This window comes from Labrus mixtus, chromosome 12, assembly GCF_963584025.1.
Source record: "Labrus mixtus chromosome 12, fLabMix1.1, whole genome shotgun sequence".
Taxonomy (NCBI): Eukaryota; Metazoa; Chordata; class Actinopteri; order Labriformes; family Labridae; genus Labrus; species Labrus mixtus.
The window spans coordinates 16,247,937-16,503,655 of record NC_083623.1 but is presented as its reverse complement, the minus strand read 5'-3'; the positions used below and the strand labels follow the sequence as shown (position 1 = coordinate 16,503,655).

The following is a 255,719-nucleotide window of genomic DNA, read 5'->3' as shown; positions in this document are numbered from 1 at the left end:
AAGGAGCTGCCCAGAGCTGTTACAGTTCCATGCAGGGGGTGGGAAACGTTCTCCATCAGGGATGATAGCTTTGCCATCATCCTTCTGTCTCCCACCACCTCAACAGGGTCCAGGGGGCAGCCCAGGACAGAGCTGGCCTTCTTCACCAGTTTGTTAAGTCTGTTCCTGTCTGCAGCTGTAGTGCTGCTGCTCCAGCAGACCACTCCGTACAGGATGGCTGATGCCACCACAGAGTCATAAAAAGTCCTCAGGAGTGCTCCCTGCACACCAAAGGACCTGAGTCTCCTCAGCAGATGAAGTCTGCGCTGGTCTTTCTTGTAGAGAGCTTGTGTGTTATCAGTCCAGTCCAGCTTATTGTTCAGGTGAACACCCAGGTACTTATAAGATTCCACTCTCTCAATGTCTTTTCCCTGGATGTTCACTGGTGTGGGAGAAGTGCGTCTGCGCCTGCGGAAGTCCACCACCAGCTCTTTGGTTTTACCCGCGTTGATCTGGAGGCAGTTCCGTTGGCACCAGTCCACAAAGTCCAGGTTGAGTTCTCTGTACTCCCCCTCGTCCCCATCAGTGATGAGGCCGACAATGGCAGAGTCATCAGAGAACTTCTGCAGGTGACAGTTAGGTGTCTTATGGGAGAAGTCTGCAGTGTACAGGGTGAAAAGGAAGGGAGCCAAAACGGTCCCCTGTGCTGCAGATGACCCGGTCAGACACACAGTCCCGTGTCCTCACAAACTGTGGCCGGTTGGTCAGATAGTCCAGGAGCCAGGATGTGAGGTGCAGGTCGACTCCTGTGTGTTCCAGCTTGTCCCTCAGAAGCATAAATATGTCTGTAAATGTTTGTATTACTATATTTCTACTGCTATATTGTATATTTTGGAGAAACTGTAACGATCGAATTTCCCTCTGGGATTAATAAAGTATTGCTGATTCTGATTCTGAAATAGAGGACCTTAGTGGGAGTGGCCTGCGGTGCTGTGCATTTTGGGATTTGGTGTCTTTCATCCACATGAGCCAAAAAGGCCTTTTCTCAGCCAAGAAGGCACCAACTTCAAAATGTATTTCACATTTCTACTATATATATGAACCAATGTCAATACAGATTCATGTTTCGACGGGTGAAGTATCCCTTTAAGAGTGAAGCAGGAGATTAGAAGAGCTAAAAAGGTTGAGAATAATTGACTATTTCCTGTTTTTTAAGCCATAATCCTCTCATTATTGAGTATTACTTTCTCCGCTGCCTCTTCAGTAAAAAGTAATAACAAGAAATTGAGTGCACCAGCAACACCTCAATGATGGACAACTCTGACAAATCTTGAATACTACATAAAGTGCAGATGAGCAAAATGATAGTGAAGGCGCTTTGTACAAACATGATGAGGTTTGAGCAGGATGATGATCTTATGAACCGGTGTGATGAAAAGCAGGTCCAGGAGCAGGTTCAGGCAATAAAGACAGAAGGCAATAAAAAAGATGGTAATATTTCCCTCATGATGTGTGGTACTCATAAACAAATGAAGAGAATATCAGACAAATGATCTCCAAGTAATAATTCACTATCTGTATCAGTAAAATGTAATAGCTGTGCTGTGCCAGTCAGTTTCAGCAGCCCAGAAAAGGTTTTTATCTCCATTGTATGATCACAATTTGGTTAAAAGTATTCATGTGTCCCTTAAAGCCAATCATACATTAAAGGTATAATATGTAAAATGTGGTTGCTAATGTTTACATTAAAATATGTAGATTTCTGTTTCTATTTATTTTGTTTTTTTACTCTTAAGGTGACATATTCTAATAGCTTCTGCCAGCACTACAGCGGACCCCAAATCTTACAAATCAAGCATTTTAAACTTGATTTTGTTCATGCACCCTATGCTGTTCAAATGGATCAAAGTAATGTTTTAATTATTTTTATTGCCTGCATAAAAGACTAGGGGGGAAGGGGGGTCAAGAAAGTGGGGGATCAAGACAGAAAGTCAACATACAGTCTATGAAACTAGTAGATTTTGGGTAGAGTTGTTTTAGAAATAACTAAGAGGAAGACTTATGTTTACGAGTTTTCATTACATTCAAAACTTAAGTTGAATTAGATAGTCTTTTTTCACATTGACATTTTATACCTGGGCCACTGAAAAACCAGGCCCACAGAGTAATGGACTTGATAGCCAGTTGGGACAGAAAGAATCTACCCATAGTCAGTTCAGGGTTGATGGTTTTCAGCAAATAATATTTGCCTGATTGTATCTATGAAGTCTTAAGCTTGCATGGAGGAATACACTGTGTCACAGCAGGAAGCATGGGCTGTGGGAGCTGACACCACTGAGAGTTCGATTGAAAAGGAAGAGGAGGACGGAGCAGAGGCTGAGAAGGCGGGGGGGTGGGGGGGATATGAGAAACAGTGATCAGACAGCTACAACTTCCACTTCGGCTGTTACAGAGCAGAGGCAGTCAAGTGTAGAACAAAATCCATAAAGTGAATTAGTCAGTGGTTGGATGATGTAAGATGATTTGAAACTTTTTTCAGTACTAATGATGTGAAGGAAAGCAGATACTCAGATCAGAAGAAAAATGATAATCAACTTTTTTCTGACTGTGTTTTTCTGACTGTGTGTATTTGGAGCTTCCACAACTCCAAAACACAATGTGACTCCACAGACTGAGACACCGATATGACGCTATCTTACAATCAATATTAATGTATAACGACATGATGATGGTTAAGGCACTCTCCAGAGTATCGAGCGGTGATGCACTACATGCACTTTCCAGTTGAGTGACCATCTTGTTTCCTTAAATATTTGATCCTTTTAAGTGTTTAATAACTGAATTTGAGGATCAACAAAATAAATGCGTATATCTGTATTATCTATCTCTAGAACACAGATCTAAGACAGATATCAGCTGTTATATCGGAAACTGATTTTTTTCTCTCCCAAATATCAGTATTGGGCCAAAAATATTGGGCCACATCGGCTGGACCCTATAGTTTCAATATATTAAAAAGTGCGTAAAATGCTTTTTGCAAAAGTTTAGTCCAAAAAAAACTAAAAGTATTTCCAACAACTTTACATAAAGCAGCTTCTCCCTGCGAAATGTGCTTTCATTCATTTTATCACAGTTCTATCATAGTCTTCAACACTTTCCCTCATCATCTTTCCTTTGCTGTCCCCTCTATGTCAGTCTGACTATTTGATCTTGTTCTTGTCCTTTATCTGCACTTTTTCCAGAAAAAATTCCCTGTCAAAGATTTTTGTCTTCACGCCTCTCTTTTCACTTTATCTCCGTCCCACTGAATGTGCTCCTCTCCTCTCTCCTCTTTTCTGCCTGAATCCTCCATCACCGTGCATAATCTACAAAAATATGTAATAAACCATACCAAGGATAAAAGACACTCCTCTGATCCTCTGTTTAACCTGTAATTTATATTAAGGGATCACACATCGGGGTGATCTTTGGTTTCAAAGGGAAGGCAAATTCAAACAAGCCGTCTTCCAGGTCTTGAAGGACAAACTGTAAACATGTCAGTGTGTGTGTGTGTGTGTGAGAGAAACATGGCTTAGACTGTTTACCTTCATCACTGACTTAAGTACCGAGTTAAACTACGCAAAGCTACTTTTCACACTGCGTCCTCGCAGTAAAGATCTTGGGAAAGTGCCTGGTCTGTGTTGATTTAAAGACGGCAAAGAGCAAAGAGATGAGAGAGGCTGAAGATGTACAGTAACAGAGCAGAGGCCACATGACGCACACACTCAAAAAGGATGGATGTCCACTTTCCACACAGAAACTTTTATTTATTAGAGTAGAGTGTTATTAGAAAGTGTGGGTGGATTTGGCTGACATTTTATTTGGTGGCTCAATATTGTCAGCACAGGTCTCTGTATAAGGAAATGTTGTCTTCAACAGGTTTCAACAGTCATGATTAAAAACCATTAAGAGACTGCTTGAGTATATATATGACTTCAGCAGTATAAAACCCCACATAACACAACTGGTTTACATCCAAATAAGGTTAAATAACATGAAATACCATAGCAAATATTTATAGTGTGTGCATGAGAGCACTTTCAGGATCACTAATTTACAACATGATGACATTTATAACTCAAGCTTTGTAAAAACACAGGAATTACTGTTGACCAAATCAAATTTGAGGCATTCGTTCTCCTTTTTTTTTATTTCCAGGTGGAGCCTCTTGTGTGTTATGTTATTATTAAGCTATTGGCTGCATGTAAGGCAATGTGTGTGTATTGGTCAGCTCACCACTTTGGTCCACACTGAACTGAACACACACGTGACCTTTACAGCAGATGCCCTTTTCAGCACAGCTGTACACAGAAAGCCCTGTCAATCATCAACGACAAAACACATCCACACCGCCCTGTGATGGAGTGGCAGGGCACAGCTAAAGAACAGCCCGGCAAAGAAAGGATACACATGGGTCCATTCCCCCTTCCACACACACACACAATCACACAATGATGGCAGAATCTGATCTAATCCTTCACACACATTCACACCCTGTGGAACTATTTAAAGAATGTCCTGCTCACAACACTTCAGCGTGTACAGTAGACTACACCCTGGGGATCAAACAACACGCTCTTCCACTGAGTCCGCCCCAGGCGTCTTGACAAATGCTGGATTCATAGTAATGGCTTTTGGAAGAAACCTTTCTTTTCATTGAACTAATGTCATGGATGAATTTTCAGGAGTATCGTGACTCCTCAGCTTCAGGAAAAAAGTTACATTTGTGTCCATCATACAAATGAATGACCAATAACAACACTAATGAAAATGTATTCATAATTGGTTTCATTTATTTCTTGAATAAAATAAACAAGGGATACTATTTGCTGTGCTCTTACCAGTGCAGGTCTTTTTTAAAAGAAACATCTCATGGACAGAGTTAATTTTCCTCCCAGCATATGTGTGCATGTTAATATGCTATTGTTAGAATAAAGCTGAAATCTTCACTTTGAAGACATACTGGCTGAAAAACCTGAGCTGTGAAGATGAATGGACCAAGAAAGTGAAAGCGGGGGCACAGAGTGTAGATACGAAGAAAAAAGGGGGGAATACATGGAAAAGTGAAACTAAGACAGCAAGAACTAAACCCCCTTTTCCATCTTCCTCACTCTCTTTATCTCTTCACGCTGTCATTGTAACCTCGTCAGTGTTAGGCTACCCTTCCACCTCTTCCTGTTCCTCCCCCTCTCTCTCAACACCCTCGTCTTTTCTCTCTTTTGTCTGAGGTACAATGACCTTCGCTCAGTATAAGCGCATCATCCAGGGGAAAAAGATAACCTTTAAGGCCATCCTTTTAATCTTTCTTACACTCACGCACGCTCTGTTTGTCTATGTATTTCTGCCTCCCTCTATCTTCTCCATCCGTCTCCTCCGTCACTGCCTTTCCGCGCGTGTGATTGTGCAGAGGATTAAAATTTGAAAAGTGATTAATAAAAGAGTCCTCATTTACAGGCCACACTTTCACATCTCTGCCCCCTCGTCTTAATTAATGTCCCTGAATATTACATTGAACCTGGAAGTGAACGCGTCCTCCCTTCACCACCTCTTCCTAAGAGAGATGGTGGCTGCCGGTCACGCAGGTGCAAGGTGGCAAAGTGCTGGCGTGTTCTGGAAAGTATTTGAATGATGGCGACCGTCGTAGAAGCTCATCATCTGCTCGTCTCTGGGCAGCAGTCTACAGCAGGCTGTTTTTGTACTGACGGACTGTTGGATCAGCTCCCCGGTGTGAGTCACTGTGTACAGTTCATCGCCCCCTCTCCCTAACAGACACACACTAATGCACCGCTTTGATCTCCTGCTACTACTCCTCTCATTTTGACACCATATATAGAACACATCAAAATGTTTCTTTACAATAACTTATACACAGAAAACCCTGCTGCAACTTTGTACAATATATTGCAGTTCAAGCATGCAGAGAAAAGTGAATTGTGAATGGAGGAGTTATTTAGCCTCAGGGACCAACTGAAAGTTTTTTTTTAGACCATGACTTCTTTTGTGCGATGTTCATGTTTAGACTCTGCTGAGAACCAACAGATTTTGCGTTTAAATTCAGATTCCGTTGGAAGAGACAAAGAATGTATCTACAAAAACAAATATGCTCTTGATTTAGCATCTTAATTGGAGGAGTAACGGATAACTAGTACTGACATAGCATCAGTAACCGGGTGGTTAAAACAGCTCAGAAGATTGTGGGAGCTTGACTGCCAGCCTGGGACACTGTCTATGCTGACCGCCTGCAGTGGAGGGCAAGGTCCATACACTCTCTGTTTGTTCCCCTGCCATCAAGTTGAGACACTTTAAAAACCCTGACTACACGGCTGAAGAACAGCTTTTTCCCCAGGGCTGTACCCCTGTAGACTGAATTTCGTTGTAGACTACAATGACAATAAACTTCCGTATGCTTTACAAAGTCAGACAATCAGATTTAAATAAAATAATTCCAGGAAAGTAACAAGGCATAAATACCCTAAATCAATTGACATCTATACCATATCAGATCTGCATATTATCCTCTACAAAGGACACCAAATTAAGTCCAATAAGCCAACAATATAAAGACTCTTTAAGCATAGATAAATTACATTTTGGCCCCAACAGAGCCTGAGGATGCAACCGTGACCTTAAGAGGCTGAAAAAGATGTTTTACTATTAGAAATCTAAACTGATAGATGGACATGAGTGATGAAAAAACAACTTCACACTTCTTAAATTCTAACTCGCTAATGAGGCATATATGTCAAATGTGCCCTGAGGGTGGTGTGAGAAGACACTGAACAGCTGGCATCTAAGGACAGCTTGTTAATTTGCCAGAATCACTTTACTCATTCTGCATGATTCAAAACTAATCATATGAACCTCTGAGTTGTTTAGAGCGTTTTTTTAACAATCAAATGGAAGAAATACATTTTTTGGGGGAAATATCAGAGGTCATTTCTTTCAGTTAGACGGGCGTGTCAGTGTCTGTTTGATTGAAGACCGAGAGCAGGATGCCAGAACATCGGTGTTAGACACTACAAGAAGAAGAAACCAAGAAAGGAAACGTTCTTTGTAGCCTTCAAATGATGAAGCTGAGACCTCAGCCTCTGATCGATCCAAAATTACATTTTCATGTAAATATACAAGCTGATTACAACGCAGCTTTTTGATTTTTTTTTTTTGGGTGGGGGGGATCTTGAAATACTTTATAAATCCCTGAGGGAAATTCTGATCAACACTCTGTTAATGAGAGACATGCCCGAATGGTGGGGCTGCTACACATTGCTATGCTGGGAGCACACCAGAGGGGTTGGAGGTCCGGTGCCTTGCTCAATATCACCTTGGCAGTACTCGGGAAGTGCCCTGGCACCTCTCCAGTTACCAGAACACCGGTTCCAGTCTGCACCGGTTCCCAATCCAAGTCCCAACAGACTCAGCTACTGAGCTAAAAAGCCTTTAAACTGACTTTTGGCATGTTTCAAGTATTTTAACAGACTATTTACTCAAGTTTGGCCCAATCATGCAAGTATGGAAACAATGTAGCTGTTGATTTATCCGTACTGTTTATAGTGAGGCAGTATAATTTTTCTCTTTCATATCATGTTTCTCACAATATTTATTTACAGGATTGTTGCATCAATGTGATGAGGTCAGGTACTTAATCCAGTGGATCATCCACGAATAAACATCCCCTCTGGTAATTTCATCCATAAATGGCTCTCAGCTGAAATGTACTTTCTGAATATCATGATTATATAAACTGTTACAGGAAACCTTTTCTATGTCACGTGTTACTATTTAAAAGACAGATTTGTTCCCCTCTTCAGAGCGTTTATGTTCTACAAATAGGTATTTAAGTCCAAACAAAAGTACCACTGTCTACAAGAAGCAATTATTTTTCTCCTTTTTTTTTTTTTCTTAAGCACTTGTTCGATTATAATACATTGAAAATGATGGATTAACTCTGCCCTGCATCATGTCATCAACAGGTTTCAAGACAAACTTTTCTCTCTCGTAAAAGCTTATGTTTACTTATATTTAGTCACCAGCTCTTTCACATCTCTTCTGTCGGCAATATTGTGCTTTTCCAACATTTTAAATCTGAAGCCGGAATATTATTACTTAGTAATATACTTATCTCCAGCTCGGCTGTAATTAATCACAAGGATTACAGTCGCACATCTGTGTGTAGGAACTGGAGATTAAAGGATGAGACCAGAGTTATGATAATATTTTATGTTTATCAGAAATGTGAGGGAGCGTTTCTTTAAACCCCCCCCCCCCCCACACACACACACACACACACACATGCACACAGTGTTCACCGTGAGGACCATCGCTATGTGTGAACATAATGAAGGATGCTACTGGCCACTCTTATGTAAGAGCCCTGATGCTAAATGGTTGTCATGGTAACAGAATTAGCTGCTCTCTCTCTCTCTTTCTGCTTTATTATTCTCTGTCCTCATTTTTGTTCCTCACCTTGTCCTCCCCCTCTCTTAGTTTTGGTTCATTATAAACGAGCTCAGCTGAAAATGAAATATGCAAGCCCACTCTCTCTTCCTCTATTTTTTTTACTCCCCCCAGGTCTACTTGCCAACTGCATTCTCTCTCTCTATCTCTCTCTCCTCCCCCATGTCTCATTCCCCCTTTTCATCACATCACATCTCTCTCTCTCTCACTTTCGCCCACGTTTCCCTTTACCTGTCAATCCATCATCACTCATTAAACAACAGCTTAATTAACTGATTTATTATTTCTAACCGTTCTCTCTCTGTCAATCTCTCTCTCGACCTCCCTGACTGACAAAGTGATACATTAAATAAATGGGAGACTGAGGGCCCAATGGTTTTATTCTTCTTTCTTCTTCTTTTGTCTCACTGTAAGTCTCTAGTAACACTTTGTTTGCCATTAACAATACACCTACAATGGATGGACCTACATGTAAAGGATGATTTCCTTTTCCTTATTCTTTTCCTCATTCTCTGGTGCTCAGACCTGTCAGTCACTTAAAAAACAGCAGGCTAATTACCATTAAATGTAATTTGTCTAAGCTCTCAGTCTTTTGTCCCTCTCCTTCACGCCGGCTTTACCTTCAAGCATGAAGCTGTGGATGTCAGAGAAAGAGAAACAGAGCCGTAATGAACAGCATGTAGTGATTTTCTGCTTTCCGTCACTTTGCTCCTTCTACTTGTCTTTGACTAGCAGCTTACTCTACTCAGTGTTCAGAGCTCCCTCTTTTTAACCCTTTGATTTGCGCTTTCTGGCCTCTGCTCTAAGGTTGTACTCAGTATAATAAGAGAAGTTATACTCCAAAAAGGCAGCCACAACAAAAGGTGTCTATGACTGGAACGAAGAATAAAGCTTGTCTTTATTGACATTATATCTTAAGAATAAACATGAAACAAGAGAAAAGGTGCTAATAGGCCTGGACTTGTGTGATTGAATCCTTCTGTTCGAAGTTTAACAGGATGAGAAAGATTTGTTTGGAACAAGCTACAAAAGTCTAAACACAAGAGGACCAAGAGATGAAGACTGCCTCCAGATTAATTAATGATGTTTAAAACTAGGGCCCATTCAATATGGGATTTTTGGGAGCAAGATATAGAGATACATATTCATAGCGTTGATCCCTCAAATGCAGTTATCAAACACTTGTTGAATAGATATAAAATAAAGACAAGATGGTCTTTAAAGATAAACTTTATTGATCCCCCATGAAGGGAAAGTGGAAAGTAACTGTGCATGTACGTGAATCACCGCCTGGCTTTGGAGAGTGATAATGCTTGTTTTAATCCCCATACCACACTCTGCTGGGGAAACAGAAATGCTAGTGTACTTAAACTCAAATGAAACGCTATTTGACAGGTCAATAAATATTGTAATATCTCGCATATCTGTGATAAAATTAGCCGATGTCGGTAGTCACTTGATATTTTTAACTAGTGATAGAAGAAACGTTTACCGATTTCAGTAAAAGAGGTTTTCAGCAGCCTATAGTCTAGTAAAGTAAATCTCTAACTTTAAAGCCTCAGTGTTGGTTTATGTCGACATTGTAGACCAAGCTATGAATCTATCTTTTTTTTTTTTTAATTATTACAGCATTTCTTTGTTTGTTTTGTTTTTTTACATGTTCATAATGAAGAAATCAATCAATCAATTTATAAGACCCCTAAACTGTGACAGACGTTTCAGGCATTAAAAATAAGTCGGCTTCATAAGCGCTGATAGCCAAGCGGTTATGTTGGCCTATCGCCCCATATACAGAGGCCATAGTCCTCGTCACAGCGACTGTGGGTTCGAAGACGACCTCTGCCCTATACTGCATGTCATCCCCAGTCTCTCACCCCAACATGTCCTGTCTCTCTTTAGCTGTCCTATCTAATAAAGGCAAAAAGGCACCAAAAAAAACATTTTAAAAAAATGAAAGAAAACCAGAACTGTGATTGATTGGATAATGTAGATTACATGAAGCAATAGAAGTAGACAAATGGATGGCATAGAAGACCACTATCATGGTGTATGTTTTAGAATGTTATTAATGTACAGTATGGATGTAATGCAGAGGAATTCCAATAACTTATTAAACTATTAAACCCATGGACAGGAATCAATGACTTGAAAAGTAAAAGCATCTTAACTGCAAAAAATATCTCATTTTTTATTTAAAACAATATACAGCTTGATTAAACTATCTAACACGATTCAAGAATGCTGAATAATCACATGTATCTGCTATATTTCTCTTCATGAGATAAGAAAGTAAAAGCAATTAAATTGGAAAAAGATTACAAAGACTGATTTTGCAGTCACCAGGTTAGATCCCACACTGAGCCGCAAATCATTTTCATCGCCGGAGGCTCCAACAGAGACACCACCTCAACACCATCCACAGGAGCAGAAATCTACGAAAAGAAATCAGAACCCCTTGAGGCACTCACTGGCAGCATCTACTGTACGCTGTATGTATTTGAAATTGTTGTCGAGGTCGGTGCATTCCTTTCACCTCCGGCTCTCCTTTTTGCGCGCATCAATTCTCATCAATATCTCAGCGAGTGCACCCCGCGATTGTAGGCAAATGTCACACGTCTTACATAATTCTGGAAGCACCGAACCTCATTAACAAAGCACTAGTAACTATGGCGATGAGCATCTTCGCTGACCCCCAACTTAACTTGTGCTAAAAAGGCCAAGAGGTTGCTATGACAACTGGGGGGAAACAAGTGTGAGAGAGAGAGAGAGAGAGAGACAGAGTGACGGGGAGACAGTTGGAGCTGCATGCATTCACAAACACCTCCAGGCATACAACAAAAACAACACATCAATTTATGGTAAAAAAAATGACAATAAACATGCTCGTGTTCGAATCCCAGTCTCTTTCTATCATCATCATCATCATCATCGTCATCCTCCTCTGGTGCAAGTCCATCACCAAGTTAACACACGCACACACAAATGTGACACTGTAGTGTAGTGACAGCCTGACCGCAGCTTGTTAGAGCGAGTTCGCACAAATGTTGATCAGAAAAAGAAATCTGAACATTTTGTTCTGCTGCTCCATCCTGTCAGAGGAGTTTTAATTCCCTAGTAACCTTCCTTTTTTTATGTTCCATCTCTTCATATCACTCCACCATCTACAATGTCATCTTTACGATTGTGCTTTTCCACTGAGCATACACTGCAACATGTAATTTGTGTTCTCATAACGTAAGTGCTTCATCAATCTGTTATATGGATTGTAAGAGGATGTCTTTTCCCTGAGGCCTCTCTGAGCCCAAACATCTGACAGCCAACTGTGTGTGCTAATTAGAGGACAAAGTAGTTAAGATAAATGTCTTCTTTTATCCTATAATAATGGGCTGCAATACAGCGAGATATATCAAGTTACAACCGGACACATCATTGATTGTTACACGTCCTAAATAAACAAAACAACAGGGCGAGTTTTCAGTTAAAGAAGGATAAGCTGTATCAGACATAAACAAGGCACAGGCTGATGTCCAGGAGAGGCTCCGCTAATGAAAACAGATGATATTCACTTATGGGATGTAAAGGAATTAGGAATAATGAATACAGAAGATGGATGGTTGGATTGAATTAACTGGTTCAGTCTGAAATAATAGAAGCGACGCATGCATTAGAGAAGGGTCATTTGAGGTCAATTATAATTATTCATCCAAATTACAAGAGGGCACATTTCCACTTGTGTTAAGAAATATAATTTCAACAATAAAAGAAGAGGCCTGCAGCAGAACTTCAACAGGTCTGCCTTATTGTTTATATTCAAATGACTGACAAAATAAATCAATTATCAAAGTAGTTGCTTGCTTGTTACTTATTTTTGATAATAACTGACTATCCCAGGTATTAATAGAATTCTTGGTTAAACCTTTTTATTGTACAGATGTATCGTTATCGTTACAGGCGCGAGACGTGATCAGCGAAGCCAGAGAGGGACAACAGCACTGTGTGTGTGTGTGTATTCATATCTGAATGTGTGTGTGGAGCTCACGCTGTTTCCCTACATGTTGTGCTTCTGCAACGCCGTAATGCAGAGTGAATTCACAGACATGGGACACCAATATTTAAGCCGTTGCGTAATCAATATGAATATACAAAGACATAATGACTGCATAATGATGTCGCGAAATTGAAAAGGGCTTGAAAATGCCTCTGAGTAAGTTAAAGACAGTGCAGTTAATACATTATGAATAGGAGTTTCTCCGGCATGTTGAGAAGCAAGGTTTGGTTGGAAACTATTTTTTTTGCGAATGCTACAGAGGACTGTTATGGCCAGGCTCTTCAGAGGGAAAGGATGCAACATATAATCAGGCTGTTGGCAAAATAAAGTTATTTATTACAAAAAAAATGAAGACTGTGTTATAATAGCAAAAGGGTGACTTTGAAGGGAGGAGATAATAATGTTTTCCTGTTGGAGATAGAATTGTGAAACCTCTAACAAGATTAAAACATCATTGCATTTTTAATGCTATATTTCATTAATAGTCATTTTTCTTCAACACATAGGGGTTTTTAAATTACCCAATCGTATCACAAAAGTATTAGTAACAATTTTTATCCACAATAAAAACAAAGTGAATTTCTCTCTACTTGTTAAACAATGGTAGTTTTCAATTCTGTTTCCTACCAGCATCTTTTCATCTCACTGTACAATCGATGACACAGGATCCATTTCCCAAAGTACTGAAGACACACACAGAGAACCGACCACCCACACACCAGACACACACACACACACACACACACACACACACACACACACACACACACACACACACACACACACACACACACACACACACACACACACACACACACACACACACACACACACACACACACACACACACACACACACACACACACACGGTTATCAAGGTGGATGGTTCCTCTTGAACAGACCAGCAGACAGACAGAGAAATTAGGAGAATATTCTGTCTGAATCTGTAGAAAAACTCTTAGCCTGAATAAAAAAATACAGGAGGCTTACGGCAAAGTATTATGGGATAGAAATGGAAGAAAACATCCAAAGTGTTGATATTGTAACGAAAGACGAGCTCTGACTCAACCCAACAAAACTCTCCATCAGTATCTAAAAGAGCCCAGGTCTCTCTTTGACACAAACCTTAGAAAACCGCTTTCTGTTTCGGTTGTGCAAAAGTTCAATTCAAATAACTTTATTTATCCGTTGGGAACTTCATTTGTGTAAAAGAGCATCAGTACGCATACAGCTAGACACAAAAACAACAGCGGAAACACACACATACAAGTGGCTCTACTAAAAGCATGATAAATAGGTCATAAATAATTGTTATGAGTGGTCTTAAAAATAAATAAGAAATAGATAATTCGTTCATGAGCCTGATGGATGTGGGAGCAAAGCTTGACATGGCTCGATTAGTCCGGAAAGTGAGAGATCTGTATCTGTAACGTGAGGGGAGACGGTTGTAGAGATGGCAGAGTGAGTGTGTGCTGTCTGAGGCTATGTGTTGTCCTTCTAGTTTTGTTCTCCTGTTGTAGATGCTGATCAGTGGTTCCTGCTGCTGTCCGATTATTTTGCTGCTTATTGTTATGATCCTGTTTTAATGGGTTACGATGAATGTTTGGCAGAGACCCAAACCAGGCTGTGATGTTGAAGGTTAAAACTGATTCTATAAAACATTTGTAAAATGATGTTAGGACTGATTGGTGGACTTGAAATTTGCGGAGTTTTCTGAGGAAGAAGAGGCGCTGCTGGCACTTGGAGACGATGGATTTGCTGTTGGGTTGGTAAGGTGAGCCTGTGATCAATTATTGTCCCGAGGTATCTGTATGATTCAACCGTCTCTATGGGCTGGCTGTTGACTGACAGAGTGGGGATGCTGTTAGGTTCTTTCCGGAAGTCAACAACCAGTTCTTTGGTCTTTGAGGCGTTAAGGTCAAGACAGTTCAGCCTACACCATTCTGCGAAAGAGTCTCTCTCAGCCTGCAACTGTCCCTCTGAGTTGGTGGTATCCATAATAACGGTGTCATCAGAGTATTTAATGTATGTTATTCCTGCAGTCATTTGTGTAAAGTGTGTAGAGAATGGGTGCGATCACAGAGCCCTGGGGGGCTCCTGTTGAGACTGTTTTAGATGAGCTGAGGTGACCGTTAACTCGGACCCTCTGGTTTCTATTTGTCAGAAATGAGAGGACCCAGAGGATCAGGTGCGGGTTGGTATCCAGCTCGAGCAGTTTACGACCCAACAGGTGGGGTTGCACAGTATTGAATGCACTTGAGAAGTCCACAAAGACTAGTCTAATAAATGACTTGGACTTCTCAAGGTGTGCATAGGCTTCATGCAGCAGAGTTAGCACAGCGTCGTCCACACCCCTGTGCTGTTTGTATGCAAACTGGAGAGGGTCGGCATACATATTGACCTCCTCCTGGAGTTGAGAAAGAACAAGCCTCTCAAAGCCTTTCATAACCAATGATGTTAATGCAACGGGTCTATAGTCATTGTTACAGGTGGGATTGCTCTTTTTGGCTACAGGACAAACAATTGACTGATTTCCAGAGTGACGGGATTGAGTGTTCTTCAAGGGAGCGGTTGAAGAGATTGCAGAAAACAGCTGGCTGCAGCATGCCTTCAATAAACGGCCACAGATCTGACCAGGTCCTGGTGCTTTGTTTGTTTTTGTTCTCTTCAGCATTTTTTCTACTTCAACCTGCTTCAGTTCCAGGTTTGAATGGGAGAGGGTAATCGGGGTGAGTTCACCTATTAGCTCCTCTCGCTCCCGTGTGTAGTCAGTCTGGTCAAATCTGCAGTAGATTTGGTTCAAGTTCTCTGCCATAGTGACACAGACTTCTGCCCCCCCCCCCCCCCCATTAGTTATTGCTGGAGTGTTGGTAGGGAGGCCAGCCAGTGTTTTAACACCTTGCCAGGCATCCCTGGCTTTTCCTTCCTGGAAGAGCTTCTCAACTCTGTCCTTGTGAACTCTCTTGGCAGCTTTTGTTTGTTCAACTTATTTTGTATGATTTTGGATTCAGTCCTATTTCCTGATTTGAATGCTATTTTCTTTTCATTCAGAGTGTTTTTCAGGGCTTTTGTGATCCAGGGCTTGTTGTTAGAGAATACCTTTACAGTGCTAGTGGGGACAATCATGTCCTCACAAAAGGTGATGTAGTGAGACACCACATCAGTTGCTTCCTCAAGGCTGCTCCCATTGGTCAACACCTCCCAGTCTGTGCAAGTTAGGCAGTAAATAAGAGATTCAGACGTGGTCCAGTTTGGTGATGGTGTGCATTCTCTGTAATCATAACCAACAACTCTGAGGGGTTTGGCAGAAACAGATGATGCATATGAGAAAATGAGCGATAATGAGAGCGAAAGCAAACTGACTGAAGGGCTTGTTAACATCATAGAAAAATATCACTTTTTTTCTAATTTCGTTGTTCGAGGACAAGAGGAAGCTTGTAAAAAAAAAATACAAAATTCCTCCCAGGTATCGGGGGAGTAAGCTAATCAGATCTGGAGGAAACATTTAGCGTGAATTTTGGCTGCTCAGAGGAGGATTTTGTAGGAGATTTTAAGTTACTGTTTCACTTCCTCTTCCCACACGAGCCACTAAAATGTATAATAAATAATGAACACAGAGGCACTGTTTTACCCCTTTGTGTGTGTTTCTCCTTCTTTATTTTACTTCATGCACTATTGATAGATTTAAAATGCCATTTTGTAACAGAAAGTAAACCTATATATATATATATACATACACATACAGTATATATACAGCACATAACAGGATGGCAACATCAAAAACGCCTCCGATTTTCTCACAAGCCTCCACAAACTGATCAATAAGAAAGCAGACACAAACACACGTGCACACAAAAACAAGCAGTGATCCCCAGCTAATTCTTTCTTTGAACTCAAAGCATGAAAAAACGTCTCTATTTACAGAATAACGTGCAAGACCTCCAGAAATAGCTCCACAGTGACCAATTCAGTCAGAAAACAAGCAGTGGGCAAAAGAAACCCACACATTCACTTCTCCAAAAATAAGCCCATTATCTCCTGCTCAATCAGAGGAACAACAGAGCCAATCAACTGGATTGATGTTGTTGACAGCAGAGCTCTATTAGCCATCGCTTCTCACCAGAAGGAGCCAAATTACGCCTGTGTTTTTATCAAAGCCTGATTTCAAAACGCATAGGGGACGAGTACTGGGGTGTTTAAATGAGTCTGCACATGTCAGGAGTACTGATGCAGAGATCTGAGGGAGCAGGAGTCAAACTACAGCGAGGGCAGGGACACTGGGACGCGTTTCTGTAGCGTCTGTTACTGGTAAAGATTAAAAGACGTGCCTGCTGCAAGCATACAACAACATTCTTCTAAGGACTTCAGAGCAAACACAACCTGCTTTTGATTTGATATCAGCTTGTTAGCTTCTTAATATGTGGTTGAAAGAAACCGCAGGTGAAAACATCTGGTCCCGGAGTGTTGATCTTAACAGTAAGGAGATCAAAAGAAGAAGTTAATGTTTGTTAAAAAACACAACGCTAAATGTTTATCTTGCTCTGGGTTTGCCTTGTTTATTCAGACCAATTCAAATGCAAATGTGTCTTTTATCTTTCTAAGAAGAGTTATGAATAAGCAGACAACAAATCGGCATTACAGCACAAAAACCCATTGTAGGCTAGTTAGCTAGAACCAGCATCATGGGTGTTCAAAGTTTTGCACAACATGATTTATTTATCTAAACTAAGGTACAACTTTTTCAACACAAATATTTAAACGATCAGTGGAAGTCATCATGGTGATTCTAAATGTACCACAGTGGAGCTCCTCTGTCAGTCAACACATCAAACTGTCCTGTTTTAAATAAACAATTGTGAACCGTTCTGCTTCAGGCCAGATGGAAATCTGTGTAATTTGGAGGGACGACCAGAGTATCTGCCAGACTGACTAAAACATGAGCCCGACAAATCTGACTGCTTGCCAGGCATGCTCTGTAGAGATTAAGCAACTTTTAGCAAACACATTTGCCATTTCAACGTAAACGGCTCGATTGCACCCAAGTGTCTAAAAAAGGGAGGTTCTGCTTTAATATGGAGTGATGTGTAAAATTTAAAGCAGCCTCAAAACTGCATACATTAGCATTTATTTTTTACCTTACTTGGAAAAAAAAGATGTTATTAAAGAAAAAGAAGACCAGCTTCTTTTTCCAGCAGAGGGCTTTACACTTAGTGTGGATTTGACCTTTAATCCTGACTGTCAGCTTAATGAAGTTTGATGACGTCAGTTCTCTTTGTTTATTTTAGTAATCAATACATCCACTACTCAAAGTCTGTAGGTAAAGATAATCTAACAAAAAGAATGACAGAGAGACAGAGACTAGACAGAAGAGGGATGTAGAAAAGACCAAAGAGAAACCCTTTTTCCAATCCAATCAGTGAGGAGGCAGCTGAAAAAAGGTGTGTGAGTGTGTGTGTGTGATTTATGATCCAGTGAGCACAACGGTCTAAGGTTCAATGATCAAACCATAACTCAATGCTTAAATGCTCACATACGTACAGAGAGGTACACCGCGTCAGATTGTCCAAATGTTCATGTTTTGAGGAGTAACACAACTTCACTACACTGCATATTGTACTCACAGATACAGCTAAATACACACAGGCTGGGGCAGAATTTCTAATCTTCTTAGCAATCACAAGGTTCGACTGTTGGAACAGAACAAAGTTCACATCGTCAACGAAAACAGAGGCGGTTTCTACCAATGAGAGAGAGTGACAGGGAGGTAAAAGACAACAACAGATAAAAAAGAGACAGACAGAGAAGACAGGACAGTTAGGAGAAGTCACTACTGTTACCTGAGGTTTTACCCATGGACTGAATCCGTCATCTCTTTTTTTCTCCATGCGGAAATATTGTCTGGATTATCTCAACCGGTTCTGATGGGACACAACTTTCAAAATTCAAATCAAAAAAGTTACGTGGCAGCCATTGACCTCCACTCACGACGCTGTCAACTGAAGCAAACATCACATCAGTAAGGACTGAGTCTGGATGGATTAGGTGGCATATTTGGCAGCACTGTGTGAGTCATTTTCAGCTGCAAAGTGCAAACATTCAAACCCTCCCTTTTTTTTGGAAGAAGCCATATGTAAGTAGCTTTTGAAATACAGTCATATTTTATTTTGTATATAGCTTTAACTTGTGGTCGCTGGCTTTAAGAATATCAGCAGTTCAAGACATTGTACATGTGGACAAGGGCATGAACAACACAGCCTGCAGCCATTCAGACATTAAGGGCGTTAAGGAAAAATAGATGGATAACTTTCTATTTGCATAAAGTACAACGAGTACTACTTGAGTCAACAAAAACTGCTGTGCTGATTAAATCAGGGCTGTTTCACTCGTGAAAATAATAAAATGATAAAGATATTTACTTTAAATCAATGTCAATGCAAATTAGACTAAGGGTACCTAATGCAAACATATACTTTAATATAGGTTTCATTACCACTGAAACCAGCATTCTAGTGATTCTTTGCCAGTTCCAGGCTGGATTGATTGAACATTGGTTATCACTAAATTAATGCCAATTTAAAATTAAATATTTAAAAAAATTAAATCTCTGTTTGCTTCCTCCCATGCAGGAGCAGCATGGAGGTCCTGAGTGGACTCTGGGCCGATCTGGCTCTGCTCCTTCGACAGATCATCGCACAGACAGGCACAGAGGCAGACAGCGTTCTTCCTCTCTGGCTGATTGGCCTGCTGCTGTTTCTGTCTGTCTGTTTCCTGCTGCTGCAGCTGATTGTCTATCTCAGCTGGAAACTAAGACAGGGTAGGCACGTTATAAACTTTTCATGTGTAGTCCTCCCCAGACCTCTTCCTATGTTATATTTACTGAGCTGATGTGTAGCTAAAAGGATACTGTATGGAGATGCTATAAATACACACACTCACCACAGCATTGTAAAAGCGTACTGTAGAAGAGGGATTCCACTGCCTGTCACAATCAAAGCTGTCACTTCCCACTATATTTATGTTATATAGAGGGACTATTATTATTCACCTCCACAGCACTACTGTATCTGTACATAAACACATTCAACCAAACTTGCAGAAGTCTAATTTTCACTTTGTCTTTGAACAATACCCGACAGCTCAAGTGGCAACCAGGTAGAAAAAACATCCTCAGGGCCTGAAGCTTAACTGTACTCTGAATAATGGAAGACATCCAAAATAAGCTGCGAGAAAAAAACAACTGAAGAGTTGACAAAGTGACGTTTTCAGAATGAAACCAACCTGTGAAGATAACTATCACTCTATCACTATTATTACGCCTATTCTGGGTTGTGTTTAATGTTATTTTATGTTTGTGATGGAGAGGGTAACCGCAGACTTGAAAACATGGCTTTTCCGTCCTCTGTTGTTTGTGCTCGGATAACGAGTGTCGTTCTAGTAGGTTAGCCCGACCCCTTTGAGCCCCTTGGCTGTGACATAAACTACAGACACACAAACTCAGTCGCACACACATCCAGCACAGATCAAGGGTTCACCTTCAACATCTGCTCCCACTGGATATATTATAAAGCAAGATTGGTTTCACACAGACTCTCCTTAGATTGGCTTCAGATAATATAGTCTTACTATATAATGCTACTGTGAAGATATAGTACGAAAAGACAAAACAATAACAACAACAAAGTTATTGGCTGTCTTCAAACTATTTAAACCCATCATTGAACCGCACTATCATGTTTCTTAATTACTATGAAACTGGTTATCAAATAAATCACTGGAACGAAAAACGTAGAAGAATGAGTAGAAATGAACTGTATTTCAATGTTACTATTCTTTTGAATCTGTTTTAAATGTTACATCCTCTATAAATAATGAGTTCAAATCAGAGGACTTGATACTGCAGGAAATCAGGAAAGTGGCTGTGACTGTTTCTGTGTTTTTGTGGGTGAGCTGGAAGCATCATCTGATGTCTATTTTGAGGACTCTTGTAATCAATTAGGCTTTTTCTTACACCTGTAGTCTACAGTTTGTCACTGGCACTCAAATGGCTGGAAAGCACCCTCTACTTTAGAGTTGTGTGTTTTAGTACCTTGGTGAAAAGTACTTCTCTCCACATCTGTGATTTAGTCACTAAAAAACAAAAGCTAATGATGCATTTTAGCAGGGTAATTGAAGTGTTTGGGAGCACAAGGCAGCACTTTGAATGTACACTCACTCAGTCCTGTGGTGGTCCTCATTGCTGTCTTTCCTTGTGGATTTTGTGAAGAAACATCAAGCAGCACTAACTCCACAGCTAGTAAAAACATTACAGCTGTTATTTAACATTCATTTCAGTAACAGAAAGTGGGAAAACATCAAACTAGAGAACTAGTACATTACTAAACTGATTAACAAACACTGTCAGCTAAGTAAATGTCTCTTATAGCAATGCATATATATTTAAGTTGATATTTAGCTTGCTCCGGCCTCTGTATTAGCTGTCAACTGTGGACCATTCATATTTAGAAGCGTTACAACTACTGACATTATCTACCTGCTGTCAGCCCTGTAACCTGCTCGAGATACGGCTCTCACTGCGCATGCGTGGGTTCTGTTGTTGTTGTATTTGTTACCAGAATGTTAAGGCTAGGGCTTTTTCGCGGCTAATTGGTTGCAATAAAAAGTGTTTATTTCAATGTATCAAATTCACGGTAGCCGATGAGACCGAAAAAAACACTTTTGGGCATCTCTAGTATTGATTTTCTTTCTTCTACTTATTGTGTCTTTCATGCACAGTTACGGGGTTACCACAAGACAGAAGCGCCATCTACAGGCATCAGCAGAGAAGTGCACACCTGAGGAGGAGGAGGAGTGTTGGATAGCAGTGACACACCTGACAGAACTCACCGGCACAATGAATCGATCTCTACGGGTTTAAGGACCTTACAGGCACATCTCTCTGACACAATGAAAGTGCCTTAACAAGATGACTGTTAATACAGCCTGTAAATAACAACACTATAATAGGAGATGTGAACTTATTTGAATACTGGTAGTATTGAAGTTAAAGGCATCATGTATTTATGTTTAGCTTACTGTATAAATGTAAAACAAACTTATCAGACAATTGTATAGGCATGTTTTTTTAAGTCACTGTACCAACTTGTAACAATTATATGTATATACTGTTAAATTCCCCATCATAGTTAAATGTACTTCAGTATATCAATAAATAAACAAATAGATTTATGAAGACACAATAACAACAGATTTCAGAGTATAACAATCCTTTATTTAAACAGTGTTACACAGGGGAGGAGTGGCTGCGTGTGGGGGAGACACAAGACAAACAAGCTGCTAGATAGAAAAAACCTACAGTGATCATTGATTGGCTAAGAGTGAAACCGTGAGGCAGCTGTGGTGCGGTTTTCCAAAATGTCTTTCTTTACAAAGTTTTGCGTAGCTAAAATACAAAATTGTGCTGGTATTAACTGACCTTTCTCTTTTTTTCATGTGACCGAACTGTATAACAAAGCCTGAGATGTGTGAAGAGTGTAGTCCAATCAGTTTGCCTTTTAAAGCTTCATTAGCCTCAAATACAGAGAGAGGTTATTTTATCAATAATATCTACTACGATGGCAGTATAATGTTACTTTTTCTGTGTGATATTTCCCTCCATGATGTCTCTATGTTCAGAACCCAAACAGTTTGAAAATCAGCTTGCATTATATCATCATGGGCTGCTTTGTGTGGCATGGCGACCACAGAAAATGTTAAAACTGTGTCTGTGTTTTTTTTTGTATTTTCTTAAAAGTCATTGATTGTAAAACAATTTTTTCTGAGATTATTTTCAGTCAGCATTTTGGAAAACCTCAACCTCGCTGTCCCAAAGCTCCTGTGATGAGTGAAAACAGAGCCCAGACCCCTGAAAAGAGGCCAAACATGGGGCTAGAAGTTTAAAAAAAAAAAAAGAATCAGTTGTGGAAATGATTTGTAGTGGTGTTCCTGTCAAAACCACGGTGACAATATTAAAAAATATCCAAGAGAGTGCACAACAAATCCCATCTTTTGACAACTAGACCAGCTTCACAGAGAAAAGACAAAATTAGAACATCTACAAACATAGCTACAGATTTTAATCGTAGAGGAGCAAAAGCGTCCAAAGCTGCCTAAAGATTCTTAAATGTTTATTTCTGCTGCTTCATTTCTTTGCAAGAGGGTCAGAGATTAAAGCGTGCCATCAACTGGAATGTTATTTGACTGCATAGTAGCGGTCAGACCAGTGTTTCACAATAAAAGCCAAGACTGTCATTACCACTCCGTCGTTTCATTTTTTAAGACAAAAATGTAATTATTTGATTGACTCCAATTCAAAATTCCAACATGTTAGATTGGTGGATCAAACAAATCTAGGCAGGTACAGGTGGAATTTTTTTATACTAATCTGTGGAATTTCTTTACTTACAATCAGTTTAATTCCATTCATCCATTTTTGTTTTGAGTCGACTCAGTGCTTCAGACCAAGCACCTTCTTGTAACCTATTTAATGCCACCAATACTAACACAGCTGCATTTAGTGGAAATGTTCGGCTGCACATTTGAGTAAAAAGACAGAAAATGAATAAAACATGAAAAGAATCCATTCAGGGGTCTCAAGAGCACTTCAAACCCTCGGATACATTTCCCTTTGATGCTGCATTTTACAGTTCTGCTGTAACTGTTTCCATGTGTGTCTGTAGTGTACTGAACACCACAGATCTGTTTGTGTGTGGTTTAAAAGTGTGATATACAACTGACTGTCATTTTGAAATAATGGACATGATATCCCTTTCATGCTTGTGAATATTTGGTTGTGGTGAAACAGTTACAGCACAGCCAGTTACTACACACTCTACACACTCTCAAACCAATCATCACAGTAGCCTTCTATCTAGACTCACTCAAGATACTCTTGCAAGATAGAAATGTGAACACATGCTGAATTTAATCCCATGTTTTTTTTTCTAGCTTTATTGGTATATTCTAATCATGTATGAAAAGAAGCTGAGAGTGAAACTAAGTGCTGAACTAAGATGACAAACAGGCTCTAATGCAGAGTTATTCAAATCTGAACTGGGACAGAACTGGTTTCAAGTTGCCCTTGTTTTGGTACCTGTGCTTATTTCACACGCAAAACTCTTTCTGTATCGTTTGAAATGCAGATTGTGGATTAAGCACCAACCTTAATATATTATAAACTGCTTTATTTACTCACTGCAGGATGCAAAGTAACATGAGTGGAACATGCATCACCATACAAATGTCTTCTTTCACTCCCAGTTTGGAAGTTTCTTTTACTGCACAACGCCACCTCTATCTCCCAATTAAGCTTCAGTTTACTGGTCCTAATCCCCAAACTAAAGTCTGCTCCCTTGCTCCCCTGTGGCCCGATGGGAATGGCTAATGTGGTACAGTGGGCGGGCCCAGAGAGAGCGTTTCGCTAATGAAAAAAAGCTGCATAACTGCTCCCATCTAAAAACCTTCATTTGTACTTCACAGAAAGTAGTATACACCAGCTGTAAGTCAGTTCATCTTCAGTTCAGATTCATGCCTATTAAAATACAGTCAAACTTATCAAATAGAAAAAATCCCAGCTGCATGGTTTGGCTTCTCCAGCTTAATTTAAGTCACACCCACCAACCCAAATAAAGATCCTCTAATTCCCACCCATTGTAAAAACGCTGAAATGTTGTTTTCTTATAGTCGAGTAAAAGGTGTTTTGAACTGAACATGAACTCACCAAGTGGCTAGTTAACACACGAGGAATGTGGATGAATAAAAACTAGACATACAAAGAAAATAAAAGTAAAGAATTTTTAAAAAATCATTAACTTGGTTGGTTGCTTTATTTTTTTATACCTGTGATATTTTAAGTTACAGCTCCTGATTTTCTTCATTTTTAAACAATCAAATGTGAGGATTACAAATGGTTGACTGTGAATGTGTTTTAATGAGTAAGATATTTGAACTATACTTGTTACTGTAAATAATGAAATTACTCAGTTATTTTATAAAACTTTCCATTTGCACAATAATGTAATGAAGAGGGAGCTGTAATTTAATAAAACCTTTTTTTTTTCAGGAATGCACCAATATCCCCTTTCCACTGATTAAACAGACTCCAAGTATAAAACGTTTTGACACTTTTTAAAGCATTTTTCTGTTTGTTACTGAAAGTCACTGGTACTGGTGTGAAAACCTCCGTAATGATGACGAATGATAAACAATGAGCCGTGTATCACATCAGGATTGGTTACCAGTGCATCCCTACAGCTTATAATTCTTGCATTATATGACTGACACTATCATCGCTCTGTTTGTAAAACAAACCGTTAAAGAAAAAAAAAAAACACTATTAAAAAAAACAAAAACAATAAAAACACGCTGCAAATGTTAAACTAACAAAGTGGTTCTATCTTGTTTCCCCTCAGAAAGAGTGAGGGTATTCTTTTTCTTTTTTCTTGGTTTTTTGGAGTGAGAGGGGTTTTAGATGCACCAAAGACGTGTTAGAAAGAGCGACTGGGAGAATGGCAACTTCCCTCCGTTTGTTTACAACTCCCCGTGTTTGTCAGCTCTTTTTGTTTTTCTTCTTCTCTTCGGTCGGTCAACATTGGTTGTCATAGGGTGATGGAGGTTGTTTGACATCAACAGAGAAAACAGTCACGATGGGCCCTTCAGCTCTGGAAAAAAATACAGACGGGGGCAATCAGCCGGGGAGGTGCGATGATGGTGATTGGCACTCAACACTCCTTTTCTGCTACTCAGACAGACAGACAGACAGACAGACAGACACACAGACACACAGACACACACACACACACACACACACACACACACACACACACACACACACACACACACACACACACACACACACACACACACACACACACACACACACACACACACACACACACACACACACACACACTCCTAAATTTGATACTTTTTTTTCATTTTCTCATGTGTGATGTTTGATTAGCAGCAGCAGGAGTTTAATCTCATGATTTTTCTATCGGTAATTAAACCGCTTTATGCCCCCTCATAGTTATTAAATACCTGCAGCATTACTTTCCACATGAATAATAATAATAATAATGAGTTACTATTATTATTATTACCTGCGTTCTGTCAATCCTCTTCCTCAGCCAGTTCAGTTTCTTTATGAACCACCACTCTGGTGACAGACATGTCAGGATGTTGCTCTTTGGCCTCCTTAATGGCCTGGGCCAGTGCCTACAGTACCGAGGGGCGACCACACAATGGCAGCACCGAGCACGGCAGGCAGTGGGGAGGGGGAAATGGATGGAGGAGGAGGAGGAGGGGGGAGTTAAATGAAAAAATTAAATAAAGAAGCAAAAAGAAAAACAAGAATGCTGGATTTACAGTCAATGTGTTAACTGGATGTTGAACAGGGTTAACAAGATGAAGTAAAATCACTACAGACCAGCACATCAAGAGGAAAGAGATTTCATAAAAATAAATCTCTTTACCAACTTAATGTGGAGAAAAATGTAAATCCAGCAGATCAAACCAAACAAGCAACTTAAACAAACCAGTGGATGAGGCATCGTGCATAAAAGTTCAGATCTGAACCAAAATGTTTTTCTTTGTAACATATAAGAGATTTCCTAAAGGTGTCCCAAGTTTGAAAAGAAATCCTCTACTTTAACTTTTTGTTGAGTTGGTGGCATCAATTTAAGCCATCACAAAGTATGAGCAGAGAGAGTCCAAATCAGTATGAATCATCCATCACTTTGAAATAATGTAATGTCTTTAAATCGATTCCATCCGGTCCTTAAACAAACTTAAAAACTGCGGTCGGTTTGCAGAAGGACATGAGTGAGTGATGAACAGTAAAGGAATAGTATCCCATTTTATAGCTACTCTCAACTACAGGATAATGCAAAACTGAAAGGACCTTCTCATCAAGATGTAAAGATCCTTCAATTTAAAACTGAAAGTCTTAACTTTTTATCCAAAATGTTGGTAGCAACAAGACAAGGTCAAAGGAAAAACAAACTACAATAAAACGAGCAATAAAAATCAGACACAGCATGGCAAACACAAAAAGGCTTAGACATCATTTCCTGGATGCATGGATCGGATGGTGGGGGCAAATGACACGTGGGCATCTCTAGAAAGTGGTCAATAAATCATCAAGGTGTGCATTCAGACTGTGAGCAACATGGTAGACATGACACCAGACGTAACCAACTTTAAATTCCAGCCACAGTACGGTAAAATCTAATGATCTAGGAATTAATATGTAACTGTAAGCTTTATTGTTCCCCTTATTATTTCAGGTTTTTTTATGTAAAACTTTATGGAAATTTTGACTTTTAAGTTCCACACACAAAAAAAAAAAAAAATCCTTTTACAGATTGTTGAAACACCAGAGAAGACGCAGGTAAAAGCTGTGTGAGCGCAATTTGACTGACCTGGTCGTGGTCGATGTCACAGTCACCAGTAATGACGATGCGTTTCTCAATCCTCGTCTCTGATAGGCCACCCTTTAAGGTCTGCGACAAATTGAACCAAAAAAACCAAAAAAAACTTTGTTAATTTATAATGGGATAATTATGAACCAATAAAGACCCGACAGTCATGACAGTCCAAATGTCAAAGATGATTAGGCCATGGTGATAATTCAATGTTAGTTACGACAGAAAAACAAAGTAGTAGTTTCCATCGTAATGTACAAGAGGATCATTCCTGAGAGTGTGTGTGTGTGTGTGTGTGTGTGTGTGTGTGTGTGTGTGTGTGTGTGTGTGTGTCTGTTACCTTGGTAATGTGTGTGGTTGTAGTTGTGCACAGAGATTCAGAGGTGATTGTCTGAGCAGTCATCAACACTCCAGGCTCGCCATCACCGTTACCATCAAGCTGAACACAGAGAAGACAAAAGCAGATCATTAGCTGTGCGTTTAGGAGACAATATCCCTGTTGGATCTTTGATGTTTTTGAAAGACTAACAACATGAATTCCCTGGAGGGAGAATGGATGAACCATGGCAAGTTTAAATGTTTCACACTAATATGGAGAAGAGAGGTTCAAACATGGATGGAAGAAAAATAAAAACCCGGTGTTTCCCCAAGTGTGCACCTGTGCGGCCTCGTATGTGATGGTCTTGGTTTCCGTATGTACGATGGGCACTTCTTTTGTAGCTATCTCAGTTTTCTGGGCTGCAAACGTGTCTGATATAGTCACCATTTCTGTCTTTACCACGGGCGGCTAGAAGGGGGAGGAGAGAGAAGTGAGGGGGGAGGAGAAAGGGTTAATAAGTTAAAACTGGGAAAGTTAGTGAAACCATTTGTTTTTATCTGCACAACTAACTTTGGAGATTTGCTTCGAAGTCAATCAATTTGTAAAAAACGTGTTTTTGTTGTTTTCAGGATAAAATGTGAACGCATGCAGATTCAATCTATGTGTAGAATTAAAAGGGTTATGTTAATAATTTGTTCAAAACACAGTGGATGTATCAACACAACATATGTGCGAGTAAATGCAGCAGAATCCATGCAAAGAATGAAGAGCTTCCAAAAATCATGTGTGTCAAACGCAGAATGTGCCAACGTGCAACTCCAGCAATGTACAAGCAACAGCTACAACAGCAACACAACAACGACCTCTTTGGCGCCAACGTGCAACTCAAAGTACGACACCCACAAACATGCATAAAAAAAAGAGGCCCATAAAAAAAAAAACATGCAACACTCAAAATATTTGGCAAACAAAAACAGCACTGGATATGTAAACAGCATGCAAAGATGACATTCAGAGGAGCAGATGGCACTTCCAAAGTGATTGGCAATGATGATTTCCACAATGCAGTTTCTATGGTGACCGTGATGGGCCAATTCAACATTTAACAGAAAGAGAAGCATCAGTGCCAAACACGTGGAGGACACACAGACATGCAAACACAAACAACGTGGGTGGAATGCGGCATGCGGAAAAAATACACCTAAAAGCATTGTGTACTTCTCAATTAGGCCCCATCTACCTAACAACACTAAAACAATGAGAAGGTGTAGCATCACAAAACACTACGTGGGGCGGAATGATGGTATGAAGGGTATGAACGTGATGAAAATACGATGTAAAAATTGAATCACGTAGGGGAAGGATACTTGACACCAACACCAACCACTGGTGAGTTCAGAGATTTTTTTTTTAAATATACTTTTACTCTTTAACATTTCTTTAACTCGAGTGTGAGGATGTAAATGGGGCTTAAATATTCACACAAGCACAAAAGGAAGGAAACGGCCACTGTGGTAAGCAGGAAGGAAGAAAGATGTGGGTGTCTACAGTTGGTAGGAGGGAATCGAAGCCTGGGGGGAAACTCCTCTGTCGGCACCGGTGAAGACTTTACCTCAGAGCAACAAATAACCTGCGGCCGCACTTCTGCTTCAACCAGCGAGGCTTCTCCGTTCACTTTGGGCTGTTCTTCTTCTTCTGCTGCCACAGGAGCAACCATCTCGCTAACACTTTCCTCGTGCAAGTCGAGACCATTGGGAGCTTCTTTGGGTGTCATCATCGGGTCGTCAGTGCTCGTCTCAGTCTCCTTCTCGCTTTCCTTCCCCTCCTTTGCGCTCGTCTTTTCCTGCGCATCATCCCTCCTAGAATCCTCTACCTCTTGGCCGATCGCTTCTTCAGGTTTGATGACTTCAGCTGGCAGAGAAGGAGCGTCTGGAGCTGACGTGTCCTCCTCTTTCTCCTCCTGGTCTTCCTCCTCCTCCTCCTCCTTCTCCTCTGGTATTTGTGTATGAGAGATGGATACAGACACGTTGGGATGGTACTCTGCTTCTTCTTCACTCTCGCTGTCTGATGAAATGCTCTCCTGCTTCACCGCTTGCGCTCCCTCGGCTACCAGCGCCTCCTCTTCGGCTTTAGCTTCCTGCTCATTCATTTCAGGAGAGCTGATCGTAACCGTAACAAGTCCTGGTTTGGGAGCTTTGGAAACCTCTTGGACGACAACCGTTTCTTCGATTTCAACTTCAGTTGTCTATATGCACGCACAGACACACGCACGCATGTACACGGAGTGCACAGTCACACACAATGAGGTGCACACACATACACAACAAACGCATGGGGGACAAAAAAAAAAACATGATCATTGAACATAAAGCAAAATCAAAGCGTCTTGAATCAAAATAAAATGTCACAGGAGAAAGATCAGGACTGAAAAGAAGATGAAGATGTTCAACTGTGGACACAAAGATGTAAAAGTGAGCAGAACCACAACGGATATAGACAAAGGAAGAGTGTAAAAAATTGTGATTTGAGGAGGTTATATCAAGCTGGAGGAATGAAGGGAATGAAGGATGAAAAGCATCATGAATGTAAGTCTGGATTGTTTTAATAGAAGGGTGTTAGGACCACCTTTGCAGGTTCTTTGGTATCAGAGATCCTGTTATCAGCAGCGTCTGCCTCCGGTTGGGGCACACTCGCCTGTGTGACAGAGAGGTTACCGTGACAATCATCAATCACACTCCATTAGTGAAACGATCATTGTTAGCAATATTGTCATACTTTTCAAACACAACAGAAGGGATAATGGTTGGATTCGTCTCGTTCCTTTCTGTCTTCTGATTCTTCTCATGCACAATCACATTCCTTTTTTAACACAGTATCAAGGACAAGGGATGAAGGAGTTGATAGAAGAAGAGAAGACAAAGAAACATCCATAGAAGATGGATTACACAGAATATCGCCGTGGAAAGAGAAGCATGTCTTTGTTTGAAAAGGAGCAAAAAGAAACATGGTATTGAAAGAGCAGTTTATCTATATCGGTCTGTATATTTCTTAATCCAGTCACCTCCTCTTTAGTAGACTGATCAGATTTAACTTTTGAAATATATAGAAAGGACTGAAATCACCTGCTCACCCTTCTTTTGTTGAAATGTGTCAATCAAGTTACAATCAGGTCTTTTCTTAAGCAGGTCACAGACTCTACGACTGTGTGCTGTTTCAGACAAAAGATGTATATATATATATATATATGTGTGGTCATGACTACTTAACGACATCGCACTGTGGGAGAGGATCAACGATGACCCATCTTGCCTTGCCTCGCAGCCTATGAATCACAGGTAGCTCATCGCACAGCGTACATGCATGTCCTACCCAACATTATGAAATGTGTCGCGTGGTGTGGCCTGCAATAAACGTATCAGATTGCAAAAATGGCACGGTCTGTAGGATGCATTAGAAATGAAAAGACACACCGTGTTCTATATTTGTTTTTCTTTTTGTTTTTTTGTTTAATAGTTATACTGTAAAAAGAGGGATCGCTCTCAAAGTCATTTAACCAGTGATGACTGTTCATCACCTGTGATTCTACATTTGAAAAAAGAGGAAGAATTAAAAAGCTGTTTCTTTGAGATGATGATGACCACAGAAACCATGACAACCCAAAAGGCTACCAAATCTGGACTAAATGTTTTTTAAAGAATACTGCTCCAATACTTGCTGCTTTTTTCCAGTATTATTTTACCTTAAAAGAGCCTAAAGAGCAGTTTTTTTTTTTTTTTTTAATTTGCATTCAATTTACCCACAAAGTCAGCATATCAAACCAACAGATGACGGCATTCACAGTTGTTAGTTGTTTTCTTAGATTAGATTCACCATGCCCATCATTCAGGATGAATGGTCCCTGTGGCAACATAAGGATTACAACTATTCATCCAGCACCCACAGCAGGCATTATGGAGAGCTTGTATGTCTTTGGTGGAGGTTTTGAATAAGTTTGACAAGCATATATTTATTTGTCTAAGACATTAAAGGAAGTCAGTTTACTTTTTTACAGAAGCAAAACTTGCCCCAGTATTCTGTAAGCCCATTAATCACTGCAGGAATAGTGTATGGACTGACTTGAAAGTAAACAGACTCCTTAATGTCTGGCAGCAGCACCTCAGAGCCAAAGAGAGAGGCAGTTGTGGGAATAAGGAGCCCGCGCTCTGAAGCAGTTTTGCAGACGGCAGTGGAAGTAGTAGGAGTAGATGAGAATGTGGTAATAACAGCATCTAGTGTTGGTTCAGGAATGCTGCAGGCAGACAGAGCCTCTGAACAAAAGCCGGTGCCAGAGCGTCTACTGAAAAGTGCAGAAGCTATCTCTTCTTCGAGGCTCTGCAGCAACACACACACACCAACACACAATGCAGAGAAGTAGAGAAACAAATGGAAGCATTTAAGCACAGAAAAAGAGTGTAGAAATCCCCTTCTGCAAAAAAAACATGTAGCAAAACTAGCAAAATATTGTATTACAGTCACAAAATAACCCTTGATCTGCAAGAAATATGACATGAGTCCCAGCTGGAAATGGAAAAAGCAGAAATGAAAGACCCACTTTTGAGCTGTAAACAACAGGTCTTGGAATCCCAACCATCATAACCAGAAAGAAAAAAGGAAAGACCCTCTTTAAAGTAAGAGAGGAGAGGACTTTGACTTTTAAATAAGCTGCACACATGTACGTCCACATTGTTACATATTTGCATCAACAGTGTGAGAAAACAGTTCTGAAGTGTTGCTACAATCTGCAAACAGGTCATTGCACTCATACAATGTTTGGACCAGGAACGCTCTGAAATCAAAGCTTTCTCTCTCATGTTGCTGCTACAGAAATATCCATCAGACGTACCACTTGTTGCTGTTGAATACGTATCGTTGTAGCGGGGGAGGAGGTGAGACGTTTCTCCCACTGGTTGGGCTGAGGAGGAGAGGGAGGTGGCGCCTCCATAAAGGAGCGTTTGAGCTGGCTAATGCTAGCTTGGTGTTTCAGGACCTCGTCTTGGGTCTTATCATGGTCCTAAGGGGGGGGGGGAAGACAGGGTGGGTAAGGTAAAGGTGGAGAGTAAATGTGATAAGTATGGATAAAATGAGGGATCATGGGAGGCAGCAATAAAAAGAGGTCGGGTAGGATGTGGGGGAGTGGTCGGAAGGAGGGAAGGGGGGGGGATGAATGAGACGAAAGTCAAAGAAAATAAATAATTGAAATTTTTGGGTAAAATGAGAATGTAGAAGAAGGATGACAGGATGAAGGCAGAAAAAAGAATGTGGGAAGAAAAATGAGGAAGCAATGGAAGGCAGGAGAGGGAAAGAGAGGAGAGGAAAAGGGGAAGGGGAGAGGAGAGAGGAGAGAGGAGAGAGGAGAGAGGAGGTGGGAAAATATTTGGTTCAACAGGGCACAGGAACATTAGTCTGTCAATCAGAAGGAAGACAAGATGGATGCCATGTCTCACTCGAGCCTCACTTAAAGATCCTGAATCTTAAATGTATGATCTGGTGAAGTTGGTGGTATTTTTGTTTGTTTATAAGCCGGCTGCAGTGAAACAGGGCCTTTCCATCTTGTTGAGGAGTTTTCTCCATAAATCAGGCCAGGAACAGCAATGCAGACCACACAACATGGAGCTGATAGTGGTGATCTTTCTATTTCCCTTCCAATCCGTCTTCTTCCCTTACACTCAGAAATAGCAGTACATCACTATCAGTCCCACGCTGTATTAAAAGAAGTTGTTGTTGTTGTTGTTGTTGTTGTTTTAGTATGTTATCAAACCACGCATCACTCAAGGTCGTCAGCCAACCACAAGGAAACAGGAAGAGAGCTTCTCTTGTGGGTTAGGGGAGGCAGGGTTAGTGTGGTTAGAGGCAACCGCCCAACAATAATCAAACTTTTGGTTCAATCAAGGATTCGGAATACAACATGATAAACAAGTCAACAAAACGGCATTCAGCATGCACAGAACATGCATCAAACTCACATTCGCACACCCACCCGACTCACAAAGCAGCCAATGTGATCACTCAGCATGGGAGTTTACTAGAAGAGTCTCTTATTATCTGTCATGTAGCAAGATGCACTTCAAATACATGTGTTGCTAATCTTAGTTCACTGTGGAGCACTCGCTCAGAAAAAAAACTAATCAGAATTGTTCAGGGAGCACTGATTATATGCAAAACCTTCAGTTAATATCCCGGATCAATCAAACAGTTGCTTAAATTGTTGTTAATACAATCACTGTTGATAAAATCATTTCTTAGAATAGCAGACTAAAAAAGACTAAAAACAGATAAGGCCTGTTGTTTTTTTATCCGTCTGCATTTTTTTTTTTACTGGTGGGTTTGCGTTCAATTTGTTGTTAAATGTAAGAAATAAGGCTTGTAAGAAGAGCGAGACTCAATCAAAAGAGTGACCTTAAACATTTCAGCAGCTTCAGCTCGTTTTTGTTTAAGAGCGGATGGGTTTCTTCAGAAACTGCTTAAAATGATCTTAAGGTTTGTCACACAAGTTAAACTTCTTTTAATGCATGTAGCATCTTAATCCTTTACAAAAAGCTGAAGTCAGTTCTGTTTTCTGTCTCATTTATAGATCGGCTTCATTGTGTTTCCCAGCTCAAATGTTCAAAACGGCTGCCCTGAGAGTTCGGATAACCAGAAACTGAAAACTTTTGACATGAAATCTTTTTCAATCACACTGAGGATTCAAGCTGGAAACAACCGGCGACTTGCAATCCAAACATCCACAAACAGAGGCACACGCGGGCATGCGAACAGAGCCTGAGAGTGCGAGAGGGCAGCAGTCTTGTACAGTTCAGAGGAAGTTGTAGTTCTGATGGCGTCAGAGTACACAGAAACATGTAGTTCTTTTGTTTCAGCCATCAGGCGAACGCCAGTACCAACCTCCAACATTAAATTACTGTGCCTCACATAAATATTGTCCCCATGCACTCTCATTGGACTCTGTAAGGCAGACATGAAGGGCAAAAAAAAAATGAGAAGGAGAAAATTAATTCAAAACAAAAAAAAACAAATACATTTACTTGGTTTTAACTCTGAAAATAAATAAATGAACTAATTGAAATTTACAAAAAAAAAACACAAGTAAATGAAAACATGAATAAAAAAATATACAGAAGGAAAAAAGTCTTGTGGTGAAGCCAAAATATCCAAAATTGTGAAGAAGATAAGTGAGTAAGCACCTTTTTAAAACATTATAGTGTTTTCTGAATGTAATGATGCTAGCACTCGAACCCGTGCCAACACATGCAAAACTCAGATTATTTCAAATATCAAAACACCAGCACATGCATACACAAACCAAGAAACCCCAAAGTGCTTTCAGTGAATCCCAACAGTATTGAACCGCGGATATGAACCAGTAAAGAAACTGAAACTGTGAAACCACAAACCACAGCAGAGGAAACTGAAAGGGACGGTTTTAGGCAAAAGTGCCCAAATCAGGATCAGTTTTTGAATTCAGGCTCAATCTGAAAACAAAGGGTGTAAATAGTAATCATAACTACTAAATATGAATGTTTTCAATGAAAATGTTTCCGTTGGGACAAATTTGGTCTGTAGAAGCTGTCAAATTCAAACACTGACTCTGAACCATCATGCCAGGGCAACTTCACCATAAGAGAGAAACCAAAACAACAATCCAACCAAAGCAAATGATTGACAGACCAAACACCATCAAATAACCAATAACAGTTAGTGAACCTGAGAGGGGGCGAGCTCACTGGCTCCAGGTGACTGCTGAAGTGGTGAAGTCGGGGAGAAAGTAAGGACAGGTTAGGTTTACTGCATGTACCCTGTTGCTAAACCATTTAAACATCCCAAACATCCAGAATTTGCAAAGCATGCTGGGTAGATGCAGGCCCTACCGACCTTGGTGGGAGTTGCATCTGCATCACCAGGGCTTAAGTCGACCTCCTTGACCTTCAGTGTCGTAGTTGTGGCAACAGCAGTCATGATAAATGTGGAGGTTGGGGGGGGGGGGGGGGCACGAAGAAAGAAAAATGTGAAATGGATGATGGGAAAAGTTTGTTTCTTCCCCAGGTGTCAAGGAGACGTACTGCAGGTCATGTGACCTCTGCACTTAAACCCACAGGAGCAGTAACATGAAAGGAGTCTGACACGGTTGATAACAGGAGACAGCTGGTGCTACTGACCGCCCTCATCCTACGTTCAGGAAAGAATAAGTCTGTGTCAAAGTAAACGACTATCAGATGTGATGTGTTTCCTAAACAGTCTTTTGAGGTACAACGTTCACTTCTTCAAACACTGCTCTACTGCTGAGGAGGCTACATGAAGTGTCCCAAACCAGATTTACAAGGGGAATGCTACAACTACTATAGCTTTCTTAAAAAGGAGTAAAAAACACTCATGTAGCTTACACTTTTGTAGTTATTAACTCTGACAATCGTCAGGATATGTCAGTATTCTTTCTGACCTGTCTCTCGATAACTTATCTGTTATCATTCTGTAAATGCACAGCATTAAAGCAAGAAGCAACGCTAAATAGCCACTGCAACATATACTTCATAGTTTGAGGGAAAACACAGCATACAAAGGGCAGGTGTTATAGGGGAGATAGGGTCTCAGTGTATGTGTAACACTGTTTATGCTCAACATTCATTAGCAGTAACATACAAACCAAAGCGCTTTAAGTGCTGACAGGGCGGGCGGGGTCACTATCTATCTGTACAGTTTAAACATTCAAGCTAGAACTATTCTGTTAACTCCATCTTTTCACCACCCTAACAAGGCAAAATGCAGCAACTGAGTGCTGGTTTATTGCATTAAATGCAACAAGTGCTTCAGTACCTCGCAACTTACACATTCACAATCATAATGTCCTTTCTTTATGCATGTTTTACATGCAATGGAAAAACCTTTAAAGCAACATCTAGGCCTACTCATTTTAAAGACTTCAAATCCACAAAACTCGCAGGAGCTTTAGACGACCCCTGTGGATAAAGCGGAACAATTTATTTCTTGGCTGATCTTGCCCTTCACATGTGTGGAGGGGTTTTTTTCGACAAAAATCGCAATTTTAACGTAAATGTCTAAATTCAATCTTCAACATGCAATTTAGACATTTATGTTTCAGACGTCTCCGACGCCTACCGAACGTCAGGGGTGACAGTCCTAAGAATCACTGTAATCAATCTTTGCTCTGATGGTCTCTGTTTGCTCATCAGCATCAATTTCAATCGGTTTTATTGCCATCTAAAAAAAACTTCTCTCAGGAGCCTTCAAGTCAAAACGATGAGTGTGTGCTCTGAAAATCACTAGATTTGAGAGTTTTGCCACTCTTTCCTTCCCTTACATTCCATGTACAGTATTTAAATCTCTTAATATACCTACAGTATCTCTATATAAGCTATATTATGATTATGATATTTTCTCTTTTTATCATTATTCATCCTGTATAAACTCTCTGATATACATTTGCTAGATGTAACTCATTCTAATCTTTTTGTATTTGTCACAAACATTACAGTGGGGTTGGCAGGGTGCAGGGATGGTAGGAAACAAGGAAATACTAGGTAGTGAAGAGGGGTGGACTTTGGGTGTGGCCAGCTTGTACAATCAAACACAAAGGCGGACAGAAGGAGGGAGTTTCGGACTGTTGGGTTGTGTGGGTTGTGCATTTAGGCGGCAGGATCGCACATCTCTTGCGTCCAGGTGGCACTTGTGGGGTGCCTGCTGCGCGGAGGTGTGTGCGCCGGAGTGAGAGGAGAAGCTAGCTTGTTGAAACCAGAGCTGAACTGATCCTCACACTGATCGCTTGAAGTTTCAGACACAAACATCGGCAGAAATGCCTTCCGCTGACTGGACACCACATTCTCGAGGTAACACAGGGTCAGGCCGAGGGGCGTGGCTAGAATCAGTGCCAAGATTAATGACTGGCTTGCCGTTAGCATGACAACCAAGAGGAAGGTGACTAACAGGCAGGGTAGGAAGAGTGGGGAGGGGTTTAGGAGGTAGCGATGTATTGATGGGGTTAGGTTGGAGAAGGAGGAGAGAGTGGGGAGAGAGGAGGAAGATGGGAAAGAGAGGAAACAAGTGGACAGAGACGAAAAGGAAGAGACGATTGGAGGACAGGAAAGAGAAGAAATGGAGGGCAAATGTAGTCGTGCTGGGCGCCAACGAACAGCAGGAACAAAACTTTTGCATTTCGCCGGAAGATATTTGGTAATAAATCCCATAAAATGTGTCAGTTTTGATGCCAAACTGTTCAGAGTTTGACCCAACCTAGATGTCGTCATGTTGCAAATGATGAATTTTGGAGCACTGACGATCATCAGCTTTAATTTCCCTGCTGAATTTGAAATAAGCTTCGACACAGTTTGAGTAAAACAGTTCAGTTTCTTTGTTATTCCTGAAAAAACCTTGGTGGGCAGACACCTGTTTCCAGTCTTCCCAGAAAGGGAGAGAAAAATCAACACGAAGGACACATATTTCACCACACCCCTCAAAGAGAACCAGCTCCACCTGTCTGATAACCCAGCTGCGGCTCTGGCTTCAGCAAGGCAGCCCTCCTCTACAACTGTAACCTCTGAACTTGATGTTTGTAAGTTTGGGATTGGGGGGGTTTCGCGATCGGCCTGCAGCTGATCAGAGAGGGAAGAGGAGGTGTTTGAGGGGAGGTTCCAAGGAGTGTGTGAGGTGGTTGTGTCACTGCAGAGGTCATCATCTTCAGAGATGTCTGACAGGCCGTGGTCGAGCTCGGAGATTGAATCGAGGGAAGGAGGGATGGAGGAGAGTGAGGATGATGAGGAGAAGGAAAGAGGGAACATGAAGATTGACTGATGGGGGTCAGATAGCAGGGAGAAGGAATATCAGACATGGGGGGGGGAAGAAAGGAGAGAAAGACATGACGACACAGAAGAAAAAAAACAAAAAAGGACATCGAGAGTTTTGCGGGAAAAGTGAGGAAACCCGCACACACACATTCACAAAGTGTAAAAGCAAACAGTGACCCAAAAAAAAAAATCCACAAAAACAACGGCGCAATGTTCAGTAAAAAGTATCATTTCATTCGTCATGATGAAATGATGATCGTGGTGACAGCATGCAAGAGTGGAGTGATTAAAGCAATTAACAAAAAGGGAGCCAGTGAAGGAAAAGAGAGAGAGGGAAAGAGACACACCATTAGTCAGTGAACATCACAACAAAAACAGGTTAAAAGTGAACACGGCAGGGTTTGAGCTCAGTGCAGTGAACATCTGTGTGCAGAAAAAGTTTCAACATTGAACAAAGGCTTGAAGCAGAGGTCATTGTCACGGTGCTGGGAAGTGAGCAGGGGAGGGGAAAGTAAGCTGAGGCAGGAGGAGCAGGAGGCATGCGTAATAGACAGATATACACTAAATGCTGACTTATTGGAGGTTTGAAATTCAAATAATAAATCCACTCAAGACTCTCGACTCTACTGGTACGACAGCAGAGGAAATGTTTCTTCAGTAACCTACATGCTGCTCTTTTGAATAGCAGTGGCACTCATGTACATAAGTGTTAGATACACTAGAGATGTTCCTATATATTACTGATGTTAACACTCTTTGTTAAAATAACTATTTTAAAGTCACTACAACCAGGACTGTTGCCATCTTCCTTTGTTAAATAAAGCCACATTTTGTACCATTCATTACTCTTCACAACAACTTCTCTTTCATAGCCAAACATGCTGCAGACTAAGCTTTGATTGCTTGCTTTCACTTTACTTGTATCACTATTTAATAGTTTCATCAGAATAAAGCTACATTTTCCTTTGACTGTCCTGATATATGCGTAAGGTACACAGTGCAGACATTCCTGTAAGACAATGTAATACTGGTTATAGCTGTATATTTATCATCATCCCTGAATAAACGCACGTTGTTAAGATGTTTTCAGAAATAAAATGTTTCACACACTGAATTCAAAATTAAGCTAAGAGACCCTTGTTTACAAACTAAGGTGCGCTAGTGTGATTTTTCCATCACCCATGTGCACAATGTCTTTCTTTTTGAACCACTAACACATACAGATTCCCAGCAAATATTACGACAACAACAAAGAAACAAAACACTTGTTCCATGACCTTTTTTTTCTCGTTCTTTCTGAACTCACACACAAATGTATATGCTTGGATGAAAACACAACAAACACACACACACACACACACACACACACACACACACCTTAGAGTCAGAGTGGAGCTCCAGGTGGGGATCACGTCCGTTCTCAGTCGTGTCCCTGCCCGCCTCAGTTATGCTGATAACTGGCGCTACAAAAGGACAAATACACATGTGAAAAAATAAATCAATTAAAGATCATTTATCAGAACAGAAAAAAACAGTATGATACTTTCACTTACAGACCCTGTAAGTACTTGCTAAAGTCAAGATCAGTGCTTTAGTTTTCTACAGGATAATCAATGTTTTTGTACAGACAGACTTGCAGTTGAATATTTTGTCCACCAGGGGGCAATTTAAGACAGCGGTAAAAATTGCTGCCTAAGTTGGGATCCAAATGCGAAACCCAAAAGCTACAAGTAATGATGTTAGAGAGACAATAAAAGATGTATCTGATTTAGAAAAGTCTCATTGTAACATAAACATGAAGGAGATATTAGGTGAAGGCAGTTTTACGTGAGTACGGCTCTCATTTCTGAATTATGTGCTGCTCATAGCTGAAAAAAGATCATTAGTTGACTTTTTTTTTTTGTTCCCAGCTATGAATGCTTTGTGTTACTGGTATTGTGTGGCCCTTTTTTTCCCCTCTTTCTGATCGACATACCACTTCATTTTCTCTTCTTCTCTCTCTCTCTCTGTCGCTCACTGTGTGACAGGAAACATATGCTGCAGCTATTTCCTGTATCTGCTCAGACACTAGCTTTGTTCATCAAAACACACAGAAACAGGGGCATCCATGACCCCTGTTCCATCTGCCCATCATTCCCCCCAGCATTCCTCTCCTTATCTGTCTATCCATTCATGTAATAGTCTTTAGGGGACAAAAGGGAGGCTGGAGAAATCATCTGTGTGTGTTTGTGCATTTAGTACCTCCATCCAGACTGCGGCTGATGCGTTTAGATGAGGTGCGTTCAAAGTTGGGCTCGGGTCGGTCTATGAGGGAGCTGGCTACGCGGGTCTGAGCTTGGGTTCGCCCACTGTAACGGAACTTAGAGCCAAGAGTCAAGAAGCGGGCCTTTGTGGGAGGTTCCGGTGAATTTAACCTGGAGAGAGAGAGAATATTGGAAAGACATATTGGGGATTTACTCGGTAAAAAAAATGCAACAGTCACTACCGCATGTGCATGTGCAAGAGAGGTACCTATTCCCTCTACAGGATATTAAAGCTTATTCCTTTCTTGCCTTACAGAAAAACAATCAGATACAGCACACACTCCTGGGGACTACAAACACAGCCATGATGCCGTGTGTGTGTGTGTGTGTGTGTGTGTGTGTGTGTGTGTGTGTGTGTGTGTGTGTGTGTGTGTGTGTGTGTGTGTGTGTGTGTGTGTGTGTGTGTGTGTGTGCATTGCTGCAGGTACCAGACTGGTTAAACAAGCACACAAGATTCTCTCAAGTTCAGCAAAGAGAGCCAGTGTTTTGTTGAGCACATGTCTCTGTAGAACGATGACTTGACACTGAAAATTGGTGAGATCCATGTGCATACACGGCGCATGTTTGATTTGAAGTGTGTACAAGTGTGTGCGTTTCTACCTGAAGAAACTGTGATTCTCCACGCAGACTTTCCACAGCCTTTTGGCAGACCGATGGTTCTGGAGCTTGAATCCCACCGTGCTCTCAAACTGCTCCGTCTATGAAAGGAACATAAACAAAGCATTTATTTCACAGTTTTCCACAGCAGAGGAAGCTAATAGAAATATGTACAGCATGTTATGTGTACCCTTTGATGTGTCACTGAATAAATCTCTGAATGTATAACCTGTTTGTACATGTTTTGCGCGTGTTCGTTGATATACCTCTCCTGGTCTGATCTTGATGTAGAAGTTGTTCCTCTTGTATGAAATCTTGAGTATTTTGGGCCAAGCAAAGCGATTTATCCGAAGTCTGTCTTTGTAAACCAGGAGGCCGTTGGCACACACACCTAGCATGATGTCCACACCCTCAGAATCCTGTGAATTCACATGTTAATAAAACACAAATACAACACCTTTTGGACAAATCTTCATAATGCTTCCTGTTTGTATAAATCGGATCATACTGTACATCAATTGATTTCTAAAGTAGCCTACTAAAGGTCAACAGAAACTCAATTAACACACACACACACACACACACACACACACACACACACACACACACACACACACACACACACACACACACACACACACACACACACACACACACACACACACACACACACACACACACACACACACACACACACACACACACACACACACACACACACACACACACACACACACACACACACACACACACACACTAACAACATGGTTAGCAGACAGACTAACTCGCTAACAAAGCTTTTAAGTCCAAGGCCATCTGGTAATGGCGAGGGGGGTTATTGATTACGATGGTCAATTAACAGGAAAAATCTGTTGGCCTAATGGAGAATGCAATGTATTGATAGTGGACAGTTTTACTGGGACACACAAACACATCACATGGTGTTGCCATGTTATCAGCTGCTCATTGATCCATGTGCTCCCAGTAAAGATACACTTAGCACTTAAGCTTCTACACACTGACTGAACAGGAGAAGCAGGAAAGCAGTTTTCCATTAGCTTTTTGTGGTTTCTGTAAGAAGATCATTCTTCTTCTTCTTCAGTGGAGGAAGAGAGACGGGAGAGGTTCAGAGAGATACGCCAAATATTATGAACAGAATATAAGCTGGCAACAGACTTTGTTATAACAACTGGCAGTTTGACATCACTGGTTTACACTTTCAGTGTAGTCAATGACTTTCATATTTCAGTCTTGCTATTTTCTTTATTAATATGTCTGCTGCCTGTGTCTAATTCTGTCGCATTTGTTGTCAAAGATTGTATCTCAAATTCTACACTGAGCCGACTGAATCAAACAATGGACTATCAGTTAACACCCCAACACTTGTTTCCTTCTGCAGAACTGTCCGAGCACAGAGACATGTATACTTAACAAGTTTCTAATGGATTACTTTGCTACAAATTCAATTACTGTATTTTTAGCTGCTAATGCCCGTTTCATTCCCCTAAATACAACCTCTTTTAAGTTTAAATTAGAGCTCCTTGTCTCCTCATTCATTGGAAATATACCCTCTTCACGCACCTTCTGTCAGCTCTAGTGTCTTGCATTATTTGGTGAGTTCTCATTTTTTTAAGGTTACTAATCAAAACTATTTATATGTTATGTAGCGTCTGCCACAGTGATAATTGGATTTCCCTACAAAAGGGTCAATAAAGTCCAAACAGCAGCATATCAGTGGGTTTTGTAATGTCAGTGTATAATAATAAAACCATGACAAAGGTCTATAAACACTATCATCCTGCTATCAAACACTCATGAATCCACACACAATGCTCTGGGATATATTTTTAGCCACTAGTAGAACACATGTTTGTGTTTATTGAATATCATAATATGGGTTTGTTTTTCAAATGTTTCCTTATTGGGAATGAAAGTCGCAGGTCAAATTAATGGCACAAGACAGAAATAGATCTGCCCCCTGAATTCCCACAACATTGGTATGCCATAAAAAAAAGACTTCCAACATTTGAAATCGCTCTCTCTTGCAGTTCTCTTTTCCCCTGGTTCTCTTTCTGTGTTACAAACAAGTGGAGCGTGCTCTTAAAGGAGAGTCTTGTCTCTCCCTCTTTTAAGGGTCTGTCCCTGTTTGCTCTAACCTTATCTCTCGCCGTCCATCTTAGTCTGCTGAATATCCTCAATATAACATCCTCTCTTTCTATTTTCAGACCATTCCCTCTCTTCCTCTCTTCCTCTCTCTCATGCATTTTCCCCCTTTTTGTTTGCCGTCTTGCACAGAGACACACAAATGTACTCAGACAAACATGGAAACAGGCACGCACTCTGCTGATGACCTGCTATCCCAGTGAGATAGACGGGGAGGCCATTGCCATGGGAACAGCCAGAGTGTTTGTACAGCTGACACACTCACACAGAAAAACATGCAGATACACACTCTTCCCACATCAAAGAAACTGTACTAATCCCCAGATGCTAACAACAAAAGAAAAGAGCGAGGCACAGAGCAGAGGGTTCAGTCTTTTATCGTACCTTAGCCTGGTGCAGGTCCACCCCGTACATGGACAGTTTCTTAGCATTTTCTAGAAACTGGGTGTCGGCCATTGCTGGTGTCATCCCCCTAAAAACAGGGCACAAGTGAATCACTACAAACACACTCAATCTAGACATCATAGATTTTTGCCATTATCGGATTGGAGATTTATGAGCTTTTAATGACAAGGGGAAAAAATCTGTTCTTACCTGTGAGACTTGTGAAGTTCAAGAATCTTCTCCTCCATCTCTTTGTTCTGATTGGGCGCAAAGGTCCGCTGGTTGATGTAGTCCAGAGGTCGAGGCTGGTCGGGTTCGTAGTCACCAAATTCTGCCTGTAAACCAGAAGGAAACAGACTATTTAGATAAACTGCAACCAAAACAAAGACATAAAAGAAGGCAGAGCCACATTAGGAAACAACAAACTTTCAATCTATACATAGAGGATGTCCACAAGTTTTGTTTTTTCTACCTGCAGTGTGTAAGAGCCCAGCAGAGCATGGGTGACAAATGAGCACGGCAGCCGACCTGTGGCCACGTCTTCACGCAGCTGCAGACACAACAGGTACCTGCAGGAGAGAGAAACAGTTAGTGTGGCGGATTAAGTAGAAAGTCACACTTTAAAAAAAAAAAATAATTCTAATCCCTTCTTTGAACTTGAGGCTGCTTCTTTGTTCATGACAAACATCTTCTCCTCCTGTGAGGCCCAGGCCTGGGGTCAGCTCGTGAGGATTAGATTTGATGGCTGGTCGTGTTTTTACAGAATCATTCTCATAGTATGGCGCCACATTGGTTTGGTTGGAGTACCAACAACAAATACTCAATGCATAATGTGTGCATTAGCAGTAAGTGAATCGTGCAGTGGTTGTTTTATTTTAGATGGAGTAAGCTCTGCAGGACAACCTTCATGGAAGAATTCATCATGTGAATGAAGCTTCTGTGTGAATGATGAACTCAGACACCTCAGGGTGCTGGTAAATGCATCATTTGGCTACTAAAAAAAGTCATTCAGAGTTACATCAGTGAGACGAACACTTTCTGACATGGAGGCTTGAACTCCAGTCATCCAGTTAGGAGGCTTCGATTCATTGGAAAAATATAATATTGTGTTGTGGCTTGTTAAAATGGGAAATTATAGAATGAAAATATTGTTAAAAAAAGGTTTCACTTTACATTTATGAGTAAATAAACATTCTGGTACAGGCTGTGGAATCTCTGCAAAAAAAAATCCATAAAATTGTCTCTGTCTTTTTGTCTGTTGTTAAATTTATTTAAATTTGGAGGGGAATTTTGAGTCACTGTAGACATTCAGTGCAGGTAATGTGTTGGCACAGCTCTAATTTGTTGTGTTAGTAAGTATGTGTCCTCAATTAGCCTTTTGCTACAACCATCAGAGAAGCTATACGCTCCATTAGACATACACTCCGACCTAAATGCTTTGTGCTTGGAGCATGTGTGTGCACATGCATATGTTCAAATGAATTAACCGTTTACAATGCAGCATTTTTGCCATTTTGTTGAGGGTTAAGGCTTCTGGCTTGTTATTGTTTTGGTTTGAGAACACACAACCTTGCATAGAGTTGGTGAACCAGTTGTGACATTTAGCAGCTCAAGAATCATTTTAAATTCACGAAGAAGAGCTTAAAGAAAAAGTCAGTATTGAACTTGTGTTCATCGGGGCAACAAAACTAGAACTGCAATGTTAACAGGAAACATGTTCACTATGAAGAAGAGCTGATCATTTGTGCAAGTTGTAAGTGTTCAATTGGTCCTGTTACCTTAAATAACTGTTAATTAATCAGTACAGTTTTTTTTTACCTTTATTTGAAGTGGTACTCCACGAATGGAGAAAAATATGCATGTGTGATTACATTGTCCAATAGTGACAATATGAAGTGCAAGCAAATAAATATCAGATGAATAGAGTGCAAACAGCCACCACTCGGTTTCTATGTATATCTGCTGTTCTAATGTGTTTTTTATTTACAACTTCAGAGCAGACAAAGGCTTACGCCCTCCCTGAGATCATTGGCCTGGACCTCACCTAACCCTAACTCTAACCCTAACCCTGGACCTCAGGTTGGGAACCAATGTTTTACACAACACCTGGGTTTGTAACATTTTCCTCCAGATCACAAAAAAAACTCCAAAACAGGTTTTTCACCACTAAATGGGCACCAATTGAAAAAAGGGTAGCTGATGGATAGCTTGAACTTGATCTGACTACAGCTTTGTGGTGAAAAAGCATTGTCATTGTACTCTGGCCTCTATTCACTGCTCAGAGAGAAAGCATTGCTCAGTTATGTTAAATGTTTTTATTTATGTCAATAAATCTAGACTTTTTACTGAAAATGCTGACTTTTAAATTGTGATTTATTGTACAGCCCTGGAGTGAAGTAAACATGTTTTAATGTGTGTGTGTGTGTGTGTGTGTGTGTGTACCTGGTGATGTCTTCAGTGAGCAGGGAGGGGTCAGGAGGGTAGAACTTGACGTTGAATGCAAACTGCCAATTGTTACCTGGAGAAAGAGAATTATCTACTTAATAACAATACAAACTATATTTATGAGATGACTTTGGAAATATGTCTGTCAAAAAAAAGTCAGCAAATTCTTTTTTTTGAATCATCACAGTTATATTGACGGTTACCAGTACATTTTAATGTCACCAAAGCCCTTGGCCTGTCTCATCTCATCTAGCTGTCAGAATGCAGAACAGCTTTTCAACTGTGCTAAGCTGGGTGCATAACGTGCACACACAAAGACACACAACAGATCTGCTATTGCATGACCTTATTCCATCTTTACCAAGTACCAAATCATCTGCAGCATTACCGGCAACAAATACGCCATGTTATCTTTATCACTGTGTCACAACATGAATATGGTTTCCATTTAGACTACTCTCATTTCTCTTATCTTTATTGGGCTCCAATTTCCTGATGTCACTCCCTCAGGAGGAAGCCATATTGCCCTGCCTGCCACCTTTTTTCTCCTCCACTTACCCTCCGTCTCTTTGCTCCATCTTTGTACGCATGCACGCACAGACACACACATAGGACACGCACAGATGCTCAACAAAAGACGGAGATCACATCGTCTGGAAAAATCCAAACAGGAAACGCTGACATCATATCGAGACCATTTCCTCCTCCAAGGTCATACACACATCCACATAGGCACACACGTGCAGAAACAGAGCTGTCACAGCTGCATCCCAGAGGAGCAGGACGAATGATGGTCACTGTAAAATGACACAAGGAACAAGGACACTCACAGAGCAACCAAGAGAGGAAAAGATGCAACACATGAGGTGTCACATAACGTATAGAAATGGAAAATCATGAGTGCTTATAATACTGTTTCCTTGCCTGTGTGTGTCTGTTGGTAGAGCATGGGTGTGTGCTGCTGAGTCTGGTGGTTGAGATTTTTTGCCGGCAGCACTAAGTGCTTTGGGAGTCTCACAGTGACCATTTCAACCTTCTAGATGACCACGTGTCACATATAAATCTGCACCATGATGCACAGAACATACACACACTGATAGATATAAACATACCCTCCCTTAACCCCCTATGATCACTACACTACATCTTCTTTAATCGCCCTCTCTCTTCACCTCCCTCCCTTCTTCTTCTTCTCCTTTTTTGGATTGACATATTCCCTCACCTAATAATTTTCTTTTTAGTATTTTTTTTAAACACGTGTTTAAGTAAATGGATGACTTGGGGGTATGAGAGACTTTGACCATAAATCATAAAACATACTCAAACTAATGATCCTGTTATTTAAACATACCCAGCAGCTGTTTGTTCTCACCATGGCTGCACATGTCCTTTGACATCTCACTGAAGTTATCGTCCCCGGTGAGACACACAGGGCAAATATAAAGGTTTGTGTGATTATGCAGGGAACATGTGTGCTGCGGTTAAACATTAACTGAAGCCACACGCTCTGCAGAGGTCTACACACTGGACACAATCCAGACTCTTCATCGTCAAAGCTCGGCCTCCACTGGCTTTCAGCCTGAACACATTTTCTTCTTATTACTTAATTCTAACAGTGATATCTCAGAAAGAGCACACTTGCAGAATGATTACTTTCAGTGGTGCTTACTTTGTTCTCAAAGGTTGATAATTATTATTTTAATTTTTTTACAAGGGATGTCACTTCAACGTTTTTCTGTAAAAATTGGATTTTCATTGGCTAAGACAACAAATAATTCAGCTATTAAGAGCAACTTTTCATCTTCCTCTTTGTCACCTTTTTTCAAAAGTGATCTAATCGCATTTTCCCAACTTTCTATCGAGCTACATTGATTTTTAGTTCGAGCATCTCATCCCAGAGAGCAGACACCATTTCAAAGTGCATTGTGGGAGCATTGTAGGAGTCTCTCCAGATGTGGGAACACCGATGAAAACTCCATTGTGCCCATACCTCTTACCAACAACACACTGCACAACAAACAACATGTTGCCCATCATTTGTATAAAAAAAAAAACATTTCTCCTTTTCTTTGGTTTCTTTCTTTGCCCACGTCCAGAAAGACATCATATTACAGGCAATGTTTGCAACAAGTGTTTTAATCACAGGTGATCTAGCAGGCTTTCAAGGCACCACAAGCTTTCCAAAATGTATATTTTTTAAGACCCCAAAAGACTTTCAATGACAAGTGTTCAAGTTCCTGCCCTGTATGTAGTGACGCAGAGCTGTGACGGTCGAGCGAACACCGATGGTAGTAAAAGCGCACACTGGTGTCTAACCTGTCATTTGTGCAGTAATCTGTCTGCACACACACAGAGACAGAAGTATTCAACACACTTACTATAAACCTACACACACACAAACAGAAAATGGACACAAATGAGCACACGCGGTCGACTGCATGCCACCCATTTATGAATGGCCGACACACACAGCCACACAGCCACAAAACACAGGCATGCATGTTCACCACACACATACACACACTGAGCCACACACAGTCTGCACACACCCAGCCAGCGTTACTTCTCTCACATGTGCTAATTCCCCCCAAAAAAACATTTTATGTGCTGAAATGACTTGTTTTCCTCAGCCTTTTTCTTTAAAGTGCAACTTTAATCTTAATGGCATATGTTTAAGTCTGTTTTTGAACTTGAAAAGAGGAATGGTGAGAAGAGAAGCTTCTCTTGAGGAAAACACAGCTAAATGGAATCTGCATATTTTTCAAAAAACCTCTTGAAGATTTCAGAATGAACTTAAACATTCTAACTTTCTAACTCAGAAAACTGGAACTTCTGATTGAATTAAATGTAAATCTGAGAAATAGCAACTCTACTCCTCTTTGTTGTTGTTTCTGTCCTGTTTGTTGTAATCATGATAAATACAGGATCCCCATTTGACCTGTTACAGTCTGTTCATTCATTCTACAAATTAAATACTACGCTTGGTTGCTCCACACACCTGATAGCTGTCTATCAACAGCAGATGGGAGACAGAGCCTTGCCCTGCATTTATACTTTCACAACAGTTAATAAAGAGATCCAGAAATAATTAAGAAAAGTGATCACACTGTGGTAACCTCTTGCATGCTGCCAGCTCTGGTAAGACTGCTGTCGGTTGTGCGGTTTTAAATGTCTCTGTGGCTTTGTTGGACATAACCGTGAAGCTGCTTTGTTCCCTTTAATATAAGTCACTTGAACTCCTTCCTTTATTTAAGATTCATGTTTTATTCATTGCGTTTTGGCTGAGAAAACTAGGTCCCGTGCATTGCGTGACACCTCTTTTTGGGGCAGGCTGGTGGAGACAGAGATGGAGGAAGCTGGATAGACGAGGCCAATATTGATGGCACAGTAAGTTTATTTTTCTAAATTTTTCTAAATAAACTTATTGCATTTTTAAAAAATAAACAAACTTACTGCGTATTTGTCTCTTGATTTCCTTGGTGGGATCCAACCAGCACTGGAGTGAGACACAGAGTGTGAAGAGAGTTAACCTCAGTCATCAAACAGTGTAAGACACTATACAGACGTTTCTGTTGGAGTTTCTACTAATGTGTACATTACTGACATATAAGGCTTATAGCACATCCTGTGTATGTCTGGGTAACGATACATACCTTCTGCTCATGGCTGTCTGTGTATGACAGACCAAAGTAGTCTTTTTCCAGGAGGTTCAGATGCTCACACACCTTAAAGAAGAGGAACTGGCCCTTTGCACGTTTCTGCAGCGAGAGAGATTCAAGCACAAACATCAAAGATTAAAACATGACTTTTTGACGGGAAAACTATAGTCGGAAGCTTCTAAAATGTTTTCACTGATATGCTTGAGTAAGATATAATGTTCCAATTCAACCCTCTCCATTAATGCATTTCTGTTTGTTTGTATATCATTTCCATCTGTTCCTTTATTCTGCAGCTTTTTTGTCACTCTCTCCATCTGTCTCTGGGCAACACATTCTTCCAATGGGCCTGATGGGAGACTTACCCATATAAGCCTCCACTCTCAACTATGACAATGACATTTAGCACACTCCCATGTATGCGTGCAAAGCTGTGCACGCACACAAACACACAACAGTGCCCTTTGGGCAGACAGAATGTCAGGCAGTGAGAGGGTGGAAATTGGGGGGGGAAGAGAAAGTATGAAATAATTAAATACTGTTCATTTTTATTTGCTAAGTCAGCACGCCCTCTTTCTCATACTGGCTTGCACATGAAGACAAAAATTTGCGTTGCATAGCCCAGACAGAATCACAGACAGGGCAGGGAGCGTGGTGAAAGTGGAGGGAAAGAGGATGAAAGAGTGCATTTTTCTTCCTCGTAACGGGACAGCTGAAAGCATCCGTGGTATTTTCCTATACTTGGTAGAAAAGCATGAGCCACATGCACGGCACTCACAGTGTAGACGCATTGTGAACACCCCGAAAGAATTTGAGAATGTGACCTTTCTTGATTCTGAGTCTGTGCCAGTGTGCCTCCGAGCAAGACACAACCTCGGAAGCATTGTCTGATTGCTGCAGGGTCCTTACATTCAAGTACAGATCTATGTACGTCTGTCACGCACTGTTACATGACGAATGGACAGATGGCTTTTAAAAGTTTCCCATTTTTCAGCATGTTATTCATCATCAAGTTCGATGACATTAAATCCACTCATAACCCACAAATTAAAATGCTATTAGTGCAAGATTCAAATGACCAGAGCCACAGACATACACTCATTAGGAAGTTTTAACCACATAATAATCATATTAAAGCTAGGAGAGATGAAGAGTTTGTTTGGATTCTGGAGGCAATAAATAAACCACTCTGAGTCAAATCCAAAGCAGCAGGCCTAAAGTCTGCCAATGCTACTTGACTCACTTCTGACTGAGAGCTAATGAAAAGCTTTGAAACGCCACTTAAAGCGTGTGACACTGAAATCCTGCTGAAACCTATACTAATGAATTCCTGAGAAACAGCATTAAGACCATGTGACACTAAGACTCTCCTTTGAGAAACGGAGTTAAACAACATCTGAGAAACATTTCATTCAAACTACAGCTAACCAAATATACATTAAGTAGTAGTGCAACGGATCACAAGTGCCACGGTTCAGATCGGATAACGGATATTTGTAACTGATCGGAAAAATAATAATGAATACATCACTTTTCTCCTCCTCCTCAGCTAGCCATGACTCAAACTTTTAACTGCACCTTGAATCAAAATGCAACTCCACGAATCTTTAGAATGTATCACATCCTCAATTTTCTTCACTATACGCTATACTCATTGCACGATTCCAATGATAATAAACAAACATAATAAACAAGCATTTAGATAACCTGAACTCCCTTTTTATTCAGAAATTTTCTTGAGTGATCTAAAAGGTGCATCATTTCAGTTTAACCTTACTAACGGAAAAATACAAATCTCTCTGGAAACAATTTTGCTATAACAATGTTTAAACATGTAACATACACGCTGTACCTGTCCATGCACAGGCTGTACCTGCAGCGCGTGTTGTTTGTCAGGTGCTTCTTGGTACTATGACCTGCACCGGGATTTAGCCGTAGTACATGTATTTTACACGATGTTGATTAATTTTCCATCGAGCTGCGGAATACATGCGACCTGAACCCTTGGTTGATCCAAACAGATCCCAGATCGACTTTGATCTATTGCACCCCTAGCATTAAGTTATTGCACTGGAATAAATCTGATGCTGGTGCTTCGGGAATAGGATGGTGGGATGATAAAAGATGGACGTACGTGTGTGTGTGTGTGTGTGTGTGTGTGTGTTGGAGGCCTGCTGTGCAAAACAGAAAATTTAATCTCAGGAATGCATTGTGCATCTCTCCCTCTCACGGCCTAACTGTTCCAGTTTGTGGAGGGAGGAATAGATAGATATGCGAGAGAGAGAGAGAGAGAGTGAGTGTGTGTGTGTGTGTGTGTGTGTGTGTGTGTGTGTGTGTGTGTGTGTGTGTGTGTGTGTGTGTGTGTGTGTGTGTGTGTGTGTGTACTTTAGGACAATAGCAGTTAGTTGCAGTATCGGCGTTTTTTTCCAGGAGACAAAGCAACTACTATTCAAACAGCCTCAGACACTCACAGGCACGCTGTTGGGCGTTGGAAATACTGCAGATAAGAGAAAAAAAAGATTTGTCATGAGGTCTATCTGCCGAATGAAATCCCACAACGAAATGGGAAGGAAAATATTGTAGTGGGAAAAAATAATTAATTAAGAAGTCAGGTTGGAACTGTTTCAGTGGGACCTACAGAGATGCTACTCTGGGAAGATTCCTACTAAATCTGAATGAGTGTGGGAATGAGAGGGGGCCAAGAAAAACGCATGCAGCTTGAAAAACGCAATCTTCAAACCATGAGCAGTGGTTAAAATGAGGAAAATCTAAGAAATCATGGACACTTCCACAATGAGAAAAAGTCTAAAAGTTGCATGAAAACACTTGATGTTGTGGGTATCTGCATGAGTCTGTGTGAGTGCGTGAAAGGGGTCCGGGGCACGTGCCTGTTTGGGAGTAGCAGATGCAGGAAGCTAATCTGGTGGGGACCCCCCCGTAATCTGCTGGGTTTCTGTTTGTGCCTGTGTGTCTGTGTTGTGGTCACCAGACAAGCCCCTGCAGCATGCTCTGCATTTATCCCATAAACCACGCCCACAAATATGTGAGCGCCTGCAGTTTCTGCCATAACTGCACTATGATTGAGAAAGTTAACCCCCCCCCCCCCAAAACACACAAATGCACACCAGCACTGACATAGACATACACACTGCAAATATGATCCTATTAGAAATGACATCACTGACAAACTAGAATCCACATGTGTCCTCTTCGAAAAAAGGAATGAACACAGGAAAAACAGTGTGTCCTTAATATGCAAGTTGACATTTGTTTTTTGCTTGTCAAAGTCTCACCTCCACTTCGCAAGAGAAGTCAGTCCCGTCTAGGAGGTTCACGTGGCACACCACCAGCTTCATCTTGGTCTTCCTCACCAGTCGAAGAGGAGACTGGAAAATGGAGGTCTGGCCTTCTCCTCCTTCTCCTCCCTCCTCCTCACCGTTCACCTCTCCTTCCTGCTCCTTCTTTTGCTCCACTGCTTCTTCCCCCTCTGCTGCCTCCTTGGTCTCTTCAGGACTTTTCTCAGTGTTCTCTTCCACCGTCTCTTCCTTGGCAGGCTGGTGGAGTTTGGTGGGGGGGGGGGGGGGAGGGAGAAGAAAAATGATGTTTTACAGCTGTTACATGCAGGGTTCCAAACTGTGGCTGTCATGTAAAAGCTCCATATCTTCTCTAAAATATCCTCGCTTGTTCAGTAGAATACAAAATAACCTACTCCTCACTGTTTCTCCAAACCAACTAAGAGCGAAATCTGTTTTCTTTCTAACTCTTCCTTTTATTTCTCCTCCCTCTGGTCTGAATCTGCTCTTAGAAGTTGCAGGCGTTTCTTTTGGCCTGATCACTGAAATGTTGATGTCACTGGGTGGGCCTGGGTGGCTTAATGTGATCACTGAATAGAAAAGTTTGTGTGTGTATAAGCGTGTGTGTGGAGTAAAATGCCTTAGTCTCTTTATCGCCCTCTCTCTCTCTCTCTCTCTCTCTCTCTCTCTCGGCTGAAACAAATGACACAAATCTTTTAAAGCAAAGTACTTTTTACCAGCTTACTGTTGGGGGACAGGTTTGGTGGTTGTTTCACCTCTGTGATAACTAACTCATTTGCAGCAGGGTGCAAGACTCATGCTGACATGACTTCCAGAAAAATGGCCTCGCAATTCTCAATGTCGGTCCGATTGCAATGAGGATGCTATGGACAAACAAACTAAATTTGTAAACGTGTGAGCTTTACAAGTTATCTCAGGTGGATTTTGTTACATCCGGAAAGAAACAGGTCATTCTAGCTTATTTTATGCTAAGCTGAGCAACGCTATGACAGAGTGTTGATGCTCAATTTTATCATCCAACTCGCAAAAAGAACTTGCAGAAAAAGTAAATCACAATAAAAACCTGTTTCACTTCTTATTTCTGTATATCAAATGAGTGTATCGGTTTTCAGCAGAAAAGTCCTTTGGTTCAGATCAAACCCTGGTCTGCAGAATGGTACCAGAAGGATACTGTATAATAATTATGTTGCTTAACATGTTTATTTTTCTTTTTCAGATTACTGCTGATGGGAGCCAAGATGTCATTACAACAGATTGCGTTCCGCCTGCTTTTGCTCTCCTCACAGACTGCCTACTGCTACGTGATTGGTCAAATCTGACAGCAATCTTATACCCAACAGAAACCAGAAAAATTCAAAAACTCTGGTTTGTGTTCTGTTCAGTTTCCATGCTTTCATCCTTTCTTTTGTAATCCTCTTATTCTTGTCTCAATAAAAGACCAGCTTCAGGAGACCCCCTGACTCTTTTGAATGTTTCCTTGTGTGTACAGAGATGATGTGAAGAAAAGAGGAATCATTCAACATGTGAGCGTTACCTCAGTGTCTGCACTGGCGTTCGAATGAGATTCTGCTTCTTTTTCCTGCACTTGCTCTGACTTCACTGCCTCCTTCTCTTCCACTTCCTCTGCGTGACCGTTCACTTCTGGAGCAGGCCCCTCCTCCTCCTGTGTCGCCTTGCTTACTTCTTCCTCTGTGGGCAGGGCTTCTTTGGTCGGGGAGGTCTAGTTTAGGTAAGACGAAATAAAACAAAGACAAAAATCAGACCAAAATCTTTTAAACCAGCCGTGTCAACATTAGAGTTGTAGGATACGAGTCGTACCTGGCTCTGAGACTTCTGCTTCTTAAGCCATGTTGGCAGATATCGAGAAATTCCTTTTCCCTCCTTCCCCTCTTTCTCCTTCTCTTTGTCCTTGTCCTCTCCTGCGACGTCCACTACTTCCTTGTTGTCTTCCTTTGCCTTCTCTGATGGGTCCGGCTGTGCGGCTGACTCCTCAGCGTTCTCCTTCACCTCCGTCTCAGAGCCTGCTTCTGTTGTCATCGTGACCCGTCAACCTGAAAAGGAGAAGAAAAGAGAGCATTAGATTCTACTTTGATTTTAAGCAAAAATGTTGAGGAGTATCATGTATGTGATACATTCAATTCAATTTGGGACAGTACACCGAATCATCTTTCATTTTGTTTTCGGCTGCTGGATACCATCACAAAGAGCTGGAGTAAAATCTGAGTTCAATGTTGAATTTGGCACAAATATGAATTTTTTATGGCACACAACTGGAAATTTAGTCCGGAGTATCTTTTATAAATGAGCCACATGCTCCAATTTTTCTTTGAGAGATCTCTTTCCTCCACAACAGGAGCAAGATGAAATGGCAGACCAAGAAAACATCTCTGGAATTATACGACTATTAAGCACTTAAACTATGTCATGTAGAGAGTAAAACGCCTAACTTAACTACATTAGGCTTATATAAGCCAGCTGATTGTGGTCCTTTGGCTCGCAGCTGTTAACACATGATCTCATAGCTGTTTGAAAGATTACATCTTGAGTCTGAGTCGTCCACTTCTCCTGCACTAAAAACCCCAGAGTTTAGGATGTCATTATGTCACACACTGAGGTTCATCTGGGTCAACAGCTGGTTACAAGGAATTGCTCACAAGAAGGGGAATTATTTGAGTCTTCATATCTGACTCATTGGTTTTACCCTGCAGCTGTGGTCAACACACACACACACACACACACACTTCAACCCAAATATCTTTGGCAGCACTGTCCACACACACGCCCTATTACAGCGACGGACGCAGTTATTCAGCCTGACAATCATTTGTTGATAACACTAGATGACCATGACATTGGTTTGGCGGGGAAGATTAGGTCAGAATGTGCAAACCTGTCTGCTTAGGGGCGTTTACCTTTGTGCGCAGTGTGTGTGTGTGTGTGTGTGTGTGTGTGTGTGTGTGTGTGTGTGTGTGTGTGTGTGTGTGTGTGTGTGTGTGTGTGTGTGTGTGTGTGTGTGTGTGTGTGTGTGTGTGTGTGTGTGTGTGTGTGTGTGTGTGTTCAGGAGCAGGTTTAAGTCTGATTCATTCACTTTCAGTCATGTCATTCACTCTGTTTTCAGTTGTTTTGAATATTCCTTAGCCTGTTTCTAACCCCTTTCCCTTTGATTTTGTACTCCATTACATCGTCCTTCTGAGCAATTTCTCCTTTCTGCCCTGCCACCTTGAATAAGAGGACACTCGCATGCACACACAATGCAGCAGTAGTGTGCAGGGAGGGTGGGGGAGTAAAAATAGAACAGGTCTCCTTACGCATGATCGGCTAATGAGGTAGGAGGTGGGGGGGGGGGGGGGGGAGATGGATGGAGAGAGGTGTGCATGTAGGTGTGTGCAAATGTCAGAGAGGCAAGCTAGCACTGTACTGTGTGCCTGTGCAGATAGAGGGAAAAAAGCAAAAAACTGACTTCTATATCTTAGTACGAGGGAGTCCCACTGACATTACATAACAAACAGAACATGTACAAGCCCATTTGTTTTAAAGACAAACCTTTCAAATCAGGTCACTCGTACATTTTTTAGTTCTGTTAACAGTGTTTGCTGTGGGGATGACAATCTGAGACTGTTGGTCAGGTGATGGTTCAGTTTAACACTTTGTTCCAGACTGACATATTTCATCAACCACTGGATGGATAACTGGGTGACCTTTAGTACAGACAGTCTTTGTCCCTGAGGGTGAGTCCTACTGACTCAGACCCTGACATTTTCTCTGTCGCTATGACGTTCACATTTTTTGGTATTTTGGAAATTCTTTTGAGGGAACAGAAGAAAAGTAACCAATTTATTTCTGTGAAATTCACTGCAGTTATGTGTCCCCTCAGGATGAATTTACCTTAAGATGTCTAGTGTCCTCTATTTGTCTTTCAGCTTAGTTTACGGGAGAAAAAAAAACATTCCCCTGCTTACATGTTAAACTAACATGATGAACATGTTTAAGAATTTACCTGCTAAACGTCCACATGTTAACAAAGTCCACATGTATATAAAACTAGCTCATTATTAGCTTTGCCAATGGCATGAAAATTCCTGTCTCCTTAGAAGGCATGTTGTATTTTTCCCCTCCGAAACATTTGATAACAACAAAAGTTTAAAAAAACAGAAACTGTTCAGCTCCAAAAAAGAGGGAAGACATGTGATGGCAGATCTCAAGCAAAAATTAACTTTTCCCTCTTATTTGATGTTCCAGAAAATGCCATTAAGGTAGAAAAATGTTCAGAATATATGCGGTTTGTTAAAAAAAGGGTCCAACATTCACTTCTCCCCATTAGAGTGAATCTGTGCAGGACCTGCTGCTGGTCTCCTAAAGGGGCAGGGCAGTTGGGAAACCCATGTGACAGCTATACAGGAAAAGATGAAGTGTGTTGTCCTTTTCTGAATGAGAATTAGAAATAGCTCGTCATAGGTATGTTGCTTTAGTGTAATGTGGACCATGTTCATCTTTACTACACATAAGTTAACAGATTAAACAAAATCTCCCCAAATGAATGGGCGGGGCAAACTGTGACAGCTGAAGTCAGTTCAATCCAGTCTCAGCTCTACTAGTCTTTGCTGAGCCACTAGCTGTGAACCATGCAGGCATGTTTACACACTGATACTCAGGGCTTGAAATGTGCAGGAAAGGGGATTTGGGGAAATGTTTGAAGTGTGCAGGCTACCATCTGTGCAAGAGATCAAAATCAATTTTAAATCAACTGGAGCATATTTTTGTCCACATGTTTGTTGCGATGCCCTGAAGTAGAGCCATCAAAAACAGGACTGTTGCTACCGCCTTACTGCAGTCCCCTCTCCTCTGAGATGCCTGTTTTCTCAGTGGACTATCTAGCAGTCTGCTGGCATCAGGGTGCAGCTTTTTGCAAAACGCTCGTCACGGCCACTTAGGCCTGTTTTAAACCGGCCCTCTCTCTCTCTTCTTCTTTGCAGCCCAGGGTGCCTCTCTCTCTTTTTTCAACAGATCCCTGAACTCATCTCTCTCTCTCTCCCACTCTCTCCTCTCCCACAATCCCTTTCTTCCGGGCCCCCTTTCAATCCTGTCCATTGGTCCACTCACATTGTCTCCCCCTGAAAACCCCCTCCTCCTCTCTCTCTCTCTCTCTTCTTCCCACAGTCCATATAAACAATGGCGGTGACATTATTACAGCCTCTCTTCATAAATATACACTCATATACACAGACTGAATGGTTTATGGCAGTAAAACTATCTGTAGAGCATCTAATTGTTAGGGTTCTGGCGGTCATTACAGCACAGTGCTGAAATATGAATGGGGTCAAATAAGGGATAAATGAGCTGCTCGCTGACAGTGCAACAAAACTTCTCCCGTATGTTAGGGGTTTAAATGTCTCACGCCATGAGTTTGACTTTTTCATCCAGTAATGCAGAAATAATGCACATCTTGTGATGTTGGTGATTTAATCTGACTAATTCACAGTCAATTAGCAGCAATCAAGTAACCTAGTTTTCCTCAAGGCAGAAGAAAAGCCTCCAGGATCATTATTAACGCAAAATTGGCCACTTGTAATGTAATCCGTTTGCGTACACGATAATGAAGAGGATGTTTTCCAATTAGCACAGACATAGACAAGGCAGCTCTTTCTCTTTAATAAACGTAAAATGACCTAACGTTTTCTCTTCCAATCATGTTATCTAAAATCTATTGCTTTTTTTCTGCTTGCTTACAGCCTAAGGTCGATCAGCAGCATTTATTTAACTTTTAGTTTGTAATCTTATTATTTGCTTTGGCTCAATCGCATTAGATTATAATGTTTTCTTGAAATAAATTCCATCGCTGTGACCGGGTTCAATGAGCTGCTGTTGCATATGACTGCCAAATCAAAGAAAAGTAAAAATACTTTTACAATGGCAATGACTGGACCATTTAATCTTTAGCTCAGTGGACAGCTCCTGAAGGCTTTACTATTGTACTTGTACCTGTCATTTACCGCGTATCTTTGAATTAAAAGATCAATCGATTCCAGTTGTCTTACCTATTGCTGCTTCTTCTTTCTCCCTTTTATCCCTCCTAGCCTTTGGTCTCTCCTCGTATCCTTCTCTTTATTCTCACTTTCTTTTAACCTTGTTTCTTTTTTTATCCTCCTCTCCTGTTCCTTCACTTTCCTTCCCCACCTCTAAGCAGAAGGCCTGCCCTACAAACTGTCATTGCCATTTTCTCTCTTCCAACCTCTCCTCTCTCTCCATCCCAGCTCTGTGTCTGCTTCCCTGGGGACTTTTGCTCGGAGAAACAAGGGCAGAAAACGAGAGAACGGGGAGGGGCTGGAGAGGACTGTGTGAACGAGAGGAGCAGAACTGAGGCATAAGGGTAGCTGGGGGAAAAATGAAGAGAAATTGAAAGAGGATAGAATTGGATGCAAAGAGTAGTAGTAGAGAGGGTACACTTTCTGTGTCAGCTTACTGATGCACACTGGCATATACAATCCATAATCCCTCAGGAGATTCTCAACAACATTACTTTACATTCTTGGACTCCAATACAACTGTATTGTGTATACAATGTATGAACACCCTCCACAGTTCTGTCATGGCTTCAAATCCATTTTGAATTTTGCATTAACTTTTACTGACCAAGCTCTTTACTCAGTTACACATTGAAAGCAAAGCTGTGTTGTTTACCCTCCACACATAAAATATATAACAGTTGCAAAGTTGCACTGAAACTATAGTTCTCACTTCTCCCACTTACAACTTTACAGATGTCTGTCTGGGTTTTAAGGGGTTGTCGTCATAGCAACAACAACTTCCTGGCCTGTGGACGGGAGATGCAACTTTGTGAGACACAAGTGTAGGATTTAGAGCAAAAATCAAGAAAAAAGGAGAAAAAGACAAAAGAGATTACCTAAATGGTACTACAGGTTTCACATATCTGTTTTTCACTACCTGATGAAGCACACAGGACTGCTCTAAGGTCAATAAAGCAGATATACACCCCAAACCTCTCACTGATGGGCAGAAAGGGGGCAAACAGAGGGGAGGAACTGGTTTCCGTGGCAACCACATTCATGGACTACAACAATAAATCCCCATGGAGACAAGAGATTACTGCAGGAAAAATACAGATTAGTGGACAAGCGTAGGAGTGACAATAGAGATTATTACCGTGCCTAAACCCATTTCAAACCGAATCAGATTTACAGGAGGTATAAAGTGCTGGACCTACAGTAACTGTAATACGCCCCCACCCCCCCACCCCCCTTTTCTGATAGACCGCACCCACTGGGAAAGGGTGCTTGGCTGTACTTATGACACTTGTATCCATCTGCTCTGAGATTTTCTTTCAACAAGGATACTGGGCTGTAGCTGCAGCTAGTAGCGGCTGATCAGCTGCATGTTGCGTCAAGCTATTTCAAGGTACACAATGATCAACCAAGCATGTGAGCAATTATAACTTGATCCCCATTAAGACAATAAGGGGCGATCTTCTAACTGTATAATTATTGCATCACTCTTGTGAAGTTAGTTTTAGAACGATAGACATGTTGTCGTGTAAAAATTCAAAATTCAAGTCATTTCCAAACCTTGGTCCCACATACAAAAGTATGTATTATGACTTAAGATGGCTCTGACTGGGAAAACAGGCATTTATTGAAGCAACACAGACGTCTGAATTGCTCATAGATCTGAGAAGTGGGCAGTGATAAGGAGGTCTGGAGTGTGTGTCTGTGTAACACGTAACAGGTGTTATCATTAGAGCTGCAACAACGATAAAATCGATAAAAATCGATTAATCAAAGTGTTGGCGACGAATTTCATTATCGATTCATTGCGTTGCGCGATTAATGCGTCACTCCCTATGTCGCAGACTGTGGTGATGTACACGCCGAACTGTTTACATGCCACAGTTCAACCAAAGTGTTTGAGCACTTCACAATGCATAAAGACATGAGTTAGTTTCAAGCTTTTGCAATAGCGATATGGTGCGACACGGGGGCACCACAGTGATGATGCAGCACCTGAAAAGTAAACATGTCAGAGTCATCGCTGACTAGGAAGGGAGCTCGACAGCTACAAAATCCCATGTTTGTTCAGTTTTCAAGTAAGAAAATGTAACGTTAGTCTCTCCGGTTGCTCGGCTGGTGCTTGTGTTTACTTTTTATCCAGCTTGACAAGCACGAAAAGTTCATTAAAGTAACGTTAGCTGGTTAATGACGGCGGTAGAGCAAACTTTTTACTTTGCCAACGCCAACGCCAAACAAGCTTAGACTGAAGAAAACTTTTTATTATTTTGCCTTTTCGGCCTACATTCAATACGTTGTCAGATATATTCTTTGCTTTTTTTTCCCATATTATTTTCTGTTGACATTGGAATATATTTGTGTAGGTGTGTTTTACATTTTATTTTAGTTTAATGTTTTTTTAAAGCACTTTGTCAGCTTGCTGTAAATAAATAAACAATTAACAATTAAAACTTACTACAATGATTGAATAATTTAATGATTAAGCTTCCAGTGTTAGTTTTCTGTAATAAGGTGAGAGTTAATACACTGCACTGTATGCAAGTGCATTTAGACACTTAATTAAATTTGTGTAAATAAGTCGTTTTTAGGGTACCTGTATGAGTGTAAATAAATATATATTATAAAAACGTGTGTTGTCTCTGCAAGTGCTCTTTGGGTTACTTGCCTTTACATAACAATAATTCATAACTAAAACAACAAGGCATATTGATTTGATGTAAATTGTGCTGTTTTACATACTAATACTATCTTTGTCATTACAGAAAACAATCATGTACACGACAGCAAGCATCCGTCTTGACAGATAGCATCCTCAACATGTTCGTCGCCGACATGAGGCCTCTGACGATGGTTGAAAATGAAGATGCAACTTCACTACAATGATCCCCACCTTGAACCCTGGCTACACTCTTCCCTCAAGGACCCATTTCACAAAGCTCATGGAGACGTCCAAGCAGTAACCTGTTGTTTTTGCACTTTTGTTTGCACTGTCAATGAACTAATGTTCTGTTTTTGAATAAACGTGTGGAAATTCAAATTTTTTTTTTTTTTTTATCCGATTCATCGATTAATCGGAAAAATAATTAACCGACTATTAAAATAATCGTTAGTTGCAGCCCTAGTTATCATACCATTATTCATTTTATTCAGGGATTTGTGTTTGAGCACACACATGTGCAAAGTTGTCCCAGTGAGGCTCTCAGGACCAGCTGGTTTGTAGCTCATGTCACACACACCCGATTTTCCATATTGCAGATTTAGTGTAATTATATCATACCATAATCCCTTCCTACACTCACAAACAGGACAATCACAGCTTGAAATTCAACACAGCAAAGTAACAGTCCCAGTACTCATTGTCACAAAAACTAGACTAGTGCCTGCATGTTCTGTGGACTCTTAAGCTATGCCTGTTATATGAGCTAGTATTTAGGACGAATATTCAGGCTTCACTTGTTACCATTTTAGTTTAGCATGCTAACACTCTCACAGTTGCTTATTGGCATATTTATTACTGTAGGTGATGGGAAAGTCTTTACTTTTAGCGGCATTTTTGAAGGAAAGAATGTCAACTCTGACCTTACGATGGCACTTGACGGAAAGCTAATGAATCCCCAAAGTGATAACGATTCATCCTGCAGGGTACAAGAATCTGCTCCAGATCTCCATATCTATCTGTCAAAAGTCAAGACATTTCGCAATATTTCTACTGACATGGCAGGATGAGGAAGAGATGCTTTAAATCTAGTGACAAGATCTGAGTCATTGATTATTCATACAACCTGATGCCATCCGCTCTTGACAGTTATAACGTGGGTGCGGATTCTTACCAATTGAAATTATGAAGAGAAAATAAATTTGGCATTTTGAATTTTGTGTGTAAGTTTTATCACGTCATTGTCCAGTGGCATGTACATTTTCACAAGTACTTCATTTTATGCCTTTAAACGCCATTAAAATATTATTGGCAGAATCATGTTCACAAAAGTACAATACGCATATTTAAACAAAATCGACAAAAAAACTGTTGAGACATGGCGTATTGGCTATTGGCATATACCAAAAACCACTAACATAAACATCATAGTTTCTTATAGACAGCATCACAACTTCAGAGGCGTAGTATACTTGTTGTAAACCTTTGTTAGAATAGATGCAAACTACTCATTCTATGACAAAAGCTGCATTGCTTGCTGCAGTTATGATGGGTGATAATATTAACTGCTGTTTTTTGACGAGCAGTCTGTGTTTCCATTGAGACACAAAAGTTCGTTGCTGACATCTGGGGTACATCAAGTACAAAAGGGTTCCATAACCCAAGCATAAGAAATCAGTTGACCATCATTCAGACCAATGAATTATGAATCCAATCCAGCAGATTGCACTCGGGCATCCCAAAACCAAAACATTGGTGCAACGAGCTACCATCTCTTTGTGCTGTTTCATCACAGCTCGACAGCTGACAGTCACTGAGCCCAGGTTTGGTTTTGAGATAACCACACACATCCACAGAGAGTGCAGCGGGATCCTAATCTGTGCTGTTCTCTTCTACGATCTGTCCATCTGTCACGCTATGACACACACATATACACGAAGCACTAACACACACACACAAATATAAACGGATTCTAAATCACATGTAATAACACACTTACAGAATCGCTGATTAACACACTTGTGTCAATCGCACATCAACACACAACCACATACACACAGGCCAATGGTGTGAAAATGGTGAACATGCCTGTCTCTTTATACTGCACTCTGACCCTCAAACTGAGGATTACACAAAGGATAATCCCAGTGTATGTTTGTGTGTCTGTCTGCCTGCCTGCCTGTCTATCCATTCATCCCCTCATCTTCCTCTCTGTGTCTGTCTGTCTCTCCTGCACCTCATAAACACTTCACTACCCTCCACGCATCCAAACAAACTGTACAGTGTCCTAAATGTGTTGCCTCCAGTATAGTCGAAGCATGAGTGGTCAGCTCATAGTGTGTGCTTAAATGACCAACATCATCATTACTTTAGTTACTGTATTATTACTGTCAGCTCATAACTGCTATTGTGTCAACAGCAAGAGCCTCTTTTCAGCTTTATGCTGCCTAAACTAATAGTCATCACTCGACAAAATATAATAAAACTGGAGGTTCTGCCTCATTTAACTGTAATAGCATGTCTTTCACCACTAGGCACGGCTTTAATGATAAATTATGGATGCTGTGTCACACATCTTTAATTGCAAAGAAGACATATTATACTACCCATCACATTGTGCAAAATGTTGGATGCAGAAAAAACAAAAATGGATACGCAACAACTACAATAAAATGCAGTCTTAAAGGTATTTTAAATCCTTTCTTATAGAGCTACAAGTTTCTCTCTCTGTCTGTGTGTGAGAATAGTGGGTCAGCTCATAACTACTATTGTTAGCAGCTAAACACCCCTATTCAGCAATTAAAGCAGTCAGGCGCAAGAGCCCTTTCTGTGTGAATTTGTGAGTGCCTCATGTGTGTGTGTGTGTGTGTGTGTGTGTGTGTGTGTGTGTGTGTGTGTGTGTGTGTGTGTGTGTGTGTGTGTATGTGTGTGTATGTGTGTGTGTGTGTGAGAAAGAGAGAAAGACATAAAGAGTGAAAGTATGGGTTGGTCACACAAGTGCGCATGAGAGAAGATAGCTTACTCTGTGTGTGTGTGTGTGTGTGTGTGTGTGTGTGTGTGTGAGTGAGAGAGAGAGTATTATAGGTATTAGCCAGGTGAGGGAAAAGAAGTGAGAGAGTTGCTCTCCCCAGAGTAGCAGTGGGTATGGTGTTGCTATGGTAACTATGGCACTGTGATAACAAGATGTGTTCAGCAAAACAAATGACTTCATAGGTAGCAAGGCTCATCATTATTACAGCTTCCTAGTGTTTGAAGTTGATGCTGACATGTGTGCATCAACAAGTTGTTCGTTAGAAAAGATACAAGGTTTGTAAACGCACTGTGTGATGTTTTTGTACTAAACTTAACGGAGAAAGGAAAGCCTTCAGTCTAATCAAAAGACAATTTACACCATTAACAGCCTAACCCCACTAACAGGAAGGAACAAATCTATAGATGCATAAGTAAATATTAAAGTTGGAATTAGGGCATCATCACCCCTTTTTTGGTGATTCAGGGGTCTCCAACTGACCAGCAAGATTATTTTGATTGGGAATGTTATTATTATTTATCAGTGACTGAGAGATGTTTGTGTCAGGAAATAATACAATAAATAAAAGTCAGGATCAAAATAATCTTGCGGGCCAGATGCTATTTGCGAGGCGAGACCTCAAATCGACGTGTTTCCTTGTTTCACAGATTGTTTTGGTGCCGCTTTTACAAATTGCATCATCTAAAATCAGCTTGTTATCCTTTTTCATTTGACCGAAAGCCGAAATGTGTCCAAAGGTGTGAAGCTGCATTTGGTTTAGGTACCAGTGCCGTTGCCATCATTTCCGTCTGAAGATGAGGTGAGGTGACTTCACGTGTGGTTGTGATGGGTTGCCCCCAATGCTCAGTGGTTGGCTTGATAAGCCACTGCATGTTTACTAGACAGAGTGTAAAAATGAACTTCCCCTCGCAGGATCAATAAAGTATAAATTATTATTATTATTATAATTCATGTTTGCGGTTATTGCGACTGCTCTGGTTGGAAGTTATTAGTAGAAGCAAATGCTTTCATGCTCCTAATTTCCTAAATGCAAAAAAAATGTGTTACTGAAAACAAACTCTGTTATCTGAAAGGACTTTTTCCCCCCATTTCTACTCGGATGGACCTTATTTTTCATGAGCATAATTTGTATGCTTTATGTCAGCAGGTTCTTATAAGGAAGACTTCAACAAGACGCCCAAAATTATGTTATCCAAAAAGTTGTGTCGCTTGTCAGATTATGTTGACTAAAATTTTTGTTACATAAACATTTCAACTCATAATTTAACAAGTACAGAAATTGAGACAGGAAATCCCCAACAACCAGAAGCGAGTAGAATAGCGAGTATTACCATGATTTAAATCAGTAAAATTAAAACAATACATAACCATTATAAATCTAGCATGCAGGGCCAGTAGAAAATGTTCTGCAATGAAGAAATAAGGAGAATGTCAAGCACACATGCACGCACACCCACACTGCAACTTCAGCTGCCTGACATTAATTTGCTAACAACCAACCTTAACCCCAAACACTAAAATTAGACATTCCCCCTGTGAACGCCACAAGATGACCTCCTTTTCACAACATCAACCTGTTTTTCTCATTTACTGAAGGACATGTTGCTTTTAGAGTCACGACACACACTCACGATTCATCATGTGAGATGTAGATTAGTAGAGTTTATGCTGGCCATAAACATTCCAGAATCCCGGCCATATAAAACAACTAACAGACATGTGCTTTGAATATCCACATGTGCTCAATGACTTACATCTAACAGCAATAAAACTACTGCAACTCATTCTCGTAATTCATAGTTTCATTCAGGTCAGTGATGAAACGCAGCAAGCTTCAAGGCATCTAAAGAGTCACAATTTTCTGTCTTCATGATAAAAAAAAAACAGGCGAAGTGTTTTGTTTTGATCCTTCTTGAAATCCAAATATAGACATCGCAGCTCATCATCGAGGGTATATGTTCAGACATCTCTCCCTGAGATCTGACGAAAAGGCGTAAAGCACCACTCACACACGTTAGCGAGGGTCGGAGAGTAAAAGAATAGAATAGAATAGAATTACTTTATTGATCTCAAACTGGGAAATTGTGGCGTTACAGCAGCAGGTTATCCAACACACAATATGAGTAAAAAACACAATGTTAGCAAATCTAAACATAATATAATATTAAATACAAAGTAAATAAGTACTAAACTAAGAATGTGAATATACACAACCAGGATTTAACTAAGCATTACTAGTCTTAAACAGGAAGATTAAATATGGAAGATTAAATGTAAATGTGCAAAAACAGAGTTGTAAATGGAAAGTATTGACATAAGTTAAAGTGCATGAGTGTAGACATATTATAAGCAGAAACTATACAATATAACGGCGAGTAGACAGCCAAATGAAGTGAACTGAATGACCATGAAATGAAAAGTAACAAAAGGAACATGAACATGAGCGTATCGATCATGACTGGTGAACTTCAACAGATTTTAAAGGGAAAACATGCTAGAATGGTTGGCAAATATTGTCCATTTGAGGGAAACAAAAGATGTAATATGCCATTATTCATTTTTGTAATTATTGTTTATTTGACACATTTCCCCGCTGGTCTCTGATATCTTTATCTGGCGGACAACTGTACGTTGTACTGGCCAAAAGCCGGTAAATACTGGCTGATGTCAACCCTGGTAGTTGGCCTTTTCTCGAGTCAAATTTCACATAAATAACATGACCAGACAGCTTGTTTAAGCGTCTAGTATCAGTTAATCCTACTCTAGTGACCTCAGACCTTTAATCAGGAAACAGGAAGCATGACACAGGGCAACGTCAAACCCTTTTTCTGTTTTATTCTGCTTGTCTCCCATCCCTCCATCTTTATCTGCAATGTCTTATTTTTAGCCCCAAAAATTACTCAACGTCTGTTTGGCCTCTCCGTCTCTCATTAGGAAACTGTCAACATGAAAACAGGAAGTGGCCAGAGTGCAAAACATCCTTACACTCATGTTTTGTATCTCTGTCTCTCTCTGAACATTCGTCCAGCAGGAAACACTGCTTTGTGTCTGCCTGGATCTCCCTCTCACACACAGACACAAACTTTACTGGGTTCTTGACACTCTCTCAAATGATTTGTTTCTAACTTCAGAGCAGCTAATTCAAGCTAGTTAGTAGGCCTGCACTTCCTGTCACCCCAGACACTCCTCTTAGTTCCTTTTCCTCCCTCCTCCCCTCATCCCTTCCTCTTTATCGTTCTTCCCCCGTGTCCCACCTCCTCTGTGATTCCCCCCCTGCACTTCTCAGCCTGCATGAATGAATAGCCAGCACATGATGATTGAAATAAATGAATGAATTGTTAATCAATCACTCATTCAATCAACCAGAAATAATGAATGATCAAATAAATCAAAGGCTGGTAATGTAGCAACTGATGAACTTAGGGGAACAAGTTATAGAGATAAAACAATGACTAATTACCATTTTAAAAGGTAATACAATTATACCTTTAATGCTGTTTTACTGAGTGTATCAGGAGCTGTTTTCTAACATGCACTCCTAAACATTTCTAGAAATGTGAAGGGTAAAGTAAAGATGCCGTGGTCATAATGTTCACCAAAGCCAAGTGTGCCACAATAATGACAGTTTAACTTCATATCAATACTATGTTGTTATATCCACAGTCTAAACCAAAGGGCAAAACAGAACATACTGGCAAACTGAAAAGAGTATGAAGCAACCACCTATGCGTCAGTCGCTCACTTGATAAAGGATGTTTTTAAAGAAGAAGAAGGTCAGTTAAAAATCAATGTGAATCCGTTCATTTCAGCTCACTAACAGCAGGGCCTCTTGTTACAGGGGTTACAAGAGGTGTTTGCAGTTGCCATGGTGTTAAAACAGGGGGCAACCACTTTCACCAGGATAAGATTACAAAGTGTATCTCCTGCTACAAACATGTTTACAGCCTGGTACAAAAAAAAAAAGTTTTTTTGTGAGTGGCTCTCATGTCTTTACCGGCAAACACTGTACAGGGTTTTAATTTTCTTAGAACTCGCCCGTTTTGATTTTGACAAAGGACCAGGGTTATTCCTAATAAGGGGAGCATCTGACCTGACTGACAGGCCGGCTTGTTGTAGGTGAATGCATTAAGCTGACAACCTCTGTAAACTTCTTTAACGTTCTTGTGTTGAACTTGCCACCACACTTAAAAAAGGGTGAGTAGATCAGACATCAGTGTTTGGAGCCATTCTTTTACGCCGATATAAACCTGAGTGCCAACACTCCCTCGTGTTGCTCCCTAAGACACGGCCTTTTAAAAAGATGAAGCCCCTGCCCCCGTCCTGCCATGCCTCTGTTCAGCCTCTCTGTTTGAGAATGTGACCCTATGCTGATTAATCTGTTTTTAACTATGTTTGGAGCCCTGCCAAAGCCACAGGCCCACGCTCTCTCTCTGTCTTTTATTCTATCGTTTCTTTCAGCACTGGACACTTGCTGGGGAAGCAGTTTGCCCTCTTTTTCTCCCTTTGGGATGTGAAACATTCAACACCAGGGCTTTTTCCTCTCATAAAAACCCTCTTATGACCCTCTTATTAAACAAAACAATCACTCTACTAATTGCTTTAAAGTTGTCGACACTTTTTCCCCATTAGCTTAATGGTTAGTTCAATTTGATTCAGAAAACACAAAATGTTACTACAAAGTATAGATGGAAAGAAGCCATATTCTCCTTTAGGATACCAATTTTGATGCATACACTTGAGTAACGGTTACCTGAACCAGCATGTCAGGCTGTTTCAAAGACTGATACTTGCATCAGTACTTAAACACCTCTACGGAAAGCTACTAATATAACATTTTTCTACTATTCCATAATATAGTATTCACATATTTGGTAACATTTTGACCCTCTTGCCCAAAGAAACTCCTCTTGCCCCCCTTTTTTATCCACGCATCCTCTACATCTCTATCCCTCTATCCCTCTCCCCACCTCATCCTCCCTCCTCTCTCCCCCCTCTCTCTCTCTCTGTAATAAGCTGAACACTGCATTACAGTTTCCATTCATCCGTGCCCCTCTGATCTTTTCTGTGTGTGAATGCAAGTCCTGCGGTGCCCGCTGTCCAAGCCGCTCTGAAAGCTCGAGGCTAATGCTCACCCAGTCACGGCTGACTGCTACACTGTAGAATATGTCCACCTCAGTAATTGTGGTGACTGTCCCAATGTTACTGCAATCAAGGCGGGGGGGGGGGGGGGGTGAAAGGAAAGCTTGAATTGTGTTTGGGCCTCAAGTGTTGAACAGCTTTGACAGACTAAAGGAAGATGATCTAATGTGCTCACCCACACTGTAACCACCTATGAGTTTTGATCACAGTCGATTATCATTCAGAAAGAAACATCAAAGCGAGAATAAAGTATTTTTTCCCCCTTTCTAAAAACAACGTCTGTACCTGTCGTTCACTCGGATGCAGGATGGCCGAGGTGTCCGTGTGTGCCTGAGCTGATGTGACGTGATTTGCGCCTGTTGAACCGACCATGTCAGGAACCAAAACACACATACACGCACATAAACGCACACACACCCAGGGATGTTCCCATAGCCTTTCCGAATGGTTAAGCAATATCTCTCACTCTCTCTGTCGCTCCCACTCAGCCTCTCTTCCTCTCTGCCTGCTTCTGTATCCTCTTTTCGCCTATTGTCGCCCAATCTCTACTTTCCTATTTTTGTCTCCTTCAACTTGACTTTTTTACCTCTCACAGGGTGACATATCAAAGCACGTACATGCGGTTAACTTAAACGAGCACAGCTATGACAAGAAATCAGCAGTAGTATTAGCTGCAGACTACTAATGCAACATTGCATTTTATTTTTATTCCATTTTTTTCAGCTCTACTGCCCTTTTTAAGTTTGAATTTTCTAGAGCTCTATCAACCAAGTTTTGTAACATTTGGACCAAACCAAACCTGCTCGAATAGATTCAAAACAGATTCATTAAAAAAAAACAACGGATCCCAAAAGGGTATTGCCTGACAACAGAAATTTTGAGAGGAGGAAAAAAAAGAGGAGGTAATGCCTGCACTCTAGATAGCCCGGAGTTGTTTGCAGCTAACTTTAATGAGCAGATTCTCCCACCAGAACAACCAATTAAGGCTTCTCTCATTAGCGGGTTTGACAGAGCTGCCACTGTTCTGCACATCCTGAGAGTATGAGAGTGAACATGGCCTTGATGATTATAGATAAACCACACACACAAAAGCACACATAGAGAGCGAAGGCCCCGACAGTAAGAGCACACCAGAGAGCTTATACATGTTTCACTGTTGGATTAGAGAGTAAAAACTGTCTAACGCATCAGAGTTGTAAGATGGCAAATGTGTGCTGCTGTCCTGAATAACCTGAAAACCTGAAACACAATCCACCACACACAATAGCAGTGCAGAATACAATAACTTCATTAAGCATGTGACGTTTACGTCTAAGGCTTTGAAAAGGGCGGTGTTAAATTAACAAAATTGTATCCATCCATGCCCCTTAAAATCGAGACACTTCAATGTTTAAGTCAATTTTCTAAGATGCATAAAAACGAGTGGCGGTGTGGCTCTTAAACTCGAACCTTGTTAATACAGCGGGTGTGCCATGTAGCTGAATGGATGATGATGACACAGTTATGTAATTTGTCCTATTCCACGGGGTTTCCACTTAGCAAGGTTTGTGCAGAAAGATTATACCCATGACTTCTGAATTCAAACAAACAGAGATGGCTTTATATGGGAAGTAATACAAGTACAGAAATGATAATGATACCTTGCACAACATCAATGCATCTGGCTTGTGTGTTATACAGATGCTGAATATATTAATCAAAATAAAGTTATAGCTTATATAATAAAAGATATGTGTACAAATTGCCCATGTTTTTTTTTTTTTTTTACACGTCAGCACTATCTCCACTAAATCCAGTCAGATTGTAAAGCATGGTGTCCTATCTGTTTGTGAACTAACTGAACTCTTGCCATCTGTCCCACAAAGTATGACTTCTAAGGCTCCCTCTGGGAAACACACACACACACACACACAATTTATACTGTATGTAAACACAGTAGTAAGATAGTAGCAACACATGGAAAGTGAAGGAGAGGGCAGGGCAACCAAAACTGAAACAAGCTCTTAAGTTTTGAGTGTTTCAAATCAATTTAAAGCCATTTATATGCCATACAGATTATGGTTAACAATCATTCTCTTGTTACGTCATCAAATTGCAGATTCGCATAAGCAAAAGCTCAATTGATCATTTCAGGTACTCATCTAGTGAAATAGGTCTCACGTGTTTTTCATTTCAATCCCAATTCATATTTATTTTTTTTAATTAATTGGATGTTACACTTTCTAGGCGTCAAACTGGAATAGTGTATGCTACCATACCACTTTAAGGTCTACTTTATCTCTTGATTCGGGCGGATGTATGGTTATTAAATATCTCTGCCACATCTTTTTTTTTTACTGCATTTCCCAAACCTCCTTGTACACAAAAACGGCTTAAACCCGACTATGATTGTTCTTTTCATCTCCGTGTTCAAGAACAACCACACATCTCAGAGATTGACTTAGGAAGCAGCAACATGAACCGTCTAAAACACAGACGGATGTAAAATAGTAACATCAGCAGGATCCGAAGAGGCGTCACGTAAACTCACCGTTAACGTAGCTCTCTCTACACCAGGAAATACAACCACCACTTGGGTCTATTCATTTAGAAAATTAACGTGAACATGTCCTTTTTAGCCCACGCCAAATGTTTCCACGGGTACTTTGAAGCTAACCTCATCAAACAGCAGGACCTGAGAGTAGTTTAAGGTGATGATAACCGGGGATAATGTGGACGAAGAGAGGCGCCATGAAGGTATGACTGCATCTGCTCATAACGGATTTCAGAGGGAAAGCCTGTTGTTTGCTTCAACATTTCACAAAACTGCTTCTTAGTTTTTAATTCAAAGATGCAAGTCGAGCACACAGATATCCAAAATCGGCGGAAGAAAACGCGAAATACGATAAATGCATTAAACCAACCGGTCGCTAATGTTTAAATCACGTGATTTTTAAAAAAAGGGTGGTAAAATCAAACGTTACCTCTTGTAAATTTTCAGCGATTGCGTGTGGGGAACTTTTCCAAACGTGGCCTCTCACTCTGTTCGCCTCCCAAAAAATAACGCACAACCCACAAGCCTCCAAAAATCTCCACTGGAGTCCACACACCGAAAATCTGGCCGAGGCTCAAAGCAGACGTGTCCATCATCCACCAAGCCCCGCCCCATACAGTGCGAAACATCTTTTTCCCGACTCTCATTGGCTCAGACGGGATACTGTATTACATTGTGAGATATGATTGGTCGGTCGAGCTGTCCATTTTTGTTTGAGGGACGTTCGATGTAGATGTTGAACTGCTAGTGTGGCGAGGCAGCTCCCTCGAGCGGACAGCAAGGGGCACTGCAACATGTTGATGATGTGGTATATGGTTTTACCCCCCCCCCCCCCCCCCCCCCCCCACACACACACACACACACACACACACACACACACACACACACACACACACACACACACACACACACACACACACACACACGCTGGGATTTTACTTAAATGTATTTTATAAAATAATTTATGAATATTAGGTTGTTTAGTTGGTTGTGAAGTTTATGTGCTATTTTTAACATTGCAAACCATAATAGTCCAAGCAACTTTGAAAATTCAAATTTAACTAAACTAATTGTCTTGGGAATCTTGCAGTGATTCATCTACAGTGTCAACTGTAGCACCAATAAATAGCACCAATAGCACCAATAAAAGTAGTTTAATCGTAGCCTGCTGCACTGCTGTAAAATAAATATGTATGGTTGGTTGTCAACAGTGCCCCCTTAATGGGGTTTTACTTTTGATAACGTTTGAGTGTTCTGGACACCATAAAGCATACCTAAGCACTGGTACAGGTATACTGTTTATACATTGAAAGATTAAAACTAATGTTATCATCCATGTTTGAAGTTCCCACCTAAGGTCTTTCACAATGATGGACATATGATGATTAGCCTATTTGAATATATGAATTTCTTCTGCACACACAAAGGACACACAGGTCATTGCATAACAAAAAGCATTACTACTTCCACCACACACACATCCACACCCAGATTAGAGAAGCTCAGGTAATTGGATTATGGAGTAAAGCAACATGGAGATTGGACATCTCAGAAAGCAGAGGAGTAAACAACCCCATAAGAACACCATTAAAGTGTAGCAGAGAATACCTTCTATGATAGAAAGTTACATTGATGATGGACCACTAACATAGCTCATTTAAAGATTGTGTTGTGTAAAGTTGAGTGTGTTTCAGCAGGCTCACCATGAGTAGAGCAGCAGGGATCCGGTGGAGGAGCACAACAGGTCGAAGAAAGCGTGCAAACACAAAAGATTGAAGAGAAAATCAGACATTATATCATATATTTAATGAGCCACATCTGCTGCGGTTGCATACCTCAGATTGGGCTGCAAAATCAACATGTGCACTGCAACAGAATTCCATGCATTTACATTGAATAGATCAAGATTTTACCGACAGTTGCATAAACATTACATAAGAATGAGGGTCAGGCTAAAAGTGATACAGCTGATTCCCGTTAAACCATCCACACCATCCATGATGGGGGGAAAAAAAAACACCACACAGCAGAACTCTGCCGGTGTGATGACAAACAGAGTCATCAGTCTCTTTTTATTGACATAATATCCTCGTGTGAGGAGAGCGAAAGGAAACACACCCGCACTGGAACATCTAATCACACTATTAATACAGGGCTAATTGAGTTAAAGCATCTCCACTTTGTTCCCTGAAGTCTTGGACCATTTTGGCTCACTGTGCTTAAAATGAACTGTGCAACATGCTGGAGAGGACCAGAGCACAGCTTGACCTATATACCAGCCTCAGCTTGGATCATAACAGGAGCAACACAGGCGGCATTGAGGAAAATATCTCCTAATAATGCTGACAACGTGATAGTTGGGCAACTCGATCACAAGTTATAAAATCAAAATACATCAAAACAAAGAAGATTCAAGTTTAAAAAAAAATTACTTCAAAGTTCATGATTAACATCTAGAAGTTTATTTAAGTATTTATCGCAAAGATACAACATTTTGGAATCTGATGTCTCTTTAAAGCTCCTGTGAGGAACTTCCGGTTTGTTTTGATTAAGGCGCCCCCTGTGGACAAAGCGGTACCTCTTATCTCTCATGTTGTCCCGTACATGTTTAAGAAAAGTTTTCTAATTAAATACCTTGTTCCGCTTTATTTTAACAGTCAAACATATCACTCCTTGTTGTGAAAAAAAAAAAAAAGGTTTCTCCAGTGTTTGCCTCATCTACACCTACCCCATGGCAGCGGTTTAAAGCACTTAAATAATTATATAGAAATTGTCAGTCTGTATGCTGATGATCTCTTTTGCTTTTGCTGCTCATTGTCATCATTATTAGTTTCTTGGGTTTCATAACCAGTTTAAAATAAACTCATCACAGGAGCTTTAAAGACAAATACTTTACATTGATGTTAATATTCTTTAAAATCTCTAAATAATCACAACAGGCGAGAAGTTCAAAAAAGTGTACCTGATTATCAAAGGTCCCATATTGCAGAAATAGTTCCCACACTGAGATTAAGATAAATGTAAGTCTTGACTCCTCATCTAACCAGCCTGACCCGATGAAAGCTCCCTGTCTTTTCTCTTCTGTCCATCCACCTCTTATCTTTCCATGCAGAAACCTCTCCAGTTGTCTTGTTTCCTTTCTCTGAAAGCCCACGAGTTCCTTGGCTGAAATAAACAACTCCACTTGCAGTGTCCTTCTCTGTATACCCGCAGATTGTGCCAGTGTCAATAAGCCAACAGGCTTGGCAGACTCACAGAGTTGTACAGTCAGGGAGCTACAGTAGGCGAGCTGTTTAGTTCCCATGCATGCACGAGATCAAGCCTGTGCAGATTCTCTGGAGGATTAGAGGACAGTCCTTCTGAGGGGAATTACATGGACACAGCCATCTGGACAGAAAATCACTGCCCACTGGAACAACCAACGTGCAGCCAACTGTATGCCCTTGGCCAGCTATTGCCCAGTCATGCTTCAGGGTGAAATCTATCCTTCTGACCTGATCAACCAGCTTGCAGATGTTAAACTATATAGCTTTTAAAACGAAAATGCAAATGTGGATCAAAAACTGTATAAAGGAAAATAATGATCCCCTCAAAGACACTAATTACTATTTGGGAGGCTGTAAAGGTCACTCGACGTGGATTAAATATTTCACATTTCTTTTAAAAAACAAGAAAAACTAAGAAAAAGATGAGGACTTGGGAAAGATGTAGAAAGGTGTCGAGTACTGCATAAGGCGGCTTCTAGTGGACAAGTGAGGACAATTAGCTGCATCTAGAGCTAAATTAAATCTCAATTTGTCAAATAAAATCGTATTGAAAAAGGAATTATATCAGACAAAAACATTATGAATTTGGAAATAAACCAAGCAATTTACTTGTCCAATCAGGTAAATAACATAATCTCTCACCCCAAATCGATCAACCAAGTTTTGGCCACAATCAGTTTAATGCCTACAATAAAAGCCCAGAGCCAGAACACTTTCCAGCCAAATATTACAAATAATTCTGGGCAGAACTTACTCACTTTTATGTTAATGAGTGATATTTTTTGTCAATAAAAATTCTACTACTGTCAATTAATTTTGGACTTATATGGTATTGCACAAAGATGGCAAGGACCCCTTAACCTGTTCTTCAGATGGACCTATAAGCCTTTTACGACGTGATTCTAAGATTATTACTAAACTATTCACACAAAAATCTGAGAATCTATTCTACTCTAACTAATTAATCCAGACACATCAGGCTTTATAAAAGGGAGATAGTCTGCTGACAATATAAGGAGTGCTTTTAAATGATTTGAACACCTGTTGGAGACCTTGTCTTCTTTTATAATTTGGTGCCGAGAGAACTTTGAGAGGCTTAATGGAACTTTCTTACTTCTGTTTTTCGTTGATTTAATTCAGGCCATTACTTCATTGACTGGATCAAATAAATATATACGAGTCCTAAAGCAGCAGCAATGGTTCACCCTCTAAACTATTTTTGTCAACAAAAGAAACAAGCTAGAAGTGCCCATTGTCACCTGTATTGTTAGCAGTGGTAATCAAACCATTGGCATCATGTGTACAAGACGATACCAATATTAAAGCAACGTCATGGAGACATTCAGTTTGGCGGGCGTTGGTGTCCACCGAAGGTGAGAATAATTGCACTGTCTTAAAACACATACAGTGTATTGACAAAGTCAGCTCTGTGTGGATCTGGCAAAAAAAAAAAAAGTGACTATCTGTTGCCATAGTTTTATTTATTTTGGAGGGGAGGGGGGTCGAGGAGTGTGGGGGTTGGAATAGATGAAAAAGTGTGGAAAAATATTCAACAGAATATAAATAGTTATTCATTTTTAGTCTGAGATGTATGACAAGTTATAAAAGTAATGGAGATCTAGTGTAAGACCAAAAGGTTGCAAAGCTATGCTACGTGACCTAAAACCTTTTTTTAGAGTAGCTGATTGAATAGTTAGGCTACATAATTATTCATCCAGGAAGCATCAAATCAACACATTTTATTACTAAATAACCTACAAAAAATGTGTATGGGGTCAACTAACTTCACTTAGGTTCAACCTACACTCGATTACTTACCACGTGATCACTGCACTAAAGGCAGTTCACTTGAGTGAAACCTTTTTTTTTAACATTAGCTAAGTACAAAGTCATGTTTGGTTAGGATGGATGAAGATTGGAAATTTTAGATTTTTTTTGTTGAGAATTTACTGACAGATATTTTAGATATTTAAACAACAGTATTATAGAGGGCTGAAGGGTGACAACATTACTTTAATGTGGTTAATTATGTGTAACAGAAACCAAGTGAAAGCCCAACCTACACCACAGTGTTCATAACTTAAACCACTACGTGTGGTCAGCAGGAAGAGACACTCACCGCTATTTTTCAAAAGAAAAAAATGTGCTCATAGACAACTAGAATTACAAAGTAAAAGTCAAGCATAATGCTTTGCACATAGCAGTGCATGTTTTGTAGTCAGAAAATAATATCTATTATATATACAGTATATATAATAATCTAAAACTTTCTCATTGCAGTGTTGACCTACATGATGCATACACAAACATATGCATATGTATTCAAATCTAACTGGAAGAAATAGAGCTTTTAACAAGATTTCAAAAGCGTACAAAAAAGATCATAACACAATGCACTCAAAAACAGCTCATATCACACATTAAACTGTATTTTACCTGACAACCAGTTGATAATGGGACAAGCTGCTGGACTGAACCGAGTATTCTCTTGTTTGACTCTTCCTCTCTCGCTCTCTTTACTGTGCTGAACAAATACTCTGACATTGAACAAATACTTCACACCTGTTTGTTTTATGTTATGTAAACTCTCTCTCTCCTACCTATATCTCTCATTCTCTCTTCCTTACTCCTCTTAGTGGGTTGTAACTCTAAACTGCAGGATCAGGTGTCAGCTAATGGAGGGAGGAAGGAAGAGAAAGAGGAAATGAAGGAGAAACAACCTGATGGAAAGACCGATACAAAGAAGAGCGTATGTGGGAAAGATGAAGACGACACTTAAGAAGAAGAAGAATAGTGGTGTTGCACCCATGGGTGGCCCATCTATTCCCTTTAACCAATTGAAATAAACAAACAAGGACAATACAAATTCTATTTGCTTTAAAACCTGTTCTTCAGTCATCTCAAAGCAGCTCCGAGAGTTTCCATTTGATATAAGGTTGTATCTGTGTTTGGTTGGCTGTGGTTCTGCATTCATTTGATAGAAGTGTGTGTGTGTGTGTGTGTGTGTGTGTGTGTGTGTGTGTGTGTGTGTGTGTGTGTGTGTGTGTGTGTGTGTGTGTGTGTGTGTGTGTGTGTGTGTGTGTGTGTGTGTGTGTGTGTGTGTGTGTGTGTGTGTGTGTGTGTGTGTGTGTGTGTGTGTGTGTGTGTGTACATTTGTGAGCCTTACCAGCTATACAGAAAGTCCAGTCTTTTCATGGTACCTAAATGCACCATAATGCATTTATATAGGGCAGGCTATCTGTATTTCTTCAAGTCTGTCTGATGCTTTTGTTTTAATCCTGCATGGATAAGAAACATGTTTCCATGGCATTCTACTATATATTTGCTATGCTTTTTGTCGGTTTCAGTTTAATTACTCATTAAACCTTTACACTCTATTTCACAAAAAGGCCCTGTCGAGTTGGGAAAAGTGGCGTTGATGCCTCACTGCATGTCATGCTTTACACTCAGAGACCACTAGAGGGCAGCATCTCCTCTCTGCATCACTATGAAACCATGAATGAAAAAAATCTTTAAAGCTTCAGTTTCAGTTTTACTTTATTCAGCAAAGTGGAATTAGTATATTTTGAAGACATAGGAAGATATAACAGATATTAAGTCATTATTATGATTTAAAATAGAGTGTTGTGAATTAATTATTTGTGAGAAAAGTATTGTCTGTGATATCCTCATCCTTGTGTGGTCTTGTTTTTTCATTCCTTTCACTACAGTACATCAAGTCACATGGGCACACTGTAGCCTTCCCTGAAAAATGTGAGGAATTTGGTGTATTTTACACCAAAAAAGCTGAGAGAAAACACATCTAACCCCAGTTTAATACTACAGTTGATTATGATCGCAGGACTCTCAGATCAACGTCATAAAAAGCCTCTTCTGTGGACTTAATATGAGGTAAAATTAAAGCCTGAAATTGTTATTTTAGTATTAAAATAGCTCAATGTAAACTTGACAATACAATTACTACAAAAGCCACTTTTTGACAATTGATTTCATTACACCACTGAACTACATTCTAAACTGATGCATAACACTTCCAGATTAAACATTGTTATTACAAGGCAGGCTTAATACATTGAATTTTTTGTTTTTTAAGGGAACCTATTTCATCACATTATCCAAGTTTCAGTTGTTTTTTCTGTAAGTTTCACTATGATGGCTTTGTTTGAATTGTTCAACAACAATGCCTAAACTGGTTTGATATTTAAAGGTTTCACTTGATGACCGGATGAAAAGGAATTCAGACAAAAGGTAGTGTAATACTATTTGTTTCGGCTAGAGGATATTTCCAGTAGTTGTTCATTTTCATTTTCCGTATCCTGAAAGCCGAGAAGGAACTCTCCAAATCTTTCCCAGCAGCCTCCTGTTGTCCAAACTCTGCCCCCACATAACTCAGACAAACTTGACGTGAGTGTTTCCTGTCTCAAGTAGAAACTCTGGAAATAATCTCATCCTTTGGTATCCATGGAAACAAGCTGATCCATTGTTAAAGCTCCCCTACCAGGATACAATCTTGAATCTGACAGTATCTATAACAGTCTCCCTGAGGGACTGCAGTGTCATTTCTAAATATCCTTTTTTATGTTGCTTTTCCAAACTCCCTCCATGTCTGAGATGTTATTCAAGCAGCTGCAATGGCTCTTTGGTCCCTTTCTCTGTCAACTTGTTTCCTGTAGCTGTATAAATCTAAAATACTTCCAATATTGTCCGTAAGAGAGTTCTTCTTTTGCCCCGGTATGACCCTGATTAGAGCCACAAAACTGGATCAGCTTCGGTTTTAACAGGGACCAATTTGCTGAGGAAAGCGCTAAATGTTTGCAAATGTTAGTAAGATATTTCTCAAGTTACCTCACTGTTATCCTTCAGCATGTATCAGGTTTGAAAATGGCATTGCTTTCTTTCTAACTCTGTTCACTTTAAAGCCCCAAAGCTGATGTAGATTGTCATGTTGTAAATTAGCAACTTGTTACATGTTTTTGTTTTTCCTTAATAGATTTTTGAAAGTAGTAAAAGGTACAATGTCATCATTAGAATGTAAAATGTATTAGTACAGGATTCAGACATAGGCCACCACAATGAGACAGGGCCTCTTAATGACAAATGTCACTCAGGAGCACCTATACCAGTCAAACACCCACACAGGTTTTTCCACATATGGTGTCTGATTGTACCTTCTGTAGACATTTACAGTACATTGAGCTTGATTGATAGCTAACTCAATTTTGAATCACTTTTCTTCTTTCGGAAAAATACACTGTTTTTATCCCAATTGGTTTATAACGTTTTCGTGACTTCCTGCATGGTTCTATCAACCTGACGATAGGTCTAATTTGACAGGGGGATTGAAAATGCCTGAGTGGCTGAGGCTTTCAATTTACATTTTCTCATTGTCCAATCACTTTAGTGGTGTAGCTTTAATTGAATGCGTTATACTGTCTTAAGTTTTTCCTCTTAAATTCTGGCAGCTGATGAATTTACTTAAATCATATTCCGTATCACGTAACCTTACTATAAAGTTATAGGCTATGATGCTGCTGCATTTCATCTTACATGTAAAATAAATAAATAACACATTACATCATGATTGAACTATATGAACCATGAGAAAAAGTTTTGTGTTCAGACATGTTTCCAAATAATCCATTAAATATAGTCTATTGTTATACAAATTCTAAGAAAAAAAAGATATTAAAAACTTAAAACCTGGTAGGCCTACTATTATCACATTTTAATGCTACTTGTCTACTTTCTTAAGCTGAGTGAGATAAGATGTTTTACTTATTAGAAGAATTTAGCATTTTTTTATTATTCAACCTATTTGTTGCCAATATGAAAATAGTTTTTGGACTTTTTCTCTGGCACCTATACTGATTATTAGGCCTGTACTTTCACTGTTTTTAGGCTACATTTTACTTTATGAGATACATGTACTATAGGCTTTTCTTACGCCATATATAGCCTTTTTTTTTTTTTTTTTTTTTAAAGATGAAGACAATGAAGTAGTTGCGTATTACCAGATAATGAGTCCCTCTACAAGTTTGAAGGGCCTGTATTCATGTAAAACATGGGGATATATTTTAATTTCATGAAGTGTTGTTCCTTGTAAATTGTGCTTACTCACGCGCTTGTGCACGCAAATTTCACTTTTATCTGAGGGCTTCCCCCACTACATCGCACGTGCATGTAAACGCTGGCAGCACAAAAAAACAAGCGCGTGCACAGTTTTTGACTGTTTCGGATCCCTCCAATGAACTGCGACAGAGAGAGAGAGAGAGAGCGAGAGAGAGAGAGAGAGAGAGAGAGAGAGAGAGAGAGAGAGAGAGAGAGAGAGAGAGAGAGAGAGAGAGAGAGAGAGACTTGTCTGGGCGCTTCCGGCTTCAAACAGTCTGACAAACAGCGCTTTACTACAAGCACACACAGCACGCATGACAACAGAAAACCTCCCAAACTATTTATCCCGACAGCAAATTGTGACAGGCGTTCAGTGCTCGGCTCGGTACGAAAGGCTTTGAAGTTTCCCCTGAAACAACCCGACAGAAAACGCTCGTTGAAGAGAGTGAAAGACGTTTCTAATCTTTTTTCTTCTGTGGAGGAGGAGGAGGAGGAGGAGGAGGAGGAGGAGGATTTGTTGATGAAAAGAGGTGAAGAAGCAACAAGGACCCTGTGGCAGCGTCGAACATTTTTTTTTTGTGTGTGGAAGAAACGAGAAGAGTAGTAGAAAAGTAGACGTGTCGGTGCACGAGGAGCTGTTACTGTGCATGTTTTGTGTTTCATTCTGAGAGACTCGGATAGAAGATTCCTCCTCTGGTCATTACTGCTGACTGTAATATCACTCAGAGTAATAAAAGTGTCTCAGAGGAGCCCGGAGAAGACGGGACAGCTCAGAGGTAAGAAAACACAAGGGCCTGGTTTAGTGTTCCACATGAACACATTATTGTTTGTTTGATGGAGTTTATTACATCTTAATATCACCACCTCTTGAGCAGATCAGGAGGTTACAGTCAAAATTGTTAGGGTTGTAGGCCTAGTCATCCTTTTTTGTAAGAGGGATAACCAAACTGTGTGAGGAGCCACGTTTTAAACCACGTTATCCATATTTTAAACTGCATCCTAAAGATTTTTGTCTTGTGGTTTTTATCCATAATATAAACTATGTTTTATGATGACAGATGCAGTTATTTGTAAATAGCTGCTTTCTAATGATTTAGCCTATAGTGGGCCTACTGTACTGTAAATCACTTGCAGAACTATATTTACTGAGAAAATACCACAGCCAAATCAGAATATCAAAAAAATCAAAAAATATTTACATAATGCATTTATGTTTAGCCTTCAGCAACTGTAAGTAACAAAAGTTATTATGGTGAAGAACTTCAACTCAAATATTGACTTCTAAATGACAGAAACTTTGGTGTGTGCTCTGCAGAGAAACTCCCTCCAGCATGTTTTCAGCATCACTGTCTTGAATGGAGAGCTGCAGGAGATATATGATATACTCTCACACAAAGATTTAACCAGCACGCAGCAGGCAATGTTCATTATGAAGTTCACAAGATAAGAGGTGATTAATAGGGCTGCTTCTAATTACTTTTCTTGAATGATTGATCTTCCTTTTTTTGTAATGTACAATTTCAAATAACAATTGAAAAATCACCATAACTTTCTTTCATACGTCATCAAACACCACAGTCAGTCCAAAACCCCCCCCAAATTCTGTTTCTACTCACACAAAAGATAAAACAGCTATTCAGCGAGGATTGAATGTAACTTTTTTCCCCTTTAAAAAAAAAATCCAAAGATTATTTTATATTTTGTTTGGGTCCCTTTTAACCCACCTCTTCAGAACTTTTCCCCTTTCCGGAACTTTTAGGCTTCACGTGTTGTTCCCTGCTTTGAGTATCCAACTTGCTAGCACGGGGATTATTAAATAATTGTATATTTTGACATTAATATAAATTGTAATATTATAATGTGTTTTATGGAAATATTAATAGATTAAAATAACAAATAGGCAGGCCTATGTGTGCGTGTGTCTGCTCTAGTGAGTAAAAAATCTACCAATTATCAGCTCAATAAGAAAAAACTAATATGAAAATTACATTTTATGGTTAATAAATGCAGACCATTTGGTCAAAAGACAAAAATAATTTAAAATGTATGATAAAATAGATGCACTTGCATCACATGGTGGTATTATATCATTATAGTTCTGGTCTGCCATCTGTTGTTGTTAATTTGTCTCTAACTTTCTGCTACAGTCTGAGTATCCTTCAGAGCTCTGTCTGTAGGTGTGTTGCCCACTTGTGTAGGCAGATGGACAGTTCAAACGCTCAACACTCACACAGTCCCACTCACTCTGACACGGGGCCGCGCTCAAACACAGACAAAACATACCAAGCTAGTTTACACGGAGGGTTATTTAAACTAGAATCCTCACTACAGATAGTCCTTGACATTCTTATCAATCTGTATTGTGATCGCTTTGGTGTGCTAAAGGCTGTGTTTTTTTTCCATCATGATCACAGCATATTATCAGCACAGTACAAAATCGTGCTCAAGGTCTCATTGCTATCGTGCTTCATGGATGTTTAGAATAAATATGGTATCTTGAAATGTCTGTATACACTGTTGTCATGGATATTTGAGCGTATTTTTGGCAGATGCATGTTATCTTTTTGGAAAATATAGATGTCCTCTGCCGTAGTGATAGATAGACCAGAGCTTAGAGTTTATGAGCAAAGACTTTTTAAACACTTTTGGTACTTTTTCATTCTTAGTTCATATATCTTTAATTACCCATGTGCCTGTATTCAACCTTTTATCATGCAGAGAATTCCAAGACCCCAGAGCTTTCTTTCACTGCAGTGAACAAAAAACAGCTTTTGGGTTTCCAACCATGTGCAACATGCAGAGTGAAAATTGTTCTTGCAGCCTGGTGCTGCCTTATTAAACAACTGAGCCGTTTCAAACAGTACATCTACTGCTTCTGCATGAAAGCTTCAGAATAGACAACTAAACCAAAATAGCTTGTAAACACCTCTCTTCTTTTGTCGCTCTTCTGTGTCTCTCTCTCTCTCTCTCTCTCTCTCTCTCTCTCTCTCCATGCCCGTCCTAGGCCTGAATTGTGTTGTTGTTTTCACAGAGTCTTAATGGATTTTAGCATCCAATAAACATAGAGAAGTGATTACACAGTATCTGCTGCTTGGTGAGCTACTCGAGTGAATAAGCTATTCAGAAAGTTTCCTGCCTCTCTCTAACTGCGTCACTGCCCAACAAGGAAACCCCATGTTTACCCCGTGTTCCTGACCTGAAGTCTTAACTTATCTGTATTCAAACCACATCCTAAGGCTGCTTTTTGCAGCTCGGCACATGATGTGCCTGACCCCTGAATTTCACTGAAAAAGATGTTCAGATGAGCTTCAGTTAGTTTTGGTGATTGTCTTGCAGGATGCTTTGAAAACATCTATGTGTCTCTCAGAGGTCTTGCTGCTGGCGACACACATTTCTAGCATTTGTCACAATTTAACGGCCAGATTGCTAAAATAGTTTACTGATTATAAAGGCTAAATCTCACAAAGCACACCTGTTCCGTAAGCTGTGTATAATCAACCATGTGTGTCAAATAGGGAAAAGTATTAGATTAAATGCACTTTGTTTTTTTCTGCTCAATTTCTTCTTACAAGTATGTAGAAGCAGGGCCACCCATGGGGGTGGGGCTTTGTGGGGCCCATGGTGGCCACAAGAACCTTGTGCACCCTGATAACCGGCGACTGACTGATTTATTTTGCACCCAAATTCTCACCATTACTTATAAAAACAAAAAAGTATTGATTATCTGAATAACACTTCAGTAAAATGCATTCTATATCAAAATGTGTTTACCCTCTTAAAAATGATATGAGTTTTTTAAGTCATCAGAACTACATACGGTAGTAGGGCCTAACATGAACTTGACTACTAGGCTAAATTTGTGAGAGAATCCTTGTGTCACAGGACAAGTGAAAAAAGAGTTCCAAAAAAGGTTTAAAAAAAAGACTGATGCTGGGATCATCAGAGCACTGGCAGTTGTGTGTCTGTGTTGACATAATTAAATCAGATATGTGGACGTTTGTTTTAAATCAAATGATCCTCAGAGGTAGGTCAGATGTTTTTAATTCTGTTTCAGTCACACATGGAACAAGAAGCCTGTTTCAAGACTTCAGCCTAAACAGAAAATATTTGAACAAAGACAGAGATACATTGTTTCCTCTGGCAGAAAGTTATCTTGAAACCCGTTAACATCCAGGAGAGTAATTACTTGTTGCCTTTTCTTTTTCTTTTTGTCCCCACTCACTATCTACTGGGTTACTCAGTAAATACTTTAGGGGCCGCTGTGGCTTAGTGGTAGTCGGTCGTCTCTCAACCGGAAGGACGGGGGTTCGATCCCCAGCACCTTTGGTCACATGTCAAAGTGTCCTTGGGTACAGCGGCATGTGAATGTGTATACATGGGAATAGATAAAACTCAAGGACACTTTATGCCGTTAGGGTGTGAATGCGATGTGAATCAGTGAATGTGACTAGCAGTGTAAACGGCACTTTATGTTTAATCAGAAGACTAGAAAAGCCATATACAAGGCAAGCTCAAGTCAATTTACCAGATCGTTTCCTGTCCTTCACTGCAATTATTCGCTGTGCCTTTCTCTACTTCCCAAAGTAACTTTCCCTCCACCTCCTGCCCTTTTCTAATTTCCCCTCTCTGCATGTTTCTCTGTATCTCCATCTCTCTGCCCTTTCCTCGTGCCTCCCTTCATTTTCTCCCTGAAAGAATGTTACCTTCACGTGAACTGTATTTTTAGACTGGAGCAAATTTTTTAAACAAGCAGTGCTGGACTAGAGGATCATTGGGGTGGGGGGGGGGGGGGGGGGGGGGGGTTGTCACAGTTCTAACATGTAAAACTCTTAAGACCTTTTTTAAAGATGTTCTGGTGTAGAACTATGTAACGTTGCTTGAGAGGAGAGAAAATGATTGTTACGGAAAAGACAAAGCCAATACAACAGCTGTTTCATTCAAATAAGCAATGCATAAATCTCAGCCTGTATTGAAAACATTTTCCAGTGTTTGCAACATGTCCCCAGCTCATTTCCTGCCATTCTTAATCGCTATCTCTTTGTCTCTCTCTCTCTTCCTCGGTTATTTGTGTCTTATTTAACTTTAATCCCAGCACAAACAATGGTATCATTTATTTTGAATTAATGATATAATCTCTCTGACGCAGGATGGGATGGTTTTCCAGGAATGGAAAGTTGGACTCCCAGTGTCTGTGCTTTTAGAAAAAGGCGTTACTTTGACTTCTCTGGTTAGACATGTTAGATCCAGTAGAATGAAACAAATCTATGTCTTTTTGCAGATATTCCTGCGGTCTATGAGCTGCAGTTGCTGCCTGAATGCAGAAGAAACACTGAGCTGTTCTCCAGACCTCCCTGCTGCTCCAAGGGAGATTGTCAGATGTGTACCCAGCACTCACAGCCCCTGGCCAGGCCGCGGGGATGGCAGCGTCTGCCCTGAACCTGAACAGCCTCAGAGTCATGAACAGGTCTGGTTTATTTTCCAGTTTGTTTTATACTTCGTCTCCTTTTGTTTTTAAGACGTCTGTGTTTCTGAAGAGTTTGTGGAGGAAGTGCATACTTCAAACATGTTTGGTCAGTATGAATCACTGCAGGTAAAAAGCTGTTACACTGGACTCGTGAGATAACTTTATTTTAATTATAACAGATAAATATTCAGTCAGTCAAAATATTTCTCTCTATTGTAACTATTTTCTCTTTTCCTTCTTGGCTGCACTGCAAGCTTTTGGCTCTTCACACTGTGAATGCCTTATGTATTGAATGTTTTTTGTTTGTTAACAATTTACAGATTTGCAATGTACTCACTTTTCAGTCTTTAACTCATGTGGGGACATGTTGTTCAGACATGTTTTATTTTGACTATTACTATTTTATTTTAAGTTACTTTGTATTTTATAAAGTGCCTTGCATACATATTTACCCCGCTTGAACTTTTCCATATGTTTATGTTACAGCTGCAAGTTTGAATTGATTTTACATGTGTTGTATGTATTGTATGAGCACAAAAAAATCCATCATTTTAAAGTAGGGGAGAACAGATGGTGATCCAAATAATTAAAAGGAAAGATATGAGAAATGTTTCGCTGTGAAACTCCTATTAAGGATCAGATGTAAGCAGTTGCCTTCTTGTTTATTTTTGCATCAAACAGAGATGTGGTTGTAGGAGTACTCTTTGTTGTAAATTAAACTGTAAATAGGCCAAATTAGTCTTTTTGATTTTAAGAATGAAGACTGTGAAATAAGAGAAAATCTCAGGCCTTTGATAGGCTTCGCAAGGCAATGTTTAACCTGATACAGTAAAGTACTTTTAGTTAGGATTTTTTCAAGAGTCCACAAAACTTGACAAATAAAAGACTCTCATATAGTTTCACTTTCTTTTCTCAGCAATAATCAATTCCACACCCAGCCAGGCTCCTCGAGCAGAAACTCAGCGGCAAGAACCAGTCCGGTTGGTCGACCTGTGCTGCCAGTTCCGGACCGGAGTACCTACTCTCAGCTACTGGGTGGAGGTCTCTACAGCCCCACCAGCCCCAAGGTAGTCAAAGCTGTCGTCCTGTAGCTTCCTAAAAAGTAAAAAAAAAAAAAGACCTTGTTAAGTTTAGACCCCTGTCTCTCAGCTGCTATTTTAATTACAATTCATACATGTGTCATCTTTCGGAGTGATGCTAATCCCGTCCTGGTTTTCCTTTCCTAGACAAGCCCTACATCCCTTGGTGGAGCTTTCGTCTTCCCCCCTTCCTCCCCACTCTCTCCCAGCTCCTCCCCTCGCGCTCGCTCCCCCTCCCCGCGGAGTCCGGACCTTCTCGGTGTCAATGTGGGCCAGCGGGTCCGACGACTGAGCTCACCCGGCTGTGAGGAGAGAGGGGACGGAGAAGGGCAGGAGGACAGGGGACAGGAGACTGGAGGAGGAGAGAGGCGAGAGGAGAAGAGACGCCAGGCACAACTGCTGCAGATACACAGGGAGCTGCAGAACGTCGAGGTGATTTGACATTTTATTTTCTTCTTTTATCTTTTTAATCTGTATCGCTGTCTTCCTTTGTGTCTTCATTGTCTGGTCTGTCTGGGTTCGTCTAGGAATGCATTCCTTAAGCAAACTAGAGCAATGCTTTCACACTCTGAAGGATTTACTACTTTGTTTTGATTTGTTGGGCTTGTCAGAACAATGTCAGTACTGTCACCGAGCTTTCCTTGTACTCAGCTGTTTCTTATTTAAGTAACCTTTTTTAAGTAAGCTGGAAAAACTGACTTCTAGTCTTTCTTTTTTTGATGAATGGCTCTTTTCCCCCAATAGTTTAATTTTTTTCAAGGTTCATACTATTGTATGTTCACTCAATGTCATTTTCAATTACCTTTTTTAATATCATTATCCATCATAAGTATGCTAATAATTTAAATAAGACAGTAGATAAACAAAACATTCTGTAATAATGAATCAAAGCTGATTGTCTAGAATTTAAATTAAATGATGAATTAACATTAAAGCGAATTTAAATATTAACATTTTCCATTGATTTAATTGGGATGTTACAGTAGCACTATTTTTTGGTTTGTTTGGCTCTTACCTTTTTTTTTGTCTTGGATTTAAAGGTCACTCACGTGTGTTTTCAGGAACTGAAAATAGACAACAACTAAATATGAATCTTGCCAAAATCATCTTTCCTGAAAGTCTGTTAAGTGCCAAGCATTAGAAGCAATTTCATTTTTTCCATGTTCTTAATAAAGGCAGAACATTTTAAAGAGATATTCTTTTGCCAATGCTTGCAGTGCACCTGTGAGATGATAAGCAGCCAAAACCAAATGTGAAAAAAAGGATAGAAATTAACTTCTCTTCAGTTTAACCAAGGAAACCAAATCTAGACTACATTTAGACTCTTACTTTCATTTTCTATTACAGGTCAGGGGGAAAGTGGGAATATTTGAGGCCCACATATCGGGAATTCGTGCCCAGGTGCTCAACAGTGAGCTTCAGCGCAGCCCTCGGTCTCCACGAAGATCGACGAGCCAATCACCAGTCCATCCCAGCCAAGGAAACCCGGCCCCTGAATCCTCAATGACCCACCATCCAGAGAGTAAAGTCCCCAGTGTGGTCCAAAATGGAAGAGAAACTGAGAAGGAAACCATGGAGGGAGAAAGTAGGGAGATAGGGAGACAGGAAGGTGAAAAGAAGGACAGTGGTGCAACAGAAGAAAACACAGGGAACAAGACACTCATCGGTCAAAATGGCTGCATTTCTGAAACAAAAATCCAAAATCCCCTTTTAGATGGGCTGTGTGACGTTCAGGCTTCCATTGAGACATTAAACCTGGATTGGAAAACAAATAGTGAGAAAAATGACGGAGAAAGACTGGGAGAAAAGGATGATGAAAAACAGGGAGGAGAGATAGAAAACAATCAAATACTGGGAGACAAAAAAGAGAGGACAGAGAGAGAATTAAAAAATGAGACAGAGGACCACTTGTGTCATGAAATGACGCACCAGAAAGAGGCAAACAGGTTGGATATTAATCCTGAAACGCCTTCCTTTTCTCTTACTCCAAGCAATGAGATCTCCTCATGTTTGATGGACAACAAAGATCACACCTCCAACCACTCTCTTTCTGTTCCTCCCTCCATCCCGCCCTCCATCCCTGCTGTCATTATAACTGACCACGGTTTGGAAAGCCCACCTCAAACTTCTGAAGGCTCAGACCAGGGACTAAGCTGCACCCCCAGCCCAGGTTCAAGCCCAGTCCCTGGGTCGAACTTTTCCACCCGTTCCCTCAGGAAGTTGTCGTCCTCCTCTGCCTCCTCGGCGGGGTTCTCCTCGTCCTGGGAAGAGTCGGAGGAGGATATTTCCAGTGATACAGAGAAAGGAGAGCAGCTTCTCAACCCTGCTCTCCTGACCTCCAAACAGAAAGCGGTAAGTAAATAAAGTCAAGTAAGAATATACTTCTGCTCATGTGTTTTCATGCAGCTATAACCTGCCTCACATTTGGAAGATCTTTTTTAGTTTGAAAATGTCAATGACCTTGAGAAACTTAGGTCACCAGGAAGGCCATATATCATTCAGTCAGGGAAAATCAGACAAGTTAAATTAAAGGCTTGGAAACTCAAAGCTTAATTGGCAATTTTCACAAGATCTGAGAAAAATATGTGATGTGTCTTACCACTTTTCAGTCCTGCAATAACGATATGAAATGCGATAAATGAACAAAATGTAAAGAGTGTGTATTAACAATAACTCCCAGTATTTGTTTATCTGCTATTCCAAATGTTTTACAAAATACCTGTGTTTTCAAAGTTTTATAAAATAACTTTTCTTATGGGGCGCTGATGGCCTAGCGATCAGGTCGCGCTCAATGTACCGAGGTTATGGTTCGCAAAGTGGGGAGCCTGGCTTCAAATTGACCTGTAGCTCCCCTCTCTCTACCTGATTTAAGTCGCTATCCACTGTCCTATCCAAATAATGTCATTAAAGCCCAAAAATAAATCTTAAGAAAAGAAGACAAACTTCTTAATCATTGGGGTAAATTCAGACTTTCCTCGTGTGTTCATTAGTAATGCTCATATGGCAATAATAATTAAATTGCTAAATAATTGCTCAACCCCAGTGTAAACATCCCTAAATAAACTCAAACATCAACATCTTAGAATTGCTGTTGTTACCTTTAGCTCAAAGTAAAGGCACAGGGCAACCAGCATTGCGGTAGTCATTCATTTTTTAGTAAAGAGACCATGTACATTACTAAACATTTATGTGACCAATTGATGCACTGAGCCAATGTAAGCTTGACGGTCACTTTTTGTACACAGTCCATTTGAAGGTCATAGATTTCTGATGGTTTGCCTGAAACCAAAATGTTCAGCTGCTAAATTGATGTCAGCTGTGTTCCTGTCAACAGACAGGAAGACATTGTTTTTATTAAGTATGCATGTTTGAAGAAAAACAAGGTAAAGTTCTGTTACTTTGTCAAGAAATTGCAGCCACTCTTGGAAGACTCTTGGGTCTCTGTTAACGATTGTGCCTCAAAGTGTTTGTTTGACTGTGCCTTTGCAAGTTGCTGAGTGCTTCTGTGTCAAATTGACAAATTGACGGAGCTCCTTCCCTACTTCTGGGCCCCTACGTGTGTGTGTGTGTGTGTGTGTGTGTGTGTGTGTGTGTGTGTGTGTGTGTGTGTGTGTGTGTGTGTGTGTGTGTGTGTGTGTGTGTGTGTGTGTGTGTGTGTGTGTGTGTGTGTGTGTGTGTGTGTGTGTGTGTGTGTGTGTGTGTGTGTGTGTGTGTGTGTGTGTGTTTGAGAAGGTGAGTACAGGTAAAAGAACAAGGCAAGGACAGAGAATTTGCAGTCACACACGTTAAGACTTTGGCTGTGTTTGGACTTTTGTTCAAAGTGGAGGCAGAGACCTGTTTGGGTGTGTGTGTGTGTGTAGGTTGGAGTGTGGAGTGTGGATGTGTTCTTCTTTGTAGCCGGTATAAGTTCACAAGTTCATCTCAGTTCTGCTTTGAAACACGATTTAACAAAGGATTGTATAACTGATTTTCTTAGATTGTTTGGTGAACAATGCCCCTGTCCAAGAAGTGCCCCTTCTTTAAAACTTCACATTTATGCACTCATATTCTCTGTCTTTTCTGTTCAATAGTCATTTTGTATGACCTTGAAAAATCTGCAATCTCTTCCCCGTTAACGAGTAGGCCAACTGACCATGATGCAAGCTTTGGAATACACACCACCCTGAAATAATTGCATCATCTGTATAATGGCGGATATAAAAAAAATATATATTTTATTATATTATTGTGGTTAAGATTTATGAGACTCCTAATTGTGTGTGATGGATACATTTTTCTTGCATATTTAATTTAATCACCCTTTTGAATGCCCTGGCCCTCCTAGTTGATGTGCATTACAAGCTATTTGTTTAAATGGATTTGGCTGATGGATTTGAATAGTGTTTGTATTGCTCTTTGCATATTCCCGGTATTTGTTTTTTCCTTTATCCTGGCAAAGAAAGAGACAGAAGCTCCAGCAGCTGACTGAAGGAGAGGGTTTTATTGTTCCTATTAAAAGTCTGGATTTCCCCCATCATATCACAGATATGTCAAACATCGGGGTTCTTCATGTTCATGTCTGTAGCCTGTCACAGATCCTGATCAGATGGTATTCTAAGGATATTTGCTGTATGCGTGCAAGAAGAGGCAGACATGCAGATACACATAACGCATGCTTTCTTGTGTGGGAGGTATGTAGGAAAGAAGTGAGGGAGAGAGTGAAGAGGAGTGATACTGAGAGAGGAAGAAAGACAGAGGAATACTGTGAGCTTAAAATGAAATCCTGCCAAAATAGACAAAAAATACGAGTATCAATCAATCAAACATTTTACAATATTTACTATACATATTTACAACGAATGATGTAAGTATTTCAATTTTTTACAAGTTTTTATTTAATGTATTTTAGCAGGGAGGACAGACTGATACTGAGATCTCTTTTCAAGGGCAGTCCTGCACCAATACAAGTAAAAACATAATAAAATGTAAACTTAGAAACACTAAAAGCAACCTCTACATGTTTTTGCACTCCTATGAACAATTGCAAGTAGTTCACTTTATCATGGTGAACCACTAGTTCTTCCAAGTTTAAATTAATTTGAAATGTACGACCTTACAGACAGATTGTGATTCAGCCAGATACTGAAAAATTCAAACTCTGCATAGTTTCTACACCTGCCACGGATTTTGTGATTCAGCAGACTGCAAAAAGCATACTATTATTAGAAATGGGCTTGTCTGTTTAAGGGCCATTTATTTACAAAGTGATTTGAAGAGGCCCTAAAATAGATCCCTGGGGTACTCCTTTCTGACAACCATGAGGGACGACTTAACATCATCTGCAACTATGGCTTGAGTTCAATTACTCAAATTGTTGTAGAACCAGTTACAAGAATTATCATTCAGAAAAATAAAGATATATTAGCAGTACTTTTTCTAGAAAACATGTATCAGAATTATATAAAGTTACATTTTGTTATCAAAAAGCTCTGAATCACTATGAATGACTCCTGTCATTTTAATCCACTCATCACAGTAGTTTTAAATTATAATTTCTCCTTTGCATTATTCACCTAAGTAAGCATGACGTTTTCATTTCTTTTGGTGTAAGCACATTTGAACTTGTCTGCTTTGTTATGGTCATTAGTTTTATGATTATATCAACTCATACCTGAAGAGTGTACACACTCAGTGTCTGCACAGGGCCTTTTATAGACACCATTTGGCTAATCTTTTGACTGTTGGGCAACTCTCCAAGGTTAGGAGGCACACGTGTGCTGCCAGTGTTTCCCCATTCTTGTTAATTGGCAGTGAAGGGGCACCTGCAATAGATAGGCATCTTTGTTTGTTTTTTCTTTCCATAAAATGTCTGTTTAATGTGAGAAAGGAAAGAAGAAGAACGTTAAGAGATATGTCATGTGAGGGAAGACACCCTCCTTTTAGGTGTTATTGACTTTAAAGCATTCGAAACACAACTTTTTTTAGACTGCAAGTCGCACAAAACAGAACTCGCATTGTCCTAAACTGCTCGTCTAGTACAAGAGTAAGTTTAATGAATAATCGTTTGGCCTGGTTAAGTGTGAAAAGAAGTTTGCAATTTTCATTAGTGAGTTTTATAAGAAATATTATTACAACCAAAACTCCAGAAATACTTTACAGTAAACTGTCACTTTTTTCGGATAGACATAACTACTCGACTTGACAGTCATTAGACGGTCGTTTTTTGTTGTCAAACTATTTTAATGCAAAGGACAGTGCATTATCGAGCGATGGTGGCATGGAATTCATTACCAAGTTTTCTGATTACGGAAAGTAATCAAGATTTTATTTATTTACACAAGACATTGTATAGGATAATTTATGAGTTATTTCTTTTTCTTTCTGGTGATCTAGTTGCTAGATACTTTTCTTTTTTCTTTTTTTAACAATTGAAGTGGAGAATATATAAATATTGAGCTTCTGTATTTATCAGACAGTTTTCGAGTTTGTGTTGTGTATTGTGTGTTACATTGGTTATGTCTTGTGTTTTGCTGTACTGTCAGTATGAATGTCATGGATGTGTTTTATGTCATTTAATGAAATCTTGTCAGTGAAGATATGGAGACCCCAGGAAGAGTAGTTACTGTTTAACACAGAAGCTAATGGGGATCATAATAAACAAACAAACTTATCTTGCAAGTGAATTTGAAGCGCCACATCTTACAAGTTTGATTTGATTTTTTTAATACAAACGTGCTATCAACCCTTAGCAGTGTCTGTGTTTAAAGGTGTGTTCTTCCAACTTTACAGAGAAATAAATGACAGAAGTTAAAGCTAATTATGCTGAAGCTACAAAAGAATGGAAGTAAGGCAGGTCTTTAAAGGGATGCAGATTGTGTGTGTGTTGTTACTCACGCTGTCTGTGGTGTAAGTATAGACTGGAATGCTTTTGGGAAGCTTTTCTGGGAAGTTTTTTCCAATTCATTTATGTTGCATCCTTAATAAACAAAGCTATTTTTGGATCAAAGACTTGGCCAATCATGTTTAACTGTTACACTTACAAATGCTGACACACCCTCTGCACACACTAACACTTGGTTGAACTTTGCAGAAGAAGACAATACTGTATCCACACAGGAAGTTTTTCTTTATCACACATACGGTAACTTTTGTTGCACTGAGTCGCAACCCTTTTTTGTTATCTTTGGCATGGACACATACACTGAGCCGAACATTACTCTGCAACTCCACTTTGTTTATTAATAATAAAAAAAAGGTAAATTAAACCTAATATCTAATGACAAAAAAAAGACTATTTTTCTGTGCTGTTTCTGATGGGGCAAAAACTAATGTTCATGTCCTGAACTATAACTCAGCACATACACACACACACTTTCTGAGAGACACACACTGTGTTTGTACTGCAGTGGAAAATCTTCACTACCACGGCGGCCGGTCGCCTAGCAACCCTGTGACGTCAAACCGAGTTTCCCTCTCACATCTGTTTGTGTGTGTGTGTGTGTGTGTGTGTGTGTGTGTGAGTGAGAGAGAGAGAGAGAGTCTGTAAGTTTAAGTGTGTGTATGTTTAAGTGTGAAAAAGGGCCTTGCTTCACCGTGAGAGGGGAAACACCGGTCAGTTCTTAAATTGGTGATTCTGCGAGAAGTTTGCCCGGTGGGATTGTGCTCACATGTTGAAGAACTTGCCCTGGCTGCGGAGGAGTCAGGTCACCCTGATGAAGCTGACATTTTGGCTAAGAGAGCGTCTAGTGTTGAGTCCAGAGCAGAAGTCAAGTGTGGTTTCACACTGTTTTCAGAGCTGTCAGAAACACACTCCCGCTGCATGGGGAAACCCTGCTGAATGCTGATAAAATAGTTGTTTATGTGTGTTTCTTGAGGAGATCCACAGGTTGCACTTCTAATTCTATGTACAAATCAACAAAACGTATAAGATCATTTCTGTGCACGCTTTATGTAGTTGAAAATGAAAGTGATCATGCTTTTCTAAGGTATTCTGCTATGAACTGAGAGAAAAAAAATTAGCTTTTTGTTCCATTTAACTCGAGGCTTCTGAGGGAAGATCTAAAGTGAGATCTGCTCTTTAATGTTCCATTGTGACCTCTGTTTGGTTCCTTATCTGACTTTAGTATAAAGTTAACTGAGCAGCCACATCACAAACATCTAACCACTTTTTCCCCCCTTGAGAGGTCCCTTTTTCTTGCCTTTATATAACCGTCCAGCCAACCTTGGTTACTAAGAGATTTATCAGGCACCGTCCAAGCATCTGCTGCACGTTGTTTAGCCTGAATAACAGTCCATGCAGTTTAATTTTGTGAGGGTGTGTGTGTGTGTGTGTGTGTGGGTGTGTGTGTCTTTGTGCCTCACAGTCTAAACTTTGCAGACTCAGACAGTTGCTGTATGTGTATCTGAGGGGACCTTGTGGTGAGTGATATCAGGCTTGTTGTTTCCCTCAGTGCTTCTCCATCGAAAACATCAACGTGCATCAGTGTTTCCCTCGCTGCTTTTTCACATCACTCATTTTTTAACCCAGAGTTACCCTTCTACCCAATTTTTTTTTTTTTAATTTCACTACTCCCTGCCTCTTTGCATTCCTCCCTGCATGCAAATGAGTGATGGTTGTTCAGCTTAACCCTTGTTTCTTTGATTGAAGAAATAAAGCAAATATCCAAACATCCAATACTACTTTAGATATTTGCATTGAAAAATGCAGATCATTTTATTTAAGAAGCTCTTTGCATCTATGCTTCTTTGTTCCTCCGTGCTCTTTCTGTTGTTTACAGAGGGCAAAGCCTCTTTTTCTTTTTTTTTCTTTTTTGTTTGTAGTCAGCGGCGGATGTGGAAAATACTGTCGCTGAGGCAAGCGGCAACCCCCCCTCCCCACTTCCTGTCTGCAAGAAGTTCCTTCTCTTACAATTTCCTCTCTCTCTCTCTCTCTCTCTCTCTCTCAATGGAAACTTCACTGTTTTGTGCTTGGTCATCCGGCTGGTCTGGGTAGAGAGATAGGACAGAAAGAGAGGCCGGCAAAGAGACAGAAAAATATGAACGCGAGACATACGGAGAGTGTCTGAGTCGACTGATGCAAGCTGCTTCTTGAGTACAATCCCAGTTTCAGGATCATGCCTATGTTTCCTCATTCAAGACAAACGTCTCATTATCACAATTCAAATCTAAATGTATCTATCTTTATAATGAACTAAGGTGTCTGAATAATAACAGTCTTTTCCTGCGTGTTTCCCCCCACTCCCTCTCCCTAATTTACACTCTCCATTAATTAAAGAAGACCTCATTAAAAACCAGTTAAAGTCTCAAAGCCACACAAAACAATAACCTTAATAAAAAATCAATTTAGCTGAAAAGTCTGAACAACAACTTCCGTTTATTGCTGTAGCTGTCTGATGAATGATGATTGACTGCACTGATATGGAAAACCTGTTAAATTCACAAAGAAAACATCGTCTTAAGGATTCTGTTAGCTTCGATTGAATGACTATAACAGCACATTTTTTATCTTTTAAATAAAAATAATGATCAGCAAAAAATGACATCTGGAAAAGATTAAAATGCCTTGAGAATCTACTCTAAGATTACATATGAAAAACCTTATTATCCCTTAATTCATTGAATCAAAGCACATTATCATAAAATAAAAATAATAGTGATATCATTGATGTAGCCATTGGTATTATATGAAACAACCATAAAGTCACATGTAAAAAACTCAACAGTTATTATACTAAATATATATAATGATAGCTATATGAAATAATAATGACTGTAATTTTTTAAGTGTTCCCCTGTCTTGTTGGATATTTAACATGCAGTTTTCTCATTGGCCTTTTTGATCCCGTTGTACAGACAGGATCAAAATTCTGAAGAGTTGACTTTCACACATTTCCTGCTTTGAATCCGTACTCAGATATTGATGTACATTATTTTCTCAAACCTGTTGTGTTTCCTTAAAAATCATGGGTGCAAACAATTCATTTCACCCTGCGTATTCGAACAAGATGTCCCATGAATAATTTCTTTGTCTGCATCATTTCTTTTATTTATTATAATGTCACACATTTGGACACATTCATGCAAATATTTACTATCACAGACTGTTGTCGTCTGACAGCCGTGAAACGATATTCAGAAAATGAGACATTTCATGCAAGTGCTTGACGTTTCTTCAGCATAAAAACTTGGAAGTACTTGGATCCCCCTTTTGGGCCCCGAGGAGTAAGGTTACGGAATGGTGGAAGCATGTAGTAATAGTACTAGTCATTTATTTCGGTCAACAGATGCAGTTTTCGATTAGGAAATGTGTAGAAATGCTAGAATTAAAAATACAAAAATGTACAAAGGCATGTGCATTCATGAAAAGACAAGAAGAAGATTTTGACTTATGTAACTTAACTTATGTTGTAATTTCTGTCCCCATGTTTCTGTTAGGCACTCCCAAATAACAGACAGCCTTACCAAGGACAAACACATATGGTTACAAAAACGTATAAAAACAAAAACATGCCTGAATGTAAACATTTAGTGTGTTTGTTTTCTTTACCAAGCCTGTTTCCAGGCTACTCTGTGTGAATTCCCTCAAACGCACACTCTCCCATCCATCTGGGTCTTTTAAATGTTGTGACCTGAGTGCAGATTTTGCATGTCCAGATTGTTTGTCCTCTGTTTTGCCAATCAAATGACCCACAATTGTTTACACACCCAGACACACTCACACATACGTGTGTAAATGTTGTGGGGCATAGAAAGAGAGATGTGTCTCAGGTTGTTAAAGCCCAGAGCGAGTCCGACGGACACAGAGACTGCAGGAGAAGCGGACAGATAATTAGTCCCGTCAGTTTGTCACCTCAGACGACCATGATGTCTGCATGGCTGTGCTCAGTGTGGAGCATTGTTTTGTCTGTTGGAGCCATCGTTATCGTAACCATCATCCACCTCCGCACCAGCCACCGTCAGGTATACTTCTACTTCACGCTAAACTGAATGCTTTTTAAACCTGGATTTAGTCTTTGTTTAAAGCACTTTGACAGCTCTACTATTACGACTTCCACTTTTTTGGAATGAAAACACTCCCCTGGTTGCATTAACTCCTCAATGTGCTCATTGTGAAACATGCTCACTTATGAGACAGTCCAGACTTTCTCTTTCTGTGTCTGCAGCTGTAAGTGGGCAGTGTGGTTGAGGGATGACGGTCTAAGTTGACAGAAAGTGTAGACCCTGGATTCTTACCAAGCTTTAGCATGACACTCAATTTCTCTGCATAACTGTAGAAAAACATGAAGGGGGCAAAATTGAAAAAGGACATTACTGTTTAGTTTGAATTATATTTCTGCAACTGTCTGAGTCTGCTTTGTTTGGCTGTTTACAGGCTTTTGTTTCTTCATAGAAAGCTGACAGCTGGCAGCTTATACCTGCTCAATAACACCTGAAGATTCAAAGTATGAGCTTCTACTGGAATGTTTTCTTTTTCCCTCTAAACCACTATCATCACAATTAAGGAAAAAAAACGGTTTTAATGTTTTCAAAGAACTTTATTTTTTTAATGTTTATACATTTTTTGTAATAACTTGATTATAATAGAACATAATAAATACTTTTTTTAATGTTACGGGTCATTTGAGTCAGCCATAAAAAGCCATAAAGTAAGAGGATAAAGTAAAAGAATAGGTTTGCTTAAGGATCGTATAGGCTTCTTAAACAGTTAAAAGGTCAGCAATATAACGTAGTGTTATTGATTTAAAAGCAATCAGTAAATAAAAAATAAAAAAGATTGTAATCTTACTGGTTACCTGTGCAGTGAAGCTAAGGTAAAGAGTCAAGAAACCAATTCAAACACTTGTACAAATACTAAACTTTGCTATCAAACTTTCCATTTCCTAATTGTCAAAAGGCAAGCTAACAATCCCTCTCCTCTCTCCGTGGCCCATTTCGGCTGACCCACCTCGCTGTCAGTTTCCACCATGTGACCTGTACACGTGTATGTTTGTGTTTAACTTTGTGTAGGGGGCGCGTTTTTTTTTTCTCTCTCTCTCTCTCTCCTTCAGTGGTGCAGAGAAAACCCCCTCATGTGACCCTGGGAGAGAGAGGAGTGTGTGTGTGTGTGTGTGTGTGTGTGTGTGTGTGTGTGTGTGTGTGTGTTTGAAGGTGTGTGTTAGTGTGTATGTGTGTGCATCTAACCATAGATAGTCATGCTATCAACTGATGAATTTTCTTCAGGTCCAGATTATGCGACATGGGTTATATATCTCCTTCTATGGTCGTCTCCTCTCTTATCTTATCCGTCCTCTGCTCTCCTCCTCATTTCACGTCTTCTTCTTCTTCTCTCTGGTTATTTGTAGTCATAATATTAGGTTTCCAGGTGTTTCCAGAGCAGAGGGAATCCTCCGTGTGACATCACACCATAAAGATGAAGAAAACACATTTTGCACCTTCAAAGTTTTTCATCTATTGTGTCGTAAATTGGATGGATGAGTAGTTGTTTTGTATTTAAATCAATTAGAATAGATATAAAATAATTTATAATGTGACTTTAAGGGGATACAAACTTATTTTTCCTTATTTTCTGTGACAGTGTTGCACAGTGAAGCATTGTTTAAACCCACATAACAAGACATCTGGAGTTTTTCCATCTGATGTAATGCTGCAGGCATAAAAAAACTGTCAATAGCTTTGGTCAATTGTTCAACAAGAGGATGGATTTCTGTAGCTTTCATGTGTCTGCTACAACATGAAACAGAATTAGCAGGCATCACTTTAAGGCGAATATTAAGGATTTAAGGGATATTTTAGTTTTTCAGGAAAACTCGGACAAAAGGTCCTTATGTCTGTTGTTTATGCTCTTCTGAAAATGTCCCACTTCTCGTTCTTTAAACATTTGTCTATCTTGTCATGTGTTTATCCTTTTAAGCTAACAGTTAGTTTTATGTCAGAGACAAACAGAGAGTTTGACTTGTCTTTCTTCAGCAGATAAATGTTGATACATCTGCAGGAGGAAAATCGTTTGATCACAGAGACAGAAAGCTGGAGAAATTTAGAACTTAACTCGAGTCAGCCTGAGGTCACCGAGAAAAAAGCTGCCAATGTTGAATGAGAGTTTGTGTGTGTGTGTCCGTGTGTCCGTGCGTGCGTGTGTGTGTCCGTGTGTCCGTGCGTGCGTGTGTGTGTTTGTTTGTGTGTGGCAGGAGTCCCACAGTTCAATTCATGCCAGTGACAGGGAGAGCCCTTGGAGAAACAAAGTGTGTGTGTGTGTGAGTGTGTGTGTGTGTGTGTGTGTGTGTGTGTGTGTGTGTGTGTGTGTGTGTGTGTGTGTGTGTGTGTGTGTGTGTGTGTGTGTGTGTGTGTGTGTGTGTGTGTGTGTGTGTGTGTGTGTGTGTGTGTGTGTAACCAGGGGAAACCCCGGCTAGATCTGCCTGAGTTTAGTTTGGGTGTCTTAAAAAGCTAAAGAAAGAAAAAGGAGAGTATGGGAGAAGCTGGCAGAGAAAGATTGAAAACAGCTCCCCCAGGGATGCCCCACTGTGTGTTTTTGTGTGCGCGTGTGTTCATGTATGTGTTCAAATACTTGTTTTGCCCCTGGTCCTCAAAAAAACCCATCCACAGTAAAAGGATAAGCTCATACCTCATGTCTCCAAAAGGGTCAAAATAGTTTTAACAGAAACAGAAAACACTCAGAGAGTCAGATTTACTGAATCAAGTTTAAACTCAAAGATCAATTGTGTTCCAGTCATGTTTATGTTTTGTTATTGATGGAGCATATGGTTGCCCACACTGATAAATTATTATTCTGAGGGCTAATAACTTATGTGGTCTGTGTTTACAGCACAAGTCATGGAAGAAGATTAAGAACATGGTCCATTGGTCTCCGTTTGTCATGTCTTTCAAGAAGAAATACCCCTGGATACAACTGGCTGGACATGCAGGTATACAGACACATAACAGACATGGTCAATAAGACTACACGCCTACTGTTAATACCTCTCTTTCCTTCAGTCACACAGCAGAGGTTTTCTTTAAACCAGTCAGATTATAAAACCCTACAAACACTTAGCTATAGGTTTACTTTGTAATTCTACGATCATTCAATCGTAAAAAAAACGAATGAATAAACATTTCATCTTTGTTTGAATGGAAATTGTGTTGGAAATTTAAAACAGTAGTTGAATCCTCTTTTTAAAAGATGTTTTAAAGGCTTGTCCAAATCCAAATAGAAAATAAAATTAGGACGGAAGCTCTGTTTTTGCTTCTTATTTTTTCACTTATGTAGCGATTATCTACAAACAAAAAAAGAGTTGTAAAAAAATCACTTGTTTCCTAACTCCTATTCTCACTTCAACCCTCTCTTCATAACCAAAGCTACAAGTATTTGATCTCTTTCTCCACACTAAAAGTTACTTTTTTTTTCAGGGAGCTTCAAAGCGGGAGCTAACGGGAGAATTTTAAAAGTAAGATATTTTTTGTGTGTCAAAATGTTAATATTTTGTTCTAAAACACACTTGTGTTTGTGTGTGCATCAAGCCCCTTTACATGTCAACCTCCTGACAGGATGTAAAGGCTGGGTAAGGGAGGCCAGTACCATCCACATGGTAAACAAAGATTTCACTGTGTTGAATGAGTCACATGTAAGAGAACATATATAGCAACCCATGTTGCTCCGTTAATATATATATAATCAAATGACTTGTGTTTTTACTTAGTCCTGGCTTTCATCCTTAGACAGTCATGGTACTGAGCTGAGCAGAGCCTGACATGAAGAAGTAACTATCTCCTTAAACCAGGCGCTGGTCAGTTCCAAGTAGTTGGGAGTAAAGTTATCTCAGACAGAGTCCCCGGTTAAACTGGGATGTGTGCAACTCAGGATGATTTCATGAGCCAGGTTACAGACAGACTCTGATTTATCTGTCAAATCTGGAAGGATATGTTGCAGGTCGTGTTTAAACTGTGAAAAAAATGCATCAGGGTAGCAGACACTGTAGATAGATTATAACTTGGCGTTGATGTATTTCAGAAACACTGTGACTGTGAACAGCGCTGTTTGTCCCTCCTGATGAGGGACGTTCTGCGCCCGTTTGTCCCTGGTTACCATGGAGACGTAGAGAAAGATGGCCAGAAATACAACCAGATGGAGGATCTGCTTGCCGAGTTTGACTTCCCATGTGTGATGGACTGCAAAATGGGAGTGAGGTATGAAGAAATAGAAAATCACATGACATTACATAAATAATAGCAAGACGTGGGCTAGAAGTCTTTTAACAACAGACAAACAATGATGATAGATTTCAAAAAGGCATTCACACCAAAGTACAAACATGTCTTTGTTTCTTTAATCTGCAAAGAAATGCAAGGGTCAGGTGTTCTCAAAATGTGCTTGATTAATTCATTTGAAAGATTTTACAGTTTGTTGTTGATGATGATATACTTGTTCTGAAAATAACCGTTGAGATTTGGTAAAAAGACAAGACCTAGCAACTTTGTATGAGAGGGAAACAAACCCAGGAGTTTGCACTTAAAGCCCAAAATGCTAAATATCTTTAAAGATCCTGTGAGGAGTTTTTAACTATGAAACACACTTGAATTAATACGGATGCATCTCTTTGACCTACAAAAGCAAACAACACCATCAGCAACAAGGTTGGCTATTCCTTTATAGTATTTAGGCTTTAATGTCTGTAAATGCTGCCGTGGGGAATGAAGCAGACTATTATTAGTCAGGATTATTTCCACCATGCCAAAACTGCCTTAATTTACATTTTCCACAGTAAATAGTCTGACAAGTTTGATTGTTAAAATACAGCAGCATGTGATTTTATGTAAATAAATCAATACTTACACATGTAAGGACAAAATCAGTGAAGAGTTAAGAAGTACTGCTTTGTCCACAAGAGGTGCCAAAATGAACACAAAGTGTCTCTCAGGAAAATTGATAACAGGTCTTATAAACACAAAAGCTGTGCTAACTACGAGTCCTTTTGGTTAAAGATAAGCCAGGAAGTTTGAGAATTGATTGTTTGATCGCCCTTGTTTCAGAGCCAATAAAGATACTGGGCAAAAACTATAAAACTAGAGACCTTAGTTGAAATAATCGAGAGCTATCCTTAACAGTTATTAATAAGACGAAAAGCTCCAGATTGAATTAAAGGATCATGTGAATGTGTGACATGTTGATATTCTTTACAGCTTCTCATGTTTTCTTCTCACACTTCAGGACCTACCTTGAGGAAGAGCTGACGAAGGCTCGTAAGAAGCCTTCACCGAGACCCGACATGTATCAGAAAATGATCGAGGTTGACCCCGAGGCGCCGACGCCTGAGGAGAACGAGCAGAAAGTGGTGACTAAACCCAGATACATGCAGTGGCGAGAGACCATCAGCTCAACGGCCACCCTGGGGTTCAGGATAGAGGGAGTCAAGGTAAGACTCACAATGTGTATGTGTGCGGCCTTCCTTCCCTCCCTTTTTTCCAGGGATTTAGTGTGTCTGTTTGTGAGGGTGTGTGTGTGTGTGTGTCCTTCAGGGGCATGGTTGTACTTCCTGTTTTGGACAGGAACTTCCTCTGAAGTAAACGCTGTGCAGGAGTTCCTTTGTCTTACATGAGGCCTGTCTGTGGCAGCTCTGCATGCTTCAGCATCTGGCATTGACATTATGCTCACACACACACACACACACACACACACACACACACACACACACACACACACACACACACACAAATCTCGGTCTCTGCTGTCTTCATTTTAAGGGGTTGTGGCTATATAAGGACATTCACGGCCTCCGGGTGGTCTGTTGCCATGAGACTGAGGGTTATCCCCAGAAACAGAGAGGTGTGTGTGTGTGTGTGTGTGTGTGTGTGTGTGTGTTGGATGGGGATATGTGGAGGTTATGAAGTTCATGTGCAGTCATTTTGTAAATGTGGAGAAGATTGTTTTAAGTTCATATATATGGAAGAAAGAAAAAGAGAGAGAGAGAGCAAGAGAGCTGGACTCAGACCTGGACCTAAAAGGAAGAAATAGTTTTGGCTTCAAATAGTACCTTGTTGCCTGGCAGCAGCAGCAGCAGCAGAAGAAAAGCTCATTTATTTCTCTGTGAACCAGCACACTGGTTAGCGACCACTGCTGGTACTTTCTCTGATGCTATTTTACTTCTGATAATATTGTACATGCAGTCAGTCCGTTGCCTCCACTAATACAGCTGCTAATGCTTCCTCTCTGCTTTTACCAGAACTGGCTTTGCTATGCTAAATTCTATCCAATCAATTTAGAACGTTTTCCAAGGAGGTAACTCAATATTTGGTTTGAAAGACTCACGAGGAGAACTGTGACGATTGACGTTGTTGAATTAAAAAAAGTCAAACCAGTCGGTCAGATAAGTGACAGGACAGCTGTTAAGGCAGAGCCAGGTCATCAGCAGAGACATGATTGTATATCTCTTTTGATTATGAAGTAGTTATCATAGTTTTCTTGAAACTTGGTGCATTTTGTTCATCGGCTCTTTGGATTTCCAGTTTCCAGTTGTGAGGAACTTTCGGTTTGTGTTGATTTTAGCGCCCCCTGTGGACAAAGTGGTAAGTCTTATGCCTATGCATATGATGGTAATATTTCCTATCAAAACTGTCATCCAGCTTCTTTTAATAATCCAAAATAAAGCTCATTGTAAATTTGCTGTGGGAAATGTAATAAAAGTCTGTTTCTTCAGCGTGCTGTAAATCATCTTGTTTGAAGCCTTCCCCATTGAAGTGATTACAGGCCTTACAAATGTTAATATAAAATGAATCAATCTTGATGCTGATAGTCTTGTTTTTTAAGGTCGTAAAGCAGCATCACCATTCATTTCTGTCAATTTGACAACCAGTTAAAACCTCCTCAGAGACACTTGAAACAATTAATATAGTCAAAACAGTCATTTACTAAGAGATGAATTACGAATGGAAAAAATGTTTAGATGTTAAGATTTTTCCATGTCAACATTTTTGAAAACAGTGACAAAAATCTGCTCTACTGATTAACCAGAGGGTTGTATGTCTGTATCTGGTCTGTAAAACAGACAAAGACTCCTCGCTTTGAAGCTGAAACTCTAAAAATATCCTACATTTTCCTGACCTCTTTGTTGCATTTTCGTGTCCTTCCACCCCTCTGCTCCTTCTCCTTCCTCCCTCCCATCCCTTTGCTACACTCCCTTCCTTCCCATCCATACAAAAAAAACCTGAGAAGGAGTAAATATACTAAACATGAACATTCATCTTCGACCTTAGGATCTCTTGAATTATACTATGTCTAAATGTCTCCTCTCCTCTCCTCTCCTCTCCTCTCCTCTCTCCTCCTCTCCTCTCCTCTCCTCTCCTCTCCTCTCCTCTCTCCTCCTCTCCTCTCTCCTCCTCTCCTCTCTCCTCCTCTCCTCTCCTCTCCTCTGCAGAAAGAAGACGGGACCGTGAACAGAGATTTTAAGAAAACTAAGACGAGAGACCAAGTAACTGCAGCCTTTCAGGACTTTGTCAAAGGAAACAAGGACATACTGGTGAGTGTGATTGTACTCAAATGTGTGTGTGTGTGTGTGCGTGCGTGCGTGCGTGCGTGCGTGCGCGTGCGTACAATTTGTGTGTCTCTGTGTGTCACCAGCCATGACCCCTGTGTAGAACAAAAAAAAAAAACAGGCAAGTAATGGAAAAATAATGTCCTGTACTGTTTTAATAACCCCATGGGAAACACACACAAAATTACACACATACACACAAATACAATGTGACCTTAAGCCTCAAGAGCCTGAAGAAAAGGGAAGTCCTTGGGAACTCCCTGGGCCTCTTATCTCACACAAAGACACAAACAGACACACAACTTGCACATTGTTAGTGTATGACAGCATATGCTTATTGAAGGGTTAAGTGTTTTTTTTTCTATTTAATAAGTCAAGACAGGCATTTAGTGTCGATATTTATTCAACTCCCCTCCCTTATAAAAGCTTTACTGTAGTGTGTATCAGCATAAACAACTTGTGTTAAACATTACCATCACCAGCTCTCTCAAAAACCCTGTGTTGTATTATTTCTTTCAGAACTGTTATTTAACCCGGCTGAAGGAAATCACAGACACTCTGGAGATCTCCCCGTTCTTCAAAGCTCACGAGGTAATCACACACGTCTAGTGACAAATACAGTGTTTTTCTGCTCTGCTTCTCTTGTGTTGTGCTACTAGAAGAATACATTCATAATTGACGTAAAACTGATTACACAGGTTATATGCAAATGTATATAAAAAAAAGACACAAAAAAAACAATATAATCCATCTTTTCATAATAAGAAAAACGTGTATGATTGAAAGCCTGAATGTTATCTAGAGAAATATTTTAAAACTTGTCTTTTGACTTTGAAAGTCTTGTGGAAAGTCTTGGGGGGTTTTTAAAAGATGCAATCTTACTGTATTTAAAACTTTTTTTTTCTCAGCACTCAGAAGTTTTTGAATGTCTATCTACTAACATGAGTCAAACAGTCCAGTACTTACCTCCAAATCCCTACCAATATTTAAGCTTTCCAAACATGTATGAGAGTAATGAAGTATATTTTAGTTTACATTTTTAGTTCATTGAACTTTACTTTGCACAAAGTCTGAATTGTGAATAAATTCCAGATCTATATGATGTTTATTTTGTGTCTCTCTTCATCAAAATTTGAATAAATTAATATGGTAATGAAGGATCATTTAGTGACATGAAGCCTCTCAGACAAGCATAGTTCACACAGACATCGCAGGTTTTTTCACTGGAGTCGGACAGCAACGGCCCTGACCACACATGCATACATTCAGTTTCACACTCACACGCACCGCACACATAATATTATGTGCACACACATAATATTACGTGCACACACATACCAGAAGATATGAGTAGAAGAAGTTGGTGTAACAAAACAGGAAGTGAGCAAAACAAACACATGTGTAATGTGAGTAAAAAAAGAAAGAAAACTATTTTCTCATTGTTTCCTGTTTTTTCATTCTTCCCATTGTCTGTGTGCCTCTTCAGGTGATTGGCAGCTCCCTGTTATTCGTCCACGACAGTAAGGGGCGGGCTAAAGTCTGGATGATCGACTTCGGGAAAACCACGCCTCTTCCTGAAGGGGACGAACTGACACACCGAGCATCATGGGTAGAGGGAAACAGAGAAGATGGTTATCTCATTGGACTTGATAGCATGCTGGACATCATTACTACAATGGTGAACTCTGAGACCTGAAGTCTGAGGGTCTTTTTAATTTAAACCAAGAGGACACTTTTACACACACAAAACACTTCCATTCATTCTTCCTTTTCTCTCCTGGGAACACTTTTGACACTCTCAAGGATTTCTCCATCTGTCCTCATGTTGGACTCCACTTCATGACATCACAATACCCCTCGAAATCAATTCATTAATGACCCTTTTCTTTTTCATTTTTGCTATATTTCAGGCAGAGATTTTAACCAGTCATAGCAGAAAAAAATTCACGTATGTGACTAAACAACTTTTATAATTAAGTTTGTGAAGTGCTAAAGTAAGCTATTCATGTTTTTTTCTGCTATGACATGTAAGAAGTCTGCTGTAAAAAGAAGCACATTTTTACATTTAACCTGAAATAAACAGAATTCAATGCGCCAATTAAAAACATGTAGATCACATTTTACACATTAAAGGCTAAAACTGGTGATATTTTATATTTCTTATGGTAAACAAATCCCCTTACAAGACCAAAGGCTGTTCCATTCTTCAATGAGTACCTAACCTGTTAGGAGCCACAAGCTCAGAGACAGTTCTCCCCTGCTAAAAACATAAATCTTTGAAAATAGACAGGTTTTATTTTTGGATGAACTGCAGTGATGCTAAGGATATAATATAAACAACCACATAAATTCACCTCCTGTAACAGAACAATATACAATAGAGTAAAAGAGAAAAACACTCTTCATTCACCAAAGGCTTAGCAGACAGAGCAGAGTTTAATCATAGCTCAACATTTAATTGAACATGTAAAATCATTCTGACACTAAACACTTAAAATAATAAATGTTCCTTTTAGAGAAAGATCTCAGAATAACTGTAAAAACTGCATGTATCTTTTTTTTTCAATTCCAAAGTAGCTTCACCTTGTAAAGGGCTTCTTCAGCACACAAATATTACCTGGACCATGACAGAAAATTGCAGATGAACATTAAACATCAAGTAATTGTCATTCTGGACACCCTGCAGCTACTCTGAATTACTTTTCTATGAAGATTACTCTGGGGGCTTTGTGGCCTTGACAGCTTTAGAGCTACAGAACATTTGGGGAGGGAGAGAGAGAGTGGGAGACATGCTGATCGGGTGTTGAGTGCGTCAGGGACTGTAGCCTCTGTACATGAGGCACCTGCTCTTCAGACTGAGCTACACCTGTGCCCCGACTCCTCACCACTTTATCCCAAAAGATGCCTTATTGATGTTTTAAACTCTTAAGCACAAAGTAACCTGTGGCTACACAGACAATACTTGTAGGACCAATTCATTCATATTTAAAGTGTATAAATAGGATTTTTTTTAATGATAAAAAAATAAAAAAATGTAATATCACCAGAATTATCATTTTTAACCCCTAGGTGTATAATTTGAAAACACATAAACTGGTATAAGTATCAAGAATTTTGATAGATCAGCAATTATGATAACCTTGTCAAGAAAGTGTACATATAGTGGCTTTGAAAACATGAGTTCAAACTCTGATATTTTCACATGTAATGCCTTACACACCAAATCTACTCCCTTTTTAACAGTTATCCCTCTTTAGCATAGATGTTATATTTGAATTTGACTAAGATTGACATGTTTTTAACAGTTAAATTGTTTTGTTTTTTGTCGTAAGACCACATCCTAAGCACATTCCTCTTCTCTCTTAGAAAACTTAATGCACCTCATTACATTTCCACTGTTAGAGATTGTGCACTTTAATGTGTTTTTACTGATACAAAACATGTTTTTAAGTGTGTTTAACATTGAAAACTATTCTTTTAGCGTTTTTTCTCCACTGCTTAACCAGTGACTGCATTTAGATACTGTATATTTGTCAGAGAGGGATTATAGGTTTGGAAGAGAGTTGTAATTATGGGAAACAAAAAAAGTACATCTCACAGTAGTTTCAGTAAGTGCATCAGAATATTTGCTTTCCATTAGTCTCACCCTGGCCAAACACCGCTCGTCATTCTCACACGTTGTTGGGATTGTTCACAATGTACATGATGACGTTTGATGTAGTTATGTATGATAGTTTTAATTTACTCAAACCCTGTGGAACACTTACAGCCATGAACAATCGTATTACAGCTCACCAGTGCCTTCTTTACATTACAAAGCCAAGACAGAAAACTGAAAACATTTTCTTACTTTTATCTGTTACAATGGAAGTTTCTTAAAGTCTTAACTGTTTGTTTTTGTGCTTAGTCTTACATGGGTGCATGTTTACTATCCTCTCTCTAGAGTTACATCTTACTTTTTATTATATTATTTATAACATTATAAAACATTTTGTTTAGTTAATGGAATACTGTGACATTTGAATTTTTGGGCTGTGTTGTTGTTTTGTGTTCACGCATGTGTTACAATATGAGTAAAAGTCAAACTATTGGGAAAGTCGCTGACATAGTGACATATTCGAAGTTCAAACCACTGGATGTGGTTGTAAAAACATATTTGTTGATTGGATTATGATACTCAAGAATAAACAACTTTTTGGGCAGATATAGGAGAAACAAATGTTCATATTGTAACAGCAATACAAACTAAACAATATGCCAGTTACACTTCACCCTATCTTCAAAATGCCATGGTATTGAGTTAATGTTTGCAGTGACAGTAGACAGAGAACGAGACTGATTGTGAGTCCATGCAGTGCCTTGCTTTTTTAGCCTTTTTGCAAAGTGATACGATGATGAACGCAACAGAAGTTAGTTCATTTTGGCCTCACATAAAGCTTGGAAAGAAAGGAGCAAAACAAAATGTGTTACCTTTGACAGTGGCAAGCTCTTGGCGCCTTTTTGCTAAACTAAGCTAATCAAGCCGCTAGTTTTAGCTTAAGTTTTAACTCCTCAGGATAAAGCAAATAAGTGTATTTCCACCTATTTAAAGCTATACCATTATGACCAAACAATCTTGCTATTGCATATGCTCCCCAACGTGCACTCATGGCTGTTAGTAGGTATTATATTTGTATCATATTGTTAAGGTTTTGGTGGCTTGTATATTTATTTGGATTGTACCTTAAAAAAATGTGTATTTGGTGGAAAAAAACCTGCGTCTTTGTATTATTTATTTATCTATCTATCTATCTATCTATCTATCTATCTATCTATCTATCTATCTATCTATCTATCTATCTATCTATCTATCTTATCAACCTGTATCTTTTCAGAGAATCAATAAGGCCTCAAGCCTCCAAGGACACAACCTCGTGTCCTCACCTATAAAAAACCCACAGTGGCCCCTTGCTAATGCCTCCGCTGCTTCTGCTTAGCCACATTAATTGCTGAGTTTGCATGGAGGCCATTTGCCATTCAAATCATACCTGTCCACAACAGCAGCAGCATCCGGAGCTAGTGGGAAAGAAAGGACATGATTCAGGAGAACAAAGGTTGTGAACATAGCAGAGATGTGATTTATTTTTTCCATTTAATAGTGACAAGAAGGTTTCACTTCGTCTTGTTTTATTGTATTTTGTTTACAAAACTTTGGTGTGATCGACTTTTACATTAGGGCAATACTTGTTTCTTATTTTATATCACTGAATTTTATATTTTATTGAAATTAGGGTACGATATACCCAAACGTACAAGCAAATCTACAGGAGATGAATGTAGGCTACCCGATGGGAACAGTTTGTAAAAAAAGTTGTAGCGCCCTTTCCAAAACAAAATGTAATATATATGTTGTGTGGCGCCCTCTGCTGTCAATTCTCTGACACTGTAGAGACATTCTTCTCAAACAACCTAAGTGATGACCCACTTCAGCTTGACAGGATTTATTTATTCATTTCAATTCAAAAAACTTTATTTGTTCCCGGGGGGCAATTCAAAAGCACACAGAGCAGTAAAATAACAACAGTGCAGGTAGACGAAACATTTTAACCTAAGACTTTTTTTTAATCATTTTCTTGGAAAATGTAGTCTTTTATTTAAAAATATTACTGTTTAGATTTGATTCTGTATATTAAATCTGTTGGGCTACTTCTTGATTTAAAGCACATAATAATCGATATCAAGAAACCCAGCTGTCAAATATTTAGTTTTCTTTATAAAAAATATTTGATCTTGGACAGTTCAGTTGTCGGGTGCTGCCCTCATTAAACAGCAGATGGCAGCAGAGCCCCACATTACCTCCACGAGATGATTACCGCCGATGAGATTAATTTTTTTTTTAAATGGTTTTTACAGTCTAAGGTCTGAACGTACAGTTTAAATTTATAAATTTGTACATCTACACATTGGCTTTATGTGCCTTTTGAAAAACGGAATATAATCCCAAAAATAATGCGTCAGGTTGTGGCTCTTGGAGAATGCAGCAGAAAACTTGTATTTTCGCGTGACGGACCAATAAGAAGCCGCGTTTCAGCCCCACCTCCTGTCAACACACGACGAGAACCAATAGGAGCAAAGGGTAGACGGGCGACAACAAAGACCAGAGCCGTGTATAAATATAGCTGAGCCAGGCTGATTAGTACATGTCTGAGGTGACGTAAATCACACTGCGTCATTTATACATTGTGAAATAAGTCAGACTGCATTTTTAAGGAGTTTCGACGACTCCATAGTTGCAAAACTAAAGAAAAAAGGGACAAGATTAATAATTTTTAATGCAATATAATAGGATTAAACGCGTATTTAAACTAATAATAATAGTTTATTATTCAAAATACATGTTCTTATAAGACCCGAAGTACGCGTATGACCAAACAAAAGAGTCTGTTTAAGTTGGGAAACAATGATATCCAAAATTGGAGGGTTGCGCCAATATACGGCTCTGGCTGCCTACAGTTGGTAAATAAGGTTTGACCTCGTGGTACAGAGAGAGAGAGAGAGAGACAGAGAGAGAGACAGAGAGACAGAGACAGAGAGAGAGAGAGACAGAGAGACAGAGAGACGGAGACAGAGAGACAGAGACAGAGAGAGAGCGAGAGGATTAAGCGCTGCCAGCAGCAGGAGGAGGAAGAGGAGTGCGACACACACACGAACAACCTGCAACTCCTGCTGCCAGGAGAGAACCCCAAACTGTGACCGTGCAGTTCTATGTGTTTTAAATAAAGATTGGACATTTTGACTCGTCCTTTCCGTGTTGACCTCATCTGACTGAGTTGGTGATACTAAGCTGAGACGCTGCACGACTGCTGCTGGTGAGTGTCTGGACATATCTCCACACGTAAGCATGCATTAGCTAATAAATATGCACATTAAAGTGGGATTTTTATTTGTGTTACATGAGTCCTGTCACAATCCCGTTTGTTGTTGTTTCGACCTCTAAATGTTTGAACGTGCCAAATCCTCTGCAGCGCGTGCTGACGTGCTCGACGTGCTTGTCTACAAACTTTAACAAGCGGGGATTTATTGAATTTATTTAACCTGTTCACTTTTTCACAACATTGTCCTTTTGAAGCAGCTGTAATTTTAGGTAAGATGATTACCAGTGTTTATTGTCTTGTGTTTATTTCACTCGTTTGTTATTGTAGAGACTCTTCACAACACGCCCACTAGCACGTTTAGAAACACTGATTTTAAATGGGAAGTTTTAGTTATTTTCAAGATGATGATGTACAAACAGCAATAAAGTGAAGTGAAACTGTAGTAGTGTTACATAACTTCTCTGAATGTGTTTTAAAGCGTATTAAACATTATTCATTTATTGAGCTATTACATTTAAACTATGAACACTACGTTTAAAGTGGAAAGTTATATTTAGCCTGGGTTATAAAAACAAAGTATATGCATTCATTTCAATTTCAATTAATTAATCCCTACATAACATATTACAAATTGTACAAATCGTTTAGGTATCTTTTACACATTGAACATAATAAATAATTTATAATCATAAACACAATAACTTGATGTGAATAAAACACAATAAGCTATTTCACTATTTGACATGTTTTAAATGAACATCCTTACATTCAAAACATACATTTTGTACATTGACCTATATGTGTATGTCGTGTTGCCATTGTATGTATTTTTTTTATCAGGGTGGTTAAATATAACGGCTAATCGTGAAATGAAGAGGCACAGTCTGTTTGAAGTCATCTGGTCAGTATTTGCTTTTAAAGTTTGTTCATTAAAGAGCACTGACAAATGTGCTTTAAGTATCAGTGTCAGGCTTAACCTTTATGGTGATTTTTCAATATCTCAATGTATAGATTTATTGATGTGTTCATAAAAACACCAATGTTGGTGGATGCATTTTCATAGTTTTCTTTAAAGTCAAATTCGACATTAGTCTCTAATCTGCTAAGCTGTCAATATGTTGTAAACAATACTGGAAAAATATCTGACATTGATATTCTGCCAAACAGTAAGGGCAGTAAGGCTTCGTTTTCGAGTATGGTAATTACATTTTTGAAGATAAATTTAAGAAGGGCTGCAACAACCAGTTATAAATATAATGTTTTTGGATACAGTTAGCAACAGATTTCTCAGTTATTGGAACTATTGCAATAATAGTTTTCCAGTTCTTCAATAAAGGACACTGGATAAGTTGCCCTCCAAAACAGTAAGAGGAGGACTTTCTCAGTCATTGAAGGAGACATGGTGTTCTGCACATTTGGTTTGTTAGCTGTGGTGACGCTGGTCGCTGTGGTAAATCACCACTGCACAGTCATAGAGGAAATGCCTACATTTAGCCTCATGATCAGTATTTAAAGGTAGTGTCTGGAAGCTTTCCATTAGCCATGAGGTTAACTGAATGGTATTTCTGATATAGACACTCATGCTGCGATGCCTGGCTATTTTAATATTAGTGAGTCACCAGCTTATAGATGGACAGCAGGAGACGGGCAACAACTGAGGCTTTGGTGTATTGTATTCACCATGCAGTCTCTGAGCTTTCTAAAAATATCTTTCAGCAGCCTCGCCACCATATGTAATATTTCTGTCCATATGTGTTAATAGTTTTTCTTCTGCTTATGATAGATGAGTTGTTATCACTGATTCAGAGAAATATACCTACTGAAACAACAAACCCACACTGATGTATTGTGATTTGCCAACCATACAATAAAAATGATTATGTAATGAAGGATTACCAACAGAGAAAACAAGTTTACTGTTACCATTACTGATGATGATTATTGTGAAGACAGTGGTAATAATACTTCACAATTAATTGAATTGAATAAATGAATAACAAGATTGTTAATAAAAAGATGGAAGTTTTATGTTAGATTGTTATTATTTGCCATCATAATGTACAAGGAAGTTAATACATTTTGCTAGTGTGTGGCTCCCTGCCTGAGGCTTAAGCTATACGGGGGTCCTTGATGTGACAACGTTTTGGTAACCCCTGTTTTAGATGATCTGAAAGAATGGGACAGCTCATAACAGAGCAGAGCAGAGCAGAAAAGCATTTGCTCTCTAGAAGACACATTCAGTGTTTATTAAACTCACAGCAGTTTTAGAACTTAGGACGCAAAGTAGTCTCATTGTTAAATTGGATTTAAATCACTTGACGAGTGTGCTTTATAAAGTACCTCACAGCCTTCCAGTCCCAATAAAATGGGAGCTTTTAAAGAGCCTATAATTGCTTACTTGTGGGTTTTATAGATATTTTTCTTTGTGACATAATAAATAAAGGACATGTGGGGGAAAGCCTATGAGCAGAAAGTCAAGGCAGCAGGAGTACCATGAAATAGCAGCACACAATAGTCTAAGGTTCATGATCTAATGAGATCAAACTGTGTCAATTGAATTTGTTTAAGAGGATACAAGGACAGTACAGACTTGATATCTCGGGAATACCAGCTCCTCCTACTTCCTGGATGTTTTCTGTAAAGGAGGAGGCAAAAGAACTGCATTATATACAGGACAAAAGTTCAGGGGGTTCAAACATAGAAGACAGTCAACAGTAGCAAATATGACATGTGCATATTAGTAGATTTGATTGGATCGCTTTGCATTTCTAAAAGCTTGAATTTTAAATGTGGAGTGCCTCTCCATTGACCTCTTAATTAACCCCGAACATAGACTGTGGTTTAGGAGTAGATGTAGCCTCTGATTTCAAAAGTGAAGTGTCTTGAACCTGCATCCTTTCTACTAGTCTTCAGTGAACATCTATCAAATGAGTATCCGCCATTAGTCACTATTTTCAAGTCTCCTCAAATACATAGAAAAAATTGACTATAAAGCAGGATATGCTGAAGGTGGTTGCTTTTTGTGATTTGCAACCTTTCAGCTGATAAAGGGACGTTACAATGCATATCCATACTGTATAGTCACTATTGGTCCCCCCCCTAAAAAAAAAAGTTGGCAGTAACAAAATGTCAATCTCAATCGCGTTAGGATGGCTACACTTACCTCTTAACGGTCTATAACCAAGATACTTACCTTTGGCCACCAGTGTCAGATTTTTCCTCACCCTCTTTATTTTTTTAATTCCTGCACCCAACTAAGATTTCTCCATTATACGATTGTCTTCTAAGACACCACAATTACCCTTTGGGAGCATTGGCCTTATTCTAATTTAAACATTGAAAACTGGAATCATCTGTAACATCATAGACTTAAACCCATATGGGAGCAGTTTTTCAGGGATGTTTTTTTGGCAGAAAAATAAATTACAAAAACATTAATCTACATTTATCGCAACAACATAACAACGTTGCAACCTTGGAGAATCTAGAGATTGTAATGTGTGTGGGCTTTGTCACTTGCTGACTCAGTTCATATTTTCCATTATACAAGACGGTTGTTTTGTGTTGCTGTCCTGAATGTTTAAATCACCAGTGATTCAGCTGATATTTTAGACTGTTTACATAAAGCTAATTTTAACACGGTTAACACAGGCATATTCTTGCTATCAAAGTGTTGCTCCGTATGTCTTCCTTTGCCTGATTTTCTCACTTTGAGGCTGCTGTTGACCCCCAGCTCTGTATTAGAGAATAGACATGCTTAGTCACAAGCCCAAATAAAGACACAGAGCTGAAGATAAAGGGAGGGATGTTCCTGTACACAGAAAGATGGACATGAAAATAATATCAGAATCCCTGCCTGAAATCTTTCTTAAAGAATGCCAGTCAATTTTTTATTAAGGCTTTATTCTGTCTTTTAATCCTTTGTGTCACAACACACACCAGACCCTGTCTTCAGTCCTCTGTCTAAAATACACAGAGCGTTCCTAAAGGAGTACCGATGACCCACTTACCGACTCATTGTGTGTGTGTGTGTGTGTATGTAGGGAACAGCCAAAAACACACACACTCTCACATTTTGCTCCGACTTTTTCAGCAACGTCTTTTTTCCATTGGCCTGAATCCCAACCGAGCTGTGTCGAAGCACATTGTCACACCCACAAACCAGCACCTGTATCGAAGCACACTAACAAACACGCTCAGTTATGTTGCGCATTGTAACAGAGAAGAATGCAGTGGGTAGGTGCTCTGTTATTTAGACGAAGAAACGGAGCGATGAGAGGATTGTAATGAGCTTTTATTTGTGTCTTAAATGGCTCCCTTATCACATATTTTAGATTCAATGTGTCGTAATGTTCTACCTAATATCGGCGTGTCAATACTCCTTGTAAAAGAGACCCCAGATTTATTCTTGTAAAGACTTCATGGAAGGTTTTTTCAGCAGCAGATAGAAACAGGGAGAGGAAGTGTGAGTCGGCAATCCTCGCACATTAACCCAGCATGTGCACACATTGGCTCAAGCCCCCCCTCATCACCTTCTAGTTTCCAGTGACATTTAAGATCCAGTTCAGAACCACATACACATATCTTTACAGCACAGATGCATGCACAGGATTCCTTTTTTGTAAGTGTGTGTGTGTGTGTGTGTGTGCGTGGTGCTCACGACTGGAATGGCAGGTCGTGTATTTTTAGACAAAGTATTAAAGTTATAAAGATGTGACAGCTGTGTTAGTTTGTGAGTGAATCTGTTTCTGTGTGTTGACGATAGGTTTTTATGTCTCTTTCCGTCTGAATGTCTTTGTCTCTGTCCCTTTTATCTTTAATGACAAGTTCATACTACACATTCAGACATTTTAGTCTCTGTAAAATGTATTTACCGCTCCTTTGTAACAGAGCTATTAACAGCAATAGTCTTAAGTTACATTACTGAAGGTGACATTAACCCTTCATATCTCTGTATTATATGCCTTTTTAAACTCTCTAACTTTCTCTCTTGTCTGTGTAGTCAGTCATGGCGGGTGACATGATGTTACTGATGCGAGGCTTGGCTAAGTTAAGCCAGGCGATTGTAGAGACTCAGGGCAGCACCCTACGAAATGGAACAGGTAACTTCATTACACCTATTTAGTTCCTAGATATACAAATGACCCCTGTTGTTTATATGTTTGTTACTTTTCTAAAACAAACTCATTAATTTCACATGAATTAACAGTATTTGTCCAAGCGTCTCTTGATAAGTTTATGAGCATTCAGTGTTTAAACAGGCTAGCTTGTGATTAGCTTTACTCATTGTTTGAAAGTAATGTTAGCAAGAATGTTATTAAGATAAAACAATTGATAATGCAATAATATATTTTGTGGCCTCAAGCTTAAATTTGAGTTAAGTTGTTATTTTTTACTGTATTTAAACCATCGAGATTACCTAACCTGCTAACAGTACGAGCTATCAAGAGGTGGCTAGCTTAACCTTTTAGCTAAAGGTACTGCTAGGGAAAAATTCTAGAGATATGTTTTCAGATTTAAGACTTTTATTCCAGGAACAATCCAATATTATGTATGTTAGTTATAGGCAATCTTCCAAATAAATTAAGGTTATGAACTAAAATGTGACACCTTATGCAATTTTATTTTGAAAGGAAAGCATGATAGCCAGACTTTTGTATCACTCAAACCCATTGACTGTATATAATTTGTATTTATTATTTACAGTCTATGCTCAAACGCTTCAACGCAGGAGCACTAATCAGATTTATTCATTATTTAGATATGCATTTTCTTGTTAAAAAATACTACTGAATTTGTATGTATTTTTATGACTAAGCACTTCTTCTCTGTTATTTGTACTGCAGGGGTCCCAGGCGTTGGTGCAGCAGTCCAAAGTGTCCAAGCAGTTGCAGAGCAAGGCCTCTCTGCTGCTATGATGAAAATACAGGTGTGTGAATGTGTTGCATTGATTAAAACATTGTATTTTACTTAGAGCTGAACCATATTGGAATTTTTTTTTATTGCAATATTTATTTATTTCTGCGATATACAGTATATTGCGATTTTTCAAAAGCAGAAAGGCAATTCTAACTGATTAAGGTGTCTTTTTTTTTTTACATCAATTATACATTTTAATCAAACAATTATACTGTTTTGTTATTTGGGTCTTAAATACATTTTCCTGATCACACACTGGGTGCAACCCTCTGACAGTGACAATGACAGAGTAGGAGGAGGAAAGGTGGAGACACTTTGTGTCTGGTGTACTGGTGTAGCGACACATTTCTCCATAAACTTTACACATAAACTTGAGGCATGAGATTGTGTGACTAGTATGTCATTGACCATTTTTGAAGATGTTCAAAGGCATGTTTAGTTTGCATGGCATGCCCAAACGATAGTAACTTCAGATTAAATGAACAGCGTTAACAAGTTGATGTGGAAATACCCTCTTTTTAAATCTGCCTCACGTAATATCGTCATGTGTACATCTGTGCAGGACTTGTCCGGCCAGCAGCAGACCTCTTCATCTCAGTCGGAATTCGACTTTCCTCTAGATGAAAGTGAATTTGCAGCTTCAGAGTTCAGGGAGGAAGGTGTGGACTTTACAGTGGATCCAACAAGAAGTGGTGATGACGCAGGAGTCCATGTTGGCACATCAACAGCGGGAACAAGCCATGCCAGTGGGAAACAGTCGTTGTTTGAGGGATACAAAGATCCCAGCAAACAGTTTAGTGGACCCATCAGATCTTACCACCAAGATTCCAGGTATAAACAGTCTCTTATTTGATCTTTAGTCTAACTTATTCATGGTTTTGCTGCCTTTGTTTTGGAGGATATAGGTAACACCTCTTGCCTTTGGTGTGGCAGACATCTTATTGGGCATCTTCATCTCTACAGGCACTTATTTGGACAGCTATACAGTCATCATCAGGTCAGTCAGCTCAGGAGCTACCATCAGGACCCATCCACAGTCGGGGGGCTGACGGCTGAAGACATCGAGAAGGCTAGACAGAGCAAGAGGACTGAGGTCAAACCACACAAACAGATGGTAAAACCCGCTCCTCAGTTTCTATTCTCAAACAAACATAGACGTGTATGTGAACATATATCCACCCATGCACACTTTAAGAGAATTGTTTCTTTCTTATTCAGCTGAGTGAGAGAGCCAGAGAGAGGAAAGTGCCAGTTACCCGGCTCGGCAGACTGGCCAACTTTGGAGGTACAATAACCTAGGTCTTTTTCCTTCTGATTCTTGGCTGATTTAATATCTGTTTCTGTGGACAGATGCATTTAAGGCTGGGCAATCAGTAAGAAAATGCATCGTATGAATCTAATCCTCGGTCTTACATACAAAGCGGATGCATCTAAATGGATCTGTCCCTGAATTAATATTTGTGTAAAGAAACCAGATGGAGAGAAAGAGAAAATCAAACATTATGTGGCTTCTCTTTGGTTTGTCAAAATGTATAGAATAGAAACACAATTGAGCTGGCAAGGCTCTGTAACCTAATCTTAACATTTACATCTGAAGTCTAACTGTAACCCATCACCCCCTTCAATAAGCAGGGGTCACTGGGTTAAGAGCAGTTGGTGTTGTTATGTCAGTGAACACGCTTCTCAAAGTCTTTGCAGCTACTGACCTCCACACAACACGTGTGAATACTTACACAGTAAACAGACATAAATACAGGCTGATGAACACAAACCACACAGAGAGCTGAGAAGGAAATAAGAGAATCCTTACAGACAGGAATGTAACTCACAATAGTGTCATACGCTGGACACTTTCTTGATAGTTGACAGTTCTTGATAGTTTCAAACAGCATCACATCAGCCTATGTTTTAATGGAATCTGTATTCGCTTGTAAGTCTTTCTTCTGTTTCACCATGATGTCATTCTTCAGGCTCATTATCTGTAACATTTTTTTTTTTTTTATGTCAATCTGATACCGAGTAAGCCAAAAAGGAAGTGATATCCAATCAGTTAAATATACAACAAAACTCCAAATGGCAATAAAAATACTTCATTTTTTTTATTTTATTTTTTACAGTTATCAACATTGTTGAAAAACTAAAATGTTAAACAATTTTTTGAAATTATTTTTTGTCTTTTTATCTGAACCTGTACTTAAATGTATTGAATTTAAATGTTGGTTGCTAAATATCCTAGCAGTTATGTTGTGCACTCCATTTATGGCGACTTCAGTCATTGTGGTGGTGGCCGTCGGTGCGAATCCAACCTTGGCTCTTTGCTTCAAGTCATCCCCCACTCTCTCCTCCCAACCTTTCCTGTTTCTCTTCTGCTGTCCCATCTTATGAAGGCAAAAAGGCCCCAAAAATAATGAAAAGAAAAAATAATTTAATATAAATGTAAGATGATTAATGCAGGTACAGAAATTGGGTTTTGTTTTGTCTCAGAGTTGTATCTTAAAAGGATGTTCTTTCAGCGATAAGGCCAAAATGTTCACACAAGCATAGCAACAGGCTAACACTTATCCTCAGAAGTAGTTTAACATGAGAGATAAGAGCTTGTAACTCAGCAGCGTGTAGCTCCTCTTCAGTCATAAGATAGATAAGTGAACAGGTGGCGGAAAGTTGGACAGAAAAACTTGAAGTGCAGAACGCTGGAAAACATAGACTGTGCACTGTAATGAACCCAGAGCAGAGTCTCAGATGAGTCCAAATGGAACGCCAACACAAATACAAGCAGAGAGGTTAAGCTGCAGCTCCTCACAAACAAATGACACTTTCAAAAAAAAAAAAAAAAAAAGGGGACGACAAGGCAAAGTGGTGTTGATTCAGCATGTTGACAGTGATAGCATTCACATGCAGTAGTGGATGGGGGGGGGGGGGGGGGGGGGGGGGGGGGGGGGGGTTGGACGAGTGTTGCCTCGACCTGTCCTTCACTCTCCTGCAACAACATGACAAACTGAGTTGCTCATTGTACTTTTAAGATTTGAGATGGTGAATCCACAACCTCAAGTGGAGATAGAGAATGCAGGTTTTAGGGAGTTTAGATATGTCTTTGAGTACTCAGAAAAGCGCTGTATAAGACTAATGTTTTATTCTTATTCTTTGAGGAAAAGGAATGTATATTTGTGTACCTCTTGTCCTGAATATCATCCCAAATGAAGGAACAGGAAGGTTGTGTACACCTCTGAGTCCGTAAACAAGCAGCTATCTCAGATGACTGACAGATACGTGTGCTTCTTCTGGAAAACAAATGTGTGTCACCCAAGTGCTGCAGGAAATGCTGATCCCTGTTTGGATGAGGGTTGACACTTTGAGATCACAGATATGAAGCGGCACAGTGCTGGCTCATCGTTGTCTTGGTTGTATGTTCAGGTTTAACTTTACATCTTAGAGCCCCATAAAGCAGGAAGGTTAAAACAGTGAGGTGATAGAGTACTTTAAAGAGGGAAAGATGAGACAACGCAGCCTGAGATTATACGAGAAGACATATGAGGTTCACAGCTCAACACATTTCTCAGGAAGCGTTTTGCACACCTTCACTCCCTCTGGCCCATCCTGTCTCCCACAATAGAGGTGATGACGTGTGTTTGAAAAAACACTCAAATGGTCAACCTGTATTTGAGATATCGAAAGCAGACTCCGTCCTGATTGTGCCTCCATGGTTGGATGACAGATTTGTTGCTCCAGTGGCTGCTCACTAGATAATTATGTAATTCACTTATGTAAGTCAGAGACAGGGCTTGGAGGAATGCGCTCAAAAATAGTCCCTACCTTGTGCAGATTTGCTTCTTTCTTCATTACCTCCCAAAACGTTGATTTTCATTTCCCCTGATTGGTTGCAGAAGTGAAGCTTTTACAGCTCTGTCTTTGTGTCGGTCAAAGAACAAATGCCATATTTTTTTCTGTCTGGGTGTAATCTGTCTATATAAATTAACTTGAGCTTGTATAGCACTTTTCTAATCTTCTGAGCACTTTATACTCCACATGCCATTCACACTACATTCACACACTGATAGCAGATGCTGCTTTGAAAGTGTCCATCAGTATTAACTAATCTCATTCATACACATTCACACGTCGCTGGTGTAGCAGCGGGGGTAATCAGGGGTGCAATGTCTTGCCCAAGGACGCTTCAACACGTGACTGCAGGAGCTGGGGATTGAACCCCCTACCTACTATGTCTACTATGTGTTGTACTATGTGTTCTGTTATTCATGTTATTCTGATGGGAATACCATTCCTCAGAGGGCACAGGTGGCTTCATACAGTCAGTTTGTTTACTGACTTGATTTACAAGTGAAATGTTCTCACAGCTTTATGGGGAAGGTGTCATTGAGGTAGTTGACTGCTTGTTCACAGACTGACTCTTAAAGGGTTCTAACCGCACCTGACTCTGTGCTGTTTTGTCTCACTGATAGCGTGGGTTGGAGTGTTTGTGTATGGGATAAACACCTTAGCAATCTGTTTTAGTAGACTTTGTCTATACTTGAAGTCCACATTAATGAGTCAATTTGTGTGTTTCTGTTTGTTTCTACCAGGTCTAGCTGTCGGTTTGAGTATTGGCGCTCTTGCTGAAGTTGCCAAGAAGACCATCCGACACAATGGTGTGGAAGGTATCATAGACTAACAACTTTTTTTTACTAAATTGCTTCTTGTATTTGTCTAGATTTAACAATAACATTAACAATCTAAAACTGTTTAGGCCTATGTCTGGGAGTTTTGTTCCTGTAAAGACAGGATGTCTGTTTTTTGTTTATCGTTGGCTCATGTTTAGATCTTCCAGTGATTTTGCAACCGTGTTCCTGTTGAGTAACGCCCCTTTAAAAGCTGATTTTTTTTCAGTACCAAGCCTTCATGCTTGTTGTGACATGCTACACACTTTTTCTTTGACAACAATTAAGCTGCCTCCCTTTCCTAACAGACATTCCTGCACTGCCCAGTGAGTCTGCTAATCTCAAAACACAGCTAATCTGAAACGCTGTTCTGTCGTCAATCTGTAGCATCGGTGCGTCTGTTGCTGTTTATGTGTGTGAGTTAATCGCACCAGGGACAATCTTAACACACGTGTAAGTGTGTGTGTGTGGAGTAAATCTCTATTAAAGTCTTTAGAGGCTAGCTTAGTCTCAATAAAACACACTACCTGATGACCTACTGACATAAAAACACGTCTGCTGGAGTGTAGACACAAACACATGCACAAGTTGTTTATTACCATTAACATTAAATGATTGATAGTTATATTTACCTGAACATAAAACAAAATGTTACACAGTAAATAAAGACTTGTAGATAAAACTTGACCCTAAGTTTGACATCACTGATTAGACCTTGGTGTATCAAGGTTTTTTTTTTTAACTAACATATTGTCAATGAATCTCTCTGTGTGTTGTGCTCCTGTAGGTGATAACAAGAAAGGCGTTCTGGACTCCAGCCCTTTCCTTTCTGAAGCCAATGCCGAGCGCATCGTCAGAACTCTGTGTAAAGTCAGAGGAGCTGCTTTAAAACTGGGACAAATGCTCAGTATTCAAGGTGTGGCACACAGAGACATGCAGACATGCATCACAGCATTTAGAGAAAAGAAGCTGTAGACTTGGAGAAAATTCAGAAGGTAGAGATAAAAAAACAAGAGGAATTAGAGGCAGCATGGAAACAAGACGGCAACAGGAAGGCAGAAAAAAGAGATACATATTGAGATGTGGCTTGTCATATAAAAAAATATATTCTATTCATATGGTTTTTAAAAGTTTATTCATACACATAAATCCTGGAATAAGGACGATTGTTACCAAAGAAAGTTTGTACAGAAATCTGCTTATTTTAAAGCACTACTGCCAGGATTCACTGGCAGGTTTTTAAAACACTGTCAGAGTTGCACTGCTGGCATTGACATGTGACCTGCACACTAACATATACCTAAGTAGTATCAGCTTAGCAGAAAAAAAACTAATAATGGAAGTTTATGTTTGCATTTTGCACATATAAGCAAGAAAGAGCTAAACTAGAAGGTCAGGGGTAGCTAACATCCTGGCACAGAGCTGGTAAGGTCAGGTCGGGTAAGAGCACTAAAAACACATCCTTACTTTTGTTTATGACTGTAGTAATAACTGCCTGACCTTAACTGGTGTCCTTTGGCATTTAGATCGCGAGTGCAGCACATGCCAGGGTAAACTTTACAGCATAAACTTTACACAAACAGTGCAGTGTAAATGTTATTAGCCACAAAAACATCAGTAGGAGAGAAACGGACACTTGGCTGCTGGATGTTTGCTAAACAGGTTTCAACACAGTATGATGACCTTATGTCCATGTGTATGATTATTTGTAGAACTGGCGCAGCCTCACAACTATTTCTATAGTGGTGACAAGTTGGTCCTTAAATCATGGACTAAAAGGTCGTAGTAGTTTTCAATAGCTGGACACACACACGTCACCACTATTTCAATAGAGAGGGAGATTTATAGTCTTATGGAATTAAAGGAATCTGAGAACATTGAAACATAAGCAGAGGACAGTATATCTGTAGGATAATAATCACTGTGAAGGGTCTTTGCCAACAGCTGACACTTAGCTGTTAGGGCAGGATATAGATATGATGGGATGATTATGCATCCAGCCTTTGTTGCCTTTGGTGCCAGCCAGAATAGTTTAAAAGTTTTTTAAATGCTTCAGACCCCTCTAGGTTTAAAGGAATATTTGTAATCCTGATTCTGATTGGACAAGAGGCATCCTATGAGCTCTGATATAGAGAATAACAACACTGGGACTTTAACTACATGTATCAGTCCACTTTGCATGTTGTAAATACTATTTATTAACGTTACAGAACTATTAAAATGTTGTTTTGTAGATCTTTGCGGCACAGATGGATATATTTCCAAATTAACATTTACATTAAGCCGTCGGTTGTAACGTAGACACACAGAGTAGCAGGAGTGGAGGTAAACATGTTCTCTGCCGAAAGTCCAGCTCCAGTGAGAGGCAAAACTTGAGTAAACTAAAAAAAAAAACCTGCAGTAGCATTTTACTGTTAACTAATAAATGTTGCATGTCGAACTCTATGAAAAAACATTGTCACAGCCAATATTGTGTTATTGCACTGAATATCAGCACTGCTTTCATTCTCGTATGAGCGAATCACACCGTGCTGATAAACAACAGCTGTCCTTCTCATGTTATGTTTCGCCCTTACACCAGGGATTGAAGTTGTTAAACTTGAATGTGAACTTTTTTCTTTCGTTGTGCCTGCAGACTGACATCACTGTTAAGTTTAGAAAATCTTTGGTTTTGTGCATTTCAGACGATGCATTCATCAACCCGCAACTCGCCAAGATCTTTGAGCGTGTTCGACAGAGTGCTGACTTCATGCCAATCAAACAAATGACGGTAAGAGTCTTTTTCTCTCTTTTTTATAATTCTTCACATGTTCTGGATATTTCAATTGCACGAGGGCTATTAAGTTAACAAGACTGTGAATCCACTTGAGCTCCATTTGGAAGAAAAAACAGCAAATGCAGACAGTTTTTGAGACAATTGATGAAACCGAACTATACAAGTTCAAAAGAACAAACTTTTATTGTCTATGTATAGAAAGCGCTGAACAGTGACTTGGGTCCAAACTGGAGGGACAAACTGGAGTCGTTTGAGGAGCGTCCGTTCGCAGCAGCGTCCATTGGTCAAGTTCACCTGGCCAGGATGAAGGATGGCAGGGAGGTGGCCATGAAAATACAGGTACAGTGTGAACATGTGTGTTTACACAGAACTTTCCCTTGTTATCAAGTTAAACACTACAACTTGAGTGTGTCCGTCCGTCCCCTCTATTTCTCTCTTTACGTCCAAACCCTTTAAGGTAAATGTTGGGAATTATTAAGTATCTGTTAGAATTAAATACAATGGTGTTATAATAATCTCATCATAGATAACTGTTGTCCTCATCAATATTTATACTCATGTGAAACACTTAAAACAACATGTTATTACTTAAAAACAAAACACAAAGGTATAACAGTAGCTTCAAAGTGATATGAACAGTTAAAACACCTCAAAGATGGTGCTGCTTTCTGCCTCATTGTATGCCAAATCTTTTTTTTTATATTTTTTTATTTTCTTCCCTCTGTGTCTTTTTATAAATCCCCAGTACCCCGGTGTGGCTCAGAGCATCAACAGTGACGTCAACAACTTGATGACTGTGCTGAATATGAGCAATGCCCTGCCTGAAGGTACACACTCACACGTATACACATACAGTGAAACTCTCTGTCATGCCTGCAAACACAAGCATGCTTACCTTGTAATTCATACACAAAAAACACACTCATGCTGGCTACTTCACACTGTCTTTATCCTCCTCCTGTTCCCCTGCTCCTGAAACACTGCATACCTCTCTATCAGGCCCGTGCACACAGAAAAAAACGGGACTGACGTTTTGCCCTCTGTAGAGAAAGTGCCCTTTTTTAAAAAAGATAATTTCCTGTTTGCGCACATCCTGGCCTGCCAAACAGATATATTTGGTAAAATATGAATATCAGGTCGGGAGCTATGTGATCCAGGCCAGCAACATGCCCTCTTTTTGCTGCAGCTGCGAGCACACGCACCCAAACACAAACCCACATACACACATCTCCGTCAGCGTGATGATGAGTAACTCTGAGGCAGAGACAGACACCTGGGGCCTCATTTATCAACATTACCTCCTCTCTCCTTCTTCATTAATTTAATTAATGTTCATATCTGTTCATTGGAGCTTCATTGTCATTGTCACTTTTACATCTTGAAATATTTTTTCTTTTTAATAAAATAGCAAGAAAGGTAAAAGATACTGTCACATCTTTATTGAATATAGATGTGCAGCATATGAGTGGGCAGCAGATTTTTGTAGGATGTTATTTTTGGGGGGAAGCTATGAAACGAACTAGCTCAATAGTTAAAGTCTTTATCTTAAATCAGTTAAAATCAAACTAGTGTTTTTAACATGAAAGGCATATGTGTTGCTTTTAAAAAAAAATGTAGCTGAAATGTATAGCTAATGCTTTCAAAGCCCCTGTATTATGGCATGTGTTGTTATATAGAAAAAGAGGTAGTTATAGGCACATCACATAGGTGTGTTGTTATATTAAAAGCATTTGTTGCCACATAGTAAAAGTTACTTAACCAACTGTAACTGTTGAAGTAATTATAACTTTTATGAGAGGTGTTATTGAATGAATATAGAGATGAGATGTCAGCGGGAGAAGTTAAAAGAGTCAGGATGGTTAAAATGTGGGGAGGGTCTAAACGTCTGAGGGGCTGTGTTGGCAGGCTAATAGATAGACGCGTTTGCCTCTGCATGGCTGACTGTAGGAAAAGCCAAACTTTTCACTTTAACGTCTACAGTCCCCATGATGTGGCGTGGCCTCACATCACAGTTAAAACTCTAGTAGTGCTCGTCACCTGTCTTCCAGGAGAAAGTTTCTACATATATTGACAGATACCAACAGTACAAAAGTGCTAGCCTCAGTCATAAGTTTGTTTTAATGCACATATTTTCTGTTTCTTGAACAATGTCGCAATATTTGTCATTCCAGGCGTTTATTTATTTAAATTGTACAAAATAATGCACCGTTGTGAATATTAGCCCCTGCGCCTTTAAAATCCTCAAACAACCTTGCTTTCTACGCTTTCTTTTATTTGCTCCTGAGTTACTGATTTTTAAAATATGTTAAAATTGAGCTGACATTCTCTCCCTGTTTGTTGTTGTCTTTGATTTTCTTTAGGTCTGTTTCCAGAGCACCTGATAGACGTAATGAGAAGAGAGCTGGCACTAGAGTGTGATTATATCAGAGAAGCCCAGTGTGCAAAGAAATTCAGGTAATTTGTACGTAGGGCTGCACACAATATTGGTTTAAGCTTAGCAATGGCAATGTGGAAGTGAGATGTCCAGCATATGACCTTTACCTGTTATGCAGCTTCTTCTTTTTTTTTGCTTGATTATACAGTTAGAAGTAACCGTCAGGGGGGCTGGTAATGCAGATTACACTTGACTCTGAACATGGTGGTATTGGTTTATGTCATATAGGTGACACAATTACGAGCCACAAGTTCTTTGTCAAGAGTATGAAGAAACATGTTGCTCCACTTGTTCTCTTCTCCTTCTGCTGTCTGTTTACTTTTCCACACACGTGTCAGAGCCTTTGTCAGAGTGCTGAATGTCCCAATTTATGCACATAAAAACACTGCATTTATCTGGTATAAGATTCTGGGTTGTATTATTTTGCATGATAATTACATGTATCTATTTTTTATTTGTATTTTAAAAACATTCTAGATAATAAGCCCCTTAACTTAAAGCAAAGATATGTTATTAATTTCACAATATTTCTCATATTTCTATTTATTTAATATTTGAATTTTTAGCAGTAATCGAGCAATCAAAATCTCAGGAAAGTTAAAACAGTATTTATGGAGTTTGAATGCATTTATTAGTCCCTCCATTTACTTCATTTGGACAGACTGAAATGATTGGACCTACCAGCCTGCCTGCACACACGCTGCTGTGTACTCATTGTGCATGAGTGGAGCCTTCGTCTAGCTAGTGTCACAAGACGGGCAGTAAGGTAGCTGATGAGTTAAGTGAGTCCACTCTCTCATGGACTCAGACTGTAATTGTGAGGAGGCAGAGCGTGTTTACTTTTTTTTTTGTTGGCGTGGCTTTGGCATTTTTCAGTGTTGGTTCCCCCAAAGTTGCCTACCAAAGCTTTCATTGAATGGCTTTTATTCTTGTTGTAAGTCACTGCCTCTTACCACTGCTGCATCGACTTGATAATGATGATCATATTTTTTGGTCCAAGATCAAGACTACCTCAACTGACAGTTTACTAAATCTTGATTTAATTCTAAATAAGGACAACTTGCATAATTTACCTGCTTGTAATGCTTCTTTGTTTCTGTACACTTGTCTGACGTAGGGAGCTCTTAAAAGACCATCCATTCTTCTATGTCCCTGAGGTGATAGAGGAACTGAGCAGCAGCCACGTGCTGACCACAGAGCTTGTCCCTGGGTTTCCCCTGGACCAGGCTGAGAGCCTGACACAGGAGCTGAAGAACGAGGTACAGCTGATATAAGCAGATTCAGATTCAGACAACATTATTAATCCTAGAAGGGCAATTCAGTTTCACAGCCAGAACAGACCGATGAAGGGATGTATAGATTTTCAGCAGAGGAGTTGGAGGCTGATGAGGTTTTGCGGGTGTGTGTTTGTGAAAACTAGTCTCTCTCTCTCTGATCCATCTGGTGGCCAGGAAGGGAACTGCTTCTACCTCCAGTCTCCTGTCCATTTAACTTTCTCTCCCTTTCACTAGTGTCTGCTTCCACTGACCATTAAAAATATTCTGTAATAAAAACGTGTCATTGATTATAGCAGTAAACAACCGTGTAACTTCGATTTGTGTGTTTGTGTCTCAGATCTGTGAGAACATCCTGATGTTATGCCTCAGAGAGCTGTTTGAGTTCAGGTACATGCAGACTGATCCAAACTGGTCCAACTTCTTGTATGATCCACAAACACACAAGGTGAGTCTGTCTACCGGAGGAATACTACCGCTGCTCCAGTCACTGTTTGTGAAATTAGACAACATGTTATTGTCAGAGAGATTTAAGAGTAAAATGAAAAACAATGTGTCACTTCATTCTCTCTCTCTCTCTCTCTCTCTCTCTCTCTCTCTCTCTCTCTCTCTCTCTCTCTCTCTCTAGGTGGCGCTGTTGGACTTTGGAGCCACGAGAGGATTTGATCTGAGTTTCACAGACCTCTACATAGAGGTAAGTGCAGTCAGCCTCATTCTTACTTTACATAGCTATGTTATCATAATGGATATTTGACGCTGTAATTTAACATAGCCTGAAACACAGATTTATGTCAGTCTCTTGTTAAGACATAACTTAAAAATGTCCCTCTGCCTCAGATTTATCACCATGCCTTACATTTTAAAACATGTTTCTGAGAGGATATTGGAAGTGATAACAGTGGTAACATTAATTACCTGTTTGTGATTGTAGGTCATCCGCTCAGCTGCAGAGGGCAACAGAGAAGGAGTCCTGAAGAAATCCATTGACATGAAGTTCCTGACTGGTTATGAGTCCAAGGTAAATATCTCTTTATCTGACTGTCCGTCACACACAATGGCTGTAAAGGTTGCCAGTATCCAAGTCATAAGCTAGAAAAATTGGAATCTTATTGTGATAGAAACTCCTGTCTAGGGATGTAATACAAAACATCAAAGAAATAGAATATTTTTGTGGTATTTGTTGATGTCAAAAGTCAGCCATTTTTTTTTTTATTTGGTTCAAATGGCTTGCTGGTTATACTTTCATCCTCCTGTTTTATATTGTCTTGTAAGTCCATGTGCATCGGATGGTGGACTAGATCATCATTTTGGTGCATTGATCAATGTAAATGTATATTCTAACCTGCACTTCCATCAGTGATTATTGTTGTAAAAGCAACAAAGGAGAGATTTGGAGGCTGTTTGATTTATTGTTGAGATTCTCATTTGCATTTTACACAAATATAAAGTTCAAATACCTCTGTATCAGTTTCTGAAAATGTATTTCTATGGAAATATTTATTATTGGTTTGTTAAAGGGGCACTTTATATTGTCCAGGTAGAAAAAGCTGAGACTCAAGGTGCTGCATATTGTTCTCTCTGTTCCCAGGCGATGATAAATGCTCATGTGGATGCTGTTATGATCCTCGGCGAGGCCTTCGCCTCCACAGACACCTTTGAATTTGGCTCCCAGTCCACCACCGAGAGAGTCCACAACCTGATCCCAGTGATGCTCAAACATCGGCTAACCCCGCCCCCCGAGGAGACGTACTCCCTGCACCGTAAGATGGGAGGCTCGTTCCTGATCTGCTCCCGCCTGAACGCCAGGCTTCAGTGTAAGGACATGTTCCAAACAGCGTATCAGAAGTACTGGGAGGGCCGCACACCGCCATCTTCCTCAGTCTAAGCCTGTCATCGTTTGTCAGGTAGATTTCATGTATGGGGCCAACGGCAATGTGCAAGACAAGGTTGAAGACACAGAACTTCAGAACTGAGGACATGTTACCCAACCTTAACCGGCCATAGGGCATCCCGCCTTGAGTAACCCAGCACATTGAGGTTTTTAAAGACACCTACACATTTTACATCATCATTTGGGGGCAGCAACTTAGCATCTGGAGAGCTTTAAAGCCAACTCTTTGTACGACTCTGAGAGAGCAGACTGAGACGGACAGTCTTGTGTTTAACGGTAAAGTTGTGACATGAATGTAAAAAGGTTGACATTTTATGTCTCATGTTTTCAATGTGACTTTTGCATTTGCTACTTGGGTTTTGTATTGCTGTGCTTTATTGAGCTTTTAGGAAGTTACACCAAAAGCCCATTTTGAAATTGACTGTAAAAATCTCATTGGTTAAAGAACCAAAACACAACAGAACAGACATCTTGATGTCAACCCACAGTAACAAAATAATGGGATCGATATGATATGTGGGCATTATGAGTCACGGTACCGACAAGTACCATCATTTCTGGGTCACAAATGTTTCTTGTTCGTGTTGATTTTCAAGTAAGTTTGATAAAATTGCGCAGATATGAAAAGTACGGCAAATGTAGCAGTTTTTATGAGAAAGCTGTTAAAGTCAAGATTATCTGATGATTGAGATACCAAGGTTGTGGTTCATCTAACAGTTTGTAGAAAGGATGACCGCTTGGAATTTGTCTGCATTCACACAGAAACAGTGTGACTCATTTGTCAGTGTATCCTTTATTCTGTGTAAACCATCCAGATTGAACTGGCTATTTATAGCTTTTGCATTTTAGTGTCAAATCTATGGATAGGGTGTCTTTTTTATAATAATATATTGATAATATAAATAATCAACCCTTTTCAAAAGACTGTTAACATGACAATCAAGATCTAGGTGTGTTATGTTGCTGCTGTAGATGATCCTGCCTATACGATCAGAAGATTTGTCTTCAGAGTCGGCTCATGAGTATTACAAAAAATATTGTAGTTCTGAAATGTATATTCTCTCAGACCTAATTCAGATGCAAATTTTCCGCACCGAAGCATGATTTTCCTTTATTCAACTTTTAGTGGGAGATTGTTTAATATAGATATAAATCCTTGTGGATCCACTTTGCTCACTGTAAGAAGATGGGGTCTGAGAGATGGTCAGAGAACAGCCTACATACACACTGGCCCTGATCTTAACCATGAATGTTAATGAACTACAAGGGTGGAAGAAGCTCATCCTGATTTTGCACAAAATCTCAGCTCGTGGGCTCACCTGGCTTCCACACGTGGATGCATGATCTCTCCACACCTCATCCTCACATCACCTGGCTGGTCTGGCCTGTGAAAGTCCTCCCTGCTCTGCTGCGTGAATACAGTTTAACTGGTGTCTGGTGTGAAGCTGAAAAAACCAAGAAAAATTACACAAAAACAAGGTGCCTGTGGTTACGTGGGAGATTTTGAGCTAGAAATGTTTATATTTCATATAAAGACTTGGGGAAGAGATGGTTTAAATTTTCTAACTGAAATGCATTCTTTACTGAAAGTTGTCATGAAGATAATGGATGAAAAAGAGTAAATGTTTGATCTATACTTGTCATGTGGCTCCTTGTGGTTTTGTGTGTTATTCTTATTGATTTAAAACTTATTTTTTTAAGGTCTGCAGCTCCCCAGTGAAACAGAAAAAGATGTTTCTGCTGCTGGAGAAGTTGTCTTCCTTATATGGAAATGTCTTGGCCAGCAATGTGGGAGCTGGCAGAAAAACAAACTAAAAAAATGAACAAATTAATCATGCAAAAAATGAAGCAAGAAGTTATATCAACATTTTGTGTCTTTCCCTAAAAAATACAACATTTACACTTTTTCTATTGAACATGTAAGTGTCAAAACTTGTAGCCGGTTGTAGTTCATATCAGTTTCCAGCAGGTGGTGGTGTTGTGTTTCACTTCAGTTGCTATAGGTCATCTCAAACAAACTTTAAATTCTACCATAACCCTACTTACAAAACAAAACATAAAAAGTCTTAATCCAGACAATTATGTGAAAGTCATTAAGCTGCTTCTGCTGAAAGATGTTTAATCATACTTTAATAAACATGATCTCGTTTGCAGAGGTGGGAGAAATTGGAGTGATGATGGATTACACAGAGCAACAATGATCATTAGGTGAAGGCAGAATCATATCTGATATTGATATTGCTGCATGATAGGCATGTGCAAGCCAAACAGAGCCTTGTGACTTCAGATGTACACTCATTTCATGGGAAAACTATATATGAGTATGAATAAGCTCATATTTAAGTTTTAAGGAAGCATAAGCAAGCCAAGAGATTCATGCAACGACAAGAATTTCTTCCAAATACCATCTGCTGATTTCCCAGAGGGCATTTTCTAATACTGGATTTTAGCCTCAACATTCGTCTCCTGGAGAGAAACATAGACAGACCACAGAATATTTTAACCATGATGTCAGGACCCAAGATATTAAAAACAATGCATTTAATCTCGGGCATCTAACCAGTGTTGCCGTTGTGTTACATCTCGAAGGCCTTGAATGTGTTTTGACGTTGCACCCTGCAGGGCTGAGATGGAAAAACTCACCTCTGGTTGTGTTTACATAATGGAGGTGACAGTGGGAGTGTTAAGGGGGAGGTTATGCTCCTGCTTGTCTGGTCAGAGAGAAAGCAGTGACAAATCCTTATTTGGTGAGAGACAGCAAGTCTGGCCTCAGTGCTTAAAGGCACTGTCAAAAGGATACTTCTGGAGTGTTACTTACTCTGATCACCATCATCCCTGTAAGGATGATTAATAAGACTGTTTTTATTCTTGCTGTGGATACTCATTTTACACAGGTGTGCTTGCGAGTGTGAGGCACACAAAAAGTGCACTTCTTAACATGTAAGGTTATTAGAATAGAATCAATCACTGCATAACCCTCAACAAAATAACAGAAATAGTTGAACCTGAGATGTTTTTTTTTACTAAATGTTATCATTGTATATAACCAACTACAGATCCACACACACCTTGAATTGTGCCTGTAGGCCATTGGCCTCGACAAATGATCTATATTTTCTCGGGAAATTGAACCGGCAAAAACGTGTTATCGTGAAGTGATCTTTGCATTGTCTGATGGTGTTCGAATTGAAAAAACATTTTCTTATTAGAAAATGAATGCTTTTATCGTGGATGAAATGGGTCATGGTGTTGATGCAATTAGTGACACCGGAAGCTGTAAATGTCTTTGCACTGTGCATACATTTGATTTGTACAACCATTTATCATTATAGTTTATAACTTAATAATGATATTATATTTTCTTTCTATGAAATACAAAAATGTGTCTGTCAGATTTATTTATTTTAATCAACGACTCGACGATCACCAGTTGCATTTTTTGGCTGCTTCACTTACGTAATGACGTAATGACGTAATTAATGATTGGCGTTCACCTGTACTGGCCATAGGTCAAAGGTGACTATATGAAAACATTTCTGGCGTTCTGATGTTAGCAATTTTGGATTTAGCGTTTCAAGTGTCAGCTTAGTGCCAGTGAAAGAGCTGCCCGGGAGCTGGAGAGATAAACATCAACTAACTTCAAATAGGTAGGGATGCTGTTTTCTCTTCTTTTCTGTGCTGTATTTTTTATTGTTTATTCAAGCGGATTACTTGACGTTTGCAAGACTGTACCGGTCTGTACTTACAATGTTGCCAAATCCTAAAGTCTGCTCTATACAAACTTATAATTAACGTGTTGACAATATTCGATAATACATTCAAATTACAACTTTTTTTTTCTTTACTTATGACATGACTTTCCACTTTAACAATATTAGTGTCATATAAACCTACGTTTGTTTTTTATTATTATATATAATATTATAATACTTCCATGGCGCCGAAACAACTTTGCCCCAACATTTAACCTTTTACACAGAAAGGCACAGTCATGCATTGAAATGCATTGAATCACCATCCGAGAAGAACCTCGTATCTAATATTTTAACACGTTTTTTTTTGGTGCTGATTTAATATTGCGAAACAACAAGAACAAATACGTTCATGACAGCAGCTGTTCTCTGGTGATATTCATTCAGTTTGGATGGAACAACAGACCGCTGATCTCCCTGTTAATAAATCTTTCTTCATTTATCAGAGGTTCAGAGAGACTGATTGGGGTTGATCGACCTAAAGCTTTAATAAATAACCTGAATGAAAGACTATGGGCTTCTGATTGAAAATGCATTGACTGGTATTTTAGTTATCTACCTTCGATCACATCGGCTGTAAACCCATATGACGTAACCATTATTGATCCCAGAAAAAAATAGGTCAATAAAACATCCTGGTACTCGAGTGAAAGGATTTTTCCCAACCACTGACTAAAATTGGTAACAATAGCTGTATTCACAACATCAAGCTAATGGAAATGTAATCATTTTGACCTTGATTTTTGAACTGATCAAGGCATCGAAAAAGTAATTGTCAGTGTGCCCAGGTGAGATTTTTCAGTATGACCTTATAGTAGTATGGACAGCATGTCTCCGCCTCCGTCTTGCGTAATTGATGCCACGCCACTTCCGCTAACCAAAACTTATGAATAAAACACTGGAGAAACTGTATGCGGAACAGTTTACAGCAGAACAGATTTATGTGTCAGTTTGGAGCAGATGCTGAAGGTCATGGAAAGTTAGTGTAGTTACTGTATTGTTAGTTCTAGCTACGTTTTCTCTCACAAAAAATGTATTGGACACGTATTTTCGGCTTTATAATTTGAACCATATCCTATCTGTTAACATGGAGGAGGTTGGGCGTATTCACTATAATGCAGCCAGTCTAAATATTTTAGCTTCACTCTGTTACTTGGTTGTTACTTTATCCATTGTAACATACAGTCTATGGTTTGACTCAATTGGTTGGCAAACAAATTGGCATTGCCTTCCACGCTAGCATGGCTGGAAATGGTGCAACTGTGCCTTAAAAGCAATGAAGTGGTCTCCATGCTAAATGACTCAAGATTTTGAATGAGAAATGAATCCATTTGGCCGTCCTCACACGAGCCCTCCTGCAACATTTCCAGTCATCTCGATCCTCCATGCATCTGTCTAAATCACCAGTGCTTTCTGCGTTCTGCTAAATCGCGTTTCTGGTAAAATCACTCTTAACCTGCGTAGGGTTTGTTGGTTGTGTCACACTAATATAACCAAGGTCCCCACTCAAGCAAATAGCCAAAGTTAATGGGTCTTCCTCTTTATCTCATAACATATGACGACCCGGGGTCCCAAACCATAGCTCAGTGTTCCAAACATACACCTACACTATGTCTCTTATTTGCTTCCATACTCCCACAGCACCAATTTACTGGCTTGATAATCAGCACTATATGCAACATTCTTGTGTAGCATCCATCCAGTGTCTTCTGCAGGGTGGGCTTCAGGGTTCAGCATTCACATCCATAAATGAGAACTGACTCCTCAGTTGCAGAGAAAAACCTGAGCTTTGTGTGTCGTGGGAGGTTTGACTTCCACACCATCGCAGTACCTCCTGTTGTCCTCAAAGACGTGTTGCCTGGGGGGGATTTGTAGCTGACAAACTCAGTTTTTTTCAGCATTAAGCCTAAGACTCCACTCCGCTACAGAGGTTCTTGCACTTGCTCCACATGGTCAGATAGCATGCTGATGTCGTCTGCAAAGTCTAGGTCTGTCAGGAGGAGAACCACTGCAGGGAATCTTTTGGATTGTCTTTGTTTTATACAAATGAAGGGCAAGGGGGAAAATGTGTCCCCTTGATGGATGTCTAACACCTTACTTATGCCATTTTGGGACACAACCCTTGCTCTAATACCTGTGTACACGCGCCCTATGGCCTGAAGAAGGTTGAGAGGAAAACCAGGCCTTGTGTGTCGTTATCATTACACCCCTGTGTATCTAGTCAAATACCTTTTGAAATAAATAAAGCACTGGACTGCTTTCGGGTTATTCTTTTTCACATCTTTGATGATTCTCCTCAAGGCTGGGTTACTGTGTCTCTCCTTTCCCTGAAGCCATTTTGGATTTCTCTCAGGTTAGAAGTCTGATCCTGATATAATTTTTGGCGTGCTTCCTCCACTTTTCCACGTGCAGTCATAACCTCAGGATGTCTGGACCTCAGGGTGGTTCTGATCCTCTCCATCACTGAGAAGTTATGTGAAAATAGTCCAATAAAAAACCTTCCATATAGTGAATTTAGAGGAAAGTAATAAAGGTCAATCATATCACAGCCACCACAGTATTGACACTTTTCTTATGTTGGTCTGTAGCAAGTCCTTTAGCCATATTGTGACAGGTATGTGTATGTGTTGGATATAAAAGATAAGCAATGCTCTGTGGTTTGGCAGTACAAAACATTGACTAGAACTTTTCTCATTTTAAACGGGAACACAATCTGCTCATGTCTTTGTGGCTCAGGGGGAAAATCCCTCAACCAGCTGGTTATATTGTTTCAAGTAAGCCATGAACCAGGAACCGGGGATTAGAACCAAATCTTTTTAATTGCAAGAATTCATCAGTGATCTCAAACGGCTTAAAATAAAACTATTATTGCAGAGTCACAGAACTATGCTATAATCTCAGTTTGTGTGAGAGTGTATACAGTGAATTCACATCAGAGCTATACATGCAGAAAACTGTACATTTACAGTACATTACAACTGCAGTATGCTCCTCCTACATTCACAAATATAATACACCACCACAATAAACAAAAAAAAATATACAACAACTTGTATATGTCCCCTTAAACTTACAGCAGAATCAGTGTTAAGGGCTGAAAGTTTGATTACAATAAACAACAATTGTTTAAGACCTATACATCACATCCAAACAAACAAACAAAAAAAGAAAAAAAAACTTCAGTACGACTGCTACAAAAACCCGTGGTCATTTTTAAGGCAAAAACATCATCACATGTATGGAAATCATCATTGTCATCGTCATCTATCTTTCTCTAAAACACTAACACAATCTAAACGTAGAAAACATCATCCACCAAAATACAGCAACACTCTTATTAAAGGCATTTGGCTAAGATAATGAAGACAACTCGAAGAAAATGCAGAAGACAGTTAAAGCACATCTTGAATTATGCACTTTGATTTATGTAGAGGCACAACCAGTAGTAGGAATTCACTGTTAATAAATGTATCTCTTAGAAGAGAGAAAAAAAATCTGTGTTTCTATTTGAGGTGTACTCTCAGCCGGTTTGTTCAGCTGAGCACTTACTTCAAGCAAACTTGCAGGTATGTCTGTTTAATACATCATTGCCCATTTGTGTAGTGTCTAAGGCTAGCTGGTTTATTTCCTTTTGATTAAGGCTCTTTGACTTTTGTTACTCCAATCCGATGTTACTGTTCATTAGATATCTGCTGTGGTATCAAAGGAAAGTCAAGGCTTTGTTTGGATCAACTGTGCCAATGCTGTTGTACCAACAAACCCTCTTACATAGTAACACTGCGACAATACAATATATCCATATCCATCACTATTTAAAACACCCACACATTAATAATGGACACACAAAAAAGTAAACTCTACAACCTAACAAGTTCTTATTTGAATATTAAAATCTACTCAAACAACAAAAATAGTGTCACCAACTTTACTGTAACTGTATCTCTGTCATGATGTGACAGACTCTGTGCTAACTATGCTTCCCCCTGAGTGGGTACTGTTGATTAGATAATAATGTGTAATATCCCTTTGACACTGATTTACACATTTAAGAGGTGTGAAACCTCAAATCCATTTCTCATCAGGAGGCGTGAGTCATTTTAATACTGTCGGAAACGGCTAAAATACTGAAGTCATAGAAACAGGCAGCACTTTTATCCATAAACTGATGAATAAGTTGCAGATAACTTTGTAATCATTTACAATACAGAACATTAGGCACCCAAGCTATTTATGGTTTGAACAGATGCTTCAGATTTAATTGGTCCAAAGTTGGTTCCTATATTTTGTGCTGGTGATTTAATGGAAAATGACCATGTCTTGTTAAATATGGAACTTACTATGTATAATATGGATTGGGTTGCTAGAACAAAGTTTTACTGGAAAAATCCTTTATATAGATTAATAGAATAATAAATGACCATGTGCAGGGCAGGTCTAAAATACACATTTGTTAATAATTAAAGGTTATCAAATGTTAATATTATTATTTGACATATGTAATATAACCATAGATTCGAATTTTGCCCTTATAGGAAACTGAAATTAGATATTTAAGATAATTGTGAACATTTATTTTGGTTCTGCAAAAGTACATGGAATGTGTCCATATAAATACTTAGTATATGAATATTTATTAACAATTTGTCCTGATTAATATGAAATAAATATCAACTGACTAAAACTTCATTGGTTGTTAATAACTGAATTCCAAAGTTTTACCAACCCTTCACCCTGACAATAGCCTGAACACAACTAAAGATCATCTGTTGAAACTTGTCCGAGTACCAGAACGTAAAGAGTTGTTTACTTCTGGTCGGAACATATTTTGACACTGAAATACGCTGCAGCTGCACCAGGCAGCTAATTCAAGGGCCATGGATACTCTGGTTAAACCAGTTCTGTAAAAACTGTTGTAAGCCTGATAACGTATCACTGATTTACAGTGCAGCCCTCTACTGTATGTACAAGGTTTGCTGCAAAAGCCACAAAGCAATATGACGAATATAAAGCAATATCCACATTGTCTCAGATGATATTGTCCTTTCTTCTTCAGCTCTATACTGACATGTAGAAAACATGTAGTCTTTTTATACGACCAATGGAAAAAAAAAGTAAATTTACTCAACAAAATACCAAACACTTGTTATTTTATCCATGTATTATAGTCAACTGTACAGGTTTAGTCTCTCTTTCCTCCTACTGTTTCTTCGGCTTCAAATCTTAATTTGGCTAGGTATCCGCCAACCAGCATCTTCAATCAGAGGATTTCTCTGTCAGCTGATCTTTTCTTCCTCGTTTCTCCATGTGGTTAATCATTTTCATGTCTTTGCCTCTCTCTGTCCCCATCAGGCGTCAGGAAGGTTAAACTGTTAGAATGAGTTGATCCGCAAACATGTGAGTGACTCAAACATCCTGAGGAAAACCCTGGTCTCTATAGCCTGGAGAAGAGGGGAGGGGGTAGTGGAAAGGTGGAGATGAAGAAAAGAGAGGATTTATGCTAGTAGAAGGAACACTTGTAAAATCTGTGATCCCCCCACATAACGGGGATTTAATAATATTTATCAACATTTATGCTGAGCTTTAGATGCTAATTGCTTCATTTTATTTACATCACCAAAAGTAAAGAGTTTAGCAACAACCATAAAGGAGCTAAGCTGCAGCATCAGGAGCTACAGTACCAACTAAGATATGGCTGGCAAAGATTAGAAATTATCCCAGTTTTTCTAGAGGACCAGATGACATGAGCCATCAGCATTATAGCTGTGAACATACTGAAAACTTTTATTACTTCATAAATGGAATAGAAACGTCACTTAGGTATGAGCCAAGATTTATCAAAACACAATGCTAATTGGGTCACATGATCACAAAGCACACAGTTATTTGTCTGGTAAGGATCATCAGAGTTTTGGCGTCATTTTATGCAGATGATGGAGTAACTTAAATGTCAAAGGGTAATCTGTTCTAATAAGCTCAACCTCTAGTTTATAAAATGTATGGGCTGAAGTCCGTAATTGAGCAATGTTTTTAAGGTTCACTCCAAGTTTGGTTAGCATCTATTGACACAGTGTTCCTTGAACATGCATTTAGGTACTGCTGATGGTTTGACTCTGTCTCAAGGATCAACAGTTGGTGGCAGGTCAGAAGTGAAGTGATGCTAGAACCCATCAGCATGTCTGACCATAGTTAAGCCTCTGGAGGCGACTGTTAATCTGATGAAATATATTTCTGGGCCAAGACTTGTTCTTTCTTGTGTTGGCATTTTTTTGTCAGTTTGTAGAAACATGGGTTATGGGTTAGAATTTGACTTAAGGGTAATCTCTAAAAAAAACAACAGTTGTTAAGCTAGTAAAATGCTTTGCCTGTAGCTTCAAAGATTGCATTGTGCCCTATGTGTCCCCCCTCTTTTGTGCCCCACACATTTATTTTTTTCCTGCATGCAATCCTCTTTAAAAGCCAGCTCAAATCCTTTTTGTCAATAATACTCATTTTGAAGCAGACTATAAATACCCCAGATTGCTTCAGATATCAAAATCCTGTCCCTACAGATTCTGCATTCATACACATATCTGTTTGGGGAGACATGCCAAGAAACTGAGCAACAAATGGTTTTCTACCAAGCAAATGTGGCTTTAAACATTAGGGTTAAATTCTCTTTGAAAATTTGTGAAGCAGATATTTTATGAAAATGGAAATAATTTAAAAGACCTTACTGGCCTTTACGATACAGGGTTGTCAGACCCAACAACATAAACAACAATATGTACAATAAGAAACACTTGGGGTCTCCTATAACAAGTTAAGATAACATAAAATTTATATCTTTTAATCCACAACCACATTTGAGAAATCCCTTAAAACTGTAAAAATGGGGGGGCTAATAGCCTAGCGGTTATGTCGCGTGTCCCATATACAGAGGCTACAGTGCTCATCGCAGCAGCTATGGGTTTGAATCTGCCATCATGATTGAACTCTAAAGCTTGAGAGATTACGATTTTTTCTGAACATACCAAACATTTGTTGTAACCTTTTACCAGCCTAGAGATCGTGGGAAAGTCCCAAATGTTTATTTAACTATTATTATTCTTAAAGCCTGGGAAATGTGCTTAGTTCAAACTTATCTTTTTCAGCTTACTGAACAGCAGTGTTAAATTTAGTAAAGCCTGACGTTTCTATATTTATATCACATGAATTCTAACAGTCAGTGAGCGAGTAAAATAGATACTTACCATCAGAAACTTTGGTTCATGAAGAAGGAGAACAGAGGGGGGAGAGAAGAGACAAGAGATTCAGTTAGAGAAGAAAACCATGAGCTTCTTCGTTTGATATTTTCAAGTTTTATCATACAGAAATGGACTAGAATATCATGAAACAAGCTTTAGGAGGCAGATATCTTGTAGCCACTCAACATAGAAGAAAAACCTTTCACAGGATCTTTCTATAAGGTAAATGAAACGATCAAATGAACCCAAATACGGTAACACAACCCTACGTTTGTTGGATCAATAAGGAGGAACATAGAGAGGAGAAAAAGAAATGGGATCAGATGAAAAAACTGTGGCAGAGAGGGAGACTGGGAGGCGGGCAGGGAGTGGGAGGAATAATGTGAAAGAGAGAGAGAGAGCAGGGATAGATCAAATAGTAACAATCATTAGATGGAGAAAGAGATGCAGAAGTAAGGCGATTAGTGGGAAGAAGATAATAATACCCCAATCATCTGATGGATGAGGAAATGAAAGAGAGGGAGCAGGGTAAAGAAATAAAAGACGGAGGGGTGTTTGTTTCAAATATAGAGGTATAAAGAGAGAGACAATAAATTCACCAAAAACAACACAGGCTCGTTAGAGAGGGGAAGGAGAAAACCGGTTCAAAAGTATCAAAGTGATTCATTGCATGGAGAAAGAGGGAATAGCTGAATATGCACACAACTCCCAAAGCTACAAAAGCATGTATTGTGCTGATGAATAGTTGAATAATAATTGATCTTTGAAGCAAACAGCCTGCATGCTTTTACCCTGAGAGTTTGGCCTTTGTCTTCAGTATTAATATTCATCGCGCTGCTACCGCCGCGCGCTAACAGGCGTATGGATTTAAGAAGCAACAGTTGAATTAGACGTGTGCCCAGAGGCCTGAGAAACAGCAGGGTGCAGCGAACAAAAAAAAACACCAAGGGGGATGCTCACTCCCACACACACACACACACACACACACACACACACACACACACACACACACACACACACACACACACAATTACTGCACCTCACACACACAAACACAGATTCTTGCAGGAATGTGTGTCCTAACATTTGGTTGCACAGGCAGGCAGCAATTACCTCACTCACAGAATCACACTCGTGAAAGAAAGGAGACAGCACTGTGGTAATTCAAAGGCTGCCTCGGTGTAATGACTGAACAGTGACTGTGTTTGTTTGTGTGTGTGTGTGTGTGTGTGTGTGTGTGTGCGCGCGTGTGTGTTGGCACTTGTTCATGCATCAGTCCCTGAGGAGAAGACGCTTAAACTACCCAACCTCTTTGTCTTTGTGCAGCCAATGCTAGTTCTTTCTGACTTTTCTTATACCTTTTTGTTGACTTGTGTTACAGTCTGGAAAACAGTCATTAAAACCCAAACACCTTTCCTGTTAGCATTAACCATTTCTGGGTGGTATGATTTCCACACTTTCATTTCCTAACTGTGTGTTGGTTAAAAGGGAACCAAGGTTTGAACTTCTCTCACTAAGCTATTTAACTATTCTTGACTCAAATATTTCCTTTTTAACTTATCTGAGCAACTAAGTGCAACTCTCTTTATAAATGCCTCCAGGATTTCGCGTGCTTCCTTCGACATTGCAACAAAAAAAAAAACGATTTGGAAAGTAAACCTTACTTGTTGCTATATTACTTGAGAAAAGCCACAAACAGGTCACAGACTGTGTCGAGAGTTGCATTGGCCTAGTTCCCACATCTCTACAGGCTGTGGTGACACTAACCATGACCTTTGTTTGTTTAAGTCTCATCGCAGCAATGTTACAGAATGAGTTTTTACACAACAAGTGTAGTTTTTTAAGTTGTCTGGTTGGAGTTTGAACAAAACAACTTTCTGCATGTCATGCATGAAGGAGGAAAGCAAAAGATATAAAAAGTACTGACTTGCCAGGATGACCATGTCCATTCCCCAGAAGATGCTCATGATCCATCCCACCATGATGACAGCTGTCAGGATCTGGATGAGAGCCGCTGCCACGTTGAGCCAGAACACACAGCAAACCCCTCGCTCTGAGATCAGCTCACTGCGAGCTCCACACAGCACAGTGAAGGCTGAGATGAATGTACCTGTCCGACATAAAGAAGAAAGTCATCCTGTTACTAAAAATGAAAACATCACAATTCACTAAAAAGTGCTTTTAAAAAAAAAAAGTTTGTTACTTGCTATAAAAATGCCCTTCTCAACGCTGGTATTATAGTATATTGATGTGGACATATATAGGCTACCTATTTTATTTTTTCACAATTTTTCTACTTTTATAATTTATTTATTAAGTTATACTTTTTATAGTTATTAATACTATTTTTTTTTTATTACGCTATAATCTATCGCCATCTGCTTGTACATGCACCACACTGTTGTCACACTTATACATCAATGTGCATATAGTATGTAATATAAGGTTACTTACACAACAGACTGACACGTCAGCCTCTATTAGTTATATAGCTGATACATCTACAGTACTGCATTTAAATAGACTTGTGAAGCGTAATTAATTTACAAATTATTCTCAGGGCACCGCTTCCTGTTAAAGGAAGAAATTAACTTTAACTGTATAAGTTAATTAATTATTCAGTCTCATATCAGAATGTCAGTAAGTTCTGTAGGATCACTTCAATCATTAAATAAACACAAAGTTCTAAATGATTACGTGTGATTTGATTACAGGAATCATGAACAAAAATGCAGATTAATAAAGTAAATATCAAAGATTATAATTTGTATGATTTTAATAACGAATTTATGGAAATGAAATCGTTTGATTGTAATTTACCTATTATGGTATCGTCATAATGGTGAAAGTAACAAATAAAACGATAAATGGTTTTGTAAGGATTTAAAGAAAAATGTGATTAGGGGAATTCTGTTGTGAGAGAATGATAACTTGGAGCTACTGATGTGTTGCACAACAACCCTTCCTCGAATCCCTCGAGGCAGAAGCTGTTTCAGGAAACCTTACTTTAGTGATGTTCAGTCAAACTTCCCCATGTGGTCCAGCTTTAAGGTACTGACGGATCACTTTTCTGGTCCACCAGAACTTCTGCCAGCCAAATGACTGTCTCAACAGTCAGGTAGAAGTGACGTCACACAGCAAAATATGAAATATACCAGAAGAGAAAGGTGCTTGACTCTATAGAAAACTTCACACAAAGGACCTCCAAAGCAGTATTTTGAGGTAAATGCTAACATCAGCATGAAATAGCTCACTTTAATTGTACTCAACATGCCAATGTTTAGCAGGGCATGTTGATCACCATATGATCATTGTCTCAACAGACAGATGTATAGTCCAGATTTTGTTGAAATCTACTCAAAAGTAGGCATCATCATCATTTAAATAAAAGTCAAATAGCATTGGGGACCACGAAATGTTTACAATAATTAATGGCAATCTACTAAACAAAGCAACAGCCACAAACGCAAGCTCACGTCGGCAGTGTGGACTGAAGGTGCCCATCAGCAAAGGTGAAAAAAAAAAAAATGAACACAATGGAGGTTAAACACACTCTATTTCCCACCATTTTCCCTCTTGCCCGGAAGTAACTCCCCAAGGATGGAACCATGTTTTTAAATTTTTTATGCATAATAATGGAATTCCAAATGTGACTAATTGCAATTAATAATTGAAATTCTGCAATTCATCGTGTTTAAAATGTAGTCGTGTAACAGCCATGATAAAAATATGAGAAACAAAATACAATCTTCCTGTGCCACTAATACTTCAGTACAGTGAGGCAGATTGAAGACTAGCTACTTGACACAGTTACATGGAAACTCGACCTTCAAGACTTGAATGCATTGTGTGAGTGCTTATGTGTCACTCAGTGAAGTAGACAAATTCCATTATTTAATCCCTGATTGTTTCCATATCAACGTCTTCTCAGGAACAGGATATATGTAACATGAGTTTTATCATACTGTAGACGTACAGCTTGTTAAGACAAATTAAGGTTTGCTCATTCTCAACTGAGAATACAACAGCCTTTCTTCTCTGCCATTTTGCATTGAGTCACTGACTCTTTACATTTATTGTTGTTTCAGCCTTCCTGAAATCCATATATATTTTTTTAAAGTTTCTCAGCCCAAAGTGTAAACGTTTAGCAATTTGGTCAGTTTTGCCCACCACTACTCCAAAGCATTCATGAGACATGCCTGTCTACTTTCAATATCTCCAGAATCTGTTTAAGAGCCTTTAAAAAGCCCTGAAGGAATCTGTATTATAGCAGTTATTGTTGATATAACCTTCACTAATCTTACTGGTCAAGATAAACTGGATTGGAATGAGTATGTTTTTCTATCATGTTTCCAATTGCCTCTCTCTACTTTGCACATCTATTTCACAAGAAAAGTGCGGAGGAGAGAAGTGTGTCCATCAAACTTAGTGTATTTGTTTGCCTGATGAAGGTCTAGTACCAAAATGTTGCCAACAAACTCTACACTACAACAAATGTATGTTTGCATGTGAGACAACGTAAGGGAGGTTACTTGGAAGAACTATAAGATATAGTTGAGAAGGCAAAGACATTTGATGTTTCACCTTGCTCTCTGCAGGCTTTTTGTGTCCTTTTGCAAGTACTGAACTGAGTAGTGCAAATACTGAATGTGACACAAGACATACAGTAACTGGTGGGCATTGTGTTCATTATGGCTCTGGTTCTATTCTTTCTGCAAGCTCCAACTCTTGTCACATTGGAGGAATTCAAAAAAACAAAGAAGGCCAAGCAAGTTGGGGGACAAGTTCCGCCGGGCTGCCAGCTGCAACTTGTTTCTCTCAGGCTATAAAAGCCAAAGTCGTGTCAAATAAAAGTTTGTTTCTCCCTTTTTCACTCTTTGAATCTGTTTTTCTGTTCTCCTCAACTCTTGGCTTAGTTGTCTCTCTGTCTAATCAACCATAAAGCTTTCTATTGCAGGCATACCAGATGTTTACTCAGTTTGTCCCCTAATCGCTGACAGATCTGAATGTATGCCATAATATTTACTCTCAGATGGCCTGCGCTGGCCTTATCGAGTATGGCTTCCATTCGGTCAAACATTAGTACAAGCACAATCCCAGAATAGTAAGCAGCTCTGTAAAGGTTTAAAAAGGCAGCGTCTGCATGTGTAGGACAATTTGCTTTTCCCTTCTCAAGCTTTAATGCACTGCTCATTTTAAAAGCACTTCACAGAAAGAGCAACAGTGGGCTAAAATCAGATTCCACCCAGAGCCGATATGGTCCGATCAGACAGAGAAATGTTCAGGTCGCAGAGGCCACGCCCACCAGCAGATGCTCTGGCTGCCGGTGGAGCTGCCCACCTCCACACATGAGCCATGATTGACAGCAAGCTGGTGGCTGAATGGTTACACCTCACGTCCATCTTTTCCATTTAAAAATGATTCACACAGTCTAGCTACTTTCAGTTTTTATATGACGTCTTTTTTTAAAAACCCATTCACATGAACAAGTCATGATGGACACATTAATTTAGCAGTGTCTTTGATGACTTGATCACTTTCAGTACAACTTACTGTAATTTGTTATCAACACAGCTCAACATCATTAAACTCCTGAGACCCAATGTCCTAATGTGAGTTCTTTACATTTGGGGTTTTATGCAACATAATACCTTATTCCGCTAACCTTAATCCAGTTGTCCTCATTCATGGACACTTTGTCCGCCATGTTGTGGACACAAAAGCAAATTACAAAAAAAAAGAAATGGGGGACTGATACCATACTTGACTTACTGAAAGAAGCCATTGCTGACCTACAGACAGCCACTATAGCTAACTTACAGACATCATTCCTGACCTACCTCATACCCACTGAATGACAGACACGAGCCATTGTCTAAAATATATTATATATATATATTTTTATTTTACTCAGCCATGTTTATGCATTGAAATAGTTTTAATGCTTTGTAACACAATGGGGTCTTTACTGTGAAATACAGTGACATAAACAGATCGTCCCCACGTAAGGACAGATTTTTTTTGTTTGAAAACTGCTTCCTGTTCGAAGACACTGGTTAGGTTATATTCTTATCAGGTCCTGATAATAATCCCAAATCGTTTGGAGAGATTTAAAATGCATACCAAACAAAAGCTCAGGTCTCAGGAGGTGACCAATGTTCACTTTCTGTGTGGTTCATTGGAATAAACTTACACCATGCAAGGGTATCGACTCCTGGCATCAGTCAACATTACTTCCTCCCCTACTTTGGGGAACCTCATTTGTTGTATGAAGCTACACAAAACGCTGCAGATGTTTGTTTGTTTGTAACTTTTCTTAACCTTCTTTTAACGCAAACATCAATGAGAGTGGTGGGAAAAAAACCCTTATCTAAATGCTAAATTAAGAGGGCTGGAGAGATCGTCACTACCAGTGACTAGTTTAAGGCCCTGCTGCATGATAACGATTTCATCCAAAAACGATTTTCTTTTGTTGCGTTTTGGCTGTTTTTTAATACAACAACAGAGTTTTAGGTGCCTGAAGACGGAAAGTTTTGAAAACAATGACAATGCCAAAGTGCCGAGTTCTGTATGTGAATGTGGATTTTTTTATTTTTTTTTTATTTACTTGCTTTATTGCACTTTGGGTAGCAGCCCCAACTCATAGTCGGTCAATACAAACGTAATTTCTTTTAGAGTATGTGGCATGCGTGTGCTCTTTCAGTCGAAAGTCACACCGCTAACTACGGTTTTAAAATAATTTCATTGTCCAAAGCTTTGTACCTGCTCACCTCTTTCAGAGCTTTTCAAGCGGCCCAGGATTAATGTGAATGAAGCAAACCATCTTGGATAGCACGCTGTGTATGAATGTGCTCAGCTGGATAATTAGCAAGAAAGATATACGAGCTGAACAATTCTCTGTGGCAATAAAAGGTTCAATAAATCTTTAATCTTCTCGGTTCCAGAAATCTTCTCTAACAATCCTCCATGTGTGGAAAGCTCTTGGATCTCCTCCTGTATGTCGCATGTGGGAAATAACGTGTGTGTGCATGTGTGTATGCCTGGATATCAAACAGACTAATGACTATAATTACACAGAGAGCTCTACAAAGCACCCACTGGTCGTGTGGGAGGTTAATGACAGAGTGTAAGAGTGTGAAAGACATAAAGAAGCAAAGAGTGTGAGCGAACAAATACAGGGGGAAAGACATAAAACAAGAAGCTGAGAAAGAGAGACTGATCTAATGTAAGGAAGTTTGAGAAAAGTTAAAAGAAAAACATGATAGTGAATTTCACTGATTCAAAAATCCATCCATCCATTTTCCTCTGCTTATCCGAGGTCGGGTCGCAGTGGCAGCAGGCGCAGTAAGTCAACCCAGACTTCCCTCTCCCCAGCAACGTTTTCCAGCTCCTCCTGGGGGATTCTGAGGCCAGACTATACATGCTCATTCACAAAACAAAAGTTTAATATTTTGGTTAAAATTGTCTTTCGGCCCTGACAGACATTAATAACTCATGTGCTCTGAAAAAGGAACAAAGAAAATCTGTCATCTGTAGCAGTTGTAAGCCTGTAAAAACTTCGACCAATGTCTGCCACGAGGTGCCATTTTTATGAACAAATCACACGCTTCCCCGTCTCCCTGCTCGTTCTGTACCAGATGCATGCACGAGCCCACACTCAAAGCATGAGCCGAGCTCCGCTTCTGGACCAACGGCGCTTGTGCCATTGTGAGGGGGCGTGGCTTTTGAGGGAGCACAGAGGGGAGGGGGTGGGTGCAGACGGAGCACTGAGGGAATGCTACTTTCAAAATCCTGCTAGTTTTTCGAAAATGACCAACCCTGCCTTTGAATTCATTTTGAAAGTCGAATACTCCATCTGTTTCCATTTACTAACCGTAACTTGATTGTGAAGCCCAGTACATGCAAACCAATTACAGTTACCAAAATTGTCATATTTGAAAAAGAACCGTCTCTGACCTTCCTGCTGTGTAAGGTGAGTTAAACATCGCCTCGTGCCAAACAGCCAGGCTTCATGTTTCAACTTTTAACCAGCTGTAAACCTGCCAATCAAAACCCAATAACACACGGTATATGAATGCTCAAGGCTGCCAAATATCAACATCAAACCATTCATATTCTTGCTCAGTGATATTTATTACAACAGTTCTTCACAATAAAAGCGCCAGGTTGAATTCACAGCCTGTCTCCTGGATTAAAAACTGTCTTCAGCATCAAAAACAAAGATGTTACAGAACACGTCATGAGAGACATTTGACCTTCTCAGAACATAAGAGTGTTTGTATGTAATGACTTGTTGATGTAACACCTCTCAGCAGCAGCAATTAAGTCAGCAATATGTTTGTGCAGTATAGAGGGCTTTAGCAGCCTTAAACAGGCAGTCACGATATGTGTTGATCGGAGTCTGGTCTGAGAGGATGGATGGTTATTTCAAGGCTACACAAAACAAGTTTCAAATTGGGGTAACATGTTATTCTCAAAAACCCCAAATGCTTTCTAGAGTCCTTTCAGTCCGCAAAAAAAAAACGAGTCCCCGAAGCACAATGCGCTCTCAAACATCCAGAGGCAAGCTTTCAATGTGAAACTGATCCAGTGTCTCCAATATCACACCTCAACCTTATACTCTCACAAACTCGCATGACATCTGCCACCCACATACTCACACTTAGTGCTAAATCATATATTCCCTTTAACTCTCAGTGTCACAGTCTAACCCTTTTCAATATTCTAATTTCTTATATTCAAGCTAAGCTAACAACTCTGTAAGTGTTTATGGCTAACAGCTTCAGTGAGACTCACTAATAGATTTAAAGTCCGTCTTCATTTCATTGTGGAGACAATCTGAGGTTCTGGTGACAAAACGTCAGGCCGGATTAATGTGAAGTGGACTCGAGAGTGGGAGCTTGTCAGATTAAATCCAACATCTCTCCATAGAGCTCTGGGTGGAGTACGTGGACCCTTGGTATACTGTCTGTGGTTGATAATAACTTTTCTTTTTTCTTTTGCTGTCTGCAGTTTGAAGGAGACTTATTCTTGTCACAAGAAAGCACATGGGAAATATATAATTACTATGTGAAACGTGATCCTCCTCACTACAGGAAAACAACACATATTTTTATATAAACTTACCAAACTATATGTGAGGGGTTATTTAGAGCATACATCTGAGTTAAGTTCATTTATCAGTTACCTCGGAAACAGCTAGCCTGGCTCTGTCCAAAGTTTAAAAACAAATATTCTTACAGGCAACTTCTCTTTGACAAACAGGCATTTTAACTTCCATCCATCCAACTCTGCTTCTGCATCTCTCTGCTGGTTAACTTCTCTGCTCCTGGCTGTTGTTAACGAAAGGACAAATATGTGTGTGCGTGCGTGCGTGCATGCGCGTGCGTGTGTTTATTAACACACCTGCGTTTCCTATCCTGTCCTGTCTGCAGGAAATCATGTTCTGCTGTGACTCTTGTCCAAATTCAATTACACATTTATTTTGGCCGCAGGATGAATAGAACAAGCCGCGGTTTTCAGGCTCACTCAATTAGACCCAAATGGCATTGATACAAACACACACACACACACACACGATTTGTGTGTATTGTGTTCATTTAAGTCAGCGTTGTCATGGCAACTAGCTGCAGCTATTCAATGAAATGTCAAAGCATTCAGGGCAAACTGAAAACACACACACACACACACACACACACACACACACACACACAGAGCGCTAGATGAGGTGTTGTCTTTATGCTTTCAATGTGTGCCAGGTACACATTTTTCTGTGTCGTCTGTGGGACACTTTCAGGCTAAATGGAGGTAAAACTGATTATTTAGGTCAGAGTTTTCACTGACCTTGTTTTCTATTGCTGCATGTTTTCGATATTTTCAAGAGCACATTGATTTGACGTGGTTAATTTGAGAGGTTAAAACACACAGACTGTCAAATGTATGAAGAAGTAAGAGAAACTGGTTGTGCGTCTGTGTTTCATTTTATTTACTTCTTATTTTCATTAATTTCTACTTCTGATAGCTTGATAAAATGTGTGCTGCCTCATTCAAACTAAATCACAGCGCTCATCAGTGAAAGCCTGTGTGTGAATGTCTGTGTGCATGGAGATGTGTGAGTTTGGACTTAACCCTTGTATGTAACTTCCATGTGAGTCTTTACAGACTGAGATTTGAAAGACAGTGGATATACTGTATACATAGAGTAAGCCTGTCTGGCTTTGTCATGTTTAAAGTGAGGATCAACAGATGAGGCTCATGCTGCGCTGTAGGTATGCGTACGTATGTCTATTTGTAACATACAGACACACGGGATGATACAGTAGAATTAATACACACATGCAGAAATCTATCCAAATGGCAGGATTAAGCTCTGGAAAATAGATGGAGAGGGACAGAAGGAAAAGATGTTCTAAAAATAGAAAATGTTCCCAACTGGATCTGTATCAAAATACACATGGTAAAGGAATAAGACATGAGTACAAAGAATATATGTATCTTGAGATTGAAAGATCTTTATATACATGTGAAGAGTCAAAGTTTACAGTGAGTCAGACTAAGCACTACTCAGACATAGATATATTATTTTATCAAGTGCTTGTAGCACCTATGTATAGCTAGAATTGTGTCAGGTTTTGTAAAATCAAGTTATCTGAATTGGCTGAAGGTACACTCCGTTTCAACAAGTTATGGCAATTCACTTCAAATTGTCAGTCATAAAAAAATGAATGGAATAAATTATTCATTTACAAGATGGTAAAAACATCAGAAACCTATCTCGATTTAATAAAGTCCAGCTCAAAGACATTATCTATTATCTTTTTACCCCGTAGCATATCCGGGATTATCCTCAATTTAACTCTAAATTGGACCACCATTCACAAAATCAACATCATGCTATATTGAAGACGGCTCGTGTTTGAGACCATCAACTCTTTGGATAATATTTCCTGATGTAGTAAATCAAATGGGAAAAAGGTTCAATTCCCCATCTCACAACAGTCTGACTTCTTTTTGATGGAGTCGTCCCATCACAACACTTATCACAGCAGGATGATAACAGCTAATGATACTCTTTGAAAAGATACCAGAAAAAAAATGTGAAAATGCTAAATCTTGGGTATCATTTAACAGACAGAAAAAAGATGAGTAGAATCTGAGAAAGACATGTTAACTTCTCCTGATATAACTGAAATGTCTTGTGAAATGCGTGACAAGCTACTGAGTTGACATCTCAGGACTATACTGTGTAAATGTTTCTTCTACCCATGATCCAAGACCCAAATATAGATTCCATCCTTAGTGATGATTTCACTACCATTACCTGCTATGATGATGTCTGTCCTTAATGATAGCACCTTCTGATGCATTTTTATACCTAAGGTGATGATGATCATCCTCCATTTACATCTTACCACCACATTTACTGTGTCCATTAACACCAGGCAGACTGACGCTGTGTGTGTTTACACCCTGATGCTCTTATTTAAACACAGGGTGTCAACAGGGTCTCCCATAAGCAGATGAAGGGTGAAAAGTGTATATGTCTTTCCCATGGTGGAGAAATAAAATGACTAGACTCATGTTTACAGCCTGTAAACTATCCATGGAACTTCAATGGCCACTCTTCATACCTCTCTGCTATTTATTTAAGCTTTTGTCTTTATGTTTGTTTATATTATCTGCTAGCATGCCGGCCTGCACCCCCGGCTAAAAACTCTCCATGCCTGCTTGCGTCCTGTTTCACTACAGCTCTGTCTCTAGTTACTCTAAATTTAAACTCTGCATGTGAACTCTGCCTCGCGTTTGCTCCTCTGTTTGTTTATTTGGGCTCATCTTCTTCTAACATCCCAGGATTTTTGCACAATTAAACAAACATAAACAAGAAATGTAGTTTTTAAATACAAAAAAAAATACCGCCATATACGACTTACCAAGTCCAGGTATGAAGGTGTTAAGAAACAGACAGATGACAGCCACAGGGAAAGGCATTGTGGGAATTGCAGCCCGCAGAGGTCCCTTCTTCTCCCTGACCTCCACCACAACTCCCCCGCCCGCCGTAGGGGCCCCTACCATAGTGGCTTTGGCCCTGGGATTGTCCCCTGTTTTAATACGCGCTTGCTCTGTTCCTCCTTCTTTCTGTGCCATCGCTCTTTCTTTCTTGCACTCTTGTTTTATGTTTAAAGACTTAAATCACTTGTTGATCTGTTGGTTATTTGCCCTCTGAGAATCAGAACAATAATCACAAGAACATCTCAACTGTTTGCACATAAATTACAATCATGTGCAAATGACTATCCACCTAAATAAAGGAATACAGTGAAATATTCGTTAATATCCCCAAAAGTCGACTTCAAAAATCTTTAAACTGATCCTGAAATATTCAGCAACATGGAAGTTTTCCTTGGAGATCAATTATCTCTTGGAGAGATTTAAATTCATTCCAAAGTAAGAGTTCAAGTACAAGCAAGTAAAGAAATGTTGCTTTAAAAAAAAAAAATCTCTTCAACACTTTTCAATCATCGTTAAAAGTGCCAACACTGTCTCAGGAGAGGTCAGTGGTATCTGCCCTTTAAATCCAAGCCCAACATGCTCTCAAGCAACGTAAAATCATCAACAGCTCCTCCTCCTCTCAGTTGTTTGATAATCTTCTTCAGTGGGCAAAAAATCCTCGAAAGATGCTGCTCCTGTCAATAATTTCTTCAGAAGTCACTTTCCTTTCATTCTGTCAAATAACAGTCAACCCACACACCTCTCCAAGACAGAGTGCACACCACATCCCCTCTTTTTTTCTACTATCTCTCTCTCTCTCTCTCTCTCTCTCTCTCTCTCTCTCTCTCTCTGTCTCCCTCTGTCTCTGCTTCTCTTTCTCCCTCCCTCTCCCTGCATTTAAAGGAACAGCACACCGAAGTTCCCAAGTTATGGTTCAATGAAATCACATTGCACAAGTTGTTATTCATCATGGATTCATGCACTTAATGACTAAATACACACAACTTGTTTGCCCATTTTTCTTGTCTCTGTTTGAAATGAAGAGGAGCATTGAACATTTGTGCTTGCCTATTTTAAATAGATCATATTTCATTATATTTACATCAATTTAGAAGAGGTAACTGCCTAAAGATACAGATAGAGTCATTTGCAAGTGCCCTAATTCTTAAATTATCGATCACCACAACTAATGCTTGCACTAATGGTAATGGGGAATTATAAGTCATGTTCCAAAGCTTATTGCTCATCTGCAGGAATTCAAAGCTATTTTGAAACTGAATTTTAGTTTTGAAAGAAGGCAGAAAAGATAGAAACAATCTAGAGAGGAAGGAGAAACTAAAAGCGAGCTAAGATGAAGTGGACATGGGGTTAGGAGGATTAAAACTGACAGAGGGACAGTTTAGGATGAAGAGGAAGAGACAGGCTGTGTCGATATAGCAGTAATTATTCATGCAACCCGAACCCCTAAAGACCAGACTCTCCCTCGCCTCCACCCTCCATTTCCTCCCTTTCCCCTTCCTCTTCCTTTGACTTTCATCTCATTCCCTCTTCCTCCCTCTTGTCTTCACCCTCCTCCTGACCTCTTCTCCCCTCTGTCTGAGTGGCATTAAGAAACACAATAAAAATGAGTGCGACCTTGGAATTATTCACCACATTTATGTAGATCTGTCTCTCTCCCCCTCTCTGTCTCTTCTTCTCTGTCCCTTTCTGTTTGGTCTCCTAGCAACCCAGGAAGCTGTAGGTAATTATACGGACGATATTGATCTCTTGGTTTTTTGGTCCCCTCCTTTCTTTCTCCTCTTCTTGTCTCTCTATCATCTCATAACTTCTGTTCTATTCCCAATTTTAATTTCCTTTCAATCTACTCCCAAACTCGCAAGATATCTGTGCACGGCTTTATTTTTTAAAAAACAATTCCTGTCATGCAAATCAATGCAGGACTAGTCTGATACATCTGGACAGCTGAACTCAATCATGATCAGATTGTTCAGCCAAAGGCACAAAGGGTAATGTGCTGATGCTTATTACCATGACAACATGACAAGGGTAGTTCCATGGCCACCGTCTTAAAATGACATTTGGGTTGCAGCATGAGTCAGAAATGTACGCCGTTAGGTTAGTGATTATTGATAAGCATTGGACAGTAAAACAACAGTTTAATTTCCATTTCTGCTCTTGACCACAATCACCATCTAATTGTGTGTACGTGTGTTTGTGCGAGTGTTTGGTTGTGTCAGTGTTTGAGTGCCAGGCGTTGGTCTAGGCACATCCTGTCACACTTTAACAGCAAAAAATATTCTTGCACATTCAAATTTGTGAACCTATTTCTCCATCCTGTCTGCCTTATTGCTTTTGAACACACACACACACACACACACACACACACACACACACACACACACATACACAAACACGTTTTCTAAAGTGGCTTAATTTATGTTGATCCCATCTGTCAGGAAAAGCTGACATCACACACTGGTTATCTATATATATACACACACACACACACACACACACACACACACACACACACACACTAACGGTGTGGCTCTCACACTCCCTTCTCTTCTCTTCTTCTGTAGGTTCTCAGCACAAATGTATCACAGCCTGTTGTTTTTTCATTCATCTCTTTTTGATTAATGCTGCTTATTGAATAAAATGGATGGATATTATTGACAAAAATCTGATTACTCAAACTCTTTTATTTCTCTAATGTGTAACGATCAGAATTATGTATTGCAGAAATCGTGCCAACATCAAAGTTTGCCTTTCTCAATGAAACAAGTACAAGCTAGAATATGCTTAACTGTCCAAAAGCTTATATGTCAACTTACAACATCACTTGAAACCTCAGCAAACAAAAACAAGTTGGTAGAAAAAACCTTGTTTTTGAAATCCCTCATAACCGGAATGAAGGCAGTAACAGTCTCTGTGCTCTCACCAACAATATTAACATTCAAGCATTGTCTTCAGTGATCATATGTAATAATACATAGAAAATAAAATATAGCTTACATGACAGAAAGAAACACATGTCTGCACAAGAAGCAATCGTCCTCTATGTGGTGTAATGTACTTACATACACTTTTTTTTATTTGCATTTTGGGTTGAATGCTGTTAAACTCTCACTCGACTACATTCCAGGTGGTATTACTGTACTTTTAACTATTGCACAAACATGGCAGCTGAACAGAGCAGGGCAGTAATGAGGTGCAAATCATTCCAGAACTAGCCTCTCTTTACATTTTCTACAGCAAATATTGACAGTGAAGGATATGAATATGTTCGACTGTTAAAAGAAAGCAGAGGTACAGCATCGACCACAGGGGGCGTCAAGATGGACACAAAGCGAAAGTTTGAAAAAAATTGTAGGTTAACTTAAGGATCCATTTTCTGACAACGTTTTAATTTTACCATCTAAACCGTAACACAAATATCTTTAGCTTCTTCTCCTTGTATTTTCAGAACAGGCCTGCTGTAGCGTTAATGTGTCTGAATGAAAATGAACAAAGCATGTTATTTCATTTCTCAATAGCCTTTACCTGATTAAGATGTTGAGTTAATGGAGTTTGTAAGTAATTAGCCCAAGTAGGTCAAACAAACTGATATAAAAGCCCCTTCATTCATTTCTGAACAACTTCAATTTAGCATGTGACCCTTTACCGGAGCCCAACCTTTGGGTGGACTTGGCCTTCTGTGTATTTACCTTCAGCTTAACTGGCTGACTATAACATTTAAAAGCAACAGATTGATCGTTGTATCAGAACACGACTTCCCCCCTGGTGCATTTTTACACGACTATTTGAAAGTATCTGAGCACGTCATCATCTCCTGGCGGCGTCTGTAAAACCTTATTCTGCTTGTTTTTGTCCCCATTTCTTTCCTCCACAGGTAGGTCATGCTGACAGACTCACATGATCACATGCAAATTTAATAGGATACCTCCAAGACTTCATGGTTAATAACGGATTGCTCTCACTAAATCCGAATCCAAACCGCTCAAGTGAGTTGATGGGGAGATCTGGTGTCCTTTCATGATTATTTTAAATGAAAACGCGTGTTGATAATCATCGCAATTGCAAACAAGAAGCACTCGCTGAACCATCTCCTGCCTGATTTTTTCACTCATTAATATACAAATGTATGCAGAGAGGTCCTCTCAAATCTAATCAGACTGTCTGCTGTGACGGGTCACCTGTAGTGCGAGTGCAGCTTTTCTGTCGAGTTCAAATTGAGTAAATTAACTGAAAGATTGTGTACACATGCACAGAGACACATATGGATGAAGTAGGGCAGACCTAAGAAATACAAATCTGGGTCTGAAATGAACAGAAAGGTGGGTCATCACCATAAAGGCAACACTTGAGGCGTTATTCTGGGGCAGGAAGAGCTTTTCAGCTCAGTTTGTTTGGAAACATAAAGTAAGATCACTGTGAGTAAACTTGTGCAACCGCTTTAAAGTGACTCACATACTTTCCACTCAAGTGTGTTTATTTTTAGCGCTAACCCCAGACAGTGGCCATCTGCGGAGGTTTTATGAGGTCATATTTCTGTGCATCATCACCCCCATATCTGACTGAAAAAAAGAAAAACCTGATACTTCATCACCCATCCTCACTGAGGCCTTGATCTCAAATGTAAACGCTCTGGATTTAATAAGTGATCAAATTTTGCTGCAGTTTAACTACAAAAATAAAAACCACCTCAACTCAGAGAATATGAAAAGCAGAAAACAGTGACATCTGCTGGTCACACAGATGCACCACAGATCTGACTGCTAATGAAGCGCAACAGACGGACAGATCATTTCATCATTGACAAAAGTCTGACATACTCACTTTATAAAATATGACGTCTTATTTCTCTGTATTTCACGATAAAACCTTTGTGGGGCAGATCAGAGTTTCCTGTGGCCTATCAGCTAGAAACCACATCAACTCTAATGTGTGACTATCAGGACTATGTCGTGCAGAAATTTCACAATGTTGAGTTAAGATCTTTATCATTAATGTTTGCTTTTAATGAGGAAACAAATAAGAAAAAAAGACTCGAGCCCGACCCATTTATCATCCAGCCGATAATTTCGGCCGATATTTTTGTATCAAGTGACTATCGGTATCGGCTAATTGTATCACAGATATGCATCGATATTAGATTTATTTACCAATAAAAAAGCATTTTATTTTGAGTTTTATTGTATTAAACTATCAGTTCTCTTTCAGAAGAGCGTGCTATATGGTTTACAACAATCATTACCACTCAGGTGTCAAGCAGTGATGCACGTACATGGGCAATTTCTTTCCAGTTGAGTAACCTTCGTATCTTAGTTATTCAACTTTTCCACAAGTGTTTAAAAGCTGCATTTGAGGGATCAATGCAATAAATATGTTTACCCATATCTATCTCTACAGATCCAACATAGATCTAAGAAAGATATTAGTATCGGATTAATTTTCCTCCCCAATATCAATATCGGTATCGGCCTCAAAAATCCCACATTGGTCGGGCCCTATGAAATACCATCATTTTTAATAAGACATCAGAAAACAATGTTAGTAAGCATGATTAACTGTCAAATAAAGATTATAGGTCAACCCATGAACCCATCAGACAAACAAGCAAGTAATACAAGACACATCATTGGTGGATTTACTTTTTAAGCCAGTAGAAAAATGTTGATTATAAAAATGCTGCTCACATGCGTATGAGATGTAAAGTTACGTGATAAAAAGGTCAGTTCACTTTTTAAGCATTGATTTTGTGTTTTCCTGAGATGATGTCCTTCACCCACTGGTCAGCCGGGTTGGCACAGAATTCATTGCCATTCTTCATCGTAAAACTGAAAAAGAGACGCAGGTGGTTGATGATAAACTAAGTGTAGTAAAAGGATAATAAACACCTTTTTATATTTTTTACATGTAACATTCATTGCATGTGTATACATAATTACTTTGCGTGAATATACGGAAACTAATAATTATTTTTTCCGTTGAAACACTCAAGTGTTTAGTTTCAAAACTTGAAGGGTAACAAAAAGAGGCAACACTCACAGCACAGCTTTCTTTGGACATTGTTTGTTTGTGTATCTGTAGCTCAGCACACGGTTTTTAGGCAGCTTTTTGTCGATAAACTGAAAACAGCACACAGCTGGACCATAGGTGTCTGAAAAACAAGACACACAAAGACATTTTATAAACCTAAAAGACTGATTTCATGGATGGAACTTAACATTTTTCATTTTATTTTTTCACCCTCTGAGAACTCTCAGTTAATGCTGTGAGATTTGACATTTTACTTTGTAACAAAAACAACATAGTTATTTAAAGGCTCTTTATGTAGCAGTCAAAAACATAAATCTGCAATCTTTTACTTTAAATAAACTGACTGTTTATGAGGATTTGATTTAAAAGATAATAGAAATTCAAGTGTTGCAGGTCAAAGAAGCCTTTTTTAGTCACTTGTTTTTCCCCAAATGTAAAAACCATATCATTGATTATAATATCTTGATCTCTCATCACGGCGAACACGGAATTTTTCCCTGCAGTACAGATTATGAAAAGGCTCATAACATCATTTACATCAAAATCATTTACCCTTTAAATCATTCAATGAGTTGAATTCAGTCTGCTTACTTTCAGCTGCCAACACAGTGAGAGTGGAGAGAAGCAGGACACAGGTCACCAGAATAATTGGCTTCTTCATCATCTTGATTGCTTGTGTGTTCCAAGTTGTTGTCTTCAAGGTGTGTGTCGTCTTTCTGCTAAACTCACAGACCCTGTCTTTTTATTATGCTGTGTGTGTGTGTGTGTGTGTGTGTGTGTGTGTGTGTGTGTGTGTGTGTGTGTGTGTGTGTGTGGGTGTGGGTGTGGGTGTGGGTGTGTGTGTGTGGCTGCATATATGTGTAGCAGGAAGGTTCCATGATGAAAGAAAAAAAAAACACTACCCAACAAACAAACTACGGCCATGTGGGCAACAACACTTCTCAGTACAGAGACATCAGGGGGAAATGTGGGGGCAGTGAGGAAGTTGAGGGTAAGAGCAAATTCTAAGAAACAAATATTTCTGACACTTAGTGTGTGTGTGTGTGTGTGTGTGTGTGTGTGTGTGTGTGTGCTTGTGTGTGTGTGTGTGTGTGTGCACGCTTGTGTGCTTGTGTGTATTTGTATGCATGCATGCGAACAGGGTGCAGATGCAAAAGGAGGATTAAAGATCCTCCCCCTTCTTCTGGTTCCTGCGGTGTTTTTTACAAAGGAAATGATTAAACATGATGATAAGTTTTATGATATCATCTTTAACGTGAAAATATGTGTGAAAGAGTTGGAAGGAACACGATGTATTTTAAGAGACAGTTACAAAAACCTGACTTATAGATTGATATCTGTCACTCTTAAAACGTACATAACCTTGTGCCTTGAGCAGGTTCACAACTTACATCTTTATTTTCAAATCTGCACGTCTATATGAGACCATCAGCAATTTAGGTTGAGTAATGAATGAATCTAAATCTGCTGTGGGTAACAAGGGAGAGGAGATGTAATAATATTAAAGGCTTCAATGGTAATTTTATAGAATCTTTGTGGTCTATATTGAAGATATTTATTCTGACAAAGTGTTTTTAATCATTCAGTTTGTGTAGGCACTGAGAGGTGGTGGTGAGGTTTGCAGGAGGAACATAAACATTTTGTCTGCGAGGCTTGCGTGTCATTATTAATTTAATACAGGGAAATAAGGGACTGACATCATCGAACAGCGTACTATTAGCTGCAGATGCATGCAGATATCTATTTAAATACATAAACTAAAGCTAAAATAGTCACAAGAGGATTGCTGGTGGGATCCAGGATTGTATTACAGCGTACTGCTTTCTGCCCCTTTAACTTTCCACACTGCTAATGGCGGCTGAGATTTGAGATACACTGCCCGTACCACAGATGTAAACCTGATCACCTAAATACAAACATTCAGTCCAGCACCTGGAGATTCTGAATTTGTATGCCGCCTGTAAATAGAAATTACCCGATGAAACTGTGAATGTTCATCACTACTTGCTACTCCATTTTAACTATCCGACAGAGATTGAGTAATCTGTGTCTGACATATAACAGCTCACTGTAGATATGGATTGTTGCGCAGATGTTAAAAATGTTGCGTTTCAGGTCTGTGGTATCCTGTGTTTATGTATTGAGAAGACTAACCTAAGACTTGTTTATATAGGTGAGGGGGGCATATAGATGATATTACCGACAGATACACAAACCTCAAGGCTGACATCTGCAGAAATTCTCCCTCTGTTAGCTGAAAGTAAAAACCTGTGGTTTGTTACAGAGGCAGTTTAACGACACAGCACGTCCTTTCACTTTGGGGGTGTTTGAAAACCAACAGAGGAGAAAGAGCCTCGCGTTATATCAGCTCATCACAGTTTGTTTATTTACCTTGCTTTGCCCTTTGAGATTCTCATGCAGTGTTCTAACATTTTTTTTAATACTTACAATGGGTTAGAAGTTCAGGAGCCTCTGGCTGTTTTAATGGAAGCCGTCCTAATGAGGCCTTCTTCTTTTTTTTTACTCTTGTGGTCGTGTATGACCTGAGGTTAATTAACACTTCTGATTTGACTCTTTCCCATATGTGACTGCAATGAAATACAGAGTAGACTTTGTAAAGATACCAAAACTGTTATTTTTACATTTATAGTTTTAACATTTCAATATTATTCATTAAAATGCTTTATAGGTGCTGGATGATGGCTTTTATAGTCAGATAAAAGCAGGCTAGCCTAGCTAACCTTTAAAGGAATATTAGAAGTTTTAGTTCAGTCTAAAACCGGGTTTCTAGATTATTTCAATTTTAATACTTCTATTATGTATGTAACATTTTCATTTTAAGTCTGTATATAAATAACACACAGCCATTAAACTGGATAAATAATCCAGACTGACATTGTGGTTGCAACATGTAATTCTGTTAACACCATGGTGAAAACAACAACATGGGTTTGTTGATGTTTTTGACATGCAGGAACGTTTGCTGTTCTAGTCATATCCCAAGCGGTAGTTTTCTCTCTTTTTTTTCTTCCCTGGGGCTGCCACACACGTGAGATACTCACCAGCCATGGTCCCACTCACAAGGCAGTTATTTCACCTGCCACACCAGCTACTTGTTCATCTGGCTGGTCTGTTTTTAGATGCCTTGCTTATTCAAATACTCAGTGAAAAAAACAAGACGATGTTATTATGACAAATAGCTATTGTCAGCAGTCGTGGCAGGACCGACATCCTCGTCTTTGACATCTTGTGATTAAGTCAATGAGTGTTCATTCTCTCCTACATGAAGCATGTACTTATTCATTGATCCAGATCCTGGATGGTTCATCAGGATTTTGAAACCTTGACTTCCTCCATTAGGTTTTTACATACACATAGCAAAAGTTTTAAGGACCCTTATTTTCATTTTTTTTATATTAACCGTTTATGGTGCATATTACTTAGATTATTTTGTACTTCATGAAGAAAACTAAACCTTATCATTTTGGAATAAATAGCTAATTTTTGCTAGATGACTTCCTACAGATTGTGGGACACTTGCACATTGCTGTAAACTACAAGAGTACACATGACTCACTATTTTCACAGGAAGTGTGTGAAACAAGTAAATACGAAATACCAGTGGCCTTATCATAAATCCATAAAAGGTATGTTGATACTCATTCAGTCTTAAAGTTTCCCATACTTTGAAGAGGTCACTTTTGTGCACTTTCAATTGCACGTTATCATGTGCACATTTTAATTCAATACACTTATTATTAATTCCTGAGGGGAAATTCACATATCCACTTAGTTATTAAGAGACATGCTGCTCACACACATAGGCTTGAAATACACACATGCACAAACAGGACATGTATTAGTGGAGAGACGTCAGAGTGAGGGGGCTGCACACAGGGGGGCTCCATGCGGTTTGGGTATCAGTTCATGACTCACTGTCACCTCTGCAGTTCTTAGTATTTGAACTTGTACCTCTCCTGCAACCAGACTGATTTCAATTTGGTCAGTACTTTAAAAAGTGTCCCCCTGGTTCCTGACACAAGTCCCTACAGGCTGAGCTACTGCCGCCAGTTAGAGTGCACAAGTACAAACTTTAAATTGAAAACTTTCAGGTGCATGCTTACAAATGCAACTTGAAGTGCACATTTTAAAGTGCATGCTTTAACATGCAGAAGCGCACGCATTGAAGTACACCCATTAAATGCCCACTTTTGAGTAAGTGAAGTGCACATTTCAAGGGCACACTAAAGGTACAGCAGCAGCTGCAGTGGTGGAAGAAACATGTGCCGAAGCTCTCAGCTGCAAGCAGTTGCACTACAATATCTTTAGGACCGCATGTTTAGTTTAACATGAAAACTGAAGTGTTACAGCGAATAGTGTCCACTAGATGGAAGCATAGTCAAATAGAGGGTAAAAATTAAAAAGGAATTTAAGCCTTATTTTTTTTGTCTTCAATCACATGGTTTATGGTCAGCATCAGCACTTGTGTGATGTTTTATACTAGACAAGTTTTTGTTTTTAGCTGGTCTAAATTTAATAATTTATTTGAAAGCTCAGTTTAGACTCACAAATGTGAAGTTGGGGTGAGTCAAATATGGACTTCACAGAGATCTTTTTTGAAAAATTTGAATTGTAAAGAACTCTCATTAGAATTGTCAAAAATGAAGAAAATGTAAAAAGTGTGAATGTGTTTATGTTATATAGTGGGACTATTATCTTTTATTACCATTGTGTTTATATTTAATTTTTTTTCCTTTCTGAGAATCCATCCTGTCTGTCTGTTAAAGAGGAAGATGTTTTTTGCAAACAATAAGCACCGTCTCCTCGCTGCATATCCTCTCTCCCCATCCTGGCCCGTGACCAGTTCAGATAACAGATGCTCATTCATCAAGTGATAACACTGCCTGCCTCTCCAGGACCACTACCCTGTCTGCAAGCAAACATGCTTAGCCCTTTACACAAATGCACAACGACAAAACAAAATCAAGACATTCAGACTAATGTGTCCAAATATCAGGCTGTGAAAGTCTCTACAAGAAGAGCAGGAGTTCATGGTAGGAAACAAATGATCCAGAGGTGAAAGAAAAAAAATGAGTCAGAGTAAAAAAAAACCAGGAAGTGATAAAATAAAACAATTACATAAAAGGTTAAAATCCTGACAAAAATAAAACAATAAGAATACAAAATTAATCAACATATTATGTAGACTCGTCACTTTTAGATAGATTGCCTGTAGTCATATTATTGTATGCACAGAAAAAAATGCAGAATTGTGTTAAAACACATGGACTGTAAATATTATGGTGAAAACATATATGGATATGCATATGGTGTTTTTTATGTAGTTTCACAAACACAGTTGCACTGTGGGATGAAGTTATGTATGCGTATTTATAATATATGCAATGATACATGTAAAAATATATATATAGTATAATATAAAGTATAAAGATGCACCAGAGTAGATACACATGATCATAATTGCATCAGTAATATACTTGAAAAGATGTAAAGTATGATTTACATATATATGACTGTTATGTGACGTGATAAAGTATTGTGCAGTAGTATTTGTGTAGTGATGTTTGATGGTGACAGATCAGTATTGTAAAATCTAGACTATCATGAAGAGAGTTCAGTCGAGGCCTAATCCTTAATAGGGTTGTTTTTTTTTGTTTTTTTTTTGCTTTACTCAACAAGTTAAAAACTTTCAGATAACATTTTTTTTTACTCTGGCATTTTTACTCAATGTACCTAATTTGGCACATGAACTCTCTAAACCCTTAACAGTAAGGTGTGGATTTAATAATACTCATTTTTCTGTCCATGCCTGAATGAATGAGTTCTGCTGTCTACAGCTGAGTCAGTCTGGAGCCAGTTCACCCTAAAATACATAATGTTCCTTGATAACATATCAGGGAATTCCTCATTCAGACAAACCTTACATAACTATGATGAAAACCCTGTTCCTGCAAGTCGTGCACTCTCACACACTTCCACTCACATGCAAACACACATACACACACACACACACACACACACACACACACAAAGAAACAACACCACATCTGGCATTGACTGGAGAAAAGGGAGTTCAGAATAGTTTGGTATGAGCCTGTATTATAGCGATATGTTATCCTCCCATACATAAACTTTCTGACTTAAAGACACATCACTGATTTGGTTGACATTGACATTAAAATCAACTTCTAGACCTCGCTTTCACTGTACTGATAAAAACAGAGAGATGAAAAAATGCATTGTAAAGATGCACAATGATTTAAGGTAGGTCTTGTTATGACATCAAATCAGGATATCTAAAATTCTCCACCAGCAACATCCTGAAGCTCTTTTAGCTGGACACTAAAATACATTAAAGGAAATATTACATCACAATAGTCTGATATGTTGTCTTATCTTACTGTGACAAGATTGTGAATTACATTGTTTTCTTGTTTTTTTCCCATAGAGGCAGGAGAATGCATGAACAACTCAAAAAATGGGATGAGAGTGTTAAGAAGCAGCAAAGGTATCATAGGAGAACAACTCATACCAATAGGAGCAAATGATGATCGGTTAAGAAGGTTTTGTAAACATATAATTGACATGACTTTTCCCCTTTTTAAAGATTTATCTTCCATACACTCCAATGCAAAATGTCCCCATTGGAATGAAAAGGAAATCTATGAGGTTTGAGTTTAAACTACCGGTTCCCCAATCTTCTGGGCAATACATCTTCATCATAGAACTGGAGGGTTTTATTTTTGTAACTTTCCATAGGATTTTAAAGCAAAGTGGATTTCAAAACAGCAAGAGAACCAATCAATGTCCCATCTGCTGCAATGCTAAATGAGAACAGGAGGTGATGCATCAAACCAGTTTGGCCCACATGTTAAATCTGCTCCTCTCTTTACTTGAAATCCATATCAATGTGTCGAGCAGACTCTTCTGATATGGAAAATACTCTTTATATAGCAGATATAATTTTCTGTGTGACTTGAACATACTGTACGAAGAGGTGACATTTTATGCACGTTCTAAACTTCTTTTCGTTTTCTCGTTATAACGAGATCTTCATCTAGTAATAAAAAGAAACCAGGCAACAACAAAAAATCCCCACATGAATGCAATACGCTTCCGTAAATATCTCTACTCCGTACTCTACGACACCTCAATCACTATAGCAGCTCGTACACACACAGTATGTATTCAATATAGATCAACTTCAAGGATACTATAAGTGCATACTTAGAGCTATCAATATTGGTATTGAATACCTGGGAGCAACATGAGCCACCTTGAAAATGTATTTAGAAATGTGGTAGTTAAGGTACATATCACGAAACATCCTTTAACACATTAGTAGTCTTAACATTTTTCAGTTCATTCCTCTGAAACAGAATCTCATAATTTTAGTAGTTTGATCTTTACAAGGCCAGTGTTGTCAAAACGAAGTCAATGAGACGATTAAAAACCTTAAGAGGGATGCCTGCTGACATTAATATACATGAAGTTGTATGTTATTTTTGAATGTGAACTTGTGTGTGTTATGACAGGATGTTGACCTCGTCCATGGCCTCTGTGTTAGCCAGGAAGCGGTTCAAGGAATGACTCGGGGTAACTTTTTACAGACACTTTACATACTGGTTGTTTCCTCCAGTCACAGGATATAGAAACACTACAGAAACAGCTGACCTGACACCCAGGTCATACAACACGTGAACTGTCAATCATTGTCATTTATTTTTGACAGCTATGAGCAGGAGGAGCTGATGTCAGACTAAATGTAACTAAATGATTTTTAACAAAGATGATATCAGTTTGTGGATTAATATTAGATTTAGAAATTCAGCAAAATCTCAAAAATATGTTTTCAAATCATAAAATTAATCTCACGATTTTACAGATTAAAATAGATATATTATTATATATCGATATATTGAATGAACCCTGGTAATCACTTAAGAGGAACAATGTTGCCAATGAATGCAAGGACAGTCACCTGTATGGAGTGTAGTCTAAGTGGATTCATATTTTTATTGTATTTGTTTAAAAAAAAAACTACTTTTAGCCAAGCAACATTTTAAAAATAAGACAATGGCTTACCTCTGATTTGTTTTCATGTTGTTTTCACGCCCTTTTCTCCAACTTTCTGTCACCATAGATTTAGAGGGCAATTAACAGTTGGGTGTCACCACTCGACCGAACCTTGTGACTACTCCACCCTCAGACATGCACCAACTTCTAGAAGATGTGATTGTCACAAGTGGATGTGCCAGTGTACTCAGCTACAGAGGTATGAGTCAGGTTAATGCCTCATGCCTTTCAAAAAGTGTTTAATGTTTGAACTGGTGTGTGATGATTGGAAGATGGTAGGGGATCATGTCATTGGTTGGTCAGGCTTGCCTGCACAGTGGGGATGGATCTACAGTGTGAAAAGAAAGGTAGTCCTGGTGAAGCTCACTGCTGGCAGGTGAATAGAAGCAGCCAGCAACTTTGAATGTCACAGAGTCCACACGTCGGTCCACAGATGAGCTTGCAGGGCTTTCAAAATGAATAGAAGATTAAAGAAGGTGAAGACCAAATGGAGAGAAAAGACATTATGAAATTTGAACGATGATATTTTGATTGTAGGACAGAAAAAGTGAATCTAAACCTTAATCTCATTAAAACAAGAGAAACAGGAGAGAAACAAGTCCAACTAATAAAATAAAAGGTTTCACAGTACGGGCAGTGTTGTTAAGTTAGTGTTAAGGGGACAAACAAACTCAATGTACAGTCGATGTTTCCTTTCCAGCTAAAGGTAAGAATTTAAAGAATCATTTTTGTTGTTCTCTTAAACTAAAAAGTCTGTCGCAAAAGATTGTCAAAGAAAGGAGGTTAGGAATGGCTTTGATGAGAATTATGCGCTGCCCTGAACTCCTTTCCTGAAAATATCTGTTAGATTTTCTCCATTATCAGGGAGCAGGAGCGGGTCCAGACTTTCAGTTAGGATGGCCAAACTGGGGCACCAATTTATGAAGGGGTGGCATTGAAGTGTGCATGCAAACACACAAATGAAAGCATTTATTTACCCTTCACAACTGCTCTAATATGAAAATTGAAGGATCTAAAAGTTGTTATTTTCCTGTCTATATTGTTTTAACTTTTAACTTAAGTAATACAACAGGAAGGCAACATAAACATTTTTTTGTTAACTCAAATAGAATATGTGTGTGCAAGTGGCCTTTTCAAGTACAGAAAAAAATAAAATAAACGTGCTACATTGAAATGCAAAGAAAGCTACAAGCAGCCTGTTGCAACACAGCACTTTTAGCTGATTTTAAAACAAGTCGTGCCTCTGAAAAGGCAAATGGCTCATCATAGTTTTGGATTTGTGGTGGAGCAATCAGATTTCAAGTGTGGCCCAGTCAGGCCAGCCCCGAAACCACTGGATCTGCCAAATGGAAACGTTTTAGTTCTGCTGGATGGATTCCACCTTTTGTTTTTCTTTTTGGTCGATTACTTTTTTGAGGTAACTTTTGTTGGTCTTATTTAACCAGCTTTAATACTAATATGTACAACTTTAATGAGTAATATCTTAACAGGCAGAAAAATATATTCAGGTTCCTGATATTGTTTGACCATGAAAATGTATTTCAGGCAGATTGATCCGTTTTGGTTTGATTGAACCGCATATATGGAATGTGTTGCGATGGCAAGAACAATATGTTAATACAATGTTCATCTTTTAGTGCAACTTACTTTAAGATTGTAAATTGATTACCATAGGTTTTTTTATATAAACTAAACTAAAACATTTTGACGTAGCTTTATGCTCGGTGACAGTCGAGTACACTCGTCTTAATTGGTAAATATTTGTTGATTTGATGTATTTTGAAAGCTTCTAAGTAACTTCTGGTTACATTTTTAGTGTGTTTGCAGTCTGAAGTTCATTTCAACAGTCATAACACTGACTGTACTGTATGTATGTGTGTATGTTTGGGTGTGTTTTCATGCATCAAGCCCACCCAGTGTTCTCAGATAACAGTTCCCTCGTGTTTCTGGTGGATATGTTCAATTGTGATCTATAGCTTCCTCGTACACGCCTCTCGAGAAAAACACACGCATCCATCATTCACTTTCAGCACAAGCAGACAAAGACACACAGACACACAGTTTCATATATCACTGCTGACATGCGTCCAATTTTTGTAACCATTGACAAAGATATGCTGTGTTTCCTCTTCAAGAGATTAGATGCAAACTTACAACAGACAAACATGTATTAGCTCTCTCTCTCTCTCTCTCAAGTCTGTATCCGCTCTCTTACATTTTCACCTTTTCTAGGAAACTCTAAAATACTCTTCTTTAGATAGTATTATTGTTCGTGCCTTTTTTCTAACTTATTTTATGTTTACTTCCCTTTCAGAATGTTTGTGAGCGTTTGGGTGGTCTGTGTTCAGGAACGTTCCCTAAATTCTCAAACTGATTTTTTTTCCTCAAATGAAAAAAAAAGCAAAAAAAAAAAGTACTAAAACCCTTGTAGTTGTTCAGTCATCCTTTTCCCATGAATCCATTATTATGTTTAAATTTGAAAAAAATAATGATTAGAAAACATTTTTTAAATCTTCAGATCTTCAGTGTATAATGTAGGACGTGTGAGCGTGTAGGGTGTGTATCTGAGTTGGAACATTTGCGTGTGTCGGTGTGTAAAGGTCAAGGTGGGACAGTGGGAAGTAACTAACATGAACACAACTGCCTGCGTGAGAGGAGAGAAGACTTCATCTCTCCCTGTGTGTGTGTGTGTGTGTGTGTGTGTGTGTGTGTGTGTGTGTGTGTGTGTGTGTGTGTGTGTGTGTGTGTGTGTGTGTGTGTGTGTGTGTGTGTGTGTGTGTGTGTGTGTGTGTGTGTGTGTGTGTGTGTGTGTGTGTGTGTGTGTGTGTGTGTGTGTGTGTGTGTGTGTGTGTGTGTTTCTGCATATGTTTAGACTCTGAGTCACACAGTCAGAGGGGATGCTATGACTTCCTGCTTCTCACATACACACACACACACACCAATTCACATACATAAACAAGTCCCCAGATAATACAAAAATGATTATGAGCTTATATTTCATACTTTCTTTGCTGCCATTTTTAGCTGTTGCCATTGTAGTGTTCAATGTCAGTGACTCTATACAAAGATTTGGAAAGGATGCTCTTATGTAAACACAGAGCAGAATTTATTTATTTTTTTAAGATTTATTTTTGGGCTTTTTCTGCCTTTTAATGGAGAGATAGGAGTGTGTCAAGAGTTGGAAATCAGGGAGAGAGAGAGTGGGGAATGACATGCGGGAAAGGAGCCACAGGCCAGATTTGAACCTGGGAGCAGAACATTTTAGAGGCACATTGCATGAAAACGTTCATAATGCAGTTTAAGCCAAACTCATTGGCTTCATGTAACATAATCTCCCTAAACTGAACCCAGATAAGAATGAGCCTCTTGAGTAATAGCATGAAGGAATTCCCTGTTTTCCTCTCTGCATGTTATCTGCAACCTACCGCCCCCCTACAAAGTTCTCTAAGATGAAAAACATAGTAAAAAAGTAAAATTGATGACATAATGCTTTTCTCCAGGAAAAATCCAACCAGTTAACATAAAAGGGTATTTCCTTCCTAAATTTACGATACTAGCATTGTTCATTTTCTATATGAACTTAATTCCAAAGGTTCCTCTTTTCGGGTTAGTTTTATGTTGTATGTGGTAACAAATCCTGGTAAGCTGAGATTCCATGTCTCTTCTAAAAAAAATAAAAAGGTACTTGCTATTGAATTACTTCTAATGCAAAGAAAACAAAGCACAAAGGAGAGTAGATATTCTTTAATACACTTTTGCACTGTTGAATATGTTGACAGTAGAGCAGTGAAGTGTGGATTTTGCAATGCAAAACCATCTTACAACAGAAACAACACCAGTATCTCCCAGTTCACAGCACTTCATGATGTAATCAGTGAGAAGTATGAAGACAACTTGTTTATCTGAAGGACTTTGTTTTGAAGAGAATCTAAGCATCTTGTGTCGTGCTCGTTGATCAGATGTGGCTTGTCTATAAATTCCAAACTAGCAAAGCGCCAAAGATGATGCACATGATTTCCCAACCTGTGTTCATGGAATGCAAACAGTCTTTATTATGTACAGTTGATTCACAGTAACAGTATGCAGACACTGGGAGGGGGCAAACAGGGGGCCATAAGCTGGAAATATTTCTGTTGATTCTGCAGCTCTTAGTGGGTGAACACTGTCTGGAAATCCAAATGTAGTTTAGTGTTACAACTGTCACTGCTTAACTCCAGAAATGGTCCTAACATGAAGCTTATATACAGTTATACATACTGGCATAATGCTACAGCTAATGAGCAACATTGTGAAGAGAGGTTACATATATAACACGTCAACAATTTAAACATGTGAAACAGTTGAAAGCCAAATTCCATTCAAAAACAGAAAACATAAGAAAATGTCTCGGTTAGCTTTTTGTTAGCATCACAAAATAAGCACACACGTCTGCGTTGACTATCTGGACTGTCAGGTTAGATTAGATTAGATACATTTCTATCAATAACCCACTGGAATACTTTCATCCACTGGAATACTTTTCACCTCAGTAGCATGTGTAATGCTAATGTTACAAACAAGAAAACATACATGTGATCATATGCATACAAGAGTAAGGATGTGCCCACGCGGAACTGTGAACATTAGACATTCAAATATGGAGGATGTCGGTACGCTCTTGTCCAAACAACATCCAATGCGTTTTTTTTTTTTTTTTTTTTTAATCATAGTCATTCGTCACAGTATTTCAGATCAGGTTTAGGATATTTAGAGTATTTAGAACTGTTAAGAAGAGGCAAAGTACTTGTCATTTAGTTTGTTTACCATGAGAGAGAGAAACGTTTTCTTTCTTTATCGCAGTCGGTCCGTCCAGATGCTACACTTAACAATGGCGAGCCTATAAACTCTGATTCTCACACACACTAATCTGACCATCACATTTAAAATCTCCAAAAGATATTTTATGAAAATTCTAATACTTTAAGAATCATATCAGCAAAGCTGTGGTCATTGTGGGTGGCTGTATTTGCTACACAGTCTTTGTAGTCAAACAACATTTACTGTATTGATAACATACATTTTTAAAAAAAAATCATGTTTGAGCCACTTGTTACTGTGATAAAACTGTTTATTTGCTTGTTTGTGATCTTCTCACAGTCTCCATTCACCTGAAATGATCTTTCTGAAAAATAACCTTTATTCTCTCTCTGTATGTCTTCACATGTATGCATCGCCTCGATTTGCTTCCAGTAGTTTGAATCAATTTACATTTTACTCTATTCCAGTGTTTCTTCCTTTTAACTAAATGCCGTATCAGATGTCCTATCATCTCTCTAACCACTGTTGACAGTAACTACTCTTAATATGTCACCCTGAAATAAAAAAAAAAAGGGCATCAGGCTAACAACTTGACTTGTTAAGACCCAGATCTACTCGGCTACAAGCTTTTTCAGCACTGCAGAAACAGCAATGGTGTCCGTCACTAAGCATCCATTGACTTGATTTTCATCAGAATGTGACTGAATGTTTGCTTTAATAGTTTTCACTTCAAGGAAAGGCTGACAGACTGAAATGCAGAAATGCCAGCAACAAAGCTCAGGACACTGGAAATGTCATTTATTTTGCTATTATGCTACATGAATAGTCATATTCTAATGTGGATATTTTTCTCTGGGTGGAGGAGGGGGGTCTACTTACAGGCGTAGGGGGCAGATGGTTACATAATCTTAAATCTACTCAGGTATTTTCCTCTTGGTAGGAGGCACCAGGTGTGAAGGCAGTTCTGATGGCAGTTCATGTCCCTCCAGTTTCACTTTTATCAGATGATTAGCCAAAGCAAACTCCTCATCATCCAGCATCCCATCCTTATCGATATCTGCCAGCTTCCAGATCTTTCCCAGGACTGTGTTTGGCAGTTTTGACTTCACCATCTCCCTCTTGGCGTTGGCTCCCGTTACCTTCCCGTTGACAGGAGATAATGTGTAGAAGATCTCGTCATAAGCAGGTTTGTCCCGTGCAACAACCCACTCTGCTTCGTCGATGCCTTCACCGGCCCCTTCGCCATACCCGTGTCCGAACGGGCCGTTCAAAGTGCCATCGAATGCACCTCCCTTCACGACTGCGTTGGGACGCTGGTTTTCCTCTTGGCGGACCAGGACCATTAAACCAGCGATGTCATTGGCCAGCATGTCATCCACTGCCTCCAAGAGTTTGAGCTTCAGAGGCTGAAATTTGTTGAGATCCTGAGCTTGGAGTTGGTCCTGGAAGAGGAAAATCCAGAAAACAAAACAAGTTAAGGACATGTCTGTCAAAACTCTTGAATCTTATTTTGGAAGCTTTTTCCCCCTGCTCACCTGCATCTTCTTTAGATTAGGAAAATCTCCAGGTGATATCTGATGCTCTCTTTCTATTCGTTTGTAAATATCTCCCAGGCTGGCGATCAGTTCTTTCTTTTTGTTCTCCTTCCCGAACACAGAGGGCATGTCTTTCTTCAGCGAGCTGATGATGTAAGCATGGACCTGCAGTGTGGAAATCACAGATGCTTATGTAGCCAACGGCAAATTTACAAGTTCTATTGATTATTCCTAAAGTTCTTCTAATTTATGTGATAATTCTTAAGACTTCATTTTCAGTTGACTTGGCATTTGTGTTCAATGTTAATAACAGAGCTTTGGCTGTGGATCAGCGGTAGAGTCGGCCATCTTTCAACTTGGTGGTTCTCTTTAAACGCTAATGCAACTATGCTGGAACCAAGGAATATACGTCACATTTTCTTTATTACTTGGACCAGCTGTGGTGTGAACGTTTTCTGAATTTCATCCACTACATACATTTGGCATTTCCTGTAAATTCTCATGTATGTACATGCCATTTCAATCAAGCAATGGAATGGCTGATCCCACCACTAAATGCAAACTATCATTTAGAGGTCAACTACATTTTGCAAAATAAAAAGTATCAAAATCTGGGCCTGTCATAAAAAAATGATTATAAATGAAGAGTGAGCTGAAGGGGTTGAACTTTTGACTCATGTGAAACATAAACATGAGACAAGAAAACCAGTTTTCTCTAAGTCCCTTATGAAATATTATCTCTTCAGAAGGAAAATAAAACTGGCTGATGGGTCAATGTTTTGATGCTCAAAGATTTAAATGGGACCACTGGGGATAAGATACAGCTGGACAACACATTGAAGACAGCCACAACTTAACAAATTTAAATAGAAAAAACTCTTTTCAACCCATTTTCAAATTCTTCAATAAAGAGATTTTTAAATATATGAACTAGTTATTCAACTATTTTGCTGAAACTTGTAGAATCATTGTGTTTTATCATTGCCCAGTTTTTAACCTTAATTCTATTTTTTTAACTGCACGATTCGATTGTATTACTTTAGAACTTTTGACAAATGGTTCAAATTAAATATAATGAGATCATATCTGTTGCAAATCTTTAGTCTGGGGACACTCAACAATTCTTTGTTAAGATGAATCATACAGTTAATCTCAGTTATTACCTTTGTTGACATTTGTTTTTAATACTCAACACAAACTAAAGATGGCCCAAATGATGGGAAATAAACTCATTTGTTTTGTTGCTGTGGTGATGAATGAGTGTGTTTCCCTGAAACCACATTGAGTCCTTGAAGCACATCATAAAACACACAGACACACACACACACACACACCCTATCAGAGGACAAACAGGAAAACAGCACTGATTACTCTGTTTGATAAACCTGTGTGTGTTTGTGTGCATCCTCTTTGTTTCCTCGAGCTACAACCGGCAGCGGACTGTCGCCTCTCATACCTGACTTCCTATTCCAGGGGAGGAAACAGGAAGTAATTCACTGAGAGGAGAAACGCCCCATTTGTCTTCTTCTATTAGCTCTGTGACAGGGACGAGCCTTTTCTGTCAAGGTTACCAGCTGGACAGGGTGGGGAGAGCGAGCGAGTGACGGGAAGAAGAATAGGAAACACACACACACACACACACACACACACACCTGTTCATGTGAAATAGCAGTAGCGTACCTTAGCTAGTCTGGCCCTCTTTATTAGATCGTTGAGTTTTCTGAGGGCTGCATTCCTTGGTAAAGACTGAATGTCCTTGAATAAATCCTGTTCCTCTGCTTCAAACAGCTTCCTGTTCTCTGGAATCAGCAGCGGGTGGGACCAGAAGGACCCGATGTAGACACGGATCACCTGTCAGAGAGGGAGACGGACGGAATCAGCTCATTTAACCCATGCATAATGTACTGACCTCTAAAAAAACAGCTACAAAAAAAAAACTTAGTTTAGGTCAAAAGGAAAAAATAAAAATGAGTATTTCCTAAAATAAAGTAAATTTTCCTACAAAGAATAATTTCCTTTTTTTTAAATGTACAGCTTGTGCTATTCACAACAACCCAAAGGAAGGCAGCGTGTTTAAACTTGGCCAAAAAGGCCTGAAGAAGCTGCTCTGTTCCCAGTATTCATGCATCTCCATTATTTTATTTAGTATCAGTTGCACCAATGATTTCTGGCTGTGCTACTGCTTGTCACATGCTCTGACTTTTTGCAAAAGCTTGGACTTTCTGGCCCCACACATGCATCCCCTCCAAGACCCAATGTCTGTTTTTACACATATTTCTTTCAGCTTACCTCAGGCGTGTTGACTATTTTCCCCAGCGACCACATCAGGGCACCGTACACTCTCATCAACTGCTGGGTCTCTATCTGGTCAGCCTTGTTCAGCACAACCCTGGGGGAAAAAACAACAGACTTTCATTGATTGATAGTAAAAATCATCATACCTAGTTGATGTACATGAGCAGAGACTTGAACTTTAAACATCTCTGTTTTATAGGATTTAATATGTCTGTGAGTCAACTAATCCTACAGTACCTGATCTTGTCTTCATGGTTCTTTAGGGCCTTTATCACCTCTGAGAACTCATCAGAGATGTCCAGTTTGTGGGCGTCAAACAGTAATATGATCCTGTCCACTCGCTCTGCAAACCACTCCAAGACTGCCGCAAAGTCATAGCCTGAGGAGGAGGAGGAGGGTGAGAGAATCCAGAAAGGAAAAAATGTGAAATTATGATTTCAAATGATGGTTGGAAGAAAATGTTACCAAACATACATTTCAATCTGTATGCTTTTACTTCTTGTTTCTTAGCTCCCATCCCATATCAGTTTCGGATATATCATTAATATGTGTCATTTCATTACTGGTGAATAGAAACGAGTAGAATAACCTGCCCACACTACATAGCATGAGTCTCTATGATGACACATGATCAACTCTGTGTTTAACCCGTGACCTAAGACATGAACTTCATCTGAGTGTGTTGCAATATTCCCAAGAGAAAACCATTACACTGGCTTAAGGTCATGGAAGAGGCAATATGAAGGACGCCCATATTACAACATGCTGAGAGAAAAGAATGTGTTTACAGACAGAGGAGGTCCTGCCAGGCTTCAACTAAGTGGATTTATGTAAGTGAACAATTAGAGGGGAAAGCAATTCTAATGATATTTCTTCATCTAATTTGGCCTTTTTGTTCTTTTAAAATTAAGTAAAATAAACGAGATATTTAAGAGCCTTTAGAATGAAAGAAGGAAGCTTAAAGTGCATGGATGAGAAAATGCCTCCACACATTCCTCCATAATGCCTGAATAAATGAATCAGTGATTACAGCTGTCAGCAGAAGTACATCATTTCCTCCTTTGACTTTCTGTCCTACTCAAGGACAGACTCTTACCTCCACAGTATATGAAAGGGGAACAAAGAACAGAAGGATGGGGCTTCACCTCAGATTAGTGAGTTTTAATGTTCAACACAACACAGAAGGATGCATAAAAGATGCAGAGTCAGCGGTGAGCCTGTTAGAGTATATCAGCTCTCATTCGTTGTTGAGTGGTAGTAGATATGGAGTATTAAATGAGTGTTAATACAATGAAAGTTTCTCCTTTTAAATAAAAAACTTAAAATCTACACGCTTGAATACTGTATATCTTAATCTGTTAACACTAGTCTAAACCCTTCTTACATACATACTGGTGCTTTGATACTGTGGCTGCACTGTTTCTCATCACCGCTGTTAAAAAAGAAAACAGTGAATACAAGCTTTAACGTCTCGTTTTCCTGCAATTTCTGTTGATTCATCATTTGGATGTGAGAAAAAAGTATTAGTATATAAAACACATCATTTAAGAATGGAGCTGTGTCTTCTTGTCATGTGCACCATGGCCTGAGAGGAGACAGAGAGGTACTCTGCTGCTTTAAGCAAAGTAATGAAGCATTAAGAGAAAGGCAGATACCTTGATATTCTGAATTGAAGTGGATTACTCTTCACATGAAGCACTTTTCACTTGGCTTGGGGAAAATCATGACTCAGTACATAGGTTCACTTTCCCATCCCAGAGCCTGCGCTGTTTTGTTATATTAGTTATCCCTAGAACCATAAAGGGGCATTATACAGGATGCCTGACAGTTGTGGGGATCATTATCAATATGGGTACATTGTGGGGGGCTATCTTCAGGCCTAGTGTTGGCACTTCAGTAGTGCTGCATATTCAGAAACTTATGACTGGGGAACATGAATGTCCTATTTACATTTGGGAAACTTATACAATGATGGCAAAGGAAGAAAGACCACAGGATCACTGAGAGGGAAACAAATATTGTATTTTCTAAAGGGGTCACAAAAACAAACCCTTATAACATTTTGAATGTAATAGAAATTGAAAGGGACAAACACTGCTTCAATTTTTTAATTGTGATCCATATGGCTAAACTATTCAATCATCTAACTGATAAGGTTAACTATTTTCCCCGAACCGTTTGACAAGAGTCAAGTGAAGAAGATGTAACTGTCCATTAATTCTTCAAAGTATCTCTTTGATTAGCTCTATTTTGTGCAGTTGGCTGTGTGCCAGGTTTTCACAATCAATACCTCCATAAGGACATCTATGTAGGCTGCTATAGCCTGACAAATCCTCATCTGGACGCACACACACACACACACACACACAAAAAACACATAAATGCAGACAGTGGGAAACAATACCTCAGGGTGAAAGAAAAGCTATAGTTCCAAAAAATGACACACAGAACATAGAAAAATTAACAAAACTAACAGAACGTACAAAAAACATACGGATGGAATATGATGAACATAAGGAAATGAACAGTGACTATACAAACCCCCCCCCCCCCACACACACACACACACACACACACACACACACACACACACACAGACACGCACACAGTCCCCAGAGACAACACAGCTGTGCTGAGTCAGGAGAGGTTAATGTTTGCCTGTATTTTTTTTATATCCAACAGACAATAGCAGGGTCACACCTCCATGTGCTGAGTATTTGGTCTGACAACATGTTCTGAGACTTTGACTAAACAAACAGAAAGTAGAGGAGAACTGCTGTGGGTCTGTTCTCATGTCATTACCTCCATTAGTAAACCAAATGTGAGTTTCAGTTTGTGCTGACAGCACATTGACTCTCTCTTGTTTCTCAACAGCAAAGCTACAGAAATTAAGGTTTGCACGACAAAGATTAATCCAGACCCAACCCTACTATGAAGTAATGTGTTGAACTCAGTGACCACAAGATGCTTCTTGTTCTTATTCTTCCTTCAAAACTACATAAGTGTGTTTATCTGTTTTATCACATAAACATTCTAGATTTATAAAAAGTACTTTGGAGAAACAGAAAAATCTGCTTAGAGCCGGGGATTGGGATGAGAATATGATGAAGAAAAATAACATTAGCATATACTGTAATAAGGAAATCATTCCATTATAATGGAATACAGGTTCTTTTTGACTAAGCTCTAACGTATTCAGTCTGATAATTTCATTCAAATGTATTCTTGCGAGCCATAATCTGCATAAGAAAACAATAAAACAGTGCTAGTTTAACTTGAGACTGGTTGTTTCAGTAAAGAGCAAACAAAACGAGGGAGTGAAGGGCAAACAGGGAAGGAGACATGAAAGAAACTCAAAGATGGATGAAGAGAGAGGGAGTGAGTGAATGTGGGAAAGACTTAAATAATTGTGTCCTTTAATTCTTCCTGCTCTTTTGTTACTCTTAGCTGTTGGTATGGCAATGCCAGCTTTCAGCTTTGGGAATTCCAGCCTCGCCGGACACATATCAAAGAGTAAGAAAGGTGGGAGAAATTCCTGTGAGCCTTTCACACCAAAACTTTACTTATTTATTTTTATTTAACACCGCTATCATCTCTCTGCTGGTTGTTCTCGTCTTGCAAAATTCTGAAAAGAATAATAATTAAGAACCATATTGTTTCATTTTAATATGTTTTTCTTTCACATTTGGACAAAAACATGCTTCAATTAATGTAAATAATTAAAGACTTCCAATGACCTGATATGAGCACAAAGGGGTAAGCACCAATGAATAGGCTAAAATCAAAAACGTATTGAGACAAATCGCTTTTTATTTTAAAAGATGAAATGTCAGGGGGGAAAAGTGTCTTTAGAACTTTCCTCTGGTTTCTTTTTGTCAGTCAAATTGAAACATCAAAACACTGTCTGTTTGTCGTCTAGACTTTAATTAAATCATTCTTGGTTATCTGAGTTTTTTCTGAAAAATAGTTTGTTAGTGGTTCAACATGATAAATACATCACATGTCTCTGGGGATGCTGGGAGGTTTCAAAAATGTTAAGTCAAAATTTAAGAATGATATTTACAGCTGCTACAAATGACAAGTCAACAACACTGTGTGTCTTATTAACTAAGGCACTTCGTTTTTTTTAAATATGGTGTCCTCTCTCTACTGAAGAGTTTACCCTTCATAAATATATATTTTATTTTACTGAATTTACAGAAAAAAATGCTAAATTTCATCCTTTCCATGGACATTTACAGCTCAAAATCATTAACTGGCAGAAAATCAAGATGACATCATTGAAAGAGTGCAAACCAAATAGCTCGACTGCCACTGAAGGTGATGGATATATGGCATTAATGCTTATAAATTGAAAAAAACATCACAGAGGTTGAAGCCTCCCTCTCAGTCAAAAACGTCCTCAGGAGAGCAGGAAAACTTTTAAGTCACATGTAACATGAATGTTATTGGTTTAAATGTTATCAGTCTGTTTGCACTGGTCTTGTTATATTTGGCTTTTTGTAGGTACAACCTTTTCACCTCACCCAAGCCTGAAAACACTTTCTTTGCATTATGTAGATAGACTTTTTTTTTTTGTTGATGTCTTTTTCTAGATTTGGATGCTTCCCTCAAGGTGTTTCCTTTTTCAAACAGAAAATGCAAACAAGCGAGTTGTGTTTGTGAGTCAAAGGTAAATCATATTAAATAAACACAACTCAACGACTCTCTCTATATGTGCAGATGTCAAGTCACCCTATAAGTTTGTAAACAATGTCCACTGTGCATGCGTGTGTTTGAGGGACAGAGGGTTTTTTTTTTGTCAATGCTTCCTGTTCTTTGAAATGAATAAGCCATAATCCTCCTGACAGCTAAAACCTAAAATAAACACACGCACACACACACTCACTCACAACCAAAGGAAATGCTGACATGCTTGTTCAGAGTTCAGTGGGACAAGGGGGCTGTGGCTGAATGAGTCCAATGAACGAACCCGGACACACAAACACACTCGGCCACATAAACACAGGGAAATAAACTTGCCAGTGCTATGAGTGTGTTTCTCACCTCGGCTAATTCTCTGTTTTTCCCCTGACAGGATCCCTGGTGTGTCAATCACGCTGATGCTTTCCAGCACTGGGTTTGGCAGCTGGGCACACACAAACCTAGAACACAGACACACACACACACACACACGTCGGGACAGGGAGAACACACACACACACACACACAAGGAGAAGAGAGGAGAGTTAAAAGAAAGCTGACAGAAGTGTAAAATCTTTTAATAACAAACATTGTCCCACATAAGACTTTTTCCTCAGTCTCTCTTCTTCTCTGACTCTGCTGTTCTTCCTCTCTCTGTCTGCAGCTGTATCAATACTAACAGGTTAGCAGGCGTCCTCACTGTGAACCCCATAATCCCCCCAGGGCCTTCTCAGCAAGGTCACCACAGCAAGAGCAAAAGAAAGACTTTTTTCTGCTGTTTCTTTTTACCTTTTCCAGAAGGATGACTATGCAGAGATGACTCTCTCTCTTTCTCTTTCTCTCTCTCTCTCTCTCTCTCTCTCTCTCACACACACACACACAGACAGCCATTAAAAGAGAAAAGGCCTGACCAGTGAGCAGAGGGAAATTCAATCAACCAGGAATGTAGAGCTCTGGTGTGGATTCTCACTAGTACTCACTCCTTCTTTCTTCTCCATGCTCTTTCTCAGTGTTTCCCCTCTACGTTAACATACTTCACCTCTTACATCACTTCATATTTTCAGCATGAACACACCAAAAAAGATATCTGACAGCATCTGCCATCATTGTATTTCATCCACTGTGTGTACATGTGTGTGTGTGTGTGTGTACCTGTTTAGGAAAGCATTTCCAAACGCGTTTAGCTTTCTGAAGGGCTTCTTGGGATCAACCACCAAAGCGTTGCCAGGGATGACACCTTCTGTGTCGCCGTGCATCACCGCGATAAAGGAATCTGTGGTGGGTTCAGGGCCGATCCGCATTCCGGGAAAATCCTGCTCCAACAAGTAGCTGTAGAAAGAGATGGAATGACATAGCGTTAAACATAACAAACTTGGAGATGAGCTGTTTTTGATCAGTGAACCTTACAGTTGTACCTTTAGAGCAGGAATTTTTATTATTAAGGAGGAAACCTGAGATGATAAAAAATAATAACAAGGACATTAAGATTACCATGGCATTTTAAGACATCCATTTTTAAAGGTATTAGTCAAGGAAAGAAAATGTAATTTACTGAGCATTCACGGACAATGTTTACTGGTCTCAACTATTTCACTCCAAGGACCATGTGCAAGTTATGTAAAAAAAAAAAGTTGACAGAATCCTGATTTAAACAATCGCTGAAGGGGACTTTTCAATCAATACCAGCAAAAAGGAGATCATTCTGAATGATATGAAGCTGTATAAACAGAAAACCTTGCCTTGTCTGCCTTTAATTAGAAGCTGCTGGAAACCTAGTGAGGGGAATTATTTTACATCATCAGTACAAAAGAAGCCACTGCTCCAAACTCAGCAGCATAAGCTTTAATTTAAAGGTCACATATTATGCAAAATACCGATCACCATGTTTTTCTAACACTAATGTGTCTCTAGTCTGTTTCCAAACACCCTAATTATGAGAAAGGTTCATCCCCTCCGTCTTTTGCCTGCTCTACTTTACAGAGAATGTGTGCTCAAACAGGCTGTCTGGAGATTTTCCCTTTGTGACATCACAAAGGGCAGTAACCCCTCCCCCAGGTGGGTGACACTCAATGGGAATTGGCAAGTGTGCGAGTCATTGCACTGATCCGTCACCATAACCAATGACACCCCCAGAATATCAATGGGTTACAGCAGGTAAACTTATCATGTGACAATATCAAACAACAACAGTGTGGATTGGAACTAACTGTTTGGAACCATTACTGAGTTTAAAGTTAGCAGTCAGTGTTTTAACACCAATAGTAATTATCAGAGGGGGTCTCAGAATCAGATAAACCTCAGCTCAGGTATAAGAATATGTTTTTTGTATTAAAAAAAATGCATCAAAACATTTTTGGTATGGTTCTTGAAGAGCCCAGACCAAGAAGACAAATATTTAGAAGAATCTGTTCCTCTTCCAGTGCTGACAAGAGGAATGGTCAAATTTACAAGCATGTCAGACTTTTGTTTACCGATGATGAAAAACAGCTGACCGAGGTCAAGCAGGTTAAAAGGCGTATACAACCAAACACTACACTTGATGCATGTTTGGTTTTTAAAACAAGACCTTCAATACATTTTCAAAAAAAGTCAAATCGCTTCATTTTAAAAAAAACTTTAAATAAGTTTTGATGTCCAACCAAACCGATGCAAACTTATGACCTCACCTGTTACTGTTATTATGGCATCGCTGCAGACTTATAACTCTTAAGAAGTTCGAGGTACCATAGGTTGAATCCTTATCTGTTAAATAAGTGATCCAAATGAAGATAAGTGTCTTTCTGTTGAATTTCAGCCCTGACAAAGTGAGCACAGGCCATAAAACAAGTGATTTAGGCAAAACACTTTTAACTAAAAGGATCATAAATCTCAAGTATGAGACGGTGGGATGTGTGTGCATTTTAACAGATACCAGATGTGAGGCTGGTTCACTTTTACATCTCCACACACACACACACACACACACACCTTGTCAGGGGAGCCAACAGTGCCTGGTGGAGCTGTCTCTGCAAATCAGTCTGTGTGTGTTGGTCTGATGGGAGGTTGTGCAACAGCTGCAGATTGTATTGTTTGTTTTAGATCATAAACATCACAATAGATTGTGTGGAAACAGCGTATGGTAACACAGACCCCATGAATGAGATGGAAAAACTTAATTCAAATAGAATAAAATAGGCTTCTACGGAGAGTTTTTTTGGGGGGAAAATGTCTTCTGTAGTAAAACAATATATACTGCAATATATTTGATCACATCATCGGCATATTGCTTACCGTATAAAACAGCATTAATGTTGTATTCAAGTTAAATTGCTTTATTTTAGGGATAGGCATTTAATTGAAAATGACTACCAGAGAGCACTTATTAGCTTGGCGCTATAACATTATTAAAATGTTATAGCGCTATGATTAGAACTCTTAAGAACAGCGGCCGATTGTGCTTTGCCTCTGTGCACTGCCTGTCAGCACCTGTGTGTCCGATCAGACTTAAAGCTGTTCATTTGCACTTACTGATGTTGTTTCCTCCTCTCTAGGTCCTTGCTTGTGTTGTCCTTACTCTCCGATGTACGTTGCTTTGGATAAAAGCATCTGCTATATGAATTGTAGTAGTTGTAGAAATGCTAACTTTTTGCATCACGATTGTACTTTTAACTACTTTTTACTCAAAAATGTTTAAGTAAGAAAGTCTATGAGTAAAATAAATAATTTCTTAAGTTAAGAGATTTTCTTAGCATCTCTATAATCAGTACAGAGAGTGTTGTGTCACCTGATAATACTAATTTCTTCTTCGTTTGTTAATAAAAGGCAGTTAGCAAACAGTTATCAGATGCTCTAAAGACAGGAGGTGGAGGTGGTACCCCATTACAACCAGGCGCCAGTAAAACAAGTCATTGAGAAAATATATTTTTAAGATGAAAGTTGAATGAATTTGATACTGAATGTTCATGTTGCATAAATAAGTTGATTTTTTTTTATAAATATAGCTTAATTTATTTTCCAAAACCTTGCTTTACCTCAGGGGCTAAATAAATGTTTTTGTATGGACACTATGTTAAGTTTACGAACTTTAAATTCAGTTGAGTTGGCTGTATGTTGACTGTAGTATAAGTTAAACAGATGCTGACAGAGGATTCCTTAGGAATATAATTAATAGGTTTTAAACAATTATTACGTGTTAATCACAGTACTCAGCATATTTCTTATAATCCTTTAAATCCCATTAAAATGTATAATGACAAAAATACTGCGATCATAACATATCACCCTGGCATCTCTTGCCCCAATTAAACAAAAGGTAAGGGCCCTGAATTGCATGTCCATAACATATCTATGCTCTTTGAAAGACTCACAGCATGGACAAACTCAAAGAAAACTGAAAGTAAAATTACTCCCTTATTGTGCATCTCAATTAGATGCTGCTACTTGAAGAATGCTGGGAAATATGGCAATGTAGACCAAACTTGCAGTGCCAGCTGTTTGCATTGAAAGGCTCTTCAATTGGCACCAACAACGGGCCAGCAAAGAATCAGAAGGGTAAATATTGGACAAAAAAAAAGGGAAATCAATCAATTTCAGCCCTGAAATGAAGACAGGCTCAAATGACTGATGTCTGAATGACTGCCAGAGATGAGAGACTAAAATTACCCTCCACCCATTTCTCTTACTTTAAACTGCCACACAAGAAGCAATCACTAATCCACTTCACCTTGTAATATTAGTGAAGAGGAAAAGGGACAGCACTGCTCCGACATTCAGTGTTAAACCATGTGATATAAAATAAAAGATGCAGCGAGTGCAGCAGCCCTGACCCCAGGTTACTCAGCAGATTTTACATTCTGCGTCTAACTGCTACATGTCTGCGGTGTGGGGTCAGGCTTCAGAATTGTGGGAGTTATCATTAGAAACAAGTAAAAAAAAGAGGTGGGATTGGGAATCAGTGAGAAACAGACAGAAAGGAAGACGAGAGAGCAGGGATGTCTGCACTGTCCTGTCTGACTACAGGAAGTCACAAACAGCATCCTCTCTCAGGCTTTCAAAGGCTTACCCCACTAATTATGCTCTGCACTTGTGCCTGTGTGTGTGTGTGTGTGTGTGTGTGTGTGTGTGTGTGTGTGTGTGTGTGTGTGTGTGTGTGTGTGTGTGTGTGTGTGTGTGTGTGTGTGTGTGTGTGTGTGTGTGTAAGTGCAAGGGGGAAGATGTTAACAGCAGCCTTCAAAAGAGGCCCAACACTCAGCTGTTAATATGTCCTGCTGTAACGCACACAAAAAGAGAAATTCCAAGTCATAAGCTCTCAAAGAACTTTTATTTTTCATATTTTAAATGTTACCTTAAAAATAGAGAAATTATTGAATGCAGAAATAGGACTTAAACAGAAGCACTATCTGAGTGTAAGGTTAAGCGTGTCTTATCTCGTCGAAAACGACACAGGCATTATGTCTCTTTAGGTAATAAAAAGTATTCACTCTTCTTTTAACAGGGCTAATTCTGATCTTCACAAGATCAAAACAAAGATGGATTTATAAGCATCCCAACAACACACTCTAACATGAAATATGTACATCTGTCACTCTTATTGTCTACACCAGCACATGGAAACACACTTAGAGGAACACTTTGGTCACGGGCAGAGTTGTCTGAAGTTTCCATATGTATGTGTTCTGTGTTGGCAGTCACATAAACTTTTTTATGGATTCATTAAATCTAGCAGAGGCGTGGCACCGAGTAGTCAGGCTGATGGTGTTTGTGTGTGTATGATTGAGAAACCTTTGTTATTTTTTTAATTTTTATCTGTTTAATTGTTTTCGTTGTATTTTGTTTTAAGGCAATGCGTGTAGTTCATGACCCACTGGTGAAGCAGAAAGACAGTAAGGTCAGTTTGGGTGTGTCAGCCTCTTCCTATCTGTCTTTCTGGTGGCCCCTGCCTCATGTGTTTGTGATTCCCCTCTTTCACATGAAACTCTACAGGATTATGGTTGCAAGTTAAGGGTGGATGCTTTTTTTTTTTCTCACCGAATGAAGCTGGTCTTGCCTGTAGAGTACTGTCCCACCAGTAGGACCATGGGCTTGTTGTCAAAATCTGCATCCTCGAGAGCTGGAGAGTGGAACTCGTGGAACTTGTAGCCCTCCTCCAGCGGCAGGAGTTTGGTTTTGTAGAGCTTCTTAAGTCCATCACTGACAGTCTGAAAGACTTCTGGCTCCTTCCTCCTGTCGTCGTTCCCGAGCCAGCTGAACATTGTTACTGGATGCTTGTTGACTGGAGTATTGAATCTAAACAGTGAAACTGGCTAAAGCTGCTTTTGTTTGCTATGCCCTTGAGGGGTTTTAAACTTGTCTTTAAGTCAAGAAGAGAGAGATGTTTCCTCACAAATGAGACAAAAAGCTTTACATTAAAATTATTTCCAAACGTTCATGGAGAAAATCTGACCTTATTAACAAGGTCAACCTATAACCAAAAACAATATATAATGTTGTTTTCTGAAGGTTATATTATATTTAATGTTTTAAAAAGCCCTTTTAAATCCTGTTATTTTTATTCAAGATATTCAGTCTGTCCTGCCACACTGGTAACTGTTGTTATTGATAATATTGACGGTCAGCCAAAAGTTATATTCAGTCAAAATTCAGGCTTTTTCGAAATACTGTCTCAACCAATGTCTAAATTTTAAGAAAACAATATTTATGTCTTTTTGAGTAAATTTAAAATGGACCCTTCAAAAACACACTCATCATCGAGAGGTCCTCCCAGGTCCAGGCCACTGAAGATAAAACACCACATTCAATGAGTTTGTTTTTGTTTACTTATCTTTTTTTTTTTTAAGTAAACAAATGCTGTCCAAAAAGCCTAATTCATGCTGCTCATCCCCAGCATCACGTTTCCGCTATTCAATTTCGTCCAGCAGCTAGCAGAGGAATCCCAAATATGATGCACCGTGCTGCTGTCAAAGAGCAACCCGCCGTTATTGTTCAGCCGCTCCCGCTCTTCTCTCCACAAAACACCGCAGTTCTGCTCCAGACCAAACAATTATTTATGTCGTATTCGTGTCAAAGATAACGAGTAGCCTGTTTAACTAGCATCACGGGTTATTTTCTGTCACAGCACAGCGCTGAATGTAGCAGCAGCTGATGTCCTGCAGCTCAATTTAAATGCCGAGTCGGAGGAAACCCGAGCCCGGCGGAAGTGCCCAAAGGCTGGCAGTCCGGCCCACCGCGGTCCCGCCCAGTGATGCTGGAGCTGAAGCCGGGAAGGACGACGCCATGATGGATGAGGAGAGGCGATCAAGGACCTGCTGTTAAACGACAGGGCGCCACCTAATGGTACGGCCTTTCCACAGTCTAGGGTCGATGTTAACAATATACATTTATTTGTTCAAAATGTTACAAAAACATTATTAATCAACTAAGATTCAATATAATTTCCTTTCCTATTTAAATTATCCAAGCACTACAACAAGTTTGAAATCAAAGTTGTTGGCTGAAGTGCCTTTACTTGTGGTGATTCAATTTGGTTTTCAATCAAATCAAATCAATTGTAGGGTAGGCCTTATTTCTACATTGTGCTATCTTTACCAGACAGGCTACTTTTGAATACGTCTTTTAGAACAGACCTGTTCAATATCTCCAGATTTTATCCTTCTTGATGCAACTTTAGAATCAGTCTACTTTATTTTGTGTTTAGGCCTACATCAATGAGGATTTGACACCATTTGACAACATAGTTCAGTGTTTCCCCTAGGTTTAAAGCGTTGGGGGGGGGGGGAATCTTGGTGTTCATGTGTTACTTTTAATGACAGCTGTCTTTTTCTAATGGAAAGGTATCCTTAAATGACTTCTTTCCCTGATTACGGACTCTATCCATTATCCTATCCCTACAATAAAGGCACAAAAAGCCCAAAAAACAAATCTTAAAAAAAATAAAAATAATAATAATATATATATATATATTTTTTTTTTTACTTGACCTTCAGGGGGGGCGCCCCCCCTGAAAATTTGATTTAATTACGTTTATCTCTAAAGCTGGGATTTATCATGTCATTGTGTTGTTTGACCAGAAGATGGCTCTATTCTCTCTTTTATTTCATCTTGTAGAGGCATGAGCTGAGGGTCAGGAATGAAAGTTAATCATACAGATAGAACAAAGGTCAGCCATGCAAATCACCAGCGAGAAATTTTATCAATAACAATGATAACAATGTTAATGGTAAATCATACTGTAAAGTGTTTTGACAAAAACATGTAAGAGACGAATAGTTAGCAATTTCACCATTTTATTATTCATTTTGAATATACAATAATCTGTCTTGCAACATACAAAACTATCACATTTCTCAGAGTAAAACGTTTGTATATAAAACATGACACTTCATGCACAGCGTCAATCTTATCACACTGCAGATACCCGAGTTGTGTAAATACATGAATCTGAAACTCTCTCTGTAGTTTTGTTTACAGGAAAAAGCTTTAATAATGATTTGTTTCCAGAAGATTCCTGAAGTGACACCTGAGGCAGCCCAATGCCAGTAATTACTTAAATTATGACTTCAAGCGGGCAGAACAACAAACAAAGAGCATCAAAAAGAGGAACAACATTAAAAAAAAAGGAGCATCAGCATTAAAACGTGATTTATGTAACATTGTTCTGAATAAGAAAAATATACCAAAGTGAAAGTTTAAGTATTCACTTCACAATTAAACCAACCTCAGCTTACAATGATTTAGGCGGAAATGACAGCAGCAGCAACAGCAACAGCTTGTGGATTAGATGACATAAAATATCCACACAAGCCTCTAAACATTTTAATTCAAAATGAACAATAGACATGCACAGATAAAATCGACATAAACTTCACTATTTAAAGAATCTCTAGGTTGACTTCATTACATACAGTATATGAACATATTAAGACATTAACTCTAATATTTCCTTCATTTTTATAACTTATTCAGATATAGTGGTAGTGAAATAGTATTAACGTAGGTGCCTGAGTAATTGAGGCCCTTATCACATTATGATTCTGTAACGGTTTAACTGCTGAAGCTGAACAGACTGAATCGATACAACCTACAACCAACCTACACACAGAAACACTGTACATATCCCTGTTCACCTAAGGCCTCCCATGACTGTACGTTGTCGAGTCATGGGAGGCCATAAGTAAACTTTTGTCACACAGATGATCATAATAAGCAGCGAAAAAAAGAGAAAACACAAAAGTGAAATTCTCTATAGGGTTATTGTACTACACGTAGGAGGTTTAGATGATTTTTCATTTGGTGCACAGAAAAAAAAATTATTCATTTGTATTAGGCAATTTTTGAAGAATAAAATTAAAAAGCCACACACACGTCCAGGACAGCCCATTAATGTTTGTTTGGCTGACATCTGGATTTTTCAACCATCACATTGCACTTCAGTTAATCAGTAAGACTTAATTTCAATCACAAATAAACACGGAATCAACTGATTATGTTTAGCTGAACACTTGATCACAGTTTGACTACCATAAAGCACATTAACTATCTTGACTATAATAATAAAAACAGAAACAATCACAGGTATAAAAGAAAAAAACAATAACTGCAGTATTAAGTGATCCATAAGAACTTAGTTTTGTCATATATATTCTAAATAAAACTGATCTTTTATTACAAACTTCCATTTTATACATGTAAAGTGTAAGTGCAAAAAAAGAGTGGTAAAAGAGCTAAATATTTATTGCGATGAATATCATCTACTCATTCAACGATATTACTAAGTTCCATTTGCTCAAAAGGTTATCTGTCTCCCACCCTAGTTCCCCACCTGTCTCCTTCTCTCTCTGCGCCTCGGCCTTCTCCTCTGACCCTTGTCTGACAAACACATTTTCCAACCTTAATCCGGCCTCCCTTACACTCACCTCTTCCTCTGCTTCTCCTTCAGCCTTGCTCTCCCTCCCGTTCTCTCGCTGCATCAACCCAGCTTCCTTTTGGAACTCCATCCCCACTTCTGGCAACGCTAGCTTCCCTGTTTCAGGATCCCACTCAATACATATAGTTCCCCCCTCCTCCTCATCATCCTCTGATCTGTGTGCAGCAGCCATACTCAGAACACCATAGTCATCAGGTAAGTAATGTGATTGGTCAGATTGGGAGGTAGGCATGTTTATGATGTTCTGAGAGGCATAAGCAGAAAGTAGGGGTTCTCTCTCACTCCTGCCTTCCTCTTTACCTTCATTATTCTTTACATTTGTTTGTACTTTAGCCATATTTTCTACTATCCTGTCATTCTTCTTTGATTTCACATGTAAAGGGATACTGAAGAGGCCAGTTTGTGGAGTTTTGTTTATAAATAAACCTGAAAACTCTTCATCTTCCTCCTCCTCTTTATCCAACTCTACTGCACCCTGAAGAACCGACGACTGTGCTGAACTCTGGTACAGCAAAACTGAATTTACCTGTAAACATGCATGTGCCTGTGCAAGTGTGCTCACCTCTGTCCGTGCCTGTATCGGCATGTGTGTTTCTGAGCATGATTTGGTCGACTTTTGCGAAAGGTAGGACTTTGCCTGAGAAGCGTAAGCAGTAGTGGAGTGTTGATCCTCAGCTTTCCACCCTTTCTCGTCGTTACACTCTACTGCAACACAATTCTGGGATTCATCTCTGTGATTATTTCCATTGATTCCTCCATCATCAGCAGCTTTGCCAACAAATCCATAGTCGATGGACAAATGATCCCAGGGTTCCTCGGGCTCTAGAGGTGTGTCTGACCCCTGGGGAGCATATCCGGGTGGGGGTTCTGCGATGTGTGGCTGTTTTTTGGAGTATGTAGGGTCTGATATTCCGTTTTCTGGTTCTGATGGTAGCCCGACTTTGAAGAGGACGACACTTTGAGCTTCAGGGGAAAATGTCAGAGGGGGGGGATAAAAAGATGGCGGGTTCTGGAGGATGGAGGAGGAGGAGTGTGGTGTTAAAAGATTGCCCCCAAAATGTTTGACATAAACATAACACAATTGACTTTGTGTGATGCAATGTATGCAATACATACAGACCAATTACACAATTAAAATGAGTCATGGATTTGATACTGTTGCATCACATTTAAAAAAAGTGGAAATTCTACCAGCAGAGACATAGCTAGAATATGTATTATTGTTATTTATTGATACAATATGCTTTTTTCATGTGACTTTAAATAGCAGTGAGTTCAGGTTTTGCCTAATTTAAGCATCCCGCTGGTGGTAAGGAGTTAAATTGGAGTTTTCATTACATAAATGAAAATGACAAGACAGAAAGTACTAAATTAACTTTGTATTTTTGCATTTTTTGTGTGTTTGCTGTACCAGTATATAAGGGCTCTTCTGTCCTTTCCCGGTCAGGTATTGATAGAGAAAGTAGCCAATCACCACCAGCAAACAAATGCACACAGTTGGAACAACAATACCCACAACCACCATCAGCAGCTTGGCAATCAAAGGGTCTGGAGAGACACAAACAGCATCACAAAAATACAAACATGAGTCAAAACGGTCCGCACACGGGATATTATCTGAAGTTACGTCAGAATTTATTGTGTGAAACAAAAAGTGCACTTTTATCAAGATGTAAACAGCACAGTCTCTCACACAAACATAATAGACATCACACATCAACCTGTCCTTTACTTCTGTAACAGGTTTCATCACATTCCTTTCTACCTGTCAAACAGGGATTAAGTATTCAGACACACACAGAGACTGAATGTTGCTGTACCTGGAGGAGTGGTTATGCAGTTCCATTCTGAGGGCTGGCAGTGGACGGGCATGGAGAGGAATCTTGTCTTGGCAGAGAAGCAGTACTCCGTGTCATAATCCATCAGACGATATTTGTAGTGACTGGAGTCGAATGGGAAATTGCTCTACGAACATACGCACACAGATTAGTCAGTGCTATAGAAGAGCTTTAGCTGTGCTTGATGTTACAGTCATACCTGTGCCATGAGGTTGCGGCAGACTGGGACTTTTGTTTGTTTTTTACTCACCATCCTGCCGCGACGGATGTTGTGGACAGAGAGGTTGTAAGTCATCTGAGCGTATAGTGTTGCCATGGAAACTGCTGGAGTTTGATTGTTAAGCTGATATCTCATTGGTCCCTTCACCGTAATGATGGCATTGTTTCCCTCCATGTCCACGGAAACCAGCGGAGGGCCAAATATAGCTAGAAAGATAGAACAAATATTTGGTGTTGTAAGATTTGATATATTTGAGGCGGATATTTAGATTTAGAGTCACTACAAAGTTCAAGTTGAACCAAAAGATGTATAGTCTCGATCTTTAAACGCAAATATGTCAGCCTTTTTTTCAGCCTTCCTTGTAATGTCTTGTTTTTTAGACAGTATAGCTTAAACTTACTGTCTGACTTTGGGTCGAATCTCCTCCACGTCGTGGCCCATTTTGAGAATGCTCTCCTGCTCTTGGCTTGAACCCTGGCATGGTATCCTTGTTCCAGATCCCACGTCTCATTGCTCAGGTCACACCAGTGGCGCCCAACTTCTCTACAGTGCCACGCTGACCTCCAGTGCACCCGTTTTCCTTTGCTGCCCTCGACACTGTCCCCATAGCTGGAAAAGACCAAAGAAGACCATGCGGGTCAGAGCAGAATAGATGGCGTAAGCTTTAAAAAAAAAAAAGAATAAACACTCCTATCAATTTTCAATTCCCTCAAGCAAGAAACATGATCACACATGGCTGTTTTTCCTTTTGTTTCTGCACCCATCTTGTTTCGCTGCTTCTTTTTTGTTTGTAAATCGTGAGAGACTTGCTTCAAGCTTCCCTTAAGCTTTCACCAAGTTGTCTACACAAAGTTTCATTAAGATTAATGCAACAAAAGGGAAAAAACGTAACTTGAAACCTGTCGACCAACATTCTCACTTTAAACATTAAAAACTTTACTTACATGGCATACTGCACTGTGTAGAGTGTGTCATTCTTTGTGCCATTTCCTGGAGACCACTGCAGCAAATTCCTCAGATTGACTGAAGAGAAGAAGACATTGGTGGGGCTGGGAGGAAAGCATGAGACTGAGGAGAAAAGACAATGAAAGTTTGAGAACGATGAATGAAAGACATTTGATTTGAACTAATTTCTATCATGTTCAACATTTTCCATTTATGTGATACAACAACAAGTGTGGAGAAAATGTTATCCCTGTTTTACTATCTCCCAGGGTGGTTGACTCACTCTTATACTTCTTGTTTTTAATGGTACTACAATGGTACTTTCCATCACCTCACATTGGCTTTGTTAAAAAGGCCCTTTGTCTTTTAGCCCCAGTTGCTGTTTTTCAAGGCTTTAAAGGGTTCCATTTACGCATTGTTGCCTGTGTTTCCACTTTCCACCAAGGTGCAAAGTACTCTGCTGACGTCTGAAAGAGTTTTTCTTTTTTTTAAGATTAATTTTTTGGGTCATCTGTGCCTTCATTTGAGAGACAGGACAGTGAATAGAGCCGGGGAGATAGCAAGTGGTAAATGACATACGGGAAAGGAACCCCAGGTCGGATTTGCCTCTCGCCTCGAGGATTGCAGCCTCTGCACATGGGGCCCACAAACCAACCACTGGCGATCAGTGAAAAAGTTTCTAATAGCTTTGAGTCAGTGCTACAAGTCCCACCCCAAAGACCCTGTAAGAAAGTAACACCCTCTAGCATAGTGGAAACTAAGTCCCAGGACTTAAAAAAACATGGTCCCTGCAGAGGTAAACACAGCTATAGTTGCGATATGGTTCAATCTGCTGTCATTAAAACACCACAAGCCAAAACAAAGTTATAAATTAAAAAACATTTCAGCTCTCTTTACATTTCCTCATGTGATTCTATTGATGAAAGTTAGTTTGATCATGAAGATCAGCTGTAGAGATTACTGCAACTTTGATCTACATGTCTTGAACTTAAAGTAGAGCTCTATTCATTTCTAGTCGATATACTGGTGCACACAAAACTTGACCTGACTGTGATTCATTCTTAGTATGGACAATCTATGTCAAGGAGCCCCCTATGTCATGGGCTTAGAGCCAATGCAGCTTGCAATGATGACAATGATTGAATTATAGTTATTGAATAAACATAACTAAACTCAGTGAACAAACAGAGATTAAACAGAATGAAAAAAAAGTTTACAGAGTGACATTTAAAGGAATCAATCATTCAACAACTGAATAATATTTCACTTGCAGGTTATAAGCAATGGCGTGACTAAGCATTCAGTTTAGTCAATGAATCATCTACATTTTCTCTCTCTCTCTCTCTCTCTCTCTCTCGGGAAGCAGCAACCAGAGTAGAAACTAAATAGCATTGGAAATTAAATAAAACTATAATTAATTTATCATATTATCAGTTGTAGTCATTTAAACAGGCCAAATAAAAAGTGAGACAAAGAAAGAAAATGAATTAATTAAATAACAGCAACTATGTCAAAGTAGCCTTTTGTTATGTTGGTTGAATGTAGGCCTACCTGTGCAGTACAGAGCCCCCAAGTTCAGAAAAATGAACACTGTCCACATGTCAAGGAGAAGTGGGCATTTCTTCACCAGAAACTCAACATTTTCAGTCTCCCGGCAGCTCTGTTGAGGGTTCTTCCACTGGTCCGTCAGCTGTGTCCGTCCGTTACCTTCTCAGGTACACGGAGCACCTGTTAGAAGCCCGATGATACTCCGGTAAACTTAGAAAACAAACAAATGGCGTGTTTCGACGAAGCAAGTCGCCATGACCATGACCATGACCATGACGGCCAAACTGTACACGCCAATGATTAACAGGTAAAGCTCCCAACTCGGAACGGCTGGTTTCAACGAGGAAGGAATGTGACCTCACCTGTTTGTGCACATTGCGCAGGTGTGTGTGCGCGCGCCTTTTTAACCTTTTTAAAAGTCGTGCATTTCAAAAAGTAAGAATACTTAGGCCTATGCTTTAGCCTATTTAATATCAGTGGTATTATTTTAAATGAGCTATCAACTTTGGATGTTTTTGTATTAACCAGTGCTGCTGGGTAATACAATATATTTTAGATTGATATGTTATATTTCTTTATTATGTGATAGTATTTCTATCACTTGCTTTATTTAGTTTTTATACATGTAATCCCACTCAATTTTACTTTAGTTTGTTGTTTCAATCTAACTGCCTTCCTGTCCTTCATAAGTTTCCATGTAGGCCTATTTCATTTGAAGCATATCTCAGTAGCTTAGGCTGAATACAAAATTGTCTGTTTTAAATAATATGTCTTTGTATCATATTGGCTTGTTATTTGCCGTTATGATTAACTGAGAGAAAAATGTTGTCCTTTTTATAGTATCTGCAGACCTCAGATGAGTGTGGAGAATAACAAAGTCTAAATTATTCCCCAGAAATAATGTGTGTATGCGCGCACATCACCCCCTGCATGAGTTAGTGCCCCGTTTGGACCACAGGTCAAAAAAAGCTCCACACGCAACCTTTTCAAAGTTACAAGGACTATAGTTGATAAAATGACACACCCTTTCTGTTAAATTTCAGCCATTCCGTTTGATCCGGTCTATTTTTACACATGCCAAAAATATAGCCTCGGGATGATGGTCCTAGTTCCACAGAAACACAGACAACAACACACCCACACCCCCCCCCCCCCCCTCTTCTACCCACCTTGATGAAAATGAATAGGCTATGACTAACAGTCCTGCAATTCAAAAGGGATGGTCTTCATTTTTGCCGTCAAGAGTGACATCTTGTGGACAGAATGGGTCTTTGTCCACACTTCACATTACAGCCAACATTTAAATAAATTAATATAGCCTACTACTGAATGTAAACGATATGGTTCATATTTCTTTAATCCTCCAGTCATACATAACAATAATCATGTGTTTATGTTATCGTATAATAATGACACATTGAAGCGGAACGTTGCAGCTTGTGTTTCGGGTTTGCCTCCGGATTGTTTTTGCAGTTGCGCGTCGTCGGCGCGTTTGTCCCGGGGTCTTGTAGCATGTAGCTAATATTAGTTGCCTTTGCTGATGAAAGTGTCACTAACCTGATAGATTTGTTGTGATGGTTCGCTAAAATAGAAAATTAAAAAAAAAAAAAAAAAATGGCGCTCTCGATGGAAACGCAGCTGCAAAGCATCTTCGAGGATGTTGTGGTAATTTAATTCTTCAAATGATGCATGTATATTCACATAGTTAGCATTTCAGACAATGTTAGCCTTCTGCAATAAATGTTTACAGTAAACCTGCTGTGGTTTTCAACTAAAAAACAAAAACAAAATATATAACCTCGCTTTTTTTAGCATCAGTTTTTCTTTTATAACATACTACCGATAAATCCCGATAACATCTGGAAACATTTAGATGTCTTGACTTTCTGCATTGTGTCTGCAAGGTCTTAAGATGAATGGTCTTAATTCAATTATTAATTATTATATCTCGTTATAAATCCAAATAAAAGGTGACGTAGTGTCCATGCAGCTATACACTTTTGATATGAAGTTAAAGTAGTTAAAATATTGATAGAGGCAACAGCAATTAGTACAAGCAATAGGATCCTTACAATGTTTAGGTGTTGATATGTATATGTTGTTTGTAAAGGTAGAGAAGGCTGTTAGATTCAACCACAATAGAAATATAGACAAAACATTATTTCATGTCGTCCCACATAATCTTATCTATTTTTTTTTCTCCTCCTTACCTCAGAAAACAGAGATGATAGAAGAGGCTTTTGCTGGGTAAGACACCTTCAAACATAATCTTGAAATCCCTGTTGTTGGATTTTGTAGAACAAAGCTGGTTGGACAAAAACAGAGAAGATTTTTTTTTTTTTAATCTATATATTTGCTTATAAAACAATACTATGCTAATATGTACAGTGTGGCGTACAGTGGAAAAAGGATATGGCCCAGGGCATGCTGAAATGTCTGCTGTGTTTCAGGATGTTTATGGACACTCCAGAGGACGAGAGGACTAAACTGATCAGCTGTCTTGGGGCCTTCAGACATTACTGGGGAACACTACCACAAGTTTGTATATAAATAGAGACAAATCTGGCTTCAGTGATGAATTATTGTGGTTGTTTTATAATTTCCTTTATGTCTCCTTTCTGCAGGAATCTCATGAACAGTGTGTGCAGTGGATAGTGCGGTTTATACACAGCCAGCATAGTCCCAAAAGGATCTCCTTCCTCTATGATTGTCTAGCAATGGCTGTTGAGACCAGTCTGTTAACACCAAGGTACACACAGACAATCACTTTCACATGATGATTTGCATCTCACATGAAACCTAGATTACATTTCTATAAAGTCAATCTGTTAGTCCATTGTGTCTTCTATCAGTCTTATCTATTCTGTCTCTTCTATGTCCAAGCCATCCGTCTAATGTGTCTCTTTTGGTGTCTGAAGGATGGTGTGTGTGGCTCTCATAAGCTCAGACAGTTTGGAGTGGGAGAGGACGCAGTTGTGGGCGTTAACATTCAAACTGATTCGCAAGATCATTGGAGGAGTGGACTACAAGGTCTGACAAAAACACACACACACACACACACACGTACACATATACACACATCACCTTTATATATGTTTTTTATGGTAGCTGGGGCAGTAGTCATGATTAGTGTATTCCTAATAAGCATGTTATGCATGCTGTTTTAAGCCCAAAAAAAAGGACATGTGAAAGTTGCATTGTTTAATCCAAAACTACTGCAGACTCATTCAACATTTTGTCCCTGCTGTTCTTTTCCCTTTAAGAGACTTTTTAAGAGATAAACGTGGCCATAGCAGAATATGGTTTTGTGTGTTTCAGGGTGTTCGGGACCTGCTGAAAGCTGTACTGGATAAAATTCAAACTATTCCCACCACGGTCAGCTCAGCAATAGTCCAACAGCTTCTTGCTGCAAGAGAGGTATTTCTTTATCTTGATTCTGTGATTGCTTTATTTTTTGCACGCTCAAACTGTCCAATTTAACCATTCATAAAAAAGTACCGATACATATTTGACTTCTTAGTGTCTTTTATGTTGTATGTTGAGTGGATGTATGTACGGTTTTACTGCTGACGTTAAAAACAAATATTATTGATAATAAAGACAACCTTGATCCCTTGAATTCTTTACTTTCTTCCATTCCAGGTGGTTGAATACATCCTGGACAGAAATGCTTGCCTCTTGCCAGCATACTTTGCCATCAATGAAATCAGAAAACTTTATCCAGAGGGGCAGCTGTCACACTGGGTGAGTGTGTGCGTGTATTTGTGTCTGTGTATGTGTGTTTGTGTGTGTGTTTGTGTACAGCTATGCCAGTGTTATCTAAAAAATACTTCTCTGTTTTCTCTCCTTTTCTCTCTTTCATGTCATCTCTGTAGCTTCTTGGGAGTTTGATATCAGACTTTGTGGACAGTTTCAGACCCACAGCCAGAATCAACTCAATCTGTGGTAAGAAACACCTAAAACCGCCCACACTGCAAGCTTACAAGATATTCATTAAAAACGCTAGAGAGGATATTAGGGTTTTTTTGCAAACTGTTTCTCATATTCCACCTTTTCTGAAGCTTAAAAGAGGTCCATCTGTTTGAAATCAAAATATAATTGTAAGAAATAAAGAAATGTGATCGAAAAGAGAAAAGTTGTAGAAAAATCTAAACCCCATGAAGACATGATGCAACTTATATTAGGGCAGTAATCCTTTTTAATCATTTCATGTATGTGTGAATGTGTGTGTCTGCAGGTCGATGCAGTTTGTTACCCGTAGTGAATAACAGCGGGGCCATCTGTAACTCCTGGAAATTAGACCCCACTACTCTCCGCTTCCCTCTGAAAGGGATGCTGCCTTATGACAAGGTAACATCTTAATACTTATACACTACTTGAAGGCTTTTTCAATCGTATCATGACTTTGACACTTTTTGGATACTGAATGTTTAAACGATACACAGCCACATTCAATAAACACCATCACGTAGGAAAGAGAAGCTTTAAAAAAAACACATATATCTAGAGTTTCAACAGAAAAGAGAGAGAGCTGAGCGACCTAGTAAAAAAAGTAAATACAGTAAGCATAACCAAGTATGCTTTACTTTTTTCTATTTATTCACTGCAGTTTTCTTTTATGGAACAGCTTACTGTCTAATGAATGATGAGCAGCACAGATCGTTAAGAAATACTGGCAAAGGGCCCTTCTTTTGTGTTTGTGAAGATCCTACCCTTCATCATTTTTATCACCACATACAGTATTGAAATGTGTTCCATGTATTTAATGACTTTTATGGGGCTTTTATACGGCTTCTTATTTTGCCACCACACCAAAAAAAGTATAAAGTATTGTTGCTTACATGAGTTTCACATCAAAGTTTAAAATTCTGGCATTGTGACCTGACTACATGCACACACACATGAAGACCAAAGCAGTAATCCAATGTATGTTTGCTGTATGCAGGACCTGTTTGAGCCACAGACGGGCCTCCTGCGCTATGTGCTAGAGCAGCCGTATTCAAGAGAAATGGTGTGCAACATGTTAGGACTCAACAAGCAGGTATGAAGATCTCTTTTCTAGAGTTGCTCCCCTGCTTCTGTACCAGGCCCCTTCAACTGCCGTCACCCCTCTGTCTTATTAATACTTTCCTTTGTTTCAACGTTTGCCACCTCCCTCTCTGCCACCTCCTTTTTCACTACCTGCTCCTGCTGTTTCTCCTTCTTTTTCCTCCTTGTCTCCTCTCCTTGACTGGTGTCCTTTTCCTCAGTCACTTAGGTTCATGTTTTTGTTTTTTGGCTTTTTGTTTGGTACCTTTGTTCCTATTTTTTCTTTCATTTTTCGTTTCTCCACCTCCCCAAACATTCTTCCCCTCCTTTGTTGCCCTGGTAACACAGCTATTTAAGACCATATGTAAAGCAAGTCAATGCTTAGAGCTTGACCCATAATGCACTGGTGTCAGTTTTCCCTGTAGGGTTCATACAGTTTGAACTCCTCACTGGCTCACTGAGCGCCACAGACCGGCTCTCACTGGCAAGCGCTCTGTTTTTTAATTGAAAGGAATAACCCAGAATCCATTTGGTCTGAGCCAGCTGAGTTGATGCTAACTGTGCTGAACCGACAGCGAACAACTTAGCTTGTTAGTCACCACTTTCTGTCTTTCTGTCTCTTCTTTTTTTCCCCTCTCTCTGTTTCTTTCTCCCCCTTTCTTTGTTTCTCTCTGTTTTTGTCCTTTGGTTGTGTATGTTGTCGTTTTTTTTTCCTACCTGCCATGCGCTCTCTAGACTCTGAACATTGCCCAGGTATGTCGTTGTTCCTCTTCCTGGTCGCCATATCTCCCAACTAACCAGCCCATCAGACGCTTAGCTTTCTTGGCACGCTAATGTTGTGGAAAATTGGATCCTGAACATAAAAAAAAAAAAGGAAAAAGTTGAGATGGAGAGAAATGCTACAGAGCTTGAGATGGTCACAGCAGGGCTTCATTGAGATTAGAAAAAAATGGAGAGAGGAAAATGTGGACAAATAAATACTGGGCAGGCACAGAGACAAAGCAGATAAATAAAGACAGACAGGCCAGAGCTGATCAATGAGCCTACTCAGTAGACTTCACCTGTTGACACATCTATGATTTTATTACAGCAGAATAAATACAACATGAATAAAATGTATTGATTAAAGGGCCAAAGATGAATTATTTATTAAGTAGATATTCAGCATCTTGTTATCATGTCCGGCTTATTATTCTAGTTAAGGCCGTTCTACATTTAAATAGCCATTAGCAATATGTAACCAATGCTCATACATTACACTCTGTTAATGTCCCCCTGCTTTAATTACATCAAGTGGTGTTTTTGCAACTTTAAATAGCTCTGTATATTCATGTTTAATTCACTTTATATTTTCCATGACGCAACCAATGCCAATTTTTCATTGCCCAGTGAAATTCCATCCACGAACAGTAAGGGCGTTGTGTAAAATGAAAATACAAATAGAATGTGGTGAATGTGGTTCAAAATAATTGAAATTCTTTATTTAATTGAAAACAGCTCAAAGACAACACTCGTATGTTGCATCTGCCCCAAAGAGGAGAGAGACCATCCTGCTTGTTATCAGGGCTCAGTTCAAAAGCCAGCCCAGTGATGGTATGGGGGTGCAGTAGTGGAAATAGCGATGGTAACCTGCACATTTTTGAAGGCTCCATTAATGCTGAATCATATCAACAGGTGTCTGAGCAACATGAGCTGCCAAATAGAATACTTATTTTTACATGTTACAAAAGCATGGCTCCGCAGCAGAAGAGTCCCGGTGATGAACCTGCCTTCCTGTAATCCTGATGAAGTGTAAAATCCAGAACTGTTTAGCAACTGAATTCTTGCATTGAATAGGAATGTCAGAACATTTCACTTTTAAAATGACAGAAATAAGACTCCTCAGTTCCCAATAGGGGCCCTCAGGACCCTGTCCTGACATTTTCCAAACATGTTGCTGGTATCAAATTTGAAATGGATATATAATTCCCCCAAAATGTTTTATAAATTCAGTTATGAAGGTTCTCTTGTTATTTTCAAATAAATATTAGATTTCAATGTTTTGCAAATCATCACATTCTGTTTATATTTATATTTTTACATAATGTCCCAATTTTTAAGGAGTAGGTTGACTTAAAAAAAAAAAAGTACAAGTAAACTGAGAAGGTTATAAATCACTGCACTGCATTAAAGAAATAGTCCCAGCCATTCTACACAGTGTGTGTTGTTCCATCTAAGATGCTAGTTTAAACCCTGCTGTTGACATTTCAAGTCCTGCAGCGCTGCATGTATGGATGTAGTCTGGTCCTTGCTAGCGAGGTCGTCATGTATCTGACTTGATGCTGCTCTTTGTTGTGCTGACCTAGGCAAAACTAAACTAACTCTGTTATTTAGCTTCAAGATACAACCAGCCAGTTGGCAAGAGATTGTGAGGTCACAGCCAGCAAACAAAACTGAACAAGTACTCTACAAAAGTCACGCAGATCTCCCAGACAGATCTTTACATATCAGGAGGTCAGAATGGTTAGTTAATTATTTTTCCATTGACAAAGTATGTCAGTGGATTATAATGACTTTCTCAGTGTCATGTCTTCTATTTCCAATCTTAAATAACTTTTCATACTGCAGCCCATTAGTGAGCTTCATTCCTATGCAGTCTAGTCAATTTATTACATGTAAAAAAATATATTTTAGGCTTCTTACAATAACTTAGTATTTGTTTTACAATAATCCATTATACCAATAATGTCTTGTCTTGTCCCTCCAGGTCACATATGGAGAGATACTTTTGTAATGACATCTTGGGAAAATGTGTGCATAGATAGCTTTGAGAATGGAAGACATGGCAGAGTTTGAAATATGCAACCTTACTGCACTTCACGCTTACTTATTTCAAATCAGCGTTTTGCCAGGGTCAGCAGACGAGTGATTCTGATTGGCTGTCTTGACTGACTGAACTCTGACTCGTGTTGTGTGGTGTTGTTTGGCTTGGTTTTTTAACCTCTTGTGTTTTTTTTTCCCCCTCCGGTTTGCACCTTTTGCATCGTAGTTTGACATTTTGACCTTTAAGTATTGCGCTGCCGTGCATTACTAACCACAAGCAACAGCTTCTATGACCATTTTAAAAACTAGACTGTGTATGCTAATCACTTAATGGCCAAAATAACTGTGATACATTTAGAGCAGTTCTTTGTAGCAAATGTATTCAAATACTAAATAAATTCTAGACAAAATATCAGAAATTTATCTGGAAATTTCCTTTGAAAATTCCCCTCTAAAAGGGCTTGGGTAGCTTTCTTGCACCACGCCTAATAGTTTACGGTGAGGAGACAGACTCAGAGGGCAGATCAAACACCTAGCTGTGGGAGTGTCACCCGACTGGGGGAGGGGTTACTCCCCTTCGTGATGTCATGAAGGGAAAATCTCCAAACTGTTTGAGCACACATTGTCTGAAAAGTGGAGCAGACAAAAGGCAGAGAGGATGGACTTTTTTCATAATTGGGGAGTTTGTTGACAGACAAGGGACACATATTAGTGTTTGAAATACATGGTAGAGTGTGTTTTGCACAATATGTGACCTTCAATGTTACCATGAAATCAAAGAAAATGTCTTAAGACTTTTTAAACGCATTTCTTGCAGTCATTGTCAGTGCATTTCCTGTAAAATGTTCATGACTCATCCTGCACCCGGGGTAATGAACTAATCTACTTTTGTCATTTGAAATGCCCCTCTACTGTGTCTCACAGGACTGTTCAGCTAGTGGTTGTTGTTTTTTTCACCTTTATTTTTCTTTGAATGTTCTCACATTCAGATCTATTTGAGTGAATGTGACAACCAATCAATATCAACAACAAGTCCCTCTGTAGCTTTTTGTCCACAGAGAATAAACTTATATTTGTAGAATTTGATCACAGTTGAGCTTATTTTAGGAAAAACATGAGGTTGACAGCCAGCGTGACTGCTTTCCTATTCTGATAAAGAGAACTTACTTTAAAGTGTATCTTCAGTATACTGGCAGTTTGCCTTTGAATGAGATGTTGAAAGGAAATGTTTGTCTGTGGTTGAGGTGGATTTTATCCAGCCAATGGAGTGGTTTTAGGACACTGTCTGTAGCCATTGGGCTGATGTACTTCGACCTTAGAGGGAAGATAACGTCTGCGGATCCTTCTCTGTCTCTCCCTTTTTTGTTTTTCTCTCTCCCTCTCTTTTTTTCTTTGAGAATGTGTGAGCATGTGTGTGTGTTTGTGTGTGCATGTTTATGGCAGGGGAAGAGAAGCCATCATTGCTTCTCCTCCTCTTCCCGAACACAACACCTCCGCACCGTCCGAGACCCGTCTGCCTGCATGCAGGATGTTGTTGCACTGTTTGGTTTTGTGTTGAGTTCGATGCTGTGCCGTTCCGTGTCTTACCGTGCCATGCTGTGGCATTCCAGGCTGTTGTGCTGTGGGGGGGGAAATAAGGCTCTGTGAAGTTGATCAGTGGTAGATCCCCACTCCCTCTGCTCCGTCACCAGTGGGTTAACTGAGGTTTGCCTTCTGGATTAATAGAATGATTTTAGTCAAATAAATGATTTATATTCCAATACGTTGAAAAAGACCGTTGTCTTCTTTTCCATGAAACTATGGCAATAAATAAAGTTAGAGATTATGCTTCCAACCATTATTATTTAATACTGCCATGTTTACACCCACCCAATCTTTTGAACCTGCCTTCTTCACTCTGCTGCACATCCCTGTCTCCGCCCTCTCTCCATGTTATCCCCTCAGTCATTCTTCTCCTTATTTTCCTCCCTCCACCCGACCTGCTGCACCTCTCCACCTGTCCTTCATTGTCTCAACATTTCTGGTTCAGACATCGGGCTGTTCCTCCATCATATCTACGATCATAATGTTTGCATGAGACATCTGCTCAGTCCCACTTTAATCAACATTCAAATAAATTTACATTTGGATTTCTACAATTTGTAAATGTTTAAGGACAATCCACATTTATAACCATTGCGGTATTTGTGCCAGTGTTGGGCACTCAGAGTAAGAGGCGGGAAGGAGATGCCGTCCTGCATGCAAGGGATGGGTAAAGGTTTTGATTGGTGTGTTTGTTGGAGCACATGATAAATGAAAATGTGTATGTGAAGTAATTTGATGATGACCTTTCCCACATTCTCTTCCTCCTCCTGTCTGTCTCTCCTTTCCCCCTCTCTTCAATCCTCTTTGAACCCTTTTCTATTTCTATCTTTTTTTTCTGTCCTTGGACATCTTTCTCTCCCTTTGCTCTGTTTGACTTCTCTCTCTCTCTCACTCTCTTCTGTCCACTCTTTTCTTTGTCCTTTAACACTCCCCTCCTCCCCTTCTAGCAAAAGCAGCGCTGCCCAGTGCTCGAGGAGCAGCTGGTGGACCTCGTTGTGTACGCAATGGAGCGCTCCGAGACTGAGGAACACTTTGACGCCGATATCGGGGGAACGAGCCAACTGCTGTGGCAGCACCTCTCTTCCCAACTCATCTTCTTTGTGCTGTTTCAGTTTGCAAGCTTCCCACACATGGTGCTGTCTTTACACCAGAAGGTAAGAAGAAAGTAGGAGTCTCCGCTACAGAGGAGGGTCACGTTGCCAGCTCCAAGTTTGATGGGAATTTTGGGAAGTATAGGTTAAAAACCAACCATTGAAGAAAACATAGAAGAATATAAGATTTGGTGTTTAAATAATATAACAGGTTAACAACTTATGAATAGAGCCCGACCGATTAATCGGCCAGCCGATAGTATTGGCCGATATTAGTTTATCCAGTGACTATCAATATCGGCTAATTCTATCACGATATGCGCCGATATTACCCGATTTATTCACCAGTCAAATAGCATTTAATTTGAGTTTCACTGTGTTAAACTAGCAGTTCTCTGTCACCAGCAGAGGGCGCTATATGGATTAAAAGCAGTTCCTTTCCAGTTCAGTGACCATCTTGTCTTCATTATAAATCTTTTCCAATTGTTTGATAACTGCTTTGTGATCAACACAATAAATCTATCTATCTCTACAGATCGAGCATGGATCTAAGAAATATATTGGCCGATATATATCCGTATCAGATTTTTTCCCCTCCTCAGTATCGATATCGGCAACAAATAATCCATATCTGCACCAAATAATCCATATTGGTCGGGCTCTACTTATGACTATTGTTGATGTTGAGTGTCTCTCTCTCTCTCTCTCTCTCTCTCTCTCTCTCTCTCTCTCTCTCTCTCTCTCTCTCTAGCTTGCAGGTCGAGGCCTCATCAAAGGGCGAGACCACTTGATGTGGGTCTTGCTTCAGTTCATTTCAGGAAGTATTCAGAAGAACGCCTTAGCCGACTTTTTGCCTGTCATGAAGCTCTTTGACCTGCTTTACCCAGAGAAAGAGGTGCACATCTGCCAAACATGATCTTTTTTATCTATTATTTTTTCTTCTTGGTACTGAGTGTATTGTTTTAAAGGTTCTTTATGTCTATTTTATTGTATTAGTAATAGTTACTACTTCTTCTCTCACTCCAGTGCATTCCAGTTCCCGACATCAACAAGCCCCAGTCGACTCATTCCTTCGCCATGACCTGCATCTGGATCCACCTGAACCGCAAAGCTCAGAACGACAACTCTAAACTCCAGATACCCATTCCACACTCCCTGAAACTGCACCATGAGTATGTGTCTTTAAAAAGCTGTTCCCGGAGGAGAATTTAAAAATGTTGCTTTAGTTCAAAGGAAGATTTAGGAAGATTTATCCAAGGAAGATTTATCCAACAATCCCAGCAAACTGCTCCAACTCAAAACATAAACTTAAAATGTTTCCAATACAAACCTTTGACTTTACTTTCCATGTTTAAGAATTTCAGAAGCAGCAGGTGCTCCTGGGTGTGACCGTGAATTATAATAAAATCTGTGTTTTGGGCCTTTATGAGGTATAAAGGGTGAACTAAAATCCAAGTAGACTTACAGCATCTTTCTCCTTCCCTCCCTGCTGTCTTTTAGGTTTCTCCAGCAGTCACTGCGCAACAAGTCTTTGGGCATGTCCGACTACAAGATCGCCCTGCTGTGTAACGCCTACAGCACCAACTCCGAGTGCTTCACACTGCCAATGGGTGTCCTGGTGGAGACCATCTACGGAAACGGATCACTGAGGATCAACCTACCTGGCACCAACTGCATCGCATCAGGATCGGTCACCCCACTGCCCATGAACCTGCTGGATTCACTCACAGTACATGCAAAGATGAGGTAGGGTGACAACAAAGGACTGACAGATGAATTCATGTAGAGACAAGCAGATGATTCTCTCGCTCTCTGATCTGCTGCAGAGCATGTGCGCTCATGGGAGAGCGAGGAGAGATTGTTCTCTAGTTTACTGATAGCAGAAAGTTATTTTATACAGATAAGAATAATCAAAACATACTTGGGCAGCCCGCCTCTGTGTCATCTATGTGTGGGATACACTGCATAATGATTATGAATTGTCACATAAATATCCACAGAAGAGCACAGAAACTATCATACCAAACACAGAACTGGTACATTAATATTTAATTTAGCAAATGTATTTAGGCTGTCATTTTACTGCAACATATTGCGTGATGATATCTGTTTATTGCAAAACATCTGAGCAAACGTGTTTTGATATTTTTTCATGACCCGCAGGCTGAAAATAACACTATTCATATCAGTGAGATGTGGTTGTGCTTCAGCCCCATCGTGACTGGCTGCTTTAGGTTTTTACCAACCAGCAGATGTTGCTGTGTTATCTAGTTACAAATGGACAGAAAGCCTCAACGCTTCACAAAACTTCTTGCTGAGTCTCTCTTTTTCCCCCTCTTGTTCTGCGTTCAGTCTGATCCACAGTATTGCCACGCGGGTCATAAAGCTGGCCAGCACAAAGTCCAGCCAGGCCCTGGCCCCTGCGCTGGTTGAAACATACAGTAGACTGTTGGTCTACATGGAGATCGAGTCTCTGGGCATCAAAGGATTCATCAGTGAGTCACAGACACATGAATTCATTCTACATTTCCACTCTTTTTGAAAACTTTTTAATCTCAGACAAAGAAAGAACAGTATAATCTGTCCTCTCATTCTCCTCCTCATTGCAACGTCCCATCATTATGTTTCCTCTGAACGTGTGTTTCACATCACTTTGTCTCACATATTGTATCTCTTTCTGTCTGTTTAGGCCAGCTGCTGCCCAACGTGTTTAAGTCTCACGCGTGGGGAATCCTTCACACGCTGCTGGAGATGTTCAGCTACAGGATGCACCACATTCAGCCGCACTACAGAGTCCAGCTGCTGAGTCATCTGCACAGTCTGGCTGCTGTGCCCCAGACCAACCAGAACCAGCTACATCTATGGTAATGTGAACAACATAATCTCTACTAGATTACTCATATGTTAAAAAAAAAAAAGGTTGATAATGGTCTCTACTGCTGTCTTTCTTGCTCTCTCTGTTATATCAGTGTGGAGAGCACAGCTCTTCGGTTGATCACAGCTTTGGGGAGTTCAGAGGTGCAGCCTCAGTTCACTCGCTTCCTCAGCGACCCAAAGACGGTTCTGTCAGCTGAGTCTGAAGAGCTGAACCGAGCACTGATCCTTACCCTGGCCAGAGCCACACACGTCACTGGTAGCACACAAATTTATTAACAGCTTTGCTTTTCTTCCATTTGATCCCCTTCCTTTCTCGTTCACTCCTGTGATTTAAGATTTCACCTGTTCCCAATTATTTGAGTTATATTTACATTTTGTTTGCTTTGTGTCTGTGTCTTTGTGTTTAGATTTTTTCACAGGGTCTGACTCCATCCATGGGACTTGGTGTAAAGAAATCCTCCAGACCATCATGAACTTCACGCCTCATAACTGGGCCTCACACACGCTGTCCTGCTTCCCTGCCCCGCTACAGGTGTGTTGTGGACACGACATGAGGATAATTGAGCACAGTTATATTTTAATCTTGTTGTAATAACTTGGATGGATCTCGTTCTTCCTCCTAGGCGTTCTTCAAGCAGAACAACGTTCCTCAGGAGTCTCGTTTCAACCTGAAGAAGAACGTGGAAGAGGAGTACAGGAAGTGGAAGTCCATGACGAATGAGAACGACATCATTACACACTTCTCCATGCAGGGTTCGCCCCCGCTGTTCCTCTGTCTGCTGTGGAAGATGCTGCTGGAGACGGACCATATCAACCAGATAGGCTTCAGGTTCATTATTTTATACAGATACGCTCAAAGAATCCACATATGTATAAACATGTATTTAACCTACACTGTCATAGCAACACACATACTTTGAGTTTCTTTACTTATTGTTTACATATTCACTTTTAATTTTTAATGCAGCGATTGCTATATCTTTGGCCCGTTCTGATTTCAGATTTGTTTTCTTGTCTGACCCGCTGAGACCGATTTTGGCCGATTTCCGATATTTTTCCTTTAAAACACTTGAATTGACACCAAAAACAAATGACGGATGTGATGATTTTTTAAATCTTTTATTTATTGAAAATTAATTTTATTTTCAAAATAAAACATTGACTGTTGAATAACTGTCAACATCTTCAAAACTGCACCAGGTTAAATTCCCACTCAAAGAAATCTCCACTAGAGGTTTTGAGTATCTTACACTTTATTCCCTGTACTGTGGCTTATTTTAATGCTATGATTTATGGAGCAGCGTTCCACCCCCCCCCCCCCCCACCCCCCCTATATTATTTATACCGTGTTATACAGTGTGTTTGACAGAACTACGTATATCTTGGTTTGGTGTCCCTCAGGGTCTTGGAGCGCATCGGGGCTCGTGCGCTCGTGGCTCACGTCCGGACATTTGCCGACTTCCTCGTCTACGAGTTCTCCACATCAGCCGGTGGACCTCAGCTCAATAAGTGCATTGAAATGCTGAACGACATGGTCTGGAAACACAACATCGTTACGCTGGACAGACTCATCCTGTGTCTGGTGAGGAGAAACTTTCTTTAGGGTCTAAATTCTCAAACTGTAAATGAGGACTTTGTGTCTCAGTTCTGTGCTTCTCTATATTCAGGCCATGCGCAGCCACGAGGGCAATGAGGCTCAGGTTTGTTACTTCATAATCCAGCTGCTGCTGCTAAAACCCAACGACTTCAGGAACCGAGTCAACGATTTTGTGAAGGAGAACGCTCCTGAGCACTGGCTGCAGAGTGACTGGCACAACAAACACATGAGCTACCACAAGGTACGACTGTGGAATAAAAGATTGTAGTGTCTGTCTGATACCGTAAAATTAAAAGAGCAAACCCGGTCTGAAGACACTGCATCCCTTTCCTTTTACCAGAAATACCCAGAGAAGCTGTACTTTGAAGGACTTGCCGAGCAAGTCAACCCCCCCATGCAGCACCAGACTCAGTACCTGCCCATCTACTTTGGCAATGTGTGCCTTCGCTTCCTGCCTGTCTTTGACATCGTCATCCACCGCTTCCTGGAGCTCATTCCTGTCTCCAAGTCTCTGGAGACGCTGCTGGATCATCTGGGAGGGCTGTACAAGTTCCATGGTGAGTGAGGTTGTCTGAAGACGTAAGGGGGTTGTGTTAAGCACGTAGAAATGAGAGAATAGGAACTGGCAATAAACACACGGATAAAAAGAGGAAGACCGGAAGTGAGTAACATGTGCACAGCATTTTGTGCACACTGGTGAGTAATAACTGCTGCGTTTGTGTACAGATCGCCCAGTCACCTACTTGTACAACACACTTCACTATTACGAACGACATCTGAGAGACAGAACCAATCTGAAGAGGAAACTGGTCCATGCCATCATGTCTTCACTAAAAGTAAGCAGGAAAAGATTTACCCACTGAAAACGAATCCTTGTATGTAACCACTAAAAACAGGTAACATTGATTACACAAACCTTACATTTCTGTGCTCTGTTTGTATCTTATTTGTCTCTAAACCTCACAAAAGATTAGCCTTTTATTGATTTACAGTGAGTTTTCTTTATAGGACAACCGCACACCTGGTTGGTGCCTCAGTGAGACCTACCTGAAGCTTGGCATGAACCCCCGAGAGGACAATGTGTGGCTCCCTGATGACACGTACTACTGCAAGCTGATTGGGCGCCTTGTGGACAATATCCTACCTTTGTGTCCTCTCTGTCACTGATCTCTTTAATGGCGCACTCACTCTAGGCAACACGATTCACCCCAAAAGTCAGTTTGTGATCCATGCTCGAGCACGTTGCACTTCCTTGGCCCTGGCACGCTTGGAAGAGGTGAGATTCGGCACAGTACAGTTCATGCACGAGTACACAACGTGGACAGCCTTCATTATTGAGTAAACCTGGGGTGTTATGGCGGACTCGACCGCGCACCGCTTTTATTTTTGAGTCCTCCTATCTTGTAAACTAAGCACGCGTCATGATCAGGTAAAGCCTATTAATGTGTTGTATTACAGCGTTATGTACAAGAGCTAACCGTGTGAGTGCAGGCCAGCAGGGGAATGGGTAGGGGAGGGGAAACCGTGCTGAAGTACAGTACAACTTTGCCTAGTGTGAGTGCACCCTAAGTGACCCTGATACTGACTCGTAAAATGTCATGTGCCTAAGTAATTTGTTTACCTCACTGCCAACATGTCTACTCTCGCTTTTCTGCCAGTGTAACTTTTACAACAGGATAGAGTTATTGAAAACAAGCCACAAGTTTTTCTTAACCATCGCTCCTCCACCTATGGCTGGCAAGTCACCCGGTCCTTTCCCCAACTGTGACTGGAGATTCAACGAGTTCCCCAACCCGGCGGCCCACGCCCTGCACGTCACCTGTGTGGAGCTCATGGCTCTGGCTGTGCCCGGCAAAGATGTGGGCAACGCTTTGCTCAATGTCGTGTTGAAAAGGTATGAATCGAGACTATCACACTCTGCTGCAAGAGATTGATGTGAATGATTGACGAACCAGATAATGTTTTCTCTCACCTTGTAGCCAACCCCTGGTTCCCAGAGAGAGCATCACAGCTTGGATGAACGCCATTGGACTTGTAATAACTGCGCTTCCTGTAAGAAAACAAATCGCTCATCACAGCTGCTTTACTGTTTGAAGAAAGTCACTACAAGTTCTCCCCTCTCCCAGGAGCCCTACTGGATCGTTCTGCACGACCGCATCTCGACGGTGATCACCTCTCCGGCGCTGACATCCGAGACCGAGTGGGCGGGTTATCCATTCGCCCTGCTGGACTTCACAGCGTGCCACCAGAGCTACAGCGAAATGAATTGCAGCTACGTGCTGGCATTAGCGCACGCTGTGTGGCATCACTCATCCATTGGACAGCTGTCTCTCATTCCCAAGTAAGAAGTCTTCCTCGACATCTATTTTATTTATTCTCTTGAGTTGATGCTGTTTGATGGGTTGTTGTCATGTCACCATAAATCTTTGTGTGTGTTTGTGTGGAGATTCCTCTCAGAGACTCTGAAGCCCGTCGTCCAGACAGAGTTCCAGTTGCTCTATGTGTATCACCTGGTGGGGCCGTTCCTGCAGCGCTTCCAGCAAGAGAGGACGAGATGCATGTTGGAGGTACATGCAAAACTGTTCTTTATTATTATCATAATTTAGTTTTCAAGTAACATCATACATTTAAAATTTGTCCATTCACATTACACTATAATAACTGCAATTAATCACAGAAAAGAAATCACTTTACTTCTGATATGTAATTTACAGCCTGGCTCCACCACAAGAGATCTACTTAAAACAACCTCAAATTATTTCAAATGATTCTATTATTTAGTGCTGTCAAGCAGTCGAAATGGATCAAAAATGGAAATCTAACACCTATCGATGTTCTAGATTTAAGTCTGAAGACCAATCAGCGGCTGAGTACTTAAATGTTGTCGCCTCTCAACCGGAAGGTCGAGAGTTCGATCCCCAGCTGAGCAACATGTCCGATGTGTCCTTGGGCAAGACACTTAACCCCGCATTGCTCCCGCTGCTTCAGTGGCGGTGTATGAATGGAGTAGTGTTGTATTTACGCTCAGATGTTCGTCGCTTTGGATAAAAGCGTCTGCTAAGTGAATTGTAAAAAAAAGAGGCACGGAAACAGCAAGTGAAACCCTGGATCAAATGAATGATGATCTACCAAGTATTAGTTGGATGTCTACATTCTATAACACTTGTGTTCGTTTGTTTGTTTCAGATTGGTGTTGCCTTCTATGAGATGCTCCAGGCTGTGGACCAACACTGCCAACATCTGAGCTACATGGACCCAATCTGTGACTTCCTGTATCACATCAAATACATGTACACTGGAGACAGTGTGAAGGAGCAGGTGATGATAAATAATGGGTTTTTTATCTATCATTTATCTCTCAGGAGTTAGGGTCGGGATGCATGGGGTGTTATGAGGCAAACCAAGTTGACCTGGTGATTAGAGTGTACTTAAATGACTCTCCTGCCTCAGAAAATGGACCCAACTGGTTGAGGGCCAAACGAACCAAAATCATGTTGGTTACTTTTTATTTTATTTGTATTTTTTTCCTCAGCCAATCCAGTCAATCTGTTTTTCTGTTCTCTCCGTCTCTTCTTCATCTGTTGCTCTTTCTTCAGGTGGAGAAAATAATCATGACTCTGCGTCCGGCCATGAAGCTTCGTCTTCGCTTCATCACACACAGCAGCCTGACAGAGTCCTCATCGTCGGTTGCCGCTGCAGCCGCCGCCGCCGCCGCCGCTGCTGCAGCTGCCGCCGCCGCTGCCTCAGCCTCTGCTGCTTCCTCCACCTCGTCGTCTTCCTCCACCCCTCAGCCCACCACCTCCACCTCGCTGTCAGCATCCTCTGCCGCAGCCTCGCCTTCCACCGCACAGCATGCACACACACCCATGTAGGTTAACACAAACACAGGAACCCTCGCAAAGACGGACATTTACTCAGAATAACATCACAGACTGAATTATTTGGAGTTATTTTTTAACTTTTATTTTTTTGGGGACATAACTGTACTCTGAAGAACCCTGGGGTGCTGACTGTATTTTCCAGGAATGATTCTTGTTAATGTTTCAACATAAACTTGTTTAACGGGTGTTTAAAACTTTGTATTTCTAGAACCTCAGCTTGTTCCAAAATGAAAAAAAAACGAGCTGGTTTTGCTGTAGAACTCTAAAAATGAATTGCATAATTCAGAGGACATCACAGTACATGTAGCATACAGAAAACAATATGACTATTTAAAATGTAGTCATCAGTAAATACTGCATAAAGAACATTCAGAAGGGTCGGAATGACCCCAAATTTCTCTTTGTATTACAGCATCTTTTTAAGTTTTCTGTTAGTCATTTTTTATACTGTACATTATTATTACTGCATTAAAAAAAGATCTTGGTTAAATGGGTTGATCTTTTAGTTCAATCTTCTGTATTACCAGAACATTTCATTGTTTGTCATGATACCATACTTTGTGTATGGGTTGTTTGTATTCCAATCAAGGCCTTTTGCAAACTACCTGAATTCATGATAGCTTCACCATCCCGTTGGGTTGGTTGTCAAAATCCTTCCTCACCCTTTCAAAGTCTTGATAAAAAAAAAAAACGTTTAACAGAGATCCATGACACATCTGGAAGCCCAGTTTTATGAAAGGTACAGTTTGATTGAAGTGTTTAGTTCACAATTTGAAGCTCTTCAGTGAGAGAGGGAGACCTGAACTTAATTCCTGGAGTTACATTTTTCAAGACAGGAAATTAAATTATATAAAGGGGCCCCTCTGGGTGATACAGAACGCTGGAGAATAGATGAGGCTTTGCAGTCTCTTTCTGCGTTGTGCAGTCAGCATTCACAAGTTGTCATTTTGGCAGTAGGTCTAAAGTTTGGTACCAAAAAATGATTTACTGAATGCCAGCCAATGCAGTAATAGAATCTCAGAATACCTGAAACAGTAGGCCTATTTTAGTGGCTTTAAGATATCTTTATTCTTCCAAAATAATGCACAATATATTACAGGCTAAAGGCGAGAAAAATAAACATGCTTAAATTCGATGCCAACTTATTATGTTAACTAAAAATGTAGGTGTAGATTAGCATAATTGCCTGCTAACACACAGCATTTGATCGTGGCACTCCTACCTGAAGCAACTGTACTAGCTTGGCTGTAAAATACAGAAAATTTATTTGTTCATTTATTTAACTTTTTGGGACTTTGGGGGCTCCAGACAAGTGTATCTGTCAGGACATGGTCGGAATGAGTGCACAGGCAGTGAAATACACATTTAACAACTAAGATTTAAAAACATGAAGAAGAAAAAAAACAACTTTTTTTCTACTTTTTGTAGCGTAATTAAATTATTAAGATGTTATGTCTTTATTTAACCTCGGATTGAAAGAAGAGGGCACCACTTCCTGTAAAAGGAAGAAAATAACTTTAATGGTATAAGTTAATTAATGAATCAGTCAGTTTCATATCTTGAAAGAAGTAAGTTCTGGAAGTGTTAAACAAGAAAACACACAGACAAAGTCCTGAATTTTATGTGTAAAATTTAATATAAAAAGGGGTAAACAATAATGTATAGATGAAACAGATAAAGAATATGATTATTATGATCAGGATAATGCAATTATAATGTATGGTGACATTATATATTTAGTAATGAGATAAGACGCGGTATTGTTTGAATGACTAAATCAGAAAATGGTCAAAAAGAAAAAGTTGATAAAGGAATTTTGGGATTCTATTTGGACTTAAAGGAGGGCTCTGAATAGACACGACTCAAGACTTAATCTTCCAACACCCCTTGCCACCAGCAGTCTTACTGTGAGATGTGTTCAATTGAACTCCGCCGACTGGTCCCACGTTTCAGTCTCTGGCAAGCGGTTCTTTTCAGGCCCAGAGAGGTCCACGGGCCAGATTAGATACCTTAACAACTTGGTCGGAGTATGCAGCTGGGATGGAGATTGTATGTCGGTTCAGCCGTCGTCTCAGAAGCTCCAAGAGGATCCAACAGGGGAAAAAGTATTAAAGAGTCTTTTGATACGTCGATTTCCAATTCAGATTAACCTGATGGCCATCTCGATGAATCCAAACTAAGGAATAGGCGTTCAAAATTGAAGAGCAAAGACTTTGGAGAAGAAAGTTCAAAAACCTTGCTTGAGCCAGAAAGAATTGATGTTTCCAAAAATTGTGCGTGAAAAAGAAAGTTCGGCTGAGACTCGTCTCTACGGCACAAACTTAAAAGAAGTGATTCAGACCGAAGTCCGAAGAGAAGAGAGCAAGAGCTGAAGCTCTAAACTTCAACAAACCAAACTAAGAAGAACCCAAGATCTGAGCTCAGTGTGAACTCTTATCACCTGGATGGGAGGAGGGGGGTCTGCAGGCAAAGAGGGGTGCCACCCACGGGTGACTCCCATTCTGACTGGAGGACAATTGTTTAAACTAAACCGAGTTTACTCAATAAGATTAAGAATAAGAATTTAAACATACACGTCACCATACATTCATTTTGATATTATTTCTATTAGATCCACGTTGATGTAGGTTCACGTCATATATTTAGACAAACATTTCTATCAGATTCATGTTGAGATGAAAATCACACCATCTGGGAACATCCTCAGTCAATCCCAGCCTGTAGGTGAACAAAAACATGTTATACAGTCAGCATTCTTAATAAGACATATTAATAAAGTAGGAAAAGAAATTGGTGTCTTTAAATAACACCTTCTATAGCTAATATCAAAGAGTATGCTTTATAACACGTCTAAATGTATAATTATGAAGGTTACGTATTCATGGATATTCTAACACTAGATGGCAATAGCGCTCCACGTCAAATTCCTATTAAACATAATATAACTCTTATTCCTATTCTGAAAATCAGATTTTGAGTTTAAAAAGATGATTATAATACATTCAATGTGACAATTACAAATATCTAGATGAAGAAAGACATAAATGTTCATTTGATGCAGAATTGAAAGCTGTGGTTTAATTCAGTTCTTCAGCAGTCCTTCAACAGATGGTCAATTTTAGGACTTTGCAGAGACTGGTTTCGGTCACAGTTCATGTCTTTGGGGTCAATTCGTAAATAGCAGAGTTTTCTGTTTCCGCTCGATTGTTTATTCCAAGTGTTGTAAAAGTTCATAATATCCTGTCTTCCAGAGCCTGTCTGAGAGGGAGACTTAAATCATTGATCAGTTCCTTTGTTCCTTGGTGAAAGTAATGTTAATCCACATTCCTGAGTCCTGCAGGAAGAGAGTTGTAAAACGTGTCTGCTGATAACTGCTACATTTTCAATCAATTAGGAATCAAGGTGCGAACTGTGGGGGCACCCCTAGTGTACAGAATCAGCTCATCATATTTACCAGTATGGGGGTGATTCTCAAGTTTGGTTTAACTTTTAATGAAATGTAGTAGCTCTTGGTTAAACATTTTGAGACAGTGAAAAAGGTTGATGAATATAACACATTAACAGCTAGGCCTATGAGAAATAAAGGCTACAGTGAAATACAGAATGAATTGACAATGAACTTCATTCTCAATGTTACAACTCATTTACACAGGAAGATATAGAATATTAACTTACAGGCAGCTCCTTTAATGTTGGGCATGGTGTGAGGTATGTTTTATGTTTATGTTGCTTTATTGCTTTACAGGTTTAGTCATTAACTAGATCAGAACAACTCTGCAGAAAACTATCACTATGCATGAAAAAAAGGAGGAGGCAGTTTGAACGTATAGACCTACAAAGACAAGAGGACTTGTGTTGCATAACAGCAGGTCTGCGTTTAGGTCGGTGCTGGTCCGCCTGCGCCCTTGTTTCTGCACGGGCTGTCATGGCTCTCATCTCAGTCCTCACACCGGTCCTGGCCGTGGTCCTGTGCTTGGTTTTGGGCTTTATGTTAGTGAAATCGCGTGAGACTAAGACTAGCTCGACCTCGGAGAGAAAAACTGAAGTGGCGTCCAAAGCAAAGGACTTTAAACCATGGGTGGACCAGGACCTGCAGGACGACACAGAAACCACAGCTAGAGAAGACGGTATGAGGCTAAGTGGAAACTTGATTTTCCTCAGTTGGCAGCTGAAGGTTTTAGCTTGAGTTTTCCAAGCAAAAAAGCAACGATTGTTTTCATACTTTTTATTAGTGTTTACGTGTTTTTATTATTTATTTATTTAAACCATTTTAAGCTGGGTTAATCAATAATGGTGAAAGGTCTGTATCATAGCCTATAACTTGCAATTATGTCGTCTAATATTCCCTTCCTTCATTAAAAAAAACCTGCAAAATAATTATATATTTGTTCAAATAAGTCTATATGTTGTATAATAAGTTTATTTTGCGTCCAGAATCAAACAGACCTTCTTGTTTTTTTTTCTACCAAATGAGTGGAACTGAGTACATTTCTTAAGGTACTTGTAGTCACTTGAGTAGCCTGCCTGCATTTTATGTTACTCTTATTCTATTACCCAGTTAGGCTGAATAAATAAAGTGCCTTTACCTTTACATAATCTAAAACATATTGACTTTGCTGATACATTTAGTGGACTGTAATGTTTGTATTATAAGGTAAACCCCTGTCTTCATGTATTTGCTGGGTAACTGGGTGTTAAAAAAGACCTCAAGTTTTTAATACTTGTAATTTTCACATTAAAAGCTTCTTACTTGATTATGTCTTTATTCCCTCTAGAGGATGGTGACTGGGTGGACAGTTATGAGGAGGACTGTCAACATGTGCCGTACTCTCCACCAAGTTACCCTGAGGAGATGATGCTGCAGAGATCCGAGGAGTTCTACACTCTGTTAAACCAGCGGAGGTCTGTCAGGTTCATCAGCCCAGAGCCCGTCCCAAGAGAAGTCATTGATAATGTCATCCGCACTGCAGGCATGTTTTGATTCAATCTGCTAAATATTGACATAAAGACAATAAAGAAATCAAGCAATGTTTTTTCTACTCCATGCCGCCCTTTCTGTTTAATTTGTCTCTCTCTCCTTTGTGCAGGTACAGCTCCTAGTGGAGCTCACACAGAGCCCTGGACCTTTGTTGTTGTGTCAGACCCAGAAATGAAGCACAAGATCAGACAGGTAGTGGAAGAAGAGGAAGAGGTTAACTACCGTCAGAGGATGGGGGACAAGTGGGTCAATGATTTGGCCAAATTTAAGTGAGCACATACACACTCAATAAACCAATTTCAGTGTTTGTGAAACATATATATGTAGCTGCACTGATGCATTCTCACAGCAAACCCTTATTCATAATTACTGTCTTAAAAACACAATCAATTGAAGTCATCAAGGACCAATGGAAAGTTGAACTATTTTCCACTCATACACATGTCCTTGCTTCCTCCGATTACTTCCCACCTCTCGCAGGACAAACTGGATTAAGGATTACTTGGACGTTGCTCCGTACCTGGTCCTCATTTTCAAACAGACCTATGGGATTCTACCAAATGGCAAGAAAAGGACACATTACTACAATGAAATCTCAGTCTCCATATCCTGTGGAATCCTTTTGGCGGCATTACAGGTAAAAAAAAAAACAAAAAAAAAACATTGCCATTCTTTCAAACAAATATCTATAGATCTTAATGTTTTCTTAGTCATTCCATTTAAATAAAGGCAAAGTTAATAATGCTTACTAAACTGTCCCAGCCTTATGAACATGCAAGCTTTAAAGAACAATGTATTTTATTTTTTATTTTTTTGCCTTATGAAAGTCCTGTGTCTGTTCTGTCTGTCCATTTGCCAAACAGAACGTGGGTCTTGTAACTGTCACGTCGACGCCTCTAAACTGTGGTCCCCAGCTCAGGGTCCTCCTCAAGCGGCCGGTCAATGAGAAGCTGTTGATGTTACTTCCTGTAGGTTATCCTGCTGCTGACGCCACAGTGCCTGATTTGAAACGCAAGCCTCTGGATGATATCATGGTGCACATTTGAAAGAACAGACCTGCAAAGAAAAAAAAAATGCAAAAATTAAATTCATTTTCCCTTTGTCATATTCATCGCAGATTTAAAAATGAATGACTTCCAGTATTACTCAAATGTGACTTTTGTTGTGCTCAGAGTCTTGCAAGCAAGATGAAGCCATTGTTCAAAAATAGCAAGGTGTGGAATATTAGTGTATCTTAATTTCAATCTCTACCTTTACATCAAATAAATAACTGGCTGATAACTTAATATGCCATTTATATTACTTTGAAGGTATGAAAGCCCTGCTTTTGGTTTTGCTACTTGGTTGATGGTTATATTGTGTAAAGGAACTTTGACAAAACAAATATATTTGTATTAATCGACAGACGTGGTTTCCATTGCTTTTGCCAACAAATAATACAGCTTTTGTCCTTGTGTAAACTGTAACTACATCTGAATTAACTACATTGTAAATGAGTTGAGTGCTTTTATCTTTTAATAAACAAAGCTAAGATAAGATATGTTTATTGTCACTGTACAAGTACTACAACGAAATATTGTTGGAGCAAGCCTGTAGATGCCTAATATCAGAAATATACAAATATACAAATACTAAAACCAAATATTCAAATAAGAAATACAATTAAATAATACGATATAGTATACAACAGTGGTTCCCAAAGTTGGGGTCGGGACCCACTGGGGGGTCGCAAGACACTGAGAAGGGGGTCGTGAGAATTCTTCCAAACACATCAAAATTAAAAATCACTTAAAATTGCTTATTTTACCCATTATTGTTAAAACATGTGAAAAAAAAAAAAAAAGATCAAGCGATTAATTCTGCTACCATTATGAAAATAATAATACAGTGTTCAGGCTGTTCTTTTGTGTCGTTCTAATTCCAGTGTTTGGATCGTGTACCCGGCTGTGCACAACGGTAAATGTTTCAACCACCTCCATGGACAGAGTGGGTGCCCAGTCTCTAGCACCTTATTTTTGAGGGGTCATGGGCTGAAAAGTTTGGGAACCCCTGGTATACAATATACAATTAATTTACAGGTGACAGGTATAGACAGCTAAGCATGTAATTGCCTTTCACTCCAAAAATGATTAAACGATATGGTCAAGATTCTGGGAACAGGAGTTTATGCTGTAAGTTTAAGAGAAGTCTTGTAACATCTTACTCCTTTGACTATTTAAATATATATAGCCTACTATAATATATTAGTATATATTATATATATATTAGGCTTCTCGATCTCGGAAAGCCTTTCGCGCTGTCCTATCTTCAAGCTGCCACCAGGTGTCAGTAGCGACCAGAAAAGCGCTGAATCATCTGCGGGAGAAGAAGAAAAAGCGACACATTGCGCAGGCGTACACCACGTACACCGATGTTCAGAGCTGCTTTGGCTTGGATGCTAGCTGGCTAGCTAACGGTCTGTCAAGTCGCACACATTGGGCTCGAAGGGGGAAGCGTAGCGGTGGAGAAGAAGGGCGACCCAAGAGCGCCGCTACGAAATGGCCGGGCAACAGTTCCAGTACGATGACAGCGGCAATACTTTTTTCTATTTCCTCACGTCCTTCGTCGGGCTCATTGTGATCCCCGCCACTTATTACCTCTGGCCCCGGGATCAGAATGCTGGTAAGGCCCGATGTCTGGCTCACTGCTAACTTAGCTAACTCACTAAACCCCACAGAGAGAGTGTTCAGCCAGCATCTCGTAAACACTCACCAGTCTGTTCATCTGCTAATGGCTGCTTTACAACATGACGTTACCTTACCTTGTTATTTGTCAGCTTGACCACGTCACAAAGGTGGTGTTCACGTCTTTTCCACTGTTGTACAAGTCAGGCAGTATTAACTCACACGGGCTTTAGTGATTATCTGCCCTTATGTTACACACTAGTTTTAACTCTACACATCTAGTTAGTATTGCTTTCAGCAGGTTAATCTAAAGCTACTCTCTGCAGTTTAATATATCCTTATCTCTGTGCAGCTGTCTGTTTGTCAACAACATATCTAACACATTATGTAACCAAACTTTACTCACCTGGTCTACTGGGAATGACTGAGAAAGACAATATTATTCAGGGGTTAAGATAAGATATAGTTAAGATAAGATATACTTTAGATTCAGATTCAGAAAACTTTATTTATCCCAGAAGGGCAATTCAGTTTTCACAACCTACCGAGCCATTGAAAAACTCAAAGACAACATAGAGGAAAGAAACACATCACCACAGCATTCAAACAGTTACAGTCACATGTCAGTCACAACAATTCAACAGACGAATAGGTCGTCAAATGAGAAAGCCAGAGCTATCAATCTACAATTTCCTAATACATTGTAGATTGTTGCTCTGGCTTTCTCATTTGACGACCTATTTATTCATCCCAGCAGGGAAATGTAGGTGTTCCAGCAGCCAGCATACATACAAACACACAACACAACACATATATACATACATACATACAAACACACAACACAACACATATATACATACATACAAACACACAACACAACACATATATACATACATACAAACACACAACACAACACATATATACATACATACAAACACACAACACAACACTTATATACATACATACAAACACACAACACAACACATATATACATACATACAAACACACAACACAACACATATATACATACATAGAAACACACAACACAACACATATATACATACATACAAACACACAACACAACACATATATACATACATACAAACACACAACACAACACATATATACATACATACAAACACACAACACAACACATATATACATACATACAAACACACAACACAACACATATATACATACATACAAACACACAACACAACACAACACATATATACATACATACAAACACACAACACAACACATATATACATACATACAAACACACAACACAACACAACACATATATACATACATACAAACACACAACACAACACATATATACATACATACAAACACACAACACAACACAACACATATATACATACATACAAACACACAACACAACACTTATATACATACATACAAACACACAACACAACACTTATATACATACATACAAACACACAACACAACACATATATACATACATACAAACACACAACACAACACATATATACATACATACAAACACACAACACAACACATATATACATACATACAAACACACAACACTTATATACATACATACAAACACACAACACTTATATACATACATACAAACACACAACACTTATATACATACATACAAACACACAACACATATATACATACATACAAACACACAACACTTATATACATACATACAAACACACAACACATATATACATACATACAAACACACAACACTTATATACATACATACAAACACACAACACATATATACATACATACAAACACACAACACTTATATACATACATACAAACACACAACACTTATATACATACATACAAACACACAACACTTATATACATACATACAAACACACAACACAACACATATATACATACATACAAACACACAACACAACACATATAGACATACATATCCCACCCATACAAAAAAAAAACATGAGTCCACAATACAGTTTGATATATGATATATGCAACTCAGGCTAAAGTTTAAAAGTTTAAATGTCTTCTGTCCTTACTTAAAGGGGAGTCGTTATAAAGTGCAATTGCTATACTAAATACTATTTTATTGCTATCATTTCTTTTATTGATATAATCATTTAAAACAAAATGGTGAACGCAAAGCTTTTAACTAAATCGTACCGTGTCCAAGGTGCAATATAATAATGCAATCCACATTTTTTTGAACTCATTTCAGGCTTAATGAAGTAAAACCTTTCCCTGCTTTGTTTGCGTCATAATGATGTTTTGTCAGTAAGACTATTACAATGTCGCCCTAGGCTAACTAGTAAAGCATTATCAGTGTTGACTGTTGTTAACATGTAGGGGGGTCACGATACCAGCATTTTAAACTTGATCATAGCGATGCTATTAAAACGTTTGGAAACCTTTTGGTGCCAATGATTTTATGGATTTAAGACGGTGGCAGAGTTTGCTTTCATTCCTCTCCTACACACCTCTTGTGGAATTAATGTTGTTGTTTTATTAAAGTTTTGGTACTTTTCGATTCTCTCAATCACTAAAATAATAGAGATTTAACCGCTTAAGAAATAAGTGATATTGTACCAAAAATGCTGAAAACCTGACTCACTTGTGAGTGATTTCTCTCACTCCGTCTGTCCCCCCTTTTTTTTTTCCAGAACAACTGCGTCTGAAAAGCCTCAGAAGGGTCCATGGCAGGTGTTTGTGGTACCGGCTCAGGCTGATGAAGTCACAGCAAAGCATCGTCCCAACACTAAAGTGAGTCCAGTGATTTAAGTCTGCATTGATGAACACAGAACACAGTTTCATTGAGGGCAAATACTTGTGGATGAACTTGCTTGTAAGTCATCCGAGGTCCCACCAGGTCAAATGTCCATAGGTAGCATCTCTGAAAGGTGATCACACTCATCTCACTTAGTGTTTGTAGTTGTTTACGTTCAGTTGGATCACTGTCATGTGAATCTCACGACAAATGAGTGGCACTAACTTACTTTGAAGTGTAAAATGTTTCCTCCCTTGTTGTTAAATCTACTGTTTGGGTGAGACTGACCTGAGTTGTTTGTATTAACAAGCACAGTCATCCTCCCACTGCTCCGGAGAGTTTACTGGTTTACAAGTGTGTTTCCAGCAGGACAGCGATGTTGTCATCGTTGTGTGAAGATGAGTCAAAGGCCACGTTGTCTGTCAGCGTAGGCAGGCTCGAGTTTAGATGTGTGGAAGTGGGTCATTTTTGGCAGGAGTCGGGTTTGTGTTGTTTTCATGTGCAAGCCTCTCCATTTTGTGTGCGGTTGGTGTAAACACTGAGCTGGACTGTTTAACTTTTCTATTAACATGATCCTGTTTTCTCAGTGTTGTTTATCTCCCCTGTGAGGTAGGGGCTAATGGAAGGATGGGTGTTGGAGTGCTGTCCAGTATGTTGTCTGTGTGTTTTTTTGAGTCTTTTTTTCTGTCTCTGCCTTCTCACATGTTTGCCTTTGTGTGTCCACTTTCCACTCCATTCCTGTCACTAGACCTACTTCTTGTTTTTCTCTCAGAATTCATAAATATTTTATTTATCCTGGTTGCACTTGAGACTGAAGCCGGTATATCTATCTATCTATCTATATATACTGTATATTTATTAACCAGAATGGATCCAAATTTTATCCAAGCATCTTGTCAAAAGCTCAGCTTCTATTACCTCATCTCAGCTGTATCATAACAATGGTGTTTATTATAAACATCCAACATGTATTCTTTCAGCTAAGCCACTCAGACAACTCTGGGCTACCGAGAGGTTGTCATGGCAACAGATGCTGCAGAGGAGGCCATAGGGTTTTGCCATTGTCATGGAAACAAGTTCAACTTCAATGCCTAAATACCAAACAAAACAAAGTTGGACCCTGTGCTGTACTTCTGCTTGTATACAGTGAAAAAATTAAAGACCCCATACTTGTTAAAACCTCCTGTAATGTCTATAGCTTTCATTGCAGAAGGTTTTTTTTTTTTTTGCACATTGGTTGTACAGTTTATCTTTATTTCAAACAGTGATAATAATCACAAGCCACAGTGTGAAAATGAAGTGTGTCTGTTTTTGTCTCCACAAAACAAGAGAAGTTGTATGTAATGTGTTCCTATTTGTTTTGCTTCTTTTTTTTAGGAAAGCAGCCTTGTTATTTGGCTGGGCTGTGTTCCTGCTGTTAGCCTACAAGGTGTCCAAGCTGGACAGAGAGTACCAGGAGTACAATCCATATGAAGTCCTCAACTTGGACCCGGTAAACACAAATATAACACACAGTCTTCTGCATTCTACAAAAGCCTCTGCGACATTTATTATGTGTGCACACAATATGTGAGCCATAACTTCTTCCTCTTTATAAGATTAAATAAAGGAGAAAAATATCTTGAAGCATTGACTTTTGAGACTACACAGTATTCTATTTTGGGTGATCTCTGTTGATTAAAATATATTTCTGTCTCAAGGGTGCATCGCTTTCAGAAATCAAGAAGCAATACCGCGTATTGTCGCTCAAGTACCACCCTGACAAAGGCGGCGACGAGAGTACATTCATGAGAATTGCGAAGGCATATGCTGCGTAAGTGTCAATCACATCATGACTTCATTAGCCAGGAAGCTTGACTTTATCTGCATAGTTTTAACAATATTTGAATCAGTAATGATGTGCTACAGAATTGCAGGCCTTTGATTGACCCTTTTACTTGTCTGTTCCAACAGTCTGACCAATGAACAGTCGCGACAAAACTGGGAAATATACGGCAACCCAGATGGTCCAGGAGGTGAGTAAAGCTTCCTCAAATCCCACAGTATGATGAATTATCTGTACACGATGACATAGCACTTGTGACTTGCGCTGATGAGTCAGCCTTTTGTACTCATGACTGTGTCAAACAATCGAATGAGGATTGAAACGTGACAGCTGACATCCAGAGCTGACAATGAAAAAGTGTCTCTCTCTTTCTCACACACACACACACACACACACACACACACACACACACACACACACACACACACACACACACACACACACACACACACACACACACACACACACTTGCACTGTGGGTGTTAATTATGCATTTTTACTGGGCACCAATAATAACATTGCTTTTACAGATTTTGGTGGCTGCTGAATTAAAAGGGTCTGTTGCATTTTCTGTCTCCCTTTCTAGCAACCAGTTTTGGTATTGCCCTGCCCGCCTGGATTGTTGACCAGAAGAACTCAATGCTGGTATTCTATTTATAAGAACACAATGTTTGTTTGTTTCTAACTAACTGATAAGCCCAGCTGGATTTTTTGTATTTGAATAGAAGCAGGCTAATGTTATTAGTAAGTCCAAGGCTATAATAGTACAACAGAACTGTCATTTATAAACTCAACCTTTATGGGGCTGTACATGTTTTTCCAGGTCTGATTTAGGAATTATTTTTCATTTGTCTCTCTCAGGTGCTGTTAGTTTACGGACTAGCCTTCATGGTCATCCTTCCTGTTGTTGTGGTGAGTTGTCAAACCAAGTTCTTTGCAATAGATGTTACGATTATTTTTCGTTCTTCTCTCTTATTGTTTCTTCCCTGTGTTTCTTTTCCTTCTCTTTCCCTTCATAATAGGGCACATGGTGGTACCGCTCCATCCGATACAGTGGAGACCAGATCCTCATCAACACTACCCAACTCTTCATGCATTTCATGTACAAGACGCCGAACATGAACATGAAGCGTACGTTTTTGCATCAGTACTGTGTATATTTATCAGGGAAGTTGAACAGAAACAGGTGTATGAAGCTAAATTTCCCGTCACCTTTTGTGTTGAATGATTCTGCCGTCCAGGGTTAGCCATGGTGTTGACAGCAGCATTTGAGTTTGACCCTCGCAGCAATAAAGAAGCCACCATAAGGCCCACAGACAACATCGAAGTGCCACAGGTAACAGCGGACGAGGACACAAAATGCTTCAATGGAAAGGAAACTTGCATATATGAGCTAGAACGTTCCGACTTGTGCCATACATGATCTCTTCTTGTGTTTCTTTTCCAGCTGATCCGTGAGTTGGGAAACATCAATGTGAAGAAGAAGGAGCCTCCGTTCTGCTATCCTTACAGTCTGAAGGCCAGAGTCTTAGTGCTTGCTCACCTGGCACGCATGGACGTATCAGAGGAGTTAGATGAAGGTGAGACACTTCACATTTTAAATATATGCCATGCTTTTTTTAAAGGCAAAGAAATATCGTCAAATAGATGTAGCTACATATCTCAAAAGCTGCTCTATAGGGCCTGATAAGAACTTTTATTTGATTTATTAGTTGGATTACCTCCTTTTCTCCATCTCTGAAGCATGTCTTAAGAAATGGATATGTGTGTGTTTTTCTTTTCTAGATCAGAGGTTTGTGACGAGGAAGAGTCCGGCTCTTCTTCAGGAGATGATCAATGTGGGCTGTCAGCTGACCATGATGGCCAACAGCAGAGGAGGTAAACGCACACACAAACACACACATAATTACAATTGAATGGATGAAGAGTTATCACTTTGAATCACTGACCATTTCACCCATTGGTGAATAATGTGTGCACTTGCAGGTTTCCATGCTCCTCGGCTGGTTACCATAGAGAACTGCATGAAATTGACCCAAATGATCGTACAGGGTCTGCAGGAGTCAAAGTCCCCTCTGTTGCAGCTGCCCCACTTTGAGGAGGAGCACCTTCGCTACTGCATCTCCAAGAAGGTGACTGATGAGCGTCTTTACATGAGCATGTTCTTTGCACTTAAGACATTTAGAGAAAACAACAACGAGTACATGTTTTGTTTGGTAGTGGTTCATTTGTTTACTTGTTTGTTGACCTTTAGTATAAAGTTCGGAGCCTCCAGGATCTTGTCAGCCTCAAGGACTCGGACAGACGCAGCATGCTGCGTTTCCTGGGGGAGGAGAAGTACGATGAAGTCATGGCTGTGCTAGGCAGCTTCCCTCACATCAACATGGATACCAAACTGCAGGGTTAGTCCTAATATACACACAAACAAACTCACTTTGAGTCAGACAAACACTTAAATGGACATCAAACATCATTGCATGCAGATAGGAAAAATATTTAAGACAACAAGATACATTTTCCTAAGCTGCTGGTCACTTCATGTAAGATTCTAAGAACAAGCACAGTTCAGACTTTGCCAGATTCTGTAGCAGTGTTTTCAGACTTCCGGATATTGAAAGCACATTTTTTTATCCCCTTGTGTTTTTGCAGTCCTAGATGACGAAGACAGCAATAACATCACAGCAGGATCTATTGTCACAGTAACTGTCACGTTAACCAGGAAACGGATGGCGGTAAGAGATGATTGCATTTTGTTTAACACTTACACGCCAGTTACTAGAAAGCAACTTTTGTGAAAGATTGTATTTGTTTTTCTTTAAAGTACACTTCCTAAGATGGCCACTGGAGTGTACTGTGGTCTGAAATGATTGTCAAAAACCATGAGTTAACTGATCCGTTTGCTTTGTGTTAAGGAGGTGTTCGAAAAGGAGCAGGATTCGACGCCGTGCCCAGCAGAGGAGGCTGCCGCTACTGAGGACGCAGTAAGGATGCGATGCACACATGATACCTCTTCTCTGACCCAGAAAATTAAATGGTCAAAACGTTTGAAATGTTTTCACTTAACCTTATTTTTCATGTCTGTGTTAAGACAGGAGACTCAAAAGCCAAAACAAAAGTGTGGCAGAACAAGAGTAAAGGGGCAAAGAAGACAGCAAAGTCCAAGAAGAAAAAATTAACCAAGAAGAAGGCCACTCCTGCACCCGTTAAAGCTAAGCAGGCCAATGGCAATGTGGCAGGAAATGTAAGGGTTCAAGCACAGCCCGATGAATTTACCTTGCGTAAACAATCGATGAATTTGCATCAACATTTTTTTTTTCCCTGTCGCTGACACAGGAAGTTGTTGCAGCAGCGACTGCAAAGGAGGAGGACGATGAGGCCTCCGACAAGGGCAGTGAGTCGGACGAGGGTGAAGCAAACAAGGACTCTCCCAGCGAGAGAGACGAAGACAGTGACAAACAAAGCGACACAGAGGTGGACGAGATAGGTGGCGACGACGAAGAGGTCAGAAAACCAAATATGAAATATCTTATGTAGTTGGGGGTTTTTTTTCCCCAAATGAGAGGACATGTGAAGGACACTGCTTGTAACTAACCCCATGCTCCTCTCCACACCGGCCTGTCAGGAGTGGGAGGCGTTGCAGCAGAGCATCCAGCGGCGAGAGCGAGCCTTGCTGGAGACAAAGTCAAAGGTGACGCATCCCGTCTACAGCCTTTACTTTCCTGAGGAGAAGCACGAGTGGTGGTGGCTTTACATTGCTGACCGCCGAGATCAGACCCTCGTCTCCATGCCGTACCACGTGTGCACGCTAAAAGACACAGAAGAGGTGAGTTCATGTTTGTGCTTAGCCTTAATTCGACCATACTGTCAATTTCATGGCTCTGTGTCCTGTGTGATGTATCAATATTGCATTTTCTGTTATTTTCTGTGCATTTCTATTTGTGTCTTAGTGTATATACTTGTATCTCTGTGAAATCTAGGGATGACCCCATATAGTCAAATCTTCGACAATTCATTTGAAAGAGCCTCCGTCGACTGCCAATCTCTCAGTCGAACACGGCGTATGACACAAGGATCATTCCATTCTGCCATATGGGGTGCTCAATATCTAATTTTAGTGATTTATTTGTTATTTGTCCAAATAAATCATGACTCATAGCCTATCTTCGTATACATGTGAACTTAATAATACTTCCAATGCTATTCTGAAATGACTACTTTTATGTACTTTTAATAAATCTCATAAGCGTGTGAATGGATGGTCCAAGTTGGCCAAATGAGGTGTCCGTCAAAAGGTCAGAGTGAGGCCGGTATTTTGATCCGTCACAATCGAAATAAATTAAACCGTAAAAAATAAATCATTACAGAAAATTCAGTGTTGGCAAATTTGATCTGTGGATCTTGATAAATGTAATGTGTTTGGGTGAGATCTGTCACTGGATTTGGATCGTGGGCACCCTTGCTGATGCAGCAGGACCCTTTCTGTTGAATGTTATGGTTGGGGGGAGAACAGTAAATCTTCAAATGTTAAGTCAAAAGACAGCAAAAATGGTTGTTTCTTTGTCGATTGTCTGCGTAGATTGTGGCTGCTGTGGTGGTTAACTCGGCACACACTGACTTGTGTGTTTTGAGTCAGCCGCTTACTCCTGCAGCAACGTCTCTCTGTCAGCTGCCACCAGCTTATATATCTACCCAGTGGAGGTTAGCACACATCGTAGCATCATGCTGGACCCATCCTATTGGCTCCCCATTAACACAGCCGTTGACTCAGCTCTGGTACCACCTCTGCTGAAGGAGATTGTCACCCATTCCTTTTTTCACGTTATAAACAAAGAGATGAGTTAGAAAATATTGCCTGGACTAATGTAACTTGCTGCACATGGGGATCAGTCAATCCTTCCTCACGACTGAAGCATGTGCAGAACACTGTTTTCAGATTTTTGCCTCCCAGTTGGTTTTAGAATACATTTAAAACTCTGATTTGTTTTTAAGTCACATCATAGATCGGCTTCCTCATATTTATCAGACCCCTACACACCATCAATATCACTCAGGTCCTCTGAGAAGTCTATATTGGTCGTCCTTAAAGCTCACTGATAACTCAAGAGTGACAATGTGCCCTATGCCCACCACACCAAACACATACACACACATCAGAGCGGCTCCCTTAACGCAGTCATTAGCACAGCTCAAAGTCCACCTCCTTTATTTGGCTTTAAAGAATACATACATTAAATTTATATTTTTAACATTTAATTTATTGCAACATTCATTGTTTTTATCTTGATATTTGTTTGCTATTAGTGTTTAATGTCTTCATTGTTTTAATTACAGCTACAGCTCCAACTGTTTCCAATCTGCTATAGAAATAAAGTGGACATAGATTTGACTTTTTAGAAACTAAAATCATTCATTGTCTCTTGTCCCCAAAACAAACCAAAACCAGTACAATACTTCAGGTACACTGAGTTTACCTTGGCAAAAAGGTGAAAATCCTCATATTTGACATTTGGACCATCTTAAGTTTGACATTTTCAGATAAGTTAAACAATTAGTTCCTTCACTCAGTTTGTATAATGGTGTAAACACAATCATTCTAGTGTGTCTGCTATATGACAGTAGTGTGAGGGTAAATTTGTGGCTTTTGCTATCATCAGTCTGGAGTAGAAAAGCCTTTATAGGTCAATGTGTTAACATTTCGTGTTTCCTGTGCACCGTAACTCCTCACAAATCCTGTTGCTAGGCAACCCCTTGCACTAGGGTCATTATTTCCTCGGAGGAGTGTGTGCTACATGCGTGTGTGTGTGTGTGTGTGTGTCTGTGTTTATATTGAACCTTTGATCCTGGAATTCTCCTGCATCAATAAGGATTGACGGTGAGCTGAAAGCCTAATGAGGCCTGTGTGAGTGCAAGACCAGCTGTCCCCGCTCTGACGGAATGTAGCGGCAAGAGGTGTCCCACCCATGCATAACGGTTCACTGTCTGGCAATCAATTAGTCTGTCACTTGGACAAATCCTTCTGTTGTTTGTGTTGTATGACTATGTGTTTGACAGACGTGTTGTTTTTTAGGGAGGGCAGAGGGGCTGCTTTCATCAACAAGGCAGTGAAAGAAAATGCTGCTGTGTTCACGGCTCATTCTCTGTTCACACGCTGAATAATAATTAGCCTCATTGTGCTTATAATTAGATGTTTGCCATATGTAATTGCACAACATAGTTATCACAGCCTGAGGTAACGCTGGTCTAATATTTACAGTTGGACCCCATCATTGTGATTACCTACCGCGCTGTGTCCCTCTGAGGCTACTGTAGATGTGTGTCATCAGTTAATGCTGATTTTCTTTTTCAGTTTGTACTATTCAGCAGTGTTTATCCTGTGCACATTTGATGCTTCTATTATTGCTTCTGTTTTGGATGGAAAGTGAGTAAAAATCCTCTTGAACTGTAGATGACTGTCACCTTGTTTCTTCATGTGCTGCCAATTCTATTTTGACATCAGTAACAAGCCAGCCACAAAAAGCTGTACTGTAACAGTGCTCCTAATAAAAAGAGCAATCATGCCCTGTGAGTGCTCCTGTGATTGGATTTGACAGCTGTGTGTGTCTTTGTGTTGTTTTGTTCCAGGTGGAGTTGAAGTTTCCAGCCCCCTCCAAAACAGGGAACTACCAATATTCTGTCATCCTCCGTTCTGACTCCTACCTGGGACTGGACCAGATAAAACCACTCAAGGTGAGTAGGAAGCTTTGTGTGTGTGTATGTTTTCAAGATACGTTCATGAAACATGTTTGAGCCTCTGGGTCCTGTAAAATGTGCCAATATGGAAGTGCAATATCCTGGAGTTCCTCGAGTGTCGGCTTGAGGCTGGCTCCAGGAACACCGGAAGTCACAAAAAAGTGTTTTTTTTACAACATAAAGAAACATGTTTACATCCTGGTACAAAAAATGAAATAGGTCTGATTAGTTATTGCCATCACTGGCACACACTGTACGGGGGTGAATTTTTGTAAAATGGCTCAGTTTTGATTATATGAACGATATGTTTTGTTCATAGTTATGTCATTTGCATTTAAACATGCATATCACCTGGATAGTGTCAGGACATTTTCAGGAGTAGAGTAAAAGGGGCAGAATGGTAGAACAACTGCAACTATCCATAAAGGAAGCCATAGCCCCAACATTTAATATCACTTGTCCACAATCCTGCTGGATACACTAGAGGCAAGATCATTGCGAAATAAGCTACTGGGTTCCAAGTTTGTTTTCAGTTAAAAAAGGTGTTTATAATGATTGGCCTAATTTTCCATGTAGTTTGGCTCACTCATGTCGGTTGGGAAAAAAGTTTATTGAATAAAAAAAAAAATATATATATATAGGATCACCATGTGCCAAAAGATATGAATTGTGTTTCCCCAGCTGGAGGTTCATGAGGCCAAGGCCATGCTCGACAACCACCCGCAGTGGGACATCCCTGACACAGAGGAGGAGGACGAGGAGCAGGAGGACAGTGACGGAATCGAGGAGAGTGAAGAAGACGAAGAGGACAACGACTGAATGCGGACAACCACAAACACACATGCTCAGACCCCACGCTCTCCCGACTTCCATGGACTCCCCACCAACCCACCTATGACCCTACAACAGCACTCAACAGCAGTGAACGAGGAGAGGCAAACACACTAAATCACCAGGGACAGTTTATACACCCAGAGCACCTTCCTCCATTCTATCTTTATAACGACATGGACTGTGGCCCCGCCCTTCCACCTCCTGTTTTCTACAGGGACTTGTTCATTACACTTTCTGCTAAAGCAGAGGATAGTTCTGTGAATACTTACCCAGGCCCCTGTATGTGACTGGATGCATATGAGAGTGTGTGTGTGTGTGTGTGTGTGTGTGTGTGTGTGCGTGCTACAATATCGGTGAATGGTTTGTGTGTTTGTAACCTTGTATGTGTTTGTACAGGTATGAAATATTGACGCACTGTGGACTGGAGGACCTATGGTTTGGGCTCTTTTTTCTTTAAGTGGGGGAGAGGGGATGTAAAACAACTGATTCCGCAAAAATTAACAAAAACACAATGATCTTTGCATGGAAGTCATGACACCGCTTTCACTCCTAATTTTAAAATTCACTCGGCACCAATGTTTTCCACACCAATGATACTTTCTATTGTACACTCAAAACTGCAGAAGTGCAAGCTTTCGCCTTCATACATCCAAGTCAACCATTTGCACCTCTCAGCGCACAGGAACATGGTTGAGTCTCCTCATTTTTTAAACATTGTTTTGGTTTCATACCAGCCAGTCACTTGTCCATTGTTGAACTTACTGTTTGGTGAAGGGGATGCTCTCCGGACCTGTTCTTCCCCTGTGATCCACATAAAACTGTGCTTCTCTGAATGAGATGGCTGTTTTTAGGCAGGTGGATCATTTATGACATCAAGTACAAAGCTAAAAAATACAAATCCTGCAGTGTTAGGATTAGTTTTAATAGTTAGTACTCTCCTTGTCCATTTACCACATACAAGTTGTGAGTTTTCAGTTTTTAAGGGGCCCAGATATGTATAGTAATATCCATAGTCTCACTTTTTTTTTTTTTTTTTTTTTTTTTTTTTTCACAATTGTAGCACATTCCAGTGTAAAATCATTGTCCAAAATGGCCTTACAACACAGCTGAAACACCACAACATACAAGTCTGTGGGTGCTATGCACCAGTACTTCTTAGGAGAGCAGAACATCTTTTTTTGTGTGTTTGTATATTAAAATCTACAGTGTTTCTCTTTATGTTTCGGTTTGGAGTTAGCCTCTTAATGATAAACCTTGATGACTCAGTCTTGGAATACATATCACTGATCTCCTCGTGGAAACACCTCGAATATTTTCAGTCCTGTCTGATCAAAGAGGATTAGCAGTCGTACATGACATGACAATAAGCCTTCCTTAAAGAGTTTCGAGTGCAACACCCCAAAAAGAAAATCCAGCGCCCAATTCTGAAATATGTCTTGGAACAAACATCTATTGAAAGTCATTGAAAAAGTGTAAAACTAAGCGTAGGCTGTCCCATGCTTTCTCTCTGTAGCCATTACAGCACAACTGCCATTTTCCCATTTCAGAACGACTTTTATTTCTCTCCACCAAATCTTCAGGAGTAATTTTCTTTTTTTTCTTTTTTATATCTGAGGTATGCTAGCATTCATGGCTGACAACGAGAACCCCGGTCATTTAATATTATGTCTCCTTTCTGTTAGTTACATCAAATGTTACACGGACATCTTTGTCTTATTTTCTTCCATGCTTACTTATTTTTTACTTCAGTTAAAACACGAGTGCAAAAAAAAAGAAAGGAAAATCAGAGCTTCCATGTGCAGCTCTGTGGGCTCTTACTGTATGTCATTGACTTGGCAGTTTATTTTTTAATAAGAAAATAATCTTTTACCATTGATATCCCCATTCAAGATTGTGTTTTTCTTTTTTCTTTTTTTAATAGCATTTACGTCTGTGTTAAGTTGGTGTGGGAGAGAAAAAGGTATGAATATCTGTGGGCACGCTCACATGACATCCCAAACACATGCTTACACAAACTCAAACACAAAATATACCCTACTGTAATTGTGCTGAGGGAAGGTGTTTGCTAACAGGTTATATTGTACTCCGAGTATTTATCGCTCTGCAATAGAATGTAGCATCAGTGATTAATGCTGTGTGGAAAAAAAAACTGCAGTGAGGTTAAATACGACACCATCTCTCCGTGACAGACCTCGTCCAGGTGACTGGCCAGCAGGCCACCTCATGTTGGACAAACTACCCAATGACTATCTGCCACTTTTGTTTACAAAGGAACTGTCATTGTAAATGGAAAATTATATTATTTGTATTTAAAATCATTTCAAATAAAAACTTTTAAATGAGACGGTGTAATTCCCCCCCTCCCCCTACATTTTAATGCAGTTGGTCACAGACAAGCCTGTGATGGTTGTTAAGCGTCCCAGAGATGATTTGTGTCATGCTATTTTTTTCTTTAAATCATAAGGTTATATCTCTGTTAGAAGCAGTTTAGTTATCAGACCTTGGAAGCCTTTCCTTTTCTGAAATGTTGTAGGGGATGTTTCCTATTTAAAAACGTACATGGAAGAATCAGGATCAGATTTATTGCCAAGCAAGTTAACAGTAATACATTTTGTTGATATGGTGAAAAATAATGAACACAGAAATAGAACAATAATAGAAGACAAGCATATATCAGTAGGCCTACTTCTATTGTAGAGGAATTTAAATAAGATAGCCTAAATCAAAAGTATGTGCCAGCTGATGGGGGAGTGCAAAAAATAATACAATTCTATTACTATTAGACAGTTTTCTCAAATAAAATCATCGTGAGTTAAGTATTGTTGAACAACAGGCTACCTGAATAGCCTACTCCTTTCTGTACACGTTAATCGCCTGTGTCACGTTATGCTAATGGAGAAAATAGAATTTCATTAATATTAGAAATAGCCTAATAAGCAATAGGACTATAACTAGCCTGATTAGCACATACAGTAAGTGGAAATTATGAAAATGATGTTGCAGTTTAAGTAACACCCACTTCGTGTCTGCAGAGGAGTGTTTTTGAGTTGGCAAAGGGGGTTTAATCACCTCAGTGTCACCCCCCTCTCTGTCTGCTGAACTAGAGCAGAGGTCATTTTGATAGGCAGCTTCAAAGCCAGATTATCAACATCAACCGCGACCTTTGCTTTTCCCCTCAAACTTGCAGACCTGAAGGACGTTAAAAACTCATATCGAAACCCCGGGACAGTGCCAAACACCAGAAGGGTCAAACTGCGGACCTGCCACCTGACCAGCCCGCGGTAGTAGAGTCCGACTGTGTGTGTCGCATCGCAGCCTTTACCTCACCTGTGGGGCGCCCATTGTAAAGGTGCGCACACTACAAATAACAACAACATTTCTCCACATTTAGCCCTAAAAACATAACTTTTTATTCACATTTAGAGAAACATTTGTGAACTTTGTCACATGTTTAGAAACGTAGCTAAATATTTAGAAGCAGGACATGTATTTTTAACATTTATATATAACATTTAACATTTAGATAAAACATTCAACATTTAGATATAATATTTAACATTTATATTTGCCAATGAAATTATCTTACATTTTTATTCACAAAAGTAAATATGACAAAGTTCACAAGTATTTCTCTAAATGTGAATAAAAAGTGATTTTTTTTAGGGTTAAATGTGGAGAAATGTTGTTGTTATTTGTAGTGTGCGCAACTTTACAATCGGCGCCCCACATGCACCGGCTTGGTGTGTGAGTGCATTCCTCCTGCTGAATCGACCCGAACGAGACAGGTATATTTATGCACGAAAACGAACTTAAATAATAAAAAAAAGATTAATCCTATAGAAGACATTCATTTTAAATTATTGCAGACTCTTTCTAATGTAGTTGTCTTATATCTACACCAAGGTCATTATAAAGCCACCTTTTATCTTGTAAAATAGGATGGGCTGTATAGGCTATAAAGAAGCCAAATGTTGCCTCTTAATATCATGAACTTGTAGACTTGTAGGCTACGTTTCCAATTGACAATAATAGACCCATTGTAGCCAATAGCCTATCCATTTTCAAGAAGAAATAAACTTTGTTCAATATGGCATTAATAAATGCCATATTTAAATATTTAATGCACAGTCTGACCTCCGTTTCTGGCGACAATACTCACAATAGGTCTATATAGGCCTATACTATATACCTTCTGTCTGCATTGGGTTGAATTTGAATACTACAGTTAACTGTTGACCCTTTCAAACAGGAAAAAATGCTTTGGGCTTCAACAAACACACGTAAAGTGCAGGTGGTGGTGTGTAACTAGCCTTTCTGGTTTTTAACTGATAAATTATCAGAAAGAATGCAATGCCTTCTGTCATATCTGCAGGATCATCCAAGGTCTGTTATTTGGGTTTTAATACCAAGTTAGTCAATTTAAAATATGACCAGGGAAAATAACAGTTCATACATAGTCGTAATAGCAGGCTGCTTTCTCTTTGCATATATTGCAGATATTCAGAGATATTTAATTTTATTGTTATTATTGCAAACAAACGTTAACTATCTGTAAGTTTGCCCTAACTGTATTAGGAATGTGCATTCATATATTTCCCTATAATTGTGATATTTCGCTCGTAGAGATTCTCATTTCTTCATACTTTCAGGGCCACATCAGAAAAGAGAAAAGATGCACACAACACTAATCAAAGTTTAGGAACTTTCATTTCAAGTATGTTAAAATAAGTTCACATTTTGACTCTGCTTACACACAGAACACAAACCCCAGTCTGATGAAAGTTTTGTGTTTGTTTAATCCATCGACCACTTTTTTTTTTCTCTCTAGTGATATGTATCTCTCCTTACCTTGGCGGGCTGTGAGGACATGAGACTGCGAGGAGGGTGGGATTTTAACCCTGGCTCCCACCTTATTCAGTGCCCTACCTCTCCCTCCTGTCTGCCTGTTTCCTGGTTACCAGGTGTCCTCAGCAAGGGTGTGCGCCTTCGTCTGCGTTTAGATCACCGTGCCGATTGAGGGCGGGGCTATTGGCAACTGGTTGATTTGGAGGCAGAGTTGGGGCGGAGACAGAGAAATGGTGCACCTGACATCTATGATCAAAGTAAGAGGCAAAGTAAGGCATTCAAGAATACCTCACTATCAGACTAATAACTAATGAAAAGACACATGTTTTTAATCTGCTCATCTTCTGGAGTGTGTCGTGTTATTAGATAGCTCAGCGGTGATAAGGAAGGGCAAGGTTTTTATGTGTGTGTGTGTGTGTGTTTGTCTGTGTGTGGCATTGCAAATCTGTGTACAGATGTGTGTGTTGGGTGCATATTTAATACACTTATTGTTGTTTATGCATTTATTTATTCACACCCTATCACATGACTCTGGCACAGGATCCGATTTCACTGTCTGTTACTATGGAGACGCCCTGCCTGTAAATAAATTCAGGGGGTAGGTTGCACTGTTGCATTGATTAAAATCACACACACACACACACACACACACACACACACATTTACACATCATCTTCTTCAACACCTGGCAAGGGCATTTAAATTAAAATGCATCATTTTATGTATGCACTTTGGTGTGTGTGCTTGTGTTTCACAGTGTTTTAGTGTGTGTGTGTGTGTGTATTTGTAGGTGAAGGTGTGCAGTTTTCAGAGACATTTGCATATCTCGCTTCATTGCAGTTTCTCCTCCGCATAAGTGAAAACAGATACAAATCTCCATTCCCTGAAGCTGGTGATTAAGTTATGCTAATCATTGCTGATCATTGCAGCATCACTGCAGCCATAGCTGTGAGCTCCAACAGCTTTTCAAAAGCCCTCCTCCAAAAGGGGACATTATCTTTAGTCGAAATACAAATTTGGGCGTGGGGGTTCGCTGATCACATAATTGCTTAATTAGCCATAAACAAATTAGGCTTTAGTCCCAAATGTATTGCGATGGGGTGCGGGGCAGTGGTTTAAATCTTCCTCCCCCGCCTCCAAAAATGGTGTTGTCTCATATCGTCAGGGGTTTTTAATGGGCTCCTCCCTCCCTCATATTCATTTTTATCTTTTAACCAAGTAAGAGATGATTATCTACTCTCTCAGTCTGTCTGTGTCTGTAATGTGATGCAGTGTAATGGGACAGGACTGATTGAGGAGGGACATCAGGAATAATCTCACAATGTAATTACTTTTATGATTTATAGTCCCTTTCTTCCACACATACAGGCCTCCTAACATCACAGACAGTGCAGATGAAATGTGTGAGCATGGGCAAGCACTAACCCTCACCCATTATTGTCCTAACCTTGCTGTTTATTGCTGTTTTCTTTTTTTCTCATGTATGGGCTTCAGGTAATGAAACAGTGCGATTTGTCTGTCCTGTCACATTCGGTGTAAAAACAGCTTGTGAGTTAGTGCTTTACAGCAGGCTCTTGACAAATCCCCTTACACGCCAGGGGCTGTTGTGCGGACAAGCGAGGCCACACCAGCATTTGATTCCCCCTGTGAGAGGTTAACCTGATTTTGATTGAGCATTTAAACCCACCAATGTGGCTTCTTTGACCAACCAGAGTGTAACTAATTGATATGTGTCGGTGAAAGGGAAAAACCTGAGCTGTACTTAAAGCAAAGAAGAGAAAAAAAGAGACCCAGAGCATGTTTTTTTTCCCCTTTTAATACCTGCACCTCAGAAGGTAAATCAAGCACACCTTTGCTGTTGGGTGGCTTTATTCTTTCTATGTGTAGATTTTGTATTATAGATAAAACAAAGCAGCATACATGAGCTGATGTGAGGGCCGGGGGAGTCTATAAATAAAAGGAAAGCAGTAAGCTTTAGCTGCAGTATGATGTTTCATCACAAACAAAAGCTGAAGCATAATCCTGAAGGGATTCTGCTGGAGGCTTTTGATGTTTACAGAAAAATCAATCTCTCTACCTGAAAGCCATCCTGTATAAAACAAGTTAAAACATTTTAATAGTAATTCAATTACTCTTTCAATAAAAATGTGTAATTCAATTGGGGTTTTGGTTGTTTTTTTTTTGGCTTGGGGTTCCATTACAGAAATGTGAATTTCTTCAGAAATTATTTATAGTACAGATTACAGTTTGTAACCCCGAACGCTTGTGGCACAAAAACACTGCACAGCTTGAATCCCTTGTCGTCCGCCATAAGCCTTTTTTGAAGACAGAAAAGAAAAACCCTGCGCTGCGGCAACTGTAATTACATTACAGTCCCACACAGCCACACACAGCCCCACACACACACACACAGACACACACACTCTAACACACAGACATTGTTTTGAGCTCAGCACGTCTGCCGGCTGCCGCGGGATGTTAGAGGCATGTTGCCATGACGACTGAAAGGGGACACAGAGGAAAGGGGTTAGGGTAGAAGGGGGAGGGGGAGGGTTGTTTCGGAGGATGGATATTGAGGAAGAGAGAGACACACACACACTCTCACACACACAGAGTTGCCGGTGTCTTGACAGTGTGTAGCGGCAGCAGAAAACAGTGGAGGCAGACTGTTGGAGATCCATCAGGGGAATAGTCAGAAACCTGCTGCTGGAGCAGAAGCATCACACAGGCAGAGATCACCAGACGGCTGTGTGCATGGTAGGCTATGCTCAGAATGACAATTTTGTGCAAATTTTGAGGCTTATTTTAGATGGGATTTGGACTAAGAGGAAGAGGATGATGCATATTCATGTGCCCTGTCTGTGTCTGTGTTCCTGTTTTTGACCTATACTTTGCCATCACAAGAGGAAGATGTTCATTTAGTTACAGTCAATTGCTGTTTCTGTATAATATTAGCTAAACATAAGCTGAAATGAATAAATACTCATAGGATATATATAAAAGGTAATAAGAAGAACACATGCCTGTGTAAAAGCACAGTGAATCAGCACTGAGCAACTTTACTTCGTATTGAAAGAGCATGTAAGGTAAGCGATTGTGTTGCATGAATGAAAAGATGGTGGGATTGATTGAGAGGGAGGTGTGTATTGTTAAAGTCATAGCAGAGTGAATCAATTGTACTCATAGCACTTGAAAGCACTGATGTGAGTGTGTTTATGTGATGTGTGTGTGAGTGAATGCACACGGGATTCATTGTTTGAGGATGTGGGTGTTGTTCGTATATGTTCTGTGCTTTCACTTCCTGTGCCTGTGTGTGTGTATGTATGTGTGTGTGTGTGTGTGTGTGTGTGTGTGTATGTATGTGTGTGTGTGTGTGTGTGTGTGTGTGGCTTTGTCTATCTCTCTGTGCTGTAATGATATTTATTGCAATCTTTGCAGTTGGAGTGGGGGAGGGGTTAAAGAGGAGTTCAGGGTATGAATATACTGTTTTTGATAGTCTTTTTGTGTGTGTGTGTGTGTGTGTGTGTGTGTGTGTGTGTGTGCGTGTGCGTGTGCGTGTGCGTGTGCGTGCGCGTGTGCGTGCGCATGTGCGTGTGCATGTGTGTGTCAGTTTGTGGCCATGGTACGTGCAGTTTTCAAGCCACCATTACCTGTTTGAATCTAATATCTAGGCCTCTCTGTGTCTCTCAGGTCTCATGAGTACCTTGTCTGCCACATCAGAGATGCAGACTCCCGCTCTCGGCCCACAGTTCATAGTGGGGCCTCAGGGAAAGGTGCCAGGCAGAAAGAGAGGGCGGCCTCCCATCCGTAAGCTTGAGTTCCAGAGTCACTACGTTGAGCCTCTGTTGTCCCCTCTGAAAGTCCCAAAGAAGAGGGGCAGAAAACCTGGCTTTAAGGTCAGCCCCAAAATATTTGTATTAATATTTGTTAGCGTCATTGTAAGAGCTCATGTTTAGTGTGTTTCCTAATATTAAAGCCACCTGGTAAAGTCCTGTAAGCAAATGTTGTAGGAGCCAAAATGTGTATTTTTTTTTTTTTTTACCTCTGTTGATTATTTGTTTTGCTCCTTGTGAGTTTGATATAATTTACTGCAATTTGCAGTGGGTGTTGTTTGACCTTATTTTACCTGTTCAGTTGTGTGGCGGGAGGCTAGACCCTAAAGAGGGTTTGAATATTTTCTTTTGACCCTCAGCTTAATCATCATTGTCATAGTAATTATCTTCATCTTCTGGACTTTTGTTTAGAATTATTTAGGAATTCAGGAATTTTATCTTGGTACAGGCCCACTTAGTCTCTGTGCGGCATTCTCCAAGCTTGGCCACCACAGTTGTGTTAATGCCAGATTACTTTCCAAAAAGTACCTCAACAAAAGTGTCAAAAGCATTTGTTTGGTCAAAGAAATGTTTTAAAGCCTCCTTTTTCTTTAACATCCACAATGAGGTAGCTCTACTTCTAAAACTTTTGCTGCTGCATTGTTATTGATCACTTTTTCGTTGTACTTGATATCTACTTCAATTCTTGGAATTCAGTCGGTAATGATATTTGCATCAATAACACTACTGGTAATGGCATTGATATTGTTGGTAAGGTGATAATATATATGTAGAGGCTCTACTATTAATGATAAAAGGTCTACAGTTTCACCCTTCTGACAATCCTGTTGATGACAGGATATATCTAAATGCAATCATCAACATTATGTCCGCTTTATCTTTGTCTGTTCTATTTGCTCCCACAGCAGCCAGTGGCCAAACAATATATCTTTTTCCTGCAATAGTATCTAACTGTTTTTTTCTGAGGTGTAACACAAGCTATTCGTTTTTAACCACATAAACCCAATTGTTATGTATGTTTATATGTGTGTTGTTCTTGTGTTTGTGTATAGCTGAAGCCCAGGATGGTGATGTCCCCGCTGGCTAACTCTCCTCCAAACAGCACACCAGAGACTGAGATGTGCTCTCTCCCACAGGATGCTGCTATCGTCCCTCACTCTGCCACTCCACAAGTCCTGACAGGTGACCCCCACCACACACAGACACACACACACAGTCTTCTTCAGTTTTACAAGCACTTTCATCTAGTATTTGTTTATGAAGCATATAATTTATTAGATTTATTAGAATATATGTAATAACAAGCATGTGTTGAAAGAGATGTAAGCAGTCATGTCAGGTCTGAGGGTCTGAGTGTAGAGGTGTGGAGACTTTCAATATGAGAGAGATGGTCCTAATATTATAATTTTTACAATTATTATACACTCACAGCTTGACTTGCTGGTGTGACCTAAGGGATTTTAAATGTGGTCTCCCTTTCTCTTTTTTTGTTTTCTATCTTATCTTTCAATCCCTTTTATATCTTGCTCTGACTAGGACTTGCATTATTTTGTGTTAGTGTGCTGTCTTCCTTCTTTGTTCCTCTAAAAACACAAAAAAAACTTGTTCTCTGTGATGACTAATGCACTGAGTTGTAAAACACTAAACTCGTCTGCATGTAGAATCAAAAACAGCCCGAGCAGCTTGGGTCTTCAGTGTATGTTTAAAAATGTTAAAATGAGAAATACACATCTTCAAATATATCCCAAACACATGTCATTATTTATTCTGTTTCATTCTACTCATCGAGCTTTGCTTTCTCGCTTCGGCTCTGGAGAAAATCAGACATTTTAAATTCTTTCACAAAAGAAAACACGTTTCATACAGCCATCCTTGTAGTCTTGCGTTCAATATTTTTCTGTCTTATTTCCCTCGAGGTCGGTCCTGCTCTGAATGAGCAAATATTTAAAGAAGGTCTTTTGTGTATTTGAGATGGGAATGGGAATTGTCAAGGACCAGCAAAAAGGAGGACAGTGTATACACATGCGCGCGCGCGCACACACACACACACACACACACACACACACACACACACACACACACACACACACACACTCACATAACTTCGAACCAGTGTGCCCCCTGTGGTGCTATACACATATGTACTGTAAATAATGTCTTTGAAAAATGGGAAATAATTTCAAAAACAGTCTGTGTTATTGTTTTAGATACTGTTAAAGCAATGTACATTACAGTTTTTTTCACAACATATACAGTATACTCACACACCATTTTTATAGAGATAGTGTTTATATTTATTACTGACAAAACAGCTTTCTGTAAAATATAAATATGTTAAGCATTTTATTTTATTTGTAAAGGGACCATGTACAATATAAAACATAAGTGTTGCCATTTGGTACATTGTTGAGTTAGCTTAAAGCTAATTTACATCTGCAGACCTTCAGCAGGTCATACCATAATTTGACGGCAGATCTGTCCTGCCTGTATCCATGCCACTCTATAGGCCTCAAAAGTCAAGCTAAGAAGTGTTTGGCAAAAAAGGAAGCAGATTTGGAGGAATAATAGTCTACCTTTCTGCTGTTTAATATCCAAACAGTGAAAAGCTAAAGGAGCTTTTACCTGTGCATACGTCTAACTCACTATTAAGAAGTAATGTCAATTGTGAAGGCTGCAGAAGTCAGCAGACGCAATGGATGCTGGTTTAAAGTAACATCTAAAACAGTAAATCTGGCTCTTGAAGCTTTAATGAATCACATGCCTAAATGCCTAAAGCCATGTTAACTGTCTTTGTTAGCATGGTTGCTAATAAGAAAGCCATTGCCACCAACAAAGACAGTCCAGCATTAATACATTCAAATTATCCAATGTTTTTTTTTACGCTGTAATTCTTGAGCTTCATTCGAGGTTTTGTAAAAGCACAGAAGTGCTTTCAGCTAAATGCTAACACCTTAGTCAACTTAGTCAAAAGTATGATCCTTACATTATTATGTTTAGCATGTATAGCCTATAGCCTAACATGTATTGCTCCATCTTTATTTAGTACTTAAGCATGTTTTTAAATTAGAAATAAAGATAGTGGAGCTGAGGCTAATGGGGAAGTAATCTTTTAAATATAGTATATAAATATATTATATTCACAAACAAGAACCAACTTGAATAAGAAAAACATTTCCCTGTTGCACCCTTAATTACAGCATTTTCTAAATGAGCTTGGCTTGAGTGACGTCACTTCCTGTTGTTCCCTCTCCAGCAGAGACTCCAATGCCTGATGACTACTTATGTGACCCACCAGTGGACTCGAAGCGCTACGCTGTGGATCCCAGTGACTCTGCCTTCAACCTCATGGCATCCCAGTACCCACAAAAACACTCTTATGCTTATCGTGGCAGCAGTTGTTCTGCCCCAATAGGTGTGTGTAGACAAGCATCCAGCCCTGGAAGCTTCACGGATGGGAACAGGAATGGTGAGAATTAGATGTCCAATCATTGCTATTAGAATATATATATATATATATATTTATGTTAAGACCAATCTAATTAATTAATTAATTTGGATCCCCATTAACCACTAACTAAGTAGCAACTACTTACTGGTGAGGAAATGTGTTGATATTTGTGATAAACAGATTACACATAATTTAGTGATGTGTTTATTTTGGAAGTGGTTCAAACCTTTTTTTTCTTGTTGTTGAGCTAGCTGCTAGGCTATCGATATCTTCCCATATCCTGTCTGTATGCTGATATATAAGCCCACTATTTCCTTGCTGCAGCTTCATATTTAAGGACAGGAAACTAAAGTATGAGAAAATTGATCCTCCCATCCAAACCTCAGAAGGAAAACAAATGAATACATTCTTCAAAATATTGTACTGTTCATTTAAGTTTAACATACCTGTCATGAAATGAACGTTATGCCAGGTAAAACTTGTAGACCGTTCCTGTTTTGTTTATTTGTTTGTTGGCTTGTTTTTAATCCCATTCAGTTCAGTATTTTACCATCTCCTCTCCCATTGTCAGCTTACAGTCCAATGCCTGACAGTGGACAGTGCAAGCATGCTGCTGGTAAGGACCCGTCCAGGTGGGGTGTCGAGGAGGTTGTTTGGTTCATCAAAGATGCTGACCCCCAAGCCCTGGGACCCCATGCTGAGGCTTTCAGGAAGCATGTGAGTCCAGACTGCCATGCTTTTGAGTCCATGGCCACTGACAGCTACTGTAATACAGAACGTAGTGGAATTTAACTTTTATTCATTATACAGTGGTGCGACCTGCGGAGTAAAAGCACTTTGAGTAGTCAGAAGACTAGAAAAGAGCTATAAAAGCTCAAGTTCATTTACCAATAACCACTAAGCCAGAGGTAGGATAGGATACAATGAATTGTTTTATAATAAAACGTGTTGCTTTTCCACTATTTTAGCTTTACTCATGTTCTTGTTTTTGTCTGTTTTCAATTTTAATTTTTGTAATGTATTGTTCCATAATGTTTGTACTCACATATTTGATCATTATTATAGTATGGTGGATGATTTAGTTAGAATTAAACTAATAACTGAATTTTCTTAATCTATACATTCATTATTTGTATTAATTAAGTGTAAAATCTGTTAAATTGTATATTTACTCCCATGGCTCTGTGCTGTGTTTCAGGAGATAGACGGTGACGCTCTGCTCTTGCTGAAAAGTGAGATGATGATGAAATATCTTGGACTGAAGCTGGGACCTGCTCTTAAACTGTGTTACCACATCGACAGGCTCAAACAGAATCGGTTGTGATTTTCTGATCACCTTCCTCTACAAACTGCCCCAATGCAGATTCTACCAAACTTTCTCAACAATCAGCAATACTTCATGAATGCCTATGGATCCTGAATACACACTCACCAGCTTTTACTGCATCTGCAGTGCATTTTTTTTTGTCAATTTGGACATGTGGACTGTACACCCATCTGCCATGCTTCACTGGGTATCTGACAGGCTTTAGTTGTAAATAGTAGTATTTTGTCACTTGACCTTTGTTTATTTCATCTCTGCAGTCTGCACACAGCTCAGTAAATCTTACTAACATGAATTTGTGCAGATCTAAATCATGCACAGCCTATAGAGACCTCTGAAGATCTATAGGGGGCAGAAACTTACAGGTGCTTTTACTCAATATCATATTTAAGATATGGGTTAATACATAATGCTGCTCTAGTTCTTAAATTATTGTTTTCTGAGTAAGTTTACTGATGATTATGTTGACACATACATAACTCCTAGACACAAACTCTACAATAATTATTGGAATCTTCTAACTTTGAGCTGAAGCTAATGTGAATGCATCTTGAGTAAATCCAAATTGGGAGGGGAAAAAACAATTTCATTAAGTGGGAACTCCATAATGAGGAGTATTTTTCTTTTGATCCATTCTATTTTGTATAAAGTCCTTATGTCAGTATGATAAACTCTGGTGGAAACGACAAGTGTTTATCCCACTCACGAACAGTGGAACAAAGGTATTTTCTAATGGGAAAACATTTACCGTGAACCACTGCAAAACAACATTTAAGCCATATGGTGCTACACAAATCCGAGGTGCATGCAGTCAAAAAGACAGGAAGGACAGGAGACACAGACAGGTACCAGGGTTTTTCACTGTGTTCTCATTCTTTGTACATCATGTAAAAATAATTAAGTAGCAGGCCACTTTACATGGTACAGAGTGAGGTGCTTGTTTGACTTGGGGTTGCAAAGCAGTGTGAGAAAAAGCAGCAGGTCGCCAACTCAAACAACTTGGTGCTTTTTGAAACCATTACTGCTACTATAAACACAAAACTGAACCATTACATATCCTTCTTAACTTTATCACTATTGCTTCCAAGTACATTTACATTTTACATTCTTCACATGCAATATCTCTCTACAGTCATTTCAAATACAAATGCCTGAAATGTGTTATGCCTGCATAATGATATATTGTGGTATTTCATTTTCAGACAGTAGAAATTGACAAACTATTAAGTAAATTATCTTGGGCATTAATAATGTTTTTTTTTTTTTTGCAACTACTCAATACAAGTATGTCATAAAAAATAACAACCTGTGAACTCATTGATGATCGATCACATGTAATGCTTTAAAAAAAACGTGTAAAGTACTTATTTATTGCTTTGTTCTATTTGTTTTGCTAACATTTTGCGTAAGTAAGTGTGCCACAGACTTATGCAAGTACAGCTTGTATGCGTATGTATGAAGTCTGTAAAGTACAAAACTATCTTTTTGCCCCGATGAGCTACGAGCCACAGCAAAACGTAACATTACTGTTCAATTTTGCTTTTTCAATCTGCTAACTTTGTGATTTAAACTTGAATTGAAGTGAAGCAATTGTGTTGCACACGAGCCATTTCTCTAAACTCAAATTTTTTATTACCAGTTTGAGCCATATTTAATTAATGTTGACTCCCTATTGCCATTGTATTTCTTTTTTATATTATTTTCAAAACGACTTTTCCAGATGAAATAAAGCTTATTGTTCAAAAAGTCCCCCCCCCCCCTTTTTTTTTTTTTTTTAATAGACATTTAGTAGTGCTAAAACACATTTATTTATTTTAACACCAGGCAAGATGTATTAACGTTGCATGAACCATAGGTGTGGTATGAACTCAAAAGGGGTTACAGGACTTTATTTTGAAAGGGCGCGAGATTGCCTCTGCTGTAGTATCGCGCGAGTAGAAGGGATTCACTTCCCGTATGAACATTCCGTCAGAGATATTCATGCGGCTTACACAAATGTGTGCATCTGTCTGCCAGAGGTGAACATGGCTGAGGTTTCGGAGAGGACATTACAGGTCGCCGTCGTGGTTTCGTTTGCTGCCGGGTTCGTGGCAGGGTGGCAGGCGAACAGAATGAGGAGGAAGTTTCTGGATTGGAGGAAGAAACGCCTGCAGGACAAACTATCAGAAACTCAGAAGAAGCTAGATCTGGCGTGAATGGTGACGTGAAAGCTATCTCACTACACGTCTTAAATATTCAGACACTCCTTTGTTTCAATGTTGCTTAGTTTTAAGATCACGTTTATAATTGCGCTATTTAACCAGATCTATTTAACACGTGTTTAATTCTTTATTTTCCAGGTTTGGGGGTGTCTGTCTGGTCTGCTTTGTGAAGCTGCAGGAACCTGGATCCTGGGCACGTCAGTGGACTGTGAAGAGACTGAAAGCTGTCCCACCTGACTAATGAACTACCCACATGATACCACCACACCCTTTTAAAAAAAAAAAAAGTCACTCTGAACTTGATTTTCAATGGGATCTTTAGTCACACCTCTTGTCCTCTGAATTTTGAGAACCACTTCAATGTTATCTTGAATTATGCTGTATCAGATGTTAGCATGTCTACGTTTCTATCTGTGCTGTGTCTGAACAAATAAATTATTTAGTTTTTCATCTACCTACCTTACCTTATTGTGAAGTTTCAGTGTGTTTGGGAAGCCAGTCTCACCCAAAGAGGATATAGCTTTCATGGAATGAGGTTATGTGGCTCTTGTCATGTGCATTTCCCTCTACATACTGCTTAAATATTTATTATTCACACACAAGTTAGGTGTCTCAACAGTGATGTTGAATTTGACAAAGCAGTTTCAAACAAATAACCATAGTGCCCTTCTTTTCTGCTCCTAAACCATTACAAACCATGCTTGAACTTGTGTTTCTGACCAGTTCATTGTAAAAACTTGTTGCAAATAGTCCTTACTCTAGGTGAAAGTTAACATAATATATATATAATTATATCAGTTTTATTTTGAAAATCTCATTCTGAGTGCTTGCTCTAACTTTTGCTCTTACTTGTGGCTCCATCTGCTGGATGATATTGAGAATCACACCTTAGTCATGCTCTTTGCAAAGCGAAGTGATTGTTTAATCGAAGATGAAAGAGGATTTATAGTATTTTTTATGAAGAAAATATTTAACGACACCATTACCAGGCATGTGTACTGAAGGGAAATATTCAAAAAAGAGAACAGAATATTTCATTTGAGGTGTTAATCATGCGACTCTGATGTATCATCTTCCCCAAAAAATTGCTAGTCTGAGAAAAAGTATCTTAATGGAGGGTTTTTAAGTCCAGCTTTTATTTGCCATGTTTTCATGTTTTGATGAAGACTGACATGCTTTTGATTATGTGGTCAAAATTCTGTTTACAATAACAAGTATTAACCTTTAGGCTTAATAATAGAACGTTTTTTTTTTTTACTTGTATGGTTTGGTTATTTTGTTTGACATGTTCATAGATAATGTGATGAGTAATAGCTCATTTGGGTCTACACATTAGTCCATAGGTGGTGCTATTGCACTTCAAGACTTTATGCAAACAACTCAAGTTTTTGCCTACAGCGTCCTAGTCTGCTCTGAAATTAGATCTTGAGAGCAGATCTGTCTTTTTCATCTTTGCCAGTCTAGCCTATTACCACCTCTCAACAAGCTTTTGACAAGGCCTGAAGAAGCCCCTTTCCCTGCAGCACTCCTTCAGCGGCTTGATGAGAAATAAGGTGGAAAGAGGGTTCAAGAGGTATCAGGGGACTTTATGATGCCAGACAAATACGAAACGTCTTTTCAGAGCTGTAGCTCTCACAGGAAAGTAAAATTCCCCTGTCTAAATATTAGATACAGAAGTGAAGACACTCTTACACTGGTGTGCAAGTGATAAAAAGATTGAGTACATTTAAATAGATTTTACAGTCGGCTACCTAAATTGAAAGGAGACAATTGAAAAAAATTAGTAGGCTATAACTCTTAGTGTTGATGTTTAATCAGGTTATGTATGAAATCTAATTCAGGCACTTAACGTAAAGTGCACACTGTAAGGACAGTTGGCATGAATATGTATCCAGTTCAACAGAAGATATTACATGTAATTTCTCGATTTATAACAGTTTGAGTGTCTGCTCCCTGTGTGCAAACTCCCTTTATGACTTTTTTTCTGGGCCTGAATTAATGATGTGTCGGTTGCGAAGGAGCCGGCTCTATGTATCGGCTCTTTTAAGTGATTTATGGGATCCGACTCTCCTTTTATTCCCCCTTTTTTGTTGTTATGTATTAGGACAGACAGACTAAAGGGTTGATCCTTTCTCCACATTGCATAGTGCTCGGTGGTATAAAATAATCTTTTATACCGCACATCATGTAAGATGATCGTGGGAATTATAGCCTGCAGTTCAGTAGCCTACAATTACGATGAATAATTCAGTAAAATACATGCACACATATCAAAACATTAGCTTGTCACACAAGATTTTTTTGTTACTTTTTGGGACTTCAGGGGCTTCTGATTCTGCAATTGCATGTCATTTTCGGTGTGGATGCATTTCTCGACAAAACACCTGTTGAATTACCATCAGGGGTAACCTAATTGGTGAAAGTAGGGTGTGACGTCATTGCCAGTTTGCGCGTAATGTCCAATGATTTGTGTTTGGAGAAAGTGGCGCTTAAAACGTAAAAATGAAAGCGATAAAATGATACTGCGCGAGCATTGTTATTGGGACCATTGATATAATTCCCTTGACTAACTGGTGTTTCAAAGATGTAAGGCCAAGAATCTTCCAGCAGCTCTGGTGACAACAAGGAGAACTTCCTTCTGCACCCACAGATTATCTAACAGACTACCGTTCAGGGGGATAGGTCATAGCTCCCCAATGAACAAAATAAGCAGCAGCAGTCAGAACAGGCGAACAATTCGAGACAGCATTGTTATGAATTTGGGCTAAGCAAGCAAGTTAGAAATATCTAGTGCAGGGTTAACAAACTTTACCTATGACACCCAATTTAAGCCGCCTGGCATTTGTTAACAGTGTAATAAACAACGCCTAGACTAGGTGACACTACTGGAGTCCAAGAGCAGCCAAGTTGAAGGACCCATCCCTGAGACCTTTACAGCCGCTGAGAATGGACTGGCTGCAAGCTGTCCCAGTAGCCAGTCCCAGGAGGAAGATGTCTTAAAGGTAGGAGTGCAGTTGTGTATTACCATCATCATCATCATCATCATCATCATCATCATCATCATCATCGTACACAGACTATCTATAAAAGCACAAATCAAGAGAGCTTAATATCACTTATCTCCTATATAATCTAGTTACATTATACTTGGATTTCATGTTCTATAACATTTTCAGTTTCATTGACTTGCTGTTTAAGTTCACTTGAATAGCATAGCCTAGTTTTAAGAAAGAAAACGAGAGATGACAGAGAGCTTAGCAGGAATTAAAAAGTGCGAAGGAGAGTGTTGACAAATGGAGGGGAAAATGAGTGTCATGGGAGGAGAAGTGTGTAGCTGTTTGTGTTTCGGCTGGGAATCTGGAGCGGGTGTTATTGTCGCTCAATGTCTAACACCGTGGCTAAATTGTGATGAATAGCTTGCTCGATTGTGGTGTGTGACTGTTTGTTTTGTAACAAGCTGTGTGTGATTGTGTGCTACGGCAGTGCTGCTGCGTGTAGCTGAGAAGTATTTTGGATAGACAAAAGAGGGATGGTGACAAGAGGAGATAATGTACAAGAAAAGCAAAAACACATAGGAGGGAGACAGAGAAAGAGAGGGAGACTTTGACTGCAGCGATTGATCAGATTTTCCTAATTGGCATGTAGACCTCAGAGCCTATGTCCTTCGCCTATATTGAGTGTGCTCAGAGAGTGTCATGTTTAATAAGCTTCCTGACTGGCTTTCTGCTTGTGCCCTCAGGCTATAGGGTGACTGCAAAGCAGGGAGGGAGGAAGGAGGGAGGAGAGAAGAAGAGCCAAAAAGGGAAAAGAGGACTAGATCGACAGTGTCAAATATAGGCAAAGCAGAGGAATAATAAAAGACCTCTGCTAGTTATGCTGCATTTAGAAAAAAATACAAAGTGCCTTCAGCTATGCTAGCGGCTCTGTGAGACTACTTGCATAGCAGCGTTATGA

At 39.5% G+C, this 255,719-nt stretch overlaps 11 protein-coding genes and 1 long non-coding RNA gene across 36 annotated transcripts; 6 read left to right on the top strand and 6 right to left on the bottom strand.

Moving 5' to 3' along the window:
- Positions 1-21,766: 21,766 nt before the first annotated feature.
- Positions 21,767-72,589, bottom strand: epb41l2 (erythrocyte membrane protein band 4.1 like 2). Of its 17 annotated transcripts, none has more exons than XM_061052325.1 (26): positions 72,369-72,589; positions 54,811-55,043; positions 54,527-54,712; positions 52,972-53,232; positions 49,676-49,780; positions 49,476-49,518; positions 46,020-46,095; positions 44,050-44,146; positions 43,788-43,912; positions 43,578-43,665; positions 41,297-41,449; positions 41,034-41,131; positions 40,372-40,544; positions 39,508-39,593; positions 35,207-35,257; positions 35,039-35,074; positions 34,220-34,279; positions 32,181-32,348; positions 31,454-31,669; positions 29,924-29,992; positions 28,911-29,543; positions 27,638-27,766; positions 27,320-27,418; positions 26,977-27,057; positions 25,657-25,771; positions 21,767-25,215 (listed from the first exon to the last, which is right to left on the bottom strand). In XM_061052325.1, exons 2-25 carry the CDS (start codon positions 55,027-55,029, stop codon positions 25,667-25,669), a joined length of 3,357 nt encoding a protein of 1,118 aa, XP_060908308.1. In that variant the 5' UTR covers positions 55,030-55,043; positions 72,369-72,589; the 3' UTR covers positions 21,767-25,215; positions 25,657-25,666. The 17 variants fall into 17 exon arrangements, with proteins under 17 accessions (XP_060908308.1, XP_060908307.1, XP_060908309.1 ...); XM_061052324.1 differs by lacking the exon at positions 72,369-72,589 and adding an exon at positions 59,028-59,245; XM_061052326.1 differs by lacking the exon at positions 72,369-72,589 and adding an exon at positions 59,028-59,245 and having other exon boundaries at positions 34,247-34,279.
- Positions 72,590-81,887: 9,298 nt separating this feature from the next.
- On the top strand, positions 81,888-110,992 carry itpkb (inositol-trisphosphate 3-kinase B). Of its 2 annotated transcripts, none has more exons than XM_061052323.1 (12): positions 81,888-82,275; positions 87,024-87,209; positions 88,126-88,276; positions 88,436-88,720; positions 89,636-90,640; positions 102,087-102,186; positions 102,671-102,708; positions 103,272-103,447; positions 104,469-104,673; positions 106,672-106,773; positions 107,308-107,379; positions 108,275-110,992. In XM_061052323.1, the coding sequence occupies exons 2-12, from the start codon at positions 87,163-87,165 to the stop codon at positions 108,482-108,484; spliced, it is 2,391 nt and encodes a 796-aa protein (XP_060908306.1). In that variant the 5' UTR covers positions 81,888-82,275; positions 87,024-87,162; the 3' UTR covers positions 108,485-110,992. The 2 variants fall into 2 exon arrangements, with proteins under 2 accessions (XP_060908306.1, XP_060908305.1); XM_061052322.1 differs by having other exon boundaries at positions 81,888-82,521.
- Positions 110,993-113,390: 2,398 nt separating this feature from the next.
- On the top strand, positions 113,391-132,658 carry coq8aa (coenzyme Q8A, genome duplicate a). 4 transcript variants are annotated; one of them, XM_061052319.1, is made up of 17 exons: positions 113,391-113,636; positions 118,645-118,744; positions 119,489-119,571; positions 120,124-120,392; positions 120,495-120,675; positions 120,780-120,846; positions 124,139-124,204; positions 125,001-125,129; positions 126,898-126,983; positions 127,188-127,328; positions 127,735-127,816; positions 129,350-129,443; positions 130,541-130,682; positions 131,038-131,145; positions 131,326-131,391; positions 131,629-131,715; positions 132,286-132,658. In XM_061052319.1, the coding sequence occupies exons 2-17, from the start codon at positions 118,651-118,653 to the stop codon at positions 132,580-132,582; spliced, it is 1,992 nt and encodes a 663-aa protein (XP_060908302.1). In that variant the 5' UTR covers positions 113,391-113,636; positions 118,645-118,650; the 3' UTR covers positions 132,583-132,658. The 4 variants fall into 4 exon arrangements, with proteins under 4 accessions (XP_060908302.1, XP_060908301.1, XP_060908300.1 ...); XM_061052318.1 differs by having other exon boundaries at positions 113,391-113,662; positions 124,139-124,213; XM_061052317.1 differs by having other exon boundaries at positions 113,392-113,636; positions 124,139-124,213.
- Positions 132,659-139,140: 6,482 nt separating this feature from the next.
- On the bottom strand, positions 139,141-145,380 carry LOC132985124 (uncharacterized). Its single transcript, XR_009675022.1, has 2 exons — positions 143,570-145,380; positions 139,141-141,778 (listed from the first exon to the last, which is right to left on the bottom strand). It is a non-coding gene; the product is annotated as an uncharacterized LOC132985124 (long non-coding RNA).
- Positions 145,381-145,407: 27 nt separating this feature from the next.
- On the bottom strand, positions 145,408-156,373 carry stum (stum, mechanosensory transduction mediator homolog; the record flags this gene model as incomplete). The annotated part of the gene is made up of 2 exons (XM_061052742.1): positions 155,494-156,373; positions 145,408-145,673 (listed from the first exon to the last, which is right to left on the bottom strand). Coding segments are annotated over exons 1-2 (480 nt in total), but the record flags the coding sequence as incomplete, so codon positions are not given.
- Positions 156,374-160,547: 4,174 nt separating this feature from the next.
- Positions 160,548-162,343, bottom strand: LOC132985123 (monocyte chemotactic protein 1B-like). The gene is made up of 3 exons (XM_061052316.1): positions 162,185-162,343; positions 161,603-161,714; positions 160,548-161,391 (listed from the first exon to the last, which is right to left on the bottom strand). The coding sequence occupies exons 1-3, from the start codon at positions 162,255-162,257 to the stop codon at positions 161,298-161,300; spliced, it is 279 nt and encodes a 92-aa protein (XP_060908299.1). The 5' UTR covers positions 162,258-162,343; the 3' UTR covers positions 160,548-161,297.
- Positions 162,344-173,419: 11,076 nt separating this feature from the next.
- On the bottom strand, positions 173,420-190,178 carry ehd3 (EH-domain containing 3). The gene is made up of 8 exons (XM_061052315.1): positions 189,007-190,178; positions 184,153-184,329; positions 183,364-183,461; positions 178,555-178,696; positions 178,312-178,411; positions 177,703-177,873; positions 176,023-176,187; positions 173,420-175,929 (listed from the first exon to the last, which is right to left on the bottom strand). Exons 1-8 carry the CDS (start codon positions 189,228-189,230, stop codon positions 175,402-175,404), a joined length of 1,605 nt encoding a protein of 534 aa, XP_060908298.1. The 5' UTR covers positions 189,231-190,178; the 3' UTR covers positions 173,420-175,401.
- Positions 190,179-191,241: 1,063 nt separating this feature from the next.
- Positions 191,242-197,726, bottom strand: il20ra (interleukin 20 receptor, alpha). The gene is made up of 7 exons (XM_061052314.1): positions 197,456-197,726; positions 195,904-196,027; positions 195,360-195,568; positions 194,990-195,165; positions 194,722-194,866; positions 194,313-194,449; positions 191,242-193,910 (listed from the first exon to the last, which is right to left on the bottom strand). The coding sequence occupies exons 1-7, from the start codon at positions 197,502-197,504 to the stop codon at positions 192,726-192,728; spliced, it is 2,025 nt and encodes a 674-aa protein (XP_060908297.1). The 5' UTR covers positions 197,505-197,726; the 3' UTR covers positions 191,242-192,725.
- Positions 197,727-198,936: 1,210 nt separating this feature from the next.
- med23 (mediator complex subunit 23) lies at positions 198,937-216,802 on the top strand. 2 transcript variants are annotated; one of them, XM_061052311.1, is made up of 31 exons: positions 198,937-199,117; positions 199,668-199,699; positions 199,903-199,990; positions 200,077-200,201; positions 200,371-200,482; positions 200,771-200,869; positions 201,095-201,196; positions 201,328-201,397; positions 201,690-201,802; positions 202,398-202,493; positions 203,216-203,233; positions 207,814-208,020; positions 208,709-208,852; positions 208,984-209,129; positions 209,458-209,703; positions 210,310-210,452; positions 210,647-210,821; positions 210,927-211,090; positions 211,242-211,366; positions 211,458-211,663; positions 212,236-212,416; positions 212,502-212,672; positions 212,772-212,988; positions 213,158-213,267; positions 213,440-213,566; positions 214,160-214,325; positions 214,411-214,483; positions 214,558-214,772; positions 214,878-214,998; positions 215,618-215,749; positions 216,028-216,802. In XM_061052311.1, exons 1-31 carry the CDS (start codon positions 199,067-199,069, stop codon positions 216,301-216,303), a joined length of 4,251 nt encoding a protein of 1,416 aa, XP_060908294.1. In that variant the 5' UTR covers positions 198,937-199,066; the 3' UTR covers positions 216,304-216,802. The 2 variants fall into 2 exon arrangements, with proteins under 2 accessions (XP_060908294.1, XP_060908296.1); XM_061052313.1 differs by lacking the exon at positions 203,216-203,233.
- Positions 216,803-220,128: 3,326 nt separating this feature from the next.
- iyd (iodotyrosine deiodinase) lies at positions 220,129-222,824 on the top strand. The gene is made up of 5 exons (XM_061052310.1): positions 220,129-220,439; positions 221,088-221,282; positions 221,400-221,559; positions 221,771-221,927; positions 222,154-222,824. Exons 1-5 carry the CDS (start codon positions 220,238-220,240, stop codon positions 222,334-222,336), a joined length of 897 nt encoding a protein of 298 aa, XP_060908293.1. The 5' UTR covers positions 220,129-220,237; the 3' UTR covers positions 222,337-222,824.
- Positions 222,825-223,695: 871 nt separating this feature from the next.
- sec63 (SEC63 homolog, protein translocation regulator) lies at positions 223,696-238,456 on the top strand. 2 transcript variants are annotated; one of them, XM_061052309.1, is made up of 20 exons: positions 223,696-223,951; positions 226,623-226,722; positions 228,104-228,218; positions 228,427-228,539; positions 228,680-228,741; positions 229,138-229,196; positions 229,413-229,463; positions 229,574-229,682; positions 229,793-229,887; positions 229,999-230,131; positions 230,337-230,429; positions 230,538-230,683; positions 230,806-230,953; positions 231,201-231,283; positions 231,467-231,532; positions 231,640-231,792; positions 231,885-232,052; positions 232,174-232,374; positions 235,173-235,277; positions 235,962-238,456. In XM_061052309.1, the coding sequence occupies exons 1-20, from the start codon at positions 223,828-223,830 to the stop codon at positions 236,097-236,099; spliced, it is 2,262 nt and encodes a 753-aa protein (XP_060908292.1). In that variant the 5' UTR covers positions 223,696-223,827; the 3' UTR covers positions 236,100-238,456. The 2 variants fall into 2 exon arrangements, with proteins under 2 accessions (XP_060908292.1, XP_060908291.1); XM_061052308.1 differs by having other exon boundaries at positions 231,464-231,532.
- A 5,079-nt stretch (positions 238,457-243,535) lies between these two features.
- scml4 (Scm polycomb group protein like 4) lies at positions 243,536-251,313 on the top strand. 3 transcript variants are annotated; one of them, XM_061052307.1, is made up of 6 exons: positions 243,536-243,716; positions 244,650-244,855; positions 245,845-245,974; positions 248,049-248,258; positions 248,812-248,957; positions 249,439-251,313. In XM_061052307.1, the coding sequence occupies exons 2-6, from the start codon at positions 244,655-244,657 to the stop codon at positions 249,562-249,564; spliced, it is 813 nt and encodes a 270-aa protein (XP_060908290.1). In that variant the 5' UTR covers positions 243,536-243,716; positions 244,650-244,654; the 3' UTR covers positions 249,565-251,313. The 3 variants fall into 3 exon arrangements, with proteins under 3 accessions (XP_060908290.1, XP_060908288.1, XP_060908289.1); XM_061052305.1 differs by having other exon boundaries at positions 243,539-243,716; positions 248,046-248,258; XM_061052306.1 differs by lacking the exon at positions 243,536-243,716 and adding an exon at positions 243,939-244,045 and having other exon boundaries at positions 248,046-248,258.
- The last annotated feature ends 4,406 nt before the right edge of the window (positions 251,314-255,719 follow it).

Bases quoted from the DNA above. Each gene is read 5' to 3' on its own strand.
- epb41l2 (XM_061052325.1), bottom strand. From the start codon at position 55,029: ATGACAACAGAAGCAGGCTCTGAGACGGAGGTGAAGGAGAACGCTGAG. The intron at 54,713-54,810 runs GTACGACTCGTA...TACCTAAACTAG, and splicing joins AGCAGAAGTCTCAGAGCCAG to ACCTCCCCGACCAAAGAAGC. The intron at 27,767-28,910 runs GTAAAGTCTTCA...TCCCCCTTCTAG, and splicing joins AGGTTATTTGTTGCTCTGAG to CCGCCCGTGGTAAAGACAGA.
- itpkb (XM_061052323.1), top strand. From the start codon at position 87,163: ATGGCAGCGTCTGCCCTGAACCTGAACAGCCTCAGAGTCATGAACAG. The intron at 88,721-89,635 runs GTGATTTGACAT...TTTCTATTACAG, and splicing joins GGGAGCTGCAGAACGTCGAG to GTCAGGGGGAAAGTGGGAAT. The intron at 102,187-102,670 runs GTATACAGACAC...TTTTTTTTTCAG, and splicing joins ACAACTGGCTGGACATGCAG to GGAGCTTCAAAGCGGGAGCT.
- coq8aa (XM_061052318.1), top strand. From the start codon at position 118,651: ATGGCGGGTGACATGATGTTACTGATGCGAGGCTTGGCTAAGTTAAGC. The intron at 120,676-120,779 runs GTAAAACCCGCT...TTTCTTATTCAG, and splicing joins TCAAACCACACAAACAGATG to CTGAGTGAGAGAGCCAGAGA. The intron at 127,817-129,349 runs GTACACACTCAC...GATTTTCTTTAG, and splicing joins GAGCAATGCCCTGCCTGAAG to GTCTGTTTCCAGAGCACCTG.
- LOC132985123 (XM_061052316.1), bottom strand. From the start codon at position 162,257: ATGATGAAGAAGCCAATTATTCTGGTGACCTGTGTCCTGCTTCTCTCC. The intron at 161,715-162,184 runs GTAAGCAGACTG...CTTGTTTTTCAG, and splicing joins CACTGTGTTGGCAGCTGAAA to ACACCTATGGTCCAGCTGTG. The intron at 161,392-161,602 runs GTGAGTGTTGCC...TCTCTTTTTCAG, and splicing joins TGTCCAAAGAAAGCTGTGCT to TTTTACGATGAAGAATGGCA.
- ehd3 (XM_061052315.1), bottom strand. From the start codon at position 189,230: ATGTTCAGCTGGCTCGGGAACGACGACAGGAGGAAGGAGCCAGAAGTC. The intron at 183,462-184,152 runs GTACACACACAC...TCTGTGTTCTAG, and splicing joins GGAAATGCTTTCCTAAACAG to GTTTGTGTGTGCCCAGCTGC. The intron at 178,412-178,554 runs GTACTGTAGGAT...TTTTTCCCCCAG, and splicing joins AACCATGAAGACAAGATCAG to GGTTGTGCTGAACAAGGCTG.
- il20ra (XM_061052314.1), bottom strand. From the start codon at position 197,504: ATGTGGACAGTGTTCATTTTTCTGAACTTGGGGGCTCTGTACTGCACA. The intron at 195,569-195,903 runs GTAAGTAAAGTT...GGTCTTTTCCAG, and splicing joins TACACAGTGCAGTATGCCAT to CTATGGGGACAGTGTCGAGG. The intron at 193,911-194,312 runs GTACAGCAAACA...TCCATCCTCCAG, and splicing joins AGAAGAGCCCTTATATACTG to AACCCGCCATCTTTTTATCC.
- med23 (XM_061052311.1), top strand. From the start codon at position 199,067: ATGGCGCTCTCGATGGAAACGCAGCTGCAAAGCATCTTCGAGGATGTT. The intron at 211,664-212,235 runs GTTCATTATTTT...GGTGTCCCTCAG, and splicing joins ATCAACCAGATAGGCTTCAG to GGTCTTGGAGCGCATCGGGG. The intron at 214,484-214,557 runs GTAAGAAAACAA...CCCCTCTCCCAG, and splicing joins TTGTAATAACTGCGCTTCCT to GAGCCCTACTGGATCGTTCT.
- iyd (XM_061052310.1), top strand. From the start codon at position 220,238: ATGGCTCTCATCTCAGTCCTCACACCGGTCCTGGCCGTGGTCCTGTGC. The intron at 221,560-221,770 runs GTGAGCACATAC...CACCTCTCGCAG, and splicing joins AATGATTTGGCCAAATTTAA to GACAAACTGGATTAAGGATT. The intron at 221,928-222,153 runs GTAAAAAAAAAA...TTTGCCAAACAG, and splicing joins TCCTTTTGGCGGCATTACAG to AACGTGGGTCTTGTAACTGT.
- sec63 (XM_061052308.1), top strand. From the start codon at position 223,828: ATGGCCGGGCAACAGTTCCAGTACGATGACAGCGGCAATACTTTTTTC. The intron at 223,952-226,622 runs GTAAGGCCCGAT...TTTTTTTTCCAG, and splicing joins GCCCCGGGATCAGAATGCTG to AACAACTGCGTCTGAAAAGC. The intron at 230,954-231,200 runs GTTAGTCCTAAT...GTGTTTTTGCAG, and splicing joins CATGGATACCAAACTGCAGG to TCCTAGATGACGAAGACAGC.
- scml4 (XM_061052305.1), top strand. From the start codon at position 244,655: ATGAGTACCTTGTCTGCCACATCAGAGATGCAGACTCCCGCTCTCGGC. The intron at 244,856-245,844 runs GTCAGCCCCAAA...GTTTGTGTATAG, and splicing joins GCAGAAAACCTGGCTTTAAG to CTGAAGCCCAGGATGGTGAT. The intron at 245,975-248,045 runs GTGACCCCCACC...TTCCCTCTCCAG, and splicing joins CACTCCACAAGTCCTGACAG to CAGAGACTCCAATGCCTGAT.